The sequence below is a fragment of the Mustelus asterias genome, chromosome 3 (assembly GCF_964213995.1).
Source record: "Mustelus asterias chromosome 3, sMusAst1.hap1.1, whole genome shotgun sequence".
NCBI lineage: Eukaryota > Metazoa > Chordata > Chondrichthyes > Carcharhiniformes > Triakidae > Mustelus > Mustelus asterias.
This window is the reverse complement of record NC_135803.1, coordinates 33,469,340-33,757,697: the sequence shown is the minus strand read 5'-3', so window position 1 is coordinate 33,757,697 and position 288,358 is coordinate 33,469,340. Positions and strand designations below refer to the sequence as shown.

The window sequence follows — 288,358 nt, the reverse complement described above, 5'->3', positions numbered from 1 at the left end:
CATAAGAACATAAGAAATAGGAGCAGGAGTAGGCCATCTAGCCCCTCGAGCCTGCCCCGCCATTCAATAAGATCATGGCTGATCTGATAGTGGTTTAGTTCCACTTACCCGCCCGCTCCCCATAACCCTTAATTCCCTTATTGATCAGAAATCTATCTACCTGTGACTTAAACATATTTAACGAGGTAGCCTCCACTGCTTCAATGGGCAGAGAATTCCAGAGATTCACTACCCTCTGAGAGAAGAAGTTCCTCCTCAACTCTGTTCTAAACTGACTCCCCCTTATTTTGAGACTGTGTCCTCTAGTTCTTGTTTCCTTTCTAAGTGGAAAGAATCTCTCTGCCTCTACCCTGTCTAGCCCCTTCATTATCTTATATGTCTCCATAAGATCTCCCCTCAGCCTTCTAAACTCCAACGAGTACAGGCCCAATCTACTCAATCTCTCCTCATATGCTAACCCCCTCATCTCAACCTGGTGAACCTTCTCTGTACTCCCTCCAAGGCCAATATATCCTTCTGCAAATAAGGGGACCAAAATTGCACAGAGTACTCTAGTTGCGGCCTCACCAGTCCCTTGTACAATTGCAGCAAGACCTCCCTGCTTTTATACTCCATCCCCTTCGCGATAAACATTCCATTTGCCTTCTTGATCACCTGCTGCACCTGCAAACTGAGTTTTTGCGATTCATGCACAAGGACCCCCAGGTCCCTCTGCACAGTAGCATGTTGTAATTTTTCACCATTTAAATAATAGTCCATTTTACTATTATTCCTTCCAAAGTGGATAACCTCACACTTGTCAACATTATACTCCATCTGCCAGATCCTCGCCCACTCACTTAGCCTGTCCAAATCTCTCTGCAGACTTTCCGCATCCTCCACGCAATTCGCTTTCCCACTCATCTTTGTGTCATCCGCAAATGAAAGTACAAAGTACATTTTGGTGTAATGTGGACCAGTGTATCCAACCTCCAACATCCTGAGTACTGATGCTCATTCTCAGCTACAAAATATAAAAAGATCATATGACACATCCATCTATATCATGATAAATATCTTCACAAGTATGCGATAATAGTCATGCATGGGCTATGATCAGCCATGTTAGTGACGGCACATACCATACATACCACATTCCTGCCCCTAAAGTGTGTTCTATTTTATAATAATTGAGGATTATTTTCAACTAAAAACATGAACTTTGATTCATTTTGTCGATCAGAAAAAGTAGTTCAAGCAGCTTTGTGTAACTTGTCATTCTGATGTCATAACAGTAAAGTAGGATTTATGCATTCACTTTAGTGTCAGTTAAGGCTCCAGTTGTAATACCACCACCTGATTCAGAAGGCCATGATTTCAATTCACACTCCAGAGATCTGAGCACACAGTTCAGCAGATAGGCCAGTGTAGCATTGAGATACAGTAGAAGGTGTCACCTTCCAGTGTTAAACCAAAGTCTCATCTACCCTCCCAGGTGGATGTTAAAGATCCCTTAGCGTTATTATTTTTGCCAAGCCCCAGAAATATACATCCCTCAACAAGCATCATATTAAAAAAGCAGATTATCTGATTGTCATTTTGTTCGGCAGTAGGATCCATGGCGTGCCGGTAAAACTCCTTCCACATCACTTGATTGTCTTACATAAAACCATCCCTATCTTTCTCAGTCATGAGAGCACCAGTTGTCCTATAATTCGCAGTCTCTTGAAAGAGAAAATCCCAGATTACTGCTACACTGTATTATTGAATCGTTGACATGAAATTGGGCAGAGGCCAAGAGATTTTTGGTGAAGAGGACGCAGAAGACTCAAGACCAGTTATCCCTTCACTAAAAAGGCAATCATAACTTTGCAAAAATTCACACAGTTATTACTTGGAACAAGGAATCTTTTTGCACTGGTTAACAAGATAGAAACAGTACATATTGAGAAAAGCACAAATAATGTGAAGCTACACTGTGTAGTTTTTAAACAGGAAAAAACTGGTCGCCTCACTATAGGAAGGATGTGGAAAAGATTGAAAGGGTGCAGAGGAGATTTACAAGGATGTTGCCTGGATTGAGTGGCATGCCTTATGAGGATAGGCTGAGGGAGCTCGGTCTTTTCTCCTTGGAGAGATGAAGGATGAGAGGAGACCTAATAGAGGTGTATAAGATGTTGAGAGGCATAGATCGGGTGGACTCTCAGAGGCTTTTTCCACAGGGTGGAAATGTCTGCTACGAGAGGACACAGGTTTAAGGTGCTGGGGGGTAGGTACAGGGGAGATGTTAGGGGTAAGTTTTTCACACAGAGGGTGGTGGGCGAGTGGAATCGGCTGCCGTCAGTGGTGGTGGAGGCGAACTCAATAGGGTCTTTTAAGAGACTCCTGGATGAGTACATGGAGCTTAATAGGATGGAGGGTTATAGGTAGGTCTAGAAGGTAGGGATGTGTTCAGCACAACTTGTGGGGCCGAAGGGCCGGTTTGTGCTGTAGTTTTTTTCTATGTTTCTAATTAAAATTGATTGTAATACTCAATTTTCCTGGTGCAATACATTATCAAAGCCTACTATCGTGAACACGCTGATAGAATGTTCTTTTCTGACATTCTCGAGGGGGTTCATTATGGGCAGTAAAGAGTTTTGGGACACCTTAATGATGTGAAAGGCACGATATAAAATATAGCTTTTCCTTTTATAAACATTCAGTTACATGGGCAGCACAGTGATTAGCACTGCTGCCTCACAGTGTCAGGGACCAGGGTTCGATTTCGGCTTTGGGTCACCGTCTGTGTGGAGTTTGCATGTCCACCCCATGTCTGCGTGGGTTTCCTCCGGGTGCTCCAGTTTCCTCCCACAGTCCAAAAATGTGCAGGTTAGGTGGATTAGCCATGGTAAACATATGGGGTTACAGGGAACAGGCAGAGGGGAGAGCCTGGGATGCTCTTTCAGAGAGTTGGTGCAGACTCGACTGGCCGAGTGGCCTCCTTCTGCACTATAGGGATTATATGGTATGAAAAAAAAAACAATGTTTTCTTTTGAAAAGGCAAAATACTGCAGATGCTGGAATCAAACAAAAACAGAAAATGCTGGAAAATCTAATCAGATCTGGCAGTATCTGTGGGTGAGAGAATAGAGCCAACGTTTCGAGTCTGGATGACCCTTCATCAGAACTGTTTATTTTGTGATTGCTTGCTAGTTAATACTACCTGAATCTTCACTGAGTAAGAAAATAACATGGTTGTCTAATTATGTCAGCAAATAGGAAATTTAAACAAGTTTCACATTTCTTGAGAAAGAAAACCACAATGATTAAGTACATTTTTTAGTTTATCAAGAACACTATTTATCCTCAACTTATGCCAGTGACCTTGAGTCCACAAAAATACTTCCATCTTTTAGACATATAATCATTTCTAAAGCTGTTGATACAGTGATTCAACATTATCTACCTTTACTGCATCTTTTAAAGTATGAAGATCTGTAGACAATAGATATTAGAATCAAGTTTTAGATTTCACCGCTACAAAATTGCTTTTGTGAACATTGTAACAAAACATGATAGCATTCTTAAAGTACCTTGACAATACATTTTAGTGAAAAGTAAAACCAAACTACAGTAGTCTCAGAGACCTTATTGTTAAGACTTGCATTTATCTAGTGCCTTATTACTCCCTCAGGAATGCCTCAAAACACTTTACATAAAATGAATTACCTTTGAAATACAGTAACTGTTGTTAGCTAGGAAATCATTGCAGCCATTTTGCACATAGCAAGATTCTATAAAAAGCAATGAAATGAATGACTGGTTAATCTATTTTTAGTTTTATTAGTTAATGGAGACATGCTGGACAGGAAAACTTGCTGCTATTCTTCAAACACTGCCATGGGATCTTTTAACATCTAACTATCACTAGAGTAGGCAGACAGGGATTTGTTTCAACAGTCTTCCCTGTATAAAGTTCTGGTAAACACTGTGTTGAGTCACTTTCATAATTGTGCTCACATTGACCTTTATACTCAGTACTTTGAATTAGTGTGTCATGATGATTTTTGGAAAACTCCTTGCCCAATGGACTGTGTACCAGCTGATGCCATTTAAAGAGCAGCATTTTTGTTTGGGACAGCAGAGAGGAGATTGAGGAGAAGAGAGGAGACGTGGGTGGCACAGTGGTTAGCACTGCTGCCTCCCAGCTCCAGGGACCCAGGTTCAATTCCAGTTTCGGGTCACTATCTGTTTGCACATTCTCCCTGTGTCTGCGTGGGTTTTGTCCGGGTGCTCCGGTTTCCTCTCACAGTCCAAGGATATGCAGGTTAGGTTGATTGGCCATGCTAAATAGATCCTTAGTGTCAGGGGATTAGCAGGGTGAATAACGGGGGTTACAGGAATAGGGCCTGGATGGGATTGTTGTCGGTGCAAGCTTGATGGACCGAATGGCCTTCTTCTGTGCTGTAGGGATTCTATGATTCGTAGTAGATAAATTTAAAATAATTGAGTCTTCTCACACATGAGTCACTGGATGATAATGTACTGAAGCTGCTGCTGCTGCAGGAAGTGATATATATGAGGGTTCTTAAATGAAGAGAGATGCCTATGGTCCTTTGCAAATTATGACTACTTACTTACTTCTTTGTGGCTGTGGAGAACACTCCTCTAAAACTAGTCTGGCAGGAGATTGTTCATTGGGTCATTGCTGTTTCCACTGCAAAGGAGACTGCTGAAGTTAATCTACAACATAGTTCTCTACATCCAAGCCTACATGATGTGAAGGGCAGCATTTCTGTTCCCACCAGCAGGAGGAATCATGGTGGGGGAAGGGGACAAAGTAAGTTTCCCACCAGCTGGAATTGGAAGTTTGTTCTTCCAACTTTAACAGCTGATCAATGTCGGAAACAATATTTGCATTCATATCCATCTCATGAATGCCAATTAAAAGGATAGCTCACGTGAGGTGCTCCTGGTGAGCTTCACTTCTTCAACAACTTTGAGGTATGTGGACGCTTCCTTCACCTACATTTAACAGCACTGTTGCGGGATTTCGGTGCTTGTTCTACAAGCTGCTCCAAGGCTGGGCACGGGAAGCAAGACCAGCAGGGCAGGAGAAAGACGGAGGCAAGACTGGGGGGAGGGGGGGGTGCAGTGGGGGGACAATGGGGGAGAGGGTGGGGGATGGAACTTGGGAGAAATGGGAGAAGATGGAAGCAGGACTGGCGGCTGGGTCAAGGAACAAGAGTGGAAAAGTAAATGACTGTCCTGGGCAAGAGTTCTAAGACTCTTCAAGGTGGAGTTAGAGAGTGTAATGGGGCTAAGGTTGCGCTGTCAGAGGCATATTGAACAGACTGTCCTGGGGCTGTGTGGCCATTTTAGAGAGCCTGATCTGCAAACATGTTGTGGTCCTGGTCATTGGTGAGGGCCATTGGACAATGGTGGTTGTGCACAGTATGCTGTGCAGGCTGTGGTCAGCCTTCTGAGGAATTTGGTTCTGGCGGTTAGAGTCATGGCACAGTCATGGTTAGGGGAGGCACCTGCAACCTGTAAGTCAGGAGCTGACTTGGGGGGTTATTGGATGGTCTCACGGGAAGACCACAGGTTGCCTTGGAAAGTCAGAGTACATGTGGCTTTGAGAAGGGGAGGGGTCAGGTGGACATAGAGACATCAACATTAAAGAGGTCGAGGGGTGGGGGGGGGACAGAAATATCCACAAGGCTAGTGATGGGTTCAAGGGTCATGGTGAGGCTGGATAGTGATAAGAGGAAGGGGAATTAGGAGGTGGTGAGAATGGACTTGATGGGTGATAGGGAAAGGTTGGAAACTGGTCTCCCACACAAAAGTCAGCAGCATCATTTTTACTTTTACCTTCCAATGACAAAGTTTGCAAAAGAAGCTAGAAAGCAAGTCGCTTTGGTGTGTTCCCTGGGTGTGTGGGAGGACTTCAGCACAGCAAATCTTGCTGATTAAAAGAGCATCCTATAATTTCTTGTTCAAACCATGGAGAGCATTGCTCAGCTAAGTACTGGACTAATGAGGATCTAATGCACAGATAATGAGCTTGGCTTCTTTTCTAATGGTGCACATTCAGGTGAGAATCGATTAAGCTTAGATGTTGCACTGCATATGGTCTGAATTGGCATCTGACCCTCACAGAGGTACATCAGAATTGACGCAAACTCCAAGAATCAATGGCTATGTCTGCTGCTCAAAGGCCATCCTCCTAGTGCATTGGTCATGGTATTCAGGTCACCATATTTACAGTCAGGACTGATGTGTAAGGACTGAGTATCCACAATGCTGATTGTGGCTCTTAGGACTTGGAACTTTGGTCCCTAAGGAACACCCTTGTTGTGAATGCACATTCATGTCTGAGGGAAAAGATCAGTCAGCTGTCATCCTTCAGGATGATATCCTGAAAGGGTATGTATGTTCTGTGCAGGCTGAGGGAAAGTCAAGGGTTAGAGAATGCACAGCTACCTTCTATATGGAGGAACACAAATCAATTGGAACTACCATTGATTGCTCAATTGTATCAGTTGACAGATACAAGGAGGAGTTGAGAATGGAGGAAACACTGCCTTCTTGATAGCATTGACGCAAATGAAGGGGAAAAAGGCCCACTGCCATTTGGCACAATTCTGGGAAGACCATCACCCTGAGGATCAACGGCCAGAGGGGCCCCAGAAAGAAGGGACCAAATCCACAAAGAAGGTTGGCGCAACCAAGGGTCTACAGAAGATGCTGGTCATACTGAAAATGAGCAAAAGACAGCACCTCAGATACCTCCACTTATCTAGGGATGTGGCAGCCGATATTTGTCACACTATCCATTGAGGAACTCATGCTACATGGACTGGGAAACAATCCAGTGCTGGTTGCACTTAAGGTTACTGCTACATTCAACTTTTTTGCTTGTGGATCCTTGCAGGGCTCCACTGGGGACCTTTGCAGAATCTCACAATTGGCAGTACATAAATGTATAAGGGAGGTGACAAATGCCCTTTCCAATAAAGCTCACCATTACATGCCATTATGCATGGTTGATGCAAAACATGTTGCCAGATTCGCTGTAGTTTCAGGCTTTGTGCAAGTTCAGGGTACCATCGATTGCACTCATGTGGCTTTGAGAGCTCCTGGCAGCAGATTCTGAGATTCATTAATAGGAAAGGATTTCACACTCGCAATATGCAGTTTATATGTGATCACAGAAAACCAATCATGCATGTTTATGACAGGTACCCAACTCTTAATCTTGAGTCACTCACAGGTTTTACTGATCTTTGAGGGCCTTTGGTGCATACAGGATTGATTCCTCGGTGATAAAGGATACTCCCTAAAGACATGGCTAATGAAACCCATTTGTCTTCTGTAGAGTTCATCTGAGGAAAGATACAATAATAGAGCAAAATATTTGCCTCTTAAGGATGTGTTTCCAGTATTTGGACTTATGAGGTAGAGCTCCACAATACTCACCAAGGAGAGTGAGTTCTCTTTGCTGTGCTCTGCACAATCTAGTGCTACAAAGGTGGAATGCGTTGCCACAGCGAGACTAATCATAGAAACCAATCATAGAAACCCTACAGTGCAGAAGGAGGCCATTCAGCCCATCGAGTCTGCACCAACCACAATCCCACCCAGACCCTACCCCTACATATTTACCCGCTAATCCCTCAAAGCTACACATTTCAGGACTCTAAGGGACAATTTTTTAGCATGACCAATCAACCTAACCCGCACATCTTTGGACTGTGGGAGGAAACCGGAGCACCCGGAGGAAACCCGCGCAGACACGAGGAGAATATGCAAACTCCACACAGACAGTGACCCAAGCCGGGAATCGAACCCAGGTCCCTGGAGCTGTGAAGCAGCAGTGCTAACCACTGTGCGACCGTGCCGCCCACATGAGGAGACATGAGGATAAGGTGATGCATTTGCAGAGGACGAGGATTCCGATGAGCCACATGAGGATGCCATTTCCCATGCACAATGCAGAAGACATGCCTGTGAAAACCTCATAGCTACAAGACTCCAGGAGGATAAGGTGAAGACAGTTTGATACGAGCGCAGTCCTCCTCTTGCTTTGATGAAGGGGAGACAATTAGACCTTCATTGTGATCTTCAACATCTCATGAAAAGACATAAATCAGAAAATGATAACAGAGGAAGCATAAGTCACCTTGAACACTAATGATGGGGGCATCCTTGAAAGGCACAGTAACCTAGGGACCTAGGAAGCATGTGGTCACTGTGTAATGGGATAAGGACTCCACTAACACACGTTGTTAGACAACTACACATAGTGCAATGCTTTCAACCAGTGGCCATAGCAACCTTCAAGAGGCAGATACACTATTGCATACATCAATGCACTCATGCAAGTGGGACAGGAGCTTAACAATGCGACTCTGAGAGGAAAAACATACATCTCTAGTTACCACTTGATCGTCTGAAGATGGAGCTACATCTGGACAGCATCATCTCTCCAGCTCCAATGCAAGATTAATGCGGAGGTCTCATCCTGATACTGAGCCCCAAGGTGCCATTGGATATCGGGATGCAGTGACCTGTAACACAACAGCATAGATGCAAACCTGTGAGTCATGTTAGCATTATACTCACAGAGTGGTTCAGCAGGACCAGCGTGTGATTATTGTCAGTTGCTCATGAATCCACATTCATCAGAAGCCTGCCAAGTTTATGTCCTGCATTGCCTTGGCATCTGGGAGAGACATGACCCAGTCAGTTTTGGCACATCAGTCAATGATAACTTATTCCCTTCATAGATACTGCTGAGTGGTCAGGAAATGTGCCAGAGCATCGCTTTCATATCATTACCATCCTTGAAACTGTCTACTTCCCAAAGGTCAATCCTTGCTATGAACCCTAAGACACTGCACAGTCATGTAATCGATTAATGTTCTGTTACGCAAAGAGGGATTCCATCAAGCAGTGCTGGGCAGCCATTCAGGAGCAAAGTAACAGCCTCATGCTTTGTTAGACAGTGATACCAGGGTGAGCACACACCTCTGACACCACACACTCATTCCATTCTAGCTGATGTTTAAAATGCCACTGAGTGGAATCAACTTCCATCACGCAGTGTCACGCATGGGGAGAGTGGGAACTAATAAAGTAGTAATGTTGAGCCTTGAAAGTGGAGATGAAATAATGCTGGAGGGAGGCATGAAAGGCCGTGGTGTTCTACGATGATTAATACTTTTACCAAACTTCACAGTCATAAAATGAAAGCCATTGCAAAGTGCACTTGGCTGAAAAGTCTCCAACGTGGGTCACAAATAATTATAACATCCGCAAATAACACATTTCAGTGCAGCAGCAGTGGGATAATCACTAACCTTCCATGAACGATTCCCCTGAGGTCACTTAAAGTGAGCCTCAGATTCAAGGGTTACATGTGCATTGTTCAGTCATCATTTTCATATAGGAGCTGCCTTTGTTCATGTCACTTGTGTTGAACTCCAGGCTATTGACTGTGATGAGATTAAGTGAGACCTCATGGAACTGAGGGACACAATGAAATATCATTGGGATGGGTTGGGGGAGCCTGGGAGGGGGGTAGGGGGGAGGGTGTGGGGTGCATTTGGTACCTTTGAATGAACACTGGACATTACATCACATCCATGAACCATTCAATATCTGAGATTTGGAGATGGATAAAAGTGGAGTATATTTAAAGAAGTGGAAAGTATATACAGTAATTGAACAACCATGCCACAATTGTGCATTCACAGCTTCTTAATTTTCCTGATCCTACTGCTATGTCGAGGTGCTGCCCGGACATCTGTAGCAGAGGTGGAGGTAGCCTGCTGACTGTTATGCCCTGTTGTCTGAGATGACATTGGTGTGCATCCTCTACTGGCCTGAGGCCTGGAGGACCTCGGCCTGCTAAGGGCCCCCTGCTCTGGGGCAGATACACCCTCCTAGGCCTGACCATCTGGAGTTGATGGGGTAATTGGAGTGGCTGGCCACCCTTGGGAGTGTCCTGGGTGGATGCCTTCACAATGTCTGGCTGGTGCTCCTCCTCCATTTGGGTGCTTGAGGGCCCCTTCTTGACTCCTTAAGGAGAAGGGGCACTTGGAGGGTGCTTAAACACTGCTGGAGTTTCATACAGTTTTAACATAACTTAGCACTTGATGTTCCTATTGATAAAGCCCAGCATGCTTTAATAAACATTTTCTCAACCTATCCTGCCACCTTCAATGATTTCTATTTGTGCAAGCCTTGCTCCCTCTGCTCCTGTATCCACATTTAGAATCGTACCCTTTACTTTGTGTTGTTTCTCTCTGTGTTCTTCCCAACAAAATTAATTACTTCACTCTTCTCTGCATTAAATGCAATTTTTTTCTTCCACATCTTTCCCACTTATGGACTCGAGAATACATTGAGAAATGTCATTGCCCTTCCTTTTATTCCTTAGCTCTAGCCAAATAGATTCTGTCTTTAACCCCCCTGGGGATCCAGGAGTATTTAATACCAAGTCCTGCCCTTCTTTAAGCCAGGCCTCCATTATCACCACAACATCATATTTCCCAATGATTATCTGTGCCTGCAACTCGCCAATCTTATTTACCACACTCCATACATTACATGCACAGCAACCCTAATTCAGACATTATTACTTCCTCCTCATGCTGGAGCCACCTAATACCTTACTATTTGTGACCCTGAAGCTAAATATCTCTCCCTGTGTTCTGTGCACCTTAGCAATCCTCTCTAATATTACCCTTGGTTCCCATACCCCTACCATGTTAGTTTAAACACTCCCCAATAGCAGTAGAAAATCACCCGTTGAGGAAATTGGTCTTTGACTCAATTTAGTTGCAACCCGTCTGGCTTGTCAGGTCTCATCTACCCAAGAACTGATCCCAACGTTCCAGGAAACGAAAGCCCTTCCTCTTAGACCAACTTCTCAGCCGCGCATTCATTTTATGTAAGTCTCTGGTTGACCTACCAGGTGATTGCACTCTGGAAGTGAACAGGTTTCCTGGTGGATCAGGTGGGAAATTCAAATGTAGGATTGTATCAAGGTTTGGGAATGACAATACACCAGGCCAATTATTAAGAGACAATACGCTGCAGATGCTGGAAATTTGAAACAAAAACAAAGGAATGTTGGAAATACTCAGCCAGACAGGCAACATCTGTCGAGAGAAAGAGTTAATGTTTCAGTTTGAGATGACCTGTTAGATAAGCTGATTAAAGGTCATCATGACCTGAAGCGGCATGGTGGCACAGCGGTACTGCTGCCTCACAGTGCCAGGGACCTGGGTTCGATTCCTGGCTTGGGTCACTGTCTGTGTGGAGTTTGCACGTTCTTCCCGTGTCTGTGTGAGGGTGCTCCGTTTACCCTCCACGGTCTGAAAGACGTGCTGGTTAGGTGCATTGGCCATGCTAAATTCTCCCTCAGTGTACCCAATCAGGCACCGGAGTGTGGCGACTAGGGGATTTTCACAGTAACTTCATTGCAGTGTTAATGTAAGCCTACTTGTGACAATAATAAATAAACTTTAACTCCACACTTTCTCTCCACAGATGCTGCCTGACCTGCTGAGAATTTTTTTAAATAGGTCAATTAGCTGGGGAAGTGGCCGAGTTTCACACTTATGTGCTGGTCACGCACCCAGAGTTAAAATGGGGTACTTTGTTTATTAAGTCGCCGAGCAGTGATAAAGGTTTATCAAAGAGTTAATAGGTATCCAAGGTGGGTGGTTTATTTGCGCAGCAGCCTGTTCTACCAGTTCTGCACAAATGGTAGGAGTGCTTGGATACTTTTTAACTACACTGTAAATCTTCAAGGGAAATCAATGACCAAAGAACAAAGAACAATACAGCACAGGAACAGGCCCTTCGGCCCTCCAAGCCCGTGCCGCTCCCTGGTCCAAACAAGACCATTCTTTTGTATCCCTCCATTCCCACTCCGTTCAGATGGCTTTCTAGATAAGTCTTAAACGTTCCCAGTGTGTCCGCCTCCACCACCTTGCCTGGCAGCGCATTCCAGGCCCCCACCACCCTCTGTGTAAAATACGTCCTTCTGATATCCGTGTTAAACCTCCCCCACTTCACCTTGAACCTATGACCCCTCGTGAACGTCACCACCGACCTGGGGAAAAGCTTCCCACCGTTCACCCTATCTATGCCTTTCATAATTTTATACACCTCTATGAAGTCTCCCCTCATCCTCCGTCTTTCCAGGGAGAACAACCCCAGTTTATCCAATCTCTCCTCATAACTAAGCCCCTCCATACCAGACAACATCCTGGTAAACCTCCTCTGTACTCTCTCCAAAGCCTCCACGTCCTTCTGGTAGTGTGGCGACCAGAACTGGACGCAGTATTCCAAATGCGGCCGAACCAACGTTCTATACATCTGCAACATCAGACCCCAACTTTTATACTCTATGCCCCGTCCTATAAAGGCAAGCATGCCATATGCCTTCTTCACCACCTTCTCCACCTGTGACGTCACCTTCAAGGATCTGTGGACTTGCACACCCAGGTCCCTCTGCGTATCTACACTCTTTATGGTTCTGCCATTTATCGTATAGCTCCTCCCTACATTATTTCTACCAAAATGCATCACTTCGCATTCATCAGGATTGAACTCCATCTGCCATTTCTTTGCCCAAATTTCCAGCCTATCTATATCCTTCTGTAACTTCTGACAATGTTCCTCACTATCTGCAAGTCCTGCCAATTTTGTGTCGTCCGCAAACTTACTGATCACCCCAGTTACACCTTCTTCCAGATCATTTATATAAATCACAAACAGCAGAGGTCCTAATACAGAGCCCTGCGGAACACCACTAGTCACAGGCCTCCAGCCGGAAAAAGACCCTTCCACTACCACCCTCTGTCTTCTGTGACCAAGCCAGTTCTCCACCCATCTAGCCACCTCCCCCTTTATCCCATGAGATCCAACCTTTTTCACCAGCCTACCATGAGGGACTTTGTCAAACGCTTTACTAAAGTCCATATAGACGACATCCACAGCCCTTCCCTCGTCAACCATTCTGGTCACTTCTTCAAAAAACTCCACCAGGTTAGTGAGGCATGACCTCCCTCTCACAAAACCATGCTGACTATCGTTAATGAGTTTATTCCTTTCTAAATGCGCATACATCCTATCTCTAAGAATCTTCTCCAACAACTTCCCCACCACGGACGTCAAGCTCACCGGCCTATAATTACCCGGGTTATCCTTCCTACCCTTCTTAAATAACGGGACCACATTAGCTATCCTCCAATCCTCTGGGACCTCACCTGTGTCCAGTGACGAGACAAAGATTTGCGTCAGAGGCCCAGCGATTTCATCTCTCGTCTCCCTGAGCAGCCTTGGATAGATTCCATCAGGCCCTGGGGATTTGTCAGTCTTTATATTCGCTAACAAACCTAACACTTCCTCCCTTGTAATGGAGATTTTCTCCAACGGTTCAACACTCCCCTGCGAGACACTCCCAGTCAACACATCCCTCTCCTTTGTGAATACCGACGCAAAGTATTCATTTAGGATCTCCCCTACTTCTTTGGGCTCCAAGCATAATTCCCCACTTTTGTCCCTGAGAGGTCCGATTTTTTCCCTGACAACCCTTTTGTTCCTAACGTATGAATAAAATGCCTTGGGATTCTCCTTAATCCTGTCTGCCAAGGACATTTCGTGACCCCTTTTTGCCCTTCTAATTCCCCATTTGAGTTCTTTCCTACTTTCTTTGTACTCCTCCAGAGCTCCTTCCGTTTTTAGCTGCCTGGACCTAACATACGCCTCTCTTTTCTTTTTGACCAGTCCCTCAATTTCCCTGGTTATCCACGGTTCTCGAATCCTACCCTTCCTATCCTTCTTTTTTACAGGCACATGCCTGTCCTGTAGCCCTAACAACTGTTCCTTAAAAGACTCCCACATGCCAGATGTGGATTTACCCTCAAACAGCCTCTCCCAATCAAGAGCTGCCAATTTCTGCCTAATCCCAATAAAGTTAGCCTTCCCCCAATCCAACACCTTACCCTTGGGACACCACTCATCCTTTTCCATCACTATCCTAAAGCTAACAGAATTGTGGTCACTATTTGCCACATGTTCCCCTACCGAAACTTTAAAGACCTGACCGGGCTCATTCCCCAGTACGAGGTCCAGTATAGCCCCCTCTCTAGTCGGGCTATCTACATATTGTTCCAAAGAACCCTCCTGTACACATTTTACAAATTCCTCCCCATTCAGAGTCCCAGCTCTCAGCGATTTCCAGTCTATACCAGGGAAATTGAAGTCTCCCACGACAACAACCCTATTTTTCCTGCACCTATCCAGTATCTCCTGACATATCCGTTCTTCCACTTCCCTTGGGCTGTTGGGGGGCCTGTAGTATACCCCCAACATAGTGACTGCGCCCTTCCTGTTTCTAAGCTCCACCCAGAGTGACTCGTTACACGACCCCTCTGAATTGTCCAACGTTTGTGGGACAGAAAGTTCTGGGAAAAGCTCGAAATCGCTCACATCATGATGACGTTATCATCATATTGTACATTGGGGAAACAGAAAGAAAAATGGCATTGCCAGCCACTACTGAAAAACTGGACCAACTTGTAATTTTTGATACTTAGAAATCCTCAATGTCATTTCTAGATAAAACAATCTGCTGTATGTCCAACATTTTATTGATTCACAGAAACCTACAGCACAAATGGAGGCCATTCAGTCCATCACATCTGTGCTGCCTGTTTTCAGCCTCATCCCACTTCACTGCTCTTGGTTCATTGCTATGTACAGTAAGAAGTCTCACAACACCAGGTTAAAAGTCCAACAGGTTTATTTGGAATCAGGAGCTTTCGGAGCGCTGCTCCTTTATCAAAAGCTCGTGATTCCAAATAAACCTGTTGGATTTTAACCTGGTATTGTGAGACTTCTTATTGTGCCCACCCCAGTCCAATGCCAGCGTCTCCACATCATTGCTATGTAGGCTACTTGAATAGCATGTGCAAGTACTTTCTCAATGTGGTGAGGGTGTCTGCCTCTGCCTCCCTTTCAGGCAATATGTTCCAGATTCCCACCATCCTCTGCTACGATCTTCGCTTGATAAATCCAAGCTGACTCTCCTTGATTAACCTGTGCTTTTCTCATTAATGATTAATACAGTCCCTCACAATATCTTCCAATAATATACCCACCATAGGGGTTAAGCCATCAGCCCCGCAACAACTTAGTCTACCAGCGGGATCTTCCAGTGCTGCTGAAGGTGACTCTCGCAGCCGTTTCCCTGGTGGTGGGATGGGTGAGCCACACAAAATGGCGTAGACATCTGCGGGGCTGGAAGATCCCACCGGCAACCATAGGTAAGCCGCCTCCATCGCCGGAAAACACAACGCAGAGGGGAGGGTGTGGCAGAAAATATCATCCTCTCTCTTTCTCTCTTTTTAAACAATGGTAAATCATTAGCAGTTCTCCAATCCTCTAGCACAATGCTTGTAGCTGGAGAGGATTGGAAAGTGATAGTCGGAACTTTGTATTTCCTTCCCTTGACAACCTGCAAAATATTTCATCGGAGTCTGGCAATTTATCCACTTTCGAGGCAGCTAAGTCCTTTAATATTTCCTTTCTCACTAAGATTATCCCATTCAATATTCCAAACTCCTCGTCCTTCACAACAATGGTTGAAGTTTAATGACTCCTACACATTCCCATGCACCCACCGTGTATGGGAATTCAGAGTGGGAATCCTGCTGCCTCCCTGCTAATTAAGTCTGGGGAGGGAAGGTCTTCTCATCTGGACACTCCTTGATGAAGCCCACTTAAGGGCTTCATTTCCACCCCCCCTTCCGGTATTCAACCAGCGGGGGGTGGGGAGGCGGGGGGAGGAGAGTGTTACTATACAGAGAGAACAACAAGCAAACCCTGGGTTTGCCTGTAGCCTAGTAGGAGTGACCCTTCAATCAAAGACACTCAGTGCCTGATTGAGAGCCCTGACACAGAAAGGAGAGGTCCACTCTGAGCCACACCACCTCCAAGCCCTCTCCTCTGACCGCTGCACCCCCACCCTGATGGTGACACCCCCATCCTGTTCTCACTTAGCTTTCTCCAGGATCCAATGATAATTCCTGGTACAGGCCAAAGTGTATTACCAGCAACAGCCACCTCCCCCAGTGGTTGCTGTGGTTCCCGGTGAGGGAAGTCCTAGAATTAAATGCCCCTCCTCCGTGGAACGGGAAACACTGTCAACAAGATTCTCTCTGCCAACAGGAACTTAATTCCCTTAGGGCATCCCAGGTGGCCTGTCACCAATTTTAGTAAGAAGTCTCACAACACCAGGTTAAAGTCCAACAGGTTTATTTGGTAGCAAAAGCCACTAGCTTTCGGAGCGCTCGCTGCTCCTTCGTCAGGTGAGTGGGATTTCAGTTCACAAACAGAGCATATAAAGACACAAACTCAATTTACAAAATAATGGTTGGAATTGTGAACTGAAATCCCACTCACCTGACGAAGGAGTAGCGAGCGCTCCGAAAGCTAGTAGCTTTTGCTGACAAATAAACCTGTTGGACTTTAACCTGGTGTTGTGAGACTTCTTACTGTGTTTACCCCAGTCCAATGCCGGCATCTCCACATCATGGCTACCAATTTTGGTGCCAGATGTTGCACCCCTATTTCCCTCATTAAATTCTGCCCAATGTCTGCATCTTTTGTGAAGAACGATGCAAAGAATTCATCAAGAACCATGCCCATATCTTCCATCTCAGCAGATTGGTTACCTTTTTGGCCTTTAATGGGACCTACCTTTTTCTTTGGTATCATCTTACTCTTTATGTAGTTATAAACCATCTTATGATTTTCCTTGATTTTGCTTGCCAATATTTTTTCACATACTCTCTTTGCTTCCTTGTCTTTTTAATTTCACCCTCCCTCTTTCTATACTCCTCCAGGTTTTTGACAGTGATAAGCTCACAATATTTGACAATTAAGTTTCTATTTCTTTTCCTCAGATTGCCTTGTACTCTTTAACATCTGGGGTCAGGGTGTGGAAGGGAGGGGGATGTAAACACATTAAATTTGAGAGTTCCACCTCTTGTTCTTTATGGAAGCATTATTTATTCTGAACCCTTTCTATGTCCCCCTTGAAAGCCTCCCATTGTTTTGACACTGATTTATCTTCATGTACTTATGTACATATAGATGAGGAGCAGCCATCTAACCTGATGCATGTCAACTAAGCAGCCAAGGTGATAAACAGCCATACCTTGAAAGTGGGAGAATAACTCCCCCTAACTCTTGTAACATCAAGTTAATCTGCAAATCAGCTTTCTGGAAACTCAACTACAAGGGGCTTCGCAGCTTACTGACAATCCTCTGCATTATAAAACCCTCACTTCAACTAAAGCATCAACTCATTTAAGAAACTATAGGCTTCCTACAGAAGAGACTGAAGCAGCCATTAAATTGTAATTGTATTTATTTTCCTCATCTGTATCTCATCTTTTTATGATTGATAATGTGGATCAATTGAGTGAGTGAGATATCACACTTCAACCTCTGGAGCAAGTGTGTGACAATAAATAACCTTCCTTATTTTTAAATTCACTAAAAGCTTGCTACTTGAATTACTTAAATTGGAATAATAACTCTGAAGCTAAGAAAACACACATCCCTCAACACAAAATGCATTAATCATGCGCAGTGAGAAAACATAAATTCTGTCTGTGACAGTTTATCTTCACTTGACCAACTATGGATCCACAGACTTAGATTTGTTGCTAAGTTCAAGCAAAATTTTATAACAAAAGTGTTTTGCTGATACGCTTGGTACAATTCCAAGAAGTGTGACAGAATTGACATGCTTAGCTGAGAGTTTCCTGCATGCCAGAAATACATAATGAATGATAAACAAGGGTGGAGTGCCAAATTTGGCTGAATACCTGTTCATATTGGCACAGACATGCAACGTGAACATATTGCGTAATTTAACACTCGGAGGAAGATGTACTGCAGCAATTTATTAAGTGCATGATATTAACTAATGCAAGCTTACTCTTTACAAACAATTTGGGGCATTAATTTGCAGATAGTGATTCTGGCAGTTAAACCCAGATTACATCAACCAATGTCCTCCAGCACTGAGTCCTGTACAGCCTGTGAGATCAATAGGAAGGCACCTTGTTAGCAGAGATCCAGTGAGTGCCTGTGCCACCACATGTCCCTGTCACTTGTGGGAATCTACATTGCCCAGCAGTTGTCTCGTGAGGGCAGCCTCAAACTTGCCTCCAAGAGACCCATTCTACCCTCTTTTGGCCTGCTATATAAGAAATACCAATATTACAGGTTTCTTTTTTAAAACCCTGTTTTTCGGGTCCAAGCCAAGATTGAATCACTCCCTGCCCTTTCACCAATTTGTGTGTGGCTTCCTTTCAGAATTTGAGGTATGTCTCAAGGGTCACATGTATCAGCCTCCTGTGTATTGCTGCATTCCTCTCTAATTAAGGGAAGCTGGAATTCCCTGTATAGTCCGTCCCAGATCTCTTCCCCCTGCTGACATGGCTATCTTTCAAGGTTGAGCTAGATTTTTCAACGGCAGTCAGGACTCAGTCTATCTAGATCTCAGTCCTTTTCAGAACTGTTCTAGTGGATTTCTGTCAGAGTTTTGGCAGGTGTCTCAAAGAATGGCTGAAGAATTTTGCCTCCAACGTATTTACAGAAGCATCGGCTTCCAATTAACGTTCCGTTAAGGTTATTCATTATACTCAGCTATAGTGTTTCAACATTGGGGCAGGGGAGGGGGGTGCGGGAATGGCAGAACGGACAGAGAATAGCACGGGAGATCCAAAACAGCTTTTACACTGTTGGGATTTAACCGATTGATTGTCCCATCAGCACTGCTGCCTCTCAGCGCCAGGAACCTGGGTTTGAGTCCGGTCTTGGGTAACTGTGAGTTTGCACATTCTCCCCATGTCTTTATGGGGTTTCCTCTGGGTGCTCCAGTTTCCTCCTGCAGTCCAAAGATGTGCAGGTTAGGTTGATTGGCCATGATAAATTATCCCTTAGTGTCCAAAGATATGTAGGTTAGGTAGATTAGCCATGGTAAGTGTGCGGGGTTATGGGGATAGGGCAGACAGGAGAGCCTGGGTGGGATGTTTTTTCAGAGAGTTGGCACAGACTCGATGGGCTGGATGGCCTCTTTGTGCACTGTAGGGATTCTATGGTTCTATGGTTGGTATGAGGCACATTGACATGAATCACAACAGGTCTCCCACGACATGCACCTGGCAAGCAGAACCTGCCAGAGGCCCACATGGTGAATACAGCCCTTCTCCACATCCACTCTATCCAGGCCTTGCAGTATCCTACAAATTTCAATAAGATCCCACCCTCATCCTTCTAAACTCCAATGAATACAGACCCAGAGCCCTCAACCGTTCCTGGGATCATTCTTGTGAACCTCCTCTGGATCCTTTCCAAGGCTAGCACATCCTTCCTTAGATATGGGGCCCAAAACTGCTCACAATACTCCAAATGGAGTCTGACCAGAGCCTTATACAGCCTCAGAATACATCCCTGCTCTTGTATTCTAATGATGTGGAGATGCCGGCGTTGGACTGGGGTAAACACAGTAAGAAGTTTAACAACACCAGGTTAAAGTCCAACAGGTTTATTTGGTAGCAAAAGCCACACAAGCTTTCGAGGCTCTAAGCCCCTTCTTCAGGTGAGTGGGAATTCTGTTCACAAACAGAACTTATAAAGACACAGACTCAATTTACATGAATAATGGTTGGAATGCGAATACTTACAACTAATCCAGTCTTTAAGAAACAAAACAATGGGAGTGGAGAGAGCATCAAGACAGGCTAAAAAGATGTGTATTGTCTCCAGACAAGACAGCCAGTGAAACTCTGCAGGTCCACGCAACTGTGGGAGTTACAAATAGTGTGACATGAACCCAATATCCCGGTTGAGGCCGTCCTTGTGTGTGCGGAACTTGGCTATCAGTTTCTGCTCAGCGACTCTGCGCTGTCGTGTGTCGCGAAGGCCGCCTTGGAGAACGCTTACCCGAATATCAGAGGCCGAATGCCCGTGACCGCTGAAGTGCTCCCCAACAGGAAGAGAACAGTCTTGCCTGGTGATTGTCGAGCGGTGTTCATTCATCCGTTGTCGCAGCGTCTGCATAGTTTCCCCAATGTACCATGCCTCGGGACATCCTTTCTTGCAGCGTATCAGGTAGACAACGTTGGCCGAGTTGCAAGAGTATGTACCGTGTACCTGGTGGATGGTGTTCTCACGTGAGATGATGGCATCTGTGTCGATGATCCGGCACGTCTTGCAGAGGTTGCTGTGGCAGGGTTGTGTGGTGTCTTGGTCACTGTTCTCCTGAAGGCTGGGTAGTTTGCTGCGGACAATGGTCTGTTTGAGGTTGTGCGGTTGTTTGAAGGCAAGAAGTGGGGGTGTGGGGATGGCCTTGGCGAGATGTTCGTCTTCATCAATGACATGTTGAAGGCTCCGGAGGAGATGCCGTAGCTTCTCCGCTCCGGGGAAGTACTGGACAACGAAGGGTACTCTGTCCACTGTGTCCCGTGTTTGTCTTCTGAGGAGGTCGGTGCGGTTTTTCGCTGTGGCGCGTTGGAACTGTTGATCAATGAGTCTAGCGCCATATCCTGTTCTTATGAGGGCATCTTTCAGCATCTGGAGGTGTCTGTTGCGATCCTCCTCATCCGAGCAGATCCTGTGTATACGGAGGGCTTGTCCGAAGTGGAGCATCGTGAGGTTATCCGTGGGCTCCAGATCTTGTATTCTAACCCTCACGACATGAATGCTAACGTTGCATTTGCCTTCCTAACTGCCGACTGAACCTGCACGTTAACCTGAAGAGAATCTTGAATAATGACTCCCAAGTCCCTTTGTGTTTCTGATTTCCTAAGCATTTTCCCATTTAGAAAATAGGCTATGCTTCCATTCCTCCTTCCAAGGTGCATAACCTCACACTTTTCCTCATTGTATTCCATCTGCCACTTCTTCGCCCACTCTCCTAACCTGCCCAAGTCCTTCTGCTGCCCCTCTGCTTCCTCAATACTACCTGTTCCTCTACATATCTTTGTATCATCTGCAAACTTAGCAACAGTGCCTTCAGTTCCTTTCTCCAAATCGTTAATGTATTTTGTGAAAAGTTGTGGTCCCAGCAACAACCCCTGAGGCACACCACTGTCACTGGCTGCAATCCTGAAAAAGACCCCTTTATCCCCACTCTCTGCCTTCTGCCTACATGGACTTTAGCAAGGCGTTTGACAAGGTACCACATGGTAGGTTGTCGCATAAGGTTAAATCTCACAGGATCCAGGGTGAAGTAGCTAAATGGATACAAAATTGGCATGATGACAGAAGACAGAGGGTGGTTGTAGAGGGTTGTTTTTCAAACTGGAGGCCTGTGACCAACGGTGTGCCTCAGGGATCGGTGCTGGGTCTACTGTTATTTGTAGTTTATATTAATGATTTGGATGAGAATTTAGTAGGCATCGTTAGTAAGTTTGCAGATGACACCAAGATTGGTGACATAGTGGACAGTGAAGAAGGTTATCTCGGATTACAATGGGATCTTGATCAATTGGGCCAGTGGGCTGATGAATGGCAGATGGAGTTTAATTTAGGTAAATGCAAGGTGATGCATTTTGGTAGATCGAACCAGGGTAGGACTTATTCAGTTAATGGTAGGGCGTTGGGGAGAGTTATAGAACAAAAAGATCTAGGGGTACAGGTTCATAGCTCCTTGAAAGTGGAGTCACAGGTGGACAGAGTGGTGAAGAAGGCATTCGGCATGCTTGGTTTCATTGGTCAAAACATTGAAACAGGAAATGGGTCATCTTGTTGAAGTTGTACAAGACATTGGTAAGGCCACACTTGGAATACTGTGCACAGTTCTGGTCACCCCATTATAGAAAGGATATTATTAAACTAGAAAGTGTGCAGAAAAAAATTACTAGAATGCTACCGAGACTTGATGGTTTGAGTTATATGGAGAGGCTGGATAGACTGGGACTTTTTTCCCTGGAGTGTAGGAGGCTTAAGGGTGATCTTATAGAGGTCTATAAAATAATGAGGGGCATAGATCAGCTAGATAGTCAATACCTTTTCCCAAAGGTAGGAGAGTCTAAAACGAGAAGGCAAAGGTTTCAGGTGAGAGGGGAGATATACAAAAGGGTCCAGAGGGGCAAGTTTTTCACACAGAGGGTGGTGAGTGTCTGGAACAAGCTGCCAGAGGTAGTAGTAGAGGCGGGTACAATTTTGTCTTTTAAAAAGCATTTAGACAGTTACACGGGTAAGATTGGTATAGAGGGATATGGGCCAAACGCGGGCAATTGGGACTAGCCAAGTGGTTAAAAAAAGGGACGGCATGGACAAGTTGGGCCAAAGGGCCTGTTTCCATGCTGTAAACCCCTATTACTCTATGACTCTATCTGACACAGGAGCTTTATCATTTCCAAATTTCAGTGCTTAATCTGTGCCATCTCATAGTGACTGCCCCATGTCCCTGTCCAGTTGGAGAGAATACTTTTGCTGAATTTGTCCATTCTAACTCATGACCACTATCTGCACTTTTAGCCGGGATTGTTGTGTAGAAATCAGGAACAGGAGCCCTGGCTGACTTTCTACTTTCCTGCCTGGAACATTGCTATCAGTTATAGTTCAGCTGCTATCCCAGCTGAAGTCAGCCAATTCTGCACAAAGCTGGGACTTTCCTAGTTTGAATGCCTCAGGGGCAGAGAGACTATCTTATTCCATCTATTAGTTGCATGTTTAGTGAAAATTGATTGTGACTAGTGTGGAAATACTTTTCGTCCAGATCATATTGGCCCTTATTCAAATTTCAGATATGAAGTAATCTATGATCCAGTTAAAAACAACTCATTTAAAGGCATTCATTGAACAATGTTCATTGCATGAGTTGGAAACCTTTTCACAGAATTATCCAACACATTACTTAGTTCTACCCTAACGTAAACTGTAAGATGACTCCTGGTCCTCCTGCATCTTTTCAGTTGAAATAAATTGGTCTACATAAACACAGCCTGGTCTCTTCATTATTTTGTCAACCTTGATCAAATCAATCTAAATCTGTGTTTCTCGAAAGTCTAAGGACCCAGCTCATTGAATCTATCTGGATAAATAAAACGTTATAAATTAGGAATTAATCTTTTCAGCCGCCTCTGCACCTTTTCCAAATCCTCAATATTCCCGACCTTTCAAGGAGATCAAAACTGGGCACAGTATTCAAACTGAGGTCTTGTACAAGGACAAGATAGTGTCCTTTGTTTTATAGTGAATTGTCCTGGGAATGCATTGTAGAATTCTTTTTGCTTTAACTATATAGCTAAAATATTTAAAAAATAGCAAAACACAACTGCTAAGTACAGCTGTGTTTATTGACAGGTGCACTAACTGTTCTAATCTTGAGTATATTTCAAATTGTTTCCTCATAGATCCAAGACAGGGATAATTAACTGACAAGCATTAAATACATTTATCTTCAATTTCCTTCACATCAAGAATTCATGAATCTGTGGGATCATACACCATTGTTTCATTAGATGGTAGACAATATGGCATTTTTGTGAGCTCTGTTCAATGGTACAGCATTCAATACATAGTGAAAACTATCAAAATAGCAAATTCAAAATAAAGGTTCTACTACCTTCGATAGCCAATTTGAGCATCAAGTTGGTTTGGCATAATTCCAATTTTTTGGTTCAGATCTCCAATGGAAGCACATGATGACAAATCTTCACTTTCTTATGTATAAAGGTGCCTGATGATAAAATCATTGACACATACGAACATACGTATTAGGAGCAGAAGTAGGCCATTCGGCCCCACGATACTGCCTACTCCCGATACATTTTAATCCCTTTGTTAGTCAAGAATCTGTCTACCTCTGCCTTAAAAATATTCAATGATGCTGCTGGGGAAGAGAGTTCCACAGATTCACAACCCGCTGGGAGAAGAGATTTCTCTTCAATTCTGTCTTAAATGGAAGACCCCTTATTTTTAAATTGTGATCCTTTGTTCTGGTCCCTCCCACAAGGGGAAATATTCTTTCAGCATGCACTCTAGAAAGCTCCTCAGGATCTTATATGTTTCAATAAGATCACCTCTCAATCTTCTATACTCCAATTGAGACAGGACCAAACGGTTCAACCTTTCTTCATAAGATAACCCCCTCATCCCAGGAATCAGTTGAATCAACCTTCTCTGAACTGCTTCTTATGCAATTATCTCCTTTATTAAATAAGGAGACCAAAACTGTACATGGCTGTGGTCTCACCAATGTGCTCACACTAGATGTGATCTCACCAACTGTACAATTGTAGCAAAATGTACCTACTTTCATATTCCATTACCCTTGAAAGCTGTTTTGGTCAGCTACAACACTGGCATCTACTTGGCAATGTAGAAAATTGCCCAGTTATAGCCTGTCCACAAAAAGCAGGACAACTTCAACTCAACCAATTGCCGCCCCATTAGCCTATTCTCAATCATCAACAAAGTGATGAAAAGTGTCATTGACAGTGCTATCAAGCTGCACTTACTCAGCAATAACCTGCTCACTGACATTCGGTTTGAGTTTTGCCAGAATCATTCAGCCCCTGACCTCATTTGAACCTTGGTCCAAACATGAACAAAAGAGCGGAACACCAGAGGTGAGGTGAGAGTGACTGCCCTTGACATCAAGGCAGCATTTGACTGAGTGTGGCCTCAAGGAGCCCTCACAAATCTGAAATGTGTTCCATCTCCAACTTCCCTTTTCTCTCCAAAGTCATTGACCAAAATGTGTCACCTTGCAAATCTGTGGCCACCTTTCCCAGAACTCCATGTTGGAATCTAGCCCCGTCTCAATATCTGCCACAGTGCCCAAGGACCTTTTCTTTGTTCGAAAACACAGCAAGTTTTTGCATTTAGGCTGATAATCACCACCCATCTTCCTCATCATCACCTCTCTCCATTCCTTCACTATCGCTAAGTTGTAAGACTGCTTTCTTGACATCCATAACTGGATGAGCAGAAATTTCACCCATTAAATACTCAGAAGATTGAAGCCATTGTCTTTGGTTCCTGCTACAAATGTTCCTTAGCTATCAACTCATCCCTCTTCCCAGCAACTATTTTGAGGTTGAAATAGACTGTTCGCATAGCATCTTATTTGACTTGAATATTCCAATACACTCCTGGCCTACCTCCCACATTCTACCCTGAGTAATCATAGAATCCCTACAGTGCAGAAGGAGGCCATTTGGCCCATCAGGTTTGCACCGACTGTCCAACAGAGGATCCCACCCAGGCCTTTTCCCGTGCCCCTACGTATTTACCCTGCTAACCTGCCTAACCTACACATCTTGGGATACTAAGGGGTAATTTAGCATGGCCAATCCATCAGTAAACTTGAGGTCATCCAAAACACTGCTGCCCATGCCCCTTCCCTCACCAAGTCCTGTTCAGCCATCACCCCTGTGTTCCAGGGTCGGGAGAGATGGTGCTTCTCTTGTTTCTGGGCCACCTCATCTCTAGGTGTTTTGCCTACCTGCACGTAACTGCCGCTTCAATGTTTTCATTGTGCATTAAAAACCTTGCCTGTGTATCTAGGCCTTCAAAGCGAGGCAGTGGATGTGAGAACAAGTAGATATGATTGGGATAACTTCCTTTTCACCATAAGCCCCAGATCAGTACATGAGAGCAAATCTCTGAAATTCATCTTTTTTGGTGTTTCTGGCCAGTTGCCCCTTCTTCGATCCTGGCAGTGCTTCAGAACACATATCAGAGGGTCTTTGGGCTTATCCCTATTCCCGTAGTACTTTAGTTGCCAAGTATTTCAACTGCCTTTGTGCGTACCAGAGAGGTCCCTAGTTCACTCTACAAACACTTCATTCTTGCAGTGTCAGAGTGGATTTGCATATTTAAAGCTGTTCCTCATTCACATTTCCTTCTAATTGCCTTCAATTAGCTGGCCTGCCATCGCAGAAGAAGTTAAGCTACTCCATAGAATTACTTTGGTACTTAACCATAGAAACACCAGTGAGATGTCTACTGTGCCATTGTGCTGTCAGAGGCTGATTAGTTGATGCTGAATGCAAGAGGAAGTCTAGAAATCCCGGTGAAGATATTGAGCAGAATTTTAACTGGGAGTAAGATTTAACTTGCAGGTGGCATATGGCTGGCACCAAAAGAAGGCTCCTTTGGCAAGTTTATGGAACTTCTTAATTTAACCCTTTAAGCCCTAGTATTGACCTGGTGAATTTTATGCTGTACCACACCCACCCTAACCCAAGGCAGATATTTCTTTGCTGAGGTTCGATGCCCAGAACTGAATGCAGTTCTCTATAGATGGGCTCTAACCAAGGTTGTATGAAGTATGATTGTCATATAAGGGAGGATATTGATGAAGTTACATGAGCAGGGAGAGTAGAGGGTTTGTGTGGACCATAAATACCATCATGGATTTGTTGAATGGAATGGCCTATTTCTGTGCTGGTTATTGTACATAACTCTATGAACTTCAATCTTAAGATAAAAGTTTATCTTAAGATAAAAGATAAAAGTTTATCTTAAGATAAAACTTTATCTTAAGATAAAAGTAAACATTTATTAGCATTTTAATTTTTTTTGTAATTTTGCACTAGCCTTTGGTGATCTATGCACATTGACACTTCCTTTCAAATCCAGAGCTCCTAGTCTTTCACAATTAAGAACATTTTCTTATTGTCTTACTCTAATTCACACTTCATCATGATGAACTCCATCTAACATGGTTTTGTCTATTCATTCATTCTGTCTATTTCCTTTATAATTTTCTGCTCCTATCTATGCTCTTTTCAACCGTGGATCTATAACTCTTTATTCTTATTATCATGTCTTTTACACATGTGGTGAAAATTTGTGGTTACAGATCCAGGACACTAACTATCACAGCCAACCAATCAGAGAATGATCCCCTTATCCTACTCTGCCTCTTACCTCCCAATCAATTACTAACTAATTCAGAGTGCTTTGAGTTTTGATAATCTTTTGTGCATATAGACAACCCCCGGGTACTCCTCTATTCATCAAACTTGTGACCTCCTCAATATATTCAGTTACATTAGTCAGACATGACCTACCCTACATAATCTCTTTGATTAGTCAGACTTGTCCAACTGTTGAGTCATTACATCACTGATATTTGATTCCAGTAACTTCCCTATAGTTGATCTTAAATTGACACACCTATATTAGCTGTATTTTCCCTTCCTTCTGAAGTACTACGAGTCATATTTGTGTTTTTTCAGTAATAACAGCTGGGAGTTAAATTGGTCCTAGCTTTGTGCTAGGAACATAGGAATTAGGAGCAGAAGTAGGGCAATTCAGTCCTTTGAGCCTGCTCCGCCTTTCAATCAGATCATGGCTGATCTATCCCTGGTCTCAAATCCACTTCCCCACCTGTTTCCCATATCCCTTTAATCTGTTTTTTTGTCAGAAATATATCTATTTTCTTCTTGAAGCCATTTAATGATTCAAACTCCACCATGCTTTGGGGCAGCGAGTTCCACAAATTCACCACCCTCTGCGAGAAGTAGTTCCTCCTCATCTCAGTTTTAAATCTACCAAATCTACCTACCTACACCTGTGACCACTTGTTCTAGATTGCCCCACAAGGGGAAACATTTGGTTTATGTTTACTAAATCAATCTCTTTTAGTATTTTACACACCTCGATCAGATTCCCTCTCATCCAACTCCAGCGAGTGAGTATAAGCTGTTTAATGTCTCCTCAATACATCAACCCTTCCATCCCCGGAATCAATCTATTGAACCTCCTCTGAATTGCTTCCAATGCCACCACACCCTTCCTTAAATAAGGGGACCAAAACTGGACACAATACTCCAGAAGTACTCACCAACACCCTATAGAATTGCAACACCACTTCTCTACTTTTATTCCCCAGTCCTTTTTCAATAAATGCTTGAGAGACATCATGGCTGCTTTTTCACAGCGTACACGTAATCTCTTGAGTTGAGATTGGGGCTTTGGTCCATTTAGTCCATAAACTAATCAAATAACAAGCCATTTATTCTCTTTGCCATTAATGTCAAGAGATGTCACAAGCAAAAATTTAACAAGCGGCATAGCAATAATATCTTTATTTTCGCCCGCGTTTTCAATATTCCTGAGTTGTTTTTTGTGGATAAACTATGTTGATCATTGATTGACAATTTTTGCTTATCAACTGCTAGTGCTGTTGTTCCTGAATTTTCACTTACCATGGTAGACCTCAAAAGATTGGAGCCAACTTTCCAGTGTATACATATTAGCACAGAAAGTTGCCTCATTTCCTACCTTTGTACCATGACCTTTCATTTCACAGTTTGTGCATGTTGTATGTGTGTGCGTGTACGCGAAAGGGTGCTCGAGTTAAAAGTTCTACATCAACCCAGAATGGAAGGGAGCTGAAGTGTGAAGAGTTGGGGTGCTGCTGCTCGCCAGGCATCTTTGTGGATGGTGTCTTCAGTGTGTCTTGCTGTCAGTATAAAATTAAGCTGACTCTGACCGGTATCATGATGTGGAGGTCAGTTATTTTTAGGTCATTGTTTGCTTACAGCTGCAGAAATTCTCAATCTTCTGGCAGTAGGGCTCATTGGCAAAAGCCTATGAAAATGCAGCGCTCCAACCACCTTGGCCCAGGTAGCATACTTGGCATGGGTTAACTAAGGAGGAGAAAAAAGGATTGTGAGAAAAAGTTACATTAATGGGAACAAGGTGGGCTTTCTTACTTTGGATTTTGCATCTGAATGCACCTCCCAGTTTCAGTTTTGCCAAGATGGGAAAGAATGTTTGCCCTGGCACCATTGGCAAGAGAGATTTGCGAGGGGTTTGAAAGGTTAATTGGTAAAGATATGAAACCTGACTCCAACCTGCCACAAATCTGTCTACTTCCGGTCTAATGAGAGTACATTTAGGGTCCTCCAGCTAAACCTCTTGGAACAAGCCAGACTGTGATTATGATATTTAAATGAAGCTCCATTCCTCAAATTTAGAGAAACTTTTAAGTCAGTGGGTCAGGTTTCCTAGGACTGAGTAAACCTGGCAGTTAATAGGAAGTGGGAACTGCCAGTTCCAGTAATTAAGAAAATTTCCAATCCTGGGCCAAGAGGAGAACAGTGCTTCTTCCAATCCCCTCAAGCAAATCTTCTGCTATGATCTGCCTAGCATTCCAGGAACTTCAGACCCATCCCTGCCATCCCTCCCTCACTGTGGTCTCTCCCATTCTTCTTTCTGCCTTGTTATGAGTCACCCCACCATCTCCTGCCATTGTCAGGAACAGTACCTGGTGGTCTGCAGCTCTGGTCTACCATTGACTTCCCCGCTCAGCAGTAGATTAGCCTCTCAATTTGGCCTTCTGCTGGGTGGGAAAGAGAGTAACACAGTGATGAGACATCGCAATTGAATTCGGCAAGACCTCTGTGTTCCCAGCATTTCCCGGTTTCCCAGCTGCAAGCACATGCCCCTGTTCCCCATAAATTTGGGCCTCCTAAATAGCGGGGCCCAAATTCTGGTGCATAGAACTCTACATTAATGCAATCTATGTTAGCTGTGACATCATCAGAGGTCACTTTTTGCTTGCTGTTATTGTTACAAAAAATGTTTAATCAGCTCAAGGTCAAATAGCTTTGCAAGTTTTCAATAATAGGATTGAACCTTACATGAGCTTTTGAAATAAAAGCTCCCAAGAAGCATCAGATGAGATTTACCTTGATAAGAATGTGGTTCATACCTATTCATGTGGACAGAATGAAACCTAAAATTTACAGAGGGTACTTTTCAACATTGGCATCCTTTTCATCTTCTGGACTGGAGTAGCCTTTGAACAATTCCCACAAAGCAAAACGAGCTCACCACAAGCCTTCCTGATTTATAATGTACTTTCAAATGCCACTCCCACACATCTGCACCATCACACACAAGACAACAATTTAATTCAATAGAGCAGCCAAAGCTGTGCTACAATCTGTGATAGTGCAACTGAAAAGTGGACTCATATTTAAAATATGTGTTTAATGTTGATCAATTGAAAGATAATAAGAACTTAGGTACATAAATAGACCATTCGACTTTTTATGTTAGACTGCAGCTGAAAACGTTTTCACATATTAGTATTGATTTTCACATCACTCTTTTGCTTTGATTTTTTTTCTAATTTGTTGCCTCTCAATTTTTATAACATACTTCCTTGCTTTTTAAGGTGTTCCCTGCCACAAGCTAGTCTCCAGCAAGTGATGTGCACCAAGGGCCTTGCCTGTACCAGTTTGGAACGTACTGTGCAAGCATGTGAATAAATAGACGGGCATTATACAGGGTGATGGTTGCCCAGTCCACCAGCCAGAAAGATGGGTACAAACTCCCCTCTCTGCCAATTAGGGAAGTCACAACTGGATTTTAAATTGAACAGGTAGCTAATTGCCTGCAGTTTCCATCCTAAAGAGCTGTCAGCCAATCAGATGGCCAGAAACTCTTCAGTGCCAGCAGAGCCACTGGGAAGCTGTGGCCATTGCTGGAATTGCAGCGAGTTCCAGAGCAGCAGCCATCAAGGTGGCCCGGAGTAAAGGTAAGTGGGGTTGGGGGAGGAGGTGGGTTCTTGTGGGCCTCAGGGTGTCTGATCAGGAGGGCCCACCTAAGCCCATAGCAAGGCCGCTGGGGTTTATCTGATAGTCTTGCCTTGTGGCGAGGTACCTATTCACTGCTGGTAAAATACCAGCTGCGATGGGAAGAGGCCCTTAATTGGCAGTGGGAAGACGAGGGCATAGCACACCTGTCATCCCACTCAGTTTAACTAAATCCCTTTCCTGGGGCCTCATAAAATCTTGGCCAGGATTTGCATTCACTTTTTAAAAGTTCACACCATAAATGTTCACACAATCATCAAAATTCAGTTGCATAAAAATATTAATTAAGTCAATTGTAGCTATTATTTTGTGCATTTTCTTTCTAACATCATTTTCATCCATGTTATTGAGTGATGTCACCCGTATACCTATTACATCCATTTGTGCCAATATTTCTTTTTCCCTTTCTTCACTCTTGTTTTCATGTTCATGGCATCTTTTTCTGTTCTCGTAACTGGCTCTTTGATTCTTCCTCCTCTTCAGTAGAGAATAATATTGCCATTATTCAGTGTGTCCTTTTGTGCTCCATCCATGATCAAAAACTCACAATGTGGGAAATTAATGATGAATTATTCTTCCTCCTCGGGAATATAAAACATTTTTAAATACATAGAATCCCTACAGTGCAGAAAGAGGCCATTCGGCCCATCGAGTCTGCACCAACCATAATCCCATCAAGCCCCTATCCCTGTAGCCACACGTCTTTACCCTGCTAGTTCCCCTGACACTAAGGGGCAATTTAGCATGGCCAATCAGCCTAACCCACACATCTTTGGAGTGTGAGAGGAAACCGGAGCACCCGGAGGAAACCCACGCAGACAGGAGGAGAATGTGCAAACTCTATGCAGACAGTGACCCGAGGCCGGAATCGAACCCGGGTCCCTGGCGCTGTGAGGCCGTAGGCTAACCACTATGCCGGTAATCATATGTAATCATATTATTTCAAAAATGTAAATTAAGGACCAATTTTATGAGCTTAGGGAGTGTCTGTTAGTTTGAATCAGCCACCATCTGTGTTTGGAATAGTTGGCTTGTCTAAGCTGCCCAAAGTTCACTGAGATCAGTCTGGCCAATTTTGTAGTGTTAGCTTATTTGAATAAATAGCATAAACCTGTAGCATCATTTTAACCTTGCACCAGCAACAAGCCTAATGGGCATGCAGAGCATCAAACATTTTAAACTTCAATATGGACAACTATGTGGGCATGAAAGCTGAGCTAGCTGAAGTAAACTGGGACACTAGGTTATAGGATAGATCAATAGAATAGAAGTAACAGTTCAGAATATTCAGAATAAGTACATTGCGACTATAAAGAAAAATTCTAAGAGGATGGCCCTCCATCTGTTGTTGAAGTTAAGGAAAGTATCAAACTTAAGAAAAAACACATAATTGCGCAAAGTTGAATGGCAGGTCAGATAATTTGTTAGAATACAAAGAACAGCAAAGAATGACTAAAAGGATAATTAGGAAAAAAAAATTAGAGTATGAGAGGAAGCTAGTGAGAAATGTAAAAACGGATAGCCAAAGTTTCCACAGGTGCTCAAAAGGAAAAGAGGAAGTAAAGTGAGTGTTGATCCTGTAGAGAGTGAGAATGGGGAGTTAATAGTGGATAATAAGGAAATAGAGGATGAAATGAACAAATATTTTGCTCCTGTCTTCACTATAAAGCATATTTAAAAACATTCCTGTAACAGCTGTAAATCAGGAGATGTAAGGGAGAGAGGAACTTGGTGAAATTACAATCACTAAGGGAGCAATACTGAGCAAACTGATGGAGTCTCCGGGTCCTGATGGAATTCATCTGAGGATCTGAAAAGAAGAGGCTAATAGTAGATGCATTTGGAGGAACGGTCCCATCAGACTGGAAAGTAGCAAATACAATCCCTATATTCAAGAAGGGAGGGAGGCAGGAAACTGCAGTCCACTTAACTGCAGTCCACCTGTCTCAGGGAAGGTGTTAGAATCAATCATTAAGGATCTGGGCACTTAGAAAATCTCAAGGTAATTGTGAAGAGTAAACATGGTTTTGTGCAAGGGAAATCATGTTAAATTAATTTATGAGAGTTCCTTGAAGGAGTAACTTGCACTGTGGATAATGGAAATCAGGTTGATGTACTCTATTTGCATTTCCAGAAGGCATTTGATAAGGTGATCATATACCAAATGAAATGGAGGGTGTTCTTGGTGTAGAGACAGCACTTTGCTTCCACAAGCACGGTGCAGTGGTAAATGCTCCCAATGCTGACATGGACAAATGCACTTAGAAACATAGAAAAACTACAGCACAAACAGGCCCTTCGGCCCACAAGTTGTGCCAAACACATCCCTACCTTCTAGACCTACCTATAACCCTCCATCCTATTAAGCTCCATGTACTCATCCAGGAGTCTCTTAAAAGACCCTATTGAGTTCGCCTCCACCACCACTGACGGCAGTCAATTCCACTCGCCCACCACCCTCTGTGTGAAAAACTTACCCCTAACATCTCCCCTGTACCTACCCCCCCGCACCTTAAACCTGTGTCCTCTCGTAGCAGACATTTCCACCCTGGGAAAAAGCCTCTGAGAGTCCACCCGATCTATGCCTCTCAACATCTTATACACCTCTATTAGGTCTCCTCTCATCCTTCGTCTCTCCAAGGAGAAAAGACCGAGCTCCCTCAGCCTATCCTCATAAGGCATGCCATTCAATCCAGGCAACATCCTTGTAAATCTCCTCTGCACCCTTTCAATCTTTTCCACATCCTTCCTGTAGTGAGGTGACCAGAACTGAGCACAGTACTCCAATTGGTGTCTAACGAGGGTCTTATATAGCTGCATCATTATCCCCGGACTCCTAAACTCAATCCCTCGATTGATAAAGGCCAGCACACCATACGGCTTCTTAACCACCTCCCCCACCTGCAGGGCCGATTTTAGAGTCCTATGGACCTGGACCCCAAGGTCCTTCTGATCCTCTACAGTACTAAGAGTCTTTCCCTTTATATTGTATTCCTTCATCCCATTTGACCTACCAAAATGGACCACGACGCATTTATCTGGGTTGAAGTCCATCTGCCACTTGTCCGCCCAGTCTTGCATCCTATCTATGTCCCTCTGTAACTTCTGACATCCCTCCAGACTATCCACAACCCCACCAACCTTCGTGTCATTGGCAAACTTACCAACCCATCCCTCCGCTTCCTCATCCAGGTCATTTATGAAAATGACAAACAGCAAGGGTCCCAGAACAGATCCCTGGGGCACACCACTGGTGACCGACCTCCATTTAGAAAAAGACCCATCTATACCCACTCTCTGCCTCCTTTGGGCAAGCCAGTTCTGGATCCACAGGGCAGCAGCCCCTTGGATCCCATGCCCTCTCACTTTTTCTAGAAGCCTTATCGAACGCCTTGCTAAAATCCATATAAACCACATCTACCGCCTTCCCTTCGTCAATGTGTTTAGTCACATTTTCGAAGAACTCCACCAGGCTCGTAAGGTACGATCTGCCCTTGACAAAGCCATGCTGAGTATTCTTGAGCATAGTAAACCTCTCTAAATGCTCATATATCCTGTCCCTCAGGATCTTCTCCATCAGTTTACCAACCACTGAGGTTAGACTCACCGGTCGGTAATTACCTGGGCTATCCCTATTCCCCTTCTTGAAAGCCATGGAGAGATAGAGCAGTGAAGTCAAGGTCAAGCTTTATATTGGTTCTCTCACCATCTGTTGCATATGTGTTCTGACTCACCAAAGCCTGTTCATCATCTGCAAGACACAAGTAAAGGATATGATGGAATACTTTCCACTTGTCTGGATGGGTACAGCTCTAACAACACTCGAGAAGCTTGCCACTATCCAGGACAAAGCAGCCTGCTTTATTAGCACCCAATCCAATACCTTGAACATTCACTCCCTCCATCACTGATGAACAGTGTCAGCAGTGTGTACCATCCACAAGATGCACTGCAGGAACTCACCAAGATTCCTTTGGCCGTGGCTTGCAAACCTAAGACTGCTGCCACTCAGAGTGACAAGGTCAGCAGATTCACGAGGACAGCATCACCTGCAAGTTCTCGCCTAAATCATGCACTATCCTTACTTGGAACTATATCGCTGTTCTTTCACTGCCTTTGTTGGGTCAAAACACTGAAACTCCCTTCTTATCAGCACTGTGGGTATACCTATACCACATGGACTGCAGCGATTCAAGAAGGCGGCTCACCACCATCTTCTCAAGGGCAGTTAGGAATGTGCAATAAATGCTGGCCTAGCCAACATCATCTACATCTTGTGAAAGAATGAGAAAAATTCTTCAGGACTCAGTCAATGGAGACAAGCCATTATTCCTGGTGGACATTGAAGTCCCCACCCAGAGTACATTCTGTGTCTATTCCACCTATTGTGCTTCTTCCAAGTAATGTTCAGCTTCGCGGAACACCGATTACTCTCTGAAGAAGACTGATAATTGTCCATCAGCAGGAGATTTCTTGCCTATTTTTTGACCTGAGGCTTCATGGCTTCTAGAGACACTGTTGAAAGTTCCCAATGCCACATTCACTGTATAGCGATTCCCTCATCTCTTGTGGGCCTGTCCTGCCAGTGGAAGAGGAAATATCCCTTGCTGCTAAAGGAGCTTCTGGGACTTTGACTGGTAAGTCTGAATCTGTAAATATGACTATATTGGGATTTTGCTTGGCTTGCCTGTAAGACAGCTCTCCGTGGCACCAGTCCCTGGATGTTAGTGAAGAGCACTTTGCAGAGTCGTCTGGGTTGAGTGTCATTTGGCGGTGTCCTCATTCGGTGCCGTGGTTGCAGCCAAATGGTCTGTTCCCACTTTATCCTTAATCTTTGTAGCGGTTTGATATGACTAAATAACTTTGTAGGCCCTTTCAAAGGAAGGTTAAGAGTTGTGTTGTGGAACTGGTGTCACATAGGGACAAGGTAAGAGCGGCATTTTGTCCTTGTACACAATCCTGCAATGATTCTTGTATGTGGACACCCAAATCTATTTTCTCCTCCACATTTCTTCATGTCTCCAATTGAGAGAATACCCCATTTGTCTTTCTTAAATCCAAAATGGATAACCTCATACTGTCCTACATTGAACTCCATTTTCCACAGTTTTATCTGCTCAGCTAAGCTATCTTTGTACCTTTGCAGCTTTCTGATCCTATTATACTACTTGTTGTTAGGAATGGGTTATCAGACCTTCCAATAAAATGCTAATTTGATGCCAATTATTCTATAGAAGGCACTGATATATAAAGGGGCTACAGGTGTCACTGGATGTTGGTGGAAAATTGCACGTGGAGTTGGATCAAAGAAATAAAGGTAGCTTATGAAGAAGAGGACTCACGTCTCCTTTACTAAACTGCAACTGGGAAGCTCAAACACTTGTACCTCATGTATCTTCATTAACAAACTTGGATATAAAGCCCTCTATTCCTTCATTCGGGTCACTTTGGAAATATGGTGAAAAAACAGAGGTCCCATATTACATTTCTTCATTTGTTGTTACATGATATATCAATCTATTGATAACTTGTATTTGAAAGATAGTGGGGGCGATTCTCCCAGAGCCGGGAGACTCAAGCGGAGGCCGTGTAGTGGGCCCCTGGTTGGACGCGATGGCTTCGGCACATCTCCAGCAGCCAGATTTCCGGTGGCGTCAGTTGCAGAAATGGGAGAATCCAACAAAGAAAGTTGTGCAATGTTGGTCTGAGGAATCGGATGATCTCCTCCGGGACTGCTTAGAGTCAGTAGACTGGTCAGTATTTAAAAACTCTATGGCCAGCCTGAACGAGTATGCCACTACAGTAACTAACTTCATTAGTAAGTGAGTAGAAGACTGTGCGCCAAAGAAGCAAATCCATGTGTTCCCCAACCGGAAACCATGGATGAAAAGGGATATCCACTGCTTGCTGAAGTCCAGGTCTGAGGCATTTAAGTCAGGTGACCCTGACTTATACAAGAAAGCCAGATATGATCTAAGGAGATCCATCAAAGATTCCAAAAGGCGGTGCTGGACCAAGCTAGAGTTCCAGGCTAGCCACACGGACTCCCACCGACTATGGCAAGATCTGCAAGACATAACAGGCTACAAGATGAAATCGCTGGCACCAACGCACTCCCCCCCCCCCCCCCCCCCCCCCATGAGCTCAATACATTTTGAGCAAGAGGTCAGCGAGAGCATGCCCTCCACCCTGGAAATGTCGGACGAACCTGTATCCGAGGTTACCATTGCAGATGTCAGAGCAGCCTTCTTGAAGGTGAACCCACGGAAAGCGACTGGCCAGGATGGGGTACCTGGACAAGCACTCAGTTCCTGCGCGGATCAGCTGGCAAGAGTATTCACAGACATCTTCAACTTCTCTTTACAACAATCTGAGGTCTCTATCTGCTTCAAGAAGACAACCATCATCCTGGTACCAAACAAAAGCCAGGCAACGCGCCTAAATGTCTATCATCTGGTGTCTCTGACATCCATCATTATGAAGGGCTTTGAAAGGTTAATCATGGCACCAATCAATTCCGGCCTCCCACATTGCCTGGATCCATCACAGTTCATCTGCCACCACAACAGGTCCACAGCAGATGCCATCCCACTGGCCCTACACTTAACACTGGAACACCTCGATAACAAAGACACCTATGTCAGACTCCTATTTATTGACTACAGCTCAGCCTTCAACACCATTATTCCTACAAAGCTCATCTCCAAACTCCGTGGCTGTGGGGGGGAAAGGGGGGTATCGGGACTGCTCCTGGACAGGTCCAGGAGCCCAGCGATTGGGTGGGGGGGGGGGTGGTCGCACAGCCAGCGTTGTGGGGTCGTGGGACTGGCCAGTGATCAAGCTGGCCAGCAATTGGGAGGCCGGCAGTTCAGGGCTACTGCGCATGTGTCGATCTCCGCTGTGACAGATCGGCGCATGCGCAATGGCCAGCTCAGTGCTATGCTGCCGGCCTCTCCAGTGGGAATAGGCCCTGCCCCCTGATTTTTAGCATGACTCACGCTAGGGCACTCTGCAGTGCATGGAGTGTGGGAGATTCATTTTGAAAATCCCGCTGAAAAAAAAACAGCGGGATTTACTCCAGTTTTTACGCGAATTCGGCGAATTGTTTTGGGAGAATCCCACCCAGTATTTTGTGAAACAATAAGAAGATGCTGATATACAGACTAAGTTTGCAGTGTGTGAAATGTTTGTCCAAATAATTCTCCTTCATGCTGTGAACTCCTAGACAAGGGAAAGGTCTTTTCCTGGTTCTGTTGGTGAAAACTAGGATCAAATTGCAGGCTTTATTTGTTGGAAAAGTATGAAACAGCTGCAAGGTATGTGGCTGCAGGATGCTCTAGTATATTGCTCAGAAGGATAAACGGCACAGCAGATATTTGGGCTGGAATTTTGTGGCCCCTCCCGCTGTTGGAATCTTCTGGCCCCGCTGAAGTCATAGAATCCCTACAGTACAGAAGGAGGCCATTTGACCCATCGAGTCTGTACCAACCACAATCCTACCCAGGCCCTATTCCAGTAACCCCACACATTTACCCTGCTAATCCCCCTGAGACTAAGGGTCAATTTAACATAGCCAATCAACCTAACCCCTCACATCTTTGGAGTGTGGGAGGAAACCGGAGCACCCGGAGGAAACCCACGCAGACACAGGGAGAATGTGCAAACTCCACACAGACAGTGACCCAAGGCTGGAATTGAACCCAGGTCCCTGGCGCCGTGAGGCAGCAGTGCTAACCACTGTGCCACCCGGACATATTCAAATATCCATCAACGGACATTTGAATGGCTTGTTGCACCCACCATGGGGAGCCCGCCACGGGGGAGCCTGCCATGGCTTTGCCGGGAGAGTCTGGATTAAATAATTGAGCACTGCTGAATTAAGGATGCAGCATTTGACTTGGCAGGAATATCATGTTCAGTCCCATTTAGATTCCTTGACAATACTGATTGCACATTTAGGTGTATAGCTTGCTTGGCCCGATAGTGGCTAGGAATGCTTATCTGGAGGCTGGATATGAGACCACATTCTTATAGATCCAGCATTTAATTCCTAGCATGATTGGGTTTCTGTGAGCTAAACAGCTGCTGCTGAATTACTTCACCTCCAACTAGTGGAGCTATCACTCTGTGGGATATGGTGCTGTGGTCAGAAAAAATATGGCCGGGCACTTAAATATTTCATAGGGAACGGATGACCTTCCATCTGTTCCAAGCACAGGGAGAGCTCAAACCTGTGCTTGTCATTTATCAAATGATTGATTTTACCATTCAGGCTTTCTCTCAACATATTTGTGTTCCAAGTGAAAAAAAAGGATCTTCAAGTAGAGAAACTCCTTTGGTCTGAAAACTGTGTCCGTATACACATTATGACTGCAAAAGAATGTCATTAAACATGTGCAAACAGATTAATACTAATAGATTTCCTAATTTTTGTAATAATCAGAAGCAAGTTACTGAGCACAATACTTCATAACAGTAAAGCGATTTTGTGCAGGGGTTAAAATTAGTGTTATGTCTTACACAATTTGATTAAATGGCTGGACTTTTGGATGAAAGACCTTTTGTAGATCTTCAAACTGTGGGTAAGAAACTTTAATTTAAGTAGCACTTTTTGTGTCAGAAACATCCCAAAGTGTTTTACATGCAGTAAATTGTTTCGTAGCATTGTTTATGAACATGATACAGAGTGAGAGATGTGCGACCTCTGAATCCAGTTTTGTTTATCGGTTTAAATAGAAATGTTAGCCAGGATTAAAGGAACAACTTTGAATTTATATAGCACCTTTTGTGACCTCGGGGCACCCCAAAACACTTTTATGAAGTACTCTTAAAGAGTAGTTTGTAGTGTTGGGAATCATAGCAGCCAGTTCGTGTACAGAAATAACTTACAAACTCATGGGCCAGCATTGGACCTCCAGCCAATAAAGGCTCCAGTGGGGTGAAAATCCCACACCTGAGAATTGCTGGCCAGTCGGAGGCTGGTAGCACACTATTACTGACAGCGCCACTGGGGGTGTTGGTGCTGCCGGCAATGCACTGAGGCTCAATCCCAGGATTGACTCTGGAGCCCAGGACACAGGTGGGTGAGGGTGAGATAAGAGTCCTGGGTAGGGGTCGCCAAATGGCAGGGGTCCAGAGGAGTTGGAGGAAAGAGCAGAGATATGCTTGCCATTGACATATGTTGAAAGGTCTTGCAGATTGATATTCAATCTGTTTGGCTGCATTATGAGCGTAGCTTCCTTGGCCATCAAGTCTTGGGGTTGTACTAGAATCCAGAGCTTCTGGCTTAGTGACAGGGACTGTACCTACTGTGCTACAAGACCTGCAGAACTATCTATAGTGTATTGAAAATTACATTGTTCGTTTTGTGCACTAAGGCTACCATATACCACGGAGGGAGTCTAGAAGGACAATAATCGGATCCATGTTTTAACAGCACATGTAACTTCTTACTGAATCTTGCCCAATCTTACTGTTTCTAACCAAGAAGGTCACAGTGGCGATGAAGAGGATGAAAATATGAAACATTGCTTTCAGGTATACAAATTTAGGAAGACCTTTGTCCACTTTCTGCAAATAGCACTGCATTATAAAATAAGGAACACATTGAGGTTGTTGGACACACAAGAAGCATGCCAGCTCGGGATTAGCAAGAGGAAGATAATGTACACTGGCAGTGAAATTGCAAAAATAATTATGCAATCAAAAGAAAACTTGGATCATTAGAGAAGTTTTTCTTTGAAAGGAACATGATCCTTGGCCATCGATCCTGCACTTGCTGCATTGCTGATTGAGATCTGATATGCATTGGGGACATCATCAGTAATCTCATATTTGTAAAAGTGTTTGTGATGTTTCGAAGGGGCGATGGCAGGTTTTGGAATCACAGGTGACAAAAAGAAAGTGGCCTTACTTTTGCATTATGGAGGTGAAGAATTGAAAGATACTTTTGAGACACTTCTGAGCAAAAAGACTATAATTCAGACAAAAATGCACAAACAACTTATTTCATGCCCAATTAAGATGCAATGCACAAAACAATGCCTTCTAATGTGCTAAGCAAGAAGCAAACAAGACAATTGGTCAATATTGCACACAGTTGAGGCTATTAGCAATCAAATGCGACTTTGGTTATGTTGAATGTGTCGAACAAGAAATCAAAACACAAATAATCATAGGTTGCTCTCTCGTCAGCTATGCCGAAAAGATTAAGTTTATTTATTAGTGTCACGAGTAGCCTGACACTACAATGAAGTTACTGTGGAAATCCCCTAGTCGCCACACTCCAGCGCCTGTTCAGGTACACTGAGGGAGTATTTAGCATGGCCCAATCCACCTAACCTGCACACCTTTGGACTGAGAGAGGAAACTGGAGCACCCGGAGGAAACCCATGCAGACACAGGGAGAACATGCAGACTCCACACAGACAGTGACTAAATAGACCACCCAGCATCAGCCTAGGCACCAGAAATGACAGTGGCAAACCAGTCTATCTTGCCAGCTCTCCCCACAATCTGTGCCAAAATTACGAGAGCTGTCTCACAGACTAGTCAAGCCGCCGCCACCAACGCAGCACACACTACTGTACTGAAACACAAGTCTTGAGCTTATAACCTTCTGACTTAAGTGAGAGCACTACCAACTAAGTCAAGCTGGCACTTTTAACAATGTATTCTTTTGGCACTTTAAATGATTGGGTAATAAATTGGGGAAGAAAAGTTGAACAGTAAGAAATGTATTAAGGTGACTGCAAGCACAGCATGAACAAGTCTTGTCTCAAGTTTTCACTTGCATCACAGTACTAACTACTGCAATAACTTTTCAGTCAGCTCATAGGTAGATTGAATTCCATCGGTAAGTGTGCAAAGAGTTTAATCAGTTAAGCAGGAGGAAGCAATAAATTGATTAATTTACTAAAATCTACACAGTTACTATAATCATAGCTTGGGATACACTTCTTGTGCCATTAAATGAAGCACTTAAGACAGAAATCTGTCAGAGTTACAGGTGTTAGGAAGATTACTATCACTTTCAGAGTACAGAGCTACTGAATCTGAGGATGCTCACACTAATTACCACCCTCTCATGTTCAACTCCTGAACTCTATTCTCCAGGAAACCACCTGCAAAGCAACAAAAGTGGGCTCACAAACCGATCTGTCCAAACAATGTTTCCATTGTGGTGGTGCTTACCCACACTGGATAGAATGTCCTGCTAAAGTCCATGAAAAACTCAACCACTTTGTTCACATTTGTTATTCATCAGCAAAATCAACTACCGAATCCCACCAGAAGGATGCCACATATGCTCAGCACAGCAAAATGGCAAGAGAATGTAGCTAATCAGGAATTATGTAAACACGTTATAAGCAGCTCAGAGAAGCTTTACTAAACTAATACCAGGGATGGGCTATCTTCTTAGGAAAGGTTGGGCAGGCCAGGTTTGTATTAACTGGAATTTAGAAGAGCAAGAGGCAACTTGATTGAAACACTTAAGAACCTGAGGAAAATGAACAGGTTGAATGTGGAGAGGATGTTTCCTCTTGTGGGAGAACCTAGAAATAAGGGCCACTGTTTGAAAATAAGGGATTGCCCATTTAAGACTGAGATGAGGAAAATATTTTTCTTTCAGTGGATAGTGAGTCTTTGGAACACCTTTCCTCAAAACTTCATAGAAACAGGCTTTGAATATTTTTAAGGCAGTGATAATTAGATTCTTGATAAACAAAGGGTGAAGATTATTGGGTGATGGCAAAAGGCCATTGTTGAATGGCAGAACAGGTTTGAAGGGCTGAGTGGCCTATACTTGCTCCCAATTTGTATGTATCCAGAATATCACTGTGAAAAGCTGGAAGGCCAATGAAGAATCCCAGCGCCGTCTGCATTGACGGCATCCAGGTTGGTACGAGGGTGAGTGGTGGTTCCCCTCGGCCTCATTACAGGTGGATTTCCTGGACTGTCTGTCACTCTTTTTTTCTGCTTCTTCGCCTCAGCTGCCTCGGTTGGACTCATCACCCAACAGCTGGTCAAAAAGCAATTGGTGATGGCATGACAGTCTTCACGGTCTTCACGGTGGAGGACACAAATAGTTTGCCAAATATTAACGATAGAGGGTTGGCAGCAGGAGAAATACTTAATACGATTAATGTTACCAGAGAGGCAGTGCTGGGTAGACTAATGGGACTGAAGGTGGACAAGTCCCCGGGTCCGGATGGAATGCATCCCAGGGTATTGAAAGAAATGTCAGAGGTAATAGTGGATGCGTTAGTGATTATTTATCAAAACTCGTTGCATTCTGGGGTAGTGCCGGTTGATTGGAAAACGGCTAATGTTACGCCGCTGTTTAAAAAAGGAAGGAGACAAAAGGCGGGTAACTATAGGCCGGTCAGCTTAACGTCTGTAGTAGGGAAAATGCTGGAATCCATTATTAAAGAGGAGATAGCAGGGCATCTGGATAGAAATGGTTCGATCAATCAGACGCAGCATGGATTCATGAGGGGAAAGTCGTGCTTGACGAACATGTTGGATTTTTATGAAGATGTGACGAGGGCGGTCGATGGAGGAGAACCGGTGGATGCGGTGTTTTTGGATTTCCAAAAGGCGTTTGATAAGGTGCCCCATAAAAGGCTGCTGAAGAAGATTAGGGCACACGGAGTTGGGGGTAGTGTGTTAAAGTGGATTGGGGACTGGCTATCCGACAGGAAGCAAAGAGTCGGAATAAATGGGTGTTTTTCCGGTTGGAGGAAGGTAACTAGTGGCGTGCCGCAGGGATCGGTACTCGGGCCGCAACTGTTTACCATTTATATAGATGATCTGGAGGAGGGGACGGAGTGTAGGGTAACGAAGTTTGCAGACGACACAAAGATAAGTGGAAAAGTGAATCGTGTGGAGGACGGAGAAGATCTGCAGAGAGATTTGGACAGGCTGAGTGAGTGGGCGAGGATATGGCAAATGGAGTATAACATTGAGAAATGCGAGGTTATACACTTTGGAGGAAATAATAACAAATGGGATTACTATCTCAATGGAAACAAATTAAAACATGCTACCGTGCAAAGGGACCTGGGGGTCCTTGTGCATGAGACGCAAAAGCCCAGTCTGCAGGTACAACAGGTGATCAAGAAGGCAAATGGGATGTTGGCCTATATTGCGAGGGGGATAGAATATAAAAGCAGGGATGTCTTGATGCACCTGTACAGGGCATTGGTGAGGCCGCAGCTGGAATACTGTGTGCAGTATTGGTCCCCTTATATGAGGAAGGATATATTGGCATTGGAGGGAGTGCAGAGAAGGTTCACCAGGTTGATACCGGAGATGAGGGGTTTGGATTATGAGGAGAGGCTGAGGAGATTGGGTTTGTACTCGTTGGAGTTTAGAAGGATGAGGGGGGATCTTATGGAGACTTATAAGATAATGCGGGGGCTGGATAGGGTGGAGGCGGAGAGATTCTTTCCACTTAGTAAGGAAGTTAAAACTAGAGGACACAGCCTCAAAATAAAGGGGGGTCGGTTTAAGACAGAGTTGAGGAGGAACTTCTTCTCCCAGAGGGTGGTGAATCTCTGGAATTCTCTGCCCACTGAGGTGGTGGAGGCTACCTCGCTGAATATGTTTAAAGCGCGGATGGATGGATTCCTGATCGGTAAGGGAATTAAGGGTTATGGGGATCAGGCGGGTAAGTGGTACTGATCCACGTCAGATCAGCCATGATCTTATTGAATGGCGGGGCAGGCTCGAGGGGCTAGATGGCCTACTCCTGCTCCTATTTCTTATGTTCTTATGACATCATTTTTAAATAGTTAAACTCCAGCAACACATGGGAATTACCAACCTTCTCCTTCATTCTCTAATTATATAAGATGGACGTGTCTTGGAGAGTACATTCTATATCAGGAAACAGAAACATAACTTGTGTGGATTCCCGGTCACTTGGTTTGGAAACTTTTAGGAATGTTTATGCTTTTGATGAAAATCAGATATCTAACTGAAAGAAATGACAGGAGCCCTATTTGTGCAGCGGATTTGAAGAAATTGGTTTAATCTGTTGAGAATATATTACTTTAATCTAGGTTTAAAATGTATCTATTTTATAATGAAATAGTGTTTACTTCAGATTCTAGACATTCTTTGTATCAGAACTTAAAATGCCAAATAGTTTGTTTTCTGGAATTGTTGATCTTGGAGGATTGAAAGCAGAGGGTTGCTAAGTCGTGGAAGGCCCCATCGAAACAGCACAATTCATAACAGAATTTAAGAGAAGCAACTAAATATTTTCAAAAAAAAATTGAAGGCACAAAGGATAAGAACACAGGAGAAGGGTATTAAGTACATAACTTTTTCAGAGTTGAAACTTGTACAATTGGGTCCTTTGATGATGTAAAATTCTATGCTTTATCTACTGGGACGGGGCGCATGAAACTGTGCCTCATTAAAGAATCAACCAATATGTTCAGTAGACGGAAAGGATAACAGTAAATTTGTTTTGCAATGCATTTTCAGGGGGATTGGTGAAAAATATTGAAATAGATAGCCCACAATTTATATTTATTTCCCCCCTCCCATTATGATGCCAAAAACATTTGAGTATGACTCAGGTGTAGCAAAACCCATTGGTGCCTTATTCTAATGGTTATGTTTCAAATTAAGAGTTCGGCTGAGACTATTCCAGTGGAGCAGGTTAAAGAGATGTGTATTGTCTCCAGACAGGACAGCCAGTGAGATTCTGCAAGTCCAGGAGGCAAGTTGTGGGGGTTACTGATAGTGTGACATAAACCCAAGATCCCAGTTTAGGCCATCCTCATGTGTACAGAACTTAGCTATCAGTTTCTGCTCAGCGGCTCTGCGCTGTCGTGTGTCGTGAAGGCCGCCTTGGAGAACGCTTACCCGAAGATCAGAGGCTGAATGCCTGTACTTAATGCTCCCTCCACTCACATTGTCTGTATCTTTAAGACCTGGTTGGCTGTCGAGATTCGCATTCTAATCAGTATTCTGTAACTTGATTTTGTGTCTCTGTATGCTGTTTGAGAGCAGATATCCACTCCATCTGACGAAGGAGCAGCGCTCCAAAAGCTAATGGCTTTTGCTACCAAATAAACCTGTTGGACTTTAACCTGGTGTTGTTAAAACTCTCACTGTGTTTACCCCAGTCCAACGCCGGCATCTCCACATCATGACTTCTATGGCTAAGCCAGTTCTCCACCCATCTAGCTAGCTCACCTTTTATCCCGTGAGATTTAACCTTTTGCACCAGCCTGCCATGAGGGACCTTGTCAAATGCTTTACTAAAATCCATACAGACGACATCCACGGCCCTTCCCTCGTCAATCGTTTTTGTCACCTCCTCAAAAAACTGAAGAGGTGGGGGAGTAGCAATACTGGTTAGGGAGCATATTACAGTGGTACAGAGGGTGGACAATTTGGAAGGATCGTGTAACGAGACACTGTGGGTAGAGCTCAGAAACAGGAAGGGTGCAGTCACTATGCTGGGGGTATACTACAGGCCTCCCAACAGCCCACAGGAAGTTGAGGAACGGATATGTAAGGAGATTCTGGACAGGTGTAGAAAAAGGTGTTGTTGTAGTGGGAGACTTTAATTTCCCTCATATAGACTGGAAATCCCTTAGGGCTGGTGGTCCGGACGGGGAGGAATTTGTAAAATGTGTCTGGGAAGGTTCTTTGGAACAACATGTTGATAGAGAGGGGGCTATACTGGATCTAGTACTGGGGAATGAGCCCGGTGAGGTCATCAAAGTTTCAGTGGGGGAACATGTGGCGAACAGTGACCACAATTCTGTAAACTTTCAGATAGTTATGAAAAAGGATGAGTGTTGTCCTATGGGTAAGGTGCTGAATTGGGAGAAGGCTAACTACAGCCGGATTAGGCAGGATTTGGTGGCTGTTGGAGGGTAAATCCACATCTGGCATGTGGGAGTCTTTTAAGGAGCAGTTGATAGGAGTGCAGGACAGGCATGTGCCTGTAAAAAGGAAGGACAGGAAAGGTAGGATTCGAGAGCCGTGGATAACCAGAGAAATTGTGGGTCTAATCAAAAAGAAAAAAGAGGCATACATAAGGTCCAGGCAGCTAAAAACAGATGAAGCACTGGAGGAATACAGAGAAAGTAGAAAAGAACTCAAACAGGGAGTTAGAAGGGCAAAAAGGGGTCACAAAATGTCCTTGGCAGAGAGGATTAAGGAGAATCCCAAGGCATTTTATACATACGTTAGGAACAAGAGGGTTGTCAGAGAAAGAGTCGGACCTCTCAAGAACAAAGGTGGGGAATTATGTTTAGAACCCAAGGAAGTAGGTGAGATCCTAAATGAGTACTTTGCATCAGTATTCACAAAGGAGAGGGACATGTTGATTGGTAGTGTCTCAGAGGGATGTGTTGACCCATTAGAACAAATCGCAATTACAAGGGAGGAAGTGTTAGGTGTTTTAGGAAGCATTAAGGTAGACAAATCCCCAGGGCCAGATGGCATCTGTCCTAGATTACTGAGAGACAAGAGGTGAAATTGCTGGGCCACAACAGAAATCTTTTGCTTCTTCATTGGACACAGGTGAGGTCCCAGAGGATTGGAGGATAGCAAATGTGGTTCCATTATTTAAGAAGGATAACTTGGATAATTTTAGGCTAGTGAGCTTGACATCCGAGGTAGGGAAATTGTTGGAGAAGATTCTTAGAGATAGGATCTATACATATTTAGAACTGAATAGTCTCATTATCGATAGACAATATGGTTTTGTACGAGGTCATGCCTCACAAATTTGATTGAGTTTTTTGAGGAGGTGACAAAAATGATTGACGAGGGAAGGGCTGTGGATGTCGTCTACATGGATTTTAGTAAAGCATTTGACAAGGTCCCTCCTGGCAGGCTGGTGCAAAAGGTTAAATCTCACGGGATCAAAGGTGAACTAACTAGATGGGTACAGAACTAGCTTGGCCATAGAAGACAGAGGGTAGCAGTGGAGGGGTCTTTTTCTGATTGGAGGTCTGTGACTAATGGTGTTCCGCAGGGCTCTGTACTGGGACTTCTGCTGTTTGTGATATATATAAATGATTTGGAAGAAGATGTAGCTGGTCTGATTAGTAAGTTTGCGGACGACACAAAGATTTCTGGAGTTGCGGATAATGATGAACATTGTCAGAGAATACAGTAGGATATAGACAGGCTGGAAAATTGGGCGGAGAAATGGCAGATGGAATTTAATCCAGATAAATGCGAAGTGATGCATTTTAGTAGATCTAATGCAGGGGGGAGCTATACAATAAATGGCAGAACCATCAGGAGTATAGACACACAGAGGGATCTGGGTGTGCAAGTCCACTGATCCTTAAATGTGGCCGCACAGGTGGAAAAGGTGGTGAAGGCATATGGCATGCTTGCCTTTATTGGACAGGCATAGAGTATAAAAGTTGGCATATGATGTTGCAGTTTTGTAGAACGGTGGTTAGGCCACATTTGGAATACTGCGTCCAGTTCTGGTCGCCACACTACCAGAAGGACGTCGAGGCTTTGGAGAGAGTGTAGAAAAGGTTTACCAGGATGTTGCCTGGTATGGAGGGTATTAGCTGAGGTGAGATTGAGTAAACTAGGGTTATTCTCCCTGGACAGACGGAGGTGGAGGGGCGACCTAATAGAAGTTTATAAAATTATGAAGGGCATAGATAGGGTGAACAGTTGGAAGCTTTTTCCCAGGTCAGAAATGACAAACACAAGGGGTCATAAGTTCAAGGTAAGGCGGGCAAGGTTCAATACAGTTATGCGGGGGATGTATTTTACACAGGAGGTGGTGGGGGCCTGGAATGCACTACCAAGCAAGGTGGTTGAGCAGACACGCTAGGATCATTTAAGACTTATCTAGATAGTCACATGAACTGACTGGGAATAGAGGGATACAAACAGATGGTCTAGTTAGGAACACATGATCGGTGCAGGCTTGGAGGGCCGAAGAGCCTGTTACTTTGCTGTATTGTTCTTTGTTCTTATTCCTGTTTAATTAGGGATGGAGAGAAAGAATACATCCTCTCTGGCTGGTTCTTACCTAATATATACATTTGCCTTCCAGCTGAGGTCCATTGGTTTGCAATGATAAATAAGGACAATGTCCTTTCTTCATCCCAGGTTAAGTCCATTCTCCTTTTCAGTGCAAGGTTGCAATTAAGGATAACATTGCTAAATTGGACTCACATAGGAGCAATGAGCTCAAAAGTTTTGACACAAAGATATATGGCTGACAAATGAGATTACCATCCAGAGGAATTTGGACCACTTAATCTGAAAGTTAAGAGCTGAATGACTAATCGGTTTTAATGTGGATAATTTTAAGGTACTGAATTGTTCATATTTACTTTTCCAATGTATTAATTAGCAAAAAAAAAATTTGGGTGTGATTTATTATTCATTGAAATTTCCTAGTCAATGTATCGCTATTATTGACATAGCTAATTAAATACTAGAATGCATCTCAAGGGCATTTGAGCACAAGTCAAAACAGGCTATACTCAAGGCCACTGGATAGAAGCAAATTACTGCAGATGCTGGAATCTGATACCAAGAGAAAATGCTGAAAATTCTCAGCAGGTCTGGCACATTTGATATGTTCTGGAAATCAGGGAGCAAGGATGCCAACTCAAAGTGGAACAGACCAGAATTGTTTTCACCAGAAAGATTGTAATTCCAGAAGTGAAAATAAGAATAAGGTTTTGAAAAATGTTCATAAACATAAATGTAGATTTCCCAGAATGAATAGGTAAAGACCTCATACTAAAAATTTAAAGGTAAGGACCTTATAACAAGTCACGCAGAACTGAAGGGTCCCAGGATTGAATGGCAGCTTTCATTAGACTAACTCTATATGCATCAGCAGTCGTAAGCTCTCGGTAGCCTTAACCTGGCTGGGCTAGCAAGGGGTGGCAAAAAGCAGCCAGAAGTTTTGCTCCCAATAACTCATACCGGAGACTGAAAATGTAAACCCTGGATTGTGTATCAGGCAGGCATAATACCCCATGCCTATAAACAAGGGAGTTATGACTTACATTTGAAGAATTAGTGATGGATATGTAGGCAGTTGTCCAGCCAAAATTCAATGTAATATGCCAAGAGTCTGATAAAATCGTATTTTCCATAAAACATTATGGCTTGTTTCTCAATAAGAAGGGTGAAGGACAGTAAGGAGCAGTAGGCCGATGTTGAATAATAAAACTGAACCAATATTCCAGTTTCAGCTAATCACCTTTCAGCATTCCCTTAGTATAATTAAATATGTGAAGTGCAACTTTTTTTGTGGTGGATTGTTTGTGAAAGAAGCAAGTCAATTTTATCCCATATATTTAAGGCAAGCGTAGCATCTTTTAACACAAGAAAATCAGCCTCATCACCTGTAAGTTATGGAGTATCACCCAGTATTCTTTAATCCATTGCTGCTGCCTCTGACATTGAAATTCAGAATGTGTGTTTCAATGTGAAGTCCCACATTTGACAAAAATATATTAAGCCTAAGATTTGCTGGAACAAAGCATTGAGCAGTGTTTAGAAATAAGTGTGGTGAGATCTTTGATGCATGACAGGAAAGACATTCCTTAATCAATTAGATTTGAGAAAAACAAAGGAATAATGGGCAAGAAAATAGACCGAATTACATTTAAATACGAGGGAGGGCGAGCGAAAAAAAATTAAAATTTCTGGGAACAATTTACTACTATCTGCAGAAATGTAACTGCACAGCTTTAGTTGTAGCCTTTGAGCTGGCAAAGTTGAGTGACATTGCAGGAATATAAACCTTATTATAAGGGTCCTTCCATTGTTAAGTGCCAGCCTCAACTTTCTGCTGAGTTTTATTCATCTTGGCACTTACGGGCAAATAGTACTTGCCAGAAGAATAAATTACTTTCTCTGGAACCAGAAGATAGAATTATGAATCATTAATTTCTGAACTAGAAATATTTAACATTTAATACAAAATTAAACCTGCTTTGGACATTATGTCCCGAGTGATGAAATCAGTAATCACATGCCAAACTGTAGTTTTCACAAAATTGAAATTATCATGCAGCAAAGTGAGTCAAACATTATATAAAGAGAATTCACTGTGCTCAAACTGACCTGAATTTATGTATATTTAAAAAGTATACTTAAACCAGATTGATTAAAACAAAAATCACTTTTAATTTAGGTTAAAATACTTGAACGAAATTGAAGATTTAAGTGAAATTCACAGCTGATATTAAAGTTGTATTTTATTTGTGTAGCTAATCAATGGTTTAGAATTGCTGTACAGAATGCAGATCCAGGAACAATACCAGAAGAATATATTGGCACTGGTGGCACTGTAACGTAGCTTTACAAGAATGATACCTGGACTCCAAGGGTTAAAATGCAAGGAGATTACACAAACTAGGTTGTGTATACATGAATTCAGAAGATTAATGGGAGGACTTGATAAATGTTTTCAAGATATTAAGGGAAACATAGGTGGTGGATAGATCAAAATTATTGTTGCCGGCTGGGGAATGTAATACTAGGGGCATGGTTAAAAAGTTAGAGCCAGGTCTTTTAGGAACAAAATTAGGAAGCATTTCTACACAAGAGGTGGCAAAAGTTTAGAATTGTTTTCTACAGACAGTAACACAAGCTAGAGTAACTGCTAATTTTAAATCTGAGATAGATAGATGTTTGTTAACCAAAGATATTAGGGATATGGGACAAAGGCAGTTAGGTCGTAGATCAACCATGATTGCAATGAATGACAGACAGACTTAGAGTGAAATGTCAGACTCTCAGATCCTGTCCTTTTCATTATGAATTTAATAGGCAAACCAGTAATGAATGAAGTCTAAAGTGGTTATTTCACAAACCACACCCAATACATTAGTAACATTCACTATTTTAATATTGTAGATAAACACGAACAATTACTGTAAAAGACAAACATTACAAACCTTTATTGGTGGACAAGAAATAACTTTATTTAGATTTGTAGCATTATAACAAAATTTAATGAAGTACATCCATCATGCGGTAAAGTAATATAAAATATAGAAGTTCTGAACCAATAATTAAAACTGGCTCAAGAGCAGACTGGTGATCATGTTTACCAAAGGACCAGCAGTACTTTTTGGGCATGGATGGTGACTATTCTCTAAAAGGAACTCCATGTACAAAGCGCCAAGTATTAACCACAAGCTACACACTATAATTGGGATTTTTGCGTAAAATGACAAACCCCTCCAGGATAGGGGTTAGAGGCATGTACTCTTCGGTTGCCAACTCGGCTCTTTCGCCATGTGCTAATAGCACAGGTGTAGTGTGTGTTTGGAATCCTGTAATGGTCTTGGGCTTGCCTGCTTGGCCTACAACATCCACAGCCTGGAACAAAATCAGAAGAGTTAGTAGATCTTTTCTAATTATTCAATCCAACTTTAGGTTACAAACTGTACAGATTCTCTAGTTAAGAAATCAATCAAGTCACCAGCAAAATGCTTCTACTCATAAAGAACAAGGAAAATTACAGCACAGGAACAGACCTTCTGGCCCTCCAAGTCTGCACCAACCATGCTGCCCGATTGAACTAAAACCCCCTACCCTTCCCGGGACCATATCCCTCCATTCCCATCCTATTCATGTGTTTGTCAAGACGCCCCTTAAAAGTCACTATCCTATCTGCTTCCACTACCTCCCCCAGCAGCAAGTTCCAGGCACCCACTACCCTGTGTAAAAAAACTGGCCTTGGGTATTGTGGGACAATAGCATCAGGTAAGCCCCTGTAAGATTTTCCAAGTTTCACCCTCACCCCGAGGAGGAGCAGGGAAAGAAAATAAAGAGCCTGTCTAAAATGCAGCTTTTTCCACTGACATCAGCCAAGACCTCAAACCCGAGAGAAATTATGGAAGCAAAATTTGGATCTTTGTACTTTGTACTTATTGGCTGTGCCATATTGTACTCAGATAATAAATGAAATAATGCAGGAAGAACAATTAATTACATTTAATATAATTGTTTACAAGTGCTTGAATTGTGCCTAAATCTATAGCATAAGCAAATCTATCTTGTGTTTATAACTCAAAACTCCATATATACTGTCTTCCACCCTTTTGTTGCAGATTGAGCTAAGTTATGATTTTCTTGAAATTGGTTATTTCTAAACTTTTCTACTTTTAAACAAATTTTATTGGCATTATCATGCAGTTTCATACCTGGCCAACACGCACTGATACTGGCAATGGTTGGAGCTCTTCATCAAACGTAACTAGCATACGAGGTTGCATTGCAGCAACCAGCCCATAAAGAATATAATGGGACTTCCCAAGAATTACTGTAAATAAAGTGATTCATTTTTAGACAAATTGCACATTAATCACTAATTTCATGAATACATTTATTTTAATTTGCTACATTTTCCAACTTTGTACAGATAAAGTTTTCATATCTTCCCACTAACACAAAACATTTGAGTTAGAGAAGCCCACTTAAATGAACTAATAAACTCTCCATATACAAATGCCTATTTTTCCAATGGTGACTGGCCTGTTAATAAATGATTTATCAAAGCAGAAAATACTCAGAAGGTCAGAAAGCATCTGAAGAACTATTGCAAGTGCTGACGTGGGGTCATCAAATTACAATGTTAACGATAAGAAAAACAAGAATGTTCAAGCTGTGGTGGTTAAAATTTACCCATGCCAGATATGACTACTGTTTTGAAGAGTCCTTTTTAAAAGAACTGTGCTGCATTGCAATATCTTGTTGAAGTAGATTACACTTGATTTCACATGAGAACCATGGGGCCATTTATACTGTATTGAAATTTCAATCCAGCTTGTTCATTTTTTGCCAAACTTGACACAAGGTTAAAAGATAGAAGGATATAACAAGACAAAATATTGCAGAAGGAATCAAATACAAACAAAAAATCCAGTAGGTCAGACAGCAACTATGGGGAGAGATGAGGCAATACTCTTTAAAAGTCAAGAAAAACCCCCAAAAAGTTGTTAGTTTTTGTCCACAGCAAAGAAAATTGCAGTGAGAATACTATTGAATCATAGAATCCCTACAGTGCAAAGATGACCATTTGGCCTATTGAGTCTGCACCGACAACAATCCCACTTAGGCCTTTTCTCCATAACCCCACGCATTTACCCTGCTAATCCCCCAACACTAAGGGGCAATTTATAGCATGGCCAATCAACTTAACCCACACATCTTTGGTCTGTGGGAGGAAACTGGAGCACCCGGAGGAAGCCCACAGAGACACGGGGACAACGTGCAAACCCCACACACAGACAGTGCCCCGAGGCCAGAATTGAAGATCCCTGGCGCTGTGAGGCAACACGGCTAACCGCTGAGCCGCCCTCAACTGAGAACTGAAGTGATGTTCACACAAATGTGCATTAGGTGATTGCAATGAGTTAATAAAATAAATGTTAACCTTGCATATGAGGCTTGACATGAACCACAAAAAATTCTCAGTGGGCTTAATCTCCTGCACTGATGTAATTTTCTGATTTTTCATTCAACGCAGTCTCCAAAAGGAGGAGAGATTTTTTTTAAAAGCCAGGAAGTGTTAATATATAACCCGAAGTTAAATTACAAAGCTTCAACTTTTTTGTAAACACATGCTAAAAATATATTGTTCAACACAGGCAGCCATTAACATGTTAGTACTAATGAAATCAACCATGCAAAGCAAAGTAAATTAAATTGAACAAAACTTACTGTTCTTCACATCAAGAAAAGAGACCAGTACAGTAAGAAGACCAGCCACTGCTACTTGGCTCATTAGTTGTCTGTCACTGTGGTATGGACACAATGTCAGTGTTCCCTTTCCAAGGTGAGTCAAACCCTAGTTACAGGAACACAAATCAAACTTAAGTTCGAAGTACATGATTTTGCTTTAGATTTCATATGAGATAGTACATAGTGCTACGCTGGCTTTCCATAAGACAAGATGGCAACTGGCACTTTGCCTTCCAGTGAAGGAAGTTACTCCACCTAGTGTTTCAAATAAGAAAGGAAGAAACCATTCCAATTGAAAATAAACATGCCCACAACTCCTGAACTCAAACAAATAAGCCACACAGTTACCAATTATGGCACATTCATTGGATAATTAATTTTATAGTTAATTGTGTTCTCATTTGGAAAATTTAATCCACACTAGTACAAAAAAGTGGCTTTCCAACTGTCCAGCGCAGACAACTTTCTCTCGAGGAATTGTATTTTTTTGCTGGTGGAGAGTTTCATTGGTGCAAGACCTTTGTTACAGCTTGATCAAAAAGCTATTATTCAAGTAAACCTTATCAATGAGCATTTGAACACAAGCAGTTTCAAAGCTAAGCTCCAAGTTGTCTCTGCAACTATGACATTCACAAGAATATACTTTCAGTATGAACTATGATTTGATCTTTGTTACATCTTACTTCCCATAAAGTACAGAATATACAATGTTATGGACCCAATTTTGAATTTGTCTTATCTGACCTGCAAATAAATTACAGAGTGGCACCAACAAGACTGAGGGACACTAACATTGAAAAAAAAATAGATTTCAGGATTAAGAGATTAAAAAGTACAGGTCTGATTTTGCATTTTAACAGTTAGATGTTATTTTATCACTTCAAATCTTCATTTATCATCTTAAATGATACATCAGTAATTCATAATTTTGATTCAGTAGAACTGTCCACCCACCTGTGCTATTCTAACCATGAAAAGATTATTGGGATCCTTGGCATGGTACTGTGCTAACTGTCGCAGCATGGCTGCCAATCTGGCATTGTTTGTACCTGTAAATAGAAGGATTAATTAAGAATGAAGAGCTCGTGGTTATACAGCATTGTATAACACCTTCACAATGTCCCACAGTGAATCATTTTGAAACTGCAATTACTTCAATTAGAAAATTCAGTCAATTTGCATACACGATTCAAACAAACAGCCAATAATAATTAACCTGATAACTCAAAAGGAAGACTTGGAACTATTTAGCGCCTTTCATGACCATTGGCTGTAAAGCACTTTGAGATGTCCAATGAAAAACTTCTGAAGTGTAGCCACTGTCGCAATGTAGGAAATGCAGCAAGCTCTCTCAAACAATGTGATAATGATCAGATAACCTTTTAATTGTGACGATGATTGAAGGCCAGGACACTGGGCTAACTCCCCCACTATTCTTTGAAATAATGTTGTAGGGTTTTATTTCTACCTGAAAGGCAGGACCTCATTTTAAATGTCTTTTCAGACTGCAGCTCTCCCTCAGCACGGAGAATGTCAGTTAGCCTAGATTGATGTGCTCAAGTTCTGGAAGGGAACTTAAACCCACAACCTTGTGACTTAGATCAAATGTTTACGAACTTAACTATGGAATCAAATCCTCCATGTGAACCAATGTTGTTGGCTGGAGGAGGAATGTAGTAGGCAAGGATACTGCACAACTTACTGCTCCTTCCTGAACAGTGCCATGAGATATTTTATATTTAGTTATATTAAACCGTTGGAGATTAATTTTAAAGCCCGACATGAAAACTGCACTGTTGACAATTCAGTCCTGCAATAGTGCCATCTAGATTGTGCGCCCAGGTCAATAGTGGGGAATTGAGCAAATCAATTGTCTCATTCAAATACAAGAGTTAACAGAGCCAGGCTGAAAATATAATTCAATTTCACTTCAGTGTCCATATGGATATTAATTTTGGGTACATTGCTTGTTTGTTAAAAAAATTAAATTCACTTTAAAGATCTAACATTAATTTAAATATGTATTAAAAAGAATTCCAGTACATTAAAGTACACAACTAATTTTTCTTCCGTCAATATGATTTGCATGTTTGATTAACTTTCACATCGTTAGACCCTGGTTTTAGTCTAGAGTCCCATTTTCAATGAATTCCATGACAGGTGGCTGTCCCTTGGAAAACAAAGGAACAGCTAAACAGAAGAATTGTGCACAAGTACCCATCACAAAGTCACATTTAGTCAGAAACTTCCCCAATACTACGACAGGTTTGTTTATACCATCAACAGAAAAACAATTTGCTAACTTACTGCTTGGTGTGATTTTCAATTATACACACCAAAATTGTTTTATTCTTGTCTGTGCAAAATTAGTTTATTTCAGATAGGGAATTTTGACATACTACAATTAGCTTCAAAGCGCTTGGACTAGGGAAAATATGAAATAAAATGGCTTGCATGCACAACCTTAGGCTCTATTAAAGACAGGATCAGATTACCAGCAAGAAGCTTTACTGTTTAAAGTTTAAGTTTATTTATTAGTGTCACAAGTAGGCTTATATTAACAGTGCAATGAAGTTACTGTGAAAATTGCCTAGTTGCCACACTCCGGCACCAGTTTGGGTGCACAGAGAACACCTATCTGGCACGTCTTTCGGACTGTGGGAGGAAACTGGAGCACCCGGAGGAAACCCACGCAGACACAGGGAGAACATACAGACTCTGCACAGACAGTGACCCAAGGCTGGAATTGAACCTGGGTCTCTGGTGCTGAGAGGCAGCAGCTAACCACTGTGCCACCATTGCAAGATATGAGAGAACTATTGGCAATGATGGAATAGTGCTTCTGGGAAATAAATTATTTACCCTCAGGATTGCTCACACTGCTTCCTTTTGACCAGCATATTATACTTTCGTTTGTGATTGGTCACAACAGGATTTGTGTTAGTGCCCACAAGTAGGAAGAGAAGTTGTTATTGTTTGTCTTCCCAGATATCTTCATTGCTTCAGAGACTCTTAATTTTAAGCAAACTGAGCTAAGAGCAAAAATTCACTGCTTTTATCATTGAAAGACATGTCACATTGAATTACGTGTCCCAACCATAAAAAAGCTTAAAAGTTGAGGTTTATGAAGCAGAACTCAGAAAGTATCTAGATACCAAAGAATGAAACATTTCTCTTTAAGAAAATAAATTTAATAAACAGTGCAAGGCAATGGTCTAAATTGTTAACAGAAAATAACCAATGTTCAAGAAAAATGGCGTATATGTTTTACAAAGTAGAGTCATGTCACCAGTATTGTAATTAGTGTCTTAAAATGTTGTCTCTTGACTTCATATTGGCAAAATGAGTTGCCTCCTAATGTGTTCTGGATATGAATCAAGAATTCAAGTATACAGAACAATGCATTGCCAATTATTAGATTTTAAATAACAAGTATCAAAATAACTTCAAGAACATTGACAGCAGTGGGATAGAACCAAAATTTTGCTTAATTAATTACTTCATTTACCTCAACAAATATAAACATGCAGTTTCACGATATAGAGGCTTACTTAAAAACTTAATTTGGCTGTTACTGAAGATTGACTTGGCATGTTGCCATTAGGTTTTACTGGAGAATTAGTCAACATTTCCAACATTAGTGTATGTTACTCACCACTTCCAACCATGCCCATTGCAAAGATAGAATTATGAGATACTTCTGGGTCAGCATCATGAGAGAACTTGCTCAAAGTGTCCAGTATACTCAACCGTGGATTAGAGACCGAAATTAATGCCAGTGCCAGTGGTACAGCACGTCTTAAAGTAGGTTCACCATACCTTAACTGTCATAAAAAGAATTCAATGTAATTTTTATGATGTTAAAAAGCTCAACGGTAAATTGCTGTATTAGGTGGTTTGGACAATATCCTACATTTTACAATAATTCACTTGAATGATGGGCAGTGTTCTAATAGACTTAGAAAGATGGTTATCTATTAAGATTACTGAATAATCACATTTCTATGTAAAGGTAATCTCAATGGCAAAATGTCTAATATCAAGTAGCTCAGAAGGATTTATAAATAAACACCAATTACATGTACATACATTTTTGCCCACAGATAGTGGTTTCTCAGCAAACTGCAGAGAATGATAGAACTTTCTTCAAATATAACTTACAATTTTCACATCTAAACACCAATTCCTCACTAATTTCAATTAATCAGAAGAGGTGCATTTGTATAAACCCTTTAATATTAAACTGAACACTTCACAAATAGAGATAGGAATGCTGTAAAAGCTTGCTTAAAAGGTTATTTTGAACACATTTTTAGCTCTCAAGATGATACAGAGAAGGAAAATGAGGATATCTTTGGTACTGAGCTTTCAGGTCAGAGTTTGCGCCTGGACTTGAACTTACGGAAGAAAGGCAGACAGATGGGATCTGATTATGGTCTTCAAAAATAATTGTAGATTGATAAATTAATGGAGCTAATGGAGTCAGATAAAACTAGGGACCATCCATTTTAATTCAGGGAGCAAAGAATAAAGCCGGACGTATGAAAGTCCTTGATCTTCCGTCAAAGGGTAACTGCCATGTAGGATAACATTCCAGAGGTGGCAGTGAGTGTGAATCCTTTAAGAAGGTGTTATGTCCATTTGTGCAAAACTACAGGATCACGGAAGGAGAGTGAGATTGAGGGTAATAAAGTTGCAGACTCTTGAGCTTCTCTGATCACCTTTAAGGGATCAGACAGGATTTTAAATAGAGTTTCCTGAACTGGGTACAGGGCTTAATTCTTTTCTCTTGCCTTTCCTCGGAGTTGGATTTATAGAGATGAATCCAGAAAGAAAAGGAATGAGTGATTATGGGTCCTTGTCCAAGAACAAAGTTTTAAATGGAGCAGAGATAGTGGTGTGGTAGAGTTTAGGCAGGGAATGCAAGAGTTAGTGTAGCTGAAGAGATGAGAGAAGTACAAAAGAGTTAGAGCTCCAAAGAATACTGGTGGAGAATTAAGATCGAAGAATTGCAAAGAAAAGGTGAACAAGATCATGCTGGGATTTGAATTAGTTATTGCATATTTGTAGAAGGTAATGCCAAAGAACATGAAACTAGGTAAACTATCAGTGCAACACAAATATACAGTTCTGTTCAATAATTGACTGTAACAGGGCCAAGAACTCCTTATAAGCTACACTAATAATTGAACAGCGAATATGGTAATATAACTACAATTTCAAAATGACCAATACTTACTGGTAATAAAAGTAATTTTCAAAAGCAGAATTTTAAAGAATTCTCATCAAGGAACTTACCAGATGTCCAAACGTGCGCAGAGCCATTTCTGCTCCAATTTCTTCTCCCATGGCAATTAAAGCAATACCAAGCACTGCTACTCCCTACAAGTTTCAAATCATAACTAAATAAATTATTTGAGTCATTAACCATCACTGAACTCTAAAGTTGTTATAATGCCAAGTAAAAAAAAGGTTACTTTCGAATTTTGTACTTTCTGATTTAATCAATATTATAAAGTCGGATAATAACATTTTAAAATTAACTTGTGCAGTTAGAATCAAAATTTGTCACAATTATTTCTTTGAAATATGTTTTCCAGTATTTTCCCTGAAGCATTGGGAAACTCCATTTTTGGCCAAAACCCCAGATTCAAGTTGCGAATGAACAATTGTATGGGCATTTTACTTCGAAAGCAACTTTCACTCAATTGCATCAATGTGAGAGATAGTCTCATACTAACATTCTATTAACTGCTAGAGGTAATTAATAGAAAGGCAACAGGTCTTGTAAAAACGTTCTTAAAAATTAATAAATAATTGAGCTTTTCTTGGTAGATATTACTGTTAGTAAATAGGTTACATAGACTAAGTCAATGAAATCACCAAGAGAAGCATCCAATCACAGTCTTACACCTCCCTGAAGCAGGTGTAACTCATCAGGTTGAAGCAAAAATTGCAGAACAGTCATTTGACTAATCGAGATTCCCTTGTTTAAATTTCTGACATGTGAACTCGTTCCATTTAAATATGATTCACAAATGTGTAGTTATAAACAAACTACTTGGCCACAAAATATAAGCAATTTTATATTTCCTAAATTCTACATATATGTAAAAATCTGTAAGGAAAATAATTTGGCAACTTCCCATGGCAGCATCCATTTCAAATCCTGCAAAAGGAATGGATCTTCATCATGCAACTTTAAATATTAAATAGTTCTTTTCTGCTGGTTTTCATCATACCTGGTGTGCTCCCATATCTGCTGCATTCTCTTTTTTGTCCTTATCTTTCTCTTTCTTTTTGTCTTTATCATCTTCTTTCTCTTTTGAATCATAATGTTCACTGCAAATGTGGAGTAACTGCTGGACTTTCAGTACATTACCAGAACCTAGAGAATTATAAATGAGATAATGAAAACATAGAACATTGCCTACAAATCAATTAAAATTGTTATTTCCTCATTCAGTTTATCAAAATGACTTCCACTTTCTCTCCTGTGCAGCTCTCCTCTAAAATAGCTACCTGGAGATAAGTTCTCAGCCCTCTGATTAGTTTAATCATTAGTAATTCTTAAATAACTCAGTCGACTAGTTATTTCTCTTTGGGAAAAGCGCTCTATCAATACAAGGAAATTGATATACATTTGATTACAGGTATGAAACCAATTTACAGCACGTGTTGGTGTGCCAATTCCTGTGGAGCAAGGAGATTGGATTTTCCTGCGCTGTACTATCAATCAGGAGGTATAGCAGAAAAGGCAGATGGGATATGGGTCCCTATTGTTGGATTCCTGCCTTGCAAGCGCCACAAGTAATCTTCCTAACCTTGTCAGCCATGTTTGGTGGGCAGCATTCTTACTTCTGAGTTAAAACATTAGAATAATGTTGTTTATTCAATGTCAAAAAAGAGCATTATATTTTACTGTTTGGTGAATAAAAATGCCTTACCCAAACTGTTTCAACCTGCCAAGATGGCATCCAAATCAGATTAATTAGATTTATCAAACTGTACCAACCTGCATATGCACAGACATCTACCAAAGTATTGGCAAAACTACGAAATGGCTCAGACACGACTTCCAGGGCAGCCAGAATCGCCTCGATGGCCTCACCTTTTCCTGTGAACCAGAAATACATTACATTAACTACTTCACACAATTTTAACTTTATTTTGCAGCATGTCATAAACACAAATTTTATATATACACAATAAGACTAAAATAGTTGGTTTGGAATTACAAGAGAAGAGAAAAACCACAAGTTTAGTAAAATCTGAATGCTGCAATACATAGCTGGGGAATAATCAACATTTTAAAAGGAAAAGACAAGCTTCTGTGTTGACTGAGAACTTTCATTAGAACTCAAAAAGTGTTCAAAACATAAAAATACACAGCAGTTACAACATATTAAGGCTACCAGTTCATGCCACTGTCTATTCTTCATGCAAACAAGTTCTTCTAACCACATTTATTCACTCCATTTCCATCCCCCCCTTAAACCTTTCCCTTCATTCAGTTTTAAAATTTAATCTTTATTTTTATGGTTTCCGACTTTGCCCTTAACACAGAAATGAAATATACAGCTTCACAACTGTGTGGGTAAATTTTTCCTGATTATTATAAATCTTATGTTTAATCTTGTATCTATGCTTCCTTGTTCTAGATCCTTGAAGTACTAAAAAGAGTCTGTTTCCATCTACCTTGGCCCAAACATTGATAATTGTAAATATTCACATACCATCCAATAATTCGTGCTCTAATGAGAAACAGATCTAATTTTTCCAAAACTATTATTTTTATTTCGTTATACAAGGTATCATCCTCTATCTCTTAATTTCCCCCAATATCTCCCACATGGTGCTCTGTCAAAAAGGCTTTTCTGAAGTCCACATGCCATCAATCATGGCTGTCAACACATCAAAAAATTCTATTGTAGGATTCCCTACGATGCAGGAGGCGGCCATTCAACTCTTCGAGCCTGCACCGACAGCAAACCGATTCCAGCCCCCAGCCTCATAACTCCACGTATTTACCATGCTAACTCCCCGACACTAAGGGACAATTTAGCATGGCCAATTAACATAACCTGCACATCTTTGGACTGTGGGAGGAAATCGGAGTACCCGGAGGAAACCCACGTAGACACGGGGAGAACATGCAAACTCCACACAGTGACCCAAGGCCGGAAGTGAACCCGGGTCTCTGGCACTGTGAGGCAGCAGTGCTAACCACTGTGCTAACGTGCCGCCCAGGTTTATCAAAATGATTGTCCCTTTTGAAACCAGTGCTGGCTATTTTCTTTATCTAGATTCATACATCACCCTTAAAATACAATAAAATCTTCCCTACCTCAGTTGTTATTACCAGGTTTAGCACAATCTTTTTCAAAATGAGCTTGACACTGGTTGCTTACCAGTCCCCTGATGCACACCCACACTCAGTAATGCCCTGAAATGCGATTTCCAGGTTCTTCACTTGTTTTTTTTTCCTTTTTCCCCTCCTTGTATGGATACTCAGTTCTCAGTGCTGTGTCATCCTTTAAATTTATTACCTTTTCTAAAACGTTCCTTTTATCTGCAACGATGGTGTCCCATCTTGCTCTCGACCACTTCATGATTCACTTTTTCACTGATATCCTTCCTCTTTAGTCAAGAGTCATGTGGATGCATTAAATGCTGTCATTTTTATCATCTACAAATTGACAATCCTCTCAAGGTCCCAGCTCATCTTTAAAAATTCCCTTTTTATTAATATACATGCAAAATATGCCACTTATTTTTTATGGTTTTTACATTTTTCCTCATACTTCCTCCAAAGCTTTCTTTGTCCCACTTTTATCTTCATTCTCCTTTAGTTTTTTTTTGTTACTTCTTATTGGCCTTCAATTTTAATCGGTTTTAACCTCTATTATGGCACCCTAACTATTAGCACTCTTACTTTTTTTTTAAAAAAGGAACCTACTTATGTTGTGACTTTTCAAAATTTTAAAAATATTTCACAATTGCTCTAAATCCGTGTGCTAAACTCCCTTCGCCTAACAAAAAACAAGAGCGAGCACAATCATTTCAGCAGAATAAATAACTAATTTAAAATGTAATAAATTATTTTCTCCCCTCTCAAGCTGAATTCTTCAGCAACATGCTGAAATTATTATTCTCCATATGTTGCTCTCCTTCCAGCAAGCCTATCCACCATCAGCACCATCCTATTCCAAACCAGTATTATCACTAGTTTAGTAAAAGAACCTGTGAATCAGTGAACGGCAATTAGGAACAAAAAAATTACTTTTCACTCCTTAGCCCAGGGATACCAAAACAAACTGCTGGTCAAGCTGAGATCAATTAAGCAGAGCAATAATCGGAAATCTCATTGCTATGCATGTCTGTTACCTGATTCCAAGTCCAATTTAATTTAAAATCTAAGATGCAACAAAATAATGACTGAGTATGCAGCCCATGTGCTGCCAAGGTCAGATCTTCAGAAAATTTGCTGAAACAATTCAAATTTTGAGAAGTCCTGAACAAAGTAGAAAATTAAAATAATTAAAAGCAAGTCATTTCATAGAACTAGCACTTGTGTTGCTGCAATACTTATTCTTACCCAAATGGTTGAGACCTAGGCCTAAGGGTAGCCACCTGGCATAAGTGTCCTTCAGCTCCTGCTCCGATTTTTCCATTATAGTTTCTAAGATGGTGGAAGTAACTTCTCCATTGCATGAGCCTACTGCGATCATACCACATGCCAGAGCAGTCACACCTATCACCTGCAAGTTAAATTTGAAAGCAAAGAGTTAGGCAACTACATAGAACATGCTAATATTTAGGATTTAGTGCATTTGGAAATGGGAATAAAAGGCAACAGCCCAAGAAACTGCTTTCAACAATACAAGTACGCATTTTATTTAATTAAGTTTCAATGCAATACTATTAGGACCCAGGTATATCTCATTCGTTCATTTGCTGTGGCTCCTTGAATTTCTACCTTCACTGATGTGAGAAAATCCAGGTCACACCATCCACCTATCAGAAGAAACCTTTAACAAGATTCTTCCAACAACCAGATCAAACCCAAATTTAAATAGTTTAAACTGTAATTATGCAGCAAATGAATAGAGTTAATTGCATGAAAACTAAGCCATAAAAGAAATCAGAGCCTAAAAGGCAAAAGAAATGGGTGGTAAAGTTGGCACATGCTGAAAACTGTGCTGAGAATGCTTGATAACAACAGTAGGTGCTAAAATCAAGATTGTTCTGTTCAACAGCATTAATATTGCTTAATCATAGAAACCCTGCAGTACAGAAAGAGGCCATTCGGCCCATCGAGTCTGCACGGACCACAATCCCACCCAGGCCCTACCCCCATAATCCCTACATATTTACCCACTAATCCCTCCAACCTACGCATCTCAGGACACCAAGGGCAATTTTTAGCATGGCCAATCAACCTAACCCGCACATCTTTGGACTGAGAGAGGAAACCGGAGCACCCGGAGAAAACCCACGCAGACACGAGGAGAATGTGCAAACTCCACACAGACAGTGACCCAAGCTGGGAATCGAACCCAGGTCCCTGGAGCTGTGAAGCAGCAGTGCTAACCACTGTGCTACCGTGCCGCCCTTACCTTCAGGAGTTAAAATTTTAAACAAAATATTACTTGTGATCAACTTATTTATTGTTATTTTTGTTTCTAATTTCACCAGCATATCCACTGCCAGAATCATACCAAATTACAAATGAGACTACATGCTGACAGAATGATTCATTTATTTGGCATGTATCTAACTAATGAAGAGATAGCAGCATTTGTTCTAATTAATTGATTTAAGACAAAATGATTTACTGCATCTGCAAAAAGCAGTTGGTTGATGGACTTCACATTTACAATTATATTACAGTTTATATGTTTTTCTACAACCAATACCAAATAGACATGTATTGCTGCACTGATTAAATTATAGATTTCTGAAGATTTTCCAGGTGTTGTACAAGACGACAATCTTGCTAAGAGTTTTAAACTTTTTAGGAAAAGTGGAATTTCAAAATGATATGTTCCCTATGGCTATTGTTCCACTTCATTTTTCCTTACTTCGTAATTCTGTCACTAATTCGCTTTAGTGTACATCTTCACAAATCTAATGATCTATCGGATACCTGCTCTTAATTGTTCTGGGTTAGATAACTTGGGCTTTACCTTATTTAAAAATTCATAAGTTTTAAAAACAAGTACATAGCAAAGCATCAGAGCTTAATGTATTAAAGCACTTACTGTAATAAAAGTAATTTCATTGTATAAATCTAAAAATTTAATAATCTAAAAATCTAATAAATCCAAAAAGAATCAAATACAAGCAAGTCTCACTCATCATTTCATACAAACCTGCAATTCATTCACAAACGAATAAAATTTTTGCATTCACTATCCTATCCAGAAAACTATCCCAGATATAAATAGTTTTTGTGGTCATCCATTGTTCATGTTTTCAAATTTCCTTAAATCATTGACTCCTACAGCATAGATGGAAGCCATTCAGCTTAACATGTTTATGCCAATTTTTTTGAATGACAATTAATACCATATCCTGTTCTTTACCCATAGCTCTGCAAATGATTCCTTCAGAACAGAGAGAGAAGAATGGAATATGAATTTCACCACCCAAAAAAGTCCCCCCCCCCGCGGAGGTTACTTAGGGTAGCAACTGACCGATGCTCTGAAAGATGATCTCAATCTGATTTTAACCTCTCTCTTCCATTCAGCTTTCAACTGATATCCTGCAACATTTTCAGTTTTCATTGAGAATTTCAACATTGGCAGTTTTTATTCATACCTCCATGCTGGATTTAGAATCTCGCGTCACAGGAAGGAGGAGAGCAAGTACATCTTCCCGATTTGAGCCTGCATAGGCAAGACCAAGCCTGCCAACCAAAAAGTTAAAGAAATTACACTAAGACACTGTTTATGCAATCTGCATACAATCAGAATCAGGGGAAAACTGTCCACTAAGTTTAAATTCATCTGTATATTTTACAACTCTATATACTTCTCCAATTAATGTCTAGAGATTGACGATGCCAAAATTAAAAATATATTTGGAGAAACCATGCATAAGATTAGAATTCTTCATTCTACAAACTATTCTTCTTGGCAAATGGCCTTTAAAATCCAGATGTTGGCATTATTTCATACAGAAAGCGAGTTCCTCATTAATCTTTAGCGAACTGGACAACAGAACTTCTGAAGATGTCATATGGACTCAAAATATTAACACTGTTTCTCTCTCTAAAGCTGTTGCCGGACCTGCTGAGATTTTCCAACAATTTCTGTTTTTATTTCAAGTTTTCAACATCCGCAGTATTTTACTTTTATTATAGAAGAGAATTTGTCAATGCACTATCAGGATGTTGACACTGCAAATCTGAAAATTAATCCTGCAGCAATAGCTTAACATGCAAAACAGTAAATGATTAACCATGACTAGAATTCTAAAAATTAAACTGGCAAGAAACCAGCCTATTTCTTCAAGTTCCACCTCAAAAATGGAAGCAAGATGTGAAGACAAAAGAAATATTTTAAGTTGAACAGAAATTAAAGACACGGCACAGAATATAGATAAAATGATAGGAAGAGAAAGTGATTTTTTAAATATTTATGCAGCATTGCATTACAGTTAAACAAATTATTTGCAATGTTAAGTTAAGGAATGCAGAGGTGAAAAAGTAGGAAATCTGAATATCCTTGGTTCAGAGAAATTTTAGTCTGCTATATTTAGTCATTCAACATCTATATTTTTTCCGTCAGGTGCTTTATTATTTCTATTTTAGCTTCCCTGCTGTCACTCCCTTATTTTCTAATTGGGGATATCATATTGCACCACTGAATAACTGATTCTGTTTTCGACATTTCAGTGTTTATTAATTCACACATTGTAAAAATGATATTTAAGTGAATATTAAAAACAGCTCATTCAAGAACTGATGGCATTTCATTTAGCCACATTTCAAAATAAAACTAAATTAAATTTGCAACATCGTGACTAAAGTTCCAGAATGACCTAGCACATTTTGCCAATCTTTTGGATAACCACTGTCAATAAAGTACAATTGGGATCAATTAGATGGAGTTTACAAATGTGCAAATGAAGACAATGCTTACCCAAAGATGGCTCCAATTCTCATTGTATTACTGCTGTGTAGGACATAGTCTGAGAGAAGAGCAAGTGCCGGATCACACTCATTTCGGACACCAGAATTTACAATACCACACGCAAGCAAGGCACCAGACTGGAATAGAAGGCATTAATGGTTAGCTGTTTAATCAAACGATAGACACCATAAAAATTGCCCTGACATTACTCAAGAGTTGTACTTTTTCCAAGTACTGTTTGTTAAGTAGAGATGGCAGCAGAGTGGTAACATTACTAGACCAGTTTTTAAAAAAGTATTTCATGGGATGCAGGTGTTGTAGGCAAGGCCAGGATATGTTGTGCATCCTTAATTACCCTCGGACTGAAGGCAGCTAAGTTTCAACCACATTGGGTCTCGAGTTACATGTAGGCCAGACCAGGCAAGGATGGCAGATTTCTTTCCCTCAAGGACATTAGTGAACCAGATGGTTTTTTTGCAACAATTAATAGTATCATGGTCACCATTATGGAGACTAGCTTTATCCATCGAATTCAAATTCAACGTGCTGCCATGATGGGATTTTAAGCCATGTTTCTAGTGCATGAGGCTTGACCTCTGGTTTACTAATCCAGTGGTATTACCACTATGCCACCGTCTCCCCAGAGGCCCAGATTAATGTGCCAAAGACAGGAATTAAAATCCCTTCATGCAACTGGGGAATTTAAATTCAATTAATTACTACATCTAGAATAGAATGCTTGTCTCACTAATAATGACAACACTATCAGATTGTCATTATGAACCCATCTGATTCACCAATACTCTTCAAGGGAGGAAACCTATCATCTTTACGTGGTCAGGTCTACACGCAACTCCAAATCCACAGCAATATGGCTGATTCTTAACGCTGTTCTAAAATGGTCTAACAAGTCACTTATGGGCAATAAATACCACCCTTGTCTCTGGTACCCAAATTCCATGAAAGAATAAACAAATGGCATTTACTCTGAATAAATGTGGCTGAGGAAATTACTATAGTATTTGCATCTGTAGTAACTATCTAATTATATTACATCTAAAATATCTGAATTGTTAATATACTATTAAACAAATCATATTCAGAAAGTATTTTAAGCCAATAAATTAATTTCTGGTGCACTCAAGAGACTTGAAAATTGATCTTAAATGAAGCTTGCTCCAGAATGCCCAGAACAAAAAAGGAAATAGGTTGGGCTTTGCATCTGCAATTTTAATACTTAGCAAAAATGCACTGGAATACAACTTCCTAGAAAGACATTTTAACTATTGTATCGCTAAAATCTACAACATAGAGCTTCTGCTCATTGCATTTTCATCAATTGCATGAAATAGACAATAGATAACAAATAGGACTAATATTTTAGTGCAAAAATAGGGCCTATAAGTCTTTATCCAAATGCCAAACGAAAAAAAACAGCAGCACACACAATTGTTGGCAAAAGTTGTTCATAAAGAACAATTGTAGCAGAATTCATTTTTTAAAGGAATAAAATCACCTGGCTTTATTTCAAACTGCTCTTTAAAAAAAATACTTTATTCATGTTACATATAAGCAATACCTTTCTATTCAAAAATTGAACCGGAAGAAAAACACAAGTTCCTACACGATAACAACCCACTACGATAAGGATTGACTATAATGTTTATAACATATAAAATCTTTAAAACATAACGTGTAAAACTGTTCCACAGAGTTGGGAGGAAATACAAAGGAGCAGTTATTTCCCCCAAAGTAAAATGGTAGGACTGGAAACTAAATGTTAACAGAAATAATTCAATTCACAGCAAAATCAGAATACTACTAACAACTGAATCAGCATTAGTGGCAAATAAAATTACTTGTTTAGTGAATCCATTAGCAGAGCTGTATTAAAGTGGAATGTTTTTGCAAGCTGTCAACTTTTTTAAAAAAAACTTTACAGGGTGATTTTCCTGAAGCTTTCATGGTAGTAATTGGCTACATTGGATTTTCCTGGATACATGGGCTGGAACTCTACGGATGTTCACACCAGCAGGATTCGCCAGTCCTGTCGGCAGTGCACCCCCGCCCGCAGGTTTCCTGCCAGCGCGGGATGACGTCATTGGGAATTCCCATTGACAAAAGGTGGGAACCAGAGAATCCTGCCGTTAGCAAACAATGTGCCACCTCCCACTGGTAGGCCAGAGAATCTCACCCAAGATGTCTGGATATCTTTTCACATAGCATATGAACAGCTTGGCAACAGGGCACATAGTGGTAACATTACTAGACCAGTTTTAAAAGAAGTATTTCATGGGATGCAGGTGTTGTAGGCAAGGCCAGGATATGTTGTGCATCCTTAATTACCCTCGGACTGAGGGCAGCTAAAGTTTCAACCACATTGGGTCTCGAGTTACATGTAGGCCTGACCAAACTTGTCAAATAACTTTAAACATATGATATATATTTGGAATTTAGGCCTCACCTTAATATAGTCTTCCGAAGAGTACAAATACTTGTCAATTTGTGTCAAACCACCATCAACATCCCAAAGTAGTATCATACCTAATGAAGCTGCAGCACTTAACATGCCTAGTAACAAACAAAAATGAAATGGATCAATTACCCAGCCAGTACATCATGCTTGATATTTTAACAACATTCAGGAGATACTCACCATGGTCTTTGTTTTTGTATAGCCATTTATTACCATCTTCTGTCAATAGTTTATCCTGTCCAAATGCAGCATTTACAAAACCATTAACAAACGATGAAGCAAGGTTCATACGAGCAGAATCAATCTGGGAGCCAGTGCTACCAAAACCTATAAATTAAAAAAATTCAGTACTTTAATTTCTAAACACAAATTTTTCTTATCGAGCACACTGCAGTACTCTTACTCTCCACACCACTAATAATACATTAAGTATTTCGTAAAAGGTCCTAATTATTCCAAAGTTTCATTTTTTTATTACATCCATTAAATTTTCTTCCAACTCTAAATGTTGATGTGCTACTGCTCCACACAAGTGTGACCTTCTGGTACTTTGCTCAAATAAATATCTTTCATTTCTAAGTCCATCAGCTGTTGGCTGCCTATTAAACCAGGACAGTATCACTGTACTGTCCTTTCATAATGGCCACACATACATTTTACAGGTTAGAGAGTTTCTGTCACTTGATGTCACTACTGTAGACCTCTGCCGTCATCCTCCTGCTGGGTGATTTGGGAAGAAGCTGAGAGCAGTAATTGGCTACATTAGATTTTCCTCAATACATGATGCCTGGATATCTTTTCACATGGCATAGCTGCACTTGCAACAGCTTGGCACCAGGGCACATAGCAGGTGGCTAGGCTGTTGTTAGGGTCAATAGCTTTGGCTATGTGCTGGCAACCACCTGTAAGTGCTATGGGGCCAATTTAATGGGTCAGACAACGATAATGCGATTGCTCAGCATGAATATCATCCATTTGGCATTTTCGGAAAACAGGACAACTTCACATATTGGCCTCTCATTAATGAGAATGGATATGTTCATGGATCTCTCTTTAAACAAGGTATAATCATTTATTTGAAATAGCTTTAAGGGATAATGAGAAAATAGCATTCATATTCCATTCAATATTACTTCACTGCACAGATTTCTATCAAGGCAACACAAAATTACAACAAATAAAAAAGTTGTAAACAAACTTTTCCCCCAAAGTTAGCCAACACTGAAGAGCTTCTATAGAAATGTTGAGACTAATTTCTATTGGTATCAAATTGAGAAATGTTAACCTAAAAAGACAGTGATGATTACAATGGTCCCACTTCTAAACTAATGCAAACTTACGGTTATTTTCCAAATGTGTCTTGTAAATATCCTCTGGTACTTTAGGCTCCATAATGTCCAGCTGGGGAGAAAACAGATATTTCTTGTATCAAATAGCATAATTGAAATTTTTAATAGATTGTGCTTCTCTACATTAATAGGCAAATTTAGGTTACCCCCTCCCCCTACCTGTACCATTTCCTTTATTCTTTGAATAACTTTCACCTTGCTTTTCCCCATCTCTAACCTCTACAAGTTCTTCAACCCCTAAATGTTTGGCATCTGATGCATCCTTCCTCTTTTCACTCCACAGCTGGTGACCCTGTCTTCAGCACATAGGATTCATGCTTAGATTTTCTCCAAATATCTTTCCAGCTCTACCCAACATTCTTTAAAGGCTTTTTAAAAAATCCACCTCTATTATCTAACTTATCCACAAATCCTCCTGCTTTGGGTCAGTGGTGATTGTTCCTGATGCAGCTGTGAAATGCATTGTAGCACTTAGCTATCTAAAAACCAGGCTGCTGTTTACATGCATAACAATAGAATAGGGGGATAGCATAGCTTAGCATTGCCAATCAATCAGGCCATAGGCCTAACACAATGCTTTTCTTGATTTGAAACATCCACAAGCAGCTTTTATAGAGTCAGAGGTTTACAGCATGGAAACAGGCCCTTCGGCCCAACTTATCATGCCACCCTTTGTTTTTTAAAAAACCCCGAAGCTAGTCCCAATTGTCTGCATTTGGCCCATATCCCTCTACACCCATCATATCCATGTAACTGTCTAAACACTTTTTAAAAGATAAAATTGTATCCGTCTCTACTACTACCTCTGGCAGCTTGTTCCAGACACTCACCACCCTGTGTGTGAAAGAATTGCCCATCTGGACACTTTTGTATCTCTCCCCTCTCACCTTAAACCTATGCCCTCTAGTTTTAGACTCCCCTACCTTTGGGAAAAGATACTGACTACCTACCTTATCGATGCCCCTCATTATTTTATAGACCTCTATAAGGTCACCCCTCAGCCTCCTACGCTCCAAAAAAAGTCCCAGTCTATTCAGCCTCTCCTTATAACTCAAGCCATCAAGTCCCTGTAGCACCCTAGTAAATCTTTTCTGCACTCTTTCTAGTTTAATAATATCCTTTCTAGTTTAATAATATCCTTTCTATAATAGGGTGACCAGAACTGTACACAGTATTCCAAGTGTGTACTTAATTGAAGACTGTGCCAGAGACAGCCAGACTGTGGAGGATAAAGCAGCGGTGTAGAGACATTAATATAAATATTGGATTCCAAAAATAATGTCATAGGAGCAGGTGAGGACATCACTGGATAATTTCCATAAATCCTGCATAAAGGAGTTAATTGATGAATCCAATGATTTAAATGTAACTGGCTATGGAAGATCGAAAAGATTACAGTAAGAACTCAAACTTAACTATGTTCTAAATCACAGTCAAATATTTGGGGAAAATCTTTGGACTGCACAAGATCGGACTTGAAATAAAAACTTTTCCCATTTTGTGTTATTAGCATCATCAGTGGCTGTTCTGCGTGGAAGAGTAAGGTATCTAACAAAGAAACCCTAATCTAAGAGTGATCCAAGTTGTTGTATTTCAATAAACAGGCCAAGAACCATAGCTTCTCAATTCTAATGCAATATTGTATCCACTGCTTTAGGAGAGTTGATACCACCCTGGTGGCGATCATACTGCTTACTTCTGCAACATTCAAGACAAATAGATTGAAGGACAAATAAGGCTGATCTGGTATTTGCGGGTTATGCAGGATATTCTCAAAACAAACCTGACCTTGGAAGAACACATTCAAATTTGTTTTGAGACAGTCTTGGACAATGGTTTTTGGAAGCCACAACATTCACTGCCACTCAATATTTGTACTTTGTTTTGTATAGCTCTATGGCTGTCTAGTATTAACTGGCATAAAAACGCTGGAAGTACTCAGCAGGTCACGTGGCATCCTTGGAAGAGAAACAAAGTTAATGTTGATGGCTTTTAATCAGAACTGGAAGAAGTTAGAGATGTAGCAAGTACAGACTCAGGAAAAGGAGAGAGAAAAGAACAAAAAGGGAAGGTCTGGCAGACCTAAGTAATGCCAGAATTTTCTGCTTTTATTTCATATTATACGCATTTGCAGCTTTTTCCTTTTCTATGGGTCTAGAAGCAGTGCAAATGGGAATAGCAGAATCATAACCAAAAGCTGCTGTCCAGAACAACAGGGGCAGAGGTTGTGATCTGAAATTGTTCAAACATGGAATCAGGAGTTCCACCAAGTGTCTAACTAAATGATGAGGTGTTGCTCCTCAAGCTTATGTGGAGCTTCATCAGAATAGCACATGGGTCCAAATGGGAGGGGGCAGGGAATTAAAATGACAGGCGACCGGAAGATCAGGGTCAGACTCGCAGACTGAATGGAGTTGTTCCACAAAGTGGTCAGGTAATGTATTTGGTGTCACCAGTGTAAAGGAAACCGCATAGGGGTGGGCAATACATGCTGGCCTAGCCAGTTACGCCCATACCCTGAAAATAAAAACAGCAGCAAATACAGCATATGTAATTGAAAGAAATACAAGTAAATCTCTAGATGTACAGGATGTGCTGTTTGAGGGGAGGGTTGTTTGGGGTAATTTAAGAGTGCATCAGAGTGCCACGGAGGAAGTGGCTTCTTTAGAATGCATTCCCTTCTTTAGAAAGGGAGGAGGAAAGATGTGTCTGGATGTGGCATCACACTAGAGGTGACAGAAATGACGGAGTATGATCAGTTGAATGTGGAGGCTGATGGGGTGGAAGTTATGGACAAGAGGAACCCCATCATGGCTACGGGAGGAAGGCATGGGGTGAAAACCAAATTGTAGGAAATGGGATGGACCTGGTTCGGGGCAGTGTTAAACATGATGGAGGGCAACTCTTGGTTGGGGAGTTTTTCTACAGAACAGGATGGGAGGAAGTGCAGTCAAAGCAGCTTCAGTTTATACTTGGTATGTTCAATAGCCTAGATCCAGAAATGTAGACAGAGAAGTCAAAGAAAGAGCAAGCATCAAGCTGAAACTGTAACTTCCTGTTTGTCTCTCTACAGATGCTGTCTGATCAGAGTATTTCCAACATTTTCTGTTATTATTTCAGATTTCCTGCACCCTCCATGTTTTATTTTTGTATTGGAGCCAAATGGCATCTGGTTTGCTTCAGTGATACTGAGCTATATGATGTTGAGACATCTGATCTTAACAAGGTTACCAGTTCAGTGCCAGAGTGATAATTCCTTGGAGGACTTTTGCAATCTTTCCTTTTTATACACAATCACTGTTGACATTCTTTTGCTGCCAAATGGTGCTAGCAAGATCCAAGTAAATGTTACCTCGATACCATCAGTCAGTGCTGGGATATCGCAGCACTGAGAAGTCTTTGGCACTAAATGGAACAAATGATCTTTAGTACAGACTGATAAAGATAATTGCATTTCAGGGATGTTATTCAGTCAACTTCAGAAGTCTGATTTCTCTGTTCAATCACAGTACCTAACTGCCTGAAAAGTTTCTAAAGTTTGGCCTTAAAAGGACTTGCCAGTCAATTTCCCCCCCAATTAAGGAATGCTAGCATTTATCCGTTAGCATCCCTGGCTGCCAGTACAATTACATAATGACCAGAATACCCTGTCAATCATCCCACTGCTGTTTTCCTGTCTCTTTAAAATACCTTCTCACTTTATCCAAATAACTGAGCTCAGCAGCCATCACTAGCTCCTATCGATGGAGTGTTGCGTACACACAATACCAAAGTTGGTTTGACCTCAATAACAAAACAGTAAATATAAAATGCTTCTGAAAGTGTTTGTCAATCTGTAGGATCCATATTGAACAAATATTTTCCATAATCCAACCAAATATTTCACATTCGTTTAAGTTCAACATAGCGTTATTTGGAGCCACTGCAGAAAAATCTTCGTTTTGTCTACAGCAAACTTCAAACAGTTGCATTTGCTAAATTAAACTGTGACTTACCTCTCTTGCAAGGGCCAAGAAGTTGCTGTTCAATTGAACATTTGACATTATCTCTGTCAGATCTTCATAGTCCTCCACATCCTCATTTAGTTCCAAGAATACACCGTGGCGACCCAACATAAATGCTACCTGCTTCTGAATAACGCTGTAAATTAAGTAACAATATTAAACAATGATCACAAACAAGTGTTTATTGTAGCTTTGTGTCACTACTTGATTAGCATTAGAAAATGCGGTCTATGGTTCCACAGGCTCGGTTGCCCTTTAGGGCCTCACACGGTTGCAAATGCTCAAAGTACATACTGTTGGTAGGCTACACCATCATATCAACCAATCAAGCCCAAACCTATTTTCACTTGGGGCGGCACGGTAGCACAGTGGTTAGCACTGCTGCTTCACAGCTCCAGGGTCCCGGGTTCGATTCCCGGCTCGGGTCACTGTCTGTGTGGAGTTTGCACATTCTCCTCGTGTTTGCGTGGGTTTCCTCCGGGTGCTCCGGTTTCCTCCCACAGTCCAAAGATGTGCGGGTTAGGTTGATTGGCCAGGTTAAAATTGCCCCTGAGATGTGTAGGTTAGAGGGATTAGCGGGTAAATATGTGGGGGTAGGGCCTGGGTGGGATTGTGGTCGGTGCAGACTCGATGGGCCGAATGGCCTCCTTCTGCACTGTAGGGTTTCTATGATTTCTATGACTTCCTGTCTGCACATAATGGGAGTGACTAGTTTATCAAGGGTGCCTAATCTTAATTTGGAGAGGCAGTGGCATAGTGGTATTGTCACTGGACTAGTGATCCAGAGACGCAGGGTTCAAATCCCATCACAGCAGGTGTTGAAATTTAAATTCAATAAAAATCTGTAATTAAATATCTAATGATGACCATGAAACCATTGTTGATTTTCATAAAAATGTCACTAATGTGCTTTAGGGAAGGAAATGGGCCATCCTTACCTGGTCTGGCCTATGTGTGACTCCAGACCCACAGCAATGCAGTTGACTCTAAAATGCCATCCAAAATGCCCTAGCAAATCACTCATTGAATCAAACTGCTGGAAGAAGTTAATAAGGAAATGAAACCAAAGTTCAAGTTCATTTATTAGTGTCAACACTGCAATGAAGTTACTATGAAAATCCCCTAGTTGCCACACTCCGGCGCCTGTTCGGCTACACTGAGGGAGAATTTAGCATGGCCCAATCCATCTAACCTGCACATCTTTGGACTGTGGGAGAAAAAACTGGAGCACCTGGAGGAAACCCACGCACCCACAAAACATGCAGACTCCGCACAGACAGTGACCAGACGGACCACCTGGCATCAGCCTAGGCATCAGAAATGACAGTGGCAAACCAGTCTATCTTGCAAGTTCTCTCCACAATCTGGGGGTTTGTGCCAAAATTATGAGAGCTGTCTCACAGATCAGTCAAGCCACTACCAACGCAGCACACACTATTGTACTGAAACATGAGTCTTGAACCTATAACCTTCTGACTGAAGTGAGAGTACTATCATCTAACTCATGCTGGCAATGTTGATTAATTACTGCACTTTTAACAATGTATTCTTTTTGGCACTTTTAATAATTGGGTAAAAAATTGGAATAGAAAAGTTGAGCAGTAAGAAATGTATTAAGGTGACTGCAAGTGCAGTATGAACAAGTCTTGTCTCAAGTTTTCACTTGCATCACAGTACTAACTACTGCAATAACTTTTCAGTCAGCTCATAGGTAGATTGAATTCCATCGGTAAGTGTGCAAAGAAAATGGTTTAATCAGTTAAGCAGGGGGAAGCAATAAATTGATTAACTACTGCAGAAGTTAGCACAGTTACTATAATCATAGCTTGGGATACATCAGTAAATATCATTGTATAACTTAAACTTGTGCATAATAACATTCAATGTATAATTAGGATCTTTTTTGTTCCACACAGGTTTCTGTACCCTTCTTAAACTTTTGGAGAAAAATATTTTCTGTCAATCCACTCCAAATGTCCCGAGTAAGATTGTCTGTACAGCAATAAGCAGTATAGATCAGAGGGATCTAGGTCACGTTCTCAATCTGTGCTGTCAGCCAAGTTCAGCTGGGATAATAGTTTGGATTCTACAACTGATTGCAGTACTCAATTATAGTCTAGATGACAAAATTAACACGGGAAAGGTACTTGAATACAAACAAGCAGAGAACCATGGTTCAGCAAACATCAGTACTTTAGAAATGAAAAGCAAAATATAAATGAATTTGGTGGACTAATAAACAATAGTAGCGTGTTAGAAGTGCATCTTCCTAGTTTTTAAGACAACTCTTTCAACTAGAGACCTTACATGAAACATTTTAACAATTAATCGAATACATATTGATTTGAAATTATTACATACACATCTTTACAGGAAGTAAAAATATCTTCAACTAGTTCCATGTCATTTAACATCAGTGCAAGACGCAGAGCCTCAGGGTAGCGATTGAATTTCCGGAAAATACTAAGAGCACATCGAAGCAAAGCAGAATTTTCTGGTTCAGGAACATAACTGACACAGCTGAAAAATAAATAAAATAAAAAATCACTTGAAGCACAAGTTTGAAACCAATATACAAAATAATGCACCATAAAATTAAAATAATATTCGATCACAGTTAAGGTCTGCATTTTATCAAGCCAACTCATTCAATAAAAAGAATATCTTACAATTTGCAAGACTTGCAGTAAAAACTTTCCAGTAAATTCTAATCACAAACAAAATGTGTCTAATGTAGAAAACAAATAATGATGGTATGTAATACAATGAAATACAACAAAAAAAAGACTGAATCGGTAGAATCTAATTATAAGCTTCACAATCTTTACTAGGTTGTACTGAGGTTTAGTAATGCAACTTTTACTACAACTTTTCCTCAGACAGCAAATTTCTACTCAGCCACTCTGGAACAGAGCTGGGCATGCACATGAAGCTGATTTTGTTTAAAATCATAAAGGAGGCAAATAAAACTTGATTTTCTAATTCGACACAAACACACATACTATACTCAGCAAGCCAAGACGAAGTGCAAACCTTTAGTGAAATGGAGCAAGCAGGTCGGGTCTGATCAGACCAGAGTCTGATAGTAATTAGTCCCCAACTTTAAGTCACATATTTGATCAATATTGTTCTTTGATTGACATTAAAGTCAAGGAACCAATCTTAAGGCAATTTGGGAAGCAGAGAAGTTAACTTGTTTGGTATGGGAATTTTTCACAACAGGTCGAGAAGCAGGAAGGTGCACCGGTGAGGGATCGCAGTGTTTCCATGGGCTAAATGGCATAATTACTGTGACAATTGATATTGAGTTTCCATTATAAACGGGAACATAGAAATTTATAATGTAAAGATTGACAGGAAGGCCATAAGAACTAAGAGAAGGTACTTAAGTGAAAATATTATACAACAGATAATGATGGGATAAAATTATTCAAACGCCTTTTTGATCCAGCCAGGGGATTCTTCACCTTTCTAACAGAGGCAAAAGGCAGTCAAAAGTTGAAACTGTACTACACATTGAACAAACTCAAGGTGTACCTAAAGCTATACACAAAGTTAATTTCCAACTAATATGATAATTCATGTTACAAAAGCTGCAGAAAGATGCTTCAACACACCTTGTTAAATATAAGCAGACTTTAGAATACGCATTTTCATCAATATAATCTTCCAGCATATTGAGATGTTCAATCTCCATGAGAAGGTCACATGCCTCATGCTCAGCATTGTGAGCCATATTATAGGGAACTACCTCTTTTACCAGAGTGAGTAGTATTTCATGTTGAGCTTTATCATTCTCGTCTACCTCCTGCCATTCTTTCGCAACCTCACCTGCCAGATGCCTGGAAAAGAAAATAATGTTAAGATATCAAAAACTTAAGAAACCACCTGACTGCAGTCAGCTGTCACAACAATTATAAATCCTGAAAAAAATTAATTAGTACTCGAAAAATAAACATTTTCACTTATGAAAAATACTCCCATCAAATCTGAGTGCTAAATGAGCCACTCAGATTTGACTATCAGTTGTGCTTCACCTAGACAAGTTTGCTACTTGCTCCATCTCTTTTAAAGCCCCAGGAGACGTCATGCCTTTGGACTGGATAATCCCCTTGTGATGGGCAGAAATGCTGGTCTAGCCAGTGATGTCCACATCATGCAAATTAATTTTTAAAAATCCGATATTTACATCAATAGCATCAGCTGAATTAATGCTAACCATCAGGGATAGAGACGGATATAAAAAAAGCAACAAAAAAAAACAGAGACAAAGATAGAAATGTTGATGAAGCTAAATGGGTAGCAATACAAGGATTGAACTGAAGACTATTGACAAGTAAGTTTGCTCTGGTTCCTAGAACTTTCTTTTTTGTTATATAGTTTCAGATGTATGCAAGACTGATGGTTCATAGTGGCTTGCCTCCTCCCTTGCAGAGAGATGTCCCTCAAATTATATGTAACCAATCATCTCTTTCTAACGAAGACAGATGTCTGTAGTTCCTTGTGGGCTATGCCTGCAATCTGAATATTGACCTGCCACGGTTTTATTCTCTATATGCAAAACACTTCAAATATTTTAGATATTTAAGTTCCCTTACTGTCTTAAAGTAGTAATTTATATAGCATGCTATCACAGCCCTCCAATGTTCCAAAGCTTTGAAATGAAATAGCTCAAAACAAGGTCATGGATTTTATACGAGGCAAATATCACAATTATTTTGCAAACCAACAACAATAAATTGAATAACCAGTTAAACTTTATTTAAAGACTGATGTTGATAGAAATGTGTAATCAGTAAACAAAGCACCTTTTCCCTATCAAGGGCAATTTATACTAAGGAAATTTATCATAGGTTACACTATTAGTAGGCAGCTTACATTTCCTTTAAAACTCTACCTGGTTTGTTCCAACATTATTACCAACATTACTAGTTGTATAGGTTTAAAGTAAATTGGCATTTCTACCTTAACATAGCTGGATTCATGCAAAACATAATCTAGAATACCACCATGTGGAAGTGAGTCACCTGGCCCAGCTAGTTTGTGCCTGTGTTTTTCATGAGCCACCTAGTTTTGCTTCAACTTTCCTACCAACTCGTCATCCTATTTAATATTCCACTTTTTCAAGTAATGTAAACATCTTTCATGATTTATGTCCTATAGCAAACAATTCCACACAATAACCTCAACATGAAAAATATAATATAAAATAATAAACTCCAGTTTTTTTGTTAAAACACACCTGACATATTCATGCCCCCATGAAGTCAGCTCTTCCTGAGATCCTTGAAGCCTATATTTCAGACATTCCCGGTCTCCGCTCATTGTCATGGCTAAGACTGACACAATGTCAGCACAAAACCTCTGTAAGAAAAAGATTACTTCTACTTTAATGAACATTCTCACTTTTCCTTGTAATTCAATTAAACTGGCTCCTTGAATGATACAGATGATTTCAGTGTTAAGTTTTGTCAACTTTCAGAACAGGTGCAGCTTTGCACTGAATAGTTACCATTTGAGCCTCTCTCCCATGGCTCAGCTGGTGAAAATAGTTACCAGTTAAAATATACAGTTCAGAAAGTCCCAGGATCAATAGTGTTTCAGACAATGAGTAGATTTCACCTGGTGTAAGAATATAGGCATTTGAAGAATAAAATTGTCAGGTTGTATAGCTTTGATCCAGCTATTCCATAAATGTATCAATACGACTAGAGTCTGACTCCTGTACCATGACATGTCCACTGTCAGGTAGACTATCAATGGCCAGATTTTAATTAAGTGGAATTCGATGCATCTAAATACCAAATTACAATCAGTGTCTGTGAAACTGTATCAGATAGGGTGTGTACACCTTGAGAATGGGGTAGAGGGATGAATAGGGGGTTGGGGAGCAGAGAGGAAAGAAAAAGATCTTCAGAATATTAAAAACTTTACCAGTAAACTCATGGGATTTTGTACTATTTCAAATCTTCTATTATGGAAAAGGAAATTCAAGTTAACCATAAAATCCACAAGAAATGTTTCCAAGCAAGTTCTTTAATCACATTTCTGTGGTGCTCCGTAACGTGATATTTAAACAAAGAGCAATACAAAGAACAAAGAACAATACAGCACAGGAACAGGCCCTTCGGCCCTCCAAGCCCGCGCCGCTCCCCGGTCCAGGATTGAATCCTGAATCCAGGATCCCCGCCCAATTTTCCAGCCTATCTACATCCTAATATCCTATCCACCGAGCTGTCCCTCACAGCTACGATGCTTAGTTCATCACAACCTATTAACTCACCCCCACCCCCCCATTCCAGACCATGTGATCTCCAGGGAGAGGCGAAAACCCAGAGTGAAAACCCCAGGGCCAATATGGGGAAAAAAAATCTGGGAAATTCCTCTCCGACCCCCTGTGGCGATCGAAACGAGTCCAGGAGATCACACTGGCCCTGATCAGAAAATGCTTCCCAACCCTATGCAATGTCACAACTAAGGACTTTAAATCTAAAAGTCAGCAATGTTTTAGTATATTAATGAAGCTTGCTGGTTATTGCTCAGCAAGTATGACAGTGCGCTGTTTCTTAAAACAGGAATACAATGTATTATCCTGCAACTGTGTTTATTAAAGCCGCTTGTCCTTTTGTTGTAAGTGAAGATACATTGAGAAAAGTACAGTATTTAATTGCCATTTTGTCAAGTACTATGAAGTTTGGAACAGTTTTACGCTGCAGTTCAAAAGCACAGATCAGAAACATCCAGCATTTTAAGGCTGTTTTGTAAGTATAAAAATCTATTTTGAAACACATTATATACAAATGACGACCCATTGGGTCTTCGTGGCAAATCTCAATTTGTGTTACAAATACATTTTTCTGCAAGACGAAGTCATAGACTCGGATATATAATTTACAATACAAAAACAAGCCAATTGGCCCAACTCAGTACGCACAGCTCCAAAGCCCACAAGGTCATTATTTTTCCCATCGTGTCTGTGTTTGCTCTTTCCTGGAGCAAGGCAAACTCATTCCATTACCCAGCTCTCTCCCCATCGCCTTGAAACTTCCTCTGCTTCAAATAGTTATCCACTTTTACCTTAAAAAAAATGCAACACCCCTTAACTCAGCCACTACCCTATAATCTTATGTGATCCAACTGAGTTTTATGCCAATAATTTCTTGTAACCTCTTACTTTCTCCACAATTGTTTTAAGTTGATGATTCACCGCCGGAGGGCATAGTCTTTTCTTGTATCAAAATTTTCTTCATAATTTCGTGAACCTGTCAAACCTCCTCCACTCTGGAAATAATCAAAGTTTCAAAGATCTCCCTCTAACAACTTCCTGGCCTCAGCTTTGTACCCCCTCTCTGACTTTCCAAAATGGGACACCCAAAATCACAGATACTATTCTAACTTGCCTAACTGACATCTAGCATGAATTAATCAGTACAAAATTTAACTCAAATTTTAAAAGTTATTTAATTTACATGTATAGAAATTTAGAAATGTACATTATTTCAACTTACAGGGTTCAATATTTTAATGCCTTTTCCTGACAAAAGTTCTACAGTACCCAGCTACAGCTTCTAAAGTAAAGTAAAGAGTAAAGTTTATTTATTCGTCATGAGTTAGGCTTACACTTACGCTGCAATGAAGTTACTGTGAAATTCCCCTAGTCGTCACACTACGGCGCCTGTTCGGGTCAATGCACTTAACATTTACTGGTTGTTATGGGAAAATATGATTTACTTAAAGTTGTTTCCCTTAAAGTTGCACTTTTCAGAAATATAACAATGTTAGGTGCGGAATTACCACACCTTAAATTCCCCATTTTTAAAATCCAAATTTCTATTGGCCTTTTATGGCCTTCAGACTTGCATTTTCACATTATGTAATTGATCCCATGGCTGTTGCTGTTCATCCACACTCTCATATCTGCTACTTGCCTGCTCATTTTACTAACTGCTGCATGCCACTCTGAAGTCTTTCACAGATCTTGTGTTTACTAACCTTTTACCTTACTCTATACCCAAGTCTATAGCACCAGCATCGACTTCGAGTACCCAACTTTCAATTCTTCTCTCTTTCGAGGAACATCCTAACTGCTTCCTGTTCATCAACTAACCCACTATCCATGTTACTGCATTTCCTCTTATGGCATGTACGTGAATTCTCTATTAAAGTCTTTTATGAGACAGTTCCTTCTGAAAATCCATCAACACTATTTGCATTCTCTTCATCTATGCAATCAGTCTCACTTTTCAAAACACTTATTTGCCTTTAACAAATCATACTGACTTTCCTCGAATAACCCATGCATTTCTAGAAGCTTATAAATGTTACCTCCAACTATAGATTCCAAGATAAAAACAGAAAAAAAAATGCTGGAAATGCTACGGTCTGGCAACCCCTGGAAAGAGACACAGAGTTAATATTTTAGGTCTGTTGCCTTTCATCCGAGACATTAACTCTGGTATCTCTCTCAATAGATGCTATAACGCTTGCAGAGTATTTCCAGCATTTTCTTTTATTTCAGACCTCCAGCATCTGCAATGTTTTGCTTTTGTACTTCTCTAGATTCTAAGTTTTTCACAACTGACAGGCATAGTTGTTCTTCCATTTCTTGGTTTCCACAACACTCCCTCAAGAAATACTGTTACATTGACTATCTACACTAGAGTTCCTTGCACATTACATGTGCAAGAAGGATGAATAAAACATGGGCATTGCCTTTATTTCTTCCAACTTGTCTTAACAGTCTAGGATGGGTGTCTGTCCTATTAAAGTAACAAATCTAAATTTGGCTGAGTTAGCACAAGATCAGATCACAGTTTAACCTTTGTCTGGCTGTGGTATTTCACAAACTATCAAGTGCTTGTCAGTTTGAGTTCTAGGTTACAGTCTGTCTGATTTTTAAAAGTTAACATTAACATTTGTTAGACACGAATGCAATAAAGAATGAATGGCTGAGAATTTAGACATGGAATTTAAATTCATTTTGAAAATTAGGTAAACGTTAAAAAGATTATAACGGCTTAGGAATAATTAAATTAATGTGAAATATTGAAAACCAAGCTGACAATGTTATATCTGAGCTATCAATCATTATAGTTGCTGACAGACCTGTTGTGTTTTCGCAAAGATTTCAGTTTGTGCTATTGCATATTCTTAGCTCTTGAAATAATAGGGAAAGCATTTCCAAGTTATAGGGGAAACGGGGAGGAATAGGCCGCATGATCTGACCTGTTACCATCATCAATCAGGTCAGTATTTGGCACAAAGATCCTTCAAAACCGGAAAGTGCTGAACCAGCAGAATTATTTGTGGTTCCTGCAATCAGACTGTCTTTGGATGAGTTAACTGGCCCACAGCACAGAGAACAGGTTAGCGGAATTCACTTATTCTTCAGATTGAAAAATCAGGAAATCACCATGATGCATTAATAATCTCATAGGTGATCATTACTAATACAAGACATATCTTCATCATTAAAGCAGTTTTGAAAACCACACCACCTAAATAATGTCTAGCAATGCTACCATAGTTCTCAAAAGATTAAGTTGTGCCTTGAAAATTATAGTATTTTATACTCAAATTTGAAAATGATTACTTTACGACACACTCACAGACATTTGGACTACACCCCAGGGTTCCGAAGGAGATAGCTGCGGAGATTGTGGAGGCATTGGTGGTGATCTTTCAGGAATCACTGGAGTCAGGGAAGGTCCCAAAGGACTGGAAAAGGCTAATGTAATACCCCTGTTTAAGGGAGGGAGGCAGAAGATAGAAAATTATAGGTCAGTTAGCCTGACCTCAGTCGTGGGTAAGATCTTGGGAGTCCATTATTTAGGATGAAATTGCAGAGTACTTGGAAATGCATGGTAAAGTGGAGCTGAGTAAGCATGGCTTCGTCAAAGGGAGGTCATGTGTGACAAATCTGTTAGAATTCTTTGAGGAGATAACGAAGTTAGATAAAGGAGAGCCAGTGGATGTGATTTATTTGGATTTCTAGAAAGGCTTTGAGAAGGTGCCTTACAGGAGGCTGCTAAATAAGCTGAGAGACAATGGTGTTAGAGGCAAGGTACTGGCATGGATAGAAGATTGGCTGACAGACAGAAGACAGAAAGTGGGGATAAGGGGGTCCTTTTCAGGATGGCAACCGGTGACCACTGGTATTCTACAGGGGTTAGTGTTGGGACCACAATTTTTCACTATATTAATGATCTGAAAGATGGAACTGAGGGCATGGTTGCTAAATTTGTGGATGATACAAAGATATGTAGAGGGACAGGTAATGTTGAGGAAGTGGGGAGGTTGCAGAATGACTTGGACAGGCTAGGAGAGCGGGCAAAGAAGTGGCAGATAGAATACAATGTGGGAAATTGTGAGATTATGCACTTTGGTGGGAATAGAGGAATAGACTATTTTCTAAATGTGGAAAGGCTTCGGAAATCTGAAGCACGAAAGGACTTGGGAGTCCTGGTTCAGGACTCTCTTAAGGTTAACATGCAGGTTCAGTTGGCAGTTAGGAAGGCAAATTCAGTGTTAGAGTCCATTTCTAGAGGGTTAGAATACAAGTGCAGGGATGTACTGCTGAGGCTGTATAAGGCTCTGGTCAGACCCCATTTGGAATATTGTGAGCAGTTTTGAGCCCCATACCTAAGGAAGGATGTGCTGGCCTTGGAAGGGGTCCAGAGGAGGTTCACAAGAATGATCCCAGGAATGGAGGGTTTGTCATACGGCGGAGTGGTTGAGGGGTCTTGGCCTATACTCGATGGAGTTTAGAAGGATGAGGGGGATCTAATTAAAACTTACAGAATATTGAGGGGCCTAGATAGAGTGGACGTGGAGAGGATATTTCCACTAGTGGGAGAGACTACAACTCGAGGGCACAACTTCAGAGTGAAACTGAGATGAGGAGAGACTTCTTCAGCCAGAGGGTGGTGAATCTGTGGAACTCATTGCCACAGAGGGCTGTGGAGGTGAGGTCATTGCGTGTCTTTAAGACAGAGAGAGGTTCTTGATCAATAAGGGGATCAAGGGTTACGGGGAGATGGCAGGAGAATGGGGATGAGAATCATATCAGCCATGATTGAATGGCAGAGCAGACTAGATGGGCTGAATGGCCTAATTCTGCACCTATATCTTATGGTCTTGAATGGAAACTTGCGATATTCAAGTAAATTGCAACATGTGAAATCATGGAATTATCTTAATTATTTCATTTTTAAAAATCTGTGATATTCATTATTGCACAAAAAGTTACCTTATTTTCTCCTGACGGCATTTTTTCATAGATGTCCTTAAGTTTGTCATAATGTGGTCGAAGGAATTTAAGTGGTTTTGGGACAGATGTCATAGAGGTGGTGGATGAACGAATCTGCCTCCTGAGTTCTTCCAGAGCAGCCCGATAAAGTTGTGTGTCCGATTCCTAGAAGAAAGTTAAATTTCCCAGATTTAGAAGCATGAGGGATGTAACAAATGTTCTTTTGAACTATTATTTACAGTTCCATTCAAGTGGACTTCACTCTCAAGTTGCAAAGTTTACTTAATGATAAAGCATCAGAGAAAATATCATAAACTTTTACAGTAACCAGAGCACCTAGAAACATTTAAGATAATGACATAGGAACGCATTTAAGAGGGCCATTTAGTGAATTTTTCTTTTGCAAATTTCAGCTAAAACACAGGACGACTACAGGTCTTTTGCATACTTGTCTGAAATATTCAAAACTTCACCTTTTGAGATACGATAGGAAAAATGGATACACACTTCACTGTTCGGGAACAAATCTCACAAAGGAAGCAAATGTAAAAGGGACTTACACTCAGCCTTTCCACAAGCATCTCCAACTCTTCTTGTAACTGCTTATCTTCGTCAGACTGAGAAGAAATTAAATCAAAGATGGGAAGTTGGCATGCAAATACTTTTATAGTACAAGGCAACAGTTTACCTATTAATTACCAGGCTTTAGATTTTGAAGAAACAACATATAGTTTATAGATTACACAGGAAGAATTAAATTCACATTGAATCTTCCTAATGCTCACAGCATATCTATTCTGATAAAAGACATGTTCTAAATGGTAGCAAATTAAAATGAGATAGATACAGTGACGTTTTATCCTATTTTTGAAGAGCTGGAGTTTAAAACAAAATGTTACAATGTGGTACATGTTCTTAAAGCTGATTTGTAATATTGTGGTTACACTACACAACTGAAATCCAATGAGCTGCCAATTTTCAATACTTTAAACAAGATAGAGTACTTCTTGATTGCTCGAACTTTTCCATTCCCACACCTTTCTCCCTGAAAAAATTAAACTTAACAAAAAAACATATTGTTTCAAAAGTTTTCAAGACATTCCTCTTTGATGTTACTTTAACCTTTATCCTTTCTGCTTTTTCGCTCTATTTGGTGGTCACCCAGACAGCTCTATATTTCTTTACTGCATCTTATGGAAGTAATATTACTCGTCAGATGTCCTGCAAGAGGTTCTAGTCTGTTCTCTCGTGTGGCCTTGGATTGTGCATCAGCGACTTGCATTTTGGACCACCTTGAAGACCAGAGGGTTTTCGCAAACCGTCAGTGGTCCACAGACCACCAGAAAGACCACTGCACTATCAGAATCTTTAATAATTTTAAAAGCCACTGAATTATACAATATCTGATATTCTTTTCTCCACAACGGGGCATGGTTGTGATGCTGGTGAACACCACAGTGGCCATCAGTTCGAAAAGTTCAAATCTATGGCAAGGTATGAAACCGAGTTCAAGAAATATAAGATGCTGTAAATACTCAACTGGTTCATTTCTGCCATCCCCACTTAGTATAGCCTATATGTCTCATTATCTGGATGAGATCAACCAGGGCTGGACACTAAATCCATGCCAGTGTAGGAAAAGAAAGAATCATTTTGGTAGATATCAACCCCAAACTTAAGTATTCCACCCACTGGTATCTCAACGCAATATTGTTTTTTTTTTGCAGAAATTGATCTTCAATGCACTTATTTTACTTTTGGACATGTGAAAAAGCATCAGATTAACAGACTGATGAATTTCAATGAATAAAATATTGCACCACATTGTAATGAAATGTCAGTACATGGCCAAGCTTATTAAAGATTTAAAAATGACATGATCTGGAAAGGATATTTATAGTTAACACCTTATGAAACGTCCAGTTTCAGTGCCCCATTAGCATTCAGACATCGATGGGCCACAATTTAAAATATCAGTTATTTCATTTTTCAAGGGGAAAATGGGATACTAAGAGGATTTTTTTTATTACTTGTCTCAAAATTTCAAGAGCAATGGCACATTAAACTACTCAAAAACCAAAATTCCACAAATCAGCTAATTGTGTGGTAACTGACTTATTAAGCTTGTGGTGGATGTATGAAATTTTTAGTGTCACCTGAATGGCAAAAAACATCCAGGAATATTAAGTAGGGTCTTTCCTACAGGTGCTGCCTTTAAGTCAATGTTCAGGCACAACCTATTTAGGAATCAAAATCATACAGTACAGAAAGAGGCCATTCAATAATCATGGTTGTACTAGCTATCAAGTACTGGCTTTTTGAAAGAGGCCTGTGCTTAACCCGTTTTTATTTTAACCTGTGCTTAACCCCCTCTCCACTCACATTGTCTGTACCTTTAAGACTTGATTAGCTGTAAAGACTCGCATTCCAACCATTATCTTGTAAATTGAGTGTGTGTCTATATATGCTCTGTTTGTGAACACAACTCCCACTCACCTGATGAAGGGGCAGCGCTCTGAAAGCTTGTGCTACCAAATAAACCTGTTGGACTCTAACCTGGTGTTGAGACTTCTTACTATTTTTGAAAGAGCTGTCCAATTTAGTCTCAACGCCCAGGTTTTCCCTCCATAAATTTTCCTACAGAATCTGATTCCACCTTTTTGTGGCGTGTTTTTCAGATCTTAACACCCTGTAAGAAAAAAACTCACTTCTCTCATTCTTTTGACAATTTTATTTTAAATCTATGACTTTTGTTTACCAATTCAATCGCTAGGGGTCAACAGATTCACCCCCACCTCCTTTATCAAAACCCTCTGTTATGTTGCCCATTAACCTGCTGCACTGAGAACAAAGCCGGCTTCTCCAACCTTTCCAAATAACTAAAATTGTTCATCCTGGTTAAAGCCTGGTAAACCTCTTGTATCCAGTCCACAAGGCCTTCAGATCTTTCCTAAAATGTGATGCCCAAAACTGTAAACATCGGTTATGCCGCAAACAGTTATTTATGAAGGTTTAGATGACTTTGTTTTTGTGTTCAATACTTTTATAAAAGCAAACATCTCACAAACTTTCAAAGATTCATGGATATGCATCCCTTTAGTCTCTCTGCTCTTTGACCACCTACCTCTAAATAGTCCCAATCAGAGCACACTGTCTCTATGCTGTTTCTCCCAACGTACATTATTTCATACATATCTGCATCAAATTACATTCACCATGCCTGCTTATTTCACTGGTTCCCATATGTTCTCCTGGAGTGTGCCACTGTGTATCTCAATATTAACTACATTACCAAGTTTAATATCATCCACAAAATTCAATATTTCACAATCAGAAAAATACTGCTACTCATGATCTGTTTTTCAGGATGGTGATGGGAGCAACTTGTGGCAATGAACCAAAGCTTCTTTTACATTGTCATGCAACATAAAAGCAGTTTAATTGTATTACATGATCTATTTCATCTCTTTAAGCAGCAGTTCCCACACTGAGGGGCTTGGAGGTGCAGAAACAACGATTGCAAATGTCCCCTCCTCCAGGCCTTGTCCAATACGTCTCATGTGGTTGGGGTGTAGAATGGACTGCCTGCAGTGATAGTGGAGTCAGACACTTTAGGAACATTTAAGCGGTTATTGGATAGGCACATGGAGCACACCAGAATGATAGGGAGTGGGATAGCTTGATCTTGGTTTCAGATAAAGCTTAGCACAACATCATGGGCCGAAGGGCCTGTTCTGTGCTGTACTGTTCTATGTTTAGGATTTTTTTTTCTCAAGGCCATTTAAAAATGTTGCCTGCAGGACTACAGCTACACATTTGTTTGGGCTGTCACAGTTGCTATGTCTCCCACTGGTGCACCCAAATATGTGGGAGAGATGGGGAGGAGGAGGGAGAAAAAGCATCACAAGACACAAACAGAGGAGCTGTACAAATCTTCTGCCACTGGCAAAGAGAGAGAGCTTGGTTGAAACCCCAATGACCAACAAGAGCATTTATGTTTATAATAAAAGCAAAATACTGTGCATGCTGGAATCTGAAACAAAAACAGAAAATGCTGGAGAATGTCAGCAGGTCTGACAACATCTGTGCAGAGAAAATAGAGCCAATGTTTCGAGTCCGTATGACCCTTCATCAGAGAGGGATCATCCAGACTCAAACATAGGCTCTATTCTTTCTCCACAGATGCTGTCAGACCTGCTGACATTTTCCAGCATTTTCTGTTTTTGTTATAGCATATTAATGTCTGTTGCCTATTCAGAAGCACGCCACTTTCCCTGGTGTGGGAGGAGCATGGCTTCACATTCAATTCCTCGTTTGCCTTGAAATTTAAATCATTTTTCCCCTCAAAAGCTGTTGTGTGTGCAGCAGAATCCACAGTGTAACTGCAGCCTTTGGGATTATATCACTGTTATTTGAAATCCTCAATAGAAAGTTAAAAGTTTATTTGACTCAAATCACATTAATTCAATGATGCTAAGATGGTCTTTAGGGAAACTTGGTGTGACACTGCTATGGATCAGTAATGCTGAATGTAAGGACAAACGTCAATAGTATCTGCTGTTGCCCAGCCCACGACTCAGAGCAGCTCAGATTAAATAATGTACTGCTGGGACTGTAAAATAACATTTTTATAAAGCACGTTAAACACAGATTTCCAAATTTATATGATGTATTCTGTATTAATCTATAACACACAAACCAATTATACACTGAATGTTATTTTGTTGCTTGGTTTTTGAAGGCATCTGAGGTCATGTTAGTTTTCAAGTGTTAAAATGAGGTCATATTGGAAAATAGCTTCAGAAGCACAGCTTTAAAGAATATTGTTAAAGTGATGGCAAAGTGTGATTACTCCTACAAAAACCCATCTTCAAACTGTGGCCTGGGGCTCGACTCCTCCCTCTTCGACTGGATCCTGACTTCCTAACCCACTGACCACAATCAGAAAGGATAGGCAACAATACCTCCTCCACAATCATCCTCAATATTGGTGCCCCCAAGGCTATGTCTTCAGCCCCTTACTATACTCCTTATACACCTGTGACTGTGTGGCCAAATTCCCTTCCAACTCAATTTTCAAGTTTGCTGATGACACCACCATAGTGGGTCAGATCTCAAATAATGATGAGACAGAGTACAGGAAAGAGATAAAGAATCTGGTGAACTGATGTGACAGCAATAATCTCTCCCTCAATGTCAACAAAATGAAGGAGATAGTCATCGATTTCAGGAAGCGCAGTGGAGGACATATCAATGGGAACGAAGTGGAAATGGTCAAGAGCTTCAAGTTTTTAGGTGTCCAGATCACCAACAATCTGTCCTGGTCCCTCCATGCCAACGCTATCGTTAAGAAAGCCTACCAATGCCTCTACTTTTTCAGAAGACGAAGGAAATTTGGCACATCCACTACGACTCTCACCAACCTTTACAGATGCACCTAGAAAGCATTCTTTCTGGTTGTATCACAGCTTGCTGTGGCTCCTGCTCTGTCCAAGGCCGCAAGAAACTACAAGGAGTCATGAATGAAGCCCAGTGCACCACACAAACCAGCCTCCCACCCATTGACTCCATCTACACTTCCCACTGCCTCAGAAAAGCGGCCAGCATAATTAAGGACCCCACACATACTCTCTTCCACCTTCTCCCGTTGGGAAAAAGGTACAAAAGTCTGAGACATGCATCAACCAACTCAAGAACAGCTTCTTCCCTGCTGCCATCAGACTTTTGAATGGATCTACCTCGTATTAAGTTGATCTTTCTCTACACCCTAGCTGTGACCATAACACTACATTCGGCATTCTCTTCTTTCCTTCTCTTTGTGCAGTATGCTTTGTCTGTATAGCGCACAGGAAACAATACTTTTCACTGTATACTAATACGTGACAATAATAAATCAAATCATATATATTAGCATACTGATACCCATATGTCAATGTGTGCGATTTGTCCCAGCCACCAGAGCTAATCACCTTATTTAAACCAAGATGCTCCACATCAACTCTACATAAAGCACCTTAATGAAACATTACAGTCAAACAGATTTAATACTCAGTGGAAATTAACCACTGTAGTATAAATATACATGATGTGGAGATGCATATACAACAGAGTCTAGAGGGGAAAAGCCCTCATGAAATGCCTATTCATATATTTAAATACTACTTTGGATTTCAAATTCACATCCTGTCACACACAAGCGTTAAAATCGCCTTGATCCGGCTGCAGATTTCACATTCATCGGAGTTAAAAACTATATTTAAGATAACTTAGAAAGAGGCTGTTTCAAGGTACTAAAAATTAGGTAGGGATATTTAAAAGCCGATTTTAAGCCTCCCGGAAGGCCAGTGGGGCAACAGAGCTGGAGTAGTTGAAACACTTTCACACGTTATTAATCAATAAACAACTTGCTTGGTTAGAGATAAACTCCAAGGTATTTCATTCTTTAAGGAAACGGTACCACATGCTGAGAGCGTTAGCGCTGCATCAAGTGGGAACCATTCTGAGCATAAATCACTGACCCGACGATTCGGGACCATGTTTAATGAAGGCGGTCATTAACAGGCTGGGAGTCGCGGCTTTAACTAGGAGCGGCCTAGTTTGTGCTGGGAGGCCGATGCCGGCTCCGCAGCCAGGCAGGGGGTTTGTTGCTGAGGGTGGGCTGGTTGCGGAGGAGTGAAGAGGAGGTTGTTTATGGGGCTGAGGCAAAGGGACGGAGAGAAGGCCTCAGCCTGGCTGAGTGACTCTGCAGGAACCGGCTTTGGCGCTGTTTCCCGGCGGCTGAGAGGCGGAGCCGCCGGCAGGTTGACCTTACCAGCTCCTGCTCCTTGTCCTCATTCTCCTTCTTGTTCTTGTCCTTGTCCTTCTCCTTGCCGCCCCCCGCCGCCGCTTTCTCCTCGCCTTTCCGCGGCGCCTGCTGCTGCTGTCCTTTCTTCGAGTCCTCCATCACCGCGCGCAGCTCCCACCCTGCGGAATGCCGGGTAACCTCTCCCCGCGCCGACGTCACCGCTACGGCGGCCGGCCCGAGCTGGCGGAGAGCGCGTTTTCACCACAGCCCAACTTCCAACCGCCTGTTCAACAACAACAACTTAACCAGCTCTGACCAATTCTCTATTCTCTCTCCACAGATGCTGTCAGACCTGCTGAGATTCTCCAGCATTTTCTGGGGTTTTATTTGTTTCAGATTCCAGCATCTGCAGCGTTTTATCTTTAACAACTTCTTTTTCAAACCTTTCAAAAAATCATTTTTATTCCGGCCAAAAAAAACAAATTCCAAATGAATCCAATTCATGAAGCAGGATTCTCCAGCCACACTCGCTTCAAAACCGGAGAATCCTGCCCGAGGTCAATGGACTTTTACATGGTCCCCCCCCCCCCAATTGCACGCCATTCTGGGCTCGATCCGACACTTCATTCTAGCACATAGGCCGAGATGGCTTTGAAAAATTTCATCGGGTGACGCCTCGGTTGAACCTCATCGGCAACCCTGATCATTGACTCTACCCTAACTTGGAAAATCAACCTGCCTGTGACAATGCCCTGAAAGCAATGTGGTGCTGCCTGCAAAGTCTGGCACTGATTCCCGTGAACGCTGCATGACACAAGGAAGGGGAAATAGCCTCAAATTGACGAGTGATAGGCACATTATCAGGTGCATGTTGCTTATGTACCGTTGTGAAACATGTCGCTCTAATTGGATATCAGCATAAGAACATAAGAAATAGGAGCAGGAGTAGGCCATCTAGCCCCTCGAGCCTGCCCCGCCATTCAATAACATCTTGGCTGATCTGAAGTGGATCAGTTCCACTTACCCGCCTGATCCCCATAACCCCTAATTCCCTTACCGATCAGGAATCGATCCATCCGTGATTTAAACATATTCAACGAGGTAGCCTCCACCACTTCAGTGGGCAGAGAATTCCAGAGATTCATCACCCTCTGAGAGAAGAAATTCCTCCTCAACTCTGTCCTAAACTGACCCCCCTTTATTTTGAGGCTGTGCCCTCTAGTTCTAGTTTCCTTTCTAAGTGGAAAGAATCTCTCCACCTCTTCCCTATCCAGCCCCTTCATTATCTTATAGGTCTCTATAAGATCCCCCCTCAGCCTTCTAAATTCCAACGAGTACAAACCCAATCTGCTCAGTCTCTCCTCATAATCAACACCCCTCATCTCTGGTATCAACCTGGTGAACCTTCTCTGCACTCCCTCCAAGGCCAATATATCCTTCCACAAATAAGGGGACCAATACTGCACACAGTATTCCAACTGCGGCCTCACCCATGCCCTGTACAGATGCAGCAAGACATCTCTGCTTTTATATTCTATCCCCCTTGTGATATAGGCCAACATCTCATTTGCCTCTTGATCACCTGTTGCACCTGCAGACTGGGTTTTTGCGTCTCATGCACAAGGGCCCCCAGGTCCCTTTGCACAGTAGCATTTGCAATTTTTTTCCATTTAGATAATAATCCAATTTGCTATTATTTCTTCCAAAGTGAATAACCTCGCATTTGTCAACGTTATACTCCATCTGCCAGATCCTCGCCCACTCACTCAGCCTGTCCAAATCTCTCTGCAGACCTTCTACGCCCTCCACACGATTCACTTTTCCACTTATCTTTGTGTCGTCTGCAAACTTTGTTACCCTACACTCAGTCCCCTCCTCCAGATCGTCCACATAAATGGTAAATAGTTGAGGCCCCAGTACCGATCCCTGCGGCACGCCACTAGTTACCATCTGCCAACCCGAAAACACCCATTTATTCCGACTCTCTGCTTCCTGTTGGATAGCCAATCCCCAATCCACGCTAACACCCTACCCCCAACTCCGTGTGACCCAATCTTCTTCAGCAACCTTTTGTGAGGCACCTTATCAAATGCCTTTTGGAAATCCAAAAACACCGCATCCACCGGTTTCCCTCTGTCAACCGCACTAGTCACATCTTCATAAAAATCCAACAAGTTCGTCAAGCATGACCTTCCCCTCATGAATCCATGCTGCGTCTGCTTAATCGAACCATTCTTATCCAGATGGCCTGCTATGCCTGGAAGATCCAGTGTGAGGGGATGATTCTGGAGAGGAGTCCTTTTAATGAGATGCAAATGTTTTGAAATGGCGTTCGTGACGTACCACAGTGGGAAACGCAGCCCGCCATTTGAGAGCTGGAGCACACAATTGCGACATAGTTTTACATCAATGTAAAACCGATTTTTTAGCCTTTCCACTCCCACCCACAATGGTGCCCACCTGAAAGGGAGGGGAAAACTCCAGCCTTGATGCTGAGTCAGACGTTGTGGCTTCAAGCTGTACTCGAGGAATTTGAGTCAATAATTAAAGACGACATTGTGGAGATGTTGCACTAACCAGTGTGCCATTCTTTGAATGAGTGGGCATAGTGCATTCTACATTACAAAATCAAAAAAAGTGTTGATGCCGGAAATCTGAAATAAACACAGAAAATGCTGGAAACACACAGAGGGTCTTCCAGCATCTGAGGAGAGAGAAACCGAGTTATCAAGCAAAGTCCTGTGCTTTCACTAGTGGGGAGCTTGGCGGCAGAAATGGAATGTAATTACGCAGGATGGTGGCATACCAGACCCCCACCCCCCTTCCCTCCTCTGCCAGAATTAAATTCTAGTTGGGAAGGTCTATAGTCAACCTTTCAACCCCGCTGTGTTTTGAGGCCCTTAAATGGCCAATAAATGACCACTCATCCTGTCACTATTGGTATTAACCCAGTGGTGGATGGACCCATTGACACGCAGCATAATGACCAGTTTGTTGTCTCTGATGGGGGGATGGTCCCTCAGTCAAAGACACTCAGTGCCTGATTGAGGAACTGGACATCAGGAAGTGGAAAGGGACTGCCAGAAGCAACCCCTTGTCTTTGTTGCAAAACCCAACACCTTTCTCCCAGTGAGCCCCACCCCATGAAATAACTCCCTCTACCAGCACCACCACCGTCAACATTACCTACCAGCAGCTTGGGCGCTCCACAGCCCTGGGACTCCGTTGCCTGTCATAGAGTTATTGAGGTTTACAGCATGGAAACAAGCCCTTCGGCCCAACTTGTCCATGCCGCCCTTTTTTTTTAAACCCATAAGCTAATCCCAATTGCCCACATTTGGCTCATATCCCTCTATATCTATCACACCCATGTAACTATCTAAATGCTTTTTAAAAGACAAAATTGTACCCGCCTCTACTACTATCTCTGGCAGCTTGTTCCAGGCACTCACCACCATCTGTGTGAAAGAATTGCCCCTCTGGACACTTTTGTATCTCTCCCCTGTCACCTTAAACCTATGCCCTCTAGATTCCCCTACCTTGGGAAAAGATATTGACTATCTAGCTGATCTGTGCCCCTCATTATTTTATAGACCTCTTTAAGATCACCCCTCAGCCTCCTACGCTCCAGAGAAAAAAATCCCAGTTTTTCCAGCCTCGCCTTATAACTCAATCCATCAAGTCCCGGTAGCATCCTAATAAATCTTTTCTGCACTCTTTCTAGTTTAATAATATCTTTTCTATAATAGGGTGACCAGAATTGCACACAGTATTCCAAGTGTGGCCTTACCAATGTCTTGTACAACTTCAACAAGACGTCCCAACTCCTGTATTCAATGTTCTGACCGATGAAACCAAGCATGCCGAATGCCTTCTTCACCACTCTGTCCACCTGTGACTCCACTTTCAAGGAGTTATGAACATGTACCCCTAGATCTCTTTGTTTTAAAACTCTCCCCAACTCCCTACCATTAACTGAGTAAGTCCTGCCCTGGTTCAATCTACTAAAATGCATCACCTCACATTTGTCTAAATTAAACTCCTTCTGGCAAAAACCATTGTCTCCTTAATGGTGCTGCTGAGCACAAGAACTACCAACCTCTGATGTGCTGGCAGTGCTCGGTAGGTGAGGCTTTAGTTTATAGTGTTTTGATTCCAGGGGAAGGCCCACTGGTAGCCTTGCCAATGCCTGATCTGCTTGTGATTCGACTGGCCTTGCTGAAATGATGTTAGAAGTCTCATAACACCAGGTTAAAGTCCAACAGGTTTATTTGGTAGCAAAAGCCACAAGCTTTCAGAGCGCTGCCCCTTCGTCAGGTGAGTGGGAGTTCTATTCACAAACAGAGCATATAAAGACACAAACTCAATTTATAAAATAATGATTGGAATGCGAGTCTTTACAGGTAATCAAGTCTTAAAGGTACAGACAATGTGAGTGGCGAGAGCGTTAAGCACAGATTAAAGAGATGTGTATTGTCTCCAGACAGGACAGTTAGTGAGATTTTGCAAGTCCAGGCAAGTCATGGGGGTTACAGATAGTGTGACATGAACCCAAGATCCCGGTTGAGGCCGTCCTCATGTGTGCGGAACCTGGCTATCAGTCTCTGCTCAGCGACTCTGCGCCGTCGTGCGTCGTGAAGGCCGCCTTGGAGAACACTTACCCGAAGATCAGAGGCCGAATGCCCGTGACCGCTCTCCGGCATCTCCACATCTTGCTGAAATGAGGCAGCATAGATACCCCTATTTAAGAAAGGAGGGAGAGAAAAAGTGAGGATCTACTGACCTGTTAGACTGGCATCAGTAGCAGTAGAATTGCTAGAATCTATCATGAAAGATGTAATAACCTGACCCTTAGAAAATAATGGTAGGGTTGGGCAGAGACAATATGGATTTAAGAAAGGGAAATAATGTTTGACAGATCTGCTGGAGATTTTGGAAGACGTAACTGGCAGAGTAGATAAGGGAGAACCAGTGGATATGGTGTATTTGGAATGTCAGAAGGCATTTCAATAAGGTTCCACTCAAGCGGTTAGCAAACAAAATTAGAACACCTGGCAGAGGAGGTAATATACTGGCATAGATTGAGAATTGGTTAATTGAATAAATTGATGAATTGAATAAAAAACAGAGCAGAAATAAATAGGTCATTCTGAGGTTGGCAAGCTGTGACTAGTAGGGTGCTGCAAGGGTCAGTGCTTAAGCCCAGCTATTCACAATCTATGCTGACAATTTGGTTGTGGGGATCAAATGTAATATTTCCATGTTTTCTGATGATACAAAACTAGGTGGGAATGTGAGTTTTGAGGAAGTTGCAAAGAGGCTTGAAGGAATTTAGATAGGGTAAGTGAATGGGCAAGAACATGGCAGATGGACTGTAATGTGGCATAATGTGAAGTTATCCTCTTTGGTATGAAAAACAGAATGCAGAGTATTTCCTGTGCGGTGAGAGATTGCGAAATGTTGACGTTCAAAGGCACCTAGGCGCCCTGTTCATATACCAGTAAAAGTTCACATGAAAATGCAGCATGCAATTAGAAAGGCAAGTGGTATGTTGCTCTTTATTGTAAGAGGATTTAAGTACAGGAGTAATGATGTCTTGCTGCAATTGATTTGATCTGATTTATTATTGTCACATGTATTAGCATACAGTGAAAAGTATTGTTTCTTGCGCGCTATACAGAGCATACCATTCATAGAGAGGAAAACGCGAGAGTGCAGAATGTAGTGTTACAGTCATAACTAGGCTGTAGAGAAAGATCAAGTTAATGCAAGGTAGGTCCATTCAAAAGTCTGATGGCAGCAGGAAAGAAGCTGTTCTTGTGTCGGTTGATGGGTGACCTCAGACTTTTGTATCTTTTTCCTGACGGAAGAAGGTGGAAGAGAGAATGTCCGGGTGCATGCGGTCCTTAATTATGCTAGCTGCTTTGCCGAGGCAGCGGGAAGTGTAGACTGGTCTTCTTACCTAAGGAAGGATACACTTGCCATGGAAGAATTGCAAAATAGTTTCCCAGAACGATTCCTGGAATGGCAGGATTGTTCTATGAAGCAAGATTGAGACTGTATTTTATAGCGTTTAGAAGAATGAGTAGTGATGTCATTGAAATACACAAAATTCTCACAGGGCTCCCCAGGGTAGTTTCAGGAATGATGTTTTTTCTTGGCTGTGGAAAATTTAGAACCGGGGAGCATAGTGTCAGAATAAGAGGAAGGCCATTTAAGGCTGAGATGAGGAGGAATTTCTTCATTCAGAGGATGGTGAATCTTTGGAATTCTCTATCCCAGAGGGCTATGGAAGCACAATCATTGAGTATGTTCAAGTCAGAGATCAATTGAGTTCTGGATTTAAAGACATAAAGGGATATGGAGATAGTGCTGGAAAATGACATTAAGGTAGAAGATCGACCATGATCTAGTTTTATGGTGGCGTGGGCTCAAGGGGCTGAATGGTGTATTCCTGCTCCTATTTCTCAGAGGCTCTCTAGCTGGCAGGCCAGGTGGGAGGTGGTGGCATTGTGGTATTGTCACTGGACTGGAAATCCAAAGAGCCTGAATGATGCACTGGGGGCCTGGTTTTGAATCCCACCAGATGGTGAAACTTGAATTCAATAAACAAATCTGGAACTAATTGTCTAATGATCACCATGAAACCATTGTTGATGGTTGTAAAAACCCATCTGGTTCACTAATGCCCTGTTGGGAAGGAAATCTGCCATTCTGACCTGACCTACATGTGACCCCAGACCCACATTAATATCGTTGACTCTTAAATGCCTTCAGTTCAAGGGCAATTAAGGATAGGCAATACATACTAGCCAAGCCAGCATCATCCATATCCCAGGAATAAATTTTTTAAAAGCTGACAGGCCAGATTTGCACACCTCAACAAAATTCCACCCAGTAGGTCATGACTTTATCAGAAATATACGAGGAGAGGCAATGGATAAGTGGCATTATCGCTAGGATATTAATCCAGAAATTCAGCTAATGTTCTGGCCACCGGCAGATGGTGGAATTAAGAATCTACTGATGACCATAAGTTCACTCATGTCCTTTAGGGAAGGAAATCTGCTGTCCTTACCTGGTCTGGCCTACATGTGTCTCCAGAGCCACAGAAATGTGGTTGTCTCCCAACTGCCCTTCTAGGGCAATTAAGGATAGGCAATAAAACGCTACATTCTACATCCTCCCCTTTCCTTCCCTTCCCTATATAGCGTGCAAGAAACATTACTTTTCACTGTATACTAATACATGTGACAACAATAAATCAAATCAAAATGCTGGCCGTCCAGCTATGCCCATGTGCCACGGATGAATGAAATAAAGATTCCATGGTACTTTTCAAAGGCTAGCTGTGAGATTTCCTGCCGTTCCAGCCAACCTTTATTCTGCACTCAACATCTACAAAACAGGTGATCTCGTCATTTATTTCTTAACAGTTTGTGAGACCTTACTGTCGGCATTTTGGTTCCTGGGTTTCTCTGCAACAGGATCGACACTTCAGAAGTACAATCAATATTGGTTGCGGAACGTTTGGATGTCCTTAACCCGCGAAAAGCGCTTTATACTTAGTTCTTTAATATTTTGCAGGCTTCATTGTAATATGGAATGCATTTTCACAGTTGAGGAAGAAGTTTATACGCATATATATATGAACTGAATAGCCGCGAAATCAAGTACTATTCCATATTCAAAATCGTTCACTCTACAGATGTGTGTAAAGAAACTCAAGCGGATCTAATTTATTGAAACTTTTTTGTATAGTTACCGGAATATTTAGGCGAATGCCGAACTTGCATATTCCGGAAATGTCCTCAAGGTGTCGCTCCGATTCTTTATGTCGAATACTAGTTCCATCAGCAACACTCCTGTTGTAAATAAAAGCAAAGAACAATTTTCCCAAAGTATGAAGGCACATGGCACATCTTGATAGTTGATAAAATCATAATATGTATATAACGCTCTATAATTAGAAAAGGAAAGGGACATACTACTTAGAGGACAGGAATATATGTTTCTTTATGTTACGATGAATATTCAAAACGTCTTTGAACACATATGATTTACCAATTTTTTTTGCATTTGTCTGGCTGTGGATAGGGCATTCAAAAAAACTATTTTCTGGAGAGCTGGCTGGCGTCGTAAAAACGATCTCTCTCACTCTCTTCTGGTACCTAAGAGAGCATGGTTATGCTTGGCAAAGTGTTGTCTTCTGTAGGTTCTTACTGACCAGGAAATTCTCCTAAGTAATATAACTGTCTATTTAATAGCTTGATTGCAAACATCTTTTCCCCTCCAATTATTATATATTTGAAAATATCGGCTTGCTGCACGTTACATTTTGCATGATTTTTAAAGTTGCAAGGAGTTACTGGTTACTTATTGAATAAGAGGTTATGCTGGTACAGATTATGCTAAAAATACAAAGCTAATTTTATTATTTCATAAAAGATTACGAATTCATGCATCAAATAAAATTATACATAATACCCTGTTCGAGTTGTGTAATGGTTTTCTATGTAACATTGAAATCAATATGAAAATAATGTTATCCAGTCTCTTCTGCCAAAGGCTATTATTGTTACCATTGGTCATGTCCAATTATTATGAATCTGCCAGAGGCCCGGCCTCTTATATTCTTTATGACTTTTGCACTACATTCTAACACGTTGAAACTAAAATCGTTGTTGTTATTCTGACAATTTATAGACCTTTAATACAGAAAAACACTATTAAACTGCAATACTCATATCCATTTAATCTGATTTGGATTGACTGCTGAACAACATAAAAACCATCTTTTAGCCAGCTCTTTTCTGCTAAATTCAATAATTGATTTTTGTATCTAAAAGCTATGTCATGCAAATGTCACTAACTTGTAATGGCCTTCACTGATTGATTACAATTTCTATATTGTCTTTCTTATCGCCTTGCACTCACAATCCTCTGCATAGTTTGGTTCCAGTTAATATTGGAATTAAATAGTTCTTTGCATTAAAACATTTTAAAAACTGTCTAAAGCAGAAGTGGTTTTAAATTTAATGTGTTAAGAACCCCACTGATGTTAAATGTTAAGGTATTTCAAACCCAGAAGGGCAACTTGGGACACCAGTTCTTAGTGGTGGAAATTTCCAATTTGGTTTCATGTGAGGAAAGATATGCAAACCAATGAGGAACAGTCAGTCTTGTTGTATTCAATTAATAAAGAATACTTATTAACTTAAAAAACTCAAGAATGACTACAATACACTGTAACAGTTCACCTATCTACATTAATGGCAACACACACACTGTATCACATGAAGTTAACCCCTGTTCCCAACTATCTACATTCCTGAACTCTGAGAAATGCCCTTTTCCCCAACAACATTCAATATTTAATAACTTGAGCTAATCACAGTTTATAGTTATTACCCATAAGTTTCCTTTCAGTTTTGGAAAAGCTTTCTTCAGTTCAGCAAAGCCTTTCTTCTTTTTATTTTTAAACAGAGGCTTACATCACCAGCTTGTTTTCGGGAGAGCCTGCTCTCTCCTCCTAGGTGTGACTATGTTGGTAGCTGCTTCCCTCCCACTGTATTCAGTTATCCTACTATGGATATATTGTTTCCCTCCTTTGATATTACCCTATCTAGATAACACCATAGACCAGACTTTTAGCATATAGATGCAAAGTATTTTCTTATCTCTGCACTTTGAACTCACCTCTTCTACAGTTCTTAACACCTATTTCTACACACCATTGGTCAACTGCTAGTCACTTTGATAAACACTTGTTTTCCTACTGCTACACTCATTCACATATCAAAAACACCCCTTCAGACAACTGCACTCATTGGTTCTCCTTTTATCTAATTCTTTAGTTTATTTTATCCCAATTTATTTTTAATCTTGATTTTACTCAATTCTTGAATTTTTCATTTATTCCAGTGTCCTGACGTGGAAATAGGCAAATGACTAGCCAGCACTTGAATGAAAAAACAAAGGCAAATGTTTCCATTGGGTCCCTTCATCGCAATATTGTGTTCTATTGAAGGGTTGTAACCTGCAAGTTAACCTATTTTTCAATAAGATGCTAATTCCAGTCTTTACCAAAGATTTTTCCTTTTTCGTCTGAGTAGCCTTCTTTCCAATAAGCGGTTAAGTCAGTGCTATTGCCAAGAAGAGCAGGAGAGTTATCCATTGTGTTATGGTCAATATTTATCCCTCACTCAACATCACAAAAACAGGATCTGGTCAGTATCACATTGCTGTTTGTGGGCGCTTACTGTGCACAAATTGACTATTGGGTTTCCATCGGTGCAGCAGCAACTCTCCCTGGATTCTAGGATGATATCCACTCAGGGTCATGCCATGGGTCATCATGTGATTGATTAGCGCATGATGCAGGATGTCCCATCTGGACAACCTGTCCAGTCCATCAATGTTGATTTTGCAGGTGTCTGACCTGAATACTTTTGGAGCTAACTTCAAGAAGGATACTTATGTTTGTTCAGTGCAGCTCAGGAATAACCAATATGCCACCATTAGCAGTGCTTATGTCCTGACTCTAGACTCCGGTGACGATGTTAAAGGAAACTTCTATTTTGACCTTGAAGAAGTCCTCACTCCATCTTGAATGGAATCATTGGACAAAATAGGATGGGAAATGCCAATGCAAATAAAGTCATCCTGCTGACAAAGTATGCATAGCATAGTCTCATTACAACAAACACCCTCCTCCATCAGAAGAACACAAGAGGTATCCTCGACCAAAGCATTGGCACTTCCTGGGTTATGTCATTGTTCCGGTCAAAGATCTAAGTAATGTCTGTATTACTAGATCTATATTGGTGACTCATGCCTGCTGGACAGATCATAGACCGTGTTTCCTATATTATAATAGCGACTGCACTTCAAAAGTACTTCATTAGCTGTAAAACACTATGGGAGGTCCTGTGTTATAAATGCAAGTTATCTCAAGGAAGGGATGAAGATGTAGTCGTAATGTCACTGGACTAGAAATCCAGTGGCATTGACTAATGCTCGAGGGACATGAGTTGAAATTGCACCATGACAATTGATGGAACTTAATTCAATTAGTTAATAAATTACATTAATGTTTAAAACTCTGGAATTGAAAACTTGTCTCTGTAATGGTGTCCATGAAGCTATAATTGATAGTTGCAAAAATCCATCTGGTTTGTAATGTCCTTTAGGGAAGGAAATCTGCTGTCCTTAACTGGTCTGGCCTATATGTGACTCCAGAGCCACAGAAGTGTGGCTAACTCTTAATTGCTCTCAAGAAGAATTAGTGATTGTGGTTTTAGTCAAGGGGCAGTTGGAGGAGGGGGGGGGGGGTTGAGAGGGTTATTGGCGTGTCGGGGTCAGCAGGATAGTGGGGGAAGGGTAGATAGGGGTGCTAACGGGTTGTAGTGGGAGGGGATCCAGTGAAAGCGGGAGGAGTCAGTATCATAGTTGCTTCGGGGTTAGAAATGCATTTAATGCTTCTAACTTTCCCTGGGTTACCATTCTGCCCAGAGGGTGGAAACCATCCCAAGTACCTGAGTTAAATCAGAATATCGATGGTATAAGATATGGCAATCGGTGATTGCCGATCGGATGTTTAAATTTCCTGGACAGTCCTTGTGTGGGGTCTCCGGGGAGTTGTGTCTCTCTGTGTGTGTGTATATATATATATATAGGGGAGGGGAAAGCGGGGTGGTGCCCTAGTGCATTTCTGGGTTGCCTCCTGAGTATTAACTCTCCCCACCCCCAAAGAACGAAGTGCTGGGTCATTATCCATCACCTTTTCCCGAAAAAAATACACATTACTTTTGGGGCGTCAATTTGATTGTAATGGGTCTATAGTTTAAAGGAAGCGTTTACACTGTCTCCTTCAGCGTGTCAGACTGAACGCTGTCATTTGTCAAATGAATATTCCACAGTACCAATCGTGCTCCAACTCACTGACCAGTTGCTAATAAAGAAGCCCCTCTAGCCTTTGTCGGAGTTTGTGTGTGTGTGTGGCGGATGTGAATGACCTCAGTGTAATTAACCAGCCACACTCGCGTGTTCACGGTGTCAGTGTTTAGCTGTTGATCACTTTCCATCTCCCAGCCTCATCTGCATGAAAGCTGAGCGGCTGACAGACCTGGAAGCGGAATGAAATTCTAGTTGCGTTTTGCACTGAATAAATCATGACCGGAGCGTATATATTGAAGTGCATATGCCTTTGCCACACCTGATGTGTTGCCGGCCAGCTCTGAGCTACAATGGATTGCTTGTCATAGTAACGGGGTGCGCATTATGTGATTGGAAGAGAAGCACCTCAGCAGATTGCTGGGCCTCCAAGGCGCGGCCATCCTCATTCTGTGCATCCTCCGATTCATTTAGCAAACAACAAGCACGTCGCCGATTTTGAAAATAAACAACAACAAAATAAAACCCCTTTACATTTCTACAAATGAGTAAACAAATACATCCTGGACAGCTTTCCGCCGGCTGCCATTAATACGACAAGATGTGGACAAGCCATGTCACTCGCTGATGTTTTGATCGCCGAAATGTTAGAGGCGTGAGAGACCAAAATCCATTTCCAGGATGAATGTGGCTCTACAAAATCTCAGCAATAATGTAAGTTCCGAGCCGGCTTTGTTGATACTTGTATGTGTAGTGATAGACATGCAGAGTGGGCATTATGTGATCGCGTTTATTGCAGAGTGAATTCACCAAGTCAAAAATAACAGGAAGGATTAAAGCCTCTCTTGCTCGCAGTAAATAAATATTTGCCCATTTGTTTTAAATGTAAACTGTAAGCGGTGTTTAAATAATCCGGAGACCCCCATAAACACTGTTTGCAAATAATAATTCATGATTGGCATAAAGGTTTAATGGAAAAGTACTGGCAAGACGGCTGTCCATTCTGCTTTTGAATATGAAAAAGGACCTTGTGTGTTTCGGCATCACTACGAGATGTTTTTAAATATGATATTTTACAAAAATGATGTGCGACATTGTTGTGGATCTTTGCACAAACAAGGCACAGAATGTGTTCCAATCGCGGTTTTGTTAATTTATAGTTGTAAAGTGGACCATAGTTTATTTCCCTGGACCGCAGAGAGGATGGTTTATATGTGGAACAGATCGATCCTGAGCTGATGCACGAATTTAATTTTCTTAAAAAAGAAAAAGCTATAGGGGCGATTTTCCTTTGCAATTCCTAATATAAAAGTTGGAGATGAGAAATGAGCACTTTCCAACATGCATCTTAATATCGCGCGTCTGGGTACAAACTGGCCCGGTGGGAGAATATTATTGTCATGCAATGAGCTCCGTGGAAAGGGAACAGAAACACCGGTCAGCTTATTACATTTATTTTGCCTTTTTGCTCCCCTCTTCAGCGACTAGGTCATTTGAGATGAAAGTACACTCATATAGTCTTTAAAAGGGCGAAAACAAAAATCGCTTACCAATGATATTCGTGTAACAGGTGACCGCTTTGAGAATTGCCAGTTTGTTTGTATTTTTATGAGCACAGAACCCAATCTAAAATAATTTTATTCTAGCCTGTTATGTATCACCACTGTGCTTTGGTTAATTGTCGTTACAGGACAGGTAAATTGGATTAAATAAATGATTTCGCTTTAGAGGACTTGTGTACTTCTGCTCAATTTTGAATACCTACATGTTGCAAATAGATTTTTTATTTATTATCCTCGTCCCATATACTAATTTATCTGCACGCCAATTAGGTATCTGGGGTTGGTAAATTGGCACCTACTTATTGCAAACGATATTTATTTACCAATACAGCTGAGGTATAGATTTAGAAACATGATACCAATGGTAGGTTTGACTGGTGGTTTAGGACATTTCTCGATTAGCCTGATGGATTGAATTAGCCCTGCACATTCCTGTGTTTCTTTAAACAGTGATTTTAACAAGTACTTATGTCATGTGCTACCATGGTGATGTACAGATGATAATCATTGTACTGGTTTATTGGCTTGGGAAAAAAAGGCATTGATTAACATAATTCCCAAAAATGTTTAACATTCAGCTAAAATTACTGGACAGAATTTATTTTATATTAGTGAGAACAATATTTCTTCGCACAGTCAACAATATTTAAAATATTAGACTGAGGAGAATTCATTACTGTATAAATTGTGATTCTCCCTCTTATTATCATTAAGAGCTTTTGAGAATTGCTGTTAACAATCCACCTCCTTCCTGAATGCATCTCTGTATTACAATAATGCGTATTTCAATAAAATATTGCTCCAAGGTTTATCTGATGACATAATACATAAATCAATATTATCAGAGAAAATGGCTATCTGATTAACCTTAACGCAAAAATAATTAAAGGTGCTAATCTGACAAACACCGAGGGGCAAAATCGGATAGCTCCCAAAAACAGACAGTGGATCATAATATGCAGTTAAGCTTGGTCATTGCTTTTATGCTGCCTGCCAATTTAAATGAAGGTAGTATGCAGCCCAGTGCTCAGTGAGTGCATGCCTCAGTGGGAGCTCCAAGTTTATGCGAGGCTCCCACCATTTAAAGCCAACCTGCAATGCATAAAATCAGCTGCATCTCTTACAAGACGTAAACATTTTAGCTAGAGAAGTGATTGGGGAAGAGAATCTGAACAGGTAGAGTAAGACTAATGGGACAGCAGGGGAAAGAGCCACTGTTCTCAGATGCTCCAATGGAGGCCTTGATGCAGGAAGTGGAGAGAAGGAGAGATGTCTTCTATCTAAAGGAGCCCCCTCAGGCATATACCACAAAAGGCATTGTGGGACCAGATAGCTGTTGCAGTCAATGATACAGTCTTGACTCACGGTCCTTGATGGAGTACCATGAGAAGCCTCACACGAGGGGTAAATGTCAGTGAGCGTCTCTTCAAATGCCATATCCATACCATATCCCACCAACTGCACCTCTAGCCTCATGCATTGCTCAATTCACCACACTTCTAGCACTCAGCTACCAAAAATCTCCATCAATCTGACTCACGCCTAACATTCATAGCTTCACCTGACCCTCACAATTAGCGCTGCTGTAAGCCTTATATCCACATCTCATAACTTTGGACACACTGCCAGACGTTCAACCACATCATCCAAGTATGTTGTACCATACTTGGTGACACATTTCCCTCTCTTATGCAGGACAAGATGAGGCATACTTGAAAGCAAAAACACATAATTTGTAGGGTACAGATACAGCTGTATCTCCTTACCACCATGGAGGATATGGCACTTGCCATCATTGGAGTCACCATGACTGCGGCCCTTGACAGTGATGGGTTGAAGCCATTAAAGGTATGCTCATACCTACTTCTCCATCTCCTTCCCCCTCATCATTCACTCTCATACTTGCAACCATCAGCTCAGATACTGACACTTTGCATTCTGTAGACGATAGCTTAGAGGAGGAATCTGCATGCAGTGTGATACTGGACCTCAGTAACCTGCAGCCAGTGCAGGAAAGAGGTTTGCACAGCTTGCCAGAGTGCAATGTCACACATTTGTTCTGTTGCAGAGGACTCACTTAAGAACTTTGAAGGGGTGGTCTTCAGAAGAAGACTAAAATAAAAGCAAAATACTATTGATGCTGAGGATCTGAAATGAAAACAGAAAGTGCTGGAAAAACCCAGCAGGTCTGGAGAGAGAAACAGAGTTAACATTTCTTGTCATTATGACTCTTTTTCAGAGTCAGACTTGCTGAGTTTTTCCAGTATTTTCAGTTTTATTTTCGAAGAAGGCTGGTGGTTATACATATTGGAATGCTTGGTGCATTAGCTGGCCTGATAAAAAGCATAAAGTTGTTCAGGAGCATGGAGCAATCTGGCACCAACTTGGCACAGGGTTTTGTGCAGATCTTGGAGACCAGTACTCTCCAGTATGGAAGTGGTGGCCAACTCCATCAGACCATTTGCAGATCCAACCATTTTGTAAGGTCTGCTCATCGATGTCTCCATTTTCATTGCACTGCAAGAAAAAAAACAATGTCTAAGCGCTGGCTTGGAAACTTCAAAGTTTATTCATTAATCACAAGTAAGGCTTACATTACAGCGCAATGAAGTTACTGTGGAATTTCCCCAGTCACTACAATCCGGTGCCTGTTCAAGTCAATGCACCTAACCAGCATGTCCTTCAGACTGTGGGAGGAAATCAGAGCACCCGGAGGAAATCCACGCAGACGTGGGGAGAACGTGCAGCCTCCGCACAGACAGTGACCCAAGCAGGGAATTGAACCCGGGTCCCTGGCACTGTGAGGCAGCAGCTAACCACTGTATCACCCTTATGAATGTTTCTGCCCGGTTTCGAACCAGGGACCTTTCGTGTGTTAGGCAAATGTGATAACCACTACACTACAGTAAATGACAACTCAGTAACAACTCAGGCTGAAGTCACACAAGCTCAGCCTGATGTCATGCAAATTTAGACTACACCCATGAAGCTCAGCTTGCTGCTGTGCAGGCTCAAACTTTTAATAGCTTAGCTGTGGATACTAGATTCAAACAAGCTAACATGATTTCACAGCAGTCCAATAAACTGTTTTCCAATGCAACTGCAAAGAGGGATAAACATTCAAGGGCAATGAATGTGTGCTTTGCTGGAGCTGTTCACATCCCAGGAATGAATATATATAAATAAAACATGGATACCCCTGATGCATGGGAACACCTCCACTTCCAAGTCCTGATTTGGAAAGATATTGCCATTCCTTCACTGTTGCTGGATCAAAATCCTGGAACTTCCTCCAAAACAGCACTGTGGGTGTACTTACGACAAAAAGATTATAGTGGTTCCAGAAGGTGGCTAACCACAACATTCTCAAGGGCAATTCAGAATGGACAATAAATGCTGGCTTTGCTTAAATACCCACATCCTAAGAATTTAATTTAAAAAAAGGACTGGAGTTTGTGAGACTCTGAATTCAAAAGAAAGTAACTCTAGAGTTATTCTCATATGCTCTGAGCCTTCATGGAAGAGATTTTCAGTGCACATTTGTTGCCTGAATTTGTCATAAATGTGCAACCGTTAATATTAGTCCAGATTTTGCTAGTGTGAGATATCTTGCTGCATGCCCCGTTAGTTCATTTTCGCTCACCTTAAAATGTTTTGTCTTGTTTGCTGATGGAGGTACAAGCTGGTATTGGTGCATCGGGTCCAATAGGACATCTGGGATGTCAGTGAATGATGGGATCAATGGTCTATCTCCTTAAAAAATGAGATTTAAGGATTAAGAAAAATTTTTTAAAAGTAAATTAAAATCAAATCAGGTACAGAAAGAGAAATAAAAAGAGAGAAAGGAAGATTGAGTTAAGTGGGAGAGAAAAGAAAGGGTAAAGAAAAACATATAAACATTTTAAATTTCAAAATTTTAGAACTATGATACTTATTACTTGTGGGAATAAGATATTGCAGTTTAAAATGTTTCCTTTCAGGGAGATTGAGTGGCATTGCAGGAACTTAAATACTTAATTAAAAATGTACTTGCAATGTTAAGTAGCAGCCGTAACAGTGTGTGAGAGTTTAATTGATAACTAATACACAAATGCAGCAATTTCAGGAAAACACGGGGAGGTTGAGGGTGAGCTGCGATTTTCTTGAGGCTAATAATGAGTGGAGTGGTGCAAATTGTCCAGCAACCTGTAGCTATTGCCAATTCACAGGGTGTCTCTTCCTCACTACATTGGTGGGTGTCCTTTGTTGCCATTAGATTTGAATATTTCAATATTCTTTTGGTTGGTCTCTCACTTTGTATCCTCCATAAATGTCAGCTCATCTAAACCCCTTACTGCTAATATCCTAACTTACACCACATTCAGTTCACCATTAACCATGTTCACTGTCCTACATCGGCAATGCCCCCAATATTATAATTCTCATCCTTTATTTAAAATCCTTCCATAGCTTCACCCTTTCCCATCTCTGTAACCTCCTCCAGCCGTACAATCCTGTGAGATCTTGGTGCTCCTCCAATTCTGGCTACTTGCACAATCCTGATTTTCATTGTTCTGCCATGGGCAGCTGTGCCATCAATTGCCTAGGGTTATTTTCTGGAGTTCTCCAACTAAACATTTCCGCCTTTCCTCCTTTATGATGCTCATTAAGATCTACCTCTTAGTTTAAGCTTTTGCTTACATATCTTAATATTTCCTTATGTGGTTTGGTGCCACATTTGTATCATAAGTCTTGAGGGAAGCAGCTTCGGACATGTTGAATGTGCTATATTATTACAAGGTGTTGTTGTAAGGAGTAGAATAATGGCCTTAAAATGTGAGGAGAGAAATGGAATAAATTAAACAAAGATTTTAAAAATGATAAAGAAGCCATGAGATATAAAAGAAATAATTATTCGGTAGATTGTATGATCTTCAAAATTCTTCATGTTTGAAATAAGTGTAAATTTAATCAAATGCTCAGGAATAAGTATTTTGATGTACTGTTCAGATGTTTAATTTTAGCCATCTTTGTTCATTGATGGATTTTTGTTGGTGTTTAATCCGATGCATCAGAGGTGCAGAAGCTATTTTGTAATTCGCTGGTGCATGTAGCAATCCTTCAATTTTTCCATGGATTACACAAAATCCTTAATGAAACAGTGTTGTTCACATTTCTGTTGATGAATCATTCTCATTCAACTGAACCGCATTCAGCCTGAGGTTATAATCGAAAGATAATATTGATGAGACATTGACTAGGTTGAATCCTCGAGCAAAGACAAAGAGATGACATCCCACTCAGGGAACAGTGTTCACATGTGCTGCTGAGCAATGAGAAGACCCCTCACTTGTAACCAATCCTTCTGGCAATTTTTTGATATGAACCATGAAAAAAAAAAGAGGGTGAAGAAAACTAAAATAAGAAAACAAAACAGCTTCAGACCACGTAACATATCCGACATTAATCTAATCTAGTGCCTGCTTGAAGGGAGTGTCCATCTGCTTAATTAAGCCATTTCCATGTCCATGTCAGTGTCCAGTCCATTCAGCTATACACCGGCATGGTTATATTACATAACATCACATAATATGAGCTAGGCATTGCTGCAATGGAAGTCTGGTGATTTCTAAAGGCTAGCAAACTCGCAACAGCAATTTTGTTTCAGACTGATAAGTTGAAAATCTACTCCCCTATGTTTTTAAGAATATCTGCACCAGCCTTGATTTCTAATTAAATTTTTAGTAACATACCCAACAATTTTAGTAACACAACACTTCTGCTAACATTTATGTTTGCTTGTGGAGTGATGCCTTTCTTTCATGAGATCACCCTCCCATCTTCAATAAGCTGCTTCATTAACATTTGGGAACTGATCCCCAAGTCACAAGAGTCAACTCGCTGGCAGGTCAGCTAAAAGACTGGCATTGTTATACTCCATCATCATTCCTGGTTATGTCCTATCTATTGGCAGGACAAACCCATGCCAGGCAGGGCACAGTGGCATATAATTGGGGGCGAGGTGGCCTTTAATTCTGGACTCCATGATGGCTCATTGTTTCAGTTGAGATATGGGCCAGGATACATCCTGCAGCTTGCCATCTACTGACCTTCCTCAGCTGATGAATTGATACTCCTCCATTTAGATCTAAACTTGGAGGGAACGCTGAGGATAGAAAGAGAACTGAATGAACTCTTGGTGGGATGTACATCACCATGAGTGGCTCTATGGTGCCAACCACTGTCTGAGCTGGCCAAGTTTTGAAGGAGATAATTGCCACACTGGGTCTGTGGCAGCTGGTGAGAGAACTGACATGAGACAATAACGTGCGTGACTTTGCCCTCACCAATCTACCTATATGTAACAGATGTATCTGTCCATGACCACATTAGTAGGAGTGGCCATCACACAACCCTTGTAGATACAAGTTTGTCTCCATAATGAGGACATCCTCCATTATGTTGTGTGTCAGTACACCATGCTGAGTGGAAAAAATTAAGAACAGATCTAGCAACTAAAACTGAGTATTCACGAGGCACTCAGTTCCTGACCTCTTCACAGCCTTGGTCCAGATACAGACAAAAGAGCTGAACTCAAGAGGTGAATTGAGGGAGACCGCCCTTGACATCAAGGTGGCATGTGATCATGTGTAGCATCAAGGAGCCGGAGGAAAACTGAAGTCAATGGGAATCAGGGGGGGAAACTCCTACACTTGTTGAAGTCAAACCTAGCACAAAAGGAAGATGGTTGCGATTTTGGAAGCCAATCATTTCAGTCACAGGCAGCACTGCAAGAGTTCCACAAGGTAGTATCCTAGGCCTAACACCTTCAATCAGTGCTTCATCAATGGCTTGTCTCTCATCATAAGGTCAGAAGTGGCAATGTTCACAGCTGATTGCACAATTTTCAGCATCATTAACAACTCCCCAGATAATAAAGCAGTCTGTTCATATATAGCAAGTAAGACCTGGACAACATTTAGGCTTGGGCTGATGTGTGGCACCACTTAAGTACCAAAAAAATGACTCTCTGAAACTGAACTGGACCAGGCGCGTAAATACTGTGTTGACAAGAGCAGGTCAGAAGCTGGAAATTCTGTGGCAAATAACTTCTCCTGACTCCCCAAAACCTGTCCACTATCCACAGGTGAGACTGACCATTATTTCTAGAAACTCATCTCTGAACTCTGTGGCTGAGGGCTGAGTCCCTCTGCTACTCGATCCTAGACTTCCTAATGCACAGACCACAATCAGTAAGGATAGGCAACAATACCTACTCCATGATCATCCTCAACACCGGTGCCCCACAAGGCTGTGTCCTCAGCCCCTTACTATGCTCCTTATACACCTATGACATGGAGTCAAATTCCCCTTCAGCTCGATTTTCAAGTTTGCTGATGACATCACCATAGTGGGTCGGATCTCAAACAATGAGACGGAGTACAGGAAAGAGATAGAGAATCTGGTGAACTGGTGCAATGACAATAATCTCTCTCTCAATGTCAGCAAAACAAAAGAGATAGTCATCGACTTCAGGAAGAGTAGTGGAGGACATGCCCCTGTCTACATCAATGGGGATGAAGTGGAAATGGTTGAGAGCTTAAAGTTTCTAGGTGTCCAGATCACTAACAACTTGTCCTGATCCCACCAAGCCTCCACTTCCTCAGGAGGTTAAGGAAATCGGCATGTCTGTTACGACTCTCACCAACGTTTACAAATGCACCATAGAAAGCATTCTTTCTGGTTGTGTTACAATGTGGTATGGCTCCTGCTCTGTCCAAGACCGCAAGAAACTACAAAAGGGTCGTGAACAAACCCAGTCCATCATAAAAACCAGCCTCTCATCCATTGACTCCATCGACACTTCCTGCTGCCTCGAAAAAGCAGCCATCATAGTCAAGGACCTTATGCACCCTGGACATACTCTCTTCCATCTTCTTCCATCGAGAAAAAGATACAAAAGTCTGAGGTCACGTACCAACCAACTGAAGAACAGTTTCTTCCCTGCTGCCATCAGACTTTTGAATGGACCTACCTCGTATTAAGTTGATCTTTCTCTACACCCTAGCTATGACTGTAACACTACATTCTGCATCCTCTCCTTCTCTATGTACAGTATGCTTTGTCTGTGAAGCGTGTAAGAAACAATATTTTACACCGTATACTGATACATGTGACAATAATAAATCAGATCAAAATCAATATTCTCCATTAGCCTGAATCAGTGCAGCTCCAATGTCAAGAAGCTTGACACCATCCAGGACAAAGCAGCTTATTTCATTAGAATCCCATCCTGCTGTCACCAACACAGTAACAGCAGTATGTACCATATACAAGATGTAGTGCAGCAACTCACAAAGGCTTCTTTGACAGCATCTTCCAAACTTCCAGCAATCCCCCTCTAAACCACAAACGATCTTGTCTTGGAACTATATTGGCATTCCTTTAGTCGCTGGGTCAAAATCATGGAGCTCCCTTCCTAACAGCACTGTGGGTGTACCTACACTACAAGGACTGCAGCGATTCAAGAAGATGGCTCACCGCCACCAACCTTCTTGAGGGCAATAAATGCTGGCCTAACTAACAGTGCCAACACATTGCGAAATAATTTTTAAAAATATTAAACTGATCAATACAATGTTTGAAAGGAGCAACCTACGAAAGCAATTTCTTATTTCACTAAAAGTTGTTTATAATTATGTAATGAGTTATTTGCTTGACTGTATTTGTGGACACCAACTGGCCGCCTTCATGATTCTTTGTCTACTTAGAAGTAGCATCATAAGGGGAAGCTAAAGAGCTAGGCGTTTTCCCAGAAGTGGCCAAACCATGATCTGGGCTGGTGTTATTGGTTGAATAGGAGTCCTGGAAAGCTGCACTACCAGGACTGTTGGGATCCAAGGGAGAGAGGTTTTGTAAAAGTCTGCCTTCTGATGGTAATCTTACCCATGAACCCCAGAGGTGAAAGCTGTTGGATAGGACTTCTGACCATCCTGTGTGAATAAAGAGAAGTATATTGTGAAATCATACAGCTCAGCAGTGCCACCTTCGGTTGGGGGATGATGTGATAATTGTGGTTGTGTAAAACATACCTTTAGTGCGTCAACGATTTAAAGTTGAATGTACCTTTCTGGTGAAGTATTATTTGCCTGTTAATTTATGTTTAATTTGTGTTAAAGTAAAAGTTACAAAAAGTGCACTGAGGGAACTTCTTCATTTGGGGGTCATTCAGTAAAATTGGCTACTTTATTTTATAATTTCCCTTCAGGTATCATAATAAAATTGAGGGTTTGCATCTGGGATTGAACCCAGAGACTGTAAAATAGGTTGACTGAAAACTTTTAGCATTTAAATAAACAGGATTACACATTTGCTTTTGCTATGTGGTTAGCACTGCTGCCTCACAGTGCCAGGGACTTGGGTTCGATTCCCGGCTTGTGCACTGTCTCCTTGTGTCTGCGTGTGTTTCCTCCCACCCTCCAAAAGCTGTGTAGGTTAGGTGCATTGGCCATGCTAAATTCTCCCTAAGTGTACCTGAATAGGTAGCGGAGTGTGGCAGCTTGGGGATTTTTGCAGTAACTTCATTGCAGTGTTAATGTAAGCCTACTTGTGACTAATAAATAAACTTTATATTTTATTGGGAAATCAACGTGGATACTTCGGAGGCTTGAGCCTTTGTTGAAAGGGAGGGTCTGACTTTCAGAGATCTGAAAGAGTTGAGAAAAGACTATTTACACACCTGTAGCAATACGCCCGGGGATAAATGTAAGATCATGAGTTAAGACGGATGGGATCTTTGAAGAATTGGCTAGGCATGTAGGGCTCAAGGAAGAAAGGACCAGTTCTATTAATGGTCAAGTACAACTGGTGAGAATTGATAAAGAAATGGAACAAAGAAAGATTGATTTAGGAAGAGAGGAAAGTCATATGGAAAGAGCAAGGGAACGAGATGAAAGAGATAGAGAGAAATGAAAAAATTCAAAGTGGAGCAGGAGTTCTGATTATGTGAACTTGAGTTGATGAGAATTGAGGCTGACTCAGAGAAAATCCCTCTTTTATTTTGCAAAGAATCTTTGCTTCGTACCTAAATTTAGTGAGGGGAGAGTAGAGATGTACTTTGTGTCCTTCAAGAAAATTGCCACAAATCTGAATTGGCCAAAAGAACAGGTTATGCTCCTACGAGGTATTTTGGTAGGGAATGCTTTGGAGATGTTTTATGAGGAAGTAAAGACTGCTGTATTGAATACTTATGAGTTGGTGTCAGAGGCTTGCATGGAGAAATTTCCCAGAGAAAAGGAAATGGTGAGCGATAGGAGGTGTAGGTAGATGAAGGTGAAACACAATGTCAATAATCTTAGGGAGATGTTGGTGGAGGAAGCCTCAGTAATGGCAGACAATTATGAGTAAACTCGTAAGATGATTGTTAACAGGGCAAGTGACAGAAGTGTTAGTGAGGGATCACTTTGGGACCAGTGACCATAATTCTATTAGTTTTAAGATAGCTATGGAGAATGATAGGTCTGGCCCAAAAGTTAAAATTCTAAATTGGGGCAAGGCCAATTTTGATGGTATCAGGCAGGGACTTTCAAAAGTTAATTGGGGGAGTCTGTGGGGAGGCAAAGAGACGTCTGGTAAGTGGGAGGCTTACCCAGGGTTCAGGGTAAGCACATTCCTCGTAGAGTGAAAGGCAAGGCTGGCAGAAGTAGGGAACCCTGGGTAACTCGGGATATTGAGGCCCTGGTCAAGAAGAAGGAGGCACATGACATGCATAGGCAGCTGGGCTCAAGTGAAACCCTTGAAGCGTATAGGGGGTGTAGGAGTAGAGTTAAGAGAGAAATCAGGAGGGCAAAAAGGGGACACAAGATTGCTTTGGGAGATAAGGCAAAGGAGAATCCGAAGAGCTTCTACAAATACATAAAGGGCAAAAGAGTAACTAAGGAGAGAGTAGGGCCTCTTAAGAATCAACAAGGTCATCTATATGTGGATCCACAAGAGATGGGTGAGATCCTAAATGAATATTTCTCATCAGTGTTTACTGTTGAGAAACGCATGGAACTTGGGGACATAAATAGTGATGTCTTGAGGAGTGTACATATTACAGAGGAGGTGGTGCTGGAAGTCTTAAAGCGCATCAAGGTAGATAAATCCCCGGGATCTGATGAAGTGTATCCCAGGACATTGTGGGAGGCTAGGGAGGAACTTGCGGGTCCCCTAGCAGAGATATTTGAATCATCGATAGTCACAGATGATGTGCCTGAAGATTGGAGGGTGGCAAATGTTGTACCTTTGTTTAAAAAGGGCTGCAGGGAAAAGCCTGGGAACTACAGGCCGGTGAGCCTCACATCCATGGTGGGTAAGTTGTTGGAAGGTATTTTGAGAGACAGGATCTAAAGGCATTTAGAGATGCAAGGACTGATTAGGACAGTCAGCATGGTTTTGTGAGTGGAAAATCATGTCTCACAAATTTGATTGAGTTTTTTGAAGGGGTAACCAATTAGGTAGATGAGGGCAGTGCAGTTGATGTTGTCTACATGGACTTTAGCAAGGCCTTTGACAAGGTACTGCATGGTAGGTTGTTGCACAAGTTTAAATCTCACAGGATCCAGGGTGAGGTAGCTAAATGGATACAAAACTGGCTTGATGACAGAATGTGGAGATGCCGGTGTTGGACTGGGGTAAACACAGTAAGAAGTTTAACAACACCAGGTTAAAGTCCAACAGGTTTATTTGGTAGCAAAAGCCACACAAGCTTTCGGAGCTCTAAGCCCCTTAGTGAGGGCTTAGAGCTCTAAGCCCCCTTAAGGGGCTTAGAGCTCCGAAAGCTTGTGTGGCTTTTGCCACCAAATAAACCTGTTGGACTTTAACCTGGTGTTGTTAAACTTCTTACTTTGATGACAGAAGCCAGAGGTGGTTGTAGAGGGTTGTTTTTCAAACTGGAGACCTGTGACCAGCGGTGTGCCTCAGGGATTGGTGCTGGGTCCACTGTTATTTGTCATTTATATTAATGATTTGGATGAGAATATAGGAGGCATGGTTAGTAAGTTTGCAGATAACACCAAGATTGGTGGCATAGTGGACAGTGAAGAAGGTTATCTCCGATTGCAACGGGATCTTGATCAATTGGGCCAGTGGGCTGACGAATGGCAGATGGAGTTTAATTTAGATAAATGCGAGGTGATGCATTTTGGTAGATTGAACCAGGGCAGGACTTACTCAGTTAATGGTAGGGCATTGGGGAGAGTTCCAGAACAAAGAGATCTGGGGGTACAGATTCATAGTTCCTTGAAAGTGGAGTCACAGATGGACAGAGTGGTGAAAAAGGCATTCAGCATGCTTGGTTTCATTGGTCAGAACATTGAAAGAAGTTTAACAACACCAGCTTAAAGTCCAACAGGTTTATTTGGTAGCAAAAGCCACAAGCTTTCGGAGCCTTAAGCCCCTTCTTCAGGTGAGTGGGAATTCTGTTCACAAACAGGGCATATAAAGACACAAACTCAATTTACAGAATAATGGTTGGAATGCGAATACTTACAGCTAATCAAGTCTTAAAGGTACAAACAATGTGAGTGGAGAGAACATTAAGACAGGTTAAAGAGATGTGTATTGTATCCAGACAGGACAGCCAGTGAGACTCTGCAGGTCCAGGCAAGCTGTGGGGATTACAGATAGTGTGACATGAACCCAATATCCCGGTTGAGACCGTCCTCATGTGTGAGGAACTTGGCTATCAGTTTCTGCTCAGCGACTCTGCGCCGTCGTGAAGGACCTTGTGGCTTTAGCTACCAAATAAACCTGTTGGACTTTAACCTGGTGTTGTTAAACTTCTTACTGTGTTTACCCCAGTCCAACGCTGGCATCTCCACATCAGAACATTGAATACAGGAGTTGGGATATCTTGTTGAAGTTGTACAAGACATTGATAAGGCCACTTGGAATACTGTGTACAGTTCTGGTCACCCTATTATAGAAAGGATATTATTAAACTAGAAAAAGAGTGCAGAAGAGATTTACTAGGATGCTACCGGGACTTGATGGTTTGAGTTATAAGGAGAGGCTGGATAGACTGGGACTTTTTTCTCTGGAGCATAGAAGGCTGAGGGGTGATCTTATAGAGGCCTATAAAATACTGAGGGGCATAGATTGTCAATAGAAAGTCAATATCTTTTCCCAAAGGTAGGGGAGTCTAAAACTAGAGGGCATAGTTTAAGTTGAGAGGGAAGAGATACAAAAGTCTCCAGAGGGGCAAGTTTTTCACACACAGGGTGGTGAGTGCCTGGAACAAGCTGCCAGAGGTAGTAGTAGAGGTGGGTACAATTTTGTCTTTTAAAAACCGTTTAGGCAATTACATGGGTAAGATGGGTATAGAGGGATAAACGCCAAATGCGGGCAATTGGGACTAGCTTAGGGGTTTAAAAAAAAAAACGGGCGGCATGGACAAGTTGGGCCGAAGGACCTGTTTCCATGCTGTAAACCTCTATGATTCTATGCCACATTTTGGAACCTTCCAGAGAAACTGGAATGAAAGGGAGGTTGATGAGATGGGTTAAGCCCTGTTGAAAAAGATGGAAAAGGTAAAGACCCAGACCTTTCTCAAGTTAATAGAAGTGAAGGGTCGGAGGACAGGTTTAGTTCAAGGATTGGCATGCTACTTTTGTGAAGGTTGAATGCTGGAAGTTAAAGAGCGAGTCTGTCATGTTTGTCTCATCAAGAGATGTTCCCCAATTTGATAATGTCCTGGTAAAGTTCACAACAGGCGGGGAATTTCCCCCATATTCACAGAGAGGATCCCATCGGGTGAGGGAAAGCTTATAGAGAATTTTTTCTCGAAGGTAAATTATCCCCATGTTCATCTGTGAGGCAGGCAAATTATTTATTATCCTTAGTGATACAAGATCAGCATAGTCACTGATGTTGGTAAGTGGCATAAAGCTTTCTCCAAAAACCTTGCTGAATAAACCGGTATTGATTTGGGATATTATTTACTCATTCCTTTATTTAAGGTTTATTTAAAGTGTGGCTTAGTTACTGGTCCTGTTACTGTGAGTGTCATTCCTACTTTACCTTGTGGAAGGTGGAGATTTCATGTTCGGAAGTGACTTGGTTGGGGATAAAGAATGACCATTTCCAGTAATTTCGAGAAAGTCTATTGAGCCTGTTGAAACTGAAATTGTACAGGAAAAGCTGGGTGACAAAAAAGACCCAGCTACCTTTTGTAAGCTTGCCTCTAAAATTAATGTTTTGATTAATGATGTTTTTCATAGCATCATAAATTCAGCCAGCTAATTTAAAAATGACATGAGAGCGTCAGGCTGAAAAAGAAAAGTTAATAGCAGGTGAAGACAATGTAAAGCCGCCCGAATTAAAAATGCAGAAAGTGTCTGAGCAAGATGAGGTAAAACAGATAGCAACAATGCTGAAAGCTAATGATGATAAAGAGGGAACATGCTTCGAAGGAGAATGGAAAAGCTGAATCCAGTTGCCCCTATGGAGCTACAAGAAACAATGTGTTCTTGAACATCATTTTAAAATGAAGAGACAATCACTCTTGCTGGTAATGAATTAGATAAATGATAAGGGCACAGCTGATGTTAAATGTGAGGTTATTTCAATTCTGAGAAGGGAAACTTGAAACATCTGCTCTCCACTGTATTTTTGCAATTTGGTATAATGCGAGGAAAGATGTGAAAGCCAGTGAAGGATGTCCCAGACGTCTTTGTGGCAATTTTAAATAAAACAATTGTTTATTAATCAATGAAATACACAAGAAAGTCAACCAGAAATAAACTCACTAACTGGAAGGCTATATGTATTAACCCTAAGCTTACCCTGTTCCAAATACCTTTATTTCCCTAATTTCAGAGCTAATCCTCTCCGAGCAACATCCTGCAGGGTTTCAAAAACTATAGGCACAATCCAGTAATAGTTACCACACCAGGCACTAATATATATTTGGGTGTTAGTGCCTGGTGTGGTAACTATTACTGGATTTGGGCGTTGCTTCTGAAGTAGAGCAGACAACTGGCTGTTCAAACAGGCTTCTCTACAGACACAGCTTGCTGGGAGTTCAGAGCTTTTCCTGCAGCAGGCTGAGATCGAAAGCAGCTAACTTGTATAATTGAAAGTGCTTCTGATATACCATTTCCCCCCTTAATTATCTCTTATCCGAACTAACAGCCTCAGAAGTCACGCTTAACTTTCTTAATTTTGTGTGTCCGCCTTTTAGAATGTAATTGTAAAATTCACACCTCATCTCATCCTTTGACCTCTAACATCTTACTCAAACCCTTCACTTTCTATACCCAATTTGCCTTGGGTAAACATCTATTTACAGGGTTTTTTGGCTCATCAACATATCAAAAGCACTAGTTCCATCAACCTAGCCAAATTGTCTCTACCACTACACAATTTCCATTTTTAAATAGTTCTTTTAAACATTCAGCCAGCAGAACACATTTCCAATTACTGGATTTCCATGAGTTATCACGATTTCCTGACACAAAGCTCAAACGGAGTGGGAGGAAGAAAAGAAATAAAAACATTCAGGAAATGAATAAAAGAGAGTATCAAATGTTCTTAGCTGAACATGGACGCAGCCTGAATTAAGTTCTTAAAGCAACCAAAGAGGATCTTACTTGACAGAAAAATGAACTGCTTGCATAACACCTGCAAAAGAAAACTGAATGGTTAAATCATGGAGAAGAGCCAAAAGTTAAACACAATCCTAAATTTCAACAGGATGAAGAAGTGAATCCCATAGTTATGTAGGACAATTTAGATGTGTGGCTGGTTCAGACTTTCTTCACATTAAAAAAAACACACGGGCCTGGAAGAAAATGGAAATCAGGAATTGGAACCTCAACAGAGTGCCTCAGATTCTGTTCGAAACAATGAAAACCCTGATGACAATTTGTTGTCCAGCACGAGAGACGAACTCAAGAAATTGCTGAATTCAGATGGTTAGACGTGATGTGACAGGGGGATTTCGCCTCGGACTCCATTTCACAGCGGCCAGTACACTGAATCCAGATGGTTTGTCAGCAGTCAGCAATGTTGTTTCTGACTAAGTTAACCAAACAAATTGTAAAACCTTTGGACTCCTCACGAATGCTCGTGCCTTACGAGCCTGGTGGAGTTCTTTGAAAATGTGACTAAACTCATTGACGAAGGGAAGGCGGTAGATGTGGTTTATATGGATTTTAGCAAGGCGTTCGATAAGGTCCCCCATGCAAGGCTTCTAGAAAAAGTGAGAGGGCATGGGATCCAAGGGGCTGCTGCCCTGTGGATCCAGAACTGGCTTGCCCAAAGGAGGCAGAGAGTGGGTATAAATGGGTCTTTTTCTAAATGGAGGTCGGTCACCAGTGGTGTGTGCCTGGGATCTGTTCTGGGACCCTTGCTGTTTGTCATTTTCATAAATGACCTGGATGAGGAAGTGGAGGGATGGGTTGGTAAGTTTGCCGACGACACGAAGCTTGGTGAGATTGTGGATAGTCCGGAGGGATGTCAGAAGTTACAGAGGGACATAGATAGGATGCAAGACTGGGCGGAGAAGTGGCAGATGGACTTCAACACAAATAAATGCGTAGTGGTCCATTTTGGCAGGTCAAATGGGATGAAGGAGTACAATATAAAGGGAAAGACTCTTAGTACTGTAGAGGATCAGAAGGACCTTGGGGTCCGGGTCCATAGGACTCTAAAATCGGCCCCGCAGGTGGAGGAGGTGGTTAAGAAGGCGTATGGTGTGCTGGCCTTTATCAATCGAGGGATTGAGTTTAGGAGTCCGGGGATAAATGATGCAGCTATATAAGACCCTCGTCAGACCCCACTTGGAGTACTGTGCTCAGTTCTGGTCGCCTCATTACAGGAAGGATGTGGAAAAGATTGAAAGGGTGCAGAGGAGATTTACAAGGATGTTGCCTGGATTGAGTGGCATGCCTTATGAGGATAGGCTGAGGGAGCTCGGTCTTTTCTCCTTGGAGAGACGTAGGATGAGAGGAAACCTAATAGAGGTATATAAGATGTTGAGAGGCATAGATCGGGTGGACTCTCAGAGGCTTTTTCCCAGGGTGAAAATGGCTGCTACGAGAGGACACAGGTTTAAGGTGCTGGGGGGGGTAGGTACAGGGGAAATGTTAGGGGGAAGTTTTTCACACAGAGGGTAGTGGGCGAGTGGAATCGGCTGCCATCAGTGGTGGTGGAGGCAAACTCAATAGGGTCTTTTAAGGGACTCCTAGATGAGCACATGGGATGTAATAGGATGGAGGGTTATAGGTAGGCCTAAAAAGGTAAGGATATGTTCGGCACAACTTGTGGGGCTGAAGGGCCTGTTTTGTGCCGTAGTTTTTCTATGTTTCTATGCTAATCCAGGGTCCTGACTGTACAAAGTTCAATACAGATTTTTAAAAAAGCAACCTGAAGAGTGCAAAGCCAAGGAGCACATATTGCTTCCATTAGTGGACCAGACTAGTTGGTTAATCAACAAAAATGCCTTGCAATATTGCAGACTTGGTTGGTTCATGCATTGGGTTCCAAAGGCTGCCACAGAGAGTTAATTTAAATCCAAAGTACCATGAACAGGTCTGTTAGCTTGGAGCAACTTTGATCCCCCTTATCAACCAGCCATAGTTACAGGTTGATTGTTGTATTACTGACAGCTCAGTTTCTGCATTTGGGAGCTGTATAGCCGGCACCAAAGAACCCTATGAGTGACTTGACGACCGGTACAGTCGATCATGAAATTGCATTTGTTCCTGATCACAGTACGGATACATACCCGGGTCCATCAAACAGTGGTTCTATAATCCGGAGGTATAGCTGCTATTTTCTGAAAACTCGTCAATGTTTATTGAGCATGAATTGTGTTTTTTTAAAAATTCAGTCTTGGTTTATGGGTGTATTTGGCAAGGCTGGCATTTAATGACCATTTCTTGTTGCCTTTGAGAAATGCTGTGAATCTTCTTGAACCACTGCAGTTCATGTTGGTGAAGGTGTCCCCACAGTGCTGTCAGGTTGTGAGCTCCAAGCTAATTGATCCAGCAACAATAAGGGAACAGTGATATATGTCCAACTCAGTATAGTATGTGACTTGGTAAGGGGGGAGGTGGAACATGGAGCTTATTGTGTTCTCTTGCATCTGCTGAACCTGTCTCCATGCACCTGATGTACCTGTCCTTCCAGGTAGTGAAAGTTGTGGGTTTGGGAGGTGCAGTTTCAGAAGCCTTGATGAGTTTCTGCAGTGCATCCTGTGGATTGGATGCTGATAGAATGGTGCTGATGCTGAGTGGCACAGTGGTTAGCACTGCTGCCTCACAGCATCAGTGACCTGGGTTCGATTCTGGCCTTGCATGACTGTCTATGTGGAATTTGCTTGGAGCATCCCCTCAAATGCATTTATATTATCTGCCTCAACCACTCACTGTAGTAGTGAGTTCCACATTCTTAAGATTATTTGGGTAAAGATGTTTCTTTTGAATTTCCTATTAGATTTCTTGGTGACTATCGAATATTAATAGCCTCTTGTCATGCACTTCGCCACAAGAGGAAAAAGTCTCTGTATCAACTTTACCAAAATCTTTCAAAATTCTATAGAGTTCTATAGTAAATTCTATTAAGTACCCTGCAGGCAGTTTTTAAAAAGAGAATTTGAGCCAAGTCAGTGTTATCTCATCAGCTATGCAACAGACATGTCTTTTTTTATTCATTCATGGGACATGGGCGTCGCTGGCTGGCCAGCATTTATTGTCCATCCCTAGATGCCCTTGAGAAGGTGGTGGTGAGCTGCCTTCTTGAATCGCGATGTGGAGATGCCGGCGTTGGACTGGGGTAAACACAGTAAGAAGTTTAGCAACACCAGGTTAAAGTCCAACAGGTTTATTTGGTAGCAAAAGCCACACAAGCTTTCGAGGCTCTGAGCCCCTTCTTCAGGTGAGTGGGAATTCTGTTCACAAACAGAACTTATAAAGACACAGACTCAATTTACATGAATAATGGTTGGAATGCGAATACTTACAACTAATCCAGTCTTTAAGAAACAAAACAATGTGAGTGGAGAGAGCATCAAGACAGGCTAAAAAGATGTGTATTGTCTCCAGACAAGACAGCCAGTGAAACTCTGCAGGTCCACGCAACTGTGGGAGTTACAAATAGTGTGACATAAACCCAATATCCCGGTTGAGGCCGTCCTTGTGTGTGCGGAACTTGGCTATCAGTTTCTGCTCAGCGACTCTGCGCTGTCGTGTGTCGCGAAGGCCGCCTTGGAGAACGCTTACCCGAATATCAGAGGCCGAATGCCCGTGACCGCTGAAGTGCTCCCCAACAGGAAGAGAACAGTCTTGCCTGATGATTGTCGAGCGGTGTTCATTCATCCGTTGTCGCAGCGTCTGCATAGTTTCCCCAATGTACCATGCCTCGGGACATCCTTTCTTGCAGCGTATCAGGTAGACAACGTTGGCCGAGTTGCAAGAGTATGTACCGTGTACCTGGTGGATGGTGTTCTCACGTGAGATGATGGCATCTGTGTCGATGATCCGGCACGTCTTGCAGAGGTTGCTGTGGCAGGGTTGTGTGGTGTCTTGGTCACTGTTCTCCTGAAGGCTGGGTAGTTTGCTGCGGACAATGGTCTGTTTGAGGTTGTGCGGTTGTTTGAAGGCAAGAAGTGGGGGTGTGGGGATGGCCTTGGCGAGATGTTCGTCTTCATCAATGACATGTTGAAGGCTCCGGAGGAGATGCCGTAGCTTCTCCGCTCCGGGGAAGTACTGGACAACGAAGGGTACTCTGTCCACTGTGTCCCGTGTTTGTCTTCTGAGGAGGTCGGTGCGGTTTTTCGCTGTGGCGCGTTGGAACTGTTGATCAATGAGTCGAGCGCCATATCCTGTTCTTATGAGGGCATCTTTCAGCGTCTGGAGGTGTCTGTTGCGATCCTCCTCATCCGAGCAGATCCTGTGTATACGGAGGGCTTGTCCGTAGGGGATGGCTTCTTTAACATGTTTAGGGTGGAAGCTGGAGAAGTGGAGCATCGTGAGGTTATCCGTGGGCTTGCGGTACAGTGAGGTGCTGAGGTGACCGTCCTTAATGGAGATGCGCGTGTCCAAGAATGCAACCGATTCCGGAGAGTAGTCTATGGTGAGCCTGATGGTGGGATGGAACTTGTTGATGTCATCATAGAGTTGTTTCAGTGATTGTTCACCATGAGTCCAAAGGAAGAAAATGTCATCGATGTATCTAGTGTATAGCATCGGTTGAAGGTCCCGTGCGGTGAAGAAGTCTTGTTCGAACCGGTGCATGAAGATGTTGGCATATTGAGGTGCAAATTTGGTCCCCATGGCTGTTCCGTGTGTCTGGATGAAGAACTGGTTGTTGAAGGTGAAGATATTGTGGTCCAGGATGAAGCGGATGAGATGTAAAATTGCATCTGGAAACTGGCAGTTGTTGGCGCTGAGCACTGAGGCCGTTGCAGCAATGCCATCGTCATGGGGGATGCTGGTGTGGAGTGCTGAGACGTCCATTGTGACGAGGAGCGCTCCTGGTTCAACTGCTCCATGTGTGCCGAGTTTCTGTAGGAAGTCCGTCGTGTCGCGACAAAAGCTGGGGGTTCTTTGTACAATGGGTTTCAGGATGCCCTCGACATAGCCGGAGAGGTTCTCGCACAGGGTCCCATTGCCCGATACGATGGGACGGCCGGGTGTGTTTGCCTTGTGTATCTTCGGGAGGCAGTAGAGATCTCCAACGCGGGGAGTACGTGGGATGAGAGCACGGAGGGTGTTCTGAAGGTCCGGATCAAAGGTCTTGATCAGAGTGTTGAGTTGACGGGTGTGTTCTTTGGTCGGATCTGCAGGTAACTGTCTGTAGTGTTCCTCGTTGTTGAGTTGTCGGTACACTTCTTTGCAGTAATCCGTTCTGTTCAGTATGACGATGGCCCCTCCTTTGTCTGCTGGTTTGATGACAATGTTGCGGTTGGTCTTGAGAGCGTGGATGGCGTTACGTTGTGCTTGGGTGATGTTCGGGGCTGTCTTGTGAGTGCGGCTGATGAATTTGGTGTTGACGCACCTCCTGACGGCTTGGGCATACATGTCAAGTCGAGGGCAGCGGCCTTCCGGAGGAGTCCAATTCGACTCTTTCCTCTTCGGATGCACTGCGGATCTCTCTGTCGGCTGTTCCGGTTCATTGGCTGTCTCATTGTGTTCGTTGTTGGCCTCTTGGGGTTTGTGGAAGAACTCCCTCAGCCTCATTCGCCTGATGAATTCCTCTGTGTCTGCTGCGAGACTGATGGGGTCTATTTTGGTGGTGGGGCAAAAATTAAGCCCTCGGCTGAGAACTTCGATTTCATCTGGTTGAAGTGTGTAGTCGGACAAGTTGACAATGGACTTCCCTGCAGTGGTACTCGCCAAGGCCATCCCCACACCCCCACTTCTTGCCTTCAAACAACCGCACAACCTCAAACAGACCATTGTCCGCAGCAAACTACCCAGCCTTCAGGAGAACAGTGACCAAGACACCACACAACCCTGCCACAGCAACCTCTGCAAGACGTGCCGGATCATCGACACAGATGCCATCATCTCACGTGAGAACACCATCCACCAGGTACACGGTACATACTCTTGCAACTCGGCCAACGTTGTCTACCTGATACGCTGCAAGAAAGGATGTCCCGAGGCATGGTACATTGGGGAAACTATGCAGACGCTGCGACATCGGATGAATGAACACCACTCGACAATCATCAGGCAAGACTGTTCTCTTCCTGTTGGGGAGCACTTCAGCGGTCACGGGCATTCGGCCTCTGATATTCGGGTAAGCGTTCTCCAAGGCGGCCTTCGCGACACACGACAGCGCAGAGTCGCTGAGCAGAAACTGATAGCCAAGTTCCGCACACACAAGGACGGCCTCAACCGGGATATTGGGTTTATGTCACACTATTTGTAACTCCCACAGTTGCGTGGACCTGCAGAGTTTCACTGGCTGTCTTGTCTGGAGACAATACACATCTTTTTAGCCTGTCTTGATGCTCTCTCCACTCACATTGTTTTGTTTCTTAAAGACTGGATTAGTTGTAAGTATTCGCATTCCAACCATTATTCATGTAAATTGAGTCTGTGTCTTTATAAGTTCTGTTTGTGAACAGAATTCCCACTCACCTGAAGAAGGGGCTCAGAGCCTCGAAAGCTTGTGTGGCTTTTGCTACCAAATAAACCTGTTGGACTTTAACCTGGTGTTGCTAAACTTCTTACTTCTTGAATCGCTGCAGTCCATGTTTGAACTTAGGCTGTAATGAGGTCAGGAGCGGAGTGACCCTGGCGAAACCCAAACTGGGTGTCACTGAACAGGTTATTGCTGAGCAGGTGCTGCTTGATAGCACTGTTGACGACTCCTTCCATCACTTCACTGATGATCGAGAGTAGACTGATTGGACGGTAATTGGCCGGGTTTGATTTGTCCTGCTTTTTTTGTACAGGACATACCTGGGCAACTTTCCATATTGTTGGGTAGATGCCAGTGTTATAACTGTGCTGGAAGAGCTTGGCTAGGGGAACGGCAAGTTCTGAGCACAAGTCTTCAGTTCTATTGTCAGAATATTAGCAGTGCCCATTGCCTTTGCAGTATCCAGTGTCTCCAACCGTTTCTTGGTATCATGCGGAGTGAATTGAATTGGCTGGAGACTGGCATCTGAGATGCTGGGGACCAGTGGAGGAGGCCGAGATGGATCATCCACACGGCACTTCTGGCTGAAGATTGCTGCGAATACTTCAGCCTTATCATTTGCACAGATGTGCTGGGCTCCTCCATCATTGAGGATGGGGATATTTGTGGAGCCGCCTCCTCCAGTGAGTTGTTTAATTGTCCACCATCATTCTCGACTGGATGTGGAAGGACTACAGAGCTTAGATCTGATCCATTGGTTGTGGGATCGCTTTGCTCTATCACTTGCTGTTTTTGCCATTTGGCATGCAAATAGTCCTGTTTGTAGCTTCACCAGGTTGACACCTCATTTTTAGGTATGCCTGGTGCTGCTCCTGGCATGCCCTCCTGCACTCTCCATTGAACCAGGGTTGACCCCCTGGCTTTATGGTAAAGGTAGAACATAGAAGATAGAACAGTACAGCACAGAACAGGCCCTTCGGCCCATGATGTTGTGCCGAGCTTTATCTGAAACCAAGATCAAGCTATCCCACTCCCTATCATCCTGGTGTGCTCCATGTGCCTATCCAATAACCGCTTAAATGTTCCTAAAGTGCCTGACTGCACTATCACTGCAGGCAGTCCATTCCACACCCCAACCACTCGCTGCGTAAAGAACCTACCTTTGATATCCTTCCTGTATCTCCCACCACGAACCCTATAGTTATGCCCCCTTGTAATAGCTCCATCCACCCGAGGAAATAGTCTTTGAACGTTCACTCTATCTATCCCCTTCATCATTTTATAAACCTCTATTAAGTCTCCCCTCAGCCTCCTCCGCTCCAGAGAGAACAGCCCTAGCTCCCTCAACCTTTCCTCATAAGACCTACCCTCCAAACCAGGCAGCATCCTGGTAAATCTCCTCTGCACTCTTTCCAGCGCTTCCACATCCTTCTTATAGTGAGGTGACCAGAACTGCACACAATATTCCAAATGTGGTCTCACCAAGGTCCTGTACAGTTGCAGCATAACCCCACGGCTCTTAAACTCCAACCCCCTGTTAATAAAAGCTAACACACTATAGGCCTTCTTCACAGCTCTATCCACTTGAGTGGCAACCTTTAGAGATCTGTGGATATGAACCCCAAGATCTCTCTGTTCCTCCACAGTCTTCAGAACCCTACCTTTGACCCTGTAATCCACATTTAAATTAGTCCTACCAAAATGAATCACGTCACATTTATCAGGGTTAAACTCCATTTGCCATTTTTCAGCCCAGCTTTGCATCCTATCTATGTCTCTTTGCAGCCTACAACAGCCCTCCACCTCATCCACTACTCCACCAATCTTGGTGTCATCAGCAAATTTACTGATCCACCCTTCAGCCCCCTCCTCTAAGTCATTAATAAAAATCACAAAGAGCAGAGGACCAAGCACTGATCCCTGCGGCACTCCGCTAGCAACCTGCCTCCAATCCGAAAATTTTCCATCGACCACCACCCTCTGTCTTTGATCAGACATGATGTGGAGATGCCAGCGTTGGACTGGGGTAAACACAGTAAGAAGTTTAACAACACCAGGTTAAAGTCCAACAGGTTTATTTGGTAGCAAAAGCCACACAAGCTTTCGGAGCTCTAAGCCTCTTCTTCAGGTGAGTGGGAATTCTGTTCACAAACAGAGCATATAAAGACACAAACTCAATTTACATGAATAATGGTTGGAATGCGAATACTTACAACTAATCAAGTCTTTAAGAAACAAAACAATGTGAGTGGAGAGAGCATCAAGACAGGCTAAAAAGATGTGTATTGTCTCCAGACAAGACAGCCAGTGAAACTCTGCAGGTCTAGGCAACTGTCGGGGTTACAAATAGTGTGACATGAACCCAATATCCCGGTTGAGGCCGTCCTCGTGCGTGTGGAACTTGGCTATCACTTCCTGCTCAGCGACTCTGCGCTGTCGTGTGTCGCGAAGGCCGCCTTGGAGAACGCTTACCCGAATATCAGAGGCCGAATGCCCGTGACCGCTGAAGTGCTCCCCAACAGGAAGAGAACAGTCTTGCCTGGTGATTGTCGAGCGGTGTTCATTCATCCGTTGTCGCAGCGTCTACATAGTTTCCCCAATGTACCATGCCTCGGGACATCCTTTCCTGCAGCGTATCAGGTAGACAACGTTGGCCGAATTGCAAGAGTATGTACCGTGTACCTGGTGGATGGTGTTCTCACGTGAGATGATGGCCTCTGTGTCGATGATCCGGCACGTCTTGCAGAGGTTGCTGTGGCAGGGTTGTGTGGTGTCGTGGTCACTGTTCTCCTGAAGGCTGGGTAGTTTGCTGCGGACAATAATCTTTCTAAATGGTCGTAAATCCCATCTCTAAGGACCTTTTCCATCAATTTACTAACCACCGAAGTAAGACTAACCGGTCTATAATTACCATTATAGACCATTGTCCGCAGCAAACTACCCAGCCTTCAGGAGAACAGTGACCATGACACCACACAACCCTGCCACAGCAACCTCTGCAAGACGTGCCGGATCATCGACACAGATGCCATCATCTCACGTGAGAACACCATCCACCAGGTACACGGTACATACTCTTGCAATTCGGCCAACGTTGTCTACCTGATACGCTGCAAGAAAGGATGTCCCGAGGCATGGTACATTGGGGAAACTATGCAGACGCTGCGACAACGGATGAATGAACACCGCTCGACAATCACCAGGCAAGACTGTTCTCTTCCTGTTGGGGAGCACTTCAGCGGTCACGGGCATTCGGCCTCTGATATTCGGGTAAGCGTTCTCCAAGGCAGCCTTCGCGACACACGACAGCGCAGAGTCGCTGAGCAGAAACTGATAGCCAAGTTCCGCACACACGAGGACGGCCTCAACCGGGATATTGGGTTCATGTCACACTATTTGTAACCCCGACAGTTGCCTAGACCTGCAGAGTTTCACTGGCTGTCTTGTCTGGAGACAATACACATCTTTTTAGCCTGTCTTGATGCTCTCTCCACTCACATTGTTTTGTTTCTTAAAGACTTGATTAGTTGTAAGTATTCGCATTCCAACCATTATTCATGTAAATTGAGTTTGTGTCTTTATATGCTCTGTTTGTGAACAGAATTCCCACTCATCTGAAGAAGGGGCTTAGAGCTCCGAAAGCTTGTGTGGCTTTTGCTACCAAATAAACCTGTTGGACTTTAACCTGGTGTTGTTAAACTTCTTACTTCGATCAGACAGCCAGTTACCTATCCAATCGGCCAACTTTCCCTCTATCCCACACCTCCTCACTTTCATCATAAGCCGACCATGGGGACCTTATCAAACGCCTTACTAAAATCCATGTATATGACATCAACTGCCCTACCTTCATCAACACACTTAGTTACCTCCTCAAAAAATTCTATCAAATTTGTGAGGCACGACTTGCCCTTCACGAATCCGTGCTGACTATCCTGGATTAATCCGCATCTTTCTAAATGGTCGTAAATCCCATCTCTAAGGACCTTTTCCATCAATTTACTAACCACCGAAGTAAGACTAACCGGTCTATAATTACCAGGGTCATTTCTATTCCCTTTCTTAAACAGAGGAACAACATTCGCCATTCTCCAGTCCTCTGGCACCATCCCCGTGGACAGCGAGGACCCAAAGATCAAAGCCAAAGGCTCTGCAATCTCATCCCTTGCCTCCCAAAGAATCCTAGGATACATTTCATCAAGCCCAGGGGACATATCGACCTTCAGTTTATTCAAAACTGCCAGGACATCCTCCCTCCGAACATCTATTTCCTCCAGCCTATTAGCCTGTAACATCTTCTCTTCCTCAAAAACATGGCCCCTCTCCTTGGTGAACACTGAAGAAAAGTATTCATTCATCACCTCGCCTCTCTCTACTGACTCCATACACAAGTTCCCACTACTGTCCTTGACCGGCCCTAACCTCACCCTGGTCATACTTTTATTCCTCACATAAGAGTAAAAAGCCTTGGGGTTTTCCTTGATCCGACCCGCCAAGGACTTCTCGTGTCCCCTCCTAGCTCTCCTAAGCACCTTTTTCAGCTCATTCCTTGCTAACTTGTAACCCTCAATCGAGCCATCTGAACCTTGTTTCCTCATCCCTACATAAGCTTCCCTCTTCCTTTTCACAAGACATTTCACCTCTTTCGTGAACCATGGTTCCCTCACTCGGCCATTTCCTCCCTGCCTGACAGGGACATACCTATCAAGGACATCCAGTATTTGTTCCTTGAAAAAGTTCCACTTTTCATTAGTTCCTTTCTCTGACAGTTTCTGTTCCCAACTTATGCCCCCTAATTCTTGCCTAATCACATCATAATTACCTCTCCCCCAATTGTAAACCTTGCCCTGCTGTACGGCCCTATCCCTCTCCATTGCAATAACAAAAGACACCGAATTGTGGTCACTATCTCCAAAGTGCTCTCCCACAACCAAATCTAACACTTGGCCCGGTTCATTTCCCAGTACCAAATCCAATGTGGCCTCACCTCTTGTCGGCCTATCCACATATTGTGTCAGGAAACTCTCCTGCACACACTGCACAAAAACTGCCCCATCCGAACTATTTGACCTACAAAGGTTCCAATCAATATTTGGAAAGTTAAAGTCCCCCATGACAACTACCCTGTGACCCCCACACATATCCATAATCTGCTTAGCAATTTCTTCCTCCACATCTCTATTACTATTTGGGGGCCTATAGTAAACTCCGAACAACGTGACCGCTCCTTTCCTATTTCTAACCTCAGCCCATATTACCTCAGTGTGCAGATCCCCCTCGACGTGCCTTTCCACAGCCGTTAAACTATCCTTGATTAACAATGCCACTCCTCCACCTCTTTTACCAGCTTCCCTACACTTAGTGAAACATCTATACCCCGGAACGTCCAATAACTATTCCTGTCCTTGTTCTACCCACGTCTCCGTAATGGCCACAACATCGTAGTCCCAAGTACCAATCCACGCCCCAAGTTCATCTACCTTGTTCCGGATGCTCCTCGCATTGAAGTAGACACACTTCAACCCACCTTCCTGTCTACCGGTACCCACCCTTGACCCCGATACCTTCCCCAATACCTCACCACCCTCACTGACTTCTGGACTACAACTCCTTTTCCCACTCCCCTGACAAATTAGTTTAAACCCCCCTGAAGAGCCGTAACAAATTTCCCTCCTAGGATATCGGTGCCCCTCTGGTTCTGGTTCAGGTCCTGTCTGTACAGGTCCCACCTTCCCCAGAATGTGTTCCAATTATCCACGTATCTGAAACCCTCCCTCCTACACCATCCCTGCAACCACATGTTTAACTGCACTCTCTCCCTGTTCCTCAACTCGCTATCACGTGGCACCGGCAACGTACCAGAGATGACCACATGTTTTGTCTTGGCTCTCAGCTTCCAGCCCAGCTCCAGAAATTCCTGCTTTAAATCCCCGTCCCTTCTCTTACCTATGTCATTGGTACCAATGTGTACCACGACTTGTGACTGTTTCCCCTCCCCCTTCAGAATCCGGAAAACACGGTCTGAGACGTCATGGACCTTGGCATCCGGTAGGCAACATACCATCCGTGAGTCTCTTTTGCTGCCACAGAACCTCCTATCTATCCCTCTAACTAATGAGTCCCCAATAACTATTGCCCTCCCGCTCTGCCCCTTACCCTCCCGAGCCACAGAGATGGACACAGTGCTGGAGATCCTCTCACTGCGGCTCACCACTGGTATGTCATCCCCCTCAACCGTATCCAAAGCGGAATACTTGTTGCTAAGGGGAATGACCACCGGGGATCCCTGCATGGACTGCTTCCTCCCAGCCCCTCTCACCGTCACCCATCTGTTTTCATTCCTCGGAGTAACTGTATTCCTAAAGCTTCTGTCTATGGCCACCTCTGCGTCCCTAATGATCCTAAGTTCATCCAACTCCAGCTCCAGTTCCCTAACACGGTTTTGGAGGAGCTGCAGATGGGTGCACTTCCCACAGGTGTAATCAGCAGGGACACTGTCGTCGACCCTCACCTCAAACATAGTGCAAGAGGAACATAGCACTGCCTGCACACCCATCCCCTCTAGATACCTTGCCAGTCCCAGGTAGAAACAGCAAAAATGAATTAAACTCACCCCTGCTCGCCCTGTCCCCCGAAGCCCTGTGAGCCAAAGCCTTATAGCTCACACTCTGCTTCCCACTCACTCCACTGCCCGCTCCTGACGCTGCCCGCTCTATACTGCAGCCTACCTTTTATACTTCGCGCGCTTAAAAAACCCTTCCCAGACTCCTTAGCAGCCCACTTCCAGTTTTCACTTTAAACTTAAAATACTACTGCAAAAGTAATGGCCAAAAAAAACACACACTAGCTGACTAATTAAATAAATAAACAATTCAATTAATCTCTCACCAGCACTGCTGCCTCCAATCACTCACTCTCAGCTTGCTCCAGTGGAACAATGAGGGGGAACCTCCCAGGTAACTGACTTTTAAAGTTAAATTAAAAACCCTGGGGGATATGCCAGGCCATGAAGTTGCAGATTGTGCTGGAGTACAATTCAGCTGCTGTTGAAGGCCCACAGTGCCTCATGGATGCCCAGTCTTGAGTTGCTAGATTGATTCGAAGTCTGTCCCATTTAGCACGGTGATCGTGTTGTGTGGCACAATGGAGGTTATTCTCAATGTGAAGGCAGGACTTTGTCTCCACAAGGACTGTGCGGTGGTCACTCTTACTGATACTGTCATGGACAGCTGCATCTGCAGCTGACAGATTGGTAAGGACGAGGTCAAGTATGTTATTTTATCTTGTTGATTCCTTCACCACCCGCTGCAGCCCCAGTCTAGCAATTATATCCTTTAGGACCCAACCAGCTCGATCAGTAGTGCTTCTGCTGAGCCACTCTTGGTGGTGGACATTGAAATCCCCCATCCAGAGTACATTGTGCGCCCTTGCCACCCTCGGTACTTCATCCAAGTGTTGTTCAACATGGAGGAATACTGATTCATCAGCTGAAGGAAGACGGTACGTGGTAACCAGTAAGTGGTTTCCTTGCCTGTGTTTAACCTGAAGCCATGAGACTTCATGGGGTCCAGAGTTAATGTTAAGGACTCCCAGGGCAACTCCCGACTGTATACCACTGTGCCGCCATTTCTGCTGGGTCTGTCCTGCCAGTGGGACAGGACATATTCAGGGATAGTAATGGTGATGTCATCTGTAAGGTATGATTTGTGAGAATGACGATGGAAAGACTTAGACCAGAGCAGCTTGGTGTTCCAGCTAAGGGAAATTTGGAAGGGATTTTATAGCCTCGCTTGAGCGAGACTGGAAATTCCTGCCCGAGTTCAACAGACATTTCCATTGTCCGCCCTTCGCCCGCTCCGATTCTGTGGCAGGCGAGGTGGTAGATTTCTGGCAGAAATGTCTCACTTGTACATCAGTAGGAAAATATGCTATTTTAAAAAATGTGCTTTACTTCAACCTCTTCTGATCTGTCCATACAGTGCGTGCAATATACTGGTTGTGAAGATAGCTAGGTTGACAGTTTTCCCAAACTTGTGTTAGTCTTCTATGTTCAACACCAGAACATGCACAGCAATAGCCTGAGTTCACTCAGCCTCTACCTTATAACCCCTTTTCTGCTTTTTGTAGCCTTGCATCATTTCTTAAATTCCAGCATATCCACAGGGTTTCCCCATCGGGTGATTGGTAAAATAGGAGAGAGGTGTAACTGGCTAAGAATGGCCATTTATACCATTTCTTTTGGTGAGCCACTGATCGCCAGTTGCGAATCAGGAAAATCCAGCTAGAATCCAGAGCCTTGTTTTCTATTAATTTCTCATTGCTTTCAATGAGTTGTTATGAAATAGTGGCCCAACAATGGTTTGACTGCCAGGCAATCAGAATTGTTTGAAATACTGCAGGGCTTTGGACTTATTAATCTTATTTTCTCTGCATTTAACCTTTTGGGCTTTAACTCCTGAGCTCCCCAATATCAGATTTAGGGGTACCCCAAAGATGCACTGGGGAATCCCTCTTAGAAAGATTCACAGGTAAGGGTTTGTACAGCAATTGCCCAGAATCGCAAACTTCCTCTGGGCAATTGTCCTGCACTGAGAACCATTTGAAAATGCAATTTTAATCGCAAACTTTGGACGGTTTCGACCATGTTACACCAATGGTCAGCCAGAAAAAGTTAGCAGAATCAAAACCTCTTCCAACTTCTGGGTAACTATTTTACGGACCCAAACCGAACCTCCATGGGACTCACCCCACATACCCATGGGTCTCCTCCCGACCCCAAAATCCCCCCCCTCCCCCAAAGGGATTCTCCCACCCACATGAGACTCCTTACACTGCGCCCCCCTCTCCAAGCCCGATAGGACCTGACGCGTACCCTCCACTTCCCCAGAGGCCCATATAATTCCAAACATTTCTTTGTTTATTACTGTAATCACTCCGTTCACACCGTGTCATGTTTAATTAATGTTTTTTATCTGATGCAATATATCTGCCTGCATCAGTCTACCACATTGCGATTTTCACATTTCTCAGTTTCAAAATCTCTACATGTACATGCTCAGACTGTGTTGTTGCATTATCTCCTGAGGCATACTTCCCCGCTTGCTTTTAGAAAAAACAGACACTCGATTATTATAAAGTTACATTTGGTGTAATTTTTAACACGGTATTGGCTTGTCCATTTCTTTTACTCCTGCAGATCACAGCAACAGAGGCTGCAGGCAGCAAACATGGTTTTGATTTTCTCTCCCCATGACAGTGGTGATTTAGACTTGGGTATTGTTCCACAGGCACTGGCAAACAGCCCCATAAATCGCAGCAAGTTCAAGGCACAGAAAGAGGCCTCTTGGCCCATCATGTCATTACCAGCCGAAAAGCGAGTCCAGCCAGTCCAATCCCACTTTCCAGCATTTGGTCCGTATCCCTGCATGTTATGGCACTTGAGGTGTATATCGAGATGAGTGGAGGGCTTTTGCCTCTACTACACTTTCAGGCAGTGAGTACTTGCTTTTAACTAGTTTATTAGTACTGTATCTAAACAGGTTATAGATTGTGCTCAGGAGCAACAAGCCTAGTGTGTTCCATCCTCTCACTCGAGAATCTAGCACGTGACTGACTAATGATATATCATCATATATATCACTCATTAGCATATCCATCTACTAACCCATTGCAGTACAGGTGCCATCACAATCAGAATCGATCCTGTCTTTAACCAATATCTGTACTTGCACTTATCTGTTGTACTGGTTCTCAAATTAAGGAAATCATTTGCATTCACAGCGCTTTTCGTGACTGCAAGGTGGCCCAAAGTGCTATGCAGTACTTTTGAAGTTTAGTCCCTATTGTAATGTAGAAAAATGTGGCAGCCCATTTACACAGAGTGGGGTCCCATAAACAGAATGGAGATAAGTGACCAGATTATATTTTTCAGTGATGTTGGTTGAAGAGTAAATGTTGATATTTACACTGGCAGAATTCTTGCACTCTTTAAATAGATCTTTGGATCTTTTACATCCACATGTGAGGACTTACAACGTGAATGTAGCCCAATCCATCACGCAAACCAGCCTCCCATCCATTGACTCTGTCCACACTTCCCGCTGCCTCGGCAAAGTAGCCAGCATAATTAAGGATCCCACGCACCCCAGACATTCTCTCTTCCACGTTCTTCCTTCGGGAAAAAGATACAAGTCTGAGGTCACGAACCAACCGACTCAAGAACAGCTTCTTCCCTGCTGCCATCAGACTTTTGAGTGGACTTACCTTGCATTAAGTTGATCTTTCTCTACACCCTAGCTATGACTGTAACACTACATTCTGCACTCTCTCGTTTCCTTCTCTATGAACAGTATGTTTTGTCTGTATAGAGCGCAAGAAACAATACTTTTCACTGTATGTTAATACATGTGACAATAATAAATCAAATCAATTTTTGAAGTGTAATAACCATTGCAATGTGGGGAAATATGGCATTTAATTTGCTCGCAGCAAGGTCCCACAAACAACAATGAGAGTAATGATAAGATATTCTATTGTTTGGTGTTGTTGATTGAGAGCTAATCTTCAAATTGTGCCACGAGATCTTTAAATATCTCCTCTCGGAGGGATGTGAAAGTCTTAGCTAAGAGATGACACCTCCAATGGTGTATCAATCCTGCACTGAAGTGTCATCCCAGAAAATGTGTCCAAGTCTCCCAAGTGGGGCTTGAAGCCACGTTTTCTTTTCAGCTGCAGGAGTGATACTATTGAGATAAAATTAATACATTTAGAGCAAGAAGCCAGGCGTTTTTTTCTAAGTTTAAAAAAAAATTGTCTTCCATGCTGATGACACCAAAGTCGGTGGTGTGGTAGACAGTGAGGAAGGGTGTCGTAGTTTGCAGGAAGACTTAGACAGGTTGCAAAGTTGGGCCGAGAGGTGGCGGATGGAGTTTAATGCGGAGAAGTGTGAGGTAATTCACTTTGGTAGGAATAACAGATGTGTTGAGTATAGGGCTAACGGGAGGACTTTGAATAGTGTGGAGGAGCAGAGGGATCTAGGTGTATGTGTGCATAGATCCCTGAAAGTTGGGAATCAAGTAGATAAGGTTGTTAAGAAGGCATATGGTGTCTTGGCGTTTATTGGTAGGGGGATTGAATTTAGGAGTCGTAGCGTTATGTTGCAACTGTACACAACTCTGGTGCGGCCGCACTTGGAGTACTGTGTGCAGTTCTGGTCCCCACATTACAGGAAGGATGTGGAGGCTTTGGAGAGGGTGCAGAGGAGGTTTACCAGGATGTTGCCTGGTATGGAGGGGAGATCCTATGAGGAGAGGCTGAGGGATTTGGGATTGTTTTCGCTGGAAAGGCGGCGGCTAAGAGGGGATCTTATTGAAACATATAAGATGATTAGAGGTTTAGATAGGGTGGATAGTGATAGCCTTTTTCCTCTGATGGAGAAATCCAGCACGAGGGGGCATGGCTTTAAATTGAGGGGGGGTAGTTATAGAACCGATGTCAGGGGTAGGTTCTTTACCCAGAGGGTGGTGAGGGATTGGAATGCCCTGCCAGCATCAGTTGTAAATGCGCCTAGTTTGGGGGCGTTTAAGAGATCCGTAGATAGGTTCATGGACGAAAAGAAATTGGTTTAGGTTGGAGGGTCACAGTTTTTTTTTAACTGGTCGGTGCAACATCGTGGGCCGAAGGGCCTGTTCTGCGCTGTAATGTTCTATGTTCTATGTTCTATATTTTCATTGATCCATTTTAGAGGTTGCGTGTGAGACAAAAAACTGTCTATACCACTCAGATCAAATGTCTTGTACTCATCTCTCACACCCAGTGAACTGATCCACACTTTTCACTGTGATACTGTAACTCTTTACCAATACCTGGCAATCAGTTATTCTCCCTTTGCTGGATCCATGAAGTCCTCAACCCTGTCCTACTCAAAGCTGGGAGAGCACTATACACCTAATGAGCTGATTCTTGGGCTGACCCTGCCTCCAGTTGTAGCTGCCACCCGCTACTACTGGATTCTTCATCACTTGTAGTTCCTCTAATTTACTCACTGCCCATCCTAATGGCAATCTTTGGACTGGTGATTGGGAGTGAGGCAAGTTATGATCACTTATCCTCCTCCAGTGGCTGTTGTTCTGCAGGGTCTTATTGAGAAGGATGCAAAGGAAAGAGAAAAGGAATAAGAGTTAGTCTGGCACTGACAGTCTGAGGTACATGAAGGGTGTAGGTAATAATTGGAGTCTGTTCCAATAAGGCCCCATCCTCAGAATCTCCATTGTAAATGGCTCTCGGGGGCCACAGATTTCGGGAGCTTGCTGCTCTAGTTGAGAGAGGATCATGATGTTACATGTTTTTCCCCCAGGCTTACTCCTCTACTTTTTGCTATTCACCTTTTTTTTTACTTCAGGAGAGAGTGAAGTTTGTGAGGAGCTAGTGAAAAGGTAATGCATGTATGAGGTCTGTGCTTGTTGCACAAATGCTGGGGGAAGGGGTAAAGGAAGATGCATGATTGGATGGAAAGTAAGTAGCTGGAATGCAAAGTGAAGGAGAGATCAGAGAATTCCCATGTTTGGAAAAGCTGCTGTCAGTTTGGATTGAGAATAAGGAGGTGGCTAAAGGTAAAGGATGTGATGCAGTGCAGGAAATTGTTCAGAGTTCTGGGGTATGGACCATTGCCAATTGTTATTCAGGGAGAAGCACAATTAAGAACTGTACTCACCTTTGCTGCTCGGCAGGTTATTGAAATATTTCTTGCATTGAATCCAGGTCTTGGGTGTGGTGCTCCTGGAGATGACAATCCCAGCTACCTCTCTGCAATTCCAATGGATCTTCCTCCTTTCTCACCTATTCCACTCGTATCTCAGAGAATGTAGGGGTTTGGTGGGCCATGCAGGGATTTTAACTCAAGTCATGGGCACACCATCAGCTCCAGCTTTCCGTCTAAGTTATAAAGCATTCTGACCTGGACTTCCATCAATATTCCTTCCTAATTGCTGGATTCAAATCGTGGAATTTCATACCTCACTTCGCCACCATAAAGGACAACATCAGTTCTAGGAGAAAGCCCAACATCACTTTCTCAGGGCAACTAGGAATGGACAATAAATACAACCTTGTATTATACATAACCTGAGAACAAGATAAAAGACTTGCATTTATATAGTGCCTTTCATGACTACTAAACATCCCAAAGTTCTTTACTGAAAATGAAGTACTTTTAACGTGTAATCACTGTTGTAGGAAAGGTGGCAGTTAATTTGTACAGAGTAAATCTCCCAGAGAGTGCCATGTAATATTGACCAGATAATCTTTCTTTCTGAAGTCGATTGAGGGATAAATATTGACCAGGTCACCGGGGTTAACTCGCCGGTTCTTATTCTAAATAGAGCCATGCAATCTTTTACTTACATCTGAAAGGAAAACAGGACCTTGGTTTAACATTTCATCCAAAAGTATGCAGATCTGGCCTCAGGTGTTTTCTGAGCTTGCTGAGAGTTTCAAGAAGCACATGTGAAAAGCAGAAATTTCCAGTGCAGAAGACACTGTATAGATACATATTGGACAGTTTGGCTACACGTCTAAACAAAATGCTCCAACCACTTATTGAGTGGTTAGCACCTTAAAGGATATCTAAGGTAAAAACCTAAAAAAGTAAACATGCAGCAGAGGGTTTTACTCACTTTATGTCTGGAATCATATCTTATGATAATGAAATGGTGACTTAAAATCCTTCTCAGAGAAGTACTCACTTTCTACGATCACAAATATACTTAATTTTAGCAAAAAAAAATGTAATTTTGCAAGCAGCCAGTCAAAAGGTGTAGCTCAGACAGTAGGATTCAACACATTTATATTGCATGCAATTTTTTTTAAAAGCACAGCTTAAAATCGCACCAGAAATCCCTTAGTGATGCCAAATAGATCCACAGAGTGGTAAAACAAATATAGCCTGCTGTGCCCAGTATATTATGGCTGACAGTGGGGAACTATTGCACATTGTTGGGGCACTGGGGTGGCTCTGGGATTTGCCAATAAACGGTATCTATAGGAGGAAGAGAGAGAAGATTTACTGCAGTAATGATGGTTGCTCTGCCAAATCTGTTAAAACTCAATACGCATTCTGGGCTAGAGATGACTGAAACTTTCTTGAATTTGTTTATTGAATGAATCTTATAAATGTTCAGTGTGATCTTCAATGGTGCTCCCTGGGTGGTGAGCTGGACAGCATGGACCTTTCAGGTCACATGACCCTCCCGAGTCTCTCAGAACAGAGCACGTTAGGACGTGGGTCTGGGTAGGTGGAATCTACAGTGTGAGCCTGGGAGTCAGTGGGACTAGACCTGTATCTGTACTGAGTGTGTCTGTACATAATGATAACTGTTCAATAAGTCATTGCTCTGAATGAAGGCTTCCTTGTCATATTGCCTCATGCTACAACAATGGCGACCAGAACAAAGCGGCCTACAGTCGCAAAAAAGTCAACATTTAGAGGGGCAAGGATGAATCCATGAAAACCTGAAAGGAAGATAAAAAGTCATTTTACCAACCATAGTCGAACAGCTATGCTATTATTTGAGAAAATTGATCTGTTTGGTCCAGAGGTCAAAAGTTGGGGCCAATACATTGAAAGGCTTCGATACTTTTTTTTGCTGTCAACTAAATAATTTCTGAAGTAAAGCAGAAAGTTATTTCACTCACAGTTTGTGGCCCACAAACACATAACTTTGAGAAGCCTCACTTCTCTGGAGGCACTGGATACCAAACCCTTTGACCATCCAGTCGCACTAGTGAGGGACCACTACAATCCCCAACCCTCCATTATTATGCAACATTGTAAGTTTCATTCATCCATTAGGGACCCAGGGGAAACAGTTTCTGTTTTTGTCGCTAGGCTTTGCCAAACAGCTGAACACTATGTGTTTGGCTCATCTCTAAGTGATATGTTACATGACTGCCTCATATTAATAGTTTGAACATTCAGAAGAAGTTGCTGGCAAAAACTAAAATATCCCTGGACAAGGCAGTTGAATTGGCTCAAGTGACTGAAAGCACTGCAGGAAACGCTTTGAACTGCAAGAGATACGAGGCCAGGTGAATCAAATATGGTGGGAAATGACCAGAAGCGGAGCCAGAGAAAAGGAAGTCATCAGCCAGATGGGTTTGACCCGTGTCATCATTGTGGGGGAGACCATCCCCAAAACAGATGCAAGTGTAAAGAGTTAATTTGTTTCAGGTGCAATAGGAAGGCTACATGCAAGTCAATGCAGAGTCAGACTGCCCCTAGTGCCCAAATAAAACCTGAGGACTTCAGTGAAGACTTGAGGAAGATTGGATGAGAAGTCCAAAGTTTATAAGCTCACCATTCGTAGAATCATAGAGTCCCTACAGTGCAGGAGGCGGCCATTTGGCCCATCGAGCCTACACCGACCACAATCCCACCCAGGCCCTATCCCCGCAACCCCATGTATTTACCCTGACACTAAGGGGCAATTTAGCATTGCCAATCAACCTAACCTGCACCCAGAGGAAACCCACGCAGACACAGGAGAACGTGCAAACTCCACATAGACAATCACCCGAGGTCGGAATTGAATCTGGGTCTCTGGCATGGAGAGGCAGCAATGCTAACCACTGTTCTGCATTGTAAAGGTAAATAAAACATCCCCCAATTGAAATTTTCTTCTGGTTAACGGGCAACCATTAAATATGGAGGTCGATACAGGCACTTTGGCCATGGTAATAGGAGAGCGAACATACAAATATTTACAGGAAGGTTTGCAACCTTTTAAAGCTTAGCAGCACAATGGCCAAGTTGGCAACTGATATGGGGGAGGCACGGAAGACAATGGGCACAAGGCCAACACCAGTGTCCTATCAGCACCAGTCTGCTCAGCTATCCCTGATGACAGTGAAAGGACAGAGGCCTAGCCTTATAGGATGAGACTAGTTAAAACAAATCAAATTGAACCGGCTGGAAATTTTCAGCATTATGAATGGGGTTTAACAGGAACTCTTGTGCAAGTATCAAGGAGTCTTTGAGAGCGCTGGAGTGTATGCGAGGAGTTAAAGCCAAATTTGTGTGAATTCTGGATCAACGCCAAAATGTTTAGAGCCTGGCCTGTCCCTTATGCCCTACATCAAAACATTGAAGCGATTGGAAGACCTAGGGATAATTTAAACCAGGACAATGCTCCGAGTTGTACCAATAGTCCCAGTGTTAAAATCAGACCACATAGTGAGGATGTGTGGCGATTATAAGTTGACCATGAACAGGGCTGCCCAAATAGATGGATATCCTATTCCTAGGATACAAGATCTTTATTCAAAACTGGCAGGGGCCTCAAGTACACAAAATTGGATGAAGGTCATGCATACCAGTAACTTGAGTTGGAGGAAGACGCAAGGAAGTTTATCACATTAGTACACACAGGGGCTTCTTCCAATGTACGAGGTTACCTTTTGGTGTTTCATCTGCATGCACTATTTTTCAGTGCACATTGAATGACAAAGCACAATTAACCTTTTACCTGGTAGCTTACCATATAGCTAAAGAAAAAATGCCCCACACCAATGAAAAAATATTAATTCTCCCTGCAGCATTAGACATGGTTCGCATGGTCTTTGATGAGGAGTCAGCTGAAAAACTGAAATGCAACTTGCTTAGTCATAACAGTGCCTCGAATTTGCAATAATGCTGAGAATTTAGAATTGCAGCCTATTTCTCGGTTAAAATTAGTGAGGGAATTTCTCAATGCAACTGGATGAAAGTACAGACATTACAGATTGTGCAACCTTGTCAGTTTACATTCAGTATGTTTGGCACAATGAATTTCTTGAGGACTTATGCTGCTGGACATCACCAACCAGCATGGCTGGTGCACAGATCTTTGAAGCATAGAATACTTGTGTGGTTATAAAGTGCAGGCTCGACTGGGTTAATTGCTAAGGAATCACAAGTGATGGGGCAGCCAGCATGACTGGGAAAAAAAAAAGTGTCATAATAAGAATTAAGGTGGCAGCTGGTCAGGACATTGTTTGGAATCATTGTTTTATTCACTGCGAGGCATTGGCATCAAGAGGAATTCCATCCAATCTTGAAGTGGTGTTGAAGGAGTTGTGAATTTCATTATATGCAGCGCACTCAATACCAGCCTTTGAGGCTCTGTGTTCTGAAATGGGGTCCAAGCACACACATTTATTGTTCCACACAGGAGGTACACTGGCTATCAAGGGGGTCAGGTGATTGGCAGAGTGTTCAAACTGAGGGATAAATACACATCTTCCTCCTTGAGAAATTGTCCCCTCTGACCAATTTGTTTGGTGATAAAATTTGGATTTTAACTCTGAGTTACCTTGCAGGCATCTTTTCAATTCTAAGTGAATTGAACCTAAAATTGCAAGGAAAGGGTGAAGATTTCTTTTTGGCACTGGGAACAAGTAGATGCTTTCCAAAAGTCACTGCAAGTTTGGCAAGTGTAACTAAAAAGCCAAAACTACTACATGTTCCTCACACTGCTATGTCGCATTGAAAAAAAGGTCAGCAAGGAAACCATCAATAGACTGACAAGCCGTATTCAGTCGCATCTGGCTGCGCCGAACAGTTTTTGTTGCTCGCTTCCAGGGGAGAAGTTTCAGATGTTGAAAGAGAAGAGGTGGGTGAAAAATTCCTTCCAGCTTGAGAGCCCAGAGTCAGTTATTAACTTACAGCTGACTCCAAAATGGAGAAGTCCTGATCTGTGACAGCACATTAAAAACACACCATGAGGTGTCAGCATTCTGGATTAGCATCTCCCAGGAGTACCCAGTGCTGAATAAAATGAGCATTTCATCACTATTGCCCTTCACGATGAACTACATGTGAGAGGTGGGATTTTGCGTTCTCACAAAGATGAAGAGAGCACAAGGAACCGGCTGAACTCTGCCCCTGATATGCACGTTGTCCCCTCCCTCATCCTGTGAAGCTGATTGAAGTGAGATGGTGAGGACCAAGCAGACTCACCTGTCACATTAAGTAGTAAGTGAATGTGGCATGGGTCGTGAGGGATGGCCATTCGGTAAATGTGGGTCGCCGGAAAAAAGTTTAAAACCCTGCCTTACACCATGAGCTCTCATTTTGCATAGAAACTTTTGATGGGGTGTCAGATGCCTTTTGGAAATCTAAGTACAGTACATCCACCAGTTCCCCTTTATCCACAGTATATGTTATTTCTTCAAAGAACTCCAATAAAGTAACTGAACATAATTTCTCTTGCAAAACAATGCTGACTCTGCCTGATTACCTTGAATTTATCGAAGTGCTGTAATACCTTTACTAACAGCTTCTAATCAATTCCCTTTGACCCATGTTAAGCTAACTGGCATGTGGTTTCCTGCTTTGTGTCCTCCTCCCTTTTTGAATAAAGGAGTTACGTTTGCTATTTTCCAATCAACCTTCCCCGAATCTAGGGAATTTTGGAAAATTAAGTATCTCAAAATCAACTCTCTCACTAGCCATTTCTTTTTAAGACCCCAGGACTTGTTCCTACAGCTCCAACAATCTTCTCAGTACCACTTCCCTAGTGATGGTCATTTTCTTGAGTCCCCTCACTCTCTTCCATTTTCTGATTTACAGCTATTTCTGGGATGTTACTTATATCCTCTATTGTGCGGACCAATGCAAAATACATGCAAACTTCATAGCTACCACTCTGGAAGGAACAATTGCCAACAGGTCAGTTTCCCCACCAAAATTGTCCCGTTACTGCGGACACCTTGAGCAGAATTTTCCAGCTGCGCTCGCCCCAAGGCCAGAAAATCCTACTCAAAGTCAACGGACCTTTGTATGGTCCATGTCTCGCCCGCTACGATTCCCGTGGCAGGCGGGATGGGAAAATTCCGTTCCTTCTAACTGTTGCACTTTCAAGCTGTTTGGTACTTTACTGCAAACATCTTGCATAGTGTTGCAGATGCAGTTGGTGGACTCCTCCAACTTGTACACAATTGCCATCACATACGGGGAAATCACTGCGAGTACATGGGGTTAATGCTCCCTTATTGTTTATCATTCAAGCTGGACCTCAGATACCCCTGTACCTGTGCTCCGCCGCAGACCCTGTGGCTCTCTCTCCCCAGCCCCTTCATCATCTCATCACCATCCCTACTGCCATCATGGCTATCTCCTCCTGCTGGAAGTGTCACCATGTGATATTCCCTTTCTATTGCTATTTTCATCTCCCAGACTTGGTGGATCTACACGGCTGCTTGAATGTTTGAGGTGGGGGGCATTGTGCAGTCAGTGAGGCTAGAGTTGTGGTTATAGCTTTGGGAAGGATGACAATTGCAGAAATATTTTCTGTGGCCTTTATCTATTTACAATAATTAAAATCTCTTAAAATTATGTAGTATATACAAAACATGCAGTATTTGATTTGTTTTTTTTCTGCTACAAACAATTCATTCCATGCAGATGTAGCAAATGGCACAGGGAAAGATCAATATGCATTAAACATACATCTGCGTAGGAAAAACAACAATATGTCCAATTTATAAAAATGCACTTTAATGAAAAATATTTACTATTTAACAGCCGTGCTGTTTGATTGAGCGAGTGACCACTGATGAAACACCATTTTCTATTAGCAGACAAAGTATTGATTGGTCAGTCTATTCAGTCTTGTCATGGTTCTGTTAACAATTAACTGACAGGATGTACTAATAAATGGTTATATCACCGTTGACACCAATGGAAAGGAAAATTGGATGATGTATACAATTGGGAAGGGGAGCTTTCACATGTGCATTGGTATAATGAGGGGGTGATATAGGTTTCCCACCATCTGCACTTTGTGTACTGGGGGTTGTGAGGTTGTTGGGAGGGGGGAGGAAATTTCACACAAACTGACTAATGCACCGACCAGAGTTGAATGTAATCTGACATTATTTCATAACAATTCTAAAGAAATATCTACAAAAAAATTATACTCTATCACATCTTAATTTTGAAGAAATAAGATAAAAGCATTTGATTAATGGGATTGCGTTTTCTTTCTGTAACTCATCTTCAACCCATGTGCTCTTCATATGGGGCTTTCCTCTTGGAGTGCAGAATTATTCACCTAATGTGTAAAACATGTAGAAAAAGAGGTTGCTGCATCTATATCCTTCTGGATTGAATACCAAAGTAAGTAAAGTCACAAGTAAGGCTTAGATTAACGCTGCAATAAAGTTACTATGAAATTCCCCTAGTCACCACACTCCGGTGCCTGTTCAGGTCAATGCACCTAACCAGCACGCCTTTCAGAATGTGGGAGGAAATCAGAGCACCTGCAGGAAACCTACACAGACACATGGAGAACATGCCAACCCCACACAGACAGTGACACAAGCCGGGTCCCTAGCATGGTGAAGCAGCAGTGCTAACCACTGTGCTACCATGCCACTCTATTTGCTAAGGTGGGATTTAAAAGCTGAAAACAAGGTGACTTTAACCCTATTTGCCCACAGGAAGTTTGCTCAGGTTACCTATCAGCACTCAAGGCACTGGAAGTCTTAGAGTTCATGATTTTTAGCCTCCTTAACCAAACAGCTGGCAAAGACACTTGCCCACAGCCAGTGGAGAGACCTTTTGTACATATGCATGTCCAGGTCAGTTGTTGTCATTGAGTCCTGATTGCAATCAGCAGCTTGGGCAAGAATTTTGAATGAGCTGTCAGGCCAACACTCCAAATATCAGGACCAAAAAAATGTACATTTTTAAAATCAGTGTGTGTAACTGACAAGACCAACATTTGATTCCCATCCTGAATTGTTCTTGAGAAAGTTGTGGTGAGCCAATGCCCTGAACTGCTGCAGTCATGAGGTGAAAGTACTTCCACAATGCTGATAGGTAGGAAGTTATAGGATTCTGACCCGATGATGAAGAAGGATAAGTGATATACGGATGGTGTGTAATTTGGAGATTAACTTGTAGGTGATGGTGTTCCCATGCACTTGTTGCTCTTCTACTTGAGGTGCTAGAGGTTGTGTTTAGAAAATGCCTTGGTAAGTTGCTGCAGTACTACATGATGATACACACTGCTCTACCATCTACTGGAGGAATGAATGTTTGAGGTGGTGAATGTGGTGCCAATCAAAAGGTGCCCTGGATGGTGTTGAGTTGATAGGACAGGACATACTCAGGAATAGTAATGGAGATGGAGGAGTCTGGGATATCGACTGTAAGGTATGATTCTGTGAGTATGACTATGTCAGTCTTTTGCTTGAGTAGTCTGTGGACACCACTTCCAATTTTGGCACAAGATGTTGGTGAAAAGGAGTTTGCAAGGTCAATTGGGTATGCCTTTGATGTCTTCTGAATCCAGTGCTGAAGTGGGTGATCTGGCCAGTTCGATTCTTTTTCTTGTCATTCAAAGTAGCTTGATACAACTGAGAGGCTTCCTAGAGCATTTCAGAGGGCAGTTAAGTCCTACCTATTGCTGCGGGTCAGGAGTTAGATACAGCCATGACCAGTTAAGGACAACAGATTTATTTCCTAAAAGGCATTGGTAAATAGATGGATTTTTACAATAATTTGATAGCTTCATGGTCACCATTACTGACTCCTATTCCAATTCTCTTCCTGCACCAAGTTGTGCTCTAAGACAGTTGTTTCCATAGCTAGTTATTCCTGGAACAGGTCGCTGGTCTGTCACCAAAGGCTTATTGCTTGAGGGACGTCACTCCGCATCAAGCATGGCTGACCAGGAGTTCCGCTCTTACCACACTAGTGTGTGGATTTGTAGGTTGATTCGTTCAACCCATGTGGCTGTGTTATGAATACACCTTCTTTGACCATCAAGTCTTGGGTGGCACTCGAACCTGGAGCTTCTGGCCTCCACAAGACCTCCACCATTACTGATGCGAGCTTTTTATTCCAGATTTATTGAATAAATGAACTGTACTGAAACCCTTCAGCTACCATAGTGGAATTTGAACTCACCCCACTGGATTACTGGTCCAGTAACATATTCGCTATGCTGCTCCACACCGGAGAGTCCAGAAAGAACATGATTGCTGCTCAAGGTACAGCATGAAAGCTTAATCTGACATTGTCATGGCCTTGCCCTCTTGTCTTGATTACAAGAACCCATTGTACAGCATTGGCAGTCAATCATAACCTGGCCTCAGTGGGGGCCGGGGTGGTCTTCAGGCCACATGAATTTCCTCTACTTTCTGCCAACTTCCCGACTGGAACAGGTGAAAAATTAGCAGGCAAAATTAGAATGAACTCCAGGAGATAAAATTACCTGGTTTCCGTTGACAATCAGGTGAGTTTCTGACTCACACTTCTACTCAGCTGCCTAAACGTGGTTGTGAGTTAATATCAGCTGCAGACTAATAAGCTGTTAGGGGTTAGCTGTATGCAGTCACAAAATTACTCCTTTAGCTTCTGGCTGCAGTTTTTTCCATGACTGTTTCTGTTGCAATTCTATAATTAGTCAATATACTTGGACCAATATGAAATTACCTACATGTGTATTTCTCCTGCTGGAAATCTGTTGATTTGCTGCTACAAGAAGGTTCAATTAGTGAAACCAGGGAGACACATTGCAGCAGTGCCTGCTGGACGTTTTTATTGTATTTTATTTGATAATAATTGGGATGTAAAATTTGGCTCTGTTACTCTGCTGGTATCTGAACTATGGGGGGGGGGGGGGGGGGTGGGCGAGGAGGAGAGAGAGGTGGGAGATAAAAACTGTCAGTGCATCTGCTCCTGATGATTTCCAGCATGGTGCTCACTCTGCCATGTTTTGAAGGGTGATAGCATTGATGCTGTGTGTATATGTGTGCTGGTAGCATATTGTGATATCAGTATGTCAGTCAGGATCTAATGCCGATATGCCATTTTGGATCTTGCCACATATTAAAGTGATCCACGATCATCCTCAACACCAGTGCCCCACAAGGCTGTGTTCTCAGCCCCCTACTATATTCCTTATGCACCTATGACTGTGCGGCCAAATTCCCCTCCAATTCGATTTTCAGGTTTGCTGACGACACCACCGTAGTGGGTCGGATCTCAAACAGTGATAAGACAGAGTACAGGAATGAGATAGAGAATCTGGTGAACTGGTGCAGCAACAATAATCTTTCCCTCAATGTCAACAAAACGAAGGAGGTTGCCATCAACTTCAGGAAGCGTAAAAGGAGAACATGCCCCTGTCTACATCAACAGGGATGAAGTAGAAAGGGTCGAGAGCTTCAACTTTTTAAGGTGTCCGGATCACCAACAACCTGTCCTGGTCCCCCCATCCCGACACTGTAGTTAAGAAAGCCTATCAATGCATCTACTTTCTCAGAAGACTAAGGAAATTTGGCATGTCAGCTACGACTCTCACCAACTTTTACAGATGCACCATAGAAAGCATTCTTTCTGGTTGTGTCACAGCTTGGTATGGCTCCTGTTCTGCCCAAGACTGCAAGGAACTACAAAAGGTCGTGAATGTAGCCCAATCCATCACTCAAACCGGCCTCCCATCCATTGACTCTGTCTACACCTCCCATTGCCTCGGCAAAGCAGCCAGCATATTTAAGGACCCCATGCACCCCAGACAATCTCTCTTCCATCTTCTTCCTTCGGGAAAAAGATACAAAATTCTGAGGTCACTTATCAACCGACTCAAGAACAGCTTCTTCCCTGCTGCTGTCAGACTTTTGAATGGACCTACCTTGCATTAAGTTGATCTTTCTCTACACCCTAGCTATGACTGTAACACTACATTTCTGCACTCTCTCCTTTCCTTCTCTATGAACGGTATGTTTTGTCTGTATAGCACGCAAGAAACAATACTTTTCACTGTATGTTAATACATGTGACAATAAATCAAATCAAAAAGTCCTCGCTTGAACATGTACAGCTGCCATGCATTCAACTGCATGAACCACCCCCCTCCATCTAGCAAAGCTACTTAAAGGGATAATCATTTAACATTCTGCTGAGGTGCTTTGACTTCTGACTGCTCTTGCAGAGTTTGTGGAAGTTAACAACAGTTCCTTCAGATGGCCAGCTAGCCAAAGTTGCAGTCTCCCCCAGGGTGCAGCATGATAGGAAAAAGATGGTTAAGGAATAGGAGGTCTTACACACTTTTTTCCTCAGAGTATTTCTATCTCCACCTCAGCCTGAGGCAGCATCTGCTGTGGCTGATGCAAAGAGATGATCTCCTGGAACCAAACATGCAATCACAGAGCAGGATGAGGATGATACTGCAGGTGGCTGCCATCAAAAATATCATGGCCCTCAGATTCTACATCAGTGAATCATTCTATGCTGGGGCCAGTGACACCACTAACATCTCTGTGCCATTCAATGCAGCATCCGTGCCTGTATGCTAGCACAGCGGACTTCATTGTCTCCTCTCTAAACAGATAGAGGAGGAGAGAGATCACATGGTTTTGCCAGGATAGGGAGCATCCCAATGTTACAGGGAATCATATATTACACACACATATATGAGTGCTGCATCTCAATAGGAAGATGTACTACAGCTGCAATTGGTGTGTGACCATGCCCACATAATCAGGTTGGTGAATTTCTGCTATCTTGGCAGTCACATTGCTTTCTTTTTACATCAGTCAGCCATTCCAGCCATCTTTGAGCTATGTCCATGATGCTTGATGACAAGGGCTCCTCTCTGTAACCTGACTACACACGGACATTACACCTACAATGACAGCCATGCTGCAACTAGGGTGATCAGAAAGCAGACCATAGGCATTCCCTGCTGATTAGCAGCTTAGCTCAACAGCCTCCAATACTCACTGGAGCATAACTAGCATTTTCTGTTGGGCTGTGTCCTCCATGACCAATCATGAGGGCACAGACATTACCACCAGGCATTTGGAAATCACCTCAGGTGGAGCATGAAGAGGAAGGGAGGAGGCATCCAGAACACCAACTCTCTGGTGGCTGTATGAGCATCTCAGTCTAGTTTGAAGCAGAGGAAGAAGGCGGCAGCAGATATCCAGGACTTCAACACAATGGATGGGCCGACCCTGAGCATCTCATCAGACTTTGGTTTCTCTGAAAAGGTCCTTAGATCACCATTGCTCCAATATGTCATGCTCTGGGTCGAAGTACTGATGTGGAAGTTTGTATTTTTAAAAAAATAACAATCTTATCCAACAACACATCTAAAGGTAAAGTCACCTTAGTCCAAGATGACCATAGGCTGCTCTCCCCTTTGAGGGGGAAGTGCTGACTGGTGGTGATTTAACCTGAGGATCACCAGACCTCAGTCAAGGGGCAAGGTTGAGAAGGCAGGGCTTCATGAATAACCTCAGCCGGTACAGGAATTGAGCCACGCTGTTGGTGTCAAGACATCTAATAATACATACACTACGCATATAGAGTTTTCCTTGTCCTTTCCTTCAGTACATATCTTTGCACATCCTAGTGCTCCTACACAGTGCTACCCTAGTAGCTGAAAGCACTGCTGGTGGAAGGCTGCTGAGCTTTACTGAGGGAGACTGCAGATTACTTTGCTGGATGTCTTTGAGCAACTCTGGGCCTTGAGGGCCAAACCTTGGACTGTACCACCTTCGTATGGCAACAGCAGCCTGGGCTGGCTGACCGATAACAGCTGAGAGGGGACAAATGGCTCATGCACCATAAAGGCTTTGCCACAACCTTGGGACAGGGCTTCAGCAATCCTAGTAATTTTCTAAAGGACAGATTGCTGGACAGCCTCAATGCCCTGTATAATTGTTAAAAGACCTCTTTATTCTTACACAGGAAATCCCAATTATAGCTGGAATTTTCCGGCCGTTCGCGCAGCAAGATTTTCCCCATCCTGCTACAGTGAACAGAGATTTGGCTTGTCACCAAATTCTCCGTTTTCACTGCAGTGGGAGCGTACCTCAGGTGGTAAGATCACCCCCAATAAGTTGCACTGTTTTAGGTTGTCCTGATTTAAAGTTGCATAGTGTTGAGGACTGGTATTCCCAATTTGCATCTTCAAATTTACTATTCTTTTGCATCGTTTTGTGTTGTCGTTGCATGTTGTCATTTTGCATCATTTTGCCTCATTTTATGTCATGGAATCATACAGCACAGCTTTTTGGCCCATCGAGTCTGTACCGACACATTAGAAACACCTGAACTCCCACCAGCCAGCACTTGGCCCATAGCCCTGAATGTTAATAGCCAATGTTTTGCCTCGTTATGTTTTATTGCGCATCATTATTTCAAATCATCATTTCCTGTTATGTGACATCAGGTCCCATGACCCAATTGGCACCATTCCAAAGCAAGTGCGACTGGAAGTGTTCATTTGCACTGGAGGGAACTGCAATTTTTTTTTCAAACAACTCTGATGCAAAGTTCTCAAATGAAGAATATCCAAACCAATAGTTTTTTTTGAAAAGAAGAAGTTGAAGCCTACACTGTACTTATTTCTGGTGCATTTCTAGACTCTGCAAACCAATTTCAATTTTAGAGCCCCAAATGTGCCTGCTGTGAAATTTACAATGGGAGGCAGAAAGGCCATTTAAGCTGTGTGTGTGCGAGAGAGAGAGAGAACTATTTGTTACTGTACTCAGGTAACATTGCTTGCGTTGTCTGGGTCAAAATACAGTGTGCAGCACTTAGCCTTCAGGAGTCTGACCCTGCAATCTTATTAATTTTGGAATGCCAAATCTTTCAATTTTGCAGCAGGTTCGGTAAAGAGGTCATTATAAAGCCATTGAGAGAGGTATTTTCTGAAGGGAAAATCCACCATTGAGGCGCGAATCACTCAAAGCCATATCCACTGAAACACTTTATGGATGTCTTCAAAGAATCCCTGAAGGTGACAAACATTTCCACCAACTGGCTGACTAAAAGGGGAGAAGGTTGATCTGGGAAGGCATCAAGCACAGAGAGACTTCAATGTGAACATGCAAAGGGGAAGTCAAAGTAGTGGAGAGAGTGCCAAAACCTCCAAACAACTGGACAGTAGCAGAGGCTGTAGATTGCGTATTGAACTTTTCAACCATTACAGAACCTAGCGAACCAATGTGGAAGTAAGTCATCCTGAACCTGAGGGACTACCCAAGAAGAAAGAGACTGGTGAAGCTTACCTAATTTGAATTTATACAGCATTCCTTTAATACTTGATTTATTTTAAGTTATTTCAGCTAGGAATGCACTGTATTACACATATGGTCCAGTATTTCAACCTGTACATTGGTTTTTCCAGGCAAGCAATGTCCAAAAGAGCCTAAAAATGGTTTTAACATGGATTCCTATGGAAACCTGGGTTTCACTTAAAGTCAAGATTCTATGGAGTGCAATTACAGGTACAACTTTAAGTGTGGACTTACTGTACTTCAATTACAAAAGCTAACAACCATTTGCCTTCCTAATTGCTTGTTGTGCCTCCATGTTAACCTTGTGATTCACGTACAGGATCTTGTTCAGATTCTAGTTCATTGTTCCTTTGACGTCAGTCTTCCTGGAACTCTTCTATCTCATTCCCTGGGTTTCTGGGACTTTTTGTTCTTTAGATTTGGATTGGCTTTCTGTCCCTGTGTACTGTCCCACCTGTTCTAGCAGTTTCTGGGAAAGCTGCTTACTCTTGGGTAACCTTTTTTCGACTACCCTAACTGTTTCTGCTTTATTGTGTGGGTGCCTGGTTGCTAAGCAACAGCCTAGAGTTTTAAAAACCCTGTATTTGCTTTAACGTCATAAAATTTCATTAAAATCCAGGCATCTGAACCTACCTACAGATTTGCAGGCAACTTTTTTCATGAAGCTAAAACTGAAGTTTTAACCCTTTCTTAGCACACATATGTAAACACAAATAAAGCTTAAACTTAAAGCTATACATTAATTCTAATATCCCAAAACAAATGTAAACTACTTACAACTATTTCTATTTCATAATACCTCCCCCTTTGAAAGAAAGCTTCACAATCATTATTTATAATGGCATCATATCGTCATACAAACTGAACATTATGAATGTCTAACAAAATAGCTCATTGCACCATACAAATAAACATTTAATCTTATTTCACAACAATGCATGTCATATTGTAAAATTACAAGGAATTAACTAAAACAAAGTCAATAAATGTAACATCACTATCATAGCTTAGGTCCCGTGTTCCTTTTTCCTCCTAGTTCCAGTTTTTAACTCAGCAAAGAATGTTTCATTTAAGTCTGCAGCCTAAATCATTCTTTGTTAACTGTAGATGTAATTCCAATCTCAAATACAATTTCTGAACTAAAATGTGATAAATTCTCATTTGGATTTAACAAAGTCAAAATGGCATTTTTGTGCATTCTTCTCTCGTCAAAATCTTTGTCTTTTCAAGGATTTAAGGAGCTTCTTACATTCACTCAAAAGATATGGACAGCACAGTGGCTAGCATTGCTACCTCACAGCACCAGGATCCCAGGTTCAATTCTGGCCTTGGGTCACTGTCTGTGTAGAGTTTGCACGTTCTCCCTGTGTCTGCTTGGGTTTCCTCCGGGTGCTCCAGTTTCCTCCTGCAGTCCAAAGATGTGCGGATTAGGTGGATTGGCCATGCTAAGTTGCCCCTTATTGTCAGGGGGATCAGCAGAGTAAATATGTGGGGTTAGGGCCTGGGTGGGATTGTTGTCAGTGCAGTCTCGATGGGCCGAATGGCCTCCTTCTGCACTGAAGGGATTCCTTTTTCTTTGAAGATTTTATGATTTTGCCTTTTCTCCAAATCCCATTTTGAGCAGGGCTGTTCCACTATTTGAGCATTGTCAATTACCTTTTCCCTCTGGAGTTTCATAGTACATCCTAACCCTCCAACTCTTTTGCATAATTTATGAACTATATCAGTCCTGTCCTCAGTAGGTTTTGAATGGTCTTTTGCAAACAGTTCACTTGCCTGTATTACAGGTGCTGACTCTGGAGTATCATCACTGGCAAGCATTCTTAAAATCAGTGTCTCTGGTCTGTGACTTGGAAAGATCATTTTGCGATTTAGTCGACAATTCGAAATTACCAAATTTGCAGGCACTTCAGTTGTTTTCCTATTGTCCATTATTGAGATTAATACACGAATATGATTACTTGGGTCAGGTCCTAGCTCAACTGTATTACAATTTGGCAATGAGTTTTTATTCACAGGAACAACTTCGGAACTGTGACACTCCATACCACCCAACTTCTCCTTCATTTTCTCAAGTTTGCGTTGAAGTTCAAGGACTTCATTGCTCTGGTGGTGACAAAGTTCTAACAGTTGGTTAGTTTTGGTTTTCAATACTGCATTCAGCCAATTATTCTGATTTACCATCAATTCATTTTCAAGGCATTTTTCACAAGACCTCAGATGCTTCTGCTGCTGCTTTTGAACTGTTAACTGAATCCAATTTTAACTGAAGATCAACCTTTGCTAAGTTTGCTTTTACAAGTTTATCATTTAGACAGTTCAAGTCCTCAATCAAGTGTTCCACTTTCCGTTACTAATTCTCAAACTTTCCTCACCAATTTTCTTTTTTCATTAGCAAACTCCCCTTTCATATATGAAAGTTGGTGTTCTACGTTCATCAGGTTTTCCTTCAATTGCTTGTCCTTAGTAGCTTTCAAGAATTGATCAGGATCAATTGTCTGCTGCAATACAGTTATCGCTCCATTACTATCTCCACTAGCTAAATCATTACCCAGAATAAAATATATCCCATCAATAAGTGATTTAGGAATAAATCCCACTAACAATTCCATTGACGAAGGCACTTTTTAAATTTACTTTGCAGGCAATTGGGACTAGCTGAGGGGTTTAAAAAAAAAAAGGGCAGCATGGACAAGTTGGACCGAAGGGCCTGTTTCCATGCTGTAAACCTCTATGGCTTCACACAAAGAAACATAAAAAAGGTTCATAAATTCCTTTAAGAGTGCCTATTAATACTTTTTCCTTCATAAAATTGGAACACAATGTGTGTCATTAGCCACCATCAATGATTGATCTGCCTGGTATCTCAAAATTTTAAATTTGCTAACTTATTTTGTTGGAGGAGCAAGGGAATACTCCCTTCCAAATAAAATATCCAAAACCTCTTATAACCGGATTTCTTTCACCAGTACTGAAAAGAAGAATACCCGGAACAATCCTGAACCATAATCCGCTTTCCCGGAGGGTATACTTTTGACCTGTATCACTGCTACAGTTTTAACAACCATTTCCTCTTCTGGATGCTACCTTTTCTGCTACTGCAATTGATCTCCCGTTTAGTTTCCAGAAACCTGTTCAAATATATCCTATAAGAAGTTTAATAACACCAGGTTAAAGTCCAACAGGTTTATTTGGTAGCAGATGCCACTAGCTTTTGGAGCGCTGCCCCTTTGTCAGGTGGAGTGGGAGATCTGCTCACAAACAGGGCAGAGACATGAACTCAATTTACAGAATAATGATTGGAATGCAGTCTTTACAGATAATCAAGTCTTAAAGGTACAAACAATGTGAGTGGAGAGAGCATTAAGCACAGGTTAAAGAGACGTGTATTGTCTCCAGACAGGACAGCCAGTGAGATTGAGTTTCTGTCTCTGTATGCCCTGTTTGTAAGAAGTTTTGATGTGGAGATGCCGGCGTTGGACTGGGGTAAGCACAGTAAGAAGTCTCACAACACCAGGTTAAAGTCCAACAGGTTTATTTGGTAGCAAATACCATAAGCTTTCGGAGCACTGCTCCTTCGTCAGATGGAGTGGATATCTGCTACCAAATAAACCTGTTGGACTTTAACCTGGTGTTGTGAGACTTCTTACTGTAAGAAGTTTAACAACACCAGGTTAAAGTTCAACAGGTTTATTTGGTAGCAAATGCCACTAGCTTTCGGAGCGCTGCCCCTTCGTCAGGTGGAGTGGAGAAATGCTCACACTCCACCTGACGAAGGGACAGCGCTCCGAAAGCTAGTGGCATTTGCTACCAAATAAACCTGTTGGACTTTAACCTGGTGTCGTTAAAAACTTCTTACTGTGTTTACGCCAGTCCAACGCCGGTATCTCCACATCATGCCCTGTTTGTGAGCAGACCTCCACTCCACCTGACAAAGGGGCAGCGCTCCAAAAGTTAGTGGCATTTGCTACCAAATAAACCTGGTGTTGTTAAACTTCTTACTGTGTTTACCTCAGTCCAACACCGGCATCTCCACATCACAAATATATCCTACCAGGTATCCAAACCTACCTACAGACTTACAAGCACCTTTTTTTCTCTCCAATGAAGCTAAAACTGAATTTTTACCCTTAGCCCAAAATTCAGAAACACAAATTAAGATTAAATTTAAAGCTATGCCTTATTGCTGATACCCACAAAACAAATAGAAATTTCTTAAAACTAATCACCATTTCCATACAAAAGAGAGAGGGAAGAATGTCAGTGTGTTGCAATGTGTTTGGGTATTGTGCTTATTACAGTTAAATAGCAGGAGTAGGCGAATCCAAGGTGTGCATTTGTGAGGCTTGCAGCAGTGTTAAGAGCTTGAGGGTGAGGTGGAGCATACCTTGTGAGGCATCCGTCCTGCTTTGTAGAGATTGTTGATGGGATAATAGTGCATTGTGTGAGGTTGATGGTGCAGGGACCATATGTACCCACTGACCTTGACCACTCATGTGAGGTCATTTATTCTTTTTCCAAATCCTTGGTGCTAGATTGCTGCCATTGACCTCAATGGCCTCTGCATCTATCACCTTCACAGTGTAGGTCTGGAGATCCACCTGGCTCAGTGTAGAAGATGACCTCTTTCTTTCCTTCCACCTCCAGCACTGAGATTTCCAGCACTATGTCTGAGAAACTGGGAGCCCTCTCTCTCTCTGAACTGCTGCTCCAGTTTCTTCCTATTCAGTAAATCTTTCCAATCCATGTCTGGTATCTGTTGCAATCACAATGTGTTTCACCTTTAAAAGATGTGGAGATGCCGGCGTTGGACTGGGGTAAACACAGTAAGAAGTTTAACAACACCAGGTTAAAGTCCAACAGGTTTATTTGGTAGCAAAAGCCACACAAGCTTTCGAGGCTCGAAAGCTTGTGTGGCTTTTGCTACCAAATAAACCTGTTGGACTTTAACCTGGTGTTGTTAAACTTCTTACTACCTTTAAAAGAAGCAGACTGGCTTTAATTGGTGCTAGCCCAGCTCGCACGAGCCTGGGGCACCCTGCTGAGCCACTTAACAGCTCGTGTTTGCAATGGGCTGCATGCCACAATCATGCAGATGAGCAGGCAACTTAAAATGTGCTGGTTACATCACTTCCATCAGGCACGGGATAATTGCACATTGCAATTCCTGTGCATATTAATGAGCCTGATCCAAATTGTAGCCCTGACATGTCAACATTGCCAGGAACCAGTTCTGGTGCTGGGTACAAATTCACAGATGAGAGAAAACTGATGGTGTCAGCAGAATGACAATGGGCTAATCAAAGCTAGGTAAATTTGCATGTCTTTGCTTGTAGTGCATCCATTTTTTCACATTTTCTTATGTAAATTGAGTAAATCAAGTCTTGTGCAGATTTTCACAAGTTCAGGTGAAGTTCTGTGACCAGCATGTAAATGGATGCATTACATTGAAACACATTTGGCGTGCTCTGAAGTGTTCTCCTGCAGCAAGCTTGACGTTGTTTTATGAAATGCTGGCCTTTTTGTTTGGTAGTAAGCATTTCTGTACTTCTGCATTTAATATCTCGTATACTTTTATTCCCGCTGCAGTTTTGCCTTTCTGCTGAAGCCATCAGATTGCCAAAAAAAATATTTTCTTGAAGCTTCCCATGCTGCAGCACTAATTACAGAAATTTAAAGCTGCAAGGATGGAAATTCCTTTGGACGTTCCACAGTGTTGCATGAATTGGATGAGAAGGGTCTCAGTGAATCCAAAAAGAAAATGCTAAACTCTTGGCTTGATTAGTCATGCAAGCAAAATGCTAATGAATGTGTTTCTTGGAAAACTGAAGATAAAAGTGAGGAGTAAAAGCGGAGGGACAAGCAGAATTTAGATGAGGAGAAGCACAAGAGACACCATTGTTTGCTCAAAGCTACTAATTGAGAAGAGCACAGGAATGAATGAAATCCTGCTTAAAACGAGCTTTTCCATGTACTTGGCAGGACTATTTCACCAGGCACCCTGACTAACAGTGGTTATGTTGAGCGATGTATGCACCAGAATCATTCAGTATTTATTAAGGAATGAAACAAATCCTTTGACCTCATACCTTATAAATTAATGTATATCCTTAGGATGTGATGACAAGATTTTCTAGCACTTAAGTATTGGAGTTGAATAATTGAGATGACAAATTAACAATATTCATTTTGCAGATGATGTTTGTTCAACATTAATACAGAAGGTGTAAGTAAGTTTAAAGTTTATTCATTAGTGTCACAAGTAGGCTTGCATCAACACTGCAATGAAGTTACTGTGAAAATCCCCTAGTCGCCACACTCTGGCACCTGTTTGGGTACACTGAGGGAGAATTTAGCATGGCCAATGACCTAACGTCTTTCAGACTTTGGGAGGAAACTGGAGCACCCAGAGGAAACCCACACAGAAACGGGGAGAACATGCAGACTCCACACACACACACTGACCTAAGCCGGGAATCAAACCTGGGTCCCTGTGCTGTGAGGCAGCAGTGCTAACCACTGTTCCACCAAGCCATTTCAGACCAAGAGTTAAGGAAAGGCATTTAAAACTAATTGTTAAGGTAAAGTTAACAGCAGGTGACAGTAATATAGGGTAAGATAGGAGAGAAAATTGAGTAAGTGAGTTTATTTACCTTTATATAAGTGATAATGTATAATTTCTTGCTGAAAGACAAAATTGGTGTAGCACTGGTACTGCCTTGATAAGGAACAGCAAAGCTGAGCTGATAGTTATTGAAAAGATAGAATCGGATAATGATGGTAAATTTCTGATTTGGTTTATTGGTGCCAATCTCAAGGATTGGACTTTGAGAAATATTTATTGGTGTCTGAGATGTTTGTTTCCATTTCTGAGAATTTCTATGCTTAACAGAATTTTGTTAGCTCAAATTAATTTTGAAACTTTCAAGATATGGCTGATTTGTGGTTTTTGGAGCCTTGGAGAACTGGAGAAGAGACTTTTTAAAAAGTCTCCTTCCCTGTCAGGTTGGCCTTAGAAATGCACACTACAACAGACATATCTATTAGAGCACAATTTTGTAATGCCTCTCAAAGTGACCCTGGAGGTCACATCAAAGTCAAGTTGCTTTTTAATAATTTGAACTTGCTAAGATCATAAGAAATTGAATTTTCAACCCCTTCTCCTACAGATTGTTTAATGTAAGCTTGTTATGCTAAAGGAACCAGGTTCCCAAGATCATTAGCATTTTTTCCAGTTTGTTACTGACCATAATGGTGATATTTTGAGTAATGGATTTCCAGAGGCAAGGATCTTCTTGGATTTCAGATTCTTGGGTGGTGACCATGCAATGAGACCCCAGGACTGTACACCTGCTTTTCTCTCTTCTCACTGAAGGCTCCCTACTCACTGATTTAAATGCAAAGAACCTAAGCAAATATTTAAACACTACGTGATGCAGGGAGCAGGATTTCTGCCCCCATGTGGGAGCAAATATGGAGGAGGATGTACAGTAAACTTCACACTGCCAGCTAACATGCCGGTTTGCTGGCACCATCCCGTTACTGGACCATTTTTCCAGAGGCGGAATTGACGGCCAAAGTGCTACTTGCCTAATTAAGAGTAGTTAATATCCTACTAAGGCCTATTGTCAGAGGCTGACCTGAATTTTTCAGTTCGTCTGCATGTCTGCTGAAGTGTCAGGATGTGGAGATGCCGGCGTTGGACTGGGGTAAACACAGTAAGAAGTTTAACAACACCAGGTTAAAGTCCAACAGGTTTATTTGGTAGCAAAAGCCACAAGCTTTCGGAGCCTTAAGCTCCTTCTTCAGGTGAGTGATCCAAAGATGTACGGGTTAGGTTGATTGGCCATGCTAAAATTGCCCCTTAGTGTCCTGGGATGCTTAGATTAGAGGGATGAGCGGGTAATATGTAGGGATATGGGGGTAGGGCCTGGGTGGGATTGTGGTCGGTGCAGACTTGATGGGCCAAATGGCCTCTTTCTGTACTGCAGGCTTTCTAGGATTCTATGATTCCCACTCACCTGAAGAAGGAGCTTAAGACTCTGAAAGCTTGTGGCTTTTGCTACCAAATAAACCTGTTGGACTTTAACCTGGTGTTGTTAAACTTCTTATTGCAGTGTCAGGAGCCAGACCAGCTGTCTAGCGGTGGCTTAATGGCAGCAGACTAAGAGACCTATGCTTCAGAAAGACATTGAGGCTGTCACAGCTGACCTTGTCACAGCTGCAGCTACAGGCCAACCACAAGTTTCCTCTTCACAAAGGTGGCCCAGTACGGCCATTTTTAATTTAAAATTTTTTTAAAGTTGCAAAGAGGTTGCTTCAAGATGGAGCACCCTTCCTTTCGAAATTGCAGGCCACAGCTCCTTCTGTGCTGGAAAGCCTCCTATTGACAGTTTAAGCATTACATTTTAAAATCTATACACTACTGTTATGACTATTTGGTATTCCATTAGCTTCCCAGATTGCTGAGTTCACTGATATCCAAGGTCCTTGAAATTATGCCTTAAGATATTAACATAGCAATGGTTCATGTGTTTGTCTGAAATTCCTTTTTTACTATTTGATGGAAGCATGGAGCAATTTAAACCAAATTGTTTAGTATTGGATAAAACACATTAAACTTTTTGGGTGTGCTTTACGCAGAAAGTTAGCATGCTAAGTGCAGAAAGCAATTAGGAAAGCAAATGGTATGTTGGCTTTGATTGCAAGGGGAATTGGAGCACAAGAATAAGAAATGTTGCTACAGTTTTGGTGAGACCACACCTGGAGTACTTGGTGCAGTTTTGGTCTCCACATTTAAGAAAGGAAATACTTGCATTGGAAGCAGTACAGTGAAGGTTCACTAAATTGTTTTCCTATGCTTTGGTGCGGCATGGTGGCACAGTGGTTAGCATTGCTGCTTCACAGCGCCAGGGACTTGAGTTCAGTTCCCAGCTTGGGTCATTGTCTGTGCGGAGCCTGCATGTTCTCCCCGTGTCAGCATAGGTTTCCTCCAGGTGCTGCGACTTCCTCCCACAGTCTGAAAGATGTGCTGGTTAGGTGCATTGACACGAACAGACGCAGAAGTGTGGCGACTAGTGGAATTTCATAGTAACTGTATTGCAGTGTTAATGTATCGCAGTGACTAATAAATAAACTTTACTTTATGCTTTTTAAAAATTCAATTATGGGATGTGGGCATCGCTGGCTGCCCATCCCTAACTGCCCTCCATTTCAGAAGGCATTTGAGAGTAAGAATATTGCTGTGGATCTAGAAACCTAGGCCAAAGGATGACAGATTTCCTTCCCTAACGGCCATTAGTGAACCAGATGGGTTTTGATGACAATCGACAATGGTTTCATGGTCATCATTAGACTTTTAATTCCAAATTTTCTATTGAATACAAGTTGCACCATTTGAACCTGAGTTTCTGGATTACCAGTCCAATGACAATATCGCTACACCGCTGCCTTCTTCCACTGAGAGCCTGAGTAAATTGGGCTTGTATTCTCTGCAGTTTAGAAGAATGAGAGGTGATCACATTGCAACCTACAAAATTCTGAAAGGGCTAGATGGGCTGAGAGATTATAGAACATAGAACAGTACAGCACAGAACAGGCCCTTCGGCCCACGATGTTGTGCCGAGCTTTATCTGAAACCAAGATCAAGCTATCCCACTCCCTATCATCCTGGTGTGCTCCATGTGCCTATCCAATAACCGCTTAAATGTTTCTAAAGTGTCTGACTCCACTATCACTGCAGGCAGTCCATTCCACACCCCAACCACTCTCTGCGTAAAGAACCTACCTCTGATATCCGTCCTGTATCTCCCACCACGAACCCTATAGTTATGCCCCCTTGTAATAGCTCCATCCACCCGAGGAAATAGTCTTTGAACGTTCACTCTATCTATCCCCTTCATCATTTTATACACCTCTATTAAGTCTCCCCTCAGCCTCCTCCGCTCCAGAGAGAATAGCCCTAGCTCCCTCAACCTTTCCTCATATGACCTACCCTCCAAACCAGGCAGCATCCTGGTAAATCTCCTCTGCACTCCTTCCAGCGCTTCCACATCCTTCCTATAGTGAGGTGACCAGAACTGCACACAATATTCCAAATGTGGTCTCACCAAGGTCCTGTACAGTTGCAGCATAACCCCACGGCTCTTAAACTCCAACCCCCTGTTAATAAAAGCTAACACACTACAGGCCTTCTTCACAGCTCTATCCACTTGAGTGGCAACCTTTAGAGATCTGTGGATATGGACCCCAAGATCTCTCTGTTCCTCCACAGTCTTCAGAACCCTACCTTTGACCCTGTAATCCACATTTAAATATGTCCTACCAAAATGAATCACCTCACATTTATCAGGGTGAAACTCCATTTGCCATTTTTCAGCCCAGCTTTGCATCCTATCTATGTCTCTTTGCAGCCTACAACAGCCCTCCACCTCATCCACTACTCCACCAATCTTGGTGTCATCAGCAAATTTACTGATCCACCCTTCAGCCCCCTCCTCTAAGTCATTAATAAAAATCACAAAGAGCAGAGGACCAAGCACTGATCCCTGCGGCACACCGCTAGCAACCTGCCTCCAATCCGAAAATTTTCCATCGACCACCACCCTCTGTCTTCGGTCAGACAGCCAGTTACCTATCCAATCGGCCAACTTTCCCTCTATCCCACACCTCCTCACTTTCATCATAAGCTGACCATGGGGGACCTTATCAAACGCCTTACTAAAATCCATGTATATGACATCAACTGCCCTACCTTCATCAACACACTTAGTTACCTCCTCAAAAAATTCTATCAAATTTGTGAGGCACGACTTGCCCTTCACGAATCCGTGCTGACTATCTCGGATTAATCCGCATCTTTCTAAATGGTCGTAAATCCCATCCCTAAGGACCCTTTCCATCAATTTACCAACCACCGAAGTAAGACTAACCGGTCTATAATTACCAGGGTCATTTCTATTCCCTTTCTTAAACAGAGGAACAACATTCGCCATTCTCCAGTCCTCTGGCACCATCCCCGTGGACAGCGAGGACCCAAAGATCAACGCCAAAGGCTCTGCAATCTCATCCCTTGCCTCCCAAAGAATTATTTCCATTCGTGGAGGAATCTAAAACATGGGGCAGAGTTTCAGGATCAAGGGCCAATCATTTAGTACTAAGATGTAGAGAAATTTCTTTACTCAAAGTATTGTGAATCTTTACAATTCTCTACCCCAGGGGATAATGGATGTTCCATTGCTGAATACACTAGGAAGACTGGGATAGACAGAGTTTTTGGTCTCTCTGGAAATTAAGGGATATGGGCCGCGATTCTCCCATCCCTCCATGCTACTTTTTTAACGCAGCGGGCCAGGAGAATCATGTGGTGGTCGATTCATGGGGTTTGCGCATGTGTTGAGCCCCACTTGCGTCTCCCAGCGCTGGATTTCCGGCGGCGTCTGCTCCATGCCGGAAATCGGCGGGGAGACGCGGAAACAATATAAACAATCACTTCCCTACAATTTAAATGAGATTCGTGGGCCCAGGACTGAAGTTTCCGGGCCCACTAGCCTCTCCTACCCTGCCAAAGTGTTTCACTCCAGCAGGGGTTACACTAGCTACCCACTTTTGGGGAACCAGTGGCCTGACCCCGCTGGAGTGAAGGCGGGGGGGCAATCGGCCCCACCAGGGGGTCAGGTGGCAGCAGGGACATGCCCCCTGGGCATGAACACCCTGGCAGTGCCAGCCTGTGCCCCCTGGCACTGCCCAAGGAGCAAAGTGTCAATGCCCATTGGGCATCAGGCAGTGCCAAGGGGGCGGGCCTATTGGGGTGGGGCCTGGGGAGCAGTGCCTGATGGGGTGGGGCCTAGGGGATGATCGATACAGGGGATCCTGCTGTCACTCTGCCTAGGAATTGGTCAGGGAAGGAGTGAGACCAGTGATCGGGGCGAGCTGGGTTGGGATGGGTCAGCCGAGGGTGCGGTTAGTCTGTTGGATGGTTGGATCTGCGGGGAAGGGGGGGGGGGGGATTGGGGCTGAGCCCAGGAATGATGAGGAGGCCAGCGGTCGTGGGGGGGGGGGGGTCGGAGGGCCGGCATTGCGGGGGTCACGGGGCTGGCCAGCGATTGAGCTGGCCAGCAAAGAGGGCGGCTGTCAGTGTGGGGTCACTGCGCATGTCCCGATCTCGGCACTGACGGATTGGCACTTGCGCAGTGGCCCGCTCAACTCACTGGTTTCAGCCTCTCTAGCGTGAATCGGCCCCATCCCCTAGTTTTTAATGATATTCTCGTGGCCTCTGCAGTGCATAGGGTGTTGGAAATTTTTGTCTGAACTCCCACTGAAAAAGCCAGCGTGAATTACTCCAGTTCTCATGCAAATTCGATACTTAGAATGTTTTGGGAGAATTCCGCTCCTGGAGAGCAGGTGGGAAAATATAGTTGAAACCATGGATCAGCCGTGATTGGATTGAATGGTGGAGCAGGCTCGATGGACCTTGTGGTCTATTCCTGCTCCTATTTCTTATTTGCTATATTAGTATCTCAACATAAATTCAAAGCTTAGATTCCTCTTAACTTTCCCTTAGCTAACTTAACAATACTCTTAAAGTACATACGATGTAATTTTTCTTGTATGCATTTATTTATCACTATGCATACTGCATTGCATATTCGGCGGCATGACAGCAAAGCGGTTAGCACTGCTGCCTCACAGTGCCAGGGACCCAGGTTCAATTACGGCCTCGGGTGACTGTGTAGAGTTTGCACATTCTCCACGTGTTTGCGTGGGTTTTGTCAGGGTGCTCCGGTTTCCTCCCACAGTCCAAAGGTGTGCAGGTTAGGTTGATTGGCCATGCTAAATTGCCTCTTAGTGCCAGGGGGTCTAGCTAGGGTAAATAAGTGGGGTTATGAGGATAGGGCCTGAATGGGATTGTGCTCTGTGCGGACTCGATGGACCAAATGGCCTCCTTCTGCACGGTAATGATTCTGTGCAACCTGTTTTATAGAATTCCATTCCTTTTTCGAATTAGACAACTTCTATTCCCTCACTTTGGTATCAGCTGCAAATATAGTTTGTATTGGGTTTCTAAATTGAAGTTGATAAATTAAATCAGTAGGGATCATGATACTAATCTCTGATTCGTTCAGCACTCTTCACCCTAACAAGTACCTAAAAGGCCATTATTCTGGAGTCTTCCTTTGAACTTGCGTAACTCAGTCTATGGCAAATAATTCATCCTGCAAATGTTGATTTCATTTATTATTGTCACATGTACTGGTATACAGTGAATTGTTTCTTGCATGCTGTATAAAGCATACCGTTCATAGCGAAGGAGAGGGTGCAGAATGTTGTGTTACAGTCATAGCTAGGGTATGGAGAAAGATCAGCTTAATATGAGGTAGGTCCATTCAAAAGTCTGATGAAAGCAGGGAAGAAGCTGTTCTTGAATCAGTGGTACGTGACTATAATTGAAAACTAGAGAAAGGAAAACGCATCTTGCATTATTGCAAGGATAATTAAAAAGCTCATACTATAAGATTTTGATGATTAGACTTCCAGATAGTAAGTCAAAGTGAAGACCTAGAAAGGCCTGTGAATATTTTTGCTACTTCTAGTATGGCCATCCTGTAACAATCCTCCCTGGAGTAAGCTGGCTGGTGTCTCCTTGGGCTAAATATTTCAAGAAGAATTATCTGCTGACAAAAGATTGGAATGAAGTTGTTTCTCAGGCCTGATAATCCATAGTTGGCTCAGACATATATGTAGAAATTCAGGCTAATGCAGCAAAATTTGTGAATCAGCCTAATTCGTAGAGACCAGAGTGTTGAATCTGTCAGACTAAACTAATATTCATTGACTCCAAATAATCCCATTAATGTTCTATGTCCATTAGCCTTTACTATTGCCAACCTCTCTCTAATCTTACTGAATGTAACTAAGTGGGATATGTCCATTAGCCTTGCTTACTTTTTACCCTTGTTCTTATTAGCTCCTGATCCCCCAGTACATCCAATTTAAAATTGATTCATCACTATGTCTTCAATGAATTGAAACTCCATTTGCATGGATTTTTCAGTAATTGCATTTGGGGATTCAGACATAAAAAGGTAATCCAAGGAATTAAGGGATATGGGCCAAAGGCCAATGGATTTAGACCATGGATCAGCCATGATCCTATTAAACGGTGGATCAAGCTCGGTGGGCTGAATGGCCTATCCCTGTCATATGTTCTTATGATGATAGGTTTTCATCTGTGACCTGGCATATCAAAAAAAAAGGCAACATTGTGAAATGTCAGAGACAAACAATAATGGAGAGTCGAAGTAAATGACCAAGGAAACTTTATTCAAATGAGAACATTTTAACTCTTAAAAGAACAAAGAACAAAGAACAGTACAGCACAGGAAACAGGCCCTTCGGCCCTCCAAGCCTGTGCCGCTCCTTGGTCCAACTAGACCAATCGTTTGTATCCCTCCATTCCCAGGCTGCTCATGTGACTATCCAGGTAAGTCTTAAACGATGTCAGTGTGCCTGCCTCCACCACCCTACTTGGCAGCGCATTCCAGGCCCCCACCACCCTCTGTGTAAAAAACGTCCCTCTGATGTCTGAGTTATACTTCGCCCCTCTCAGCTTGAGCCCGTGACCCCTCGTGATCGTCACCTCCGACCTGGGAAAAAGCTTCCCACTGTTCACCCTATCTATACCCTTCATAATCTTGTATACCTCTATTAGATCTCCCCTCATTCTCCGTCTTTCCAAGGAGAACAACCCCAGTCTACCCAATCTCTCCTCATAGCTAAGACCCTCCATACCAGGCAACATCCTGGTAAACCTTCTCTGCGCTCTCTCCAACGCCTCCACGTCCTTCTGGTAGTGCGGCGACCAGAACTGGACGCAGTACTCCAAATGCGGCCTAACCAGCGTTCTATACAGCTGCATCATCAGACTCCAGCTTTTATACTCTATACCCCGTCCTATAAAGGCAAGCATACCATATGCCTTCTTCACCACCTTCTCCACCTGCGTTGCCACCTTCAAGGATTTGTGGACTTGCACACCTAGGTCCCTCTGTGTTTCTATACTCCTGATGACTCTGCCATTTATTGTATAACTCCTCCCTACATTATTTCTTCCAAAATGCATCACTTCGCATTTATCCGGATTAAATTCCATCTGCCACCTCTCCGCCCAATTTTCCAGCCTATCTATATCCTGCTGTATTGCCCGACAATGCTCTTCGCTATCTGCAATTCCAGCCATCTTTGTGTCATCCGCAAACTTGCAGATTACACCAGTTACACCTTCTTCCAAATCATTTATATATATCACAAATAGCAGAGGTCCCAGTACAGAGCCCTGCGGAACACCACTGGTCACAGACCTCCAGCCGGAAAAAGACCCTTCGACCACTACCCTCTGTCTCCCATGGCCAAGCCAGTTCTCCACCCATCGAGCCACTTCTCCTTGTATCCCATGAGCCTTAACCTTCTTAACCAACCTGCCATGTGGGACTTTGTCAAATGCCTTACTGAAATCCATATAGACGACATCCACGGCCCTTCCTTCATCAACCGTTTTTGTCACTTCCTCAAAAAACTCCACCAAATTTGTAAGGCACGACCTCCCTCTTACAAAACCATGCTGTCTGTCACTAATCAGATTGTTCCGTTCTAAATGCACATACATCCTGTCTCTAAGAATCCTCTCCAACAACTTCCCTACCACGGACGTCAAGCTCACCGGCCTATAATTTCCTGGGTTATCCCTGCTACCCTTCTTAAACAACGGGACCACATTCGCTATCCTCCAATCCTCAGGGACCTCACCCGTGTCCAAAGAAGCGACAAAGATTTCCGTCAGAGGCCCAGCAATTTCACCTCTCGTCTCCCTGAGCAGTCGAGGATAGATGCCATCAGGCCCTGGGGCTTTGTCAGTTTTAATGTTCCCTAAAAAACCTAACACTTCCTCTCTCGTAATGGAGATTTTCTCTAAAACTGGTGGGTTTGGATCGGATGTAATCTTAAGTTTCTAAAACATCTCTAACCTGAACCCATCCTGCCTCAAATCTGCTTGCCCATTTCCGGTTTTAACAGAACCAGCCTGCTCCCAGAAGGTGGAGTATTTATTTAAATATTTTAGTGAGGATGCCATGCTTTTTTCGGAAACCTAATATCTAGTAGGGGCTGAAAACCACTGTGTGAAAGAGGTAAATATCTTTTTAGCACTTCTCGTGGGTCAGGAGGAGTAGGCTGGTTCCTTCCAGTCTCTTAAGCAAACCTGCTTCCTTGCTTGAGGTTGAATTTCCCAGTCCACTCCATCCCCCCCAGCACTATCCCACACCCTCATGGATCAGAACTCTCCACATGTTCAGATCTCCCCTGCAATATCACTATTTCACCATTTGCCTCTGAACTCCATCACCCCCCCCTCACCCCTTTCCCCATGCCCTGTCCTATCCCCACTGCTCTCTTAGCAAACAGCAAGAACTTATCAGCTACAGGATTGTGGCTTCTGCTACATTATCACCTGGCCCATAGGAGGCAAACAGGTGGGAATTATGTGTTTTAAAAAAACATGCACGTCGTTCTATTCCAGAAGACACACTATCTCCTGAGAGCAAAACAAGACAGATAAGCACAGTTGAGAAGGCCAACTAAGTGGGTACCAGGAGTGGTTGGGGTGGGGGGGGGGGGGGGGGGGAGCAGTGCAGGGTTGCAGAGAGCAGAATATGGGGACTTCTCTGGCTGCTAAAGGCAATGGAAATGAGTAAGTGTGAACTTTCCAAGAGTAAAAGGATCCAGCTCTTTAAATATACCCTGGTAACTAACAGCTTCATATTAATCTAGCGGCCCTCCATTGAACTTTTTTGATGTTTCCATATCACCCAGCATGTGAGAAGACCAAAACAGGACACAATATTCTAATTGAGGCCTAAACAAGGGCTTAATGGGAATTTAAAAAGTAAATAACATACTGATTACATCTTGCGCTTGATCAGATGTCCTACCATAGTAATTACTTTCTCAGTATCTCCTTTACTTTGTGGAGTATGAGTTAAGCTTTAATGATTATTAACATGCTATTAAACCAGTTGTGGCATGGCTCCAGTATTTAAGCATCATAAGCAAAGGGATCATGTGAAGATATTTTAGTTTGACCCCTATGACAAGCTGATGTATTAGGCCCAGAAATTTCCTCTGTTTACTCTTGACCAAGCATGGAGATTGTCTACGGAAACAGTGTTAACATTTTAGGTCAATGACGTTTCATCAGAACTAAAACATTAGTTGGAACTTTCTGGCTGTTCACGCCGGCAGGATCTTCCGCTCCTGCTGACGGTACACCCTTGACACGGGTTTTCTGGCAGTGAGGGGTACAATCAATGGAAAACCCTGTTGACAACGGCGGGACTAGAAGATCCCACCGCTGGCCAATGGCAGGCCACCAACCCTCCATGACAAAACACGTGGCTGGTTGCTCGGTTAATCTGTTGCTCTCTCCTCACATGCTGGCTGATTTGTTGCATTTTTGTCTTCATTTCAGATTTCCAATATTTACAGTATTTTGCTTTTCAATATATGTATGGTTCTTTCCTTGTGTGTTTTTGGTGAAGGGATCTGGACCGTCACATCAGCACAAATCCAGACATATTTTGTTTATGTGAGCTATTCCTCTACTTCAATCTGTCTTTTTCAGTGCCACCTTGTCCATCCTGTGATTATATATGTTATTTTAGCCATCCATTATTGCTGTTTAATATTATTTTTGTTTCTTGAACCTCTGCCACAATAAATTCAAGTTGTGTCTCTTTTTGTTCTCTCAATCACAATTCCACTGCTACTGCAGTTACACATTTTGGCACTCCATCACATTCTTGGGGACTAGAGTCAACTCTTCCCCTTTATTGCAGTGCATTCATCACTGGCAGAGGTTAGGGGCCATCAAGCCACCGTATGCATGCTGCACCTGAGATTAGTATCCACATCAACTGCAAACAAGTAAAGAGAAAAGCATAGCTATTGTGGAAAATTGTACAGGTACAGATATCTATGCTGAGGCCTCAAATCTGGCAGTACAAAGTAAACATTTATCAAATTTAATCATTAAAGCTTAATTCATACTCAATTTCATACTTAATTCAAAGTAAATAATATTGCAATACTCTGGATGTCTGAAATTTTAATGAAAAATACAAGTTATGAGCACTCACTATAAATTGGTATTTTTGAATCAAATCAAAATTCTACTTATTATTAAATGAAAATATTATAATTTATAATCTGCCCAACTGATTTTGTTGGAAGTTATCAAGAAGTCTCTGGACTTTCACTCGAATCTATGAATTGTTCTATCAAATGCAATGATAATGTTTTGCAATGTACTGTTTTTAAAACAATGGACAAGACATTGTCACCTGACTTGGAGGTCACAGTGCTGAGATATTTAGTCTATTATGAAGAACTAGAAGGAACATAACAAAGAAAGGCAGAAGATCCTTCATGATAATCTCCACTATCTAAAGCTGACATAATTGTCCAGCTATTCATAATAAATTGGGTGGGATTTACTGCAGAGAGCCAGTCAGAGAAGTCTTTACTGGGTGATATACTGAGCACAAACATGAAGGAGCAAGGACTGGAAGAAAGGATGGCCCAGGATATAACCAGCCAGAGGGTGAGCTTGCATCCTTGCTGGGTAATAAATTGTATTGAGGAAACTTGCATGGCTAGTCTGTAAAAGGAGATTGATGGCTGTGCACCAGCAGCTAATGCATTGCGTTGCTTGCTTTTCAATGTTGAACAAGGTGAAGGTGTCCACCTGTAACATATGTGTAGATAGCACCCAGAGTATTAAGTCAACGAGTGAACCATAGAACATGTGATTACTTCTATGTACTCAGTTGTGAAGACAGTGGTGAGAGAATTGGAAGGTCAAACTGTGATGGGTTGCATCATCTTCACCACTTTCTCTGTTGAGAAGAAAAGCATAGATATGGTCTTCCAAATGAACAGATCACTTCTACACTCTGTTCTCACATAGATTGGCAGAACTGAAGTGTAGTCCCATGCAATCGGCAGTGGTGCCCCGGGTAAGGCATACACTTTCCTCTTGAGCTTTGACAAATGATCATCTGGACTCGAAACGTCAGCTCTTTTCTCTCCTTACAGATGCTGCCAGACTTGCTGAGATTTTCCAGCATTTTCTCTTTTGGTTTCAGATTCCAGCATTCGCAGTAATTTGCTTTTATACACTATCCTCTCTCAGTTTGCAAGCCAGCTCCTCCTCCATCTCCTTAATTAATGCCTGTAATGTGGACAGAAAACGAGCTGGGCTAGACTGCCCCAGTTAACATGTTGCATTCTATAACCGGGTCCTCTCAGGCCAGATATCTTTGAAGTCACCCACTGTGGCCATCTCAAGTGAATAAACATTATCCTTCTACCTACAATGTTTTAACTATTGAGATAAGGATGGAAGCACTAGATTAGGCAAAGAAGCACCCATAACAGAGTGGCCTACGGCTTATATAATTATAAATGATTTAGAATCACTGTTTTACCTCAAGTTCTTGTTATGGATAGTTTCTTTGGTGTTTGTTAACCATACCATGTGATTTGACAGAAATACCAAGGCTGGCAGCTGGCAAGTTTGGTGGTCCTTTCTTCCTTTCAGCATCTTGCTGTTTCTCCTGCCTCTGCAACTCTACATCTTCCTCCATAAGATGGCGCTCAGGTTTCCTCCTTGGCCATACAAAGTAATGAAGCATGATGGAGTGTGCAACAGATGATAGTGAAATTTTAACTTTCAAGGATACTTTGGAAATACCTCCAAATGAAATCTTTACTTCAGGATGTCTACGGTTTGCTGCCAGTACTCTGGTAGAGCCATGGCTTCGATTGCATTGCTTCTCTGTGTCTCCTTGTGTTCCTGACAGGTGTCATGAACTTTGTGTTCTGGATATCCCTTGTTCTTAAGCAGCCAGTCTGATACTCAATAGTCTGTACAGAAGAGATGGGGGAATTGAGAACTGCTGCAAGATAAAGACACCATGATAATTGCCTGGAAACTGTGTGCAGATATGCATAATACATAATTTCTTGTCTTTGCACACTAACTACATGTTCAGTAAGTGGATGCTCTATTTGTGTATAATCCAGGGTCTTTATATGAAACACACAGGATTTGTGGGTACAATCTACACCCTGAAGTTGGGCGAATCCTGCAGATAGATATTGTACCTAAATGAAGTCATTTGCCTTAGCGAAGAGTGCATCCACTTCACTGTTGCTTATGTCACTTGTTGGGCAGGATTTTCCAGCCCTTCTCACTGGTGGGATCTTCCACTTCCCCCAATGATGACTCCTGCCATAGGCTCCCCAATGACAGGGCTGGCGAACCATGAAAAATGCTGTAGACTTTGGCAGGACAGGAAGATTCTGCCAGCTGCCAATGGTGGGCCACCTTGAAGTGCTTAAATTCTGACCAAAGCATAGAAATTACAGGGTCTTGGTTGCCTTCAGAACCTTTGACAATGACATATGTCACCTGGAGCTGGGCTGCAGTTGATGATCCAGATAAGTGAGAATCAATGTTTGTCTCCTGTAAACCCGTGTGCTTAAGACCTCCTGCATCATTCCATCATTCTCCTTTGCCCAGCCACTGCAGGTCTCTCCACTCTTGCTTGCTCCTTTTTCTGCTCCTGTTCCTCGAATCACCATGCAAAACCAAATAGCACACCCATGTTGCCAAATGATATTGTACAGAACCCCTGGCAGAGACTGTCCCTGGCTCCAACATTAACTTGCCACATTTTTTGCAGTTATCTGCAGCAGCCAACACACCCAGAAACAAGCATAAAAGCCCTCCTGCTGTCTTAAAAAAGATACTTGCCCAACTATGGCTGAGTATGCCTTTAAAGAACGCTGGCAGAATATTGCTCATGGCTGTTCCAGGCATTATTTAAAGATGTTTTTAGAATAGAGGAATCCAGTGCTCAGAAAGTTAGAAAGGGCAGAGGGGTCCTGAAAGATTTATGGAAAGACATCCAGGATGACAAAAATGTGCTCAACTCAAAATGGTACCAGGCATATTACCACTGAACATTGGGCATGAGAGATCCCCCATGCAAAATATGGAAGTTTGGCATCCATCTTGAAAAGGATTGACAAAGGTTTAAATTACTCTTAAGGTTGAAAAGACAAACATAAGATAGTCCAGTACACAGTGCAATATTTTTATGTGTCCCACATTTTTAGTATAATCCTCCTACTGCAGAAGTATGCTCAAACTTCCATGTGGACTGTATCGTAATACTGAAATATTTTACAAAAACAAGATATTTGGTTGCTTATAGTTTAAACCCAATGAAGCTTTCAGTTCAGAGCAGCAATAATAAACTATCATCCTGCAAGTCACAGAAATAAGTTTATTATAGTAACAAAAGTTCAGGGTTGAGAGTTTGAATCCACTACTTTATTAATCCCATAATTCAAGGGTAAGCACCCTTTGTGCGCTCCTATGGAAGGCTATTGCTTACACAAGGTCTGTAGTGAAAATGATTTGTAATTATTAGTCTTCCCTCACCTTGGGACATTTTTTCTGCTAAAGGTGTTATATACAGTGAAATCTTGATGACTCAAACTTGGATGGCATTAAATTCTGATTATGTCAAAGTCATCAATCATTCCCACCAGAAGAACAGCAAATCTCATAGAACAAAAGCAAATTACTGTGGATGCTGGAATCTGAAACCAAAAGAGAAAACGCTGGAAAATCTCAGCAGATGTGACAGCATCTGTAAGGAGAGAAAAGAGCTGATGTTTTGAGTCCAGATGACTGTTTGTCAAAGCTAAAAGGCATAGAAAATGGGAGATGTTTATACTGCAGGGTGAGGGAATGAAAGATGAGTCATAGCTATAGAAACCAAGGGAAAAGACTGCTAATAGCTGTCCATAGAGAGAATAAAGAGTGTGAATGGCCAAGCGGCAGAGAAGTTGTAAGCTGTGACAGATGAAGATGTTGGCGGGGGAGGGAGGAGAAGATGAATGTAGAAAAGGGGAAGCAGGGGGGAGAAAAGGTAAGGGAAGGGGGATGAAGTAGGGGGAAAGAGTGGGGGGGAAGAAAAATGAAGAAAGACAATAAAGAAATAAAAGATAGAGAACAGTAAAAAATTAAATAAAATAGAATGAAAACAAAGGGGGCCGAGATGGGGTACAGCAAATCATCTGAAGTTGTTGAATTCGATGTTGAGACCGGAAGGCTGTAAAGCACCTAGCTGGAAGATGAGATGCTGGTCCTCCAGTTTGCATTGAGCTCCACTGGAACATTGCAGCAAGCCAAGGACCGACATGTGGGCATGGGAGCAGGATCGTGTGTTAAAATGGCAAGCAACCGGAATGTCAGGGTCCTGATTGCGCACAGACCGAAGGTGCTCAGCAAAGTGATCACCCAGTCTACACTTGGTCTCTCTGATATAGAGGAGACCACATTGGGAGCAGCGAATGCAACACACCAAATTGAAAGAGGTGTAAGTGAAGCGCTGCTTAACCTGGAATGAATGTTTTGGACCTTGCATGGTGAGCATAGAAGAGATAAAGGGATAGCTGTTACACCTGCTGCAATTGCATGGGAAAGTGCCATGGGAGGGGTGTTGTGTATAGTGGAGGAATGGACTAGGTTATCCCGGAGGGAACGGTCTCTGCGAAATGCTGACAGAGGGAGTGAAGGGAAGATGTGTTTGGTGGTGGCATCAGGCTGGAGTTGGTGAAAATGGCGGAGGATTATGCTTTGCATGCGAAGGCTGGCGGGGTGAAATGTGAGAACAAAGGGGACTCTATCCTTGTTCTGGGATGGAGGAGAGGGGGTGAGGGTCATGACGCTGGAGATGGACTGCAAGCTGTTGAGGGCCCTGTCGACAACTATAAATGGGAATCCATGGTTGAAGAAAAAGGAGCACATATTAGAAGTACCACTTTGGAAAATGGCATCACCGGAACAAATGCGACGGAGGCGAAGGAGCTGAGAGAAAGGGATGGAGTCCTTACAGGATGTAGGGTGTGTAGAGCTGTAGTCCAGATAGCTGTGGGAGTCAGTGGGCTTCTATTGCCAGAAATGGAGACAGAAAGGTCAAGGAAGGGAAGGGAAATGTCTGAGATGGACCAGGTGATGGAGGGGTGGAAACTGGAAATAAAGTTGATGAATGTTGAGAGGTCTGGACGAGAGCATGAAGTGGCACCAAAATACTCATCAATGTACCGGTAAAGGAGCTGTGGGAGGGGACCTGGGTAGGCCTGGAACAAGGAATGTTCCACATACTCCATAAAAAGACATGCGGGTACCCACTACTACTCTTTTGATTTGGAGAAAATGGGATGAGTTAAAGGAGAAGTTGTTGAGAGATAGAATGAGTTCAGCCAGGCGGAGGAGAATGGTGGTGGATGGAAATTGTTCAGGCCACTTTTCAAGAAAGAAATGAAGAGCTCTCAGGCTGTCCTGATGTGGAATGGAGGTGTGGAGAGATTGCACATCCGTGGTGAACAGGAGACGGTTAGGGCCTGCGAACTGGAAGCTGTCAATATGATGTAGGGCATCAGAGGAATCCTGGATGTAGGTGGGGAGGGAATGGACCAGGACATAGCATGATGCCCATGATGAGCTGAAATTCCACACTCCTAACTCCAGATTTGTCCAACTTGTCTCAGCTTGTCATATGACCGCACCAACCAATCAGAGCAGAGTTAGACCACACAAGAGCCTGAAATTATGGACTGCTGGCCACGTCATCATTTGACACTGAGATCTTCTTGTGAAAGTATGCGCACCATCTGTGAGTATAGCTAAGTGAAAAGTGTGGTCCATCGGGGAGAAGGTGAAGTTGATATAGAAAGTGGAAAACTATGGCCTAAAATGGATATCGTGAAGGTGTGGAAGATTCTACCTTCGAGTTTGTCCACCATTATGAAACACAAGGCAAACACCTTGGAACAATTTAACAAGCAGGAATTCTCTCCACCACGGAAGGGGATGAGAACAACTGCCTATCCTAATGTTCAAGAGTATCTGCTAACATTGTAGACATAGGAAGAAAAAGATTAGTTTTTCTGGAGCTAACTCTTGACGTTTTCCATCACAAAACTCTGGCCTCTTCCAAGGTCATGATATTGTCGGGTTTGAACAAATTGAACAAAGACTTTTCACACACTTACCGCTTTACTGTGTTTTTACTTGGCATTTGAATCTATTGTTTTTGACGTCGGCATATCAGGTTAAATAGAAGCTCCGAAGAGTCATACAGACGCAAAGCATTAACTTTATTTCTCTCCATACATGCTGCCAAACCTGCTGAGCTTTTCCAGCATTTTCACAAATTTACGGATGGATCCCATGGGATTCGACTCCTTGGGATTTTACTATAAAAAATAAATTGGTTTTGTTGTCTGAAAGACTTTATATATTCGTACAACACCTTTTGGATACAACCTATTCAACATGAAGCTTATCAAATGTTGTAATATTTTTCTTTATTAGTGTCACAAGTAGGCTTACATTAACACTGCAATGAAGTGACTGTGACTAATGCATACATTAAAAGTGGGATTATTTCCTTCTTTCAGAATACTGAATAAAGCTTGACTTTGCTGGGTGCCAGTGCACACACTGGTAGCAATGAGCTTTGAGAGATGCCCGCACTGTCATGATTCCCGTTCGAGCAGTTTACAAAAATAATTATCAGTGTACACGGTGAAGGGAAGAACTCCCCCCTCTAGTTGGCTATTTGTTTTTTCTTGCATGGATGAATTGGGTATTGTATTGTTCCTCATGGTACGTCCATTCTCTGTATTAAGCATACAACCTGCATAACTTTTACGGTATTTTTCTCTCCCTCTCTTCAGGTTAGGCTTATAAGCCTGGTATCGTGAATGATCTGGGGTTCACACTCACCGGCTTTTCCACAAGCTCAGACAGAAATGACTGTTGAGAGTATTAATGCACCAGTGTTAGCGTGAAATTTATTTATTTGCGATGTTATGTTTAACCCACTTAAAACACTTCCCTCATAAGGTTCACAGAGGAATAGTACAATAAAGTGTTAAATGTTAACATTTGAATTCACCTTCCAAGGTTGAGCTCAACCTCCGAAGGTCTACGTGGAGTTTTAAAGTTTTAACTTGTGTTTGTGGTCGGATTTACCCATTGTTGAACTGAACCAGGACTTGCCGTGCACAGTATTACTCTGCTGAGGGCATCCTCCCTTTAAGAGGAGAGATCAGTTTGCAGGGTGCTGTGCTCCACTCTGCAGCCCAGAGGAGTAACTAGACTGAGGAGCCGGGAAAAGGGAAGGGTTTCCTCTCCTACTGTTGTTTGCTTGAAGTTAATGAAAGGCATTGGGCCAAACCAAACCCACACAATAATATTTTGGGACCAGTGAGACTTAATTCGAAACAGTAGCTGGGTGCGAGGATTTTTTTTTGATTCTTGTTTCCTCCTGTCAGTCAGTTAGCACCTGGAGCAAAGGGTAACAGCAATCTCTTGCGCTGGGAATTCCTTAGACACTTCAGGATGGTAAGTGGAACGGGTCTAGCATTGGGAACATTCTACATTAACTGGTAACTTGCCTTATGTAAGACAATGGAGCAGAGCGTTGCTTTTATTGTAATTAATTAAGATTGTAATTTGGATACGTTTTTAAAAATAAAACATTGTTGGGGACATTTCTATATTCCTTTTCAAAAAAAGGAGCACGGTTTCTCTAAAGGTAGTTAACACGCAGCGACATTAGTACAGCCTGGAAGATCATCAGGCGGAGAGGATGGATTGGAGAAAAAAAAAACATGTTCTTCCAGCCCTGCTTTCCTTGACTGACTCTCTGGGCGAGAACCAAACAGTGGGGACCAGGTTATATCGGATTTCCTGGGAGCCATGAACGGTCAGCCGGCGAGGGTGGCTGCAGTCAACTTGGTTGCGTTGTCGATTTATTTATTTCTCTCTATGTTTACATCCTCACGTTTACCCTCAGCTGCATCACAATCCATGAATCGGTCTCCCCCCCCCCCCGAAGGGGGTGATCAGTGGCGAGATTCAATCCAGGAGGAAGCAATAAAAAAAAATACTGTTTTCCTCCCCATGTTAAATCTGAATTGTATCGAGTTCTATTGAGTAACAAATCTGGGCAGAGAAGCAACGTGTTGCCTGCTGCAGCTGTTTTCAAGGCGGCGGGGGGGGGGGGGGGTATTTGTGAATGTTTATTGTGCCATGTTTTTCGGTGTCCACCCACTCTGAGGAAAGCGGGGTGGGGGGCAGCTGCTGCGAATGTGGATCCTTCAGCATTGAATGGCTGCAGACAGTCCAGGTTCTTCTTTACCATCCAGCCCCGCTCCCGCCTCCCCTATCCGTGTAAACTTGCGGTAACAGGAAGGATGTTTATGGAATGCACTTAGTGTCTGCAGGCGTCTGATGCACTGTTTGGCATCAGCGGCAAATGATTGGCCGTCCTTTCTCTCTCCCTCTCTCACACACACACACAATCCCAGTGGGTTGTCCTTCATTTTCGGAAAACCCGGTGTGGTGGAGGGAAAAGGACTTGTGTTGGTGGCGCTAGACGGTTCTGGATAATTGGATGGTGAAGGATTTCTTTGCCCCCGCTGCCGCTGCTCTGGGCGAAGCCCGGCTCCTGAAGCCCGGCTGCAATGAGAACGGCGGGAAAGGGCTAATGAGCAGCTGCGTGCTGTCAATCCCAGCCTTCCGGATGCAGCTCTCCTCAGAGGAAAGTTTTGCGGCACCGCTCATGGTAATCAACTTTTAATCGTTTCGCTTGTCTCATTAGCATTTTCCATCCGCTGCCAGATTCGAGCTCAGGTTTGATCTCCGAGGTGGTGATGGTAGCCAGAAGTTAAAAAAGGCACCAGTTTTGTATGCGGCCACATCATTGCGCTTTTAATCTCCTTGAGGGGAGATGCCTTTGTTTATCATTCAATAACACGCGCAGGTTGATTGTTTTCAACTCCAGAGGCGCAAACGTGATATTTTCTCACTAAAGTGCGAAGAACGATCTTGCAAATTTGGCTTTAGATCTTTCAGTAAAATGTTAGCTAAAGAAATCACCCCCGCAATAATCCACCAGGTCCAGATTTCCTACATCTTTTCACTCCAAAGATGTGTTGGGTGGATTGGCCATGCTAAATTGCCCCAAGGGATTTGCGGGGTAAACACGTGGAGTTACGGGGTAGAGCTTGGGTTGATTGTTGTTGATGCAGGCTCGATGGGCCAAATGGCCTCCTGTACTATCGGGATTCTGATTCTAGTCTCCCTCAACTGATGGGCATGATCGCATTCTGCCTGGTCATGTAACATCTGCATTCTAGAGTTACATAAGTCTGGTCTGTTAAGACTTTCAACAACAGCTACTACAACTTGCATTTATATAGCACCATAACATCCCAAGGTGCTACACAGGAGGATTATTAGACAGGCTGACACTGAACCACATAAAGAGATATCAGTGTAGATGACCAAATGCTTGGTCAAAGAAGTCAGCTTTAAGGAACATCTTCAAGAAAGAAAGATATGGAAATTTTAGGGAGAGAATTCAAGAGTTTAGGTCCTTGGCACAATCGCCAATAATGGAACAGTTAATACTGGGGATGCTCAAGAGGCCAGAATTGGAGGAATGCAGAGATCTCAGGGTTATAGGGCTGGAGGCAATTACAGACATTCAAAATAGAAGATTAATCTGCTGAATGGCATTTTCAGCTCCAAAGAACTCATTAGCAGACCACTAATGTGACACAGTGGTTAGCACTGCTGCCGCACAGCCTGGCTCGGGTCACTGCTTGAGCGGAGTCTGCCCATTCCCCTCGTGTCTGCATGGGTTTCCTCTGAGTGCGCCAGTTTCCTCCCACAGTCCGAAAGATGTGCTGGTTAGATGCATTGGCCATGCTTAATTCTCCCTTAGTGTACCCAAACAGGCGCAGGAGTGTGGTGACTAGGGCATTTTCACAGTAACTTCATTGCAGTGTTAATGTAAGCCTACATGTGACACTAATAAAATAAAAATTGATTTAAATAAATGTATACTGGCCTAAAGCCATTAAGCACTTTATTGTACAGTAGCACATTTTTTTGTTGTGGGAAACTTATTTATTTGATAATTCATAGAATCATAGACCCCCTACAGTGCAGAAGGAGGCCATTTGGCCCATTAAGCCTGCACTGACAACAATCCCACCCAGACCGTATCACTGTCCTGTGTTTACTGTGCTAATCCCCCTGACACTAAGGGGCAATTCAGCACAGCCAATCAACCTAAACCGCATGTCTTTGGAGTGTGGGAGGAAACCAGTGCACCCAGAGGAAACCCATGTAGGCACGAGGAGAATGTGCAAACTCCACAAAGTTACCCGAGGCTGGAGTCGAAACCAGGTCCCTGGTGCTGCAAGGCAGCACTGTGCCACCATGCTGCCCTGTGTGCAACTTTTTCATTTCTCATGAATCTTACATCATAAAAACTCGACATATGAACATACAAATGAGGAGTGGGCCACTGGGCTATTCGAGCCTGTTCTGCTTGTCAATAGGATCATGGCTGATCTGATTGTAACCTCAACCCCATATTCCTCCTTATCCCCATAACCTTCCACTCCCTTGTTATTCAAGAATCTATCTAGCTTTACCTTATCTTTTGTGAACGTGTGACCTTTGTAGGGAATTTGTTGAAATGTGCAGGCATGGCGTTTATTATTCTCCTGGATAAAAGCAAATGATTGCAGATGCTGGAATCTGAAACCAAAAGAGAAATTATCTAAGGAGTTTATTATTCTCTCCTGTTTTGCAGAACACTATAATGAGAAGCTAATTTAATCTTTTGCAAAGTTGTTTTTATCAACCTTGTCTCAGTGCAGTGAAATGATCTTTGCTGGAGCTATTAATTGAGAAAACTTGCTTAAATAATTTATTTGATGCTGCACTGCATAAAACAAAGGTATTCCATCATGTTTGGGAGAAGAGATACATCTAATATTGCACGGTTGATGCCACTTGAATTTAACTGCATATTTACTCACCAAAAGAACACAGTGAAATTGCAGCTCATTTGAAATTCTGCTGATTGTATCCTATACCACATGAATTTCTACTTGCCCGATATCGGGTGGCACAGTAGCACAGTGGTTAGCACTGCTGCTTCACAGCGCCAGGAACCTGGGTTCGATTCCCGGCTTGGGTCACTGTCTGTGTGGAGTTTGCATGTTCTCCCCCCTCGTGTCTGCATGAGTTTGCTCCGGTTTCCTCCCATGTTCTGAAAGACGTGCTAGTTAGGGGTGTGTTGACCCGAACAGGCACCAGACTGTGGTGACTAGGGGAATTTCACAGTAACTTAATTTGTGTTAATGTAAGCCTTACTTGTGACTAATAAATAAACTTTAAAACTTTATCTTACCAGTGAATGCTTGTGAAAAATGGGCCTGCTGTTACACAAGATTTACTTCAGGTGCATCCTTACTAGAAAGACTTTGCAAGGTCTTTTATAATTTATATTCGTGCTCAGTCCTCTGACATCTCAAACTTCACATTCTCAAAAGGTGTAAACATAATGACCAAGTCCCCCCCTCTATCTTTGCAGTTCCTCCAGCCCTACAATTCTCCCTAACTCTGATGCTGGTCTCTTGTGTGTAACCTCCCCAGTGCCTTTCAATTGTCTGTGATGCAGCTGAACTAAAAATGCAGTAATTCCCCTGTTTTCCCATTCCTGAACCCTCTGGACTTCCCTCTTTTTGAATCCTCTTGAAAATCTTTCAGTTTGTCCAAGCTTTTAAAAGATCTCTTAATAGCTCCTTCTCTGACCTGAAACTATTTCATAGAATCATAGAAACCCTACAGTGCAGAAAGAGGCCATTCGGCCCATCGAGTCTGCACCGACCACAATCCCACCCAGGCCCTACCCCCATATCCCTACATATTTACCCACTAATCTACGCATCTCAGGACACTAAGGGGCAATTTTAGCATAGCCAATCAGCCTAAACCGCACATCTTTGGACTGTGGGAGGAAACTGGAGCACCCGGAGGAAACCCACGCAGACACGAGGAGAATGTGCAAACTCCACACAGACAGTGACCCAAGCCGGGAATCGAACCCAGGTCCCTGGAGCTGTGAAGCAGCAGTGCTAACCACTGTGCTACCATGCCGCCCTATCTGATTGCACAGAAGTGCAATGGCTTGAGTTGTTTTTCTACATTAAATGCAACTGTTGTCTAGTGAAATCTGCAACCTAAACTCTTTAGTTTCATGGCTGGAGGAAAATATGATAGATAAGCATTGGAGTTTAGAGCACTAAAGAAGGCCATTCATCATTATGCTATGTTGGTTATTTGCATACCAAATAACCAGGGATGGTGTAGGAGGGAGGGTTTCAGATACGTGGATAATTGGAACACGTTCTGGGGAAGGTGGGACCTGTACAGACAGGACGGGGTGCACCTGAACCAGAGGGGCACCAATATCCTCGGAGGGAAATTTGTTACGGCTCTTCAGGGGGGTTTAAACTAATTTGTCAGGGGAGTGGGAAAGGGAGTTGAAGTCCAGAAGTCAGTGAGGGCGGTGAGGTATTGGGGAAGGTATCAGGGTCAAGGGTGGGTACTGGTAGACAGGAAGGTGGGTTGAAGTGTGTCTACTTCAATGCAAGGAGCATCCGGAACAAGGTAGATGAACTTGGGGCGTGGATTGGTACTTGGGACTACGATGTTGTGGCCATTACGGAGACGTGGGTAGAACAAGGACAGGAATGGTTGTTGGACGTTCCGGGGTATAGATGTTTCACTAAGTGTAGGGAAGCTGGTAAAAGAGGTGGAGGAGTGGCATTGTTAATCAAGGATAGTTTAACGGCTGCGGAAAGACACTTCGTGGGGGATCTGCACACTGAGGTAATATGGGCTGAAGTTAGAAATAGGAAAGGAGCGGTCACGTTGCTAGGAGTTTACTATAGGCCCCCAAATAGTAATAGAGATGTGGAGGAAGAAATTGCTAAGCAGATTATGGATATGTGTGGGGGTCTCAGGGTAGTTGTCATGGGGGACTTTAACTTTCCAAATATTGATTGGAACCTTTGTAGGTCAAATAGTTTGGATGGGGCAGTTTTTGTGCAGTGTGTGCGGGAGGGTTTCCTGACACAATATGTGGATGGGCCGACTAGAGGTGAGGCCACATTGGATTTGGTACTGGGAAATGAACCGGGCCAAGTGTTAGATTTGGTTGTGGGAGAGCAATTTGGAGATAGTGACCACAATTCGGTGTCTTTTGTAATTGCAATGGAGAGGGATAGGGCCGTACGGCAGGGCAAGGTTTACAATTGGGGGAGGGGTAATTATGATGCGATTAGGCAAGAATTAGGGGGCATAAGTTGGGAACAGAAACTGTCAGAGAAAGGAACTAATGAAAAGTGGAACTTTTTCAAGGAACAAATACTGGATGTCCTTGATAGGTATGTTCCTGTCAGGCAGGGAGGAAATGGCCGAGTGAGGGAACCATGGTTCACAAAAGAGGTGGAATGTCTTGTGAAAAGGAAGAGGGAAGCTTATGTAGGGATGAGGAAACAAGGTTCAGATGGCTCGATTGAGGGTTACAAGTTAGCAAGGAATGAGCTGAAAAAGGGGCTTAGGAGAGCTAGGAGGGGACATGAGAAGTCCTTGGCGGGTCGGATCAAGGAAAACCCCAAGGCTTTTTACTCTTATGTGAGGAATAAAAGTATGACCAGGGTGAGGTTAGGGCCGGTCAAGGACAGTAGTGGGAACTTGTGTATGGAGTCAGTAGAGATAGGCGAGGTGATGAATGAATACTTTTCTTCAGTGTTCACCAAGGAGAGGGGCCATGTTTTTGAGGAAGAGAAGGTGTTACAGGCTAATAGGCTGGAGGAAATAGATGTTCGGAGGGAGGATGTCTTGGCAGTTTTGAATAAACTGAAGGTCGATAAGTCCCCTGGGCCTGATGAAATGTATCCTAGGATTCTGTGGGAGGCAAGGGATGAGATTGCAGAGCCTTTGGCGTTGATCTTTGGGTCCTCGCTGTCCACGGGGATGGTGCCAGAGGACTGGAGAATGGCGAATGTTGTTCCTCTGTTTAAGAAAGGGAATAGAAATGACCCTGGTAATTATAGACCGGTTAGTCTTACTTCGGTGGTTGGTAAATTGATGGAAAAGGTCCTTAGGGATGGGATTTACGACCATTTAGAAAGATGTGGATTAATCCGAGATAGTCAGCACGGATTCGTGAAGGGCAAGTCGTGCCTCACAAATTTGATAGAATTTTTTGAGGAGGTAACTAAGTGTGTTGATGAAGGTAGGGCAGTTGATGTCATATACATGGATTTTAGTAAGGCGTTTGATAAGGTCCCCCATGGTCAGCTTATGATGAAAGTGAGGAGGTGTGGGATAGAGGGAAAGTTGGCCGATTGGATAGGTAACTGGCTGTCTGACCGAAGACAGAGGGTGGTGGTCGATGGAAAATTTTCGGATTGGAGGCAGGTTGCTAGCGGTGTGCCGCAGGGATCAGTGCTTGGTCCTCTGCTCTTTGTGATTTTTATTAATGACTTAGAGGAGGGGGCTGAAGGGTGGATCAGTAAATTTGCTGATGACACCAAGATTGGTGGAGTAGTGGATGAGGTGGAGGGCTGTTGTAGGCTGCAAAGAGACATAGATAGGATGCAAAGCTGGGCTGAAAAATGGCAAATGGAGTTTAACCCTGATAAATGTGAGGTGATTCATTTTGGTAGGACAAATTTAAATGTGGATTACAGGGTCAAAGGTAGGGTTCTGAAGACTGTGGAGGAACAGAGAGATCTTGGGGTCCATATCCACAGATCTCTAAAGGTTGCCAGTCAAGTGGATAGAGCTGTGAAGAAGGCCTATAGTGTGTTAGCTTTTATTAACAGGGGGTTGGAGTTTAAGAGCCGTGGGGTTATGCTGCAACTGTACAGGACCTTGGTGAGACCACATTTGGAATATTGTGTGCAGTTCTGGTCACCTCACTATAAGAAGGATGTGGAAGCGCTGGAAAGAGTGCAGAGGAGATTTACCAGGATGCTGCCTGGTTTGGAGGGTAGGTCATATGAGGAAAGGTTGAGGGAGCTAGGGCTGTTCTCTCTGGAGCGGAGGAGGCTGAGGGGAGACTTAATAGAGGTGTATAAAATGATGAAGGGGATAGATAGAGTGAACGTTCAAAGACTATTTCCTCGGGTGGATGGAGCTATTACAAGGGGGCATAACTATAGGGTTCGTGGTGGGAGATACAGGACGGATATCAGAGGTAGGTTCTTTACGCAGAGAGTGGTTGGGGTGTGGAATGGACTGCCTGCAGTGATAGTGGAGTCAGACACTTTAGAAACATTTAAGCGGTTATTGGATAGGCACATGGAGCACACCAGGATGATAGGGAGTGGGATAGCTTGATCTTGGTTTCAGATAAAGCTCGGCACAACATCGTGGGCCGAAGGGCCTGTTCTGTGCTGTACTGTTCTATGTTCTATGTTCTATGCTAGGTCAAAGTTATGGAAGTCAGCATGAGAACACATATTTTTGCGATGAGGAACAAAATTAAATATTCTTTATGACCTCGCCCTGCCCACAAAAATAACTTCCAAAAGAGAATGTTAGTTCAATCATCTTGCTGAAGCCTACTATTATTTCACATTTATGAATTACATGATCCAGAAAATCCGTGCCAGCAAAGTCTTGTGGAAAAAATAACTTGCTGAAGCCTGTCATTACAAAAGATGGAAAATATACTTGATCAGGAGCAATCTTACCAGAAAGTCTTGCAAGGTCAATTTTAGGTCAAAAAAGACAAGCTCTCCCTGTTTTTAAAACATTTTTTATTCATTCATGGGATGTGGGCATTGCTGGTTTGGGTAGCATTTATTGCCCATCCCTAATTGGCCTTGAGAACGTGATGGTGAGCTGCTGCAGTCCATGTGGTGTAGGTATGTCCATAGTGCTGTTAGGGTAGGAGCTCCAGGATTTCGGCCCAACAACAGTGAAGGAACAACATTATATTTCAAGTTAGAATGGTGAGTGGGCTGGAGGGAAATTTACAGATGGTGGTGTTCCTATGCATCTGATGCCCTTGTCTGTCTAGATGGTGGTGGTTGTTAGTGTGGAATGTGGGGGTGGGGGGAGGCGATTCTCCCAGCCCACTACACTGCTCGAGTAGCGCAACGTGCCGGGAGACATCAATGGGGGCCATTTCACAGGCTTCCAGCTGGGCATCACAGCCTCCACACCTCTCCGGCATGAAGTTTTTTCGCATGATCAGCTCCATGCCAGAAATTGGTGTGGAGCTGATTACAATATGGAAATCTTCATTTCCATATGATCAGCAGGCCCAGACTAAAGTCTCCGGGCCCACTAGCATCTCCCCCCTACCCCGCCGGGAGAGGCTCACTCCAATAGGGTTTATACCTTCTCCCCACTGATGGGGATCAGGCGGCCCTACCTTGCTGGAGGGAACAGAGGCCATTGAGGCCCCCCCAGGAAGTCGGAGGTAAGGGGGATGCCCCTTGGGCAGCGCCAACCTGGCAGTGCCAACCTGACACCCTGGCACTGCCCAAGGGACACCTTGGCACTGCTCACCGGGCATCAGGCAGTGCCAAGGGGGAAGGACCAGAGGGGGTGGGGCTCAATGCGGGGGTGATCGGTAGAGGTGTCCCGCTGCCGCTTTGCATTTGGGATCAGTGAGGGAGGCGATTGGGACTGGCCATCTGGGTGGAGGGGGTGGTGGGTCAGGATTGGGGGGTCGGGGCTGTAGGGGTGGCAGGGAAGATCGGGGCTAGTGGGGGGAGGAACATTGGGGCTGGTCATCAGGATCGGAGGGGCATTGGGACTGGCGGGGCATCAAGATTGTTGGATGGGGGGCAGGGGAGGTTGGGGAGATTGGGGCTGCTGGAGGCGGGGGACTTAAGGGCTGGTCTGGGAAGGCCAGTGATCGGGGGATGGAGGGGTCGGAAGGCCAGCGATTGGGGTGGTTGCGGTGCTGGCCAGCAATCAGGCTGGCCAGTGGTCTGGAGGCTGGCAGTGGGGGGGTGGGGGGGGGGGGGGAGGGGGTGGGGGCCACTGCGCTGACAGATCAGTGTATGTGCAGTGGTCCGCTCAGCGCTGCCGGCCTCTCTGGTGTGAATAGACGTTGCCCACAGATTTCCAGAGTGAATCACGCGAGGGCAATCTGCGGTGCACAGAGTGTCAGAGATTCGTTCTGGAAATCATGCTAGAAAAAGGCAGTATTTACTGGGTGAATGTTTGTGGGTATACTGCTACATTTTGGATGGTGTCAAGCTTCTTGAGCTGCACTCATTCAGGCAAGTAGAAAATATTCCATCACACTACTGACTTGTGCCTTGTTGACGGTGGACAGGCTTTGGGGAGTCAGGACGTGAGTTACTCGCTGCAGGATTCCTAGCCTCTGACTTGCTCTTGTAGCCATGGTATTTGAATAGCTAGCCCAGTTTAGTTTCTGGTCAATGGTAACCTCCAGGATTTAGATAATGGGGAATTCAGTGATAATGTTATTGAATATTAACGGATGATGATTAGATTTTCACTGTTGGAGATAGCATTGCCTGATACATGTGGCGTGAATGTTACTTGCCACTTGTCAGCCCAAGCCTGGATATTGTCCAGTCTTCCTCCATTTGGACATGGACAAATATTAACTTTAAGCATTAGCATAAAACACATCCACCAAAGAAAGAAAAAATGAGGAATGTAGTCCACGTAAAAATGATACACAAAATACAGTAACAAAGTACTCTTAACTTTTTTACTCAAATGCACTCAAAATATATTTTACTAAAAAGCATGCACTCCATTCAGTTGTATATTTGTACATCTAAAATAATGTTTCGTTATCAGAAAATGACAGCTACTGTCAATTCTGCATTCAAAGCACGCAGAATTGACTCTTAACATCCTTTCTTGCTCGCTATTGGCTTTATCCAGAAGCAAATCATTTTAAACAGGTTTGCAGTGAGCACCTGCATAAAACAGAGGTGCTGTCACAATAGTAATCTCAGCGCTTCTCGAATAATGGATGTTTGAGTAGGTTTTATTCCCCTAAGATTTTCACTTGACTTCCATTTGCTTACATGTTCTGTTTACTCTAGAAAACAATGAATTGTTTGGAAAAAAATGTACTTCCGTTGCTGAATCATTGCATTGTATTTAAGGAACTTGGTAATTGAAATTGCTGCAACACTGTTGGAATGAAGAATAGCCGTGGACCTCTGCAAATGAATGAGTTCAATTTTCTTGGTGGTCTTGCACCTGTTTGATGCCTGTTTGTATTTAGAGGATTATGTCAGTATGATCCCACTGGCCGGACCTTCTGCCAGGAAGTGGGCGAGAAAATTAGCTGCTGCTGGTGTCAATATCTTCTGGATGCTGTAAAGAAATCAGCATGTAAAAATCCACCAGCCCATCCCTAACCAGACATTCCTAAAAGCAAAAGGGATTTGTCTACACACCATTGCATGTTTCTGCTGGATTCTCTGATTGAAGGGTATTGAGTAGAAGGTCTTTAGGCCTCTCATGAAGATGGAAACTACAGAAAAGTTAGTTGGGAATGCCATCTCCTCCCTTGTTTCTACCGGAGTTAAATGGCCATCTATTGGAGGCCCATGCCAGCATCTTTCTGGAAGCCCTGGAACACCCAGGGGGAAAGAGATCTTGCATTACAAATGTGTAAGTTTTTTCTTGACTGTTGTACCTGAATTATAGGTATTCCCTGGGCCCTCAGCCACAAAAAATGACCCATTGTCTCAGAATGAAGTTAGAATGACACTTTTCCATTGATGTGACATGGAAGCCACTTCATAGCCAAGAAACAATGTTAGGATAACTCCAGAGTAAAGTCTTGATCTGACTCTAAAAAGCTGCTGTAACAATCTCATACCACTTTGTTTTGGAGTGCACTTCCAGTGCAGTGCCAAGTGGAATTGATAAAGTGCCGTTTGATCTTTCACGCACGTTACTGCCTAAGAGTTTGAACAAAAAATGTTTTGGGAATGCCTACACTCTAACCCATGCTCCCAGGTGGAAGAGAAGCTTTTTGCACTTATAGAAGTGCTCATTTACACAGAGCTCTTTCTCTTCTAGTCACAAATCCCACTTCCAGCAGGGAATGTAAGCCAAGTAATACCAGCTGAAAATTGATGTCTAGCGGCCACTGGTAACATAACTTCACGCTTGTAGTCCCCATCCTGTCTTTGTCAGAGATTTCTTGTACAGGGTATTCTGGTTCAACTTGCAGCTTTTCTTTCCTGGGTACTTCCTTGTTCATTCGTGAAACATATGTAATGCACAAACCATTGTCCAGAGCCCTAAACACTCCTTCCGTTTGAGACATGTAGTTTACCTGTACTTTCTCGAATTTAGTATGCTGCATTTGCTGTCTATGATGTGATTTCCCATACTTTGGGAAGATCAAAAGCAAATGAGTATCTGCTTTGAATATTATCATTCTGTTGCCATCTGTGACCCCACACTCACCGTGGCTCCTCATTTTAATTCTCCTATTTCCAGAAATTATAGAATGCTGCAGTACAGAAGGAGGCTATTTGGCCCAGTGAGTTTGCACCGACCACAATCCCACCCAGGCCCTATCCCTATAATCCCATGCATTTATCCTAGCTAGCCCCCCTGACACTAAGGGGCAATTTAGCATGGTCAATCCACCTAACCCCTCGCATATTTGGACTCTGGGAGGAAACCGAAGCACGCGGAGGAAACCCACGCAGACACGGGGAGAACGTGCAAACTCCAATTAGACAGTGACCTGAGGCTGGAATCGAACCTGGGTCCCTGGCGCTGTGAGGCAGCAGTGCTAACCACTGTGCCGCCCCGTGCTCCTTGCAACTGCTTTTCCTCTTTGGGGATGCCTGTTTTGGGAATTGGCCCTGAAATCTAATTTTTCTCCTGATTGTTTTGCATTCCTGTGATCTGAATATTGAGAGGGGTGAATGTAACCTTGGTGTTCCTGCATTCCAGTTTTCATTTTAGACGTACATCTGTAAGTTTCTTTTTTGAGCTTTCTCTTCCTCAGTTGCCCTCATTCAGTGACAGGAAACAAAGTAGTGATGATTTTTTTTGGATTGGAGAACAGTATATGGTGGGATTCCCCAGGGTCACTGCTTTTCTTCATCCATATTAATGATCTATACTTGTCTGTGCAGGGAATAATTTCAGCATTTGCTGATGATGCAATAAGTGGCACGATGTGAACTATGAGGAGGACAATGACAGAGTTCGAGAGGATGCAGCAAGCTGGTTGAATGGGTGGACATGTGGCAGATGAAATCTAATGCAGAGAAGTGTGAAATGATACATTTAGGTAGGCAGGCAGGGAGAGGAAACATAAAATAAAGGATGCAATTCTAAAGGAGAGATGTGGACAGACAGCCTGGGGCTATATGTGCAAATATATAAACATAGGAATTAGGAGCAGGAGGATGCCACATAGCCCTTTGAACATGCTCCGCCATTCAATAAGATCATGGCTGATAGATTGTATCCTCAACCCCACATTCCTGCCTACCTTTGATAACCTTCCACCACCTTTGTTAATCAGGAACCTAACATGAAGATTCTGCTTCCACCACCTTTTGAGGAAGAGAGTTTCATAGACTCATGACCCTCTGAGAGAAAAACAATCTCCTCATCTCTATCTTTAATGAGTAATCCCGTATTTTTAAACAGTGACCCCTAGTTCTAGATTCTTTCACGAGAGAAGACATCCTCTCCACCCTGTCAGGATCCCTCAGGATCTTGTACATTTCAGTGAATACAAGCCTAACCTGTCCAACCTTCCCTCAAGACAACCAACCCATTTCAAGTATTAGTTTAGTAAACCTTCATTGAAGTGCTTCTAATATATTTATATCTTTCTTTAAATAAGGAAACCAAAGCTGTACACAGGACTCCAGGCGCGGGATTCTCCGGCCATGCTCGCTTCAAAATTGGAGAATCCCACCCCAGGTCAATGGACCTTTGCAAGGTCCAGCCCCCCGCCCGCTACAGTTCCTGTGGCGGGCCGGATGGGAGAATTCCAGCCCAGATGTTGGCTCACCAGTATGCTGCACAACTGAAGCATAACCTCCCTACTCTTGTAATCAATTCTCTTTACAATGAACGATAACATTTTATTAGCTTTCCTAATTACTTGCTGTACCTGCATACTAGGGTTTTCTGATTCATGCAATAGGACACCTAGATCCCTCTGAATCTCAAGGTTCTGCAATCTCTCATCACTTGGATAATTCTTGCTGCCAAAATTGCAAACTTCACATTTTCCCACATTATGCTCCATTAGCCAAATCTTGCTCACTCACCTGACCTACCTATGTCCCTCAGTAGCCTCTTTACGTCCTCTTCATAATTTACTTTCCTACCTTTCTGCCATAAGCAAATTTTGCAATCATTCCTCTGGTACCTTCATCCAAATCATATATATATATACATAAATTGTAAAACTTGAGGCCCCAGCACTGATCCCTGTGGCATGTCTCTCATTTAATCCTGCCAACCAAAAACTGACCCAATCTACCAGCTGTCTGTTTCTTGTTAGCTAGCCGATCTTCTCTTCATGCCAATGTGGTGTCCCTGATACTATGAGCTTTTATTTTCCGTGATAACCTTTAATGTGGCGCCTTATCAAATGCCTTCTGGAAATCTAAGTACAGTACATCCACTGGTTCCCTTTTATCCTCAGCACATGTGACTTCTTCAAAGAACTCTAATAAATTGTAAGAAGTCCCGCAACACAAGGTTAAAGTCCAACAGATTTATTTGGAATCATGAACTTTCAGAGCGCTGCTTCTTCATCAGGTGAGCATTTCTGGGCACCACACTTCAGAAAGGATGTGAAGGCATTGGAACAGGTATTGAACAAATATATGAGATTGGTTCCTAGATGAGCTTCAGGTATCTGCATAGATTGCTGAAGCTAAGACTGATCTCTTTAGAGAAGAAGAGATTGGGAGAACATTTGACAGAGCTGTTCAAAATCTTGAGGGGTCTGGACAGAGTAGATAGGGAGTAACCAGAGGGCACTGATTTAAAGTGATTGGCAAAAGAACCAGAGGTGACATGATTTTGTTTTACAAAATTAGTGATTAGGATCTAGAATGTACTGTCTGAGAATGTGATGGAGACAGTTTCAGTTGTGGCTTTGAAAAGGAATTGAAGAATTATCTGAAGAGAAAAGATTTGCAAGGCTATAGAGCAAACATGGGGGAGTAGGACTGGCTGAGTTGCTCTCGAAGAGAGCTGGCAAGGACATGAGGGGCCAAATGTCAACCTTTTGTGCTGTAACCATTCTAAGATTCTATAATTTTTATACCATTTTCCTTGGGTGTGCCATTTGTTATCTTAGCTTTTCACATGCCCTTTTGTTGTTTCATTGCTGTTCCATTACCTCATTAAGATTATCTTTATATCATCCAGTAACTTACTGTTTTTTTTAGCAGGTTTCAGGCATTTTGCACTTGCTTCCCTTTCTGTTCTGTTCTGAAGAAAACTTCTACTTGAAATGTTCACTTATCTTTGCTACTGGTCTGCTGCAAATGGCTAGCACTTTCTTTTGATTTTGAGCAGTCTTACTTGAAAGTAAACCCTTTGTGAATATAAGAAAAAAAATTCAATTTAATTCTATCATTCTAATATTCAATTGTTTGCAAAGCTTTTGACCATGGTTCATGAATACTATATATAGATTGCATAAAATAATGCAGCCATATATAACATTTCTGGTAGCTGAAAGTTATTTACTTTAACCAAGAAAACCATTTTTATTCCAAACCTCACAGATGTCAAACTACAAGCGTGCAACTTTCGAAGATGATGATCCCACAGATACTGCAGCAGATGGAAATGCCTCACCAGAAAGTGTGGAGGTTTGTAGAATTGGCTGATTTAAACTGCTATTTTCATGTAATCATGGTTTCTTGTCTAACCCAATGCTCATTTCCTTTATTTGTACACATGATGGATGTTTAGGAAGTTGTTTGATGATATGGTATGCACGCTGTCCCAATTTATTCAGCAACAATGTACACAGGAAAGTGCTGTTACTGCTACAGCATAATCAAGAACAGCCACATTGTATCCTTTGTTTTTACGTTTTCTTTTGGTTTTAAAAGATAGTGACTAACAATTTTTTCTTTGTGATAACTGACACAATCTGTGGAGAATTCAGCAATATTTATTATGTTTCCTTGCAAGCAAAACAAAGGTCCAACCTGCTGATATATTTAGGGATTTTTCTGCACAGTGTGCGTACTTTGAGAATCTACTCTTCTGAAGTGTTTATTTATCTGCTTCTGAATTTGGCCAGATTCTGAATATGATGATGCTTTTAATGAGCTGAAGCTTCAAGAACTCTCACTATGTTTTTGTGAATGGGTGACCTCTGCTGAAAACATGGACTTGGCATTTTCTAGCTCTAGCTCCCAGCATAGCAGGACAATTTGTCTTTGTTTTCTTTTAACTATAAAGCTCCCTTTTTTTTTTACCGCTTTGGAGTTCCATAGATGACATTTACATTCATATGAAGATCTCATTATGAGTGAATTGAACTTTCGAGGGTGAAGGGGTTGTCTTATGAGAAAAGACCAAACAGGTTGGGCCTGTGCTCACTGAAGGTTTGAAGAATAAGAAGTGATCTAGATTCTGAGGAGGCTTGACAGGAATAGATGGTGAGAGGATGTTTCCTCTCATGGGGAAATCTAGTGCCTGGGGACATGTAAGGCATCATTTCCCATTTAAGATGGGCGACGAGGAGGAATTACTTCTCTCAGAGGATTGTTAATCTTTGGGATTCTCTACAACAGAGAGCAATAAAGACTAGGCTGAGTAAGACAGATTTTTTGTTCTACAAAGGAGTCAAGGTTTATGGGGGGGGGGGGGGGGGGGCTGTAGACAGGAAAGTGGAGTTAAGGCCACAATCAGATCATATTGAATGGTGGAGCAGGCCCACTTCTGCTCCTATATTTTGTGTTTTTATGCTGAAATTATTTTATGCATCAAGTATCAGCACGATTATTTATAGATCAGGCATAAATTAGAAGCTTGCTTAAGCTTGATCTATAGTGGCCCAACGTCAGAAGAATATTAGATGTGCCAGTGGCACTTCCATTCTGCATGCCAGGCATTCTTGATTCACTTGCTTCAGCCTGCCAAATTAATGCTGATAAACATGCATATTGGTACTATGGGCTTATCCAGTAGAAAAGGGATTCAGATTTCATGTAAAACAGTCAACTTGTATTTATATCCCTCATTTGACATAATAAAACATGCCAAGGTGCTTTATAGGATTGTTATGAAGAACATTTCAACACCAGGCCAGACAAGGCTATATTAGGGCAGATAACTGATAAGTCTGCCTCAGATGAAGGCTAAGGCAACGAGTGCTGCAGCAATTATCATTGGGATGCTCAACAAGGCAGAATTAGAGGAATGCAAATATTTTGGAGGGCTGTGGGGCTGGAGGAGATTTCACAGATAGGGAGGAATCAAACCATGGAGGGATTTGAAAACAAGGATGAGAACTTTAAAACTGAGGGTTGCTTAACCAGCAGTCACTGTAGGCCAATGAGTAAAGGGATAAAGTCAAAGTTAAAAGTTTATTTATTAGTCACAAGTAAGGTTTACATTAACACTGTAATGAAGTTACTGTGAAATTCCCCTAGTCGCCACAGTCCAGCGCCTGTTTGGCTCAATGCACCTAACCAACACATCTTTCAGAATGTCAGAGGAAACCGGAGCGCCCGGAGGAAACCTACGCAGACACGGGAAGAACGTGCAAACTCCACACAGACAATGACCCAAGCTAGGAATTGAACCCGGGACCCTGGCGCTCTGAGGTAGCAGTGCTAAACCACTGTACTACCGTGCCATCCTGGATGGTGGGTGAATGGGATTTAATGCAAATTAGGATATGGACAATATAGTTTCAGATGATAAATTTATGACGGGTAAAATATGGAAAGTCATCGAGTTTAATTTCATCCTACTTCGGAAATCCCCCAGAATTATAATAATTTTATTTCTGAACAGATAGTTCACGCTCAGTGATGTGTATTTTTCTAATTTTGCAGTAATTCAGCTTATAATGAGCATGATTTCCTCTTGGTTCCCATCTTGACAATGTATTTCCTGAATTGAATGCACAAGCTGAAGGGAGGAGTGGTTTAAGCTCAAAAGCCTGTAATGTGATAGACTGCTGAGTACTAACATCTTTCAGTAATTATTTTTAGTATAGGCTTAAGATGAATCACAATAGAAATTCTTAATTTATGGTGAATTAAATATTTTCCATGTTGTAGTTTTTGATTTTCTCCTTTGTTTTTTCAAATCTACTCAGGAGTATCCCTGGTGGACAGGTTCAGATTACAAAATCTCAGTAAAGTGAATTTTTTCTGTGGTGAGCTTTGTGGTCAAGTAATTACACTTGTTGATTCTTTTTTCACAAGTAAATTTTAGATTAAATTATAATAATGTCTATTCTTTGTCCTTATTTTGCTTGAGGCTTGTTGACCTATGGCACTTACTCAATTTACATTGAAAAGGAAAGCACTGCTTGTCTTCAACTTTTAATTGTATTTCTAATAGGTTGGTTTCAGAAAAGGTAAATCTCTTTCCCTTGGATCAATTGGGACAAGAACACAGTTGGAACTCACCCTGTCAGCAGTTCTTTTGGTTGTGGTGATGGCACTGATTGGTTGTATTATTACTCTGGTAATAAAAAATGCTCAAGGTAAGCTAAGATTCAGTAATTTATTAGTGTCAGTTCAGTTTTATCTGATTATTGATCTGAATGACAATCTGTTTATTCCTGCATATTGGGAATACAAATTTTGCTTCTCTTTCATTCCTTCTGCTCTTTAAAAAAACCTAGATGCATTTTTTAAAAAACAAATAAGAAATAAAATAATGAACTTGCATTTATAGAACCATAGAATCCTACAGTGCAGAAGGAGGCCATTCAGCCCATCGAGTCTGCACTGACTACAATCCCATGCAAGCCCTATACCCATGCATTTACCCTAGCTAGACCACCTGACACTTAAGGGACAATTTAACCTGGCCAATTCACCTAACCCGCACATCTTTGGACTGTGGGAGGAAACTGGAGCACCTGGAGGAAACCCATGCAGACACGGGGAGAACATGCAAACTCCACACAGACGGTGACCCAAGCCGGGAATCGAACTCAGGTCCCTGGTGCTGTGAGGCAGCAGTGCTAACCACTGTGCCACCCTGCCGCCCACTTACATTCACACCCACTGACACTTATATCCCACCTTTCACAAATTTGGACCTAAAGTGTTTTGTGGTGTAGTCATTGTTGTAAAGTTGGAAATGTGACAACCAATTTAAGCATAGCAGTGACCCATAAATAGCAATGAGAGATACGACTAGATGATCAGTTTTAGCACTGTTGGTTGAGAGGTTAACATTGGCCAGCACAGTAGAGTGATTCCCCTGTTCCTCTTTGAAATATGCCACGAGATTTATCAGTTATCATCGATATATATGGGCATTTCTGTAAAACTGACTTTTACTGTGTACTGTCAATGATGTGGAGATGCCGGCATTGGACTGGGGTAAACACAGTAAGAGTTTTAACAACCTGGTGTTGTTAAAACTCTTACTATACTGTCAATGACAGGGCGGGGGAGGGGTCAATTTAAAATGCTCTTATTTACATTTACACGCACACACCTACTGCCATTGTCTCGATGGCTGCTTGCCTGGAGCTCCTGTTCCCTTCCCAGGTCCAACAGTCAACAGTGACTGCCTCGATGCAGTTCCACTGCACAATATGTCGTGTCAGCAATGTGGGAGAAGGTCATGTTGAAATCATTGTGTTAGAACAGTTAATGCTCAGGCCATTAGCACCATTACTGGACATTAGGATCAAAGATTAAAAGCAAGATACTGCGGATGCTGGAATCTGAAACAGAAACAGAAAATGCGGAAAAATCTCAGCAGGTCTGACAGCATCTGTGGGGAGAGAATAGAGCCAACGTTTCGAGTCTAGATGATCCTTCGTCAGGTCAAAGGTTATCTTTGTTTGAAGTTAGGTGGAGGAGACTGACCGTCTGCTGGTCCGTTGTGTTGGCTTGGTTGGAATGTTTAGGTTGTGCAAGGAGTGTTACATTCCAGACATTTGAGGTGTTAACCTTTGATAACTATGGAATTGCTCATAATCTTCCGGAAGCCAGCATGTGTCCAACTGGAGCCATCTTGTCAGCCCAGCAATTATCCATTTTGAAAAGCATTAAAAAATTGACTTTATTAAGTAGTCTAACTGACTAAGGTATATGTATATTTTCTTCATGTCTTGAAAGTGGCAGTACTTTATACTATTGCCTGAAGATCGTAAGTGAAATGGATTGAATTGTCCCAACTCAGTGACTAATGGACAAGAGTCCGTCATTTATGATTAAAATTTGTTAGCGTTGATGCTGCTAAAATGGGCCAAAGGCTGCATCCTGTGCTGCAATTTTTGTGATTCATTGGTTCATGCATTTTAATCAAATAATAATTGCGTAAAATGACAGGCATTGAATTTTAAATAAATGTGTTCGTCATTGCACTACTGTAGGAAATTAGATTTCAGAATGGCGAGAGTAAGAAATGGCAATTGACAACTAAGAATTGCTTCTTAAGTTTGCATATTATTGGGACAAAAGTTTCTGCTTTGATTTTGGGTGGAAAATATAACTTTGTTGCTTTTGTACTCTATGACCCCACCAATAAAATCCAGAATACAAAATGTTTTATTAATGGTTCTCTCCACCTGTCCTGCCATGTTTATTGCTTTGTGCACAGATACACCCAAGTCCCTCTACTTGTGCACCCCATTAAGAATTTTACCCCTTTTATTTTATCTCTCCAGATTCTTCCTATCAAAATGCACCACCTCTCACTTCTCTGCATTGAAATTCATCTGTCACCTACCTGCCCACCCACCCACAAACCAATCTATGTCTTTTTGAAGTTCTGCACTGTCCTCTACACAGTTTACAATACTTCCAAGTTTTGTGTCATCTGCAAATTTTAAATTGTCCCCTACACACCAGGATCTAGATCATTGATATATCAGGAAAAGCCAGGGTCCCAATTCCAACCTCTGGAGAACACCACTGTAAACCTTCCTCCAGCTCAAAACACACCCATTGACTGTTACTCTCTGCTTCCCAATATTTAGCCAGTTTTTTAAATCCATGTTGCTACTATCCCTTTGATTCCATAAGCTCTCACTTTTCTCACACATCTGTTGTGTGGTACTGTATCAAATGCCTTCTGAAAGTCAATGTACACCACATCAACAGTATTGCGCTCATCAACCCTTTCAGTTGCCTCCTCAAAAAACTACAGCAAGTTAGTTAAACATGAATTCCCCTTTGGAAATCCATGCTGGCTCTTCCTGTTACTGTTTCCTTATTTACAGTAGCAACTACACTTCATTTCATTGGCTAGGCACCACTGAGAGATTCTGTGATCGTAAAGGATGCTATAAAAGTTCATTTATTTCTTGTTCGTTTTTAGACTTTCAGCATTTTAATTAAATTTAAGTTTGTTGCTTTGAAGCTCAGAACTTGAACTTGACACTGGAACTAACATTAATATTGCAGTAATATGAACATAACTATAGACATTACCCCACAGTATGTTTTTGAAAAATGCAGTGCTACTTATTCTATTTTCTAAATATTAGTTTTGCTTTTTGGCTATAGAACATAGAAAAGCTACAGCACAAACAGGCCCTTCGGCCCACAAGTTGCGCCGAACATGTCCCTAGCTATTAGGTTTATCTATAACCCTCTATCTTACTAACTTCCATGAACTTATCCAAAAGTCTCTTAAAAGACCCTATCAAATCCGCCTCCACCACCACTACCGGCAGCCGATTCCACGCACCCGCCACCCTCTGAGTGAAAAACTTACCCCTAACATCTCCTCTGTACCTACTCCCCAGCACCCTAAACCTGTGACCTCTTGTGGCAACCATTTCAGCCCTAACATCTTATACACCTCTATCAGGTCACCTCTCATCCTTGGCCTCTCCAAGGAGAAAAGACCTAGCTCTCTCAACCTATCCTCATAAGGCATGCCACCTAATCCAGGCAACATCCTTGTAAATCTCCTCTGCACTCTTTCTATGGCTTCCACATCCTTTCTGTAATGGGGCGACCAGAACTGGGCACAGTACTCCAGGTGGGGTCTGACCAGGGTCCTATACAGCTGCAGCATTATCTCCCGATTTCTAAACTCAATTCCTCTATTGATGAAGGCCAGTATTCCATACGCCTTCTTAACCACAGCCTCTACCTGCGACGCTGCTTTGAGCGTCCTATGAACCCGGACCCCAAGATCCTTCCGATCTTCCACACTGTCAAGCGTCTTACCCTTAATATTATATTCTTTCATCCTATTCGACCTGCCAAAATGAACCACCACACACTTATCTGGATTGAAGTCCATCTGCCACTTCTCCGCCCAGTCTTGCATTTTATCTATGTCTCGTTGCAATTGCTGACATCCCTCTACACTATCCACAACACCTCCAACATTTGTGTCATTGCCAACCCATCCTTCCACTTCCTCATCCAGGTCATTTATAAAAATCACAAAGAGCAAGGGTCCCAGAACAGATCCCTGGGGCACTCCACTGGTGACTGACCTCCATGCTGAAAAAGACCCATCTACAACCACTCTTTGCCTTCTGTGGGCAAGCCAGTTCTGAATCCACAAAGCAATATCCCCTTGTATCCCATGTCCCTTCATTTTCTCAATAAGCCTTGCATGGGGCACCTTATCAAACGCCTTGCTGAAATCCATGTACACTACATCTACCGCTCTTCCCTCGTCTATGTGTCTAGTTACATCTTCAAAAATGTATCTTTTACATAATCTCATTTTATGTTTAATGTTTTTTTCTGCTTGTTCAACCATAGATCTATCTGTCTATCTATTTTAACCAGCTTAGCTGAGTTGAATGATGCATCACATGAGGGTCATTGGGGGAGGGGGGAGACACGAGACCTCAAGATTAATTTATCGTTTTACATTTATAAATTTGTATTATGAAAGGAAAGTCCATATGTATTTTTCTTTTTGCAGACCCTTCACATAAAATTTGTCTGACAGAAACTTGCATCATGGTGGCTGCCAAGATAACAGAATCCCTAGACCGTACAGTGGACCCTTGTAATGACTTTTATCAATATGCCTGTGGTGGATGGATCAAGAAAAATCCATTGCCAGATGGAAGGTCACGTTGGAATACTTTTAATAGTTTATGGGACCAGAACCAGGCAGTCATGAAGCATCTTTTGGGTAAGTTGAAGGGAAAAGTTTTTTAAAAAATTAATTTATGAGCTAACCAGTGATGCCCATGTATGGTTTGATAAGGCAACATATGGCATATGCAATTTTATCTTGTTAATGCATGTTCATTACAGATTAATTTAACAAATATTTAGTTTTGGTTATTTATTATTCTTAATACTCATCTATACAGTAGGTACTTTTTCAAATTAAAGCATTACTTTATTTATAATGATTGCAAAATCTATTATGATAGTCTTTTCTGCATTGCTAAATGCAAAACATACTTGGTTATAAATCATTGTGACATTTGTAACCAATGAAAGATAATAAATAAAGGTTTGTTTTCTGTGGCAGTCCTCAGTACAGTTTTGAGCATTAGATTCCATTAATGAACTATTGCAAACAAATTTTAAAAAATTCCTCCAATGCATGATTAAACAAGTCTTGGTAAAAATTTTAGCTGCAGAGCAGAAATTCTAAGGTAATACATTGAAATTTGACAGTACAGAAAGAATATGTAAAGGCATTCAACAATACAAAATTGTCTAGTAAAAATCTTTATTGTTTGTGAAGTCTTGAATTAGACCATGTGATTGACGTAACTATATCGATCCCAAATATAAAAGGTAACTTACAATATGGGCATGATTAAACTGCTTCATTTAGAATTGTTGATCTGAATAAGCAGAGCAGTTAACTAACTCACCAACATTTCAGGTTGCAGTAGACTAACTGTATTGCATAAGTTATTGGCCTTGTGATAAGCATGCCTGCCAAGTTGAGGCTGATGACTTTCTGCTTTGGGAAATCATCCCAAGGGACTTGGGCACAAAATAAATTAAACATAAAGTGTGCTTTGTATGACTGATATTAGTACAGATTCAATGGCAGAAGATGTTGCCAGTAATTTTCATGCCTCTGCAGCTGAACTCAAAACAAACTGAAGCTCGATCCTGCTTTTTCAGCTCATTCACTTAGTAAAGTCCAGTTATAGTATCTGAAGAGAGAAGAGCTCTGAGAAGAGAGGGGGTGTGGTGAAGGCAGATGAAGAAAGAAGGCATGAGTTTGAAGTCACTTGAAGCCAATTTGGAACAATTAAAGGAAGTAAATTCTGATGCAGGAAGCTTTGAAGCCAAATAGAGTCATTAAAGGGATGAAATGAGATCAATGGGGTTGTGTTCATCTGCAAGGTTCTGTGTCATTCCATACAAATTATTCTAAATCATTGTACCTGTGGTTAAAGTCTTTCATCATTCATGATTAGAAAGGTTTCTGTAGCAGAATGTTGAGTGGCTTTTGGCTCTATACGTTGTAGCATCTTGCTGAAGTGGCAGATTTGGATGGTATTCGTGATGAAATCTTTGAAAGCTGCTGTAGGTAAAGAAGGCAGGGGGAGTATTGATCCTTGAGTTTAATGCAGAAAATTGCTAATTCACCTAGGAGATGTTTTTCTGAGTTAGGAATCAGGATGTGGGAGGTGTATGCAATTAAAAAGCATTATCTTTAGCTCTTCCATCAATTACCTTCCCTCTAACTTAAAGTCAGAAGTGGGGTTGTTACTCATGACTGCACAGTGTTCAGTACCATTCACAGTTTCTCACAACTGAAACAGTTCCTATCTATATGCAGCAAGACATGGACAGCAGGCAGGTTGGGCTGATAAGTAGCAAGTAATAGTCATTCCACAAAAGTGCCAGGTATTGACCAACTCAAACGAGTGAGTCTAACCATCTCCCTTTGAGGTTGAATGATGTTATTGCTGAATTCCCATGATCAACATCCTGGGATTACTTCTTTAAAAAATTCATTCAAGGGATGTGGGCGATGCTGAATAGGCCAGCATTTATTGCCAATTACACCGTTCAGTGGTAGGTCGCACTCAGCTCTCTGTCAGGCATGAGTCAGACATCCACAGAGGATAAGAGGTAAATCATCCTGTCCTCACTTCAAGTCATCGTCATTCTCCAGCTGCATCTGTTAATGTTGTTTTCACGCCCTGGCCATGAATGGTGTAATCATCATAATGACCTCCCGCTGGCAGGACAGTAGTGAGAAGATGTAAAACCCCATGGGGGGAGAGGTCTTGGCACCCTAGTCCTGGTCATCCCCAAACAGAGAGGCATTGAGGGTGTCCCTAGTCCTGTGTCCCACGTAGATCCTGGCCATTGCCTGAGGTCCTTCCTCTGCTTCCTATGTGGGTTACTACTCGCCACCCACCTCAAGCTCCTCCTCATCCAGCTGCTCACCCTATTTCAGTGCCAGGAGAGTGTGCAGCGCACCACAATGATGTGAAACACATTCTGGGGGCTGTATTGAGAGGCTCCCCCTACCGGTCTAGGTACTGGAACAGCATCTTCAGCAGGTGTATCACCTGCTTGACCAGCACATGTGCGGATGTATGAACCTTGTTGCACCAAGTCACAGCAAGTGTTTGGGGCCTCCACACAGGTGTCGCCAGCCACCTCCTCAGTGGGTATTCTATGTCCCTGAGGAGTCGCCCCTTCAGCTGCTGGTGTCCCTTGAAAATGGTTGGGAACCGTGAGGGTGCCAAGATGTAGATGTCATGGACCCTTCCCAGGAAGTGGGCACAACCCGTCTGCAAATGACATCCAAGAGGGTGATGGCGACCTGGGTGCTCACCTCTGATTATCCCCGTCAGAGGTGAAGCCACAAAGTTCTTGCTTTTATCCAGCTGTCACGCTGGCATGCAATGAATATTCAGTGAATGGGGGTGGGGTGGGAAGTCCCGTTGGGAGATATCGCAAATGAGATGTTAAATCATGTAAATGAGATTTCCGACTTTCTGGGGCAGGAACCTCGTTATATCACTGGTGAGGGGCGTGGAAAATCATAAATTCAATCTCGCTGGCGAGTATCTTGTCACTGTTCTCACTGTCAGCTAACACACGCTCAAACCTGCACCTTTATGCTGTAACCCTTTGAGAGGAAAATAGAAGATCAACAGGAACACAACAACACGAAGAAGGAATGGGAAAAACACATCCATGCTAAAGAGGAGGTAGAATTATCGGAAACTTGGACAACCAGCCCAGGCACCTCAAAGCACTGGAGAAGTTCAATTAGCAGAACCGTAGCAAGATCCCTCAAATCCGATGGGAAGAAACGTGGTCCAATAGCAGTGTCCTCTCCCAAACCAGCATCAAGGTACTAATCAATGAAAATCAGCTCCTCTGGGCAGGACATGTTGTTTGTGTGCCTGACATCAGACTGCCCAGGCAATTGTTCTACTCAGAACTCAATCGTGGCAAGAGACATCTGGGGAGATGGTGGAAATGTTTCTGGGAAGTCCTCAAGACATCCTTGAAGAGATCAAAATCCTTGTTGGTTCATGGGAGTCCTAGGTTTGTAACTGATCAAACTGGAGAAGGTTCAATCAGAAAGATGCTGAACAAATTGAGAGACTTCATTGGGAATGCAAAGAGGTGAGGTTGAAGGGTTGGAGAGCGTGCACAACAGCTCATCTGCCCAACCCTCCAAGTAGCACCCACTCGCATGAGGCAGCCTGCTGATCCTGACTTATAAACCATCTCAGAGTCCATCAAAATGGAGTAGAAACGGAACACTCCCAAGGGATTGCCTAAGAAGAAGGAAGGGTTAAGACAAGTCTGAGTTGGAAATGGCAAAGCTGGTTCAAGCTCAAATCTGAAGTTACTAAAGTTAATGTATTTGCATAAAATGCACACTGCCAACAGCCCAGGTGCTCATTTTATGTGAAATAAAACAAAATGCTGGAAAAGCTTGGCATCTATGGAGTGAGAACCAGAGTTAACGTTTTGAGTCCAATATGACTTTTCTTCGTAACTGGGAACTTCAGATCCATTTTGTATGGTCAAGCAGATAACGGCACAACGTTATGCTGGTGTAAGCGAGGAAATAGTGTTTGTCAACATAACAATAGGCCTAATTTTCCTGTAGCTGTAAATTCATGGATGCTTTTGATGCCAGTACAAAGTCTGACTATCATATTGATAGCACATTAAATAAGTTGAAATCTCACATAATGAAGTTCTGTTTCATTTCCCAAATATGTTACACTCATTTTGTGCTGCTTAAGCAGGCATGCCCATTCACGAAATATACTGTTGGTGCCGAGCCTCATTTTAAAAAAATGTTGATAATAGAGGGAAAAATGTTATATGGTGTCAGCTGTGGCTCAGTGCTGGAACTCGTGCCTCGTGAGTGGTGGATTCGACCCACCATTCTAGGACTTGGGCATAACAGTCTAAGCTGACACTAGACTGACAGTATCAAGGGAGTATTGCATTGTCAGAGGGTGTCATCTTTCAGATGAGATGTTAAACTGAGGTCCCATTTGTCTGCTTGACTGGATGCAAAAGATCCCATGGCACCACAGTATTTCAAAGAAGGGCAGGAATGTTATCCCTGCTGTCTTGGCCAATATTTATCCCTCAGTCAACATCACAAAAAATTATCACTTTGCTGTTTGTGGGTATTTGCTGTGGGCATATTGGCCTCTCATTTCCTCAATACAACAATGATTGTACTTTAAAAGAACAAGCACTTTGATGGTTGTGAAATGGTTGTGAAAAATGCTATAGAAATGCAAGTCTCTTCTGAAGTATCATTACTTAGCTGGATGTAATAGCACATCTGGTGGAATAGGGGAAGAGTTGTGACAATTGTAATAATGGATGTTTTTTGAAAATATTTTTGTGAATAGAGTGGTATTCTATAAAAAAGACTGTGTGTCCATGATTAATTAAGCTGGGGGGAAAGTTAATAGAGACAGCTTGTCTGTGAGAGCTGAAAGATAAAAGGGTAAAATGCTGGGTGCATTTGTAATGAGAGGCTATGGTGAGGTTAGATTTACAAGTAAGTAGGTTGGGTTTAAAACTTGCATTAGAAGATCGATAGCTTGGCTTTTCAACTGTTAAATTTCAAAGTGAGTTTAGAAGTGACAAGGGACTTCTACAATTCATAAATCGGAGGGAGAGGGGTATTAAACTTTTACAGACCCAAAAGTGGAGATAATAGGAAAACATGAAAGCTTTTTATATTTTGGAAAAGTTGAGATCAGAAAGGTACTTGGGAAGAATGGAATCTTACATGAAAGATGAAAAGTGAAAAGGACATTTAAGGAGAGATGTTGAGGTGGCTATGTGGGGACATGTCCTGTGGGGACACTGCTGAGAGAAGGTGCGAACTCTGAAACAGCCATCCATTTAAACTGGAAAAATCTTTGTCTTCAGAAAGCTGCTTGTTTTTGAATTTTCTTGGATTTCCACAGCCAAATGGAAGTGCATGTGGAGTATACCTTTACTAAAGTGACAGCAATTTTTGCCCTGGGTAATATTACTGGATTTTTAAAGTTCAAAATTTATAAGAGAGTTTTTAGGGGGATATTTTGTGAGACTGTTTTAACTGTATAACTTTAATCTCGCATGCTTAAGTGGTTTTCTTCCTATTAATAAATTGTTTAATTGTTAAAATTCTAAAAGTGATAACTAGAGCTCTATGCTTCTGGGATCAGTAACTTTTCCTCCTCTTTTGCAAAATACAAATAAAAGGCTATGATCAGTAAGACAGGTTTCCCTACATGATCTGGCTTGCTCAATTAATAACATCTCCTGTGGTTGTAACATAATCCAAAGCTACAATCCTAAAGCAACCTTTGAATCCCTAGCTAACTAAACTGTGCCTTGTATCTTTTGGCACAATACTTCATCTTAACCTACGCATGCAGTGCCACACTGAACCACCAAAGATAAACTAAAAGCTATATAATTATGAAAATGTTGCAGCATCAATGTTTTTCTATCAAACTTCAAACAATAAACACATGGAATCTGAAGTAAACTCATTTTCTTAAAAGTTCTGTGCCTTGTTAATATTTATTTATTTTTGCTTATTGGAAAACATTTTTAACTGTTACAGATTGTGTAAAATGTAACACTCCTTTCCCCAAATCTTCAAATTATGCAGAATTTACCTGTCAAGTGCATTCATTTTGAAGTATTATGATTCTATGATTTTTTTTAAATGAAAGGTTTGAAATAACTTATTTACTGTCAGATATGTGACATCTTGCCCCTTTTTATACATGTAATTATGATGTGGAAGATTACTGAAATGGTGTGAAATTCTCATTTGATAAAACTTTCTGGGGAAAACAAGTTTCTATGAAGTTGAAATAAAGCCAAAATAAAATACTTGGCATTTGTGTCAGAAGCTAAGAAAGAAATCCATTCTAGATTACAGGAAATGAGACTTGATAAAAAATTTGTTCCAGTGAGGGCAAATGTTTAATTCATGGCCAGGCAAGTTTATGTAACTTGGAATTTTGTTCTTGACATTTCTTAAAGACCTGTTAAGTCTTTGTTCTTCCTGCTGTACTTTGTCTTGCATTTTCAAAGATGAAGCATAGTGCATGGGTGCTTAATTAGTTTTTTCCCTTTTCTTCCAATGCAACAATGGTCTGATTTTCCTTTTGTGTGTGGAAATTATGACTAACACTAATAGACATGTGCATAGACCATCAACCCACACGCTCACAATATCTCCAAAAAATGATATTCATTTAGTCTTTTCAATTTATGACTGTTGGGGAAAAAAAGACCATGGACAGAATTCTCGAAAATAAATTAGAAGTGTTGAATTCACATGAAAACTGGAGTAATTCACGCAGATTCTTTCAGTGGAAGTTCAGAGAAGAATCTCCCACACTCTGCGCAATGCAGAGGCTACCAGCGTAAATATCATTAAATTTCAGGGGCCGGGACTTATTCCCGCTGGAGAGGCTGAAATCAGTGCGCTGAGTGGGCCATTGCGCATGCGCCAATCTGTCAGTGTCGAGATTGGTGCATGCGTAGAGGTCCCGCACTGTCGGCCTCCTGATTGCTGGCCAGCTCGATTGCTGGCCAGTTCTGCGACCCCCACGATGCCGGCTCTCCGCTCCCCCACGACCCGATCGCTGGCCCCCCGACCATTCCCAGGTCCAGCCCCAAACCCTCTTCCCGGTCCGCCCCGATCTCCAGCCCCCCCGCCCCCCGACAGTAGCCTCCCCCCTGCAGTACCGAGCCCCCCAGCAGGCTGCCCCCCCCCCACTCCCAGCTTACACTACCCCGATCGCTGGCCTCCCTTCTTCCCCCGCCGATTCCGACTGTAAAGTGGCAGCAGGATCCACATCCTCACCAATCACCCCTAGGCTCCGCCCCCCCATATACCCCCCTTGGCATTGCCCCATGCCCAATGGACAGTGCCAAGGTGCCCCCTGGGCATTGGCACCTTGTCTCTTGGACAGTGCCGGGGCCATAGGCTAGCACTGCCAGGGTGCGAGTGTCCAGGGGCCACCTCCCCTCACTGCCCGACCCTCTGGGGGAGCCCCGACTGCCCCCTCTTCTCTCCAGTGGTGTTGGTCTGCTAGCTCCCCGTTAGTGGGGAGCTCGTGTAATCCCTGCTGGAGTGAAACACTTTGGTGGGGTGGGAGAGGCTGGCAGGCCCGGAGACCTCAGTCCCGGGCCCACTAATCTCATTTAAATTATATTGAAATGACCATGTAAATGATCTTTGCGTCTCCCTGCCGATTTCCGACGCGGAGCAAATGCCGCTGGAAATCCTGTGCTGGGAGCCGCTAATGGGGTGCGAATGTGAGCGTGAACCCTGTGAATCGCCTGCCGCAGGATTCTCCTGGCTTACTGCGCTAAAAAATCAGTGCAGCGGGATGGGAAAATCGCTCCCCAGGACTTCAAACTGAATCAATACATCTGTATATGCTTTCACTATTTAGATCTCTGGATTTTGTACTGAGTATACAGTACAAATCTCCTGTGACATTTTACACAGTGATGATCAGCTTTTATAACTATAGGGGTTAATCAACCAATTGTGATAGAGAAAGGGTAGAAGTACAATAGTACATAGAACATAGAACATTACAGCGCAGTACAGGCCCTTCGGCCCTCGATGTTGCGCCGACCAGTGAAACCAATCTAAAGCCCATCTAACCTGCACTATTCCAATATCATCCATATGTTTATCCAATGACCATTTAAATGCCCTTAATGTTGACGAGTCCACTATTGCTGCAGGCAGGGCATTCCACGCCCTTACTACTCTCTGAGTGAAGAACCTACCTCTGAGATCTGTCCCATATCTATCACCCCTCAATTTAAAGCTATGTCCCCTCGTGCTAGCTATCACCATCCGAGGAAAAAGGCTCTCACTATCCACCCTATCTAATCCTCTGATCATCTTGTATGCCTCTTCTTCTCTCTAACGAAAACAACCTCAAGTTCCTCAGCCTTTCCTCATAAGACCTTCCCACCATACCAGGCAACATCCTAGTAAATCTCCTCTGCACCCTTTCCAATGCTTCCACATCCTTCCTATAATGCTGTGACCAGAACTTTACACAATACTCCAAGTGCGGCCGCACCAGAATTTTGTACAGCTGCAACATGACCTCCTGGCTCCGAAACTCAATCCCTCTACCAATAAAAGCGAACATTCCGTACGCCTTCTTAACAACCCTATCAACCTGGGTGCCAACTTTCAGAGATCTATGCACAAGAGGTGAGAAATCTATGAAAGATTGTTAACGTTTATGGATGAGTGTACATACAAAGATCACCAATATTTCTGGATTAGTCAGAATTATCCTGGAATGAACATACGAAATAAGAACAGGAGGATATACGAACATACAAGCAAACATAAGAATTAAGATCAAGAGTAAGCCATTTGGTCCCTTGAGCCTGCTCCATTAATTGTGGGCTCAGTTCCACATTTCGTCAGCTCGCTATAAACTTTGACTCCCTTGTTAGCCAAGAATCTATCTCTTTATCAAAAAAAAATATTGACCACTCTATGGGGAAGAGAGTTCCAACGATTCATGAACCTCAGAGAAAAAAAATCTTCTCATCTTTGTCTTAAATGAGAGACAATGCCCCCTAGTTCTAGAAGTCTCCCACAAAGTGAAATAGCCTTCCAGCATCCACCTTGTCAAGACCCTCAGGACCTGCCATGTTTCAATAAGATCATCTTTCAGTCTTCTAAACTCCAATTGATACAGGCCCAGCCTGTCTATCCTTTGCTTGTAAAATAAACCATCCCAGATATCAGTTGCATGAACCTTCTCTGAACTGCTTCTTAAGTACTGTATTGATATCCTTTTTTTAAATAAGGAGACTGAAATTGTACATAGCTAGCTATGTTATGGCACAGGTCAATAGAGACGCAATCGTGAAATTTAAGGGGCTATTTCAGAATTTACAGAATAGATACATTCAAATGAGAAAGGAAAATTCCCAGGGGAGGACCAACCCCATGTTTAATGAAAAAAAAATTAAAGGCAGTATTAAATTTAAAGAAAAAGCATATAATTGCACAAAGATGGGCACGGTGGCATAGTGGTAGCACTGATGCTTCACAGTGCCAGGGATCCGGGTTCGATTCTGGCCTTGGGTGACTGTTTGTTTGTGTGGAGTTTGCACGTTCTTCCTGTGTCTGCATGGTTTTGTCCGGATGCTCCAGTTTCTTCCCACAGTCCAAAGATGTGCGGGTTAAGTGGATTGGCCGTGCTAAATTGTCTGTTATGTCAGGGGGATTAACAGGGTTATGGGAATAGGGCTTGGGTGAGATTGTGGTCGGTGCAGACTTGATGGGCCGAATGGCCTCCTTCTGCACCGTAGGGATTCTATGGACGTGTGGCAGGTCAGATGATTGGACAGCGTATTAAAAAAAGCAAAGAATGACTAAAAGATAGATAAGGAAGGAAAAATTAGGGTACGAGAGAAAGTTGGCTAGAAATGTAAATAAGTAAGAGTTTCTAATATTTGAATAATACAATTATTAACAAAGTCAGTTTTGGTCCTATAGAAAGTGAGGAGATGACAGATTAATTGACCAAGTATGTTGCAGTGGTCTTCACTATAGAGAATACAGATAACATCCCAGAAATAGCTGTAAATCAGGAACCGGAAGGGATGGGGGAACTCAGGAAAATTACAATTGCCAGGGAAGTGTTAATGAGAAAACTGTTGGTGCTGTGGGCAACTTAGCAACTTGTATGCAATTTCCACAGGAACAAATGCCAAACAAATATACCTTGAACCCTCACTGTTTAAAAACATCAGAGATGCTGGGGCAAATTTTCCCGTTCCACCCACCACGGGAATCGTAGCAGGCGAGGGGCGAATCATGGAAAGATCCATTGACCTCGGGCGGGATTTTCCGGTTTCGGGGTGAGCGTGGCCAGAAAATCACCACTATTTGAGAGACTTTGCTGTGAGCAAATTGATTCCTGTGATCCTTTTGCAGATTAGCTTCCTAAATGATAACAGTGGCTACACTTCAAAGCAAAGTATTTCCTCTCTTGAAAAGTGATTTATGATATTTGAAAGTTGTTAAGTGCATTATATAGACTATACAGGGGGTGATTCTCCCAGCCCACTGTACTGCTCTAGCAGTGCCATGGGCTGGGAGACATCAGTGGAGGCCGTTTCATGGACTCCCCATTGGGTGCCCGGGCCCCTGCGTGTCACCCAGCTCGGGATTTTGAGCGTCATCAGCTGTGCGCCGATTTCAATATTTAAATTGCTATTTACATTTCATTAGCGGGCCCGAGACTGAAGTCTCAGGCCCGCTAGCATCTCCACCCCCCCACCGCTGGGAGAAGTTCAATCCAGTGGGGTTTACTACTGCTCCCCACTAATGGGGAACAGGCAGGCGACCTTGCTGGAGTGAAGAGAGGCTATTGCAGTCCTACCAGGAGGTCGGGGGTATGAGGTGGGGTGCCCCCTGGGCAGTGAAGCCTGGTAGTGTCAGCCTGGCTCCCTGGCACTGCTGAAGGGGCAAACTGGCAATGCCCAACAGGCACCTTAGCACTGCCCACCAGGTATAGGCATTCCAAGGGGGTGGGGCCAGAGGGGACGATGCCTATTAGGGGAAGGGCCGGTTGGGGAGATGATCAGTGGGGGTGGGGGGGGAACCGGTGCTAATCTGCAAAAGGATCACAGGCAGAAGGAGGTTGGTCGGGGCTGGCCATCCTGGTGGGGGGTGGTTGGGGGGATCAAATCTGGCCAAGGCTCAGGGAGATCGGGGGGAGACATCTGGACAGGCGGGGGGTGGGGGGGGGGGTGACAACGGGGCTGGCCCAGAGACATCCGGGAGGCCAGTGATCGGGGAGTGGAGCGGTCGGAGGGGCAGAGCGGTGTGGGGTTGCAAGGCTGGCCAGCGATTGGGAGGCTGGAAATACGCATGCGCTGATCTCAGCGCTGACAGCGCTGTGCACATGCACAGTGGCGCACTCAGTGCTATGCTGCTGGCCTTTTGGATGGGAATAGGCCCTGTCCCAGATTTTCAGAGGGAATCCCACTAGGGCACTCTGCAGTGCTCAGAGTGTTGGAGATTCAATCTGAAAATCATTTTCACACTAATTGGGGACTTAGAATTTTTTTGGGCGAATCCTCGCTATAGACTTTCTTTTCAGGTTCATATTTTAACAGCTAGCTGAGAAAGATTTTTACAATCACTTTAGTTAAAGCTGCAACCTCAGACATGTGACATTCAAAACCTGTGAACCTTCACATTCTGGTTGGAATGTTATACAAGTATCTTGCCACACTTCCAGAAAGATAACTTCTTTCAGATGCAAATTACAGAATTCCTGGGATAATAGATCTTACCCTCATTATAATATTTGCATACCTGTTCCACTGTGGGAATGGGCACATATGCAAGCAGCCAACTTTGAATTAATCACATCGTTGAGAGCAGTTGGAATTCTGGGAAATTCTACCTCTCTACACTAGGTCTTTGTACCTGAAAAGTCTCTTGGATTTTTGCACCCTTTTAGTATTAAACCGTACCATTATTATGCGTGTATTTCTTTCTGTAGTTACTTGCATTGTTTGTCTAAAATTTATACATTGAACTTTTGGAGACCTTATGTAGTGGGTGATGTTGGAAAATTATAGGTGGCTTATAAAATCACTGGCAATAGTCCTGTCATTTTCTGATGAATCATCTGCTGCCTGCAAGTTCTTGCTGGTGGTATAATGTCACTGAAAAAATCAGGTTTGAAAGAAAAATAATTCAAAAACTTTTTCTCAGAAAATATCAATCAGTTATAGAACTGTCCAATTATGCATTTGAACTACTGTTGACACATAGTATATTTAACTTTTTGCAACAATTATTATTTCAAACATGGTTAATCTGCAGTTCACAGCTGAGTCTGCTATACTTTATGTTTTGACTTCATTTTCATGCCTTGCACCAACTGTTCTGATTAATATTTCAGTCTCACCGTTGTCTGTCCTGGCTTTCTTCCATCTTATTTCTTTTTTTGCCACTGTTCCAGATTCCTTCTAACTGCTATTTGCAACAGGAATCTTTGATCATGCCAGATACAAATCCAAAACTCCAGTTAGCAAGGGGTCAGCAGTTTAAATCTTGATTGTGCACCAATGATGGTCTTTCTGAAAGGTTATTACTTTTCACACGTTTAATTCATTTGACAGTAAATAAGACAGAAAGCAAATACAGTGTGGGCACACTGGTTTAGTAATCCAGAGACCCAGGGCAAGGTCTGGGTTCAAATCCCACCACGACAGATGATGAAATTAGAATTCAATAAAAATCTGGAATTCATTGAAACCATTGTTGATTGTCATAAAAATCCATCTGGTTCACTAATGTCCTTTTAGGAAAGGAATTCTGCTGTCCTTACCTGGTCTGGAATGTCCTTGCCTGTGACACAGTAAGAAGTTTAACAACACCAGGTTAAAGTCCAACAGGTTTATTTGGTAGCAAAAGCCACACAAGCTTTCGAGGCTCTGAGCCCCTTCTTCACCTGAAGAAGGGGCTCAGAGCCTCGAAAGCTTGTGTGGCTTTTGCTACCAAATAAACCTGTTGGACTTTAACCTGGTGTTGTTAAACTTCTTACTGTGTTTACCCCAGTCCAACGCCGGCATCTCCACATCATGACTTGCCTGTGACTCCAGACTCACAGTAATGAAATGGAGGGCAGTGGCCTAGCTGGCCTAGCCACATCCTGTAAATTAATATGAAAGCGTGATGTAATTTAGCAGCAATAAAGTGCAAATGAACCTGGGTGGCACAGTGGTTAGCACTGCTGCCTCACAGTGCCAGGGACCCAGGTTCAATTCTGGCCTCGGGTCACTACCTGTGTGGAGTTTCCACATTCTCCCTGTGTCTGTGTGGGTTTCCTCCGGGTGCTTCGATTTCCTCCCATAGTCCAAAGATGTGTGGGTTAGGTTGATTGGCCATGCTAAAATTGACCCTAGTGTCAGGGGGATTAGGATGGTAAATATGTGGGGTTACGGGAATAAAGCCTGGGTGGGATTGCGGTTGATGCAAACTCGATGGGCTGAATGTCCTCCTTCTGCTCTGTAGGGATTCTATGATTCCAACTCCTTGTTTTGCTTACTAAACAGACCTTTTAATGAACTTTCCTCAGCCAATGTATAAACTTCGTAGAAGTCAAAATTGATTGCATGATGGTGTGACTGCAATCCATTATCAGAAAGCTTTGGAAGGCTAAAATTGCTTCCAATACGTTCTAATTCTACTAACACTTGCTCCCTTGTAGCATGAGTATGATTGTGCAGTAGGATGTGATTAGTCTCTCAGTTTAAGGAATATCTTGGGTAATGTTGCAATGCAGATTATCTGACTGAAACACATTTGAGTATACAACTTGCCTTGAAATTAAATGGTATGTCAATCTGCAATTCTTGGAAATTATCTCAATTCTAGGTGGGGTGTAGATATAACTGAGTTTCTTAAGGGAGTTTTTTTCTTGCTGGGGTGTGGTGGACTCGAAGGTATAATTAGGCATGGCATTTGATTTTGCACTGACTTTTGTCTTGGCAAGGGGGGTAAAAAAACAGCACTTTGTGAAATTCTCAGGGTATGTGTAAATTAGTCATCTCTCTTAGTGAGAAGAGAAAAAATACATGAAGAAGACTTTTGTTAAATTGTCTTCGTGCATTTGATTTCATAGTAGGTGTTTAGATCTCTCTCACTTCAGGTACCAGGCCATAAAAGAGGGTGTTGCCGATCATGAATTTATATGTCGATTGTTATGCTTGGCAAAGTGCTGCAGTGGTTAGTAATAGCCTTCTGTAGGTTCTGGCTGCTCAGGAGACAGAAGTTTAACTCAAATTGGTGCTTATATATTTTATTTAGTAAAACTTTGGTGGATCTGATATGTTCCTTTCCTAATGAGGAGAGAGGCTCATTTTCCCTCCTGCCCCATCATTGACATTTATCTATTTGTCTGCATTTCATTTGTTTGACTGTCTCACAAGGTACTTAGGGATGTATTAGCCATTTAGCCCTCCTTAATATGTCCAACCTGAATAATCCTACACATCTCTCATCCGAATTATTCCAGGATTTTTCCCTTCACTATTCTGTGAGTAAGTATAATCTAAGGCTCAATCACTGAGAAGGAGCCTCATGCTATCAGTGCTGAAGTCTTATTCTCTTGTCTTTGTCCCATGTTTCAGATAAAGTAAAAATTTGGTTTAACTTGTTCAATGTAATTCATATTTTGACTTGACTTTAGGATCATAAGACCATAAGACATAGGAGCAGAATTAGGCCACTCGGCCCATCGAGTCTGCTCCACCATTCAATCATGGCTGATATTTTTCTCATCCCCACTCTCCTGCCTTTTCCCCATAACCCCTGATCCCCTGATTAATCAAGAACCTATCTATCTCTGTCTTAAAGACACTCAATAACCTGGCCTCCACAGCTTTCTGCGGCAAAGAGTTCCACAGGTTCACCACTCTGGCTGAAGAAATTCCTCCTCATCTCTGTGAGAATTTCCTTTCTAAACTGGAAAATCCATTGGATAGCTTTTCAACATGCCACCTGGGAGTAAAACATGTTACAGTTCAGACGCTTAATGTGGAAGCTCCCCAACATCCATTTTGAATTGGTTTCAATGAAAATTTGGCAGTATCTATAATGTGCAGCTGATGTGTAAAACCAGGTTTTAACTCCCATGTGGTAGATTAGGTATCTACCTCCAAGTCTCTTGAATCTTTCCTGTTGCCTTGCATTCTTTTTACATTGTGGCTTTTTTTCTGCAAGACTTCCAGCACTTGTTTCTTGGTGGCCAGAACTGAACACATGACACAAGGTCTATTCTAATCAGAGCATTAGGGGCGGCACGGTGGCACAGTGGTTAGCACTGCTGCCTCATGGCTCCAGGAACCTGAGTTAGATTCCCGGCTTGGGTCACTGTCTGTGCAGAGTTTATACCTTCTCCCTGTGTCTGCGTGGGTTCCTCCGGGTGCTCCGGTTTCCTCCCACAGTCCAAAGATGTGCGGGTTAGGTGCATTGGCCATGCTAAATTACTCCTTAGTGTCCCGGGATGTGTAGGTTAGCGGGATAAATATGTGGGGTTACGGGGATAGGGCCTGGGTGGGATTGTTGTCAGTGCAGACTTGATGGGCCGAATGGCCTCCTTCTGCACTGTAGAGTTTCTATGATTACATTTTGATTATGACTTGTCGCTATAAAGAAGTTTTTTTGCTTTATTCATTCAAGGAATGTGCATGTCGCTGGCTAGGCCAACATTTATTGCCCATCCCTAATTGCCCTTCAGTCATTTGGGTGGTGAGCATGATTGTTGTGAGAAACAAAAATCATAAAGGTTGACTTAAGCCCCTTTAGGAAAGGAAATCTGCCATCCTTGCGTGTTCTGGTCTACATGTGGCATCAAATCCATAGGTTGACTCTTAACTACCCTTTGAAATGGCCTAGCTAGCCACTCAGTTCAAGGGCAATTTGGGATCGGCAACCTGTGCTGGCCTTGCTGGCAATGCTCACATCCCATGTAAGAATAATAAAGGCATTGTTGTTCCTTCATTGTGACTGGATCAACATCCCGGAATCTGGAAGCACCTTTACCACCTGGTGGTTTCAACAAGACCCACCATCACGTTATTGGGGCAACTAAGATTACGCAATAAATGCTGCCTTGATGACCAGATCCCAAGGATTAATTTCTTTTTAATCTTAAGAGAATTTTCTCATGGTTTAAAGTGAAAAAGAACAGAAAGGGAAAAAAAGCGATTGGAAAGTTTAAGAAATTAAAAAAAATTACAGTCAAACAATGAAAATTTCTAAATGTAGCAGGGAATTTCAAACTTTCATTGTAACTTTCCAATCAGTGGCTCAACAACAGGTAAAAGCAAATTACTGCAGATGCTGGAATCTGAAACAAAAATAGAAAATGTTGGAAAACCTCTGCAGGTCTGACAGCATCTGTGGAGAGAGAATAGAGCTAACATTTCAAGACTGGACAACCCTTCGACAGAGCTGAACATCATTTATTGTCAAAGACGAAAGAGCCTTATAAAGTCATTCATAAATTGAATGTTACTTCTTTATTTTTTCATGGGAGGTGAACATTGCTGTCAAGACCAGCATTTGTGGCCTATCCCTAATTGCACTTAGAGAGTAGTGGTGTACTATCTTCTTTACCCACTGCAGTCTATGTGGTATAGGTACACCCAGAGTGCTGTTGGGAAGGGAGTTCTACATTCACATCATCAGTTTAATTTTCTATGGAACATGCAGTTTAAACTAAATTCAACATCTCAATTTTGGAACTGTGAGATTTCAGGGCAAAACTTGGAAATAGGTATAAACTTGATGAAGGGTAGAAAACAGTGGGCACCCCCCTTTCATCTACTAAGTTCTTGAATGTTTTATTTCCTCCTAAGTACAAGCCCAAACTTTCCACAACCCGAAATTTGAATCCCTCCAATCAAGTTTCCACTCTACAACAGTACAGAACCATCTGGGAACATGACCAGCTCTCCTCAGTTGCAATATACAAACCACAACCACCAAGCCTTGGGTTCATTCGTCAGTAACCAACATGAATCTGAGGGCAGAAGGATCCACTTCTCCCAAACACAGCACCGGAGGCAGCAGGAAGAATGGCCAGAATTTTACCGCCTTGCCCGCCCCGATTCTGGGACGGGCGAGGCTCGCAGAATGGAATTCTCTGTTGGCCTTGGGCGGGATTTTACGAGCCTCGCCCAAGCAAGGTCATAGAATCCCGCCCAATGACCCCATAAAGCACATCCATGACTATTGATTTTTTACTATGACCTTCCTGACCTTTGGTACTTTTACTGTGACTTGTCATTATATTTCCTAAAATTAATCACAGCAAAATCACAAGGATAAGCATCACACTTCAAATTTGTAAGCTTCAAAGAAAGGCTTTTTGTAGGATGACCTGCATTTTAAAATTGTGCTTCTTACATCTTGGAGTCAATAACATAGAAAAGTGGCTCTCTTACTCCTTTCATACCATTCATTTGAGCTGAGAAATTGAGGTATGTGTCAACATTCCAGCAATTCATATATTTAACTAGTGAATGTTGGTAGATTGACCTGAAGCCACTAAATAGCTTTGACTTCACAATAAAGAGGAGCTTGTTACTAGATTTGTCTTTCATTGATTCAGAATCAATTACCATGCATTTCTTTGGTTCTTGAAATTAATTGGGTTTAAAATTGGTTATGGTCTGTTTATTGCAAAAACTCATGATGTGTCCTGTGCCTTCATCTCCATTGATACTTTATGATATTGAATGGACAACACAGTGTTTTATTCAATAAATAGATTTACTTTGTCAACAAAGAAAATTCAAAGGTTGGTGCTGTTGTAGGGAAATATCCCTTACCAGTGCAGAATAGAAGTTGAGTCGCAAATCAAGGTTCAAAGCGTGTCTTTATTGTACAATTACTGGGATCCCAGGGAGACCCCCGTAGCCAGCTCAGAAACAGTGGCTTGGCCACGTTGATCTCAATTAAATCACATCAGCTCTGGATCTTTATAGGGATCCAAAATTCGCGCGGGAACATTTGATTATGCCTTTTTTTACACAATGTATAAAGTGGTCTGTCAGTTTCAAAAGTCCCTAGGAAGTTTCATGGATTAGCATTTGTATGGTGTGTGTTCGTGTTAATGGGATTACTTGGTCCTGCCCCGGTGTCTAAATGCGTTTCCCATTACTATCTCTATGTGTCCTCTTATTTAAATTGGTCCTATTGTTCCGTGTCTGTGTTTCCTGCTTGTGAGATTGAGTGTTAATGTCATCCTGTCCTGTTGGGTGTCTGGGGTATTTCATTCTTAACCTTTTATCCTTATCTCTTAGTTTATCAGATTTTTATGTCTGCCTTGGCCGAATTGGTAATATTTCAGTGATAGCTTGGTTTTGATAACCCACTCTCTGTCTCGTTTCATAGGGATCTTGATCTTCCTTGGCCAGTTTAAAATGCAGCTATGTGCTGTTGCTAGGCAGATTAGGGATCTTCCGTAGTTTCTGAAATTCGTGAGTCTCTCAGCTGTGCAGGGGGAGACCCGATCGAATATCCATCCGGGGGTGCCCCTCTGCATTGTTGGCCCGTTATGAGTGGTGCCAATTAGTCCAATAAAAATATGTTTGATGATGCAAATATGGTTTTCTGGAAAATTTCCTCCTTCAGTCCCTCCTCTCGTCCAGGGGGTGCCATTCATGGCTGACCCCCCATGGACGACCTTCAGAGGAACAGTGATTTGTACAGCTGTTGTCCTTGCCGTTGTTCCTCCTCTTCTGGGTCGTTGTTAAGTTCTTGCATCTGAATACTGGCAGTGGGTAGCATTCTTGATGTAATATTTGCACATATCACTTTAATACAGGTTAGGCCAAGGCAGAGTGTGAACAGGATGGCTACTACTAGGATTAATCCCTTCATAATATATGCTCCCCAAACTGTGTTAAACAGCCATCCTAACCACCCATCAGTCCCTGTTAACCCCTGTTTAAAGTTATCCAATTGCTTTTGTATCCCGGACATGGCTGCTGTTATGTTTAGTGTCTCGTCGTGTACGTATGTGATGCATTTTTCCTTGATGATGGTGCATACCCCCCCTTGTCTGGCTAGCTGATAGTCCACCGCATATCTCGTTTGTTGTGTGTATAGTCTGAGTTCTGCGAGTTCTTGGTCAATTGCGCCTAATGCTTGTAGGGTGTTGTTTCCTAAAATGGTCAGTCCACAGATGAAGAAGTTCCTATTACTGGCACTGATCACCCCTGCGGCGCCTCCCAGGGATAGTGTCCCCAGAAATCCATATCCTAAAGAAGACCCTAGTGTGACAGGGGCCTGCCAGTCGGAGCACAATTCTGCGCTGATGGCCCTGGTCACTATGCGTTTCTGGACATGCCCTTCACTTGGGCATGGAACCGTGAGAGGTCTGATTGTCCCTACGGAAAAGAACCTTGGAGGCCTGTCTGTGGCCGTCATATATACATTTTTAAATAAAAACACGTACCCGTCTTTAACCCGATAACATGCATTACCCCGGGGTCGTTTGACCGCATGGCCCCATCTTGTGGAACCTTCCCTCCCCCTGGACTGTCCACTTGATTGTACCTCTTGGTGAGAATCAAATGGATATGTCCCTGAGGCTGAGCTTACGTGGGTGCTGTTGCACTTGCCACACATAAGCTGCCTACCCGCGGTGACTGCAATGCATTTTTGTTGCTTGCAGTCACAAGTGAAGTGTCCTTCCCGGACCCGGCACTCCTGGAGAGCACAATGTGCCTCAGCGCATGAATCATTTTTAGGGACAAAGGCATGCACGCACCCCCATCCCTCTCCCTTAAAACATTGTGGGTAGTTCCCATGTGTCTCCTCCGGTTGGGGTCCCGTCCCCCTTAGAATTCCCGGCTCAGTGAGCTCTACACACCTTCCTTGTATCCCTTGCTTAAAGTACCCAATATGTTCTTTGCAGGGTGCCCCCGATGTGTCAATAGTGAATAACTCTTGTGGGAGCCACCCTGGTGTTGCGATGAATAGGGAGTTTACTGATCGCGCTGAGGGGTAACAAGCGGTCCTATTCCCATAGATCTGGATGTGTGTTTTCAGGAATAGGTTTCCTTCCATGATTGGTGGTTCTGCTCCCCTAACCCCCATATGTTGGAGTGTATTTACAATGGTCAGGGTTATTATCAGATATGTCCCTGTTCCCATATCGCTCTTTTTTTTTTTCAACAGTATTTTACAATTACAGTATATACAGAAAATAAACAGGCAATTAAATTAAAAGTAGTTGGTTCCGACGTCTTGATAGTAGATCTGGTCCTGGTTCCTGTGGAAGTTGAATGAGCAAAACGGTATTTTTTAGTTCATTTGTCCTCATATAGTTTCAATTGGGTCCAGTGTTTCCAGACCCCTTGTCCCCTTATATCTATACAGGCACAGGTATCTCCGCTAATAATGACCTCGTAAGGTCCGTGCCATCTTGGGGCAAATCCTGGTTTTGCAGGAAGCACTTTTGTTAATACCCGGCTTTTGGGACTTCTGGTAATATTTCTGAGTCCCCCTCTGCGTCGACCTGTGCCTGATTAGAAATTACGGACCGGCGCATCCCCTTCAATTGGGTGCTAAGGTCTCGGATGTATTGTCGGATCCTATCTTTTATCGGACCCACATCTGTCCAGCCTGTAATAATGTTTTCGGGTAAGTGCATTGCTCGCCCGGTCATCAGCTCGTATGGAGTCAAGCCGGTAGTTCGATTTGTGGTCGCCCTAAGCCTCATCAGAACTGCAGGTAGGACTTCTGTCCAATTTCTACCTGAGGATTGCATTGCTTTTGCCATTGTTATTTTTAGAGTCCGATTCATCCTCTCCACCATCCCGGAACTTTGTGGGTGATAGGGGATGTGAAATTTTTGTTTTATTCCTAATAGTTGGCAAATGTTTTTCAGAACCTTTCCTGTGAAATGTGTTCCCTGGTCCGAATCAACTTGAATTGGCATCCCCCATCCATAGCAAGCTTAGTGTGAATTAAATAACACTTTGTACTGGCCTTTTTTGGCTGCAATTGGACATCCATTCATTTGTCTGTAATCTTATCAAAAGACATCGCTTTCCCCATTAAAATCACATGCCATACAGCTCCGATCTTTATATGATGTACTCTTACACTATCTCTAATTTGATCATTTGTTTGCGTGCAAGTGCCGCACCACAGTACTTCACAAAATAATTATGTCTTTATCAATATTCAATATAGTATATGAATATATCATACAAAGTTGGTTAAGGCTTTTCAGGATTTGATGTTATTCTTGTGTCTATATGGCAGTGCTATACTGTATAATAAAAATAATCAAGCGGCAGTTGTATCATACCACTTTACACATCGTACCCGTGATATCCAAACCCTTTTAATTTAAGCCGTTTCTTTTTTTAAACTGAGCTCCAGATCGAAACCCCCGCACTCTAGGAAAAGTAACAGGCGCCGAATCAAAATCAAAGCAGGTACAATACATACCAGTTATTTGATTAGGAACATTTTGGTTTCTTAACTGGCTAGGTTTTAAGCTTTGCAGTGCTTTTATATTTGGCAAACCTTGAACCTTGATGGCTCATGAAATTCCGACGGCAGTACATAATTTTAACTAGTTCAGAATACTAAACTATCTGACGTTCGCAAATCGCGATATTCTGCGATTAATACTGTATTTCACTGACTTGATACACTTTAAACTGATTCATAGACCTCAGTCTTTTGTTCCTGCGTTTCTACCTTTCCACAAAATAACTTATTTTCTTCTCTTAACTCCTCAACTAACTCTTATAATTTCTACTTCAAGACAAAGGAAAGAGCACATGCTTCCTTCCAAGGTTTAAATCCTTTCTTAACATTAAAACAAACAACAACAAAGCATCCACGCAACCACTTTGTTTAAACACACACAGACACACACATGGAAGCTTCCAAAAGTCATTCCACAGTACATCCTTTTTCATTCAAACTTATCATTTCAGACTGGGATGAGTGTAAAACATTCAAAGAGAATACTGAACATTGATTAAGACAATCGCTTTTATTCTTCTTTCTTCCAAACTGTAATTGACTCAAAGCAGAAGTAAATTCAAGAAATCCTATCACTTGAATCTTTACAGTTTTAACACTCTCCCAGCCCCCCTGAGGCTAAACCAAGGTGCAATGTACTGCACCCACTGCCTGTAGCAAACATTCCACAGGAACAAAGAGCTCCCTGCTCTCAATCTAATTACAACAACAACCACCTACATTCGACAAGCTACCAGATCTCACAAACACACTGAAATACAAAAACTAAGATCTCTCCTATCCATCTGCTGCCTTTCCCCTGGCGTAAAAGGCTTATAGGTTGCCTTTGGTTGTGCTAACGTCCCTCCTCTCGTGACTGGCGCTAGATTATAATTGTCTATGTTTTCTTTTGATGCTGGAGTGGCTGTATGTTTCTGCACTGACTCGTATGGGCGCCGAGGGTCCGTTTCCTCTGATCTCTGCGTTATCTCCGCAGTGTGGTTTCTGTATTCTAATTCCCTCACTCTCTCCTGTAATACTTTAATTTGCTCTGTCTCTTTGTGTCTCTCCTCCATAGAGGCATTTACTTCCTCAATTAGTCCAGCTAACTGGGTCACTAATATTACTCCCATTACTTTTGTTTTGTCCCGTTTAACTCCGTCTACCCACTTTCTTTGATCTTCTAAAGTTTGTGATGCGTTCCACCCATTCCGTTTCATCTTTGCAACAATCGCTTCTCTGGCTAACAGATACTTCAAAATGAGAGCTACTGCAGTTTCTCCCTTAACAACGTGGTCTGCCATTTTTCTGTCTAGCAGTCCTGCAACCCCCGTATGCTGGCTGCTACAGTAAAAGTGCCTCAACTCTCTCCCTTATCTCCTGTCACTGATACTGCCCCAGCACCGTCTGTATTGCTGTAGGTTCTCGTAGTGAGGTTCCAGTGGGTCTCTTTCCCCTGGGCTCCCCCAACTATTCCTGACACCTCACGCTTGGACTATTTTGTGTTGTCTTATTGGGATGTGTGCTGGTTGTTTAGTGGGTTTGTCCGCCCCTGTTCCCAGCCCCCCTAAGTACAACGCCTCCCGCTCGGCCACCACCCCCACTAGCAGGGTTGATCCGTTACCCCAAAACCGGGTATCCTGCTATGGGCTGTGGTGTTCCCTACAGACGAACAAGGTTATCAAACTCCGCCCGGGTCCCTAATGGATCCTCCGTCGTCGTGTCTCTTGGTCAGGATGGATCGGGTCCCCTTTTCCTCAACACTTACACACATGTATTCTGTTATCAAAGCCCCTGTTATAGTTAGTAACTGTATCGACTCTGAGGTTGTTCGTCCCTTCAGAGTCAGTGTTGTCACCCGATTTACACTGTCCGTGCCTTGCACCCTGAGTGCCTGTGCCTCTTAGCGCCCGCTTCAAAACCCAACCTTAGCGTGGGAGATTTCTCCTCTTAACGTCCAGTTTAGGGTAGGGCACCTTGAGTCAAGCACTCCCTTGTCCTATTGCCTTGGCACAGACAGTGGTTTCATTTACAATCCTGGGTTAGTTACACCAATTAGTTCTGCATGCGGTACTTATCTTTATATTAGTCTTAATTCCTGTTATCAAATAGCCCAAAACCTGTTATCTTTACCTCTGGTCCTTTACTCCTATTAAAGTTAAAAGTTACTTACCTTCTTCCACGCGGTCGTTCTGACCTGTACCTCTTTAGTGCGGACTTCTGTTTCAATTTAAAAACTTAGGCAAGATTATACAGTTCTACAAGACAACAATACTTAAAACAGACAAACCCTAACCCTTAAAGGTACCTCACTTTGAACGGAGACCTGCACTCGCCTTTGACTGCTCTGGATTTGTATCAGATTCGTTTAAATTTGATCCCGACTTTCAAACTGTGGCCATCAGTCAGAAGTCAGATATCAAATCCTGCCGTGACTACGCCATTTTGTTGTAGGGAAATATCCCTTACCAGTGCAGAATAGAAGTTGAGTCGCAAATCAAGGTTCAAAGCGTGTCTTTATTGTACAATTACTGGGATCCCAGGGAGACCCCCGTAGCCAGCTCAGAAACAGTGGCTTGGCCACGTTGATCTCAATTAAATCACATCAGCTCTGGATCTTTATAGGGATCCAAAATTCGCGCGGGAACATTTGATTATGCCTTTTTTTACACAATGTATAAAGTGGTCTGTCAGTTTCAAAAGTCCCTAGGAAGTTTCATGGATTAGCATTTGTATGGTGTGTGTTCGTGTTAATGGGATTACTTGGTCCTGCCCCGGTGTCTAAATGCGTTTCCCATTACTATCTCTATGTGTCCTCTTATTTAAATTGGTCCTATTGTTCCGTGTCTGTGTTTCCTGCTTGTGAGATTGAGTGTTAATGTCATCCTGTCCTGTTGGGTGTCTGGGGTATTTCATTCTTAACCTTTTATCCTTATCTCTTAGTTTATCAGATTTTTATGTCTGCCTTGGCCGAATTGGTAATATTTCAGTGATAGCTTGGTTTTGATAACCCACTCTCTGTCTCGTTTCATAGGGATCTTGATCTTCCTTGGCCAGTTTAAAATGCAGCTATGTGCTGTTGCTAGGCAGATTAGGGATCTTCCGTAGTTTCTGAAATTCGTGAGTCTCTCAGCTGTGCAGGGGGAGACCCGATCGAATATCCATCCGGGGGTGCCCCTCTGCATTGTTGGCCCGTTATGAGTGGTGCCAATTAGTCCAATAAAAATATGTTTGATGATGCAAATATGGTTTTCTGGAAAATTTCCTCCTTCAGTGCAAATAAGTCTGCAATAACCGAAGATAATACTGAGGGTTGTAGTTTTATGAGTGTATCCATGCTTCTTTCCCTAGTCACCAACTCTACCTTTCTCCCAGGCAACTATTGGATGCTAAATCAGACTGTTCACAAACTCGTATTTGATTCTGAGATAAACGTTTGATCACATACCCACACTAATATTAAGACTACCTATTATCACCTCCATTACATTTGCTGACTCTAGAACTGTACTTCAACTCATTAGCTGCTGAAACCCTTATCCATTCCTTTCTTAACTCTGAACTTGACTATTTAAATGCATTCCTAGTTGATCTTCCACATTCTACCTTCTGTAAATTTGAGATAATTCAAAACTCTGCTGATTGTGTCCTTACCACCGACACCTGCTCAACCATCACCCCAGTGCACATTCACCTACATTTGGTGCCCAGTAAAGTAATGCCTCAATGTTAAAATTCTCATTTTTATCTCCAAATTCCTCCATGACCTTTCCTCTCCCTACCTCTGTAATCTCCCCTAGCCCCACAAGCCTTTGTGATATATGTTCACTTCTAATTCTGATCTCTTAAACATCTTCGATTTTAATTGCCGTTGATAACTGTGACTTTAGTCACCAACGCCTTAAGCTCAGGGATTCCATTCCTAAACCTCTGTATCATACTTTAAGATGCTCCTTTAAAGCCTCGCATTTTGACAAAGCACTTGGAAGGTGAAAGCATTGCTGAGTTTATGGCAACCTTTAAAATGCTGGCAAAACGTGAGTTTGGCGAGTTGTTAGAACATTCTCTTCGAGATTGTCTCGTTTATGAACTCCAAAATGTGCTATCCAAAGAAGATTGCTTACTGAACATGCTTTGACTTTAAAGACAGCAGTCGAAATTGCCGTGTTGGTGGAACTGGCTGCTAAAGAGGCTTCACAATTTGGTGCAGATCTGCAAGTTGGGAACTGCCCATAAGAAGTCAAAACACCAACAAGCATGTCACAGATATGCCAAAATGTACCATTCAGTGGATAAATGCTGGAACAAGGATAATCGATGCAAGAATTGTAACAAAATGGATCACATTGCAAAAGCTTGTTGGGCTGGACCAGCCTCCCCTCAGAAGAATATTCAGAAGATGAATCCGGGTACATTCAAGAAGAAGAACAAGTTACATTCTACAAAAATAGGTTACAACATTGAGGAAAAGAATTATGACTGTGAAGAAGAGAATGTCCAGAAATGTGATGAAGATTTCCAACTTAACATCCTATCCATACAGGGTGAATCACAGAAGTGGCTGACATATTAGGATGGAGGTTGATACTGGTGATGCTGTGTCTTTAGTTGCTGAGACTACATGCCAACAAAAGCTGAAGTGTTGTGTGCTGATAAATATTGGCTTTCTTTAATTGAAAATTTGTTTGCTGGGTTATCAGGTAGGCAGAAATTCATCAAGATTGATCTTTCACAAGTATATTTACAGATGAATGCAGCTGCTGAATTGCAACCACTGCCAAGCATTGTTACTCATAAGATATATTTCGATATAAAATATTACCTTTTGGAAAAACATCCGATTTTAAGTGGTCTCCCTGGTGTATAATGTTACCTGGGTGATATTCTAATTTCAGGGTCCAGTGAACAGGAGCACTTGAATAATTTAGAAGCAAAGATGGAGGCCTTATGGTGCAGTGGGTAGTTGCCTCTAAGCCAGGAGCTCCAGGTTCAAATCCCACCCCAGGACTTGATGGCATTCATAACGCGGTCAAACAGGTTGACTGTGTCAACCTGCAAATCCTTCTAACAAGCCATTGGCTGGGGACAAGAGTGGGCAAGACTCCTGGTCAGCCGTGCTTTATGTGGCATGGTGACCCTGAAGCTTCCAGCCCCGAGCGACCTGGTCTTGGAATTACCAGCTATGGAAACAAAGGAAAGTCTGTCTTTGTGCATCACTAGCCACTAGAAGAGAATTAGATTAGGAACTAAAGCACCTGCATCCCCAAGAAAATGTTTCTAGATTGGCAGCTCAGGCCATCTGATCTCTACTGCCAATTTCACAATGTTTGTTTACACATGTTAAGTGGTTTCAAGGCTTCTTGGTTTTTGTTATTGATTTCTTAAAAAGTCTTGATTATTGACACTTTTATTACCATGTAGTGAAATTACATGCTTTTCAAATAAAGAAAATGTTATGAATGAATTACTTGTTTTAAAGCTCCTTCATAAACCCCACTATATACCATAGGTTTCATTGGTTCTAGACAATGTGTATAATGGGCCATTGGGATGGATGTGCCATAGCTTGGTATAAGGGGCCTTAGGGGTGGGTCAAAGGGCAGTGCTTGACATATAGGTATGAGGAGCCTGGGTGGTTTGGTGTGGTGTCGAATGTGTGGGTGAGGGCATAGCTTAGTCTGGGGGAATGAGAGGGCTCTCTTGAACTTAGCTCTTGGAGGGTTCCCTCATGCTGACTAGGTTCACAACTCCTCTGAGGAACCGTGGACCATGTCTCTTTAGAAACCTCGTCCAACTCCATGAAAATTACAGTCTAGTAAGACACACTTGTCTCCACTATGTAGTTGACCAGGTTGTGACTGCCGGATGAGGGCTTTTGACAGGAATGAACCTGCATCCTTTAATGGCAGTCCTGAGAATCCCACAATCCAGGAATTCTGGAATCTGGACCCACCTGCCATTTCTAAAGGACACCTGAGTTAACATGCCTCATTGAAAATCCAGGCCTGTGTGTCAAGGTAAATACTGGTGACACTGGTAAGCACAGTGTTTGTTTTTCCCATAGTACTTTCATGGCTGTTTACATTGGTTATTCCTAACAAGGGCACAGCATTCTGGGTTGAGGCAATTGGTGTTTGATCTAATGGTGAAAGTATGTGTACTCTATATCAAATAAATGGAAACACTGCAATCTGGCTTTCTCAATTTGTCCAGAAACTCTTAAGTGTGGTGTACTTAAGACCTCTGTTTGTCAGACATGTAGTGAACACTATTATAATGTTAAGTTAACATAGCGAATGTGTTCTCATCCTTTCTATATATAACAGTAAAAGAGAGCCAGGTTGCTTTCTGCTTTGATGACAATTGCAATTCTGTTGGGTCTTAAAAGGAATCTTCAGTGCTTGTTGCCATGGTGCTAATCCAGTCCTCTGGAAACTGTGCTCACATTATCTCCAGGAGCTTTAAAAATAAACTTAAACTGTTTACTGCAATTTAAAATAATATAGAGGCAGAGTAGGAAGTTGTATAAAAGAACATACATAAAGTTAAAATTACTATTTTTTCAGTGTCTAAATAAAAATCTGATCCTTACTGAATGCCTCTTTTCAATTTATATTCAGATGTTTTAAACTAGGCTTCTAAATAGCTATCTTTTCAAATGCTTGTTGATGTCATTGACATTTTATCAAATTAATTTCATACTGCAGTTTTATTATGTTAGATATGGCTTTGCCATTTTATTCAGCACAATTTATTTAGTTTCTAACTCTGCGTTTAGGCATCTTTTATGAAAAGTTAGAATCTTTGTTACAAAAATATAGATCTTCCTCGAACTATTTTAAAATAAATTTAATCGGTACTTCTAATTGATAATATTGACTAGATGAAAAGCAGTTTTTCCTATTTTCTTTATGAGCTAATAGTTTATCTGCTCTTGACACCTAGAAACATCCAAAGGTGTGCGGGTTAGGTGGATTGTCCATGCTAAATTGCCACTTAGTGTCCCGGGATGTGTAGATTAGAGGAATTAGTGGGGTAAATATGTGAGGTTACGGGAATAGGACCTAGGTAGGACTGTTGCGGTGCAGACTCGATGGGCTGAGTAGCCTCCTTCTGCACTGTAGGGATTCTATGATTCTAAACCTGTGAGCTGACACCAGCTTATGTGTCTATTTGATTTATTGATTATGTCCTTAACACTTGTAAATATACCATCATTGAGTGATATCTGTTCACCAGGGAATTCACCCATAACCTGTTTTTTAAAAATAAGTTTAAGTTCAGCAATTCATTTTCAATTCTGGGATGTGATAAAACAGAGGACTCAGTGATGTGAACACATGTAATGTGTGTTGCATTTCACTTCCTTTCAACACCAAGACAGAGAGAGGTGAGAGATTAAAAACAGGTGGAATTTGCCAATCCAAGTCTGATATCCAAAGACATTATGGATATTACTCACTTTATTTCTGTGTTGCCAGATTTCTTTTCTATTTCCATTTAACTCACGGGAGCAACATGAAAGACTGCTTACTCTGTTTGATGAATTTGTGATCGTGGGTCATTAATTTAAATCTGTAATTAAATCTAGGGTAGGATTAACAATCTGGCCTTCATCTGATTACTCAAAGACAGCTGAGGTGCATCCTGCACGCAGGAAAGTGCCTGTGGCATGGCCAAACATGAAACTGCTGTCCTCGCTCAGGATAATCTGCTAATGCTCTCATAGGGTGTGGAACAGTGGCATAGTGGTTAGCACTGCTGTCTCACAGCGCCAGGGACCCGGCTTCAATTCCGAAATTGGGTGACTATCTGTGTGAACTTTGCACGTTCTCCCCGTGTCTGCGTGGGTTTCCTCCGGGTGCTCCTGTTTCCTCCCACACTCCAAAGATTTGCGGGTTACGTTGATTGGCCAAGTTAAATTGCCTCTTGGTGTCAGGGGGACTATGAGGGTAAATACATGGGGTTACGGGATAGGATGGGATTGTTGTCGGTGCAGGCTCAATGAGCCGAATGGCTTCCTTCTGTACTGCAGGCATTCTTTGATTAGGACAGGGAAGAATTTTGTTGGGATAAATGTGTGTACATTTGAGGGTTGATGGAAAATGGAATGGCTTGTCACAAGGAATGGCTGATGCTGAATGTTTTGATTTAATTGTGCTGTAAACCTTTGGGGTCATTTGATAAGTAATTAATCATTTTAGCTTGTAAAACCTCTGGTCAAGGCATGATATCCACCTGTTTGAAAAGTTCCACATTTGATTAGATTATTACAGATAGAGTCATAGCTAATACTTGCACTCTCCAAGGCTATGTTGTAGAAAAGTTACAATTTCCAAATGATGCTAGGGAATGAGATCTGCATAGAGGACAAAAAAGCACTAAATTACAATAGTCTGTGGCATGCTATTTTTTTTCTCATTATGTGTACCAATCAAAGTCAACAAGATCTAGCCATGCTTACTTGATGGGCAAGTAGAAACATTCTTGAGTAATACTTGCAAATTGGAATTACAATCTGAGGTAATATCTTGTTCAACAGAAATGCCTACCGAAAATCTCTGGTTTATCTTGTCAGGTTGCAGGTAAAGCTATTAAATCATGCATTTGATGAGAAGCAACTCCTTGAGGAGATGCTTTAAATCCTGGAAAGGTTTAAAAAAAAAAGTTCTTATGAGCAGATCATTCCAAACGTGGCCTGTTATTTGCTGCTTAATAAAAGCTCTTGCAACCCTACTTTCCAGTGAACGAAAATGGAATCCCATCTTTTGAATCCACTTTGTAAGTGGTAATTCTAAGGTATAATAAAGCTTGACCCTGAATTGATCCAAGGAAGTCTGTGTTGTTGCACCAAGATTTGACTTAAATATACATAAGAAAATTTAAAAAAGGACATTAGTAGACTATTTGGCACCGCAAATCTCTTCCACCATTCAGTAAGGTCATGGGCTGTACGAATTCAGCTATGCCTTCACGCCCATGCTATTTCCATATCCCTTGATTCGCTTAGTATCTAAAAATCAGTCAACCTCTGACCTGAATATACACGATAACTGTGCATCCACAGCGTGCTGGGCTAGAGAATTTCAATGGTTCATAATCATTTGAATGAATATGTTTTTTTCTGATCTCTGTCCTAAATGGTGAACTCCTTTTGTCTGAATCTATGGCCCCTAGTTCTAGATTCCCCAGCCAGGGGAAGCATTCTCCCACATCTATCCTTCAAGTCCCTTAAGAATTTTAAATGTTTTAATGAGGTAACCTTTCATTCTTTGTAACTTGATGGAATATAGGTTTAGTATACTCAATATCTCCTCATTGGATGATCTCTTCATTCCAGAAATCAATCCAATGAACCTTCATTACATTCTCTCAAAGGTAAGTATATTCTGCCTTGGGTAAGGAAACCAAAACAATACTCCAGATGTGGTTTCACCAAGACTCTATACAAGGCTCTAAGGCATCTTCATTCTTGTACTCCAATCCTTTTGTAATAAAGGCTAACATACATTTGTTTTCCCAATTGCTTGCTAACTCTGCATGTCAACTTTCTGTTTTATGTCAAGGACATCAAATTCCCTCTGAATATCAACATCTTCCAGTTTCTCACCATTTACAAAATATTCTCCTTTTTTCTTTCAACCAAAGTGGCTAATTTCAGATTTCTCTACATGACGTACCTTGGAGGCTGGTATTGAATTGGAATTAGTATGTGGTGAATCACTGGGCATGGGTAGGCTGCGACTAGACCATTGGAAAGGGTGGTTCATTTGCCAGCTCACAGAAGGACACAGAGGTGGCAATGAGACTTCACTGAGGTGCATTCTGGGAGAAGTTGGCGTAGTCGCATCTACTGAAAAGTGGGAATGGTAGGACACTAGTAGGTCTGTGGAACAAAAGGACCTTGGCGTGTTTGTCCACAGATCTTTGAAAAGGGGAAGGGCATGTTAGTAGGTGGTGAAAAAAGCATATGGGACACTTGCCTTTATCAATCGAAGCATAGATTACAAAAGAAGGGAAGTCATGTTGGAGTTCTACAGAACTTTGGTGAGGCCACAGCTTGAGTACTGTGTGCAGTTCTGATTACCACATGATTGGAAGGATGTGATTGCACTGGAGGGGGTGCAGAGGAGATTTACCAACCTATGAAGAGAGGTTGGATAGGCTTGGGTTGTTTTCATTAGAGCAGAGAAGACTGAAGGGCAACCTGACCCCACAGTTTTTGCTCAATCTCCATGCCATCTTGCAAACCAAGAGGCTGAATTGGTTCAGCCCTCATACCTGTGCCAGCCTTTTTGCTGGCAAATAACTGAATCCTCTGCCCACCATCTGAAGATGCAGCAACACTCCCTGTCGATTCTAGCAACTCACCACAGCACCTTCAAAAGCACTCTACTGTATTTTCCAGAGGATTTGCAACAGGGGAAGTTATTCAAAACTACTTCTGCTTGTAAGCCTGCCCTTTAAGTAATGCTAGTGTGGGAAGCCTCTTGCAGCTGAATACTTGTTCTTTGGTGAAGAACAAGTGAATTCATCCAAGAACCAGCATGGTGCCTTGAAGGGGGAGGCAATGGCCTAGTGGTGTTTATCCCTAGACTATTAATCCAGAAACTCAGCTAATGCTCTGGAGACCCGGGTTTGAATCCCACCCACGGCAGATGGTGGAATTTGAATTCAATAAAAAATATCTGTAAGTAAGAATCTACTGATGACCCATGAAACCATTGTCAGAAAAACCCATCTGGTTCACTAATGTCCTTTAGGGAAGGTAATCTGCTGTCCTTACCTAGTCTGGCCTACATATGACTCCAGAGTCACAGCAATGTGGTTGACTCTAAACTGCCCTCCAAGGGCAATTAGAAATGGGCAATAAATGCTGGCCAGCCAGTGAAGCCCATGTCCCATGAATGAATTTTAAAAAAGGTGCCTGCAGTGCCAGTAACTAAGCTCATGGCTGCGAGTGTCAAATCAGGTGACAGAGCCTCTGGCTTATTCTAGACCATGGAAATAGTTTTCATAAATTCTTTCTTCTCTTGAGCCAAAGCATAGTTTTACAGTTCAGGCCAATTACAGCTGTCATTGTACATATACTTGTGCTGTTCAGAATGTAGCTCACATGTTTAATATCTGCAAATAATTTTGGAAGGTGAATTGGAAACCTGGGTAAAGCACAAATATTGATGTATTGATGTTGTGGCCTTCAGAGAGGCTTGAGGAGAAATACATTATCATAGGTATTAGTGATCAAGAGATGTAAGAGTTCTTAAGGACAGAAGGTAAATGTGAGGCTGGAACCTCTGATTTGTAGGGGTTGTAAGGTCATTTTACAAGAAGTGGGGAAAGAGTGTTGAAAGAGAGAACAATTCCCAAAAATGTATCCTTAAAATGTATTTCAGCAAGCTGTGAGAGATGCCTGTGCAATCCCTGTGCGTATTGAAGGGAAAACACTTGAAATATCATTACAGCAGAGACAGAAGTGAATAGAACAGCGAGGTTTCTGCTCAAAAGAAAGAGTACAGTGGCTTTTTGCAGTGCAAGACAAGGAGGAGCCAGTGGCTCTGAAGCACAAAGAGTGAAGAAAGCTCTGGACCTCGAGCAGGTACAGCTATAGCACCTTAAATCTGGCAATCTCAGGAGCAAGATTGTGCGTGATTTTGCTTTGGGCAGTTCAAGCTGTGGGCAGATTGGGCCAAGCCTGGTTAGGGGGTCAATGTATAGCAAGCTATAGAGCACAGTGCGAAGCTGATGACTAGTCTGGAGCCACATTGTGCCAATGCAATAGCTAAGTGAATTGTCTGGGTTTGTTGTATTTTAAAATTTTACACAATTAAAATGGGTGCATGGAACATTCTAAGTGTCCGGTTTTCAGATAATTCCTGTCTGTGGACTGCCAGATTTAAGCCACTATACCTATATTAATTTGACAGTAGATCTGTAATAACTATTAGCTCTTTCAGTATGACAGAGAAGCAATACACAAGGAATTTTAGGCTCTGCTTGGAGGCTATTGCTGTGCCGTCAGAATCAAAAAGATTTGCGAGGAGAGTCAACTAACCACTTTTCACTTAACAATGGTGGTAAAGGTCAGCCATTGAGCTCATTGTTTATACAGCAGCAAATCTCCAGGCACCAATATGGGAAATCTCAGGCATTAGTCCCTTTCCCACACACTGCACTAAATGAGCCTTATTTTACCATGCACCCTACCACACAATTAACAAAAGTTGAAGTAAATTTGTGGCTTCCCTGAGATGGAGAACATTTTCAACTGTGTATATGTTGTCATTCACACATCCACTCTCAACACTCTCTAATTGGCAAAATCGAAAGGACTATTATTCCGTCATCCTGCCTAAGTCTCTGTGCATGTTTTCCAGGAAGTAAGCACTGCTTTAATTCTGACGCATATGGCAGCTCTTTATCTTGGTAATCCAAGCATGGAAGGTCATCACACTAGAGGCCAGCACAGGAACATGTACCCAGCAGGAGCTGTAAATGAAGAAAATTGCTAAGTTGAGATGAGCTTGAGTAATTGAGACATGCCAGCTATGGAGGTAACCCTATATGAATGTAGGTAATGATGCAAACAAAACAAGTCACTGGTGTCAATTGTATTTGCTTGAGTCCTAATGCACTAGAAATATAATCCAAAGGGAAGTAATAAAAGAAAGCTAAGACCGAGCATGATTCATCCATAAGAGCAAAAGTTTGTATACTTAAAGATTAATGGCTGACTGGGTTTATTGAAATATCTGACAACTATAATGCATTCAGCTAGTTCCCAAACATTAGCTCAAAATATTTTAGATTTGAGTCAACTGCAGGATTAGTGTCAAAAGTATGCAGTCTGCGATTGAAGGCATAGATAATGACTTAGGTCATCTTGGTTCCTAATTGTTGAAATTGTGGCTGATCAAAGACTGGGTTTTGTATAATCTGACAATACAGACGAGGCGGAGAGTTCAAGAGAAGGGATGGTGAGATGGAGCTGAATTTCATCTTGTACATATGGAATCTAATGCCACATCTTGGGATGAATTTCCTCAGGGCCAGCATGTAGATGAGGAATAGAAGGGGATCAAGAACCTTCCTTGGAAGCCATGATTGAATACCTAATTGTGGTACCAAATGAGGATGGTTGTACTCAGCCAGGCAACAGAGGAGAAGTAGGAGGAGGATTCTGCAGTCAACTTTGCCAAAGACAGCAGAGGTGTTAAGAAGAACTAGGAAGATTAGTGCACCATTGTCATAGATGTTGTAATTTGTGCCTTTGAGGGACAGAATCTGTTTTACAGAATTTCAAACTTGGATCATTCAAGGACTTTGGAGAGGAAAGGGAAGTTAGAAATGAAGCACTTGTTTATAAGGTCACAGACTAAAGATTGATTCTTTTGAGGAATGGTTGGTGACAGCTGGTTTGAAATATTAGGAACAGTATCTGAGGAAAGAGAACTATCTACAATGCCAGCTAGCTTCAGGGCCCAAAAAGAAGTCGGCTGTTAAGAATTTTAATGGGAATAAGCTCAAGAGTGTAGGGGGTGATTCTTGTGGACAGGCACCTTCTGACACCCCAAAGTTTGTCCACCACAAGAGTGTGATAGAATACTCCCACTTGCTTGGTTAAGTGCAGCTCCAACAACACTCAAGAAGTTTGACACCATCCAGGACAAAGCAGTTCGTTTCACCAACACACCGTCCACCACCTTAAACATTAAGCCCTTCTAGCACAATGTGCAACATCTACAAGATGCACTTCAACAACTTCCTTTAATGGCACCTTCCAAACCTATAACCTCGGCTGTCCGGTAAGACAAGGATCGCAGATGCATGGGAACACCATTGCCTGTGACTTTCCCTCTTAAGCCACACACTATCCTGACTTGGAACTGTAACACTGTTCCTTCGTTGATACTGGATCAAAAACCTGGAACACACTTCCTAATGGCACTGTGTGTATACTTTAAATCACATGGACTGCAGTGGTTCAAGGAGGAGCTCACCACCACTTCTTTAAGAACAACAAATGCTGGTCTTGTCAGAGATGCAAACAGAATAAAAAAGCATGGGAAGAGATGTAAGAGAAACTAAAGAAAAATGTGGGTTTAGAGCTCGGCAATGGGGAGACCTTTGGAAAGATTGTCTGGGTGGACAAGGGGAAAGAAAGGATCCAGCAGCGGGAGATTGAGGGGTCTCAACCTTAATGACAAAGTCATATGTGAATTCTTCACTTAAAAGTTATAGAAAAGCATTGTTGGTAAGATATACAACCCAAGATGTTCAGTCATTTGGAACATAAGTATCACTTTACCAAAATAGTCCACCTAAACAGTAAGCCATGCATCCCTGAAGATTTTGCGGGTGTCAGCAGTACTGACCTCTTATCCACTTTGAAGATGCTATCGTGGAGTTGGCGTGCTGTGAATGACATGGATAATGTATAAACTAAAGAGGTATAATCTTTCAAGTTAGAATTATTATAATTGCATAGTTTATCTGTTGTAATGTAGTTCTGTGGTTATAAGGCAGACTGTGTTGCAGTGTAAAATAATCGTTATGCTGCGTGCACAGCAACAACATACACTTATATTGTCCCATCCTCTTGTTACTGGCATGTCATAAGCCCAAGAAACAGCTAGCAGAAAGCTTTATCATAGACCTCAACATAATAACTAAAGCGGGTACCAGCACTCCCAAGGACATAAAACATTTAGGGGAGGAATTCAAGGTGAGTCGGCTCACTTGGGTGTGGACCTGGCTGAAGTAAAAGTTGAAGAGGGACTGGCTGCTGCTGAATAGAGACATTGCTCCATTCTCGATCCTGATGAGTTGTTTCGTGTTTCCAGCCTCAATTCAGCTATCAGTATTTCACTCACCTCCTTTCTTCAGACGATACTGCACACTGTATTCTGTATGTTTGCAGATTCTGTTATGAAGCAAAGACTTTGTGCTCTGTAGGCCACCATTAGGTAACTGGCAGCAGCAGTGGCATCAGCAAGAGAGCCTGGAGATATTTAACAATTAGAGTGTCTCAGGAAAACTTCCATTGCTGATTTTGTGACATTGATATTGATACTTCATGATGCTTCAAACCTCTGCATGTTTGAAGACAGATTTCAAACAATCACGAAGGAAAGATTCCAAGGCTTTGCACTGCAACAAAACGTTGAATACAGAAGTAGCTGCTATGAGGACATGGTCTCTAGGGAGACCAAAACAGACTGGAGGCTTTCAGTTACTGGCAGTATCTTGCCTGTAACTGCCAGAGAAGTATCCAAAAGAATCCAAAAGAATGCTTGCCCCTACAGTTGGAATAGGGCAAGATGTTCATGGCCCAAGGTAAGATGGTCTGGAAAAGTGTCAGTCAGGCAGCTTCATAACTGACTTCTCAGGGAGTTTCAATACCTACTCTTTGAATAGGACAAATAAGAGTAATAAAGTAGGAATATCATGGCATGTTGGCTCAAATACACTTCTGACAGGATAATGCATACCTATTAAGTGCCCGTTTGTTAGATTGATGACAATTCCTTTTTCTCTTTTACAGAAAATTCCACCTTTAATTCTAGCAGTGAGGCAGAACGGAAAGCCCAACATTATTATCTGTCCTGTTTGAATGAGCAAAGAATTGAAGAGCTGGGTGCACATCCTTTGATTGATCTCATAAATAGGGTAAGCCTTATTTAGTATTAGAAAGGTCATAAACATTAAGGCTTTGTTTCGTTTCTATTATGACTTTGCAAACAAAACAGTTTTTCCTTCCACTTTAAAATTTTTCTGCAAAGTTTTGAAAGTATTGGTTTAATTCTGTTATGGCATGAAGATTGTATAACTATCTATAGCCACCAGACTGTTTTAAATCCTGAAGAGAGCTGCATTTTAATATTGTTTTATTCATTGTATTGTGTTTCATGATTTTCAGCTATTTTCTCACAGATATGATTTCATACATTTATGTTAAACTGCTACATTTAAAGTAAAGTGAGATCATAATTTCTTTTAAAACCATCTTACAGCTGGATGCACTGATACAGAGGGGATTGGGTTTGTTAATGGCCACTCATAGCAATTAAATACAATAGAGGAGTTGTTCCTTGCCTTAGGTGCAGTTAGTAAGCATTCAAAGCATAAGAGTATGAAATGTTCCATCCTATTGAACTTCATGTGGTTAGCTTTGGTCGGTCAGGGAGGATCAGAGATCGCACTTGCAAGTTATGAGGACAGAATCAGATTGGCTGTTAGGCAGTTCATCTTTCCCCAGAGAATATGCACTCATGACATTGATTGCCAGCTTTTACAATTAATGGGGTGGCACGGTGGCACAGTGGTTAGCATTGATGCCTCACAGCATTTGTTGAAGTACCCTCTGTCATGCACCAACATTGCTATTCTTCTCATTCCGCTCATGCGTTTCAATATGAGAGTGAATAGTTACACACCAGGCTCACATTGTCCTGATCCTTTGAAGGATGATGAACCCTCAGCAGCATGTGTGCTTTATGAGATGTGATGCTGAGTGGAGGAGGGTATCTCAACATCAGATATCAAGCATCTCTCCAGCATCCCAGTCAACACAGCACCCTACAAGAACCAGGAACTGTTGCATGATCCTCAGTGGTCTTGAGCTGTATGGCTTTAGTGTGACAAGGCTTTTCAGGGAGATCCATTTCAAGCAATGTAACAATGCACTCTGTGTAACATCGATGGTGAATCAGATAGTTCACACTTGGGACACAGCAGCCCAATGACATTCCGCTGCTGTGAATCCATTGAGAGATGACTCAGTTGTCTGTGATGCAATCTTCCAGATTACACTGACATCTGGCACTCTCAATTAGGGATCTTTTTTCCTTACCTTAATGTGTATGCAGACCACCTGAGCGTGGTGATGTCACAAACTTGCCTGCCACATATTAAAATGCTTCCTCTTTAACACAGATATTGCGCCCTCATGGCCAACCTTGGCCTTTGCCAAGTCCAAAATCCAGACACGTCACAAAGCCCTCAAGCTATGTGTCATTGCTAATAAAGAGCACACTTCAGCTTCAGTACATCCTCATTGCTATCCCATTCCTCCCCTCCACATGGTCTGAAGCAACCATGTGCACTTCCAAATCATCCTCAAAGCCTCTATTGCCCACCAGAAATCACCATTTGGAATTAGCATCAATGACCTTGGTTCATGTGAGAGGATGCACTGTGCTCCATTGCTAGTTTGTGATAAGGGTCTTGTCCCCACTAGACAGAGAACCACAGGGTGAGAGACACTCAAGGTTGGATGTTTAAGTGCCAGAACAGTAATATGGCGGCACTATAGCACAGTGGTTAGAATTCAGATTCTAAAATACATTACACTGCAAGCCTATGTTTTAAAACCAGACTCACTATCACACTCTACCAGTAAATACTTGTGAATACCCACTGCTGCTTTACAGCGCCAGGGACCCGAGTTCAAATCCCGGCTTGGGTCTGTGTGGAGTTTGCACATTCTTCCCATATCTGTGTGGGTTTCCTCCGGGTGCTCCGGTTTCCTCCCACATTCAGAAAGACATGCTGGTTAGGTGCATTGATCCGAACAGGCACCGAACTGTGGTGCCTAGGGAAATTTCACAGTAACTTCATTGCAGTGTTAATGTAAGCCTTACTTGTGACTAATAAATAAACTTTTAAACTTTTTTATGGCTGAGAGGAGCCACACTTCATCACTTTGAGGTGGCAACGTGTTCCCACTTATTGCTGAGCTTAGCAGATGTACACTCTGGAAGTCAAAAATGCAGTTGGCTGACAGCAATGCACACAAGCTCTGAGAATGAAAATCCTGCTGAGAGACAGAGAGCACATGGAGTTGCATGATACGTGACCCTTCTCCACGTGTAAACACATGTTTCCTTATACACTGCATCTTCATCTTTCAAGAATGCAGATAACATAGGAGAACACTTTTGCCTCAGTCTTACGTAGCTAAGAATAATCATGACATGACCCTGCAAAACATGTGAACGAGATTTGTTTCACAGGTACACTTAACATTAAGGTTAAGTTGTCACTGATGTTGAGAATATTGTAAAAAGGGGCACCAACTGTGGTGATATGGATGGTCTGCCTACGTCTGCTGTGGAGCAGATTGTGTGTGCTGTGCTCACTGGATTGTGACCCCGAGCCTAGAACCAGCTCCCACTGAGCTGGTTCTCTGCGCTGATGGAAAGTGTGGGTGAGCACTGTGATAGGTCTTGTATGGCACTCTCCTCTGATTCCTCATCCAAGGTGTCCTCAGGTCTGGAATTGCGGGCCTGGCTTGTGGATACCATTGGGCACTTTCCAGCGATGCCGATGAGAGAAAGTAGAGATAATTAGTGCATGGCAGGTGACTCTAAAATAGGACAAAGCACTCACAGTGTGGTTGTCTGAGGGATGAGCTGATGCAACATCCTCACTTCGGTGTGCGCCACCATCCTCACCATTGGTGCAGGCATAGGCAACATCTTCTCCGACCAACTCGATGGCTCTATTTTCGATCTTTGTGAGGCGCTTGATGTCAGGCACTCCATCCCTAGTCTGCAACCTGTTCCTTTTATTACGCACGAGCTTATCCTGCATGAAGATAGGCAGAGAAGATATGAGCAAGGCACATGCCAAGGCAGATAGTGAGGATGCCTGTCATGTATGGTTGTTGAGGATATGATGTCCAGTGAAGATGAGGCCTGACAGAGATGTATGTGAGAGTGAATAGTGATGTCCTTTGAGCTGGCAGTGAGTGAGATGCCGATGAATGTGCAATGGGCTTGTGAGTTGAAAGTGATGTGATTGTGGACTTAACCTGGTGGCATGGATAAGACTAATCATCCACTTCCTGCACTGGGTGACAGTCTTCTTCAGCACCATGTTGGCAATGATCACCACTACCATCACCTCCCAAGCTGGATTGGTCACCTTGTAGATCTTCTGAGGCCAGAGCAGGGGTAGAGGACATGGCTGGGGGCCTCAACTGTGTCCAGCAGATACTCCAGTGAGGCATCACTGAATTTGGAGGCTGCCATCATTTTGGGTTTCAGGGCCGTGTCTTCAGTGGAGCAGTTCTGGGCAGTTGACTTTGAGAAGACCATGCGTGGCTGCATTTTAAATATGGCATCCAGAGTGAGGAGTGGGTGAATCAGAGGCTGCCTGCAAGCGACCCAGCGTGTTTCACATGTACACATAATTAATGAGGTGGGGAGTTGATGATATGGTGTGATAACCCACTATTGCAGTCAATGGCTAGAATGCCATTTTTCATGCCCACTCCTGTACCTGGTGCAGTGGGGGGGGAACACCCTGCCCACTGCCACAGGAGATTCACTGAATTGAATTGATTTGATTTATTATTATCACATGTATTGGGATACAGTGAAAAGTATTGTTTCTTGTGAGCTATACAGACAAAACATACCGATCATAGCGTACATAGGGGAAAAGGGTAGGGTGCAGAATGTAGTGTTACAGTTACCGATAGGATGAAGGGAAAGATTAGCTTAATATGTGATAGGACTATTCAGAACTTAGATGGCAGCAGGGAAGAAGCTGTTCTTGAGTTGGTTGGTATGTGCTCTCAGACTTTTGTATCTTTTTCCTGACGGAAGAAACATAGAAGGTCGGAGCAGGAGGAGGTAATTTGGCCCTTCGAGCCTGCTCCGCCATTCATCACGATCATGGCTGATCGTCCAACTCAATAGCCTAATCCTGCTTTCTCCCCTTTCTCCTGCTTTCTCCCCTTTCTCCTGCTTTGATCCCATTCACCCCAAGTACTATATCTTCATTGTTTTGGCACCAACTGCTTCCTGTGGTAATGAATTCCACAGGCTCACCACTCTTTGGGTGAAGAACTGCCTCCTCACCTCCATCCTAAATGGTCTACCCCGAATCCTCCGACTGTGACCCCTGGTTCTGGATTCCCTCACCATTGGGAATATCTTTCCTGCATCTACCCTGTCTAGTCCTGTTAGAATTTTATCAGTCTCTATGAGATCCCCCTCATTCGTCTGAACTCCAGCCTAGTCAATCTCTCCTCATATGAGAGTCCCGCCATCCCCGGAATCAGCCTAGAAACGTTCACTGCACTCTCTCAAGAGCAAGAACATCCTTCCTCAGAAAAGGAGATCAAAACTGCACACAATATTCTAGGTGTGGCCAAGAAGGTGGAAGAGAGTATGTCCGGGGTGCGTGAGGTCCTGATTATGCTGGCTGCTTTTCTGAGACAGCGGGAAGTGTAGATGGAATCAAAAGTAAAGTTTATTTATTAGTCACAAGTAGACTTACATTAACACTGCAATGAAGTTACTGTGAAAATCCCTAGTCACCACACTCTGGCGCCTGTTTGGGTACACTGAGGGAGAATTTAGCATGGCCTATTCACCTAACCTGCACATCTTTGGATTGTGGGAGGAAACCGGAGCACCCGGAGGAAATCCACGCAGCCACAGGGAGAATGTGCAAACTCCACACTGACAGTGAAGCAAACTGGGACTTGAACCAGGGTCCCTGGTGCTGTGAGGCAGCAGTGCTAACCACTGTGCTACTGTGCCACCCCATGGATGGGAAGCTGGTTTGTGTGATAGACTGGGAAACTTCCACAACTTTTTGTAGTTCCTTGTGGTCTTGGTCAGAGCAGGAGCCATACCAGGCTGTGACACATCTGGAAAGGATGCTCTCTGTGGTGCATCTGTAAAAGTTGGTGAAAGTATAGTGGACATGCCAAATTTCCTCAGCTGGTATTTATATTAATTTTTTTTTTGAAATATCCAGTGCAAATCAGATGCAAGAATTAAAAGTGCCTAAAGGACAGAATTAAAGAAAAACAATTTTTTAAAACCCAGAATCTAGAAATTCACCATCACCTGGCAATTTAAAAATTTAGGGAAAGTTTTTGTGCTAAAGGACTGGTGGGTAAAAAATTTGACTCCCTTCTGTAAAAAAAGGGAAAGCTTTGAAATTATAGCTATAAAATCAGTTCATTTGTCTGTGAATTAACCAGCCTGCATTTTCTAAACAAAAAATGGCAGAGTTCCATCAAACTGGATCTCTCACTGTGTACTGCATGCAATTTTCCGTGGGTGAGGAATGCTGACAGTAAGATCTCAAACAGGCTGGAATTTACTTTAGGAATTGACTTGAGGTGGACACGGGGTAAAAAATGAAGCATTTTTGTCTTTTGTTATTTTCTGACCTGCGTTTTATTGTGGGTTGCAGATTGTGGACTGACCAACTGGGCTGGGGAAATTTCAGATAACATCCACAACTATGCAGAGGATCACGATGATCTTCACAAGATCTCCTCACAGGTCTTGGACAAGGGGCTAGGATTGGTTTCTGTGGGCTGCAAATTATGGTACAGGAATATGCACTTTAGTCTGGAAGTTGGTAGGCAAATGATTTGTATCTGAGTTTCCATTAATAACAGAGAAGTTAATATGTTAATTGTTTAAACAGCTAAACTTTCTATTTCAACACTTGAGAACGACAGACAAATCCAGACTTGTTTTGCATGCATATTCTGAATACTGGAAATGACAGCCAGTTTTGTTCATGTAATTAAAATTGATAAGTTTGTTACTCTTTGCTCTGACATGTCTTCATACATTCTTAAATAGATATACTCATATATTTGACATGTATCAAAGAATTGAGGTAGCCTGCAGCGTTGGTTTTGATTGATAACTGTGTCTGAAACTTGTTTGAAGGTCTTAGGAAGACTGTGGTTTCCTATGGTCTTAGCCTCTGGTTGTGAATGTATTAGAAATTGCCTGAGCACAATTAGTCAGTCCGCAGTTGATTGCCAGGAGAGGTTTTGAGCTGCCTTGACTGATATGATGGTCGTTTTCTCATATAACATACTTTCAAGGATTAGGTTATGCTGAATGATAGCTAGGAGGGAGTATTTTGGTTGTTTTGATACATCAGGAAGAATAGAAAAGTATTGAAATTACTCTAAATTTACTTTACATTTACCTCATCTATGTTAAAGAAAATATATAATCAGTCTGTCCACTAAAGTTGAGGATAATCCCAAACCAGCGAGTGGTTCATTCTGCTCAGCTTTGTGTTTAATCTTTGGGCCTATCTGTCATTTATCTAGATACTGGGCAGGCATAAACCCAGTGTGGGTTATAGAGGACGTATTTGGTTTATAGGACTGATCAATGATCCTCGTGTAGAATATTCGGTATAACGCTCAAAAATGTGACAGTTATGGTTGCATCCTATTTTGGGACATTCTAAAGTGCAGCTGTCAATTCCAAATTATGCCCATGTAAAATGGGCGTCCAAGATAATTGCTAAGGAATCAGCTGTGGGTGATAGTTGATTTGAGCCGTAAAGTAAGTAAGTAGATCCTGTTGTTTTAAATCTCCGAGGAAAAACAATACTTCGTCTGATTTGTTTTTCGTTCTGCTGTTTACATTTCCCTGAACCTTTGTAACAAATGTCCCATTTTTACTTGCTTCCCCCTGCTGCACTAGCACCCAATTGGTTTTTCTTATGGGAATCCCCCTATTTGACATCGTTGGAAGGAATGGAGGGTGACAAAGTGAAAAGTGAACATTTTCCCACAGCTCCAAACCTACTGTCACTCAGCTTTATGATCAGGAGGAAATGTTAAGAAATGACGATAATATAATTGTTTTTGTAAGTCAGCACTGTTTTGTAGACATCAATAGATATACTGCAGCAGAGCAAGAAGAGGAGGAGAGGTTGCCTTGGGTGCACAGCAAGTTAAAGGAAAGATGATATCTAACAGATGGTATCAGAGGAAATTGCTTCCTGCAGTACATTCTCTCTGTTGTTTTCAGTGCAATATAATTTATATGACCCTGTTTTGACTTTAATCCACTCCTTGCTGTATTAACTTGTCTCTTAAGACAGCATTTGTTGCATATATGTTTTGCGTCTTACACCTTTCCGTGATATGCATATGGACAGCTACTTCATCTTTATGTTTACATACAACACCATCTAATTTCTTTTCTGGCCTTTCTTACAGTTGGCACATACTTGACCAGTTCACTGTTGGCCATTTTACAAATGAGTTCCTGAGATTCATTTGTGATCTATTATTCTTGATAACAAAGGAATGTCAGCCAATAACGTTTAGGGGTGAAAATTCAACTGTGCATTTTGCAGTTCATTAAAAAAAGATAGAATATTACATACAGTCTGCGAATGCACATTTTTATGAAATGCACGCAGCAGGGCAGGAGTGGGTGCAGCAGAAGTTTATCTCATTATTGCCTTCAGCCATTCTTTCCTTGGATGTAATGTTCAACTTTTTTATCCTATTGCCGAAAGACCAACTCAACACATCCTGTTTTCCTTTTCCTCCCATGTCAAGGAACAGTTACAATTAATAAACATCAGTAAATATTTGTTTGGGGTTTTAGCACTTTGATTTTTGGTTCTTAAGGAAATAACATTTATGGTAGAACTTTCTGCATGTTATGAAACATTCCAATAATGGTGTTTGTTTAATTACTGCACAATAAATTAATTACTTTGCAGACACCTTTCCGAGGTTTGTAAATATGATTAATGTAGAGGCTTGCTCAATGTTCACTGAGTGCAATTATGGGTGTCTATTTTGATGTGCGGCAGGCGACCTCAATCATTTTGACTATTGGTCCTCATTTGAATCTCATAGGCAAGTTGACTGCATATTTATAGCATTTATGAGCAACATGCCAATTTGTGGAGTGGAATATTCAAGATTTCTCCCACCAATAGCAGTACCAAAACAGTCCAGTAATTGCAAAAGAACCCTCATAAAACAAGTACACTGTCAAATCTGTCTATCGGTACAGGACTGTGCTGTGGGGCCTATGCAACCCCCATAATAAAGTTCCGAAGTTTGACTGGGGGTAGAGTGCGAGGTGAGGGGGGGGGGGGGGTGGTTTGTGGCCTAATAAAGACATGGGCAAGGAGGAAGGGGGGATAGGCGAGTGCTCACAATGGCATGCAGAGGGGCAAGAAGGTGGATAAGGATGATGAACACTGGAAAGCAGAGGGAAAACCGAGGGGAGGGAAGCTGGACACTGACAAGGCTGCACGAGAAGCTCACATACAAGGGGGTCAAAGGGATACCACTTTGGAAGGGGATGCTGGAAGACTCCAGATGCAGTGGTTAGAGTTCTGAGTGGGGCATGGGGCCTCCCAGATGATGGGCTCAGGGGAAACTTTGTTACATTTTGCTCTGAAAGATCTTAACAATAAAAGCAATAAAAAAGAACCAATTTTAGCCCCACTTTTTCAGAGCAGGAAAGGTGGATATTAAAAAGAAAAAAGATATTGGTTTCCACTTGTTTGTTGAATTTTCGCTAATTTTAAACATAGACTCGCCTATTATCAGAGAAATCAATAATACTAATCAAGTTCATAATTTTGTCTCCCTAATGCAGACAGGTGGCTGGAATATCACAGGTCCTTGGGATGAAGACAACTTCATGGAAGTGCTAAAAGTAGTCTCTGGGACATACAGAGCTGTTCCTTTTTTCACAGTCTATGTTAGTGCAGACTCCAAAAGTTCCAACAGCAATGTCATCCAGGTATGTATGCTAGTAGTGTGTGAAACTGTTAAAAACATTACTCAATATGTAAAATGTGTAAATATTCATGTTTATTTATGAATATATATGGTGGAACTTGACATTTAAGATGACCCATTCTTCTGTGTAAAAACGATCTCAAAATTGCTTCCTCATTAGAGGGAGATTGCAAGATGCAATGTAGTGTTCATAATTACAGATCTCTTGTTAATGGTTGATGAATTAAATCCAATTGTTTCCATGTTATGTAAGCTAGCACAGATTGTCAATCGCTGCTGATGGAAAAGACCAAGTGCTAGTCTCAGTTCAAGGGATTTGAACTTGAATTTCGTAATCACAAATTGCTCCTTGTATGCCTATCTCAGAAATTTCTCGTAATTTGTCTATTGATAAATCTTGATCACTTCAAGAAAGATAGCTTTTATTTTTTTCATTTTAAGAGGGATGATGGAAGAATTTATTGTCTGTAATAACTATTTCAGAACACTTCCTATCAATGGTCTAATCCCTGCAAAATACCTTGGTAACTTTTCAGACCAGTCTGAGTATAATTAGCAAGTGAATGGAGATGATTAGTAGGTGTAATTACATTGAACTGTGAGTTTGCACCTGCCGGTTAACGTAAGATAAAGTACATGCCTCATGTTATGGGGAAATTAAGAGATGCACAGGTGCATCATAGGAAGACCAGTTATAATGAGTTGTGTGCTGGTTCCTGGATTCACTGGTTTTACACCTCCATAAATACACTTTTAGCAGTAGAGTGGGTATAATAGCACAGTGATTATGTTACTGGACTAGTAAATTCATTGATTTATGCTTAAAGATCCAGGGATATGAGTTTAAATCACATCATGGCAGCTGGAGAATTTAGATTAAGTTTGTTCAATAAATCTGGAATACAAACTACTCTTGGTAACAATGACGTTAAAAAATTGATATGGAGATGCCGGCGTTGGACTGGGGTAAACACAGTATTAGTTTTAACAACACCAGGTTAAAGTCCAACAGGTTTATTTGGTAGCAAATGCCACTAGCTTTCGGAGCGCTGCTCCTTCGTCTGATGGAGTGGATATCCACTCCATCTGATGAAGGAGCAGCGCTCCGAAAGCTAATGGCATTTGCTACCAAATAAAGCTATTGGACTTTAACCTGGTGTTGTTAAACTTCTTACTGTGTTAAAAAATTGGACAGCTGTAAAAGCCAAACTGGTTCACTAATATCCCTTAGGGAAGGAAATCTTCCATTTATTTTTCCCCAGGCCGGGCCTCCATGTGACTCCAGACCCACAATGTGGTTGACTATTAACTGCCCTCTGAAATGGCCTAGTAAGTCATTTGGCTCATACAAATCATGACAAAATATTAAGAATCAAACTGAGGTGCAGTACATGTTAAAACACAGCCAATCCAGTCAACGTGGCAGAATCCTGTTCGCTAACTTATGGGGACTTCTGCCAAAACTGGGATACATTAGTGAACCAAATGGGCTTTTCCAGCTGTCCCATAGCATAGTCAAAAAATAGTCTGATATAGTCACACTGACATAAGTATATCTTTCAACCGATACCTCTGATCCCGCTGCCACCAATCATGGGTATATCCTGTTTCACCAGCAGATCCACGAAGGTGATGGCACAGGGGTATATAGTCAGGAGGGAACCCTCATTATTAACACTGGGCTGTCATGCCATCAGTCAACCATGGGAAAGGAAACCTCTTGGTAATTACCATCTAATATCCTCCCTCAGCTAATGCTTCAAGAAACATCTTCTTCTTATTGTCAGAAGTATGGATGTTCACTACTGACTTCAACTTCTCAGATAATGCAGCAATCTCTGCCTGCGTGCAGATCTGGACTTCATTTAGGCTCTGGCTGAAAAGTGTCAAGTGACATTCACATCAGACAAGTACCAGGCAGTGACCATCTGCAACATGAGAGAGTTTAACCACCAAACTACTGACATTGCTAAATCCCCCACCATCAACATTCTGGATGTCATTGTTGATCAGAAACATAATTGGAACCTCCACATAAATACCAAAGCTAGAAGGGAAGATCAGAGACACCGTGTATTCAATAGTGAGTAATTCACTGCATGACTCTACAAAGCCTTGCTACCATTTATAAGGCACAAGTCAGCAGTGCGATGGAATATTTTCCATTTGCCTGGATGAGTACAGCACAGAAAGCACACCATATAGGCAAAAGCAGTCTGTTTGATTGTCAACCTCATCCACCACCTTAAACATGCACTCTCTCCATGACTATGGCACTCTGGCTGCAATGTGTACTATTTACAAATCACACTGTCTTTTTAGACAGCAAGTTCCAAACAGGTGACCTCTGTCACTAAGTAGAACAAATGCAGCAGACATGGATCCCTCAAAGTTGCACATCACCCTGACTTGGAAATATACTGTCATTCCTTCATCCTCTGGATCAAAGTTCTGGAGCTATCTACCGAACAGCACTTATGGGTATACCTGCACTACAGGGACTGCAGCAGTTCAGGAAAGTGATTCACTTCCTCCTTCTTAAGGACTTTTCAGGGATGGGTAATTAATATATTGATGCCCACATTCCATGAGTGACATGAAAAGAAAAATGTTGTGGCTTTTATTTTCTCTTTCAGGTTGATCAATCAGGCTTGTTTCTTCCATCTCGTGATTACTACTTAAACAAAACAGCAAATGAAAAGGTAATGTATTGGTGCAAATTTATTTCATTTTGCTTCTTTTTGTTTCATCTTTTAAGGTTTTTTGCAGCAGGGAAAGGAGGAGGTGGATGCAAGGAGTAGTAAACATTTATTTTGATTTAGGATTAAAAGTTTAAGTTATATGAAGATTTGAACATATGTCTAATTACATATTCGTGACCTACCTTGTGTTGTAACTATTTAATTGACATGCAGTTTCCAATTGCCTACTAACTAACTAACCAAATTTAATTATTTTACAATATATAGACCAGTAAATGTGAGGTTTAAAAACAGCCTTGTGTCAAATTACAGATCTAACTTTTAAAAAATTATGTATGTAAATATATTGTATAGATAGTTTTAGGAGGTTGTGTAAAATTAGACGTGTAAAATTTAGCTGAATAAGTATTTCCTGATGAGCTGTGCCATTTGGAAATTTCATTAAGTATTGAGGAAAGCATCATTGGGAGTTGAAACTGCTGGATCATCATAAGCCTGAATTTAGTATGCAGACACTAACATTGTGTATCCGATTTTGAAATATAATGGAAATAAGCTTCTGCAAAATTTCCCTTATTTTTATAGAATCCCTACAGTGCAGAAGGAAGCCATTCGGCCCATTGAGTCTGCACCCACTCTCCGACAGAGCATCCCACCTAGGCCCTATTTATCCCACTAATCCCCCTAACCTACACATCTTGGGACACTTAAGGGACAATTTAGCATGGCCAATCGACCTAACCTGCCCATCCTTTGGACTGTGGGAGGAAATTGGAGCACACGGAGGAAACACCATGCAGACACAGGGAGAACATACAAACACCACACAGACAGTCAGCCAAGGTGGGAATTGAACCTGGGTCCCTGGCGCCGTGAAGCTGCAATGCTAACCACTGTGCCACCGTGCTGCCCTATTATGGACCTCTTCTTTGACTAGATGTTGAGATGGAGCAGCTCTTGAGATGATGTCCCTGGAATTTTTCTTTTCTGTCTCTATAAGGGTAGAACCTTGGCAACAGAGGTGGTCAGGGCCTGCCTGCTTTCTGTTTCCTGGTCAGCTTCTGGGAAGTAGGAGTAAAAATTGAGTGAGGGAAAAATGCTGTTTTGGTGAAAAGCAACAGCAGCACCAATTGGAAGTTCCACCTTGGCTCTGCTGTGTACTTTGATGTCGCTGTGCATACTGAACAGAGAAAGAATAGAGGCTGTAAGAAGGATTGACATCTTATAAGCGCCTACCAATGTTGTACTTCACTTTGGGTGGAATCACAAATGAGCTTTCCCAATGAGGAGGCCTAAGCCTGGAGAGCAGCCAACTGTTTGTTGTCTTTGTCTCTGTCATGAGGAGTTGTGCTGCAAATGGTGATCAATCTGCCATCTCTTCTAAGTTAGTTTGGTTCATTTTTGGGGAGGATACAGCTGCTTGAACTAGAGTACTGTGGTCCTGAGCCAAGAATGTTCTCGGAGCTGCTCTTGTTCCACTGCCCTATCATCACCAAAGGTGCAGCCGCAATGTTTCTGCTGCATTTCTGGAAAATAATGGTATTAGAGCAAGAACAACTTTGAGGAAATTATCAGCCCTGGTTTCTCCACCCCCAGATTATTGACTGAACAAAATATACATTCATAGATGTCCTAATGTCCCTTCAAATTGTTTCTGTTTAATGTGTTTAATCTTGAGTACTGCACTTTTTCAAATGTTTTATAGGTACTGAATGCATATCTGGAGTATATGGTTGAACTGTGTGTCCTTCTGGGAGGAGAACGTAATTCAACCTACACTCAGATGCAGCAAATATTGGAGTTTGAAACTATCCTTGCAAATATCACAGTTCCCCAGGATGAACGTAGGGATGAAGAGAAGATATACCACAAGATGACCATTTCAGATTTACAGGTACCTAAATACAAAAACTTTGGATTGAATTGGATATGTTATGCTGCATTGCTGAACAACAGCAACAAGTTGGAAATCTAAGAAAAAGTTGCATCAAATTGATATCATAAAATTACCGGGAAAGCCTATAACTGAAATGCAATTCTGAAACTTTTCTTGCGTGGCAATGAAATTGTTATTCTGCAGTCATCATGCAAAAGCTTCAGTTTAATTGTACAAACCAATAATGTTATGTCACGTGTTCCAAATGTCAGTATTTTTGTTAGGGAGCCCTGTAATATTTGGATTTAAAAGAAGTTCTTGAGTGCTGCAGCTTGCAATAAAAAGTGGAAATTTGTGATAATGGCAGGAAAGTTGGCTAATTGCTCATAAGTGATAGCTGGATAAAGCTACTCTATTTCATGTTGAAGAGTTGTAAGTCTTGCTGTAGGAGGTGCAATGAAAAAGGCACACCATTTGGGATGAAGGGCACCTTCCAGATTATTGCTCCCATGGAGAGGGATTTCTCATGCAGTCACTGCAGTTACCCAGGCCTAATGTATCTGGCTGCAAACGAGAAAATAATTTACTGGAATCAAGAGGAATGTGAACATAATTATACCCATTAATTTTGCTCACATTTCCTGTGGGGTCCAACCTTTGCTTGTAACTGATGTAGCCTCTGGAAGATACTTTATCAAGCATTGCCCTCTACTATTGCTCTTTTGCATATGTTCTCTAATTGTGCCTGACATGTTTTTCTTGGGGTGGTCCAAACTGCAGTGCTTCTCTGTTGTTTGGGGTTTTCTTGGTGGGGCCAGCAGCCATGGATGCCAAAATTGGCACTTATCTCCTAAATAATGTAGGCCCTGTGGTCAATGAAATCATCCTGGCTATTTCCTGGATAGTGACCAAAGACAGTCAAAATAATGTTACTGTGGACAAATACCACCTCCTTTCACTGATGCAAGCCATTCTTGCTTAATGAAGGTTGTAGAATCAATAAGAAACCCTGATGCCCACACAAATACCATTTTTACCTTCCTGGAAAACTGCCATTCAGCAAAAGTAATATGCATTGTGCGAATGATTTGTCTCTTTCACAGGAAAAAGGTGATGAAGATGTCACCCGTGTAAACATGCAGTTTGTCCCTTCCCTGATACCTAAGTATTGCAAACTGCATGATACAACAGATGTCTCCTGAGGTCACGAGAAACAAGCCATTGTAAAACCCTTTAGGTTGTCAGTTTGCCGGCTTGTGTCTCTCCTTGCCTCAGGATTTATTTTAAATAAATGATTCACCCAGATCTGAAAGCACTTTGGCCTAGAAAGTCTGCGAGGATTCTCCAGATTTGACAATATAATCTTGGTATGAGATTTGTGGGGGTAAATGGTAATATACATTATGCTATGATGAGACATTTCATGGCTGACTGCAGAATGTTGATGATATTCATTAAAGCCGTAAGTTGGTAATGAACTTCATAATAGCCTTTGACATTTTCAGGAAACTCCCTGGCAGACAGTCCAATGAACTCAGCATTACTGGTGTTCTCCAGTCATCTTTCTTTTCTTAGCTAGGCTGCAGAAGTCTGCATCTTATTTCTCTTCAGAAGTACACAAGACGGCTGTCAGCTCATTCCTTATCCTTCCTTGCCACTTCTACTTGGTCTGATTGGTGATCCCATAATAGAATGCCCTCCAAATCACTCACTATATGGGTCATGTGGTGGAGAGTAAGATGCAGTGAAGGTTATCTTCATCAGTCTATCTGACTTCAGTGGTTTGAGTTTTTTAATTAATTCAAGATGCACTGCAGGAACTCACCATGGCTCTTTAAGCAGCGCCTTCCAAGCCTCCAACCGCTACCATCTAGAAGGACAAGAACAGCAGATAGCTGGGAACACCACAACCTGGAAGTACCCTTCCAAATCACTCACCATTCTGACTTGGAAATATATTGCCATTCCTTCATTGTTGCTGGGTCAAAATCCTGCAACTCCTTCCCTAACAGCACTGTGGGTGTACCTCAACTCAGGGACTAAAGGGGTTCCAAAAAGCAGCTCTCCACCACCTTCTCGATGGCAACTAGGGATGGGCAATAAATGCTGGCCTAGTCAACGATGCCCATGTCCTGTAAATAAATAAAAATAAAAGTTCTGGACTCACCCACAAGAAGAAACATCCTTTTCATGCCTACATTTTCAAGACTGTCCAAGATCTTGGTACCCTTCAGTCAAATCACCCCTTGCTCTTCCAAACTCCAGTGGAAACCAGTTCAGTTTGTCAAACCTTTCCACATAAGACAATCTGCTCATTCCAGATATCAACCTAGTAAATCTCCTCAGAATCACCTCCAACGCATTTATATCCTTCCTTAAATAAGGAGACCAAAACTCCACAGACTATTCAAGATGTGGTCTCAGCAATGCCCTGTACAACTGAAGCATAACTTACTTTTATTTTCAATTCCTCTCGTAATAAAATATAGCATTCTATCAGCCTTTTAAAATACCAGCTTACTAACTTTTTATAACTCATGCACTAGAAGAGCTTGATCCATCTGCACCTTGGGATTCTGTAGTCTCCATTTAAGTAATTGTAATGACTTCAATCAGGCCACTGAGGTTGGCCTATTGGAATATGAATTCCCTGATTAAAGAGTTTCCTTTCCGCTTTGTCTTTTGTTTCGGGCGGGTCCCCTCCTTTTAGGGAGCTGCCCTTTTTGAGTTGTCCCTAAGTTAAGCTGATTTCATTATTGTTGAACACAAAAAGATGTTCCTAATTAAAAAAAGTCAATTGATGAGCCAATCAGGGAGTCTTTTCCTTGTATTTAACCAGGGATGCCAGTTCCTCTGGGACTCCCCAAGGTAGACTGTTAGCGCTCTGTGCACTGCTGTTGGAATTATAAATAAAGGGATTTTGGTGAAGGGACCTCTGCCTCTGAAGACTTATTACAGTAATACTCTGCTTTTTTATTCTTGTTGCCAAACTGAACAATTTCGTATTTTCCCACACTATACCCCATTTGCCAGATCTTTGCCCACTCACTTGAACTATCTATATAGTCTTCAACCCCATTGTGTCTTCTTCACAACATAGTTTCCTACTTATGATTGTGTCATCTGTAAATTCAGCTACTGTGCCTTTGCTCCTCTCATCTAAGTCACTGATATAAATTGTTGGCAAGATTTGTTTATAACTGCAGTATATTGTTGGAAACTAACTAAATAATAATTATTGAAGGTAGAATGAATGATTTAGTTGTTATCTCCAATAAACTAATTTCTCTTTGGATAACTTGGTAATTGGAAAGGAACTTGCTTCTATTTGCATAGGTTTTCAATTATGGAGCTTCTTTGTGCTTTCTTTCCCTCAGAATTTAGCTCCTGCCATTGACTGGTTGGATTATTTATCATTTGGACTGGCGCCTCTGGACCTGAATGAAACAGAACCAGTAGTTGTCTATGCCAAAGAATATCTGCAGTTGGTGTCTGATCTTATTAATAATACTGACAAGAGGTAATTGCAGATAGCTTGTTCATTAGTACATAATGCTTTGTATAATCCTTTGTATCAGAAGGAGTCCATCTTAAGACAACAGAAAATAAGCAAGTAGTTACACAATTATTTTCTAACAAATAAAATGTCCCCAGATTAGGTTTTGAAAGCCGAAACATGCAAAGTAAAATCACCCCCAAAAAAGGTTTTCTGTGTAGCAGATGAGCATAAACTCAGCTGTTCCTTCATTAAACAGGTCTGGGATCCCTGACGTTATTATGATCTCACACATAGACTCCCCGTCCAGTTGGCTGCTGCAATGGAAAACTTGCCCAATTTCTGATGTGTCAGCCACATTTAAAGCAATGCTTCATTCCCTATTGCAAGTTGGAGGTATCTGCAAGTAGTGAGCAACAGCATTGGCCACTTCAAGACCTGAACAGGCCCAAGTGCGGGTAGGCTGACTGACGTGTTGCCCACCCACTGTAATTTGAGAGACAGTTTGGAAGGTGGTGGGTAGGCCACTCATTTTAGTTTGCAAGCACCCCAAATCCCACCATGACCATTGAAGGAATTTAAGTTCAGTTAATCAATACATTTGGAATAACATGAGTTTCATTCATAATGAACATGAAACTGCCAGATTGTCGTAAAAATCCATCTGGTTCACTAACTCCTCATAAGGGAGGAGATCTGGTCTTGCCTGGACTGGCCTATAAGTGACCCTGTACCCACAGCAAAATGGTTGAATTGGCCTTGCAAACCGCTCAATTGTATCTGGCTTGTCACCACCTGCTCAAGGGCATATAGGGATGGACAATAAATGCCAACCTTGCCAGCAACACTCAGATGCTAAGATAGAATTTTAAAAATCAATGCTCTATTGCTTAAAAAGTTAGCCAAGGATAACATTTTAATTAATTGTTTCTAGAACTTCATTGAAATTTAAACCTCAGATTAGGTATAAAATAGATGTTTTGATAGTCAAGCTTGTTTTTATTTTGTATTAATATTTGAGTTTGTGTGCGAAACATGTTTTACAATTGGTAATGAAAAATGACATGCAGTTGCTGAAGGCAACCCTAATCATATGGGTTATTTGTTAAGCCATTAGTACCATGTTTTCAGTACAGACTCATAATTCAGATAAAATCTGAGCTGGACACTCTGCAACCCACCCCACATCAGTAAATCGGAACCATTGCCCTTAAATGTGCACCTGTCCGAATCTGTCATTGTGTTCCGAGTTTTTTTTCAGAATCCCTACAGTGCAGAAGGAGGCCATTCAGCCCATCGAGTCTGCACCGACAACAATCCCACCCAGGACCTATCCCCGTGACCCCATATATTTACTCTGATAATCACTTCGACACTAAGGGGCAATTTATCATAGCCAGTCAACCTTTGGAGTGTGGGAGGAAACCGGAGCACCCGGAGGAAACTCACGCAGACATGGGGAGAATGTGCAAACTCCACACAGACAGTGACCCGAGGCTGGAATTGAACCCAGGTCCCTAGCACTGTGAGGCAGCAGTGCTAACCACTGTGCCACCATGCTGCCCATGTTAAAGCTGTTCTGTTTGCTGCAGCATATTCTAATTGTTTTTCCGGCAAATTATGGCATGAATTTTCCACTGGAAGATCTGGTGACATACTTTATGCCTGCATTGGCATACCTTTTAGTACATCAAACCTGTGGCAGTAGTGTCTGAGTTTTAGAACAACTAGAGACCACTCCATCTGACGAAGGAGCATTGCTCCGAAAGCTTATGGTATTTGCTACCAAATAAACCTGTTGGACTTTAACCTGGTGTTGTTAAAACTCTTACTGTTTTAGAACAAACCCAGAGCACTTGAAGTGTGACCTATTTCATCATCAACATATGTAATATGTTAGGGAACTTGGTTGTTAAGGTTTGTCTATCTAAGCAGTGGGTCAGACTCACTAACTAAAGTATGTAAAATGTTTTCACAACATGTAATCTCATTCTGATGCCACTGTGTGCATTGGTTTCTTTGATGCTATCTTAACTCCAGCCATTAACTACAGATGGTGCTGTCTTGCTCCAGTTTTGAGCCATGTAGTTTAATTGGGTTTAGTGAAGTTGAAACAGCCAAGACAAAGTGGTAATTTGATTGTTCTCAATGTTCCTCAGAACTCAATATTCAAACAATTTTAATAATACACACAAAAAGAAATAAAACCGATTTCCCTTTCAAAGTATAAAACAATAAGACAATATATACAGCACATATTTTCATTACTAACCCTTTTCTACCAAGAGGGTAAGTTCTCCTTGATTATTCTTTGCAGCATCTATTTCGAGTAATTTGGAGTTGTGCTTTTACACTCTTTTATGCACATTGTTGTCTCCCAGAACTTTTTCCTTGTCTTTTTCTTCCTTCATGCAGTTGCCTCTTAGTTACATTGGGTTCCAGTTCCATAGGGTCATGGCTGTTTGCTGATACATTCTGGGATATACTGAACCAATTGGGCTTCAATATTTACAGGGGTTGGGAAGGTGGCCCAGTCCTAGAGCAATGATGTAGAGGACCCAACCATTAAAACTTCCCAGACTCTCATTTGACACCAGGGCAGATTCACTACCTGTCCAGTGAGTGGGAGCAGAAATTCTGCACATTGAAATGGCTCCAAGCTGTCATTGGATTCTGTTGGCTTCCACCTAAAGATAGGAAGAGCTAGAGAATCCCTGTTTTTGTTGAGGTTGCAAGGGCTGGAGACTCCTCCTTTGCAGTGCAATCAGAGGTTGGAAAGGACTGCTAATCCTTCCTTGTGATGGTGGATCAGAGGGCTGCGCATTCCCTGAAGATTAGGATATATGGGAGTGTCAAGGACTCCATGAGGGGTTGGGAGACACAGTCCACCTTCTTTTACTATAAGCCTGGATCAGGGCAGTAAGTATTAGGCTGGCTAGGAATGCAGCAGAATTTAGATTTTTGTGATTTCAAACATTTGCTCAATCCTTTGCTTTGTGACGGCATGGCAGGGAGGGATAGTGGCAATTAAGATCAAGGCCCAAGTCCCAGAAAGCTTTTCAATTTGAGGATGTAATGTTTGAGCTCCACCCTGTCTCACCTTTCTATTGGTGACTACCACTTTTCTGGAGTGAAACATTCACTAAACTTTGATGAGCTCGTTGGTTCAGTTTGATTTTAAACTCAGGTTTCAGTGAGGAGTGGATAGTGTTCTTTACACTGTGCTCCCCAGTGGATATAGATCACCCCAAATCCCTTCTTTCATGTGTTCATTCACAGTTTGCTATGCATCATACACCATGGACTAACGATACAACTGTTAACTGTATTTTCCATTACTGCTCAAGAGTCTAGTCGATTAAATTACTTCTAATTATAAATGTTGATGATAAATGCAATGAGGATTGCCGTTTGCCAGCCTGCAAAGAATCTTTCTATGTTGATAGTTTTTGTGGATGGTCATCCTTTTTTCTTTCTACAATGTTCAAACTAATATGCAAGACATTTATTTAGGACATTTTAGATATTTGCAAATGAAAGCTAAAAAACAACTGCTGCTTTGTTGAGTTTTGCAGTAAATAGATGATCAAGTCATGTGATAGTAAACACTATGTCATAAATATAAATTGAATTCCATATATTAGAGCATGGTCTGTGTGTCTAATTTGCCTGTTAAAGCAAATAGTGAATGAGTCATATGAATTTGGAGTTTTACATTAAAACAACAGAACTGAATTAAAACATTTATACTTTAAGTTAGATACTTAAATAATGTCTGTGTGAATCAGTCTTTGATGAAAATGTTGATGTACTTTATAAAATTAACAATCAGCTACCTGATTTAGTTTGTGATATTAAGTATTGTATCTGAAGATTAAATTGTTTAACAATGTTTTAAATCGCTTAGCATTTTGAACAACTACATGATATGGAATTTAGTGCAGAAGACAGCGTCCAACTTGGATCAGCGGTTTGAAAATGCACAAGAAAAGCTTGTGGAAACTCTGTATGGTACAAAGAAGGTGAGATTAAGAATTTAGATTGTTCATTGAGAAGTAAATGATGAAGAAATCAAGAGTAAATATTCGAAATATGAGAGTAAAAGTTTAACCTCCTATGTTACTGTGGTCTAATGGCCCAGAACCTGTCAATTGAGCCTGTTTGTCATTTTCATCAGTTTAGTTTGGGTGGCACAGTGGTTAGCACTGCTGCCTCACAGCACCAAGGAATCGGGTTCAATTCCAGCCTCGGGCAACTGTGTGGAGTTTGCACGTTCGTCCTGTGTCTGCGTGGGTTTCCTCTGGGTGCTCCAGTTTCCTCCCACACCCCAGTAATGTGCAGGCTAGGTTGATTGACCATGCTAAATTGCCCCTTAGTGTCAGGGGGATTAGCAGGGTAAATAAGTGGGGTTACGGGGATAGGGTCTGGGTTGCTGCAGGCTTGATGTGCCAAATGGCCGCCTTCTGCATTGTAAGGATACTATTATTCAATGGAATAATATTCTATTCTGTTCTATTTTGATGTAGAAGTTGTTGTTCCACTGTTTACACTGAATTGTCATGGCCACTTTGGGGTTTGTAGCAAATATCTTTTTGAAAGTATAATTTCTGGTGCTTGTGTGAATGTTTACTTGGATGTTCATTCCATCTATTTTCAATTGGTAGATGTCTGCTGACCCTTGTGACAAATTTGGACATGATATCAAATGATAATGTCTCATTTATTAATAGTTAAATCAAGTATATAAAAGCAACAGGAAATTAAAAGACAATTATAATACAGGAATCAAAAAAAATTTAGCTCCTGCACCTATATGAAAGATTGAAAAAAATTTACCCTGTTTGATCTCAGGGCAGATGTTGACAGTGTGGTTACTTCAAATTCTTCAATGGCCAGGCAACTTTCCAATAGTTTGCTGCTTTTTAAACAGTTGCATTGTCTTCTGGCAATTAGGTGTTCTTCTAATAGTTGGTTAGCCTTTATTGTTGCCTCTACCACAAACTCAAATGTTGTTGGGTTTTTAATGTGGTCTACCTCCCCCAAATCCCCCCTCCCACTATTCAGGCAAGAACCTCATACTGTGTATGAAGTTGTGGTTTATTAGATCCTTACTTATAACTTATTTTCCAAAAAATTCAAGATGATCAACTTATTTGATTTGTCACATGTATTGGTATATGGTGAAAAGTATTGTTTCTTGCATTCTATACAGACAAAGCATACCATTCATAGAGTACATGGTGGGGGGGGGGAAGGAAAGGAGAGGGTACAGAATATAGTGTTACAGCCATAGCTAGGGTGTAGAGAGAGATCAACTTAATATAAACTAGGTCCATTCAAACTGATGGCAGCAGGGAAGAAGCTGTTCTTGAGTCGGTTGATATGTGATCTCAGACTTTTGTATCTTTTTCCCGATGGAAGAAGGTCGAAGAGAGTATGTCCGGGGTGTGTGAGGTCCTTGATTATAATGGCTGCTTTTCCAAGGCCATTTTTATGGATAAAATAAAGCCAAATATTCAGAAAATGAGGTTTGTATGCAATAGAACATTACTTTTGGTTACTACTTGTGGCAATGCTATTATGCACATAGTCCCATGAATTAACATTTATTCTGGATCAAAATCACAGCATTAATTTACAGATTTATTTTTGTTTTTTTGAATGTGTTGTGATTCAGTCTGATTCATAGAGTCATAGTCAGAGGTTTACAGCATGGAAACAGGCCCTTCGGCCCAACTTGTCCATGCCGCCTTTTTTTAAAAAACCCCTAAGCTAATCCCAATTGCCCATATTTGGCCCATATCCCTCTATACCCATCGTACCCATGTAACTATCTAAATGCTTTTTAAAAGACAAAATTGTACCCTCTACTACTACCTCTGGCAGCTTGTTCCAGACACTCACCATCCTCTGAGTGAAAAAATTGCCCCTCTGGACACTTTTGTATCTCTCCCCTCTCACGTTAAATCTATGCCCTCTAGTTTTAGACTCCCCTGCCTTTGGGAAAAGATATTGACTATCTAGCTGATCTGTGCCCCTCATTATTTTATAGACCTCTATAAGATCACCCCTCAGCCTTCTACGCTCCAGAGAAAAAAGTCCCAGTCTATCCAGCCTCTCCTTATAACTCAATCCATCAAGTCCCGGTAGCATCCTAGTAAATCTTTTCTGCACTCTTTCTAGTTTAATAATATCCTTTCTATAATAGATTGATTCAATTGAATGCAGTTTCATATGTATGGGTCATTGTAGTTTCATATGAATGGGTCATTGTAGTTTCATGTGTGGGCCATTGTAGTTTCATATATGTGGGTCATTAATAAATGGTGGAAATTGTTCACACTCAAGCTTTCAAAGAGTTATTGGAACGTTAACATTTATTGAACATTACCATAGTGAACACTGTGCAAAACCTTCCAGGATAACATTCTGATGGACCAGAATTTTCCCAAACTCTACCCTATGCAAGCAGAAATTGTAAGTGATTTGATAGACCACCCACACGCTACTTCAGGAAACAAGCTGCGAGCCCGTTATTAAATTGAACATTAGTTTATTTATGCAACTAAAAAATTGACGTTTTCATTAGAAAAACCATTGAAACTTAAAACTTTCAAAATAATCTATTGTGAATGTAGTTATTTCTCAAGCAAAAACTGTTTGGAGAACTAAGCTACAAAGTGCGCCATGTTATTACTTCCCCTTTGTTCTTAGATGTAAAACATTCCCACTAGTTGCTTTGTTTTGTCTGCTGGTTATAGAATTCACAAATTCTCTAGAGATAATGTACTGCATTTCATGTTATGTCTAATACAAAAGGCGTTTTTGGATTATACCATGAGATGCTTTTCTGATCTGCATAGAAACAGTTATAGGCACAATATTTCAGAGTAGGATGTTATAACGGAATCCCATCTATATTTAAGTTTGAAGTGAGGTGGCTTATTTTATTTTAGAATAGAATAGGATCCCTACAGTGCAGAAGAAGGCCATTGGGCTCATCGAGCCTGCACCAACAACAATCCCACCCAGGCCCTATCCCCATAACCCCACGTATTTACCCTGCTAATCCCCCTGACACTAAGGGACAATTTAGCATGGCCAATCAACCTAACCCGCACATCTTTGGAGTGTGGGAGGAAACCAGAGAACCTGGAGGAAACCCACGCAGACATGGGGAGAATAACTCCACAGAGACAGTGACCTGAAGCTGGAATTGAATCCAGGTCCCCGGCACTGCGAGGCAGCAGTGCTAACCTCTGTGCTGTCATGCCTTATTTCATGGTTATCAGCTTTTACTGAATGCTAACTATGAACACAACATCTGTTTAAAGCACGATCAATACGTCCAGTGAAAATTCACTTGATTTTTTGGAGGCTAAGTGACTTTCATTGTTTTAGAATAGGATACAGAGAATAAACTTAATTGATCAGAATTGAAATTAATCCCAAGTGCAAGATATCTGTTAAATATTTGTGATTTGTTTTTGTCTGCATTTCTCTGCTTACGTTGTAAACTGCTCAGGGCTGATCCATAAGAAGCTGTTTAATAAGAATGTTCCCTCTAGTGACCTCCTGAATACAATAATGGAAAACCTTGATGTCATTGCTGGTGACCTATCTGCTCAAGGGGACTCCGATTCCTGTTTTTACTCACTTTAGTGAAAAATTAAATATAAACTCAAAGCTGTATTGAATATCCATTTTTTTAACAAAAGTTAATGTCTTCCACAGGATATTGGCTCATACTTTGTGTGGGAGCTGACTAGCAACACAAAATGAAGAGCTTTGTAGAGTTACTTGGGAACCACAAAATATTTATGCTGTGTTAGTAAATTGGTCGAAAAGGAAAAACAGGTCTTAATAAGTCTTTATTATCAGAAGATATCAGCATTAATTTATAATTATTCTAAATGGCACGATTGTATTTTTGTAGGAGTCAGTTCAAGTATTATATGACACATTTCAGGTAATGTTCAATAAATGCAAACAGTACTAAAACCTGATCTCTTCCAGTCCTGTACTCCTCGATGGCAGACATGCATTGGAAACACGGATGACACCCTTGGATTTGCCTTGGGAGCTTTGTTTGTGAAAGTTACTTTTGACAAAGACAGCAAAGTAATCGTAAGTATTCTTAAGTTTCAAACCTTATCAACACTCATTGGTCAAAGATTGTCTCTGAGCTAAAAGAACATAAACATTCTTTATAAACAAACTTGTGATTTTATTACATATCACAAACAGGAAATTACCTATCAAACAAACCTCATTAACCTTCAAGAACGTGCGTAAAGTGTACTCAGTAGAGTATAGACCTTTGCCACGCTGTGTTAACTCAACTTTAAACTACATTATAACATTTATGCACTTCTGATTTTTGGTCCCATTAATGTGAGGCTTTCTAAAACAATCAATAACATTCTAAATAAAACAACCCACAACATTCTTTAAAAAAGATCAATTCGTCCTATGTCCCAATGTTAATAGATCCCTTCAATAATTCTAGAATTATTCACCAAAGGGAATCAAATTCCGGAAACTCAAATGATTTCAACCTCAATGTGATATCTCTGTATATACTTTTGCTATGATCCAGTTAAGGCAATGCATAGTGTTTAGTTAACAATGTTGATAATTGTGGATCTTCTATCCAAATTGGGTCAAAAGGTGGCAAGAATTTGCAGTAGACAATTCGTACTATATTTATGTTAATTAAAGCAAAATTTGCTTGGATTATTATAGAAACTTCAAACTGACTGACTTAGGTTCAACACAAATAGCTCTGTGCTATTTACACTTGCTGTTTTAGTCCAAGTTAGCTAGATTTTAAGTTTCAAGGTCAACTTTGAGATGCATTCAAGGATACTGAGGGAAGTTAGGGTGAAAATTGGGGAGTTATTGTTCATAATGTTCCAAACCCCCTCAGATACAGGGTTGGTGCCAGGGGACTGATTGTGTTTTTTTAATGAGGTAATAGAGAGGGTTCCTGAGATTAATGCAGCAATGGACTTCCAAAAGGCATTGGATAAAGTGCCAGGATTATCAGCTAGCCCATGTAATGAAATGGGCAATGGCAGCATGGATACAAAATTAGCTGAGTAGTGGTGAACAGTTGTTTTTTTTTGGACTGAAGGTATGTAATGGGGTTCTGCAGGGATCAGCATCAGGATCACTGGTTTTCTTGATATGTATTAATGACTGAGATTTATGTGTGGCACAATTACAAAATTTGCAGATGACACAATACTTGGAAATATTACAAACTGTGAGGAGGATAGCAATAGACGTCAAAAGGCCATAGACAGGCTGGGGGAATGGGTGGAGATGTGGCAGATGAAATTTGATGCAGAGAAGTGTGAAGTGATACTTTTGAGTAGGTACAATGAGAAAAGGAAATATAAATAAAAAGAAACAAAGCTGAAGGGGGTACAGGAACAGAGGAACCTAGAAGTGTAAGTACATAAATCATTGAAGGTGTCAGGGCAAGTTAAGAAAGTAGTTAATAAGGCATGTGTGAGATTATCTGCTTCATACTAAAAAAGGCATGAGTGCAGCTCTAACAACATGCAATTTGACACTATCCGGGACAAAACAGTCTGATCGGCACGCCATCCATCCCTTTAAACATTCAGTCCCTCCACCACAATGACAGCAGTGTGTACCATCTACAAGAAGCAGCGCATCAACTCATCAAGGCATCTTCAAAAGTACCTTCCAAATCCGCAACCTCTACCTCCTAGAAGGACAAGAGCAGTTGGTGCATGGGAACACCAGCATCTGCAAGTTTCCCTCCAGGTAACATACAACACCCTGACTTGAAGCTATATCACTGTTCCCTGATCATCGCTGGGTCAAAATCCTGGAATTCCCTCCCTCACGGCACTGTGGGTGTACCGATACCACATGGACTGCAGCGGTCCAAGAAGGCAGCTCATACCATATTCTCCAGGGCAATTAGGGATGGGCAACAAATGCTGGTCTAGCCAACGACACCCAAATCCTGTGAACAAATCTGAAGAGAAAAGAATTAGAGGACGACGGAGAAAGAGCAGGGAAGTGGGACTAGCTGAGCTGATTTTGCAGAGCCAGCATGGACATGACTGGCTGAATGGTCTCCTGTGCTGTAACTATTGTGTGATTTATGACGTAGCCTATGGTATAAGTTTGAGTAATTGTCTCCTTGCTTTGACATTCAGGCAGAAGAAATGATTAATGAAATTCGAACAGCATTTAAAGATGGGTTGGAAAAGCTTACGTGGATGGATGATAAGACCCGACAAGCTGCTAAGGAAAAGGTTCATGTCTCATAAATTCATAGAATCATAGAATCCCTACAGTGCAGAAGGAAGCCATTCGGCCCATTGAGCCTGCACCGACAACAATCCCACCCAGGCCCTATCCCCGTAACCCGTATTTACCCTGCTAATCCCCCTGACACTAAGGGGCAATTTAGCATGGCCAATCAATCTAACCTGCACATGTTAGGAGTGTGGAAGGAAACCAGAAGAAATCCACGCTGATACAGGGAGAAGGTACAAACTCCACACAGTGACTCAAGGCCAGAATTGAACCTGGGTCCCTGACGCTGTGAGGCAGCAGTGCTAACCACTGCGCCACCGCGCTGCTCACAATTGTTCAGCTTTCCTAGAGAATTCAAACTTTTTGAAACACAGAGCCAGTATATTGTAATTGAAAAGCTACAGAAATATTAGCCCAACATATCTATTAAATATTATGTATTAATCTAACCTTACCAACTGTCCACTTTTACTTCAATAAAGAATAAAAGATAGCTTTCTTTGTTTTGCAACATTTTAGTTGAAAACGGAAGACTATCTCTCTTTGTCTTTCTTGACCTGTGTGCAGCTTTTAACATGGTTAAACTGCATCATCCTCCTCAACTGTTTCTCCACCATCATTCAGCTGCACTCATCCAGTTCTATTCTTACCTATTCATCATAGCCAAGAATCACCAGAAATCGCCTCTCTTCCTCCAACTGTTACCTCAAAGATTCTCCAAGGGTCTATCCTGTCCTCATCAACAGGCTGCCAGTTGGTGAACATCATCTGAAAAGAGTGTGACACCCAGCTGTACCTCAGCACCATCTCTCTCATCTCTTTCACTATCTCTAATATGTTGCAAAGCTTGTCTGACATCCTGAAATTACCTCATTCAAAATATTAGGAAGACCAAAGCCATTGTTTTAGGTCTCCAACACAAACAACATTCCCTAGCTGCCGAATCCATCCTTCCTGGCATTTCCTGGCATTGATGCAGAGAAGTGTGAAGTGATACTTTTGAGTAGGTACAGTGAGAACCTAGCTGACTGAAGCTGAACCATTCTGCGTTCAACCTCGGTGTTATATTTGGCCCCAAAGTAAACATCCAACTATATTTTCACTCCATTAGCAAGACCACTTACTTTCACCTCTCTAACATTGCTTGACTCTGCCCCTGCCTCATTGCATCTGTTGCTGAAACTCTCATTCAAGCTTTTATTACCTCTAGACTTGTCTGTACCAATGCACTCCTGGCAGGTCTCCCAATTTCTACCCTTGGCAAACTTGAGGTCATCCAAAACTCTGTTGCCTTGCTTGTGCCCTGCCTTTACACCAAATTCCATTCACCCATTATTTCTGTGTTCACTGACCTACATTGGCTCCCACATAAGCAACACTTTGATTTTAAATTTGTTAACTTGTTTTCAAACCCTTGCTTCATCAGCTTCCTGTTTCTGTGATCTCTTCCATCATTACAAACAGATACGTGCACTCCTTCAATTCTGGTCTCATGAACATCTACAATTTTAATCACGCTGTGATTTTTAAAAGATAAGCTTGCAGACCATGAAGCTACAAACAAACAAGAACCGTTTTGGAAAGGTGTTTACTCTACGGGCTGTTAGGATTTGCCTGCGCAAACGGCCAATGATGTCATCAATATGTCATGTGATCAGACTCTTAAATTGACCTTGTTCCAACTAGGAATAAACATGATTACACAACACACTCCACCGTTGCGGGCTATGCCAATGCACTAAAATTTCCAGTCTAAACCTCTCGACTTCTCAATGTGTCTTTTCTCCTTTAAGATGCTACTTAAAGCTTGCCTCATGACAAAGCTTTTATTTACATCCCAAAAACTTTTCATGGTTTGGTGATAAATGTTTGCTGGCACTCCTGTGATGTGTGTTGGGATGTTTTACGATGTTAGAGGGTGCTCTATAAATACAAATTGTTATTTTCATTGAATTTGTCACTTGTGAACATTTGATGACCTCCTTGTGCTAGTGGCTGTATGATATCCATGCATTATTAACTGGTGATATCTGAAAACCAAACGTACTGGCCCCAAAATCCTTTCCTATTATTAGCATTTCTGTGACACAGAATTGATGAAACCTGCTCAGGTTCTGAAATTTAAATTCATTTTAAATTGTATTTGTAGCTATTGTAATTTGTTTCAGAATGTTCCCTTCATCATAATTCATTGTGCAACTTAATTTGTGCAAAAATACATTAGAATTAGAAGATTGATACTACTGCTAAGAGGATTAACATTCGATTCGGTCAGGTGCTTTAAAAGAAATTTAAAGTCAGTATTCCCTAATTTTATTTATGTTCAACCCTAATGCTGAACTTACAAAATACTGTTCCTTTAAACAAATTAATTGATTATTATTCAGTGAACTCTTGTATATTAGCAAATTTATTTTGCAGAAAATAACTTTTTCTAGTGATGAGTAAACTACAATTAAAAATGGCTCACCAAATAATTAGCCATAACACGTGTAGCCTTGAGCTACTGTATTGGAACCTGCAGGAAGTTCAAGGAATGGGCCAAGATATAGTCCAACAGGGCCTCTATCCTTGACAGTTCACTGGAAAAACATGTCCTACTAGTTTTTTTAAACTTCTGAATGTTGAATGTTTCATCCCCACTCTATCCCTCTCATATCCTTTAGCTTTTTGTGCCAGTTTACATCCTGTTGATGAGTGAATGAACCATTATCCATCATACATCATACATCAAGTTGCTTTTGCTAGAGACAGACAATGCAGAATGCTAGTCACTGGGATATACACTAAGAGAATTTGAATATTCTCCTCTTGTGCTTATCAACATTGCCTCCTCCTTCAACTATTCCCTCTGTCCTTTGGCACAGCCTTCAACCTACTCTTCCTTTTAAAGCACTTTGGGAAATTTATAGACAGTACATAAGTGCAGGCTTTTGTAATTTATGGAGTATCAGCTGGCATTTAGATCAGGCCTTTTGTCTTTGTTAAATTTCCAAGATGTACCAATGAAGTGGTATTCTGTTAACCGAGCCTCCTCTTGCCCTTGTGTAGGGGCTGTACAAGCTTTGCATCAACTTCCTGGACAGTTTCCTTTTCTGCCACTACTTAAGGCTTATTCTCCTCCTATTCTACTCCTGGGCAGAGCTCCTTTGCAGGGTGAAGATAAGTAAAACATAGTAAACTACAGTGAAGCTGAAAACCTTGGCCAGGCCTAAGTGTATACATCCTTAGATATGTCGTCCCATATAAACCTTTCTTTAAGCATCCCAATAGCATGCTAAATCAAGATCGGAGTGCTCCATATGCCTCATTCTCCCCAACACTCATTTAGCTATTTTCTAAGTAATTCATTTGCCAGGGCAGTCGTGGTTTCCTGTTGGTCACCAATCCAATCTTACTAACCCTTCAAATAATGGAATCTCCATTACTTAACACAAATCAACAAATCACGAGAGCTGCTAGGATACAAGAGTATCCCAAAACCCAGAAGGGTAATTGGATCACCGGTTTTTAGTGGTGTATATTTTCAATTTGGTATAATGTGAGGAAAGATATGCAAGCCAGAGAGGAACAGTAAAATCTTGTGATCATTTAATAAGCAATACTTATTTACTTAAAAGCAAACACACACTTAACTACAATAATGACCATACCCACACAGTATCACAAGTTATCCCTTGTTCCCACCTACCTATGTTTACTGAACTCTGAGAAATGCCCTTTTTCCAAAACAACATCCTATATTATATAACTCTATGAACTAAAGACAGTGTATAGTTACCACCCTACAGATTATTTTCCAGGTTTGGGAAGCTGTCTTCAGTTCAGTGTAGAAATTGTTTTCTGATAGAGTTTTGATTTTAAACAGCAGCCTTTTAGCAACAACTTGTTTTTGAGAGAGCCTGCTTTCTAGAGCTGGGTGTGGCTATGATGGTAGTTGATTCCCTATCCTCCTTATCTTGCTGTGGATATGTTGTTTTCTTCCCTTTGATGTTACCCATCCTGTGGATCAGGCTTTTCGCATATGGATACAAATTATTCCCTTATTTTTCCACTTTGAAGTCACCTCTTCTATACACCATTGTTTCCCCTTGGTCACCCAGGTAAACACTTGTTTTCTACTGTTATCCACCCCTTAACACTCCTTCAAACAGCTATACTTATCAGTCTCCTTTTATTCTATTTGTTTTATCCCAATTTCATTTTTTAATCTTGATTTTCCTCAATTCTTAACACATGTATGTTGCATCTGCAACTTTCAGTTTTGGACATTTAACACCTATTGTTGCTTGAACCCTGCGATAGAGACATCTTGATGCAGCTGTACACAGGTGGCAGGGAAGCCCTTTCTATTCGTAATGGTGGGCAGCACAAAGTTTGTTCAATTTCCTGCACTTTGGAACTTGTTTGTAACTTATTTTAAATTGTTACATTATTATTCATTATCAAGTACTTAATACATTTTTGTTTATTTTTTTCCATGTTAGGCTGATGCCATCTATGACATGATAGGTTTTCCAGATTTCATTTTAGACATAAAGGAGCTGGATGAAGTTTATGATGGCGTGAGTAAATATTGCTAAAAGGATTGAGATACTGAACCAATTTCTTTTATTATTTGTTATTTTGCTTTGCAAACTTTACTCCTCTGTCTCCAAAACATTTGAATCTATTTGCAAAAGATTTCTCTGAAAATAATGCAGCATTTATCCAGCCTGATTACCCTTAGAACCATAGAATCCCTACAGTGCAGGAGGAGGCCATTTGGCCCATTGAGTCTGCCCCAACACTCTGTAAGAGCATCTTACTTAGATCCAACCCCCACATATTTACTATAGCTAATCCATCAGTTTGCATTTATGCATGTTAAACTAATCCACGTAAGAATTGATGCACAAGTATCTTTGAGCAGGTCCAAAATTGCACAATATTGATCATCTTGTGAATAGCTTTAATGTATTTTTAAATTATCATCTACATACCACAGGTAAGCCGAGCTTTGAGTACAAATCATTACAAAAGTGAGAAACATTATTTCATGTCACAGAAATAGTCTCTTTGTTTCTGTGTGCTTTTGTTCAGATTTCAGGAACATTGCAATGTTCATTGTGCTCCAAGATTTTCTGCCTATTTAAAGGGACAATGAATCCAACACAGCTTCAGTATCAAGGTCATTTACTATTTAGCTTGAAGGCTTAAAGCTTACAGTCTGATTGAGGCAATGGAAAATATTTAAAGAAAATTATGGGGGAGAAATTTGTTTTTATAGCAGCACTGCTCAGACCTATGTCAATTCCCTGGGGCAAGCGGTGCCATGGGCTGCTACTGGCATGGCTTGAAGTGGCAACATGCAAACAATTTTTTTCCACCCTGCACGTTAACTATATGGAAAGCTCAACACATAAAAGCCATTGTTTCAGCATTGCAACAGCGTGATCCACCAGGAGTTGAGTTCAGCCAAATGACAATGCAGGCAAGGGCTGGTCATCTGAATCATAGAACAGAATCCCTACAGTGCAGAAGGAGGCCATTTGGCCTGTGCAGTCTGCACTGACAACAGTCCCACCCAGATTCTATCCCCGTACCCCCATGTATTTACCCTTATAACCCCTGACACTGAGGAGCAAATTAGCAATCAACCTAACCAAGACACCTTTGGAGTGTGTGAGCAAACCCGCGCATCCGGAGGAAACCCATACAGACACGGGGAGAACGTGCAAACTCCACACAGACAGTCACTCAAAGCCAGAATCAAACCTGGGTCCCTGGTGCTGTGAGGCAGCAGCGCTAACCACTGTGCTACTGTGCCACCCATGGAGTAGTGGAGTACTTCATTAAGCATAATACAATTTTAGACCTGTAGCCTTCCCTTTGTTACATCAACTATCACACAGCCATCAATGCCTAACTTCTGACAAAGATATATGCCCAGAACTGTATTTTTCTCAAATGGCACCGTCTCACTGCCTGCTAGTGCCCAACTTTCTAGTTCTGACCACTATAGCACCCCGAAATGCAACAACGGTATTTCGGTTAGCTAATTACTCATTATGTGTGAGATCAGCACATTGGGCTGAAGGTGTATGCAACACCTGGGGAGCAGCAGTCATAGTGGCTCCACTCAGGACAACATTAACTGCCCTACTACTTAAGAACTGTCAATGATATTCAGGGAATTACAAATGAAAGTTAGTTCCATTTAAACTTAACGTGCATCATTCTTCAAATTTTGTTTATCATCTTACAATAATTTGTATCTTTCCATTTTTGCACCAGTATGAAGTATCAGAAGATTCGTTCTTTCAAAACATGTTGAACTTCTACAACTTTTCAGCCAAGATTATGGCTGACCAGCTTCGGAAACCACCGAACCGTGACCAGTAGGTGTTCTGAAACTTCTGTTCACCTTACAAAACAGCACTATTTTGTTAAATATAAAAAACAGGCGAAAATAACATGGAAGGAATGCTATCAGTAAAAAGGATCATTTCTAATTATAACCTTTTCTTTAGATGATGTTTTAACTAACCAAATTGCTTGGATAGTACAAGAACATGTGATATTTTGAAATATCTGTAATGTTTTCTCAGAAAATGTTCTGACAGACTTAAGGATTTTCAAAGTTGCTGAGGCATTTCAATATGCTGTTTATCATAGAATAGAATCATAGAATCTCTACAGTACAGAAGGAGACCATTCAGCCCATCAAGTCTGTACCGACCACAATCCTACCCAGGCTTTATTCCCGTAACCCCACACATTTACCCTGCTAATCCGCCTGACACTGAGGGGCAATTTAGCATGGCCAATCCACCTTTAACCTGCACATCTTTGCACTGTGGGAGGAAACTGGAGCACCCAGAGGAAACCCAAGCAGACACTGGTAGAAAGTGCAAACTCCACACAGTCAGTGACCTGAGGCTGGAATTGAATCAGGGTCCCTGGCGCTGTGAGGCAGCAATGCTAACCACTGTGCCATCCGATCTGTGAAGAATATTACAGGAATAGATTTGACAAATTCAGAGGCTAGGAGCATTGTGGAGCTCTGGCGATCAATGGTTTAAGCAGAAGTTTTTGTATGCTTTAATGGTCAGAAACTACTGTAGAAGCCACTGACCATCCAAATTTCCAGCGTGCACACCTGGGGCAAAGAGCATAGTTTCATAAAACCTATACACATGCACATTTTTCAAGGTGTAGATGTAAGTCAGAGGTTTAAATAGTGCTCAGGTTTAATGAAGCAATTTAATGAATATTGAATATATTTTCTGTGAACCTTCTACTGTTATGACATTAGTACTGTTTTAAATTCTGCATTAAAATTTAAACTAATATATGAACTAGAAATAAATAAAAATGTTTTGACAGAATTTCTTCATGGGAATAAATGTCTGAAATTAGAAGAATGGACTTCAGACAACATTTCTTTCCACAATGCACCCTGAGAGTGACTTGTAATTTGTTGCTAAACATTAGATTTTTATTTCCTTTTGGATGTAATGAAAAAGTACCCTTGCATATTAAATTTTATCTCTCAAAATGTTAAAAGAAAAATAACCTAGATAAAATTTACCAAAATAATGATTGCTGCGCAATGTAATTAATTCTCCAGTCCAATGGAATATTTCTGAAAGATGGAATAATGCAGTATGCAAGTAAAGTGCTCTTTCTTCTTTGAAAGTGACTGGTATAGTACATTAATAAACCAGAATTAACAGTGGTTCCTGTACTTTTCTTCTAACTATAGATGGAGCATGACACCTCCTACAGTAAATGCATATTACTTGCCAACAAAAAATGAGATAGTCTTTCCTGCTGGTATTTTGCAAGCACCGTTCTATGCTAGAAGCAGTCCAAAGTAGGTACTTCACTCTGTGTTTTTCTGTGCTTTGATATCTTCATTAAATGCCGATCACAAAAATAGATCATATAACAATATTTCTTTTTCATTTTAATAATAGATCTTTAAACTTTGGAGGCATTGGAGTGGTGATGGGTCATGAATTAACACATGCCTTTGATGACCAAGGTACACAATAGAGACAAGCCCAGAAATTCTAGCAGCATAATAGCTACCAGGCATGAACTTGAGGTGCCCATCTGGTCTTGCCATGACCCCAACCTGAATTCCAAGAATGGGATTTTTTAAGTATTAAGGGTGGAGATCCATGCCAGTACTGGCACTATAGCCCTGCTTAATATTGAGGCAGTAAAGTGCTTCTCCATGGTGGATGGCACTAGCCAAGCTCATTGGAGATTTGTGCAACAAAACCATCCATTCCTGCTGCTCCCTTGTAGGTGGGCCCCATTTTCGAATGGAATTGATCTATCTGGAATTAATTACCAGTTGACATAGCATTGATGGGGTCCATAGGCAATCTTGGGTGTCAAGTACACGTTCTTTGTGCAAGCACCCTTGTCGCTTGCACAAGCGAGGGGTATGAGAGGGGTACCTGATAGGGAAACCAGGGATCCCAGCAGAGATAATTATAAATACAATGTCAGGACAGAGTGATGTGGGTGGAAGAAATTTCTTCACGTCAGAAGTTCTCCGAGTAAGTCTGGCGAGATTTGTTTCTATCCCAGCTTCTTGCCACACAAAGGGACAGATTGTAATGATTGTGTGATGTTGTTAATGTTTGCTGTATAACAACAGCGGGGATAGTACAAGAAAATGCTGTTGAAATATAAGGGGCGAAATATTCCCCCAAAAATTCTAAGTGTCGAATTCACGTGAAAACTGGAATAATTCACGCCAGTTTTTTCAGTGGGAGTTCAGACAAGAAGCTCCCACACTTTGTGCACTGCAGAGGTCACCAGCGTGAATATCATTAAATTTCAAGGGGCGGGGCCTATTCCCACTGGAGAGACTGAAATCAGCGCGCTGAGCGGGCTACTGCGCATGCACTGATCTGCCAGTGCCAAGATTGGCACGCACGCAGTGGCCCCACACTGAGGGCCTCCCAGTTGCTGGCCAGCTGGATCGCTGGTCAGCCCCCCAACACCAGCTCTCCGCCCCCCCATGGCCCGTTTGCTGGCCACCCAACCATCACCGGGCCTAGCCCTGACCCCCGCCTCCCAGCCCGCCGCGATCTCCAGCCCTCCCCTACCGACAGTTACCCCCACCCCTGAAGTTGGAAACTCCCCTCCCCCCACCCCTGAGTGCCGACTCCCCCCCCCCTTGCTGGCTGACCGCCCCACCTGACTGAGCACCCCTCCTCAGCCCGCCCCGATCGCTGACCTCCCTCCTTCGCACACCAATCCCTGTGCAGAATGGCAGCAGGACCCCCACCAATCACCCCCTAGGCCCCGTTCCATATGCCCCAACCCTTTGGCACTGCCCTGTGCCCAATGGACAGTGCCAAAGTGCCTCCTGGGCATTGGCATTTTGTCCCTTGGGCAGTACCAGGGGGCCCAGGCTGGCACTGCCAGGGTGCCAATGCCTGGAGGCACTACTCCCCCCCCCCCCCATTGCCTGACCCCTTGAGGGGCCCGATTGCCTCCCCTTTCACTCCAGCGGGGTCGGGCTGCTAGCTCCCCGAAAGTGGGGAGCTAGTGTAATCCCCGCTGGAGTGAAATACTCTTGCGGAGTGGGAGATGCTAGTGGGCATGGAGACGTTAGTCCCAGGCCTGCTTATCAAATTCAAGTAATATTAAAGTGACCATTTAAATAGTCTGTGCGTCTCCCCGCTGATTTCCAGTGCAGAGCAGACACTGCTGGAAACCCAGCGCTGGGTGACACAAGCACGATGAACCGGCTGGAATTCTCCCGGCCCACTGCAGTAATCTTTTAGCGCAGCAGGATGGGAGAATTGTGGCCAATACCAGCCATGATCACATTGAATGCTGTGGTGGGCTCAAAGGGCTGAATGGCCTACTCCTCTTTCTTATGTTCTTAACTTCTCTTGTGCAGGGAGAGAATATGACAAAGATGGTAATTTACAACCATGGTGGCAAAATTCTTCAGTTGAAACTTTTAAGAATAAAACTGAGTGTATGGTGAACCAGTACAACCAGTATACGGTAAACGGAGAACATATCAACGGAAAGCAGACCTTGGGCGAAAACATTGCAGACAATGGTGGCCTCAAGGCTGCTTATCATGTAGGTTGATCATTTTTGCATAAGATATCTGTTATGAAAGGAGACAGACAGCTTAAATAAACAGCAGATAGGTGGCAGATTAAATTATTTACAGAGAAATATGGAGTAGTAAATGTTTGGGAGAATGAACACTGAAGGGAAGTCTAACCTAAACAGTAGGCGTGGTGAAATTAATCTTGCCAAGCGAGCAGATACACAAGAATGTAAATTCTTTCTGGGCAGTAGTACAATATCACCTGTCCGTTATACCACTCGCCCATTATTCACTCTCATTACATTTATAAAACTGAATATCAAAAGCAGCATATAACAGGCAGCTGCTGTGATGCCGCGAGTTCAGTGCTTCCACCTAAGACAAATTACTCTTTAAAGCTGCAAAATATCTGTTGGGATAGCAAGAAGAGATCAGAATGAGTTGTTGAAGAACTAAATTGCCTCCCTTGCAGTCGAAATAACGTGATGGTGTAATTATCTAACTCAATGTTATATGCGATGAGTCAGGCTGAGAAGGAAGAAGAGCTAAATGCAACAATGAACTGCAATTGCCACTTGCCTTCTGACTTCCCCGTCTCCCCCACCATCTCTCTGTCTTTACAGAGACTGTAAGGCTTCCTTCTCAAATGTGTTGGAAAAGTAGAGGTTGTAGGAGCTGTTACGGATGACCATCTTTCCCAGTGTTTATGCACTGCTTTCTCCTACAAGAAGGATGATGATGTTGAGTTGATAGGTTAGTCTTATTGGTTGCATGTGCTGATGGGAGTAGAACTCAATCCCGGGGGATGTCACACATGTCGCATTGAAAACCAATTACGGTGGATAGATGAGCCGACTTATATGCCAGGTGGTTCAGCAACAAGATCTCAACTTTGCAGCCTCAGACCATATCAAACTGATCTGTTAGGCATGAGGCCTTCATGGTCTGTTGGTGGCTGTACCTTCCCAAGTATCCAGGATAATATTTCAGGATACTGAGGTGAATTTAATGTGAATTTATTGCATTTCACTTGCCCACAGCTTTTAGGTTATCCAGACAGTAACATGAAATATTGAGGATTCTATAATCAGACATGCTAATCACGTGTCCAGACTGGTGAAACTGAATCTTTATAAGCCATCAGTATTATGCACCCTGTTTTGTAACTTGACGCCGATGATGTTATCACAGCACAGGTGGAAAAGGTCAAGTCACTTGATGTGACGGCAGTGGTAGATTGACAACCCCCACGCATGCAGTAGAATGGCAAGCACATAGTATATAGTGACTTGTGATCAGATTCGAAGCCAGACTGAAGGGATTCATAGAGGGAGTTTTGGACAAGATTGAAACAGAGCTTGGAGACAGCCAAAGGATTTTAGGGAATAAAGGGAGATTGGAGAGAGTTGGCAGTGGCGAGGGCAGATGTCTTAGGTGTGCATTTTTAAATAGGGGATAATAAATCTAGTGTGGATCTAGTTTTTATTTCTTAAATAGTAACATTCCTGTCCATGTCCATATTCTGTGTTGTTTGACAAATTTGTAAATTGCATGTTAGCTCACCTCTGTTCCATTCAAATCTCAGGCCTACAAAACATGGGTGAAGCAGAACGGAGAAGAAAAGATATTGCCTGCTGTTGACTTGACCAACCACCAGCTCTTTTTTGTAGGGTTTGCACAAGTAAGAATTGTGAAAAGTCGATAAATTACAAGATTTTGATTCACTTATTTTACTCTCAATATTTAAGTTTTTCTTATTGAATGCTTTAAAAAGCCACCTCCAGTAACCTTTTTTTGAAACCCTGATTAAAAATAACATTACGGTCTCTGAATAACGGATACAATTGTTTTGTTAGCTATTCTGACAGGGGTAAGAGGGATCAGTCGAAAAGGTATTTGTAGGACACTTACCATTTTAAACTATGAGGGAGAGGGATTTGGAAAAGCTTTGACACTTTCAGCTACATTACTACTACATTGAATATCATAATTAAAAACAGAAACAAATTTTGTATTTAAATGAAAAACTGAGGCACTCTTCATATTGTCCAAAGTAAAGTAAGAAACTCTGGTTAAAAGCAATTAGCAAGTACAGAAATACCTGACTCTTAGTAATATTGTAATCATGTTCACGGTGTAATTTTAAGACAAATATGATAGTAATTAAAATGAATGGACTATTGGAATATTTCTGTTGTGAAATTGTTTTAAATGATCAATGTTAAAATATTTGTAATACAATAATACTACTTGTATTATTTTGATTGCCTTTTCGATTTTTTAGGTGATAAATATGTAACACTGATAGATTTGATTTCTGTTACCCTAACAGGTATGGTGCTCAGTGCGTACACCAGAGAGTGCACATGAAGGCCTTATTACAGACCCACACAGCCCAGCCAAATTCCGGGTTATTGGAACATTATCAAATTCCAAAGACTTTGCGGAGCATTTCAACTGTCCAACGGGGGCTCCAATGAATCCTGGAAAACAATGCGAAGTGTGGTAGTTGTGAATGTCCTACTGATGGAACTTTACACTGGATAGTTCTCAGAAATTTGAAAAGCTATACTGAAACTCTGACCGGAGAGGAAATCATGATAAAATAAAACATACATTATATCATGCACTTTTTTGTACCACAAACGTTAAAAGATTATTAAATGTTAAAAATGCATATTAAATGTCTGCGTGTTTCACTATCTTGTGCGCACAAAACCTTAATATGGTAGAACAATCTTTAGCTTCGTTATGAGGAGGAGATAAGGGCGAAATATTTTGTTATGTGCTGGAAGATGTACATGATCCAATGTATGGGTTGTGGAGTCATGCTTGTTTCCCACACAGAGTAATAGTGTTCATATCATTACAAAACAGCCTGATGCTGTGCTTTTTTTGTACCATCAACTGAAAATTGTAGCCTGGTGATTGGCACACTTCGGGGTGAAGTTTTGATATGTCCTGTGTTATAAGTCTTCAGCCTATTTGTACAGTGCCATGCAAAAATGAAATTGCCCAAGATAACTTTAAAATAAATAGTGTTTTGCCTTGGTAAATTTGGTATTATGGCAAACATTCTGAAACTGAATAGCCATCTTAGCCCTTCATAATAGTTTATTTTCAGTGGGAAAGCTTAGATAATTTGTCTCTATTTTTTCAGCCCTGCTAAAACTGTAACAGAACACGCAGGGGAGACTCCACTATACTGGTAGTTTGCATCACTGTGGTATTGTAGGTGAAAGGGTTGCAGATCTTTGTGCTTAAAGACAGACTGTGATAAAACAGTGGAAAAATAACTCTGAAAGGCTGAGGCACACTTCTTGTCAAAGTGAAGAAATGTAAGTTACAAACTTAACATCATTGTTAAAAGCAAATAAATTAATAGTAATTTTCTATGGTTCTATCTTGCTACCCTTTGCAAAATAATAATCCCATATTTTGAATTGAGTAGTATATGAAAACATTTAAAGGCATCCAAAATAAATGAATCTTTGAAAGAATCCCGTAACATTGAGTTGTAAAAGAAAAAATTGAAAGATTGTAAATACCGGATTGCAAAGGAGAGTGATTGGTTTTGAAATGCCAATGTGACCAGATTGGAAAAATTTAAAGACTTTGGAAAATATGAATATGACTTTTCTTTTGCTACCTAGAGCTGCCAATCAATGACCAGCTACACCATGGGTGCAATTTAATACCCCCCTTTGGTGGGTTTGGTGAGGGACGTTTAATCAGTCGGGAGGGTGGTGGATGGGGACTACACTGCCTTTCCATCTCCACCCAATTAAGTCCGTGTTGGGAAGACGCATGGACAGACTCACCAATTAAATGGGCAATTAAAGCCTCATCTCCCCAAAGCAATTGCGGTAGGGGGATCTCACTAAGTGGGGAGCATGACAAACAAACCTGCGTGGGGTTGCTTGTGGAGTCCCGGGGTTGGGGTGAGGTCCCTTGTTCAAAGATTTTAAGTGCCTGATCAAGGGACCCGACATCAGTAAGGAGGGAAACCGCTGAAAGCCACCCATGCCCTAGCTATTGACCCACCACAACCCCCCCCCCCCCCCCCCGGCCCCACCACTGCCCTCCCCCGCTCCTCCCCATCATTCACCAGTGAACAGAGAACCATCGACAATACTAAGCCTTAGGTGGGTATCATGCCGTCAGCAGCCAGCACCTCTCCAGTGGCACTGCTGTTCAGTAGAGCGGCTGACCTCTTGGGGTCCCTGATCCTGGGACAGGTCTGCTGCTGCTGTCCAACTAAGTGATTGAATGGCACTTGATGCAGCAGGCCTACACTACGCATGGGCCCCCCCACTGGCTCTTCAGTCCGTGGGTGAGAACTCCATTGCCTCCATTAAATACTGCTCTGAATGGGTATGGAAATTATCCCCTGGAGTGTGGTATGATAAGCCTTAATGATAGTGTGTTGATTAACATCATGGAACAATTTATCTATTGGTCAGGCATATTTCCATATTAAAGAAGGTCGGATGATGTTAAAAGAATGCACTGCAAGTGACTGCTTTTGAAATAACAAGTCAGTAAAGATAAAAATTACCTTGCAGTCCTGAATTTGTAGTTTGTCATCAGGAAGATGGTTCAAATTAAGCAATTTAAATGCGATACCAAGGTGATAGACATAAAAAATATACATCATAATGTAAAATTGACTTTTCAGAAATCCAAAGATTGTTCTTAAGAACAAATAGGGAGTTGTCACTAATGTTCACACCTCATGAAGAAATAAAAAAAGTTATGTCATGGTTACCACATACACTGTAAGCCGTCTGCTTTTATTATCCGCTGTCTTTTACGCTCCTGCTCGTTTTCAGTGCATGTAGCTTGTTAGAATTGTCTACATTGTTATATTAGACCAGAAGTATTTTTGGTCTGCTCTTCCCTTAATACAGTACCATTGTATGACTTACTATAAAATATTAGACTGATTATATTTCCTTTGGGCAGAATTTACCTTTTTTCAATTAAAGTATTCTTGATTACCCATTCTCTTTCACTTTTGACCATGTCGATAGACAAATGTTGATCAGTTATTACTAGCCCACTGTCTTGGTCATCATCTCTATAATATTTAATGGTAATTATTGAAGACTTTGGCCAGTCATATAGTTGCCTTCTCTGTCAAAAGTTTACTTTGAAAAAAAACCAAAGACATACTACTTTATATTGATTGGCTGCCTTGTCAGAGGAACGGTAGGGGGCCAAGAATGTGCAGGTTCAATACAGGACATCAAGTTCTTGTGCAATTTCCTGTTTATATTAACCATTATGTCTGGAGGATAACCTTTTATTGAAAGACCACACTGCTTTCAAAGTTCTAATTTTCAAAGCTGGGACTTCTACCTTCCTAAGAGATTTTGCCTCCCCTTGCAGTTTAAGTCTTATTGATCTTTAAGTCTTCTAAGAGGAAGTAAGCAGTTTACTCCTCCATCTCTCCCAATTTAAAACAAGCATCAAGTACTGAAAGGCTTTTCCTGGTGACTGTTGCTATTTTTCCTTCCCTCTTGCAGGAAAGTATGTCTCACTAGAGTTATTTCAAAATGGAACAGCTAAGACCAGGAGCCGAGCTTGGTGCAACACCACAGTACACTTGGGCACTAATCCATTGTGCTACTTTGACTTAAGGGGCAATAATTACAATTTTTTTCTAATTAATCATATATACAGACACAAATGAGTGTTCCAATTAGTGTTTTACTTTGGGTTGGGGTGGGGAAGGAAATATATACCTCGACATAACCAATAAGTCTCGACTATGATGCTGTCTGTACACTGCTTTTCATCCGATGCTTTCTTCATTTGTAAACAATTTATCACCATCACTAGTGATCCTCCATGAACAAAGATGGCATTTAAGAATGCATTTATTGTGCAAAATAATCAATGATCCAGGATAGAACAAACACTGACCCTTAATTAACATGGGACTACCTAAAAATCTGTAATTTATCTCAGCCATTCATTGTACATAATAAGGTGGAAGTTCTGCAGTTCTTTTGAGGGTGACCACTGATAGGGCATTGGTCAGAGTGGCGTCTGCCAGTTCAGGATGGGACATCCAAGGCCCCAGTCACACCGAAGTAAAAAAGTGCTGCTTCATCTATAAAAAGCCTCCCAGCCCTAGCCGCTCCTACACCCCATGTCAGAAGGATAGCCTTGCATTGTTTTTTCCCCCCCCCTTTTTGTGGCCATGTTTCTTCCGTCCACAATTCATCTGAGTGAGTATTTGGGGCAAACACCTGGTGGATTTAGATCCACTTCAACTTTAGCCTTTCCCGTTGGAATTTTGCCCCAGTCCTGTTGCCAAACAGTTGGAATTTTCACCCCAAAATGTATTCAGGTTGATGAATTTCTATTTCTGCAAGTACAACATTCAATAGTGATGACCGTGATTGTCAGAAATCTGAACAAAAAACTCAACACGCAACCCATGAAAAAAGTTTACTATTGCAACAGATGATCCTTTCTACTCATCAATATTTTATGCAATAAGCAGATTAAATGTAAAACAGATTTATTCAATGGTTGTATTTATAGAGCTTTAATATTTTCATACAAAATCTAGTAACCTATTACCTTTTGCTGCTTAACATGTACTGGTTGAGATTCATGTCTGAAACAGCCAGTCTTCTTGTTCAAATGTAATTTATTAGCACACACATAATTATATGTGCAAAAATAATGTTAAGTTTTATGAAGTACACAAGCAGCTTTTCAAAAATTCTATAATTGAAAGACTTGGGTTAAACAATCATTTTAAAGTCAAATGAATTGACTAGATAAAAATGCCAAACCTTGGAATATATTAACAAGCTTTAAGTTGAATACTGTTTTGAGGCAGTAATTATTTTCTATGGAGATTTTTGATTTACTCAAGATTAGGATGATGTTACAGTAAGAGTTTCTGACATGGTCTCAATCAGGGAATACTGCCAGAATTGCCCATGTTTCCACTGAGCATAAAGTTATCACTAAATTTTATACCGCTGTTTTTGAAATGCATGCATCATTGTGATGATATGCCTAACTTTAATGACCTGTGTTATTTCTGTTTCACTTTGGAACCCCAAACATGTTGTCGGTTTAGAATGTCTCAAATTAGTGTGATTCACCGTCACGCTAATGATCGAGACATTGAGAGTTTAGAGCTACGAATCTTCCTTCTACATGGGTCCCTTTGGGCAATTAATATTGGGATCCAACTGCTTTCTTTCTGAAAAGTGTCATATGGTTGGAAAAGCCTTATTATTATGAAATGATTGTTAACTGCTTCAGCTTCTGTGGAAACATTGATGTAGAGTGGTATTACAGCAGCATTTATATACGTATTAATAAAACAACCTGAATGTCTCAAAATCTCTGTGTCGGTTACTAAAGAATAAGTTTTGCCATTTGTCGATATTGTGAGGATGGTTCCAGGCTCATTCTAATGCACACATTCGACAGAATCTTGTACATTAGTCCATTTCTTTAGAGAAAAGTCACGAATAAACATCTTTTCCAGTGGCTTAAAAGATGAGGAACATTGAACAAAAATGGAGCCAATTTCAAAACTGCTACTGGAACATTGCCTATTAATATTTAATCAAAGCAAAATAATGTATTACATTCACTCATAGTGATAGTAAGTTTAAATGTATTCCCCTTCATAACATTTAATCTTAGTGAATGATTCTGATAACAAAAACTTCTTAAAAAAATCTTCTTGAATAAACTGGTTTAAAACTAATATTGCAAATTAATATTTCTTTCTACGGTGTTATTAACATATTATTCCTGGATTAAATGCTTTTGCCTAACGGATGCTTAAAAACCTTTAGAATTGGCTGTTCCACAATTATATGTACTTTAATATTTGACAATATCATCATCTAGTGGCCATTTGAACAATTACAATTTATCATTTGCAGGCTAGGATGGAATTGCCTTCACAGCTCAAGTCCTCTTAGCAATTATAAAACAATCCTATCTCCAAGAAGAAGTATCATAATCCAAAATGTAAGTTCAGTGGATTGTACTGTCAACCAAAAAAACATACACGCAAAAATATACCTATACTTGCGTCTAGCATGTATTTGTTAAAGATACATTCTACATACATATATTGACAAAAATGTTAAAATATAGAAAAAAAATTCTGACCTTGATAGCCTGACTTCTTCAACAAAGAGTTGAGGATTTACATAGTGTTACAAATGTAAAGCAACTTCCCTTATCGATAAGCCTCTGGCTGACCTCAGAGAGTGCTGATTTCCTCATGGAGTACCCTGAGCTGTGGCCTTAAACTTACAGAACAAGTAAGAAACAGCAATATCTTAGCAACTATATCGAAGGGCCATGTTCTAGATTAGACTCTCTCCAGGAACAATGCTACAGGTGAAATGCTATCTTCACTAAATTGTCCCCCTTTTTATTGCAAGTGCCATTTTTTCACTTTCCCTTCTAGGCCTGTTACTTTTTTTATTAATTCATGGGATGTGGGCATTGCTACCTGGGCCAGCATTTATTGCCCATCCCTGAGGGCATTTAAGAGTCAATTACATCACTGTGGGTCTGGAGTCACATGTGGTCCAGACCAGGTAAGGACGGCAGATTTCCTTCCCTAAAGGACATTAGTGAACCAGATGGGTATTTCTGACAATCGACAATGGTTTCATGGTCAACATTAGACTTCTAATTCCAGACTCTTTATTATTGAATTCAAGTTTCACCATCTGCCATGATGGGATTTGAACTCGGGTCCCCAGGGCATTACCCTGGGTCTCTGGATTACTAGTCCATTAACAATACCACTACACCACTGCCTCCCCTCAATAGTTTAAAAAAGTAAAGATTCAAATATGCAAAGCAACATATGTAATTAATATTATTTTGAGACACATACACCTTAGAAACAAATGGATGGAAAATTTCACTGTTTTTTTTGTACAATGTATAGTTATGTCATAACTATTTCAATTTCTTCCAACATGGAGTAAATGTGTATGCACAATAAACTTTTAGTTGGACTCACATGCCAGGAATAGGCTGGTATTCACTTAAAACAATTCAACAGTATTGCCTCTGGTCTGTATTTCAATTATTAAGATACATCTTTTCTGGCAATACTTTTGAGTAGAGAACTCACATGAGTGAGTGGGACAGAATAATTTACCATCGCCTCAAACATTTGCTTCTTCTGAAAATCAGTAATTTAAAAATAGTTTTTAAAAAATGATTTTCCTTCCGCTTTGCACCTATTTTCTCCTCTCCCCTTCTCTCCTGAAGGCTGGCTTGGGTAAGTTCCATGGGTGCCACTGCCCACTTAACATACGGACCATTTTTCATAGATGGCCCAAGATGCTCACTTTTTAGCAGGTTATTCAAGTACAGAAGAATTAGCTCAGCCTACTTGTGTCCTCCACCTAATGACCTGCATATGTACATTTTGATTTGATTTATTATTGTCACATGTATTAATATACAATGAAAACTATTGTTTCTTGCGTGCGATGCAGACAATGCATACTGTTCATAGAGAAGGAAATGAGAGAGTGCAGAATGTAGTGTTACAGTCATAGCTAGGGTGTAGAGAA

The 288,358-nt window shown here is 42.1% G+C and overlaps 2 protein-coding genes across 4 annotated transcripts; one reads left to right on the top strand and one right to left on the bottom strand.

Moving 5' to 3' along the window:
- Nucleotides 1-51,547: 51,547 nt before the first annotated feature.
- On the bottom strand, nucleotides 51,548-93,627 carry psmd2 (proteasome 26S subunit ubiquitin receptor, non-ATPase 2). Its single transcript, XM_078207306.1, has 21 exons — nucleotides 93,390-93,627; nucleotides 87,139-87,195; nucleotides 86,579-86,743; nucleotides 80,573-80,694; nucleotides 78,948-79,172; nucleotides 77,692-77,850; nucleotides 75,322-75,466; nucleotides 71,318-71,378; nucleotides 70,158-70,304; nucleotides 69,966-70,072; nucleotides 67,511-67,638; nucleotides 66,186-66,273; nucleotides 63,961-64,123; nucleotides 61,378-61,479; nucleotides 60,605-60,750; nucleotides 59,661-59,744; nucleotides 58,018-58,186; nucleotides 55,317-55,411; nucleotides 54,342-54,468; nucleotides 52,823-52,941; nucleotides 51,548-51,995 (listed from the first exon to the last, which is right to left on the bottom strand). The coding sequence occupies exons 1-21, from the start codon at nucleotides 93,519-93,521 to the stop codon at nucleotides 51,813-51,815; spliced, it is 2,724 nt and encodes a 907-aa protein (XP_078063432.1). The 5' UTR covers nucleotides 93,522-93,627; the 3' UTR covers nucleotides 51,548-51,812.
- An 11,836-nt stretch (nucleotides 93,628-105,463) lies between these two features.
- Nucleotides 105,464-283,536, top strand: ece2b (endothelin converting enzyme 2b). Of its 3 annotated transcripts, none has more exons than XM_078207051.1 (19): nucleotides 105,464-105,971; nucleotides 196,829-196,915; nucleotides 199,635-199,779; nucleotides 204,156-204,371; nucleotides 241,294-241,418; nucleotides 250,166-250,312; nucleotides 252,948-253,013; nucleotides 254,719-254,907; nucleotides 258,267-258,409; nucleotides 262,293-262,407; nucleotides 266,402-266,512; nucleotides 268,585-268,683; nucleotides 273,175-273,252; nucleotides 274,964-275,067; nucleotides 276,435-276,545; nucleotides 276,649-276,716; nucleotides 278,601-278,791; nucleotides 280,351-280,446; nucleotides 281,098-283,536. In XM_078207051.1, exons 1-19 carry the CDS (start codon nucleotides 105,939-105,941, stop codon nucleotides 281,272-281,274), a joined length of 2,301 nt encoding a protein of 766 aa, XP_078063177.1. In that variant the 5' UTR covers nucleotides 105,464-105,938; the 3' UTR covers nucleotides 281,275-283,536. The 3 variants fall into 3 exon arrangements, with proteins under 3 accessions (XP_078063177.1, XP_078063178.1, XP_078063176.1); XM_078207052.1 differs by lacking the exon at nucleotides 105,464-105,971 and adding an exon at nucleotides 181,286-181,550; XM_078207050.1 differs by lacking the exon at nucleotides 105,464-105,971 and adding an exon at nucleotides 182,261-182,775.
- The last annotated feature ends 4,822 nt before the right edge of the window (nucleotides 283,537-288,358 follow it).

Coding starts and splice junctions, on each gene's coding strand:
- psmd2 (XM_078207306.1), bottom strand. CDS start 93,521: ATGGAGGACTCGAAGAAAGGACAGCAGCAGCAGGCGCCGCGGAAAGGC. Junction 80,695..86,578: donor TGCCGTCAGGAGAAAATAAG/GTAACTTTTTGT, acceptor TTTTTCTTACAG/AGGTTTTGTGCTGACATTGT. Junction 71,379..75,321: donor TCTTGGCCCTTGCAAGAGAG/GTAAGTCACAGT, acceptor TTTTCTCCCCAG/CTGGACATTATGGAGCCTAA.
- ece2b (XM_078207050.1), top strand. CDS start 182,605: ATGGTGAAGGATTTCTTTGCCCCCGCTGCCGCTGCTCTGGGCGAAGCC. Junction 241,419..250,165: donor TGATTGATCTCATAAATAGG/GTAAGCCTTATT, acceptor TCCCTAATGCAG/ACAGGTGGCTGGAATATCAC. Junction 278,792..280,350: donor GCCTCAAGGCTGCTTATCAT/GTAGGTTGATCA, acceptor TTCAAATCTCAG/GCCTACAAAACATGGGTGAA.